This window comes from Trachurus trachurus (genome assembly GCF_905171665.1).
Source record: "Trachurus trachurus genome assembly, chromosome: 6".
Lineage (NCBI taxonomy): Eukaryota > Metazoa > Chordata > Actinopteri > Carangiformes > Carangidae > Trachurus > Trachurus trachurus.
Genome location: NC_139897.1, coordinates 17889099 through 18177456, shown reverse-complemented (window position 1 = coordinate 18177456; position 288358 = coordinate 17889099). Strand labels below are relative to the sequence as shown.

Genomic DNA, 288358 nt, shown 5'->3' with positions numbered 1-288358 from the left:
GCCTCTGTGCGCCCATCTCAGTTGAGAATGTAAATTGTCATTAAGCATGGCAGGATCTCTACTTAAGATCATGACTCATAAGAGACTATAGCAGCTGGGAATTTCAAATGGATATTCCTCTGTTTGGGTTAAGGTACATGTATCCTGCAGCTTGCCTTTTGGCAGCACCACAGTGATTGTGTCTGTTTGAGGGTGATTTGAGAATAGCTAAAAGGCGCTGTTGGGCGCAATGTACACAGTCTGGGTTTTGCTCAGTGAAATAGTGGGAAAAACTGTGCTGCATTGACACAAAAAAATGCAAATGGATGGTTCAATAAATAATTAAATTTAACAAATCTAGACCTTTTAGATGTGTGTTTTTTAGGGTTTGGTTTCTGGTTGTTGTTTGTTTCTCAAGCTTTCAATGAGAAAGCGATATCATATAAAATGAGGGTTAATACAGACGAATGTCCTTGTTTCACTATAACACAGAGGTCAGAATGTCTTCACACAACAAGACAAAGGTTTGTGTTTGTACATTATATTTCCCAACAAAGTGGAGGAAAAGCCCTCTGCTACAGTTATTTAAGTGAGTTTCAGCATCAAGCAGGTCATTGTTGTTAGGTTAGGTTCAGTGAGGGGTTTTCTGTGGGTCGCTGACCTGAACAGACTGTGCTCACAGAGGCAGGAAATGTGAGTCATGCTGGCAGTGTGTATATAAACACCTTTACCCCCAAGTCATAGTGAGATGTCACCTTTGCTTTCAGAGCCACATGGTCCAAATCTTGCACAGGATAACATACTGTTTATTCTCCATTTTACTAGAGGGATGAAAAACTCAATTGTATCTTGTTTGTGAAACAATTTTAAGTGAAAATTTTGTAAAACTTACTTACTATTCTATTCAAATGGAGGCATCCTACTTATTTACCACATTCATATGACAGCTGTTGTAGCTTGTGCTTCGCAGACTGTGGTTTTACATTCACATTATACAATAAGATCATATTATACATGAAATTCCAGCTACCCATCTGTCCGCTTGCAACATTAAAATATAAATGTCCCCAACTCTGGAAGAAGCAATTTTCTGAGAATTCTTGTACTTTTGACACTGAAGTACCCTTTCTCTGTAGTTCACAAGATGAATTCAAATACTTTTGCACAACTGATCATCAGGGCATCTTGTCCTGAATAGATAATATACATATATTCTCCATGCACATTGAAACTCAGTCATTCTCTGCTCAGTCCACTTCTTAATCAACCTCAGCCCCAAGATCAATAGCCTGCGAAGGACAATCCAATCAAGCACTCATAATAACACACCAATTAAAACATAATCCATTTATCCATCACCTTTAATAAGCATATTTAATTTTCAATGTTATTCCCCTGCATCCCAACTATCCATAATGAGAATGCCTCTTTCAAGGGCAGCTTGGGACAGGTGCCGACAGCATAAACCCAAATCCCCAAATAAGGGATGCAACTTTACTCCTCATTATGAACTCGGCAGCACAGAGTTGACCCTATGACAGAAGCAGCCTCATTGAGATGCTAAGCATTCGTTCACCTTCTAGGGAGTGAGTCTGTCGACCATGTTAGGGCAATGAGGGAGTGCCCGTCAGATACTGCTATCTGGGCTTTGATGTACTACTAAGTGTGCACATCCTTAATGGCCCTTGGCTTTTGTATGTTAAGGGAAGAAAAAAGTGTTACCACCTTCACTGAGCAAATGAGAAAAAAGTGGGAAAGAGAGGATAATCTTCCATCCTATAGAATAAGCACAGACCACAACCTTTTCAAATGCATTTAGGGAACTATTAAAAGAACCATTATTGATGGTTCAGCAAAATTGACAGCAGCAGAGATAAATATGGCCTAAAGCCTGCCAAGTGCTGTCATAACCATTTGGCCCTACACTTGTCAGTTAACTGTATGAATTTATGTTGCTTATGCAGGCATTATAGACCGATCTCCATCCCATCAGAACTACAAATGCAGGAGTAATCTTATAACAATGTAATAAACATCAGCCTTTTGACCTGTGTCACACCTAAAGCACAGTTACCATAATGTGAATGCATCACTTCAGAGTACAGAAATGTATTCAGAAAACCCATAAAGAGCCTATGCCTGGAATGGTTGAGTCTGGTATCAGGAGATAAACCATTAATGAAAATAAGTTAGTTACGTTTTCAAGCTTTAGTGGAGATAAAAAAAACAACAACTTTAAAGCCATCTTCTGAAAGTTTTTTTTTTTTATAATTTTACAATTTTTGGTACATCCAATCATGAATATTATCATTAGATTTAAGTAGCCGTTTTAAAATGACGAGACGTGCCAGATAACACTTCACTTTAAGTCTTATTTAAATTAACATCTTTAAGGTGTGTCTGACAAGGTTATAGTAAATACTCCACCCGACTGAAGATGCACTAAACTCTAGTGGCTAATTGACGTTAGCACTCTCGAGCTCCAACCTCTTTCCCTCTTACACATGCATACATAAACATACTCACACACACACAAATACACACACACGGACACACTGTTATGCAGAAGGGGCTCTTTCCAAATCCGACATCTCACTGCACTCTGGCATCAAAGCCCTTTGTACGAGAGCCGACACCTGGTCCCTCTGTCCTTGCCAAAGAGGTCTAGCGAGTGGGCTCAGATGACTGGAAGAGCTGGGAGAATTTACACCACCCACCTCCTGCTCAACACACAACCATACACAGATTATTGGAAATCCAGGCAAGGACAGACTCTGCTGCCCTGAACTGCCCCCCCCCAAATCCTGCCCTTCATCCCTACAGGCAGAGACTCACACACACACACACACACAGTACATAGAGACAGACAGACACTGTACCATACACATTGCCGCTGATTTTGTGCATGTTAGAGCAAGCACCCGAAAAAAAACCCGCTGTGATAGCATAGTAATGATGGCAAATTAACATTATGGAGGTCAGAGAGGAAGCCTCATTGTTTTAGATAAGGACTAGTTTTGTTATCACTTCATGGACTTTGGCTGAAAATGTATTCATTTTATGCTGTGATGCACCACAAGTAATGGCCAACAAACAAATCTTGATCATAACCTTAGTTTGTACATTTAACTCTGCAAATGATTCATACAGCTCCTCGTGATAAAACTCGTTTGAAAGCCAAAGTCTTCCTTAAGAAGGGAGCCAGACCTACCGTACATTTTGGACTATTTGGCAGACTGATGTACTGCACAAGAATCAAACAAGGTGTTAGCCTGTCACAAGGTCTTACCTTCACCCCTATCTTTTGATAAGTTGCACAAGACCTTTCAAGATTTCACTCCTCTCAGCTCCAAAGACTAAAGTGCATGACCACTAAATCTCAGGAGAGTTTTTTTTTTTTTTTTTTTTGGCAGAACATTTTTTTCAGGAAACTGTGCAAGAATCCTTTTAGTCTCCAGTTTGCTTAGGCCTAATTTCCTAAATCCAACTGCCAAAATCTGTGCTGCATATCCAAAATTACTATGAGGTATTCCAGTAAGCCTTCAAAAAAGGAACATAGGGTACACCTGTATTTTACACTAAATTCAACAATATGTTTGTCAAAAAGTACAGGCACATATGAGCGATGAGGATACACAACTTGTATGTTGATTTTTCAAAGTGTAGACACGGACTGTGAAGAAAGAGAAAGAGGAGGATGACGTACTATGAAGGTCTGCAGCCTGGGACATGGCAAATAAGTGTTTTACACCACTGGTCCATCATGACGCCCACAATTTAAAGAGTACGCTACAATGACACTGAGATTTTAATATTGACATGAGAAACTTGTCACCCACAAAACGAACTTTGCATAACACCTGCTGATAGGTCAATCCATTGCAGATTCTACGACTAACTGCTACAGATGTAATGTAGAATTCTTAGCTGGTGCTATGGTATATGGTAAATTCTCTGTAATGTACTTATATATACTTAATTCAGAATTGACATACAAGCTTTCTGTATCATGTGGACATCTTGTATGTGTTTGTATGTAACTATGTGGGTTGTACACAGAATTTGAGTATATGATGCCTGCTGCCATTAATAGCTCAACAGCTGGCTGATGGGCAACCACAGTGCCACATCCTTGGAGCTGCTGCTACTGTAGCTGATGAATAGCCATGGCAGTCACTATCTGCCAACCCACCTCCTCTTCACTATGCATAATTCAAACTCAAAGTTCTCCCTTGCCTCTGCCATTTTTATGTCAGAGATGTGATGGTCTATATATGATTAATGGGGGCGTTAGTTTAAATTTAACCACGCTATGACATGCCTTTAAAATTACTAAAATACACCAATACTTTGTTTGAGACGGTATGAACTGACAGCAAGTAAAACATCCCTTGTCCTGAATGAGAGTTTTTCTAAACCTGCTGTCTCCTCTGTGCTCCAGAGAACTTCAGGTGACATTTTCCCTTAGGTGTCAAGAGGGCTGCCATTGTAAAACCCACTGGAGTCTGTATCTGGCTGATGATTGTGTGAGCTGGAATCAATTGGATTTTTGCAGCAGTTGTGGGGCATCTCTGGGGTTAGTCTGCCTACAGGCATGGCCATGCCTCCTCAGCTGTAAGGTTGGGCACTGGGCCCTCTCCACGAAGCAGAATGGTGGAGCACAGTGTTAATCTCTCCCCTCTGCTGAGTCCCAGCTGTGGCCCTGCAGGAGGGTAAGCTGGGGGGGGGGGGGGGGGGGGGGGGGGGGTTATCACATAGTCCTCTGCTATCACTGCAGTCACGGCTACAGCCACAGTTACACACTATTCAAGACTGATGTTTGCACTTTTTGTAACAAATTCACATTTATTATAGTATATATATATATGTATTTATGATTTACACATAAATACAGAAGCAGTTCAAGAGCACTTTATGCCTTCTCTCTGTGAAGAAATAATATAATGCACTGTATGTCTACAGGCTGATTTGTTTTCCATTTCTTTTAAAGTACAGACTTTTCTTATTCTTTTGTATAGAAATGGTGAAAGTTACATAACTATACTTGGAGCATACTTGAAAAACCTTCAGGATTCACTCACTTCTTACCTGTATTCTGTTATTTCTATCACATATCTTACAATGGCCTTCAGTCTGACATGTATGGGTTTGTTGATTTGTTGTTTTACTTGCCAAAATAATTCTTTCTTTTCAGTAAAACTGTATAGTTATCAGTAGGGGTGTAACGGTACACAAAAGTCACGGTTCGGTACGTACCTCGGTTCAGGGGTCACGGTTCGGTACGTACCTCGGTACAACAGACACTAATTGAATGTAAAACTAAAATCTGTCTTGTGTTATAAAAGTTAAAAGAAAAAAGAATACAAAATAAAACAAGTGCATTAGGAGTGTTATAATGCCATTCATTAATTCTAGAGGAAAAAAAACGTGCACTTGACAACTGGCAACTATTATTCGAATTATTAAATTATTATTATTAAAAAAATATTATTAAAAAAACAAAACAATAAACTGACATCAATGTTGGTTTACACAGTTAAATTAGACTAGCAGTTACTTTGGTGATGTTTCTGGTCCTGTCTGTGTTCATAAAACATATTAGGCAGCTACACGCACATCCCCCAAAAAACTGAAGACTAGGTGCTGGACCACCAAGAAAGACACAGGTAAGGAAAAAAGGAGACCGCACACTAGTTAAAAGCTCCCGTGACAGTTTAATGTCACTCACACGTTTCGGGCGTCAGCCCTCCATGTCTGATAGTGTGCAGTCTCCTTTTCTCCTCACCTGTCTGTGTTCATGTCAAGAGGCTTAAAAGCTGCGGGATAAGTTGTTGCACACAACTTGTCTTTTTACTTGCACCAGTGATTGACATATCAGGGTGAACATGCGCTACGTGTTTGATGCGTTTCTAGCGACGCACCGCGCATCCGTGAAACATCGCCGACGGACTTTGTCCGGTGGACCAGTCGCGAGCATGGATGTATTATGGTCGCGAGCCGCCGCCGCCGTTTGTTTCATTGAGAAGCCACAGTGACATGAATGAAGCAGACAGCTCTCCTCCTCTAACTTCACTCTCTCATCACTTCTCTTCTTCGTCTGTTATGACGGCTGCAGGCAGCTTCGAGGCTCATTACCGCCACCTGGATTCGAGTGAGGACTCGACTTTTTTTTTTTTTTTAATATTCATTCAGACGTATTCGTCGTGTGACTGTGTGCACCGAACCGTGACCCCCGTACCGTGACGGCACGGGACGAATACATATACCGTTACACCCCTAGTTATCAGACAGATAGACAGATATTTTAAGTGTGTAACTTACATAATCAGAGAAAGAGAATGAAAAGTTTATTCAGGTGACATTACATAAGTGTAAATCTAAACTTGAAAGTAACAAGCAGAAATTCATGAAGACAAAGCCTGACAAGCGGACTTCAATAGCAGAAATTAAATAATGATTGGCTCTTTCATTGATCATTGTGCATGTATCCTGTTTGTCCTCTCACAGGGAGGTCAGAGCTGTGAGTCCTGGTGCCTGGACCTGGCAGGGATTCTGCATTTTTGCTCACGGACACTTCAGTAAGACGGATGCTTGCCAAGGGAAGGGCTTGAACCCCTGTCCTCTGTTTGAATAATTGTCTCCCTATTCACAATGCCGTCCCCCCGCTCTAAATAAAAACACTCGCCAGGGCAGCTGATGAAGTAAAAAAAAAAAAATGAAAATGAAAAAAAAAATGGCTCATAGCATACTTTGTGGTGATATATTTGTGCTATAAATCAACATCCATTTTGTAGAATACAAAGTATAAAATATCAATAAAAGCAATATGAAACAAATGAAGTCCTGCACTTCATAAACATTTTTCTCAAAAATAACACATTGAGTGGAGTACACAGACACACTCACTGAATCTAGTGACTTTATATATAGGAAGCCTGAGGAAAATTGCTCATTGTTATCTTTAGTAATCCATAAGGTCTCTGAGCTAGAGCACAGCATGGTCTGAGGCTTGGTTGCTAATCGTAAATTCACAGAAATCTACTTAGAGAAAGGCAAATATCAACAAGTCCTGCACCGGCTTCTCCATTTCCTCATTAGGCTGATAGATGGAAGATAGCTAGCACTGAGAGAGGTGGAGGCAAGAACAGATTAGTCTCTCTTCACAAACAACCACATATCCTTGACTTTTAATTAAAAATGCCATCGCAATTAGACACGGTAGTTTAAAGCACTGCCGAAATAAAAGGAGTTCAGGCACTGCTATAAAGGCAATCCGGCGCAGTTCCAAGAGAATAAAGCTTTTCACTTTTCTCATTGTGAATGTTGGCTTTTTTTTTTTAAATGGAAAACTTAAATCGGCTTATAGGTTTTTCGCAAAAGCACTGCAGCAGGAGCAAAAGAGGAGCCAGAGAGGAGGAAATAGAGCTCAAAGTCATCACAGTGGTTACAAAGGACGTCTAAGATTGAGGTCAGAGGAGGGAGGAAAACTATTCTGTCAGCACAATAAATGAGAACAATTAATCAACAGTTAATGTGAATCACACCATTTATCCATCTAAACAATCTGGTTTCACCAAGTCGCATTATTGAGGTGATGAATCTGTGTGACTGTTGACATTTGAAATGCTTCAGAGAAGGACAACAGGCTGTAGGGGCCAACAGAGAGAGATCTGCTAAACATGAGGAAACAGCCGTGCTCTGACAGATACAGTACTGTACTTCTGTGTAAAAGAGGCACCTCCTATACATGCAGGTCCTGATCCTGGAACAGCAGCAGCATGTATTCGGAAAACGGAAACTAGGTCTACGCATATGGCCTACTTAGGATCGTTATACATTTCATTGGAAAACATTTCAAAGTTGTTGTTATTGTACATTTGTTGAAAAACAGGTATTTTCGCTTAAGAATAAAAACTACTTTCAGTATGCATGATTTAGCAGAGTGTTGTTCCTCTACTACCTGATAATGCTCCTATTGTGGTTTTATCAGCTTTCCCCTCAAAACCTTTCTTCGTCCTAATTGTTTTACAAATTCTTGTTTTTTATAGCTTTCCCTCTTTACACTATTCCATTTTATTCCATTAGCTCTTCCTTTTATTATTTAGTCCCCGTTAACATATTTTACCTACATGTGAACAAACAGGAACACAATCCCACTCTCCTCCAGCTTTTCCCGCTTTTTGCAATAGAATAACAAATCAGTCTTAGTGATTTAGTATTCCCCTTGATAATTGGTTTTCTGGAGTGGTGACCATGTGGAGATGAAAAGCATTCAGCAAAGCTCTTAACAGATGCTGTAATTACCTGAGCAGACTCGCACAAGTGCTTGAGCACACCATAGTAGTAGATGCACCCTCTGTGATCTACCACTTACAGAGAGGGAAGGGCAGAATGCACTTGGGCGCTAGCTTCATCTTGACAACCAATGTAATGCATCATCCAACTGCACTATGAGGCCAAAGGAGACACATGTAGCAGATACAAGATCACCAACTATTGTAGGATTAAAATAACCCAAATTGTTAACACTATGCAGCTGTTGAATGGGAAGGGATAGGTTTACAGTACCTGGATGTAATGATGACCGAACTCTTTATGATAAAAAACGCCTGAAACAACAATTGGATGGATTGTCATGAAGCTGGTAACAACAGTCACGTGCTCTCCAGGATGAACTGTGACAGCTGTACTCTGTTTTCTAGAGCTAATGCTAGCTGGCATGCTAGCCAAGATCATACGTCACTAACTTTCCCTGCTAAACCTCAGCAGGTCGATATTGTCATGTAGTATTATCGGTGTGATACTGTAATATTACTTGCACAAAAAACAATAATGCTATACAAGTAAACCTAATTATTGTAGTATTGGGTCCATTACACTGGTTTACAATACATCATTTATATTGCATAAGGCTCATGAAGGTCTAGCTTGCAAACACTTTCAGTTAATTACTTTCCATTATGCTGTGATCTTATAATGTACTTAACCAAATACAAAGTTGTTACTTCTGGACGACAGCCATTCATTATAATGACCCACATTATTGTTAAATGTCATTATTAGTGATGGACATATCTGAACAGGCTCTACTCTGTGTTTTTGAACTGCTGGGGTTGTATGTTCTCCCACTTCTCCCCATGGGGATTCATCATTTTGTACAGCAGTGTAGGTGATTAAAGGCTAAATGGCTTAAAGGGTCTTGAAGAAAGGAAGGGAGAACATTATAGCTAGGTGTTAATGTTTGAAGCATGCGAGGTTAATGTGGTGCCACGCTGAGAGAGAACTTGTTCCATTCCCCTCAGTAGATTCTGGGCTCTTGAACTCCTGTTCTCAAAGATGTCTCTAGTCAGGCACACATTATTATGGCTACAGTGGCCACGCCAACCTCAGAAAACTCTGTTAGGGGATATTTCTATCAACTCTTTTCACATAGCTTATTTTCTAATTGGATCTCAGGCTCTTCCTGATCTGTGCATATCAGTAGTGCTGAACAATAAAATACTGTGACCATTATGGCAAAATTTGACCATTCAGTAATTTCTACATCTCATTCTCACTATACATAACTGAATTAAATGTATTTGTACATTGTGACACATTTTACTTTTATCAAAAAAATCTGTTTCTTTGATTGGACATATTGCATAATCAATTAATGGATCAGCTTAATCATGTATTACTGTAGTTTAAACTGGATTGATTGTTGCTACAAATGCTGATATGGATATATTTTGTCCCTAAATCTGTAAATGCAAAGTGTTTTCACACTACATTTCCCATGAACCTCTGCGTGCACGGTGAAATTCTTGGACCAAGACAGACGTAAGCGAAAACATTTGCCAAGAATGTTTTCATTAATCAAAAATGAAAGTCGGAGGTTCGAAGACGATCAGATACCATCATAGTTCCGACCATAAATGGCGATTCGGATGCGGTACTCCCATGACCTGCTGGGCAGCGTCCGGGAAAGTAGGAAATACCGGGCGAGCTGACCACTAAATAATAATATCAAGACAAAACTATATATTTATCAAAAATGGACCCATTAACAGGTGTGGGTAATGTAGATTCATCCACATTAATATGAGACTCTATTATAACCAAAAGCAAACTCCTCTGGGTCTCTTTAAAAACATACAAATAGTCATACACCACCTCTGCTCTTTACTGGGGATATTCTGTCCACTGCTGCTGCCAGTTCCCAAAAGCCATAATACGTTGTTTACAAGACAGTGTTTTTATGGCACACTGCACAGTGAGTATACAATACCCTGCACATGCTGTTCTAAAGCACAAACAAATATCAGCTAGCCCACTCCCCGCTCAGCTGTAAGAAACTGTCAGAAGTTGAGATACTGGTGTCGCACGTCCTTTAATCACAGGCACATCATGGTGACAGAGCTTTGTGTAGTTTAATAAAGCCCCGGGAACAAAGACAGTCTCCTCTAAACTATCTTCCTCACATAGCATCTCCGAGCAGGGCTTAGGAGGACTGGTTATTACCATCTCATTGAAGAGGAACCCCTCAACGGCTTGTAAAGTTGCCTGGCATCCTGGCCCTGCTTCACTCTGCTGACAGCACAACCATCAAAACTCGGCACCTTTCTTTGGAGGCTGTTTCAATTATTCATTCCTTCCTTGGGGTATAACTGCTGTTTCTTTGCTGACACTACCTCTACACATCTTTTTGTTTTTTGTTTGTTTGTTTGTTTGTATGTATGTTTGTTTTTAATTTTCTTCAGCATTTTCAGTCTCATCCCTCCTATGTCTGAGGTGAGCAAGCACTACACTCCAGAAGAAACCCAGGGTAACAGCAAAGAGAGAAATTGAGGATGAAAGAGCAGTACGTCAGGGTCACAGAAAAAGGCCCTTAAACAATTCTTATCACAGCAGAGAGCCCAAATGAGATACCTAACCAAAGGGAATAATTATCTTTCAAATGAGGCTAATCTAAAGCTATCAAATAAAAACAAACTTCACTGTGAGTGTATGGAAATGCAATTATTCAAATGGGATGGAAATGCAAATGTGTGGTCTTATGTGGAGGAAACAAGGAGCCAGGAGCAAGTGTCCTCTAAGAACGAGACTCCCTACTGGCTCATAATTTTCTGTAATGGATGTCAATGTCATTGTGGACACATGCCAATTTTTAAGGCCAGCAAAAATGTGGGGAGTCAGCTGGCCCCTAATTAAGAATAAATGTGTCTAATTGTGTTTATAAATGCCCTCGTGCGGCAAAAATATATTCTCATTACAGGTGAAGTAAGTGATTCTAATCCAATACACTTTCTGTCAGATTCAGTGAATATTCTCCTCATGGTTCACTAGCTATTCTGTGTGTATGTGTTGGGGAAAAAAACTATGGTATTCTTTCACAGCCATCACTTTGTAAATGGAAAAAATAAACAAGGTGGATCGGACCGAGTTCCACGACACTATTGCAGCCAGTCAGCAACAGGGGGCGTTCATGCTTGTGCACAGGACAAGGAGAAAAAAAGTAAAGAAGAGGGAAGAAATCTGGAGGTGGGAGGGAGAGGTGGTAAATCAAGCACATGGTAACAGATAGAGCCAATTTAAGGATTAGCAGGAGAGGAAGAGGGAAGGAGAGAGAGAGAAGCAGTCTTTCCTTCCATCACCGCCAGACCATGTGTTTTGAATGGGATTGATTGGGAATGCAGATGAGACCAGAGCCAACGTTAAGGCTACCCCATGGAAAGACATCAACCAGCAGTAGCACGACAAGGCACATCATAACATACTGTCAAGACGAAGACAGGCTGAGAAACAGCCAAAGAGGAGAAGGCCAGAGGAGACGTTGCTCTGTTTCTGCATGGACGGTGGGTAACATTGCTTATCTATGATCCACAGAACCAATACAGATATTAATACTTTTTTATTCTATTCGTAATACTTAATATAATGATAGCTAATCCCACCTGGTTGGATGGTCACATTTGTGTGTTAGTTCAATTGCTTGTCCACTGATATCCTGCTTGCTTCCTAATATGTCGATGTCAACTCCTTGAGGAAGGTTGAATCACATCACCGTGTGCAACTGGTATGCTTTCTCTGGGAAGCCAACTCGTCCTCTCTCAATATTAGCTTAGTAGCAAATGAAACCGCCATTTGCTGTCTAATGGTTTTCTCTAAACCATGTTATTTGTCCGTAGTATTTGTCACGAGTGCACTGATTTGAAATAATGCATAATTCAAAATACTCTGCAAGGAAATGCCATCTGTCCTTTTAGCTTAGCTACTCTCCTCTCTCATTGCAGTTTTGTTAAAGCCAACAACAACAACAACAACTCTCTCAGTTTTACTCATCTGTATTTGGATTCTTTGTCTGTGTGCATCTTCTTTGTTTTATACTGTTTTTGATTTTGTATTGTAAAAGGTTTGTTTTGCTCATTTCCTAAAGAATGGTTAACCAGACATGTTGAAAGGACATATATGTAGGCTACTGCTGTTAAAATGCTAAATGCTAACATACACACAAGCACAATGGACTGACACTGTGATCACTCAAGCCCTGTTGCTAAGATCCAAGAGCCCCTTGATGGACAAACCATAGCAACAATGTTTCCAAACTACTACAAACATACAGTACTGTAACTTTGGTGTTGCTTTGTTGCCGGTTCACATATTTGCTTGTACAGATTTGTGGTAAGCTAATACTGACAAACACTATTAACTTGCAAATGTATCTGTCATGTCTCTCAACTTTTAATATATTACATTCGATTTTTCAATGTATACTGATGTATGTTTTGTAAGAGTGCAGCTCATTGCTTCAAAAATAACAGTAATATCCTTGAAGCACTGAAGCATTTCTTGTGGAATGTGTGCATTATTCTTTATCCCCTGTGTTAGACTCTTATGACACATGCACGCACACACACACACACAAACATGTACGTTACCATCACTGCTGTCACCCCTTACATTGTTGTTGTCGCACTCTATCTTTTCACTTTGCTTGTATTGTCCTTCATGCTGTCATTTAGAAACACACAGTGTAGGCTTATGTAAGAGCATAGGGAGAGGTGTCAGAGGACTGACTGCAAGACTGTGGAAAGTATCTCGGTCCTCATTTTGCCAACAACCTCAAGCCAAAGGATAGATTTAAAAACATGGCACCCGAGTTGCTCGTGATTCGTTTTAAAATATTAGACAAATGGAAGAAATAAGAGCGAGAGCCCATGGATTACACTAACAACACAGAGCAGGTGGTTCAGTGGATACTGGGTTTTATGTATTATTTATTTATTTAGTTTACGGTATGCATCATAAATAATGTGTATTCTCCAACGACAGAATCAATTATATTATCATCAATTTAAAGTCTTTAAAAAGTATTTTCTTCATACCTTTGACAGTGAATATTTCAGGGTATAAATTTAAAAAGTGACGTTTTCCAAAAGAACTCCCAAGTTCAAATTTATCTTTCACATGCACTTCCTTTCAAGGTTTCTCAGAGTCAGTTCTCACTTTGGGGTTGAGGTCACAGATGATATATATTAACTTTTTTAGGAAAACTTTACCCCATCAGTTGCAAGTTTTACTTAATATCTACTTAGTTCTTATGTGATAGGGGGTATATACACGTTTTAGTGCTTGTCAATTAAAAAAAAAAAAAGTTTTAGCTTTTTATGTTTTTCAAATATACATTAGTTTTAAAACTGAAGTAATCTATGTCTGAAACCAGTTAACCTAAAAGCCCAAACTTAAGCTATGGGTAGAGCTGTTGCACAGCTTATCTCTTATCTCTTTCATACACACTATACACCTGGTGAAGTGCTGTATCTGCACATTCTATAATTTATTTCTATTGGTTGCAAGGTTGCTCTAATGGAGTTACAAAGACCCTTGATTGGTTTCCAGTGCCACGGCAGGATGATAGTTCTTCCCTCCCTTTAGATTACTGTGGCCCAACAGCATCGACTGAGCGACAGGAGGCAGAAGATGAGTTAGGGAACGGGAGCACACACACACACTCAACATGCTCTGTCAGCATGGTACCACATTAACCTCACATCCCAACAACTCTCTAAGGCTTTTCTCCTTTTACTTTTGATCTCTCCTTCTACTTTTCTGAACCACACTGCTCCTCTCGTTTGACATTCATCACAAGCATCATCATAAATACTCAATACACACATTTCCTTTAAAGATAAAAAAAAAAAAAAAAAAATGAAAATGCAGAGAAGTTGATCTTTAAATATAGTTTCTTGGCTCTAGTCAGTGCATAAATAATTGATCACAGAAGGGCTCCAGGGGGTTGTTGTGTTCGTGGATATGTTGATTTCACACCAATTTCCTCACATATATAGCCCAATCTCTGTGTTTACCCTGCATAAAATTAACACACACTGGACAGTATCTCCAGAGCTCAGTTGAAGACGAGAGCTGAGATACAGGAATTACAAATAGGGCCTTCAGTAAGTAACATTTGCAAAATGTAAGGGGAAAAATGGCTTGAGAAATGAGGCAGAGAAGGCTCTCATATGCTGACGAGAGATTCTATGAATCCTCTCCCGAAAAAATCACTACACAGCAGTTTAAACGAGAGCCAGACTCTGCCATGAGATCAAAACAAATGTTAAACAATGACAATAGACGGAACAAGTGAAAATAAATTCAATACAATGTAAAACATAACAATCATTGTATGCAGAAGTTTCTATGACTGTGCAAATCTAGAGCAAGAGTGTGCTACTGGCAAACCAACACAAATCATCCGTTATGTATTCTACAGAGTGGAAAAGGAGTTCATAGCTTTTCATCTAAGCAATACTGACAACACCTCAAAGATTTTACTGCACAATCCCATGAATAAATATGCCTAAAAGTTTTTGTCTAAATACATCTCTTAAAGGAGTTGCAAAGTGATGTTTTGGGGATGTGTTTTTTTTTCTTTTTTTCCAAAATAAACACAAGCTTATTCAAGGCAAATAAGTGATGATGGAAGTTTATTTATCATAAATTTGTTTGATCTCATCAACAAAACAGCTGACAGCAGTAGGGGGGGGGCAGATTAGGTTTGAAGCACTCTGTTATGAAAGAGAACTAATAAATCCTCTTGAGTCTCTTCTGATTGAGGACAGTAAAGCCAAGTTGTGCTGTGCTGCACATCTCCCACCACACATTACTATTTGGATGTAAGCATATAAAATAGTCGGCTCAGAACCCCACCCATTCAATTTTTTTTTTCTTTTCAGTTGTAAGTAAAGGATGCCTGGCCGCAATTTGTTTCTGTCAAGATGATTAATGGCTCTCAATTATATTACAGCTTATATGGATATGGGAAGGTGCATCTCTACAGCAGCCAATCGATAAATCTGTGGTCCTCCAACCACCCACCCTCATCGCGCCAAGAGATTTACAGGCCATATGCAGCCTTGAATCCCCATACAGTAAGTCTTATGCAGATTAATAAAAACGTTCCTTAAACGTGTTCTAACTTGGTCCAATAATACCTTAGGCATTAATTCTCCGGGCTGACAGCCTGATAGCGTTTTTCCTTGTGTGGAGCCAGTGCCACTATTTGCAGTACTTCATGTATTACATGTACTAAAACTAAAGTAAACACTAAAGCAGAAGTGGTAAGTTTAAAAGAAAAAAGCATGGGCTGCTCTAGCATTGGATGTGCATGAATATATCCTGCATAAAATAAAAAGAGCATTGTCACCCTTGAACATGGGATACACTCACCAGATGGAATAGGTTAAAGAACAATGTAGCCTACTGTAGCCTACTCATCTTTCAGGTGATTATGTAAATAAATGTTCCTGCCTTAATCAAAACATCATTGTGTTCCACATTGTAGTAGATCTACAAGGTAGTGAACCACAGAAAATGCCTCAGCCACTAATAGAGACAAATTCACAATTAAAATAATGTCCATAGGTGGACAGCTGTTGCATGTGAACCAAAACCAGCAGCCGCCATATGCCCTGACATGACAAGGCCAACACACATCTGTGTAGGAGCAGCTCCACATGCACGCACGCATGCACGCGCGCACGCACACACACACACATACACACACACACACGCACGCACGCACGCACAAACAGCAGCTAGCCATGACATTCACCAGCATGTTAGCACCTGCATCACAGCTAGGCTAACTCACCTGTTGTAGTGGAGCTCGGACGCGTGGCATCGCCAGTGGGAGGTTTCACAGCGCTGATGTCGACATAAGTCCTTGAATGGGTCAACAAAACAGGAACACTATTATTCACAAACTGAGGCGATATTTTTACTTGGTTATACTCTTTCTTCGTCCTCTTCTTATTTAGTGTTGATTTGCTGTTAGGAAAACGAGACAGTGTGGCTGATGTTTGAATTGACCGCTGTTGGTGAAAGGCTGCGTTGGATTAAAGGTGCAGCAGGTCACGTGTCTGGAGTTGTATCACTCCGCGACAATTCACCGTCAATTAGTGCTCCTACATGAAAAGTTGTTGTCTATCTTACATTATTATCACAGTTTGCTGAAGATTACTTTTTTTCCAGAAATAATTTCAAAATTAAAGTGCGTATAGTTGTCTGAAGAGGACAAAGAGAAGGAAAGAACCTTGATTATTAAATGCACACCTTAAACATGGGATAGCTACACTCATGACCAAATCACAGCCATGTTGAGATTTAGTACATCACCCCATCACATCAAAGACCTATATTTAATATTTCTTAATTATCGTCTGTGATTTTTTATATGACATAATGAAGTATAATAGGAGTAAAATCACAACATTTAGCCTAATACACTGTGATTAATATTAAAAATGTTGTTTTATTTTGTTGTATTGCAAGCGCAAAACAAAACTATTAATAAGGCTGTGGCGAATACAAAATACTGAAGGAAATCAAGCAAAGCCCATTTGTAACAATTAATTGCAAATGAATGAATCAAAACTTAATTGAAACTTTTTTTTCTTTGTTTTTCTTTGTTTGTTTTAGTTTTGTTTTCTGCGGCCTGAATACTTGCCTTGAATGTCTCGGTGTTAAACCATGCGTTCTGCTTTATATATGGCAGCCTCAAGAGGTTTAAATGACTTGGTGAGAAGAATTCAGTGTGAAATGGGATGTGATGCTGCACAGAGGTGTTCCATTCCCACAGGCTGTGTAGTAAAGCACGACTGGACTTCACCGACTCCTGCCCGCCTCCCAACCGCCTCCTCTCCCATGGCCTTTCTCTTTCTCCATCCCTCACTTCCTGTCTTGGTCCCCACCTGGAGTTAACCTCCATTTTCCACTTTCCCTTTATAAAAAGCCATTTTCCTTTGGCTATCCTCCCTGTGAATAAAACTCTGAACCATGTTGAGAATTTGCTACTCTTAATTATTGCATAGTAATAAATGAAGTCGGAGCTCAACTCTCCAGAGTAGCTCATGCTGATTTCCACCATAGTGCACTACCAGAGGCATCACTGCTCCCACATCAGTTTCATCAAGCGCTGTGGTTTCGCTTCACTTACAGCTTCATATATATGAGAGACTAATAGAGACTGATTCATTGATATTCCAGCCAAACTGCCCATGGGATTTGGCAGAACAGGCAGCAACAGAGGAAAGAGACAGACAAAACAAAGTGATAGAGAATGAGAGGGAGGGATGGAGGGAGACTGAGAAAGTTACACCAGATTTGCAGTCACACGCTGAGATGCCAGGGATGATAAAACCATCTCTCTCTCAGACAGGCCACTGTGTGACAGACTTGATTCAGTCCTCTCAGACGCCAATCCCCCTTTTCTCTGTCCCCAAACACACATCTCCCTTTATTCTCGCACTGGTCTCCCACATTCCTCTCCTCTTATTCACTGAGTCAGACATGATGAACAGGAGCAGGGGAGAGATGAGCAGCTGGCGTGGCCTCGGTGGGGTGAGGGAACACATTTGACAAAATCAAATCAGGTCGGTCAAAGATGAAGCCTGCCATTCTCCCGGTGGAGCGGCAAATGGTATCAGCACTGCACAGATGACCAGAGTGCTGTGACTGTGCCCCCTACCCCCTTTCTAAACTGAGAATCTCATGTTCTTCTGCTGTATATGCTCCGTTATAAGGCACATTTCTAAACCTACCCCTAATGAATCGATTCAGACCTGATTAGATCTTCTGAACCGCTCCCACTCTTTAATTTCTATTAGAGTTCTAATTATAATCTTTAATGTCTATTAACACAACGGCCCACAAATGTTCACAGTTAACCATTTTTATCAGACATGAAAGACGAGATGAAAGACACGATTGTACCGTTCCTTGTCTTCATTGTGTGACGAAGAGATGACACTGTACAGGCCGTCAGTTTTCACACATCCTCTTCTTTGCCGTTGGAAGTCAGCTGTCTGTCTGTTGCAGCAGCAACCACTTTGATATGCAACACCTCATAGTGTCAAACCACCAATTGAAGCCATTATACAGTGTTCAGCGCACTAATAGATTTATTAGAGGGCTGGAGCCGGCTTATTACAGAGGATCTCAGAGAAAGAAAAAAAAGCGGAAGGAGTGATCTCTGCATCTGCATGCTGAGCCAGCCTCAAAGGAGGGCCATAAATTAGTGTTGTAGGGTGAGAATGTGAAAGAGATATCAACGGACAGTACTCTGCTCTCAAACCTGGGTGATTGTGGAGGCATCCCTCTCCTTTGACATGGAATCAGGCTCACGTTTCCCTTATCAGAGCCCATCACCATGCCTCATTTTTAATCAGCAGCAGCAGAGTACAGGTATTGCCTGAGTAAATGACCTCTTTGGCATTTGATTATTCACTTTTCCCCTTCTTTTCTCTGTATTTTCAGTTTTTGGAAACAGGAGGCATTAGAAGCAGTAATCAATTATGAAAACCTCTTAAATTTCAAACTAGAATATTGTTCTACCCAGTAATGTTACACCAGGCTTATTGTGCGAATTAATTTATTTCCCCTTTAGAGGTGTTTAGAGGTTGTTGTTTTTTTTGTTCTTTGAAAGCTCCACACCTCTGTGTCTTCCCTCCAGTCCCCTCTGGTCCTAATGAAGTATCCTCAAAAGATGACATGGAGTGAAAATGGTAAAGCTTCAGGGTGCATATTTGCATTTACGGAAAATACTGAAGATAAAGTACTCTGACAGTCCGGTGCACTTACGCAGCACACACCATAAAACATCTGTTGAAAGCTTGGCATAATTCATTCCCCAAACACTCATGCACGTACACTAATAAAACTCAAACGTTCTCTCTTCATTTATCTGTATGTGGGTGTTTCAGTTTGTCTCTCTCTCTCTTTCTCCCTCAAACAGTTTCACAAACACAAACCTGTCCACGAACTGACAATATATGACATTTGCAAAGAGCACGGTCTGGTCAGAAATATTTTTAAATTATTAAACTTGAAGGCGAGATTAAAAGGAATTGTCACCTTTGACATTTAGTTGCTACGATGGGTTATAAAGGTTATTACTTAATGTGAAGTTTAAAACTGGGGCTAAGGACCATGATGAAACCTTAGGGTTGTAGGTTGCAAAAATAATTTGTACAGATTAACAGTATAATATCATTATCTATAGTGAATTGCTGTTGGAAAGACAGTTAACTTCTTCCCCTAAACTTTCAGCAATTGTCCAGTCATAGCTTGGCAACTAACCAGCCATGAAATATTTTTTTTAAATATAAAAAAGTAATAATAGAAGCAGCTGATATTGATATGCCTGGCTACCTACAGAACTTATGCATAATAACTTCTTCTTTCTTTCTCAGTGAGTCAGTCAAAAACATTAATAAGTCAGCTGCAAATATAGTTTTTCAACCAACTATTTTGTTTAGCTATGTTTGAAGTCCAGGAACCACTTTTTTTTTTTTTAAATGCATGAATTTCAAGTGATAGATCTGCCACTGTAATTATCACCTCAGCTATGGGTGCAATTTTTTTCACCCATTTCTGTTTATTTGACAGCAGGAATGCATAAAAAGCACCAAACCCATCTGTAGTGAACTTGTTAAAGGGATGTAGCAAGGGCCAGGGAGGAACCCAATACATTTCAGTCTAAGTCAAACTGGATCATTTGCTATGAATTTGAATTTTTTGGCATATGTTGTTTGACATTGGCCTTGGCAGAGATATGCCCTGTCTGAGTGCCCTTCCAGTTTAAAATTGTAAACATGCAATGATCGACTTGGGAGCTTGACAGGCGTACACCTGCCAAGGAGTGGCATGGTGTACGCCTGTCAGTAGTGAAGGCTCAATCTGACATGAAACCTTGTACCATCACACAATCACCTGTATGTTTACTTTTTGAAATGCACATGAACTACATGCAAACAGACAAACACAAGAATAAATAAACACTTGTCGCACTGTTGCATGTCCCCCATATAACTTCCTTAATATTCTGGAGGTCAAGTATGGGTTTGAACTACAAAATCTGTCAAATCTCTGTTGTAAGCAGCAAAGCTTACACTGCTGTTCACGGCATACATTGTGATGCACATCATCTCTTGTAAATGGGACTCTGGGTCTCAATGAGATTTACCTGTATAAATAAAGGTTAATAATAAAAATAAAAATTGCCTTGATATTCGTTCCCTCTGCCCTGTCTTCCAAAATTACTGCTCATTTCCAGTTCTGAGCATTTGTCATCCATTGCCTTTCACATCCACCTCACTGGACATGCAAGGCCAAACAGAACTAACCCAATAGCCAGTGGTGTATGTGCACAATTTCCATCTCTCCCACATTCTGTACATCACCCCCAACCCTTTTGAAATGGTAGCTATGAATCTTCATTGCATCCGGTGGTGTGGAAAGCGGCCCTCTTCTAAATGACTATTGATGATGATGCCACACTGTAAGGAATGTGAACACAGTATGGAAATGGTACTGCAAGCCTGGAGGACCGCAAAGAGGAGGGGTGGGGTGGAGTACTGTGAAACGGATGGGCTGGGAGGAAATGCAATCAGCCAACAGTCTGAATGTAAATTTCCTCCCAAGGGGATATAGTGTTACTTATCAACAAATAAATATATGGGTCCAAAGCATACAAGTGAAATAATAGGCTCCCAACACATTTAACATGTCTAAAATGGGAAAGAACTTCGTCGAGATACAGAAAACTTGTGTCCCACTCCCTACCTTGTCCAAAAATGAAAGGGAATATCCCCAGATGCCACCTTTAGTGGTTCGAGAGAAAAAAACATGTTTTACAACATTCAGTGAACAGCAGAATAAAAATAGAAAACAATTGATGCTTACTTCATATAGCAGGATGAAATTTTTGCAGAAATGACAATAGAAATGATATTCTGTGCACATGCACGTACACATTTCAGAGACATTTATATTTTAATTCACGGCAAAGTTTGTAAGATAGCTATATAAAAGATGGAGAACAAATGTTTCTTTTTTTATCTTGTATTATTCTTCTGACCTTCCTGTGTGCTTGAAAAACAGAGCTGTTGAGCGGAAAGAGCTACATTTCTTATCAAAGACACTGAATAAGTGGTATCTTCTGAAGATCATGCTCCTGCATTTTTTCTTTCTTTTTTTTCTCAAACTACTGCAAGAAACTACTTCTATGGGAAGCTTCTGGGTCTTATGTGTGCTCTGGCGATATCCACTCCTCCCCCAAGGCATGCACAACACGTCCTTGGTTGTAAGGAACTATGAAAAGTTACCCAGACGGCACAAGAACCATCAGTTTACAAGCCTTGAGAAAGACAAGGGGCTCTGCCATATAATACAGACGTCATCTACAGCCTCACCAGATGAGCTCCAGTGACAGTATATCATAATATTGTTTACTCTGTCTGGCCTATGCACTGAGAGTGTTTTGTTTGTTTGTCGGGTGTTTTATTTTTATTTTTTTCATAATGTAAGACCTAAAAAAAATCAAATGATGTTGTGTTCTCTGTTGCATCATTATTTCCTTTAAGCTTTTGGTGTTTCCAAGAGCACATCACCTTGATGTATTAAAAATTGTTTTCAAAATAGTGAGGTTTTTCACAAAAGTGGTCAAAAATTAAATCATAATTGATTACCCTTCCAAAGTGCATGACAGTGATTGCAATGTGGTATAACTGCTGTTGATAGTTTGCAGGTGCATGTGTAATTAATGAATGAATAACTGACACAATGGCTGCTATAAATAACCACAGCCATGTGTAATGGCCGTGCCCAAGGATCACAGCACTGTTGGAGGACCTCATCAACATGACAATGTGGCTCCTCTTTGCTGCTTTGTTTTGTTTTGTTTTGTCTGGTGGAGCAGAGAGAGGTATTCATCTACATACTTGATTAAAGGGCTTGTCTACATTCATTTATGGCTACGAGTGAGTGGAAGTCAGGCTTGTGCATATGTACACAAGTGTTGAAACGAATGACATTCACAAACGTGTATTCCTTATACAGTACATAACAAATCATGTGTGTATATTCCAGTCCCTCAAAAAAAAAAAGTCACATCACTTTGTCTCAGTCTAAAAGGTCCATCAAGTTGAAACATGCTGGCATCACACAAAAATGGAATCAGGGAATTACACTTTACAGTGGTGGTATGATAGCTAGTGACATATGAGCGTGAACTATGTGAAATCAAAGAGAAGAAGTGGTTCGTCTTACTGTGCATTTTGATTGAATCATCACTCTTTCTCTCCAGCATCAGGAGTAATTCAAGTAATGGTTGACTGTTCAATGTGAATACAAAGCACTAGTAGCAAAACCAAAGCAGCGGAACTTCGCCAAAATGAAAACAGAATGTATGAAAAGGCACCAAAAAAGCCTTTCAGGTTTCTACAAGTCTCATATTTCATGCACAACCTTGACATGCACATTGTTTTTTGCTTTTGTTTTTAGTCTTTATTCTAACATTTTTAGACTTGTATTTCACACTGTTTTACTACCAACCTGCTATTTATCACTATACATATCAACCTGGTGAATATGGAGCATTTACAGTAGCTGCTGAAGGGAGGTGTTTCTCAGGAGTTGGTAGAAATTACAATGAGCACCAAAAACTGCGCTAAGGGATGTTGGATGTGTAAATGAGCACGTGTTTGCTAAAGGGTTCGCCATATCAAGTTGATGACATGTCAATCTTTGTTTCCACTGCCCCCAAGTGGCCAATAAATCTATTATTGGAAGATTAATACATGGAAATAGTTGAAACATTATGTTGTTGATACTATTTCAGGCATCACAGGCCCACTCACCTTTGGTGTAAATCCAGATAAAGATATTCCTAAACAGACACAGGAGCTGTGCTTTACACGCCCGTGTTTTGTAAGGTGTATTGTTCTACATAAATCATGTGTTAACTGTGAGGAATTACTGTGAATAAAGTCTTTAATATCTCCCAGTGTGCAACATTACCTGAAGACGCTTACTGTATGTAAAAAGACACAAAAGAGTAAATTGACTTACAGGCTGCTCTTATTACTTTAAAAATCCCAGTGCAAAGGAAGGAGGTCCCAGCTAACCCAGCCTCCACACCAGTGAAACCAACTTTTACCAGAGGCATACAGTATTGCAATTCTCCCACCAGGGCAACATAACATTATAGACTCTGACAGGGAATACGAGACCCTAATCAAGACCCTAATACACTACCACACGCACAAATCTACTCATGCAACATGAAAACCAGCGGCAAGTGCCCCTGCTTTATGTTTTCCCCACTCTCCCGTCTTTCTGTGGACTGTTGATATGCAATAGCACAAAAAGGAAAGCAGTCGTGTCACAGAAGATTTTCTGGAGGCCTTGACAGAACGGATGGGTCTCCATTACCGTAATGAGGCTACAGGAATGGCCGCCACGCTTCCCTCATTTACGCCATCTCAGTCTGCGCCTCCTCCAGGGGATACACTCTTTCCTCTATAATAGCCTACTCAGTCTTCTTTTACTCCATCTCTCTTTTGCTCTTTGCTCTCATTCCCTTTTTACTACCCCAGAAATTTACAAGAGGTGTGTACATTTGTGTGTGTGTGTGTGTGTGTGTGTGTGTGTGTGCGTCAGGGAGAAATGTATCATGCAGGAGGCTTGAAGTTAATGAAGAATGCTGGTATGTGTCCAGTTACTGACCCTTCATAGCGTGAACGAGAACATAAAAGAATTCACACTTTCGGGTGCTGCTTAAAAGTTAAAATATGACATTTCATTTTAAAGTAATTCAAATGGCATTTGAGGAAAATATTTTAATCTTAATTACCTAGTTAGCCGTGTAGGAGAAGGTAGAAGGGATATTGGGGAGAAAAAGTAGTAAGTGTCACTTTGGAAGATACTGCAGCTCACCACAGGGAGGAATTGTCCACTGAATCTGTTTCTTTCTTTAGTGTCTTCAGGGCGCACAAGCAACATCTAAGCAGAGCAGATTACTTGAACTCTGAAATCTATCTAGTTCAGCTTCTTTGAACATGTGCACAAAAAAAAAAAACTGAGACCACCTAAAAGAGTCTCTGTCCTTTTTCATGTCAAGCAAACAATATATATACAGCTAAAGGAAAGACTCCTCAAGAGCGAGGGTTCATGACAGGATTCGTTCGTGCAGATTGTGAAAGCTGGCATTGCAAGATGAACGAATAGAAAGTTATTCATCCCAATAATGAGCCTCTTACTTCTTAATGTGGTGGTGAAAATGCCTCCTCAAGGGTTAAATCCCTTATTTCAGCCCACTGTTCTGCATACCAACCAGCCCATTTATCAGTCAGCTTTCACAAATAAAAGCGGACAAGCTTATTTCAGTTGTGCAGTTTTTTTTCGTGTTCCACAGGGTTGTGATCTCTTAAAAGGTCAAGATTACTGCAGTGACTACTGGATGAATCATTGTCTCCTCACAGCAGTGACTCGGCACTGTTTAGTGGCTGCTCCGAGGCTGTGTAATTTAATTCGATCTTCAGATCTTTGATCTGACTCTGGAACTTTTGTGAGGTGTGATTTTTGTTTTTTTGTTCCGTTAAATTATTTGTCAATGAAACTATGTTGTTACAGTAATGGGCTCCTGCCTGCAGCTGCATCATTCCTTTCCTAGGGTTTCCAGGGCCAAACAACACTTCCTCTTCATAAAACATGTTGTCTGAATGACAGGTATGTGACATTTACAGGAATGACAGGTATGTCATTCAGACAACATTGGTAAATTATGAACCTTGTTTACGTTTATTGACAACATCTTTAGTTGATGTCATCCTTGGGCTTTCAGGAACAGTACACCTGAATAGAAGAAGACAACTAGAGAAAGAGCAACCCTGTTCGTGGTCATCCTACCTGTTCAGTCCTATGTCATTTATATCTACTTACTTAAAGGAAGTTCATTGCTTTCTGCAGCGCCTAGACATGTCTTATTCAAAGCACTGATTGGACATAGATCATGGTAATAGAACATGAATAAACACTGACATACAGTATTGAACAAAATTTAATTGTGTTTTTTTTTTTTATGAAAAGCACAGAATAGAGAAGAATAGAGGATAAAAGCGTTCAGTCTAAGCTGAAAATCCAACATAAACCTCAAGGCTCATGCTTTTTTATGAAAGGCTGGAGTTTGTATCATGTAATCCAGTCCAAGCGATAGTCTTCAAATGTGGTTTAGAGGTATCCTACCTTGTCAAAAATTGATTTGTCACAAACAGTCTGCCTTTTCTTGACAGAGAACTGTTAGAGTAATGCCTATGATGAGCAGAAATTTCAGGCCTCCACCTTGCTGAAATGGGCTACAAAACCACAAACACTTGTCACAAGTCACTGTAGGAGAGGAAATCATAAAGAGCTGTAATGTTTTTATTTATTGTTGTATGCAATATATTTTCATAATGACACAAACACATGTTTTTTTTTTTAAATATTCAGCGAAATGTTGAAGGTCAACTGCAGGTCTTCATGCAGGACAAGAAACTTCATTTGAACTAAATCAAAAACTGCAGACAAAGAAAATAATCAGAATTTCTTCATCAACATAGCACCTTCTTTAACGGTGGGTTGATAAAACATTCTTGAGCCGAATGGTCTGTGCGACTCAGACCCACATACTTCATCTTGACAGTCAGTTGATGTCAGCCTATGTTTTCCATCCATAAGTAAATTAGCAGTTATAAGCAATGTCCTAGCAAAGCAACTATTTATCCAAACAAGCGTGTTAAAATCAAACTACATGCCAGTCAGATTAGCATATGCCGGTTTAGCATGAATGATGTTGGCAACCAATGATTTTAGATTCCATCCCATAAGCAAAAAATGTGCATGCATGATTTATATCACAGGTTGTAATGTGTTTTTAAAAAAATGTATGGCAGGACTCAGGAGGTTAATTCACTTCCTTTTCACCTCCCTCTCATGCACTCTTACACAGATCCATACAAAAGATCACACACAAGCAAAAGGCCCTTTGTTGAATTCTCCCTTTTCATATCAATAAAATGTTGTCATGGTGATTGGTATGGTATTTTTGGTGTTGTTGTTTTACTTGTTGTTGTCTTGATGTTATTTTTACCCATGTACAAAATGTAGATCAGTTTGTTTCACCAAGTAAAGGTATAGAAATGTGTTGTGATTAGATCTCTTAGAAAATACCTTTAAAAAAACAAAAACAAAACGCCAGTGGAAAATTCTCCATTAATACAGAATTTAATAAAAGGGAGTGTAGATGCATGACATTCCACTCTGAGAGTCCTCCAGTCCTGGCAGTCAGGGTTTAAATGCTATTGATCCAATTTTAGAGCACACAGAGGTGGAGAATTGCCCAGCTATACTTACTGAAGCCCTACAAAAGCACACCTCTTGGTGCCTTTTCAATAGCATACAAAATCCTTCCCAGCCTTTTCATTGTTTGCATACACTAATAGGTGGATGAAAGCAGGCATCTCATAACGAAATGGCAAACACAGGATCTATGTTTACTCATTCCTCCTAAAAGAATGAAGACCTTTAGTCACCTATGTTAGTATGAGTTTGTGAGCGTGCATCCACTGTGTTGTGATTCTATAAAATATGTATTTAATCTCAATCATCATGTAAATTAATGGCACATGGTAATTTCACCCCAGGGTGCAGGGTCTCTCGAGTAAGATCAACTAATTAACTCATTGCCAGAAGAAGTCCTTTTATCAAATTTCTCACTCTAATTGGAAGACAGGATGTTAATTTTCAGCGTCGGCATAACGAGCCCAGCACATGCAGTTTTAGTGGTGATTGCAATGTGGTGTCTCTGCCAGACAATGAGTAAACATACTGAAGGATAATTAAGAAAACTCAGAATTCTCAATTTAAAGCATGCGCGTCCATGCCCTGGCAAGCATGCACTTCATGGTATGTCTCAGATCTGACTAACTACTGGACCTCTGTGTCACTTTTACCATTTTCAAATATTAGCACAGTAATTGGTTTGCCCCAAAAAAGGATGAAAAAAAATCAAAGTTATTATAGATCATAAAGTATTCTCAAAACAAACATTATGAGTGCAGCTGCACTTTGCTGAAAGTCTACAGAATTAATGGCAGGGTGAAAGGTGACAGCTGCCAGCTGATAATTCACACTGCAGCATTGCATTATATACACCTGTTCTGAGCGCTGAGCTGACCTGGTATAGACGCTACGCTGACCCTGCCTACATGCTGGATTTTACAATACAGCACCTGAGTGGATCATTTGCATTTACTCAACACCTGTCTCAACAATGAGCCAGTGGCCATCTGAAGGAACATCTGACTCCAAAGAGCCAGCTCAGCAGTTCAGAAACTGCTTTGTTTTAATGGTCTCAGATTAATGGGACAGCTGACCCCTTCAGTGTGAATGGTCTGCTCAGCGTTTCAGAATGCGCCTTGTTCATGCACACCAAAAGAGCTTGAAAATAAACTAGGTGCTGCTGGTGGTTTTTGATTAACCAATTATACTAATTTGGAAAAGTTACACATACATGAAAGAGCTCTTCTTTAAGAGGGGTTTCTTTTTTGTAATGAGTGTAATGAAGTTATGTAATGTAGACCCTAATCTCTAAAACTAATCATTACAGAGACATGTGGCTGATATTAAGCAGGATATCATACACTGCCAGAGCGTTTAAGCTTAATTATTTTTCTAAATGAATGCTTTTATGTCTTTGGTATATGTGCTTTTATGATATCTTACTAAGAGTAACGAAGACACATTTCAGATTTCAGATGGTTTAGAGTCCAGAGTCCAGTCATGGCCACAGAGTGAAGGTGCTCCACAGATCGCATCATGCTTTTAGAGAGTTGAGTTTAGGTTTAATATTGTGACATTATTTCCTTTAATTTACCTATTTGAAATTAGAAGAGACAGAGAAGTCCTAAAGTGTATATTTTGCTTGTCTCCTATGGTAAAGCACGCAGTGCAGTAATATAATGTACTGCAATTAGTAATTTGGTCTAATTGGCCATGGTAAATAAAATTAGCAACACAATGTCCTTTTTTTCATATCAACATATGAACTATTATTACTGGAACTATGTGGGCCTTGAACACAACATTCACCCCATTTACTCTTTCCATGATATAGGGCTCATAATTTATTTTCAGGACAACTGAAGAGGAAGAACCTGTTGCGCTATTAGTGTAGTTTGTTTACCAGCAGTCTGCCTCGGTTTTGTGCATTTACCATGAGTGATTCAGCATCAGTGAACAACACTGCACTAATTATTTTCCACTAGTTCATGTTCTTGCTGATGGGAATGACAAAGCTCTTGTTCTCTATTAGCTGTTATTTGGTGTTCCATTTCCTGCTCAGTGCACACCTGTTCATTTATGATGGCCCCTGTCCGCTTGACTAGAGTAGAAGCCTTTGGTTTCCATGGCTCCTTCACCTACGTAAGTTTGCTGCTGAAGTCTTTACTGCTTGTCTCGAGTGAACATATTTGCATTATTCCAATGCTGCTAATAATATGTTTCATACAGACCCTTGTGAAGGCCAAGAGCTGAAATGTGTTGGTCTAATGATAAAGAGCCTCTGTATACTGCAAGCGTTGCATATTGAGTGTTGATGATTATTACATTTTAAAATATTCATTTTTGTTGCATCTTGTTTTCTGTATTATATTTCAGTGCTACTGCAGAACAGAAATACTGTTTTTTCCACGAGGTCCACATTTTTTCACATTTTCGTATACTATCATATATTTGCTGCTATATTGTATTTTTCTTCTCTGTAAGAGTCGGCTTTCCTTTTTATCAGTTCAATTTCTTATGTAAGGATATGTTGTGGAGCCCTTTGATTAGGGGACGAACAGGGTGATACACAATGCTCACACAAAAGAGGTCAGGCTTTGAGGTCTACTTTGACAAGAAGTCACCATCATCACTGAGGCTTGTGGGTTCCCTGTGATCACATCATTAATTCAAACATTACTGAACCATGATCCATGGTGTATTCACATGTATCTCCCCACATTAACAAACGTTAGATATTAATCCTTAAAAGAGATACAGGCCACAGTTCAAAGCAAAAAGCATATAAGTCAAATGACAAGTTGCCAGCATGGCCTATTTCATCTGGAACAGCATGCATTTTCACACTGTTTCATCTCCCAATCAACTTAACACATGCCTTGAGATCCTTGAATCCATTATCTTTCCTCCACTTTGAAGGTCAGCCAACTAACTTTTAAAGTTATTGTCCAAAAAAGGACACAGCAGTGGTGGGAAAACATTTCCACTCTCAAGAGCTACCTCACTGGATGTCTGGAAATTTCTCATTTGGAGTTGACAGGGTGCTGCAGGGAGCAGAACAGCATCACTCAGGGACAAGTCTCTGGCTGTGGCTCCTATCTCTCATTTTCTCTCTCTTCTCTGAAAATACGCCCCCATACCTACTCATACAACCCACAGACAGCCAGGCTTGCGCAGCAGTGTGGGCTCCCCACTCACAACAACACAGCGTGCTGGCAGTCTCACAGCAGAGAGCTACTATAGCTGCACCTCACAACAGCATCATTGTGCCAGGTGATGTATATTTGCTGCTATAAAGCTGTGACTGCAAGGTCTGATGGTGGCAATAGTAATATGTATCATCACAGAAGCCCTTTCCAGTGGTAATAAAAATCGTCTTAATTTGGAAGCAAAGCAAAGACGTAAATAGGATGAGTGATGCAGCATAATAAGCTTGCAGGATTCTGTTTCAGACTCTTGATCTGGTAAGGATTTGACAAAAAAGGTTTGGTAAATTTTTTTGCTCCAACCCTAATGACATTTCTACGAGCCATGGCCCATGACAATGCCCTCTAGTCCTCAGACATTCATGAAGTAATTAATAGTTGACTTAGAGGGATTATACTACATGAACGCGCCTTTGTTTTGTTGACCTTGGAGAGGTTGATTAATCTCTCTAATTGAGTAGTTGTAAACACTATTGTTCCCACTCTGTCCCAATGTCAATTTACTCATGTTTGTTGACGACTTCTTGCACAGTATTTTCAAATGTTCGCACCATGAGTGAAGGTGTTACGACAATCTGTTTATCTACAAGATATTTGGCACCACTAGACATAGCTTCCTCTGAATTGCTTTGGATCAGAAAGCCTACAATAAATGTATTCAAACCAAAGGAAAGAAAAATAGCTTTGCTTGGAAGTCACATGTAATATTAAAATCATGTTTTCAATGTTCTCTTGTCTGTAGCACTCTGCATAGCAGCAGGAAAAAAAATGATACTAAATATTCATGCTTTAATAGTATTTCTGCATTTTACAATGCGATGATGGATTTCCCTGTCTATGCCCTCCTTGAAAATCCAGTTTCATACATATTTAATAAGGTCCTCTAAACAATTTTTACATTTTGTCATCTTCAATGATGCATGCCATCAAACTCATAGAGAAAGTGCTTCATCCCACCCCTATTGTCTGTGCCACCGTCACCACACCCAGTTTGTGAGTCTGCCAACTTTCACAGGTCTGTATTTATTAGGAAATCTTCGAAGCCCAGCTCAAAGGGATGACTACAGTCCCAAAGCACCTGAAATGGAGCATCTCCATGTGATATATTAGTAAACGAAGACGTGAATTTGAATGATAGGATTGCAGTGCTCAAAGAACATGTCTAGAGTGTTGAGGCGCCTCAGCTAAGTGGGATACATTAATCACGACATCCCTGAGGCTGTTTCAGTGCATGCTAAAGCAAATGTTCCTGTTCATTGACAGCAGTGGAAAATGAATGTAGATAAGACACACGTTCCAGAAATAAATCAATAGACACATGAACACCGTGTTTGCTCAATAACTCGTGGCACATTAGTGATATTTAGACACAGGTGCATCTGTACATTTGAATGTAAACCGTTGTCTCTGACCTGCTGATTGATGCAAGGGGGTTGCCATAGTGATCAACATCTGCATATAAGCTTAACTCAGAACCACAAATATAGACATATGCAATGACCTATATATTGGACATTGTTTTAACTCCTCACCCATACTGTTCCACAGTCCCACCCCACAAAATGAAATGCAAAATATTTTCCTGTTTGTACAAATTCTGTTAACTTTGGAGTTATATTTCCCTCTTAATTCTTAACCCCCTTCTCTATTCTGAAACAATTATTTGAAAAAATGAGTTTGTCCATGACCCTTCTTCCATGTGGAAATGCGATCTGAGTGGCTTGCAAAGCAAAAGAGTAAGATGACAGCAAGGAGAAATATGCGACCTCCTATTTGTGCATCACTATGAATGTGTGCATCCAAATGTATGATGGCCCGAGACATTGTCCTGGACCCAAATTAACCTGTGCCACAGTCTATCACTGAACAGCTTGTGACAGCCCATTAGATCCTGACAGAGACTCCACTGGAAAGGAACCAACTGAGAGAAAAGATGGAAATTGACACTTAAGATACAATGAAGTCAGCATTCATACCATCACCTCTCTATCTCTTACTCTCTCCCACATCGATGCATATTCTTTTTTTATTTTTCAAGCACTCAGAAGTCATCTTCGCGAAAACACTCAATTAATTATTTTAATAAGATTTCAATGCCCCTTTCTCCTTAATTTATCTTGCTACATTGGTCCCAGGGAAAGATAACCTTGGACAAATAATACTCACAAATTGCACAAACACATGATAGAGATAATATTGAATAGTGAATCGTATCATTTGGTCTCTTTCTCCATCTGCAGCCACAAGCTTCTAAGAAATGTATAAAAGTAAAAAATCTCATTAATTTTGGTAAAAGGATGAAGAAACTCTGGAATTCCTCAATCTTAAGCTTTGTATCTAGTTAAATTAATAGAGGACCACACTAATCTAATCTAGCAAACTTATCTGTATTAAGATGTGCTGTATGCAGCGACTTGACTTATTTCAGAGACCACAGGGACTCTAGATCCCTGTGCATCAGTAATTTTGTGAATCTATTAAATCTTTCTAAATGGCTATTGGACCACCATGCTAATTAAGTCAATAACAATTTAATATTGATTTACTTTTTGCCCTTTAGAATGGACAAGGATATGCTTTTAGTTTCATAAACAGTTGTGTTTAAATTAGCTATTTTAGCATGGCTGTTTGTTTACCAGTCTAGAGGAAACTTGCCACGACTTGTCTCACCACTTTCTAATAGCAGCTCACTGTAGCGTCCAACTGGCTCTGACGACACAGCTACTGTAGGAGGGTGCATCATATGTCATCTATCATAGAGACAAAGATGGCTGAAGCTCTCATTAAGAAAGACCACCACCCACTCTACCACCACAACCAATGTAAAGTGGCAGGGAATTATCATATTTATCTGAGACTACCTAATGTTAAATAGTGATGTGTTGTCTCTTAAGTGCTCCAGTAATTAAGTAAATGCAGGTTTCATTTGAAATGATGGATATTGTTGAAATGCACCTTTGACGGATGAGACTGCTTGGTTGAAACAATAAAGTGAAGAACATTAAAGCCTTTGCAGTAATAAGAAAAAAAAAATCGCTCAGATTCAAAGCCTGGCCATCGACGGATAAATTAACAAAGATAGCGCACCAACTTTTAACCTCACTCTAACTTTTCACTTAAAAAAAAAGAGGTCATTAATTGCTTTTCCTCCCACACATGTGGCTGATTTAATTTCACACAAGAGCCTCCTCTCCCAGTTGGAATCATTTCAATCAAAAAGCCCCCACCCCTACCCACCCACCCCCAACTCCCCCCTCCCATTCTGCTGTTTATCAAAGTCCTAATCAAACTGCAAAGCAAAGAATTTTACTTTCAGACTATCAACAGGTGCAGCAAGCTGCCCTGTATATTTGTTACACAGTGTCCTCTGCCAGGCAAATTGACTCTAATATACTTTAAAGGATTAGTATCATTAGGTATGTCAAATAATGAAACTCAAGCTTATACAGATGGTGCTCGCTGCTGACGATGCCTTGATGATAAATACTGTAAATAGAGCAGGATTCGGAGGACAAGGACTCTCCTGAATGTGTGTCTGCTATCCTATAATCAAGTTCAGATTCCATTAACAGAGCCCTGTCTTCAGCAAAATTTCTCCCTCATTAAAAGGTTTAGAGACTGTACCACTTTTCCATATCCACTCCCACTCGGAAACATGCTCCTGCCTAATTCATTTACCCATGCTTCCTATACACACCAACAGTATAATTGCATTAATGAACATGCAAAAGCAGAAAATTGAGATGGGAATAACATTAGGAACCCAGCAACGCTTGGTACATGCGAGAATGGACAAACCATACACAAACACGCGCGCGCGTGCACACACACACACACACACACACACACACACACACACACACACACACACACACACACAAATGCACAAGAAACACTACCACAAATTCTTACAGTACATCTGCTCATTCAGCCACAGTTTCCCTTTATGGGTCTGATTCCAGTAGTTCCTGTGTGCTGTATGTCCTCTTGAGGCCCAGTGAGGGTCCACAGGGATCCCCCCCTGACCTTTGAAGTCAAAGCCACAGCTGAAGGTCACACAGCTAAGGTCACGTGTTTTTGTTTTTGTTTTTTTAAAGAAAAAAGTAAGCCCATTACATGTTTATCAACAACAGAAAGGAATGGGGGGAGCTTTCAAAAAGCAATTACCCATAATATTCTAAAGTTGCATAATGGTATTCATATTTCATGGTGGGGTTAGAGGGTGATATTAGAACCAAAAAGGAGAGCGGTTTTGATCAGAGGCTGAAATGGATAAATGGGAGTGAGAATGAAGGGATGGATAAACAGCCCAAGCCTTGAAGTTAATGTGTTTCGAAGAGACAAGTGAATGAAACCCTGACATTAGAGTAAGGCAGTGCAGATCACAACGTAGTGTGCTTAGTATACATTTTAAAAGGTGCCGTTTTTCATCTGTATAAATGTTGCTTTGAGAGGTTAACACAGCATTTATCAAAATGTATTGAGGGGTAAAATCTTCCGAAGTAATCAACAAGACTGAGTCGACAGACATAGCTTTGGCTCTGTAAGGCCTGCAGCAGGCTCACAGTGATGGTGTTAATATTCAAATGTTTAGCAGGGGTAATGTTAGACATGCTCTTATTTTAGTGTGTTACTGTGCGTTCACACCAAAAGCTTCCAAAGCGTCAAAAACGCCGGAAGTCAATTCATTTTCAATGAGAGCCCGGCGACACTGAGCGTCCAAAGCGTCACCAGACGACAAGTTGAGCCAGGTTTAACTTTAGGGTAATTAGCTATGACGCGGTTCAGCGGTTCAACCTATCAGAATAGAGATGTCCGTTGGCTGCCTTTTTTTTTCTTTTTTTTGTATTTCGGCTCCCCAATGACCAGCGCGATCGAACTTTGAAGCCAGTCACGTGACGAGCGGCCAAAGCGGCTGAAAATATTTGCCGTTTTGGGAGCTGTCTTGTCTGACGCCCACCCTCGAGCGTTTTTGACGCTTTGGAAGCTTTTGGTGTGAACGCACAGTTAGCACGGTAACATTATTGAAATTTGAACTCCTAAGCACAACCTCAGCTCATGTCTCTATGTAAACACATTTTCACCTACACACAGATCTCTATGTAAACTATGTAAAGTTTCAAATAGATGTTCAATATTTAAAGCAGAAGTAAGCGGAATGTTTGTGTTAATATTTCTTATAGTTATATCTTCAGACGGCAATCACTTACATAGAGTGTTTGGTCTGAAACACGGGTCTGTCAGTCACTCTGCTCTGCTCTGAGCCGAGGAGAACATTTTTCTTGTATCCTACAACCTTTATCCAATGAGGAGAGAGAACGGCATAAAGGGCTCTGTGTGCAGCCAAGGGATGCGCGTGAACATGGTGACGTAGGGACGAGGACCAATAGATCCATGACGAGGGCAGGGGCTGCTAACTCCATCGGCTGACAAGAGGTTATGGTGCGTTCAAGGCAACCTGTAGCTCGTGTTTTTTCGACCTGTGAAGTCGTACGAGTTCAATCTGGTACGAGTTCACGGGTCGGAAGTTACGAGTCGTGACTTGAAGCCGTAACTTACGGTTTCAAAAGCCTGCCTGGAACGCAGCATTAGCCAAAACGACCGGATCGCTTACTTCTGCTTTAATAGACCAATTGACCAGTTGCCCAATACCTATGCAACTGGTGTTGATGCTATTGAGAAAAAGTGGAGACACCCAGAGTCATTAAAGCAGAAGTAAGCGATCCGGTCGTTTTGGCTACTTCTTGTCAGCCGATGGAGTTAGCAGCCCCTGCCCTCGTCATGGATCTATTGGTCCTCGTCCCTACGTCACCACATTCACGCGCATCCCTTGGCTGCACACACAGCCCTTCATGCCGTTCTCTCTCCTCATTGGATAAAGCTTGTAGGATACAAGGAAGTATACAAGAAGTTTTCTCCTGGGTTTACAGCAGAGCAGAGTGACTGACAGACCCGTGTTTCGGACCAAACACTCTATGTAAGTGACTGCCGTCGGAAGATATAACTATTTAAGACTTATATTAACACAAATATTCCGCTTACTTCTGCTTTAAGATTCTCTCTCTGCACTCAGTGGATGTTTTGGTATTGGTTGGGTTATAAATGAACGAAGCAAATATTCACACAAATATTCATGCACTATATAAACCAGTGGGCAGGTCAGAGCCTCCAATCCACCCCACTGCTTTTTATACAGACAAGTCAGGGCACCGAGAGGAAACCAACACCACCGCTGGGAAGAACATGCAGACTCTGCCGACAAGACTCCAGCTGAGAATAAAGCACCTTGTTGTTGTGAGGTGAAAGTGCTCACCACAGGGGCCAGAAAATACAGAAGACGGCAACATGAAAAAAAAAATTAATACCACATATAGATTTCATACTGAGTTACTGCCTAAGTGAAGCACCTACTCTTTCCACTGAGCATCATAAGCATAAGTTAGAGTAAATAATTACCCAGACTTGTACGAGACAAATCGCTCCTGTGCACCGTTCATTAGCACTCACAATTAATCTGTATTTTTCTTATGTTTTTTTTTTTTTTTTTGCTGTTTCTTTGGATCAAAGATGTCTCAAATGTTATGTTGCCTTTGCTTCTAGGTATAGCTGTCTGTTCCTCTAACCCAATTAATTATATGCACTTTGCATGTAATGAGGCAACCGCCCCAACTTCATGCTGGCTGGCATGTGCCTCTTTCTCAGAGGAGGAAGCAAGGGCAGGGATTAAATTGCATTAGCTGCATAATTATTTCCCTTGAAACGGATCAGGATGAAAATTTGCAGTCTTAGCTGTGCACAGTAATAAACTAGTAATGCTAGTAATAGAACTAGATACTCATTACATGACCATGTGTCTGTGCGTCTCTACTCTAAACCTTTGTACCTCCACACTGACTGTAACAAAACGTGCTAGGAGATTAGAAGCTATTTCATGCATGCATGCTTTTTGCAAACCATCCTTGTGTAATGCAATGCAGGAAGACACTGTGAACTATGATTAATGGCTATTTGCCAGATGAAAGCGAGGATAGTGCATTTGTTGTAAAAAGGAGTGGAGACCTTGTCTATCCGAAAAGGTTTTGTTTTACTGAGTTTTGGGGATTTGGAACCAAGAGTCTGGCAGCAGCTCTGAATTCTTACTCACCCAACCTTGAAAAAATAGCACACTGCAGCATGATTACGCCTCTCACATTTCCACAAACTGTCACAAAAACAACAAGCAGAGGACACACATTGCTTCAGGGAGAAATATGCATACTAAGATATTGTTTCCTTTGAAAGTACATCGGAGACCTTTTGCTTTGGTATCTTTCCTTCTGAGTGTTGTTTTTGCAATGCTAAGCACAGCAATGTGTCTTGGAGTGGGTTAGAGTGACACTGTCAGTGCTGACAGAATAGCATTAGTCAGCTATCGCTCACAAGTGACAAAACCAATTAGAATCACCTAGGCAAATTTGGTTTAGGCTTGCAATTACATATGCTTGATAAGCATTATTACCCAGGGAAGTTGCTGTATGTGTATGTGTGAGTGTGTGTGCAGAATCATCTTTGAAGACTAAAAGAAAGGCTGAAAATCAATATATAGCTACATAAATATATGTCTGTAGCCTACTTAATTTTCACTCAAACACATTGATGTGACATGTCACAGCTAAAGCGTGGTACACACATAAAGATAATCTGGCTGATTTTGGCCCGATTTTCCCCCTTCCTACCACGGACAAAAATCGGCCGATTATCTTATGGCCTCTTAAGATTATCCTACGAAATTCACTGTGGTGTGTGGTGTGTTAAGAGTCAATTTCTCCCGACAATCGGCTGAGCAAGTGGTTGGGTCCGAGTCCGACAATTGTAAATATTAAACATGTTCAATATTTATGATCGTTGGCCCCAACAATCATGACTGTTTTGATCAAAAGTTCACTCCGTTGATTGTGACGTGAAATTGAATGTAAAGCGAGCTGACTTTGAGACAAACTGTTTGTAAAAATGGGCTATACAAATAAAATTGCCTTGCTTTGCCTTGTCTTGCCTGACTGAAGAACACAAAAGCTGTGTCCCAATTCAGGGGCTGCAGCCTTCGGAGGACCCAGCCTATGCGGTCTCCGGAGGCAACGGCTTCGGGGACTCCTCCGAGGGCCGCATCAACCGTCGGTAAATGGGACGGTCTAGCCTTCGGAGCATTTCCTGATCTGAACGTAAACAACGGCCTAACGTAAACAACGGCCGAACATTAAACATTTAAAAGTGGCGCTTGCAACGGCTCTACCGCTCCTCCACCCCTCACTTTTTATTTTTATTTTTTAAAGAAGTAGAATCAATACAAGGGCAGTTATCATTAATATACTAATAAACAATCCATTGAACAGCAGCCAGGGGGTAGGCTATTAAGTGAATAGAGAATAAAGAGCACAAGTAATGTGTTTTCATAGCTTTCTTATTAAAAGTTGTCACACTCAGATGCTTTGCCTCCGCTCCTCACCTGTGCAGCCAGAGCAGAGCTCAGCTCAGCGGGCGACCGCGCCTCCGAGCCGGCCGAAGAGCCGGGTTACCGTGGCTACAACACAGAGCTGCTACCGTTAGATAGCTAGCGGCTAGGTTGCTAATAACAACAACGGTGCAGCAAAGCATCTTGGGATACGGGAGGCCGCGAAGGATAGTAGCGGTGCATCCTCCGAATGCAGGGGAAAGGAGGACGCATTTGTCGGCTGCATTTGGAGGAGCCTTCGAATTTGGACGAATTGGGACAGCCTTTGCGCAGCGCTGTGACGTAATCGGCCTTCAAATCCACCCTTCGAAGGATGCAGCCCCTGAATTGGGACACAGCTTATGTGTGTGGTGTGCTGTATTTTTTATTTTTTTTTGTGATCAACTTTTTATTTATTTATTTGTTACTTCATTTGCTTTGGTGCAAAAGCCACCAAACAGTGCATACAAATCATTATTAAACATACATCCAACAAAACAACAACCAACAACAAATCATACAGAACACGACAGGGACACTAAAAAATAAAAATAAAAAAAATAAAAATAAAACAAACAAACGAATAAACAGAGCAAAAACAAACAAACGAAGAGCAGCAAGGGAAAAAACTTTGAGGGTAGAGGTAGGGGTAATCATGTATATGTAGGCTACATATCCTCAATTCTCCATGATAATGTTACCTTGACTGTGGAGCCAAAAGTGTTTTGATAGTTTCTCTTCCCTTTTCCAGTACCGCTACATTCATCTGTTTGGCGCCATGTATTCTTGCAACTGAAATTTCCAAGTTCAAGATATCCACAACCGATGTGAGCCACTGTGGGATGTTTAGTATATCGTGTTGCTTCCATCTGATGGCTACCATTTTTTAGCTGCAGTTATGCCAGCCAGGAGAATGCGGCGGTTGGAGACTGAAAGATGACAGTCAGAGTCGTCATTTAACAAAATCAAAGTCGGTGTAAAAGGGAGAGTTTTACCGATAACAGAGGACAACAGAGATAGAACTGATACCCAAAAGGGGTTGATTTCAGTGCAGTCCCACATTATATGAAAGTAAGTGCCTGGGGTTCCCTGGGTACAGTATGTACAATTGGGTGAGTGGTTAGGAGCTGTATTTGACATATTGGAACACACCACACACAATACGATTAAAACTGTTAAATCAAATATTTTTTATCTTCATGTGTGGGGTCTCTCACAGATAAAAAAAAATCTGTTGAGATTTAGAAAATCTTTATGTGTGTACCAGGCTTTTAGCGTGAAAACCTTTCTCCCTCCACCTATCAACACCACTTGAGTAGTGTGAGTATGATGTTTTGCTTACTGTATGGATTATATGAGAATTATAGAGCGATGCCAGCTGCTTAATTGGTTCATACAGTAGAAGTTATCACAATATTTTTATAGGTTTGATTTCAGTCTCTGTTGGCCTCCACCCTTGCTTTCCCTCAAACAATAACAGACACAGACAAACAAACTCTGGAGGAAATGCAAGAATTTTCTTGGTGGTGAACGCAAAGTCTTAGGGAGCCTTAAAAATAGGTATGAAGAAATACTGAAATAACAGGGACTTGTTTCAACTGAGAGGATGATTTAGACTAATTACTTCTTTCAGATAGTTGCAACCATCTGGAAAATAGTGGAATGACTGAAGGTAATGTTGCTAACACTAAGTCCGTATCAGTTGTGGAGCAAGGAGGGACCACAACAGAGTGGCAGCTTGTTGTTCATGCTTAATTAAATTTGTTCATCGACTCCCCCAGTAATTAAACTCTGGTGTACTTTCTTTTAACTGTGGATCATCTCTTGGGTGCAGATCCCATCAGACTCAGTAGGAGCTCCACTGGAAGGATGTGTTGCTTTCAACTTGACTAATTTCTAGAGCTGTATCCCAAAAGTCTCTGAACTTTGACTTTTGTTGCACTCTTTAAAAAAAAAAAAAAGAATTGCAATCTGTGAACCAGCTTTTTCCTCTAGCTTATACTTTTACAGGTGATTGGCAGGTTTACTGTTTGGATAATTCACCAATATCCTTTAGAGTAATGTCAGTTTTGACTATTTCACAGTGTACAATTCACAACTTTTATCAATGCTCTTTACCGGTGGAATAAGTAGTGTGTCCCATACAAGGCAAGGGGGCATGAAGTATATCTGACTTTTACCAAATTATCATCTTTTTTAAAACTATGTTTACCTGAAATGCTTTAGTTGTCTTGGACTAGCCATACTGTAATAATAATGTATTTGTCATAACCACAATCTGCCCTTAACATTAATAAATTAATTAATGTTGTTTTTTTAATACAGAGGCAAGAATACACTGATGAACAGTAGAAGAGTATAACTAATCTATACATGTATTACCCTTAACTTGTACTACAGTTTCTCTGAAATGTTATGTATATGCAAATGGCGCATGGTCTAATGAAATATGTGCTGATTGCATTGATTTCCAGAGCAAGAATCTGAGCATTGAACAAAGCTCATGTTCATGTTCCATTCTTGTTCTTCTTTCATTTTGTTCTGGTGTTATTAGAGTCAAAGGTTTTTACAGGGTAGAATTTTTATCACTCCATGAATCAGAAAAGACTGTCAACAGCCTTTAAAAAAGAGTCATTTTTTAGCATGTTTTTGGAATAAAATGGTGCATAAATGAGAATGTGAGTGATATATGACCAACCCACTTGGTAAAAGCCTCCAGAATATAAACAGGCATAAACCTGGAAAGTTTGGTGTATGTAACTGCTGCTGGAGTAGAGATTAACTCACTTTGAAAAAACAGCTTTAAAGATACATACAGGTACACACCATCATGATATTAAAGAAACGGCCATGTCAGGATCCAGTCACATTGTGCAGGAGAGAGTGGGAGAGACTGTGATGACATGGTGCAGAAACCAGACCGTATATACAGTATGTTGTGTTGGGGTGATGACTTTTGGTGAATTTAGTAGTCCACAGACAGATAGACAAAATGTTGTAAAATAAAATTCTTAGTTGATACAGGGGAATCTTTTTTTTTTTTTCTACCGGTCTCAAAGCCTGAAGAACACATTATGAAAGCAAAATACCCCCAAAGTCTCAGGACTGACCAGTGCATGAAATAATGAAGCTTCTCCCTGCTGTGTCTCACCTTAAAAATAGATTAAATGACTTCATGTAATGTGAAGGTGGCTTGTAGTTTTGGAGCCCACACATACAGTAATTAACACCCGACTTTGCACTTATACTCTCTTAGCTCCATAGAGTTTTTAGGACCTTGGAGGACTTTATATGGTACTCTGGTCCCAAGTTGTAGGCTACATAACCTGTCCATAACCACACAGGAAACTTGACATGTACTGTAGCTGACTGGTGAACAGTAGAGCATGTACTGTATCCAATAAAGAACCAGATATTCCCCTGGGAAGGTGGTGGATACCAAAATAAAGTTTAAGAAAAGTGAATTGATTGAAATTAAATTTGTCAGGTGGACAGAAATTAATGGTAATACTAACTTCAAGTCAGAAAAACTCTTAAGGTAGGAAAAGATAAAGTGTAAGACCCAATGGTAAACGATAAGATAGAGGATATTGTAGGCATGTAGGAGGAGAAGTAAGACCTAAGTTGCAATGGTTAATCTAAAAATAAAGGCCTGCCATACCTTATTTGAATAAATGCTACACGATTTGCCTCCGTTCTGTGTGATAACCCATTTTTGGAAAATGTGGAAATCCTTTGTAGCTTAAGTATATATCAAACACAGAAAGCTAACATGTAACAGTGATTTTCATCGGCCATCATTTTTTCAAGTCTGTGACATGAACTTGACAGCTATTCTGCTTGCTATGTACTTAGCAATGGAAATATGCAATAAGGGGGAAAAAACATTTTAATCTGAACTGGGGTACGGCACTGTAGAGTCTTATTAATATGTAATATTGCTGGATTACTGGGTGTACAGGCAGCTTAGTTTGTTTGCCCAGAATAGGGTGATCATCCATGACAAGCAGGTGTATCTGCCAGTCTCCAGCTTGCTACAGCATTAACAAGATCCTCACTTGGGAGCCAGACATAGAACATCAGGCACAAGGGAGTGAAAGGCTGTCGATCGGAGCTGATGTGCTTCCACATAATACTGGCCATGTGACCACCAAGACAAATTATGTACAGCATGTAATAGCATATGTTCTTAGAGCTTTCATGTTGACTGCATATAGGTCAAACTGCATTAAAGTGGGGGGAAATGCTTGTTTTTGTGTGTTGAAGGCGGTGGGCGTTTGAAGATGACTTACATTATCACAATACGACACGGTTTGAGCAATTGTGCAGAGAAAAGAAGAGCAAATGACAGCTGTGTGGAAGTTTCTGGTATCTCACTGGTGGCCAGTGGTGTGCCCTCTTAGCAGCCAAAATGCGCGCTAAAGTGCCTTCTTATGAGCCAAAATAAGTGCCCTCTTCAGTGGCGAGGACGCGCTGTATGTGCCCTTTTTTTTCTTTTCGCCCCTGCCCTTCAAAAAGTCTAAGCACGCCACTGCTGGTGGCCAGGCGAGAGTCCTTTTCTCCCTGTTCTGACATTTGTTCTGCATGTGCACAAGTGTGCTGCAAGTTCAGTTCGCCATCAATTCACCTTTCTATTTGAAGCATACAATGCAGCTGCAAAGGATGTCTTCAATGAATGTACTGTATTATGCAGTGATTTAAACTCCCTAAACATGATCCTTAATAGTCTGCAGCTTAATGTATTTCAGTCCTCTCGAAGCCCTGTATCAGCAGTCAGCACTTGCTATTACCTTCAGCATGTTAGTGAAAAGCCTCCTTCCTGGTACCATCAAAGGAGGGCTTGGACTTTTGAATCCTGCCTGTCAAAATTCAAATGGACCCTTTGGGAGCAGTGTCATTCATCTCTGCTCAGTCAATAGCTGGCAGCTCCGTCCCTCCATTGATTATCAGCTGTGAGGGAGGCGAAGAGGGACGACAGGCAAGCCTTTTGTTCCCACTCCTGAAGGAGGACTGCCAGCAAAATAACTCGCCACAATTAAAATCTCAATACATCAGCTGGAGTTTACTTTATGGTGGAGCCCAGCTGTTATCTAAAGCACTTGATGAAAAGGAGACATGAGAGGTCCAAATGCACAGTGATGCTCATACAGCCAAAAATGGTTACCTGCTTAATGCTTCTTGCTTCTCTCTTTATGTGCAGAATATATTTCAGTTTCATCAACAAGAAAGGTATTTTATTTTGCTTTATTTGGCTATAAATGTTGCGATTACATTCATATAAAGAAAAACTGATCACCTAGAGAGAAATAGCTTATCTGACAAAGTGAAGCCATCATCCAGAGGTTGAGTTCAGGGTTATAGGTTAAAGACAGCTCGGTGGCAAAGGCCAACAGAAAGGTCAGTGCACTTGTTACACTTTAACCCAGCAGATGATTGCTCATCATGAGAATTAAGTCTCCTTGACAAAGCAGGGAGCCAAGTGGACAAGGGTAGAGCCTGGAGACATGAACTTCAGCTTCCTCTGTCAACTTCCATAGCCTTCTGCAGAATGAATAAGCTAACAAGCTGTCATAACATTAGCAAGTGACTATCTGGAGAGTTGGATTCCAAATGCATTGCCCCGATTTGCCCCGTGCTGTGCTGAATGTGCCACCGGTCCCAACAATGTGACATGTCATGAACACAAATGGAGCAACAACAAAAAACGGCAAAGACACCGTCCAGTCTGTTGGCCTTTTCAAAAAAAAAAAAAATTAATTGAATAAAAAAACTTTTGTTATATGAATATTAGATTCCCATTACACAAAAATAAACAGTGTGTTCCTCCAAGATGGGACTGGGAATGAGGTCAGATTTCACCCTGCATTCGTCCTGCGAGGCACCTGTTACAATTGACTAAGTTCTGTGTTTATGTAACTAGTGTACAGAAAGAAGCACTTTAATGGATAGATGTAACAAGTAATTCAGGCACTGCATGGAACCTAATGAGCGACAGGACTCAGAGAGAGAAACCAACCAACCCCCCCACCCCACCCCCTTTTGCTGGCTCCAGTTCTTTCACAGAGCTACACTGCCCTCCAACAGGTCTGAGGGGTACTGCAGCAGAGGTTGGGATACACCAAGGCTTACATAATGTCCTATTTTTTCCTTAAAAAAAAGAATTGACACAATAAAAGCCTCACTGTGTTAACTACACTGACCGGCAGATTGTTCTGTCTGCATATAGGCAGGCATGGTAAACTTTGAAGGTTTTGCCACACAACAACAGCCCTGCGATATGGAGGGAAGCCAAGGAAAGCTCAAATGTGAATTGATCTCTCCAATCAACATGATGAATGAGGAATGCCAGGCGTTCTTTCTGCAATGCCAGCTTTCACTCTGCAGTATCGTTTGTCCCATTGTGTTTTGGGAGATCAAGGTTTCATTGTCGATTTCCCTTTAGCCAGTAAGTGAGGCTGTGTTGTTATTACATAGGTCAAAACTGTATTTACATGGAGGTATTTTCAGATGTGGTTCTGCAGACTCTTGGTGGATTTATTGGATGAAGAATGCAACACAGGTGACTTCAAACCTTTTCATTTCACATGATTAGATGCAGGAAATCTGCAATTTCCTTTTCATTATCTTCGTTTAGAATCATAAATACAGTGAAAGAAGCAAGCAGGCAAATGTGCGATGTTTTTAAATAAAACCTTGGTTTGCATGATGATGTGTTAGTTTACATCTTTTTTTAACACATTTCAAAATGACATGCATTCAAATGTCAAACCAAACATCAAAGGTATTTTTATTTACTAACAATATTTATAAATGATAAATGTCCCAGGTTTTCTTTACCTGCAGATCATAGGCATAGTATGGTGTCACATACATAATTACTTAATACCACTGCATTATTCTTGCCACCTGTTCTGAGAAATTCTCTTGGTTCGTATCAAAACAGGTCAAACACAGAGAGGGTTGCTTTCAAACAACATGTCTAAATTTAATACTTAATGCAGCATTTTCCCTCTCCAGTCCTCACACTCTTCAGACAACAGGGTGAAACACGGCAGATGGTAACATCTGTAAACCCTACCTCAGGTGTCACACCACTGGAGGATGCCATTATATGTGGATCTCGTGCATCGCTGTTAATACTCCACATAAACACTGTGTTTATGTGTTTGTCGATGTCACTGCTTCGCCAGGCTGCAGCTCTGCACTTTTAAAGGAAAGTATAACAAAAAAATATCCTTGAAAGATCTGCTTTTTTGATCACCACTCCTCTTTTTTTATGATAACATTTTACTCTCCACCTTCACTGCAGAGACTCTGAGATGCAGCGAACACCTGTATCACAAACACAGTCAGGCTTGTTCAGTTAAATGGCAGGTGAACAGCCCCAAACTGTCCATCACACACATCCACAGCTGCATGTTTAATACTGTAAAGTGTATTTACAGTGTTTACTTTTGCGTCCATTGCCTCAACTCAAAGATATTAGATTGGTGGGCTGGTTTACTGGACAAGAGGTGAGCTGAGGCTATGGTGACTGTAGTTACACATGAACATTCAAAAGATGTTTGTGATTCTTCTATCAATGAATCTTTTCATTTGTGCATTCACTCATCTAGTTATGGTGTAATGTAAACACTACTTCAGACCATGATGACTGCCCCCAGGCAGAGACATAATAAATAGGTTCAGTTAATTTATAATCTTATTTCTATGTTCTGTGTCATGGTATTGTTTTACAGGTGGTGATTTATGTCAAACAACCCACTGCTGCAGATGAATATTAACATTTAAATTGAAAGCCCTGTTAGAATATGATCTTAGGAATTAAAACCAAGGAGAGTCAAGTGTGTGGTGAAGTGAAAGCGGTTGATCTGTTTAGTCTGTATACTTTAATAGGAAGGTTGATGAGTATATGAGCAATGCTGCTGTATTGATTTTGTGATTCCGCCGGAGCAAAAGCAATCGAAGGGTATCCTTTTACCTTGTCAGATGTCACGTAAACAGAGCACCTTTTCTCATACAGTGTGTCTTTCCTTTCTCAAGAGGTAATGTCACAGGGAATGATCCTTTAACGCTGATCAATTCTGCCACCTGACACAATCATGAGAACAATTAACTCCTGTTCCACCCCCTGGACGAAGATATGAGGGGAAAGCTAGTTGTGTGGATAGATAGGCTTTGTTGTGAGTGCTGGCTTGTGTGCCAAAATATGCTCGTCTCAGTCCTATTCTGCAGCACTGTGTGTAATGTGTCTGGCACTGTTATCGAGTGGGCTCCAGATTTCTATCCACCCCTCTGGAGTGGCTTTCAAACTTCTCTGAGAGCCCTTTTGTTTTGTGACCCACAATAATTTAATGGACTATTGTGCAGGCTTATCCAGCAAAATTTATCCTGTTTTCAGGCTACAACTAACCTGTTCTAAGCTGGCCACACATCGCAGAGACCAGAGTGGGCTTTGGCAGCATAACATGGCCATCATTTTGATATAAGCATAATACAGAACCATTTCCTGACCCAGTTTAATCTCCCCATGAGTCATCTTTGGGTTTTCACCCAAGCGCTCTCTAGCATGCAGATTCTGGCCATAGCCAATTGTCTGTGGTGCATTAATTATAACTTCATACCAGACACAAGTGATAGACAGCAACAAAGTAACAGCCTCCAGATGTCTCTGAGAGGTGTGTTAATAGGAGAGAAAACAGAGGAAAATTACAGAATAATGGACAGAGAGACTTTTACTCTCTCTATACTATGATAAAGTACCACATCTCCACAAACGTATCCAAGCATTCACACACCATTATTTCCTAATACTATCGTCTGTGTGAGCTTGGCTGGACACATTCCTCTTCTGCATGGCATCGTCCCATAATCATCTTATGCTCTCTCTCTCTCTCTCTCTCTCTCTCTCTCTCTCTCTCTCTCTCTCTCTCTCTCTCTCTCTCTCATACACATAGCAGCAATGTGTGTGCAGAGTGGCCTGGAAGATAGCAGAAGCACAACTGATGGAGAGACAAAATGAGGGGAGAGGATGAGCTTACTCATCCAGGCCATCTCTGCCAAGACAAAACAAACCCAGAGAGTGAAAATCATCTTATCAGGGCGATAGCAGGCAAATAAAGGGAGACTGTCAAGAAATTATCACGTTGGTATTCAAGCCATGACTTGCTGTGTCTTGTCACAATAAAACAGAGGGAATGCAAGTGGAGGCTCAGAGAGTGCGAGGCAGAGAGAGCGGGAGAGAGCTGTTGATCTGTTTAGCCCATTTGCTTCACGACGCTGTGCATTGCCTCTGAAATGGCTGTATTTGGAACAGCTTTATAGAGTAGAAGACACTGCGGAGCGCCATGTGCCAAGGCATGCCTGTCAGACCAGGGAAGAGTAGACTTCATGGATGAGTTGTGATTGCCTACATACACAGTCACACACCAAACATTAATCACAGACAATGGTCGCTCTCAAAAACACAAAAAAAAAACTAAAAAAAAACAGTGGTGGCTCTGAGACAGGTGCAGAGCCAGACTGAAAGGCAGAGGGCAGGGTGAGAAGAGAAATACAAAGCGTGGAGAAGGTTGTATGTAGTTGAAGGTATGAAGACAGTTTTTTGGCTCGCAGAGAGAAAGCGTGTAGTCCAGAGATGGTGCCTGGTTGAAAGGAGTGTTTGCCTGCAATTTTAATGCAAAGCACGGCTCCACTGCAACCTGTCTGAGACAGCAGGGACTCTCTCAAGTGGTGCTGACAGGGACCGTCTGTGAACCTGCCTGTGGATCATCGTAAACCCTGCACCTGCTCATGACTGTATCACTGTGCCCCACCGCCTTATATGGGCATTAGCATACGGCTCAACGCGCTGAATACATGCACCATTATGCACCATAATTTATCATGTGTCTTGAGGTATTGATTATGTACTCGATGATAAGGCAGGGCAACATGCATATCGAATATGCATAAAACATGCATCTGCATTCATTTGTCTACACATCTAATTACTGATGAGCTGGGAAATAAATAATCACAACCAACAAACAACTTTAATCGAATGAGACTTGCAAAAAATGTAAGAGCTCAGTTGATGAGGGGCAGAGTAGGCCTGCCAAGCTACGGTAGGAGACATCTCTGGATGAAAAATGAGCACGCCCTATCACTTTTCTTTGTTTGATACAGACTTTTTGCTGCTTTTCACTCTAATTGACTTTCATGGCAGAAGTGATTTGTAATTAATGGTGGTTTTGTAACTCATCTATATCCCTGAACCTTGACGAGAGCAATCGATAGCTCTGCCTGTGGCCTGCTCTCTCAGTGTTCTCTCTCTCTCACTGCAGCACAACCCAGACTGCCCTCACAAGTGACAGTATGTTCACACACACATTCACCCAAACATTGACAACCCAGAGCAGGGAGTGATAGTCAAGAGTGCATTTGTTCACCTTGTCTAAGGTTAACAATAGACTGTCTAGTAGAAAGGAGGCAAGGAGCCAATGCCCTGCTTTGTTCCTTTACACCTGCTGTACTAAATCTTTTTGACCACTGAAACACAACATAGACTTATCATCTATTATGTATCATTTGCTGATACAACAGTGTGGTAACATGTTAGCAAACAATTTATGGCAGCAAGTGTGAACTAAAAGAGTGACAAGACTTGAACTTACAATTTTCATCATTTCAGGTTTTGGCAGCAAATGTGAGTTGCATTCAAAAACATTGAATGCACATGCAGTGAAATGGTTATTGTTTAATGGCAATATACTGGTTTTATATAGTAAATATCTTAGTAAGCAAGCACTTCATCTCTGCCTGAGGCTACATCCACACTAATACCATCTTCTCTTAGACAAGTCTTTCGGCTATAAATAATAATTACCGTCTATACCATAATGTATGAAAACACATATCACACAACCATTCACTGGATATGGATGTAAGCAGGAAGCAGACTGACTATTCCACTGCTTAGTTGCAGAAAATGCAATGAACGAGAAATGACAACAGTGAAAAGTAAGACCTCAGATTAGTTTGTTTGCGCCATGCATTACTTAAAGTTACACAGGTGTAATGTGGTTTAGGTGGAGGACAGATGGACAAATATAGGGATTTGTTTCCATGCCAAAATTGTTCATCAGGGCACAAACGTGAGTGACTGTTATAGTCCCTGGTTCTGCCTGTCAACACTAAAAGACATTAACCTCTTACCACTCCACTCCTATAAATTCTGTAATATTCGCCTATCCAAGGCGTACCCAAAGTAAATTGAATGCTGTTCTTGAACTGTTTGGAGAATATGGATGCTTGGTCTCTTTTGAGAGGTAACACTCTGAAGTTTTTCCCCAAACTGAAATAATCACTATAAGTGCTACTATCATTGAGTAATCTAATTGGAACACACTGAATTAGAATGTTTTTATTCTCGCCTGAATTTTTTTTTTTGCAATCAGATGCCTGCAGATGAGTGTAGCTGGGAATTTTAGCTGGAAAACACAATGGGACCACAGCATGAAGCCTTACCTGGCCCCAGTTCAAATTTGATAACAATCCTGCAGAAAATGAGTATTTTACACATGTTTTTTTAAGTGTATGTCTAGGCGTTTTCCTAAAGTTGCCATTAGGGAACAATTCATGCGCCAAAGTGCAGCATTTGCATTGTTACGCATGAAGATGGCAGTGCTGCCTTTTCCCAGGGCCCGTGAAGCAGCACATCGTTTTTTTCGGAATTTCATTGGCTATTCAATGCATCAGTTGCCATCGGGATCGGTTCCTATTGGCTGAAGTCATTCAGCGCTGCCGGAGGGCTTGTTCTTCATGAAACACCGGCGGCAGCCTGGGAAAGGGAGCTTGTGATTGGTCGAGTGAGATGTCAATCGAAAAGTCAGAGTACAGTGGCCATTTTGTAAAGCGATTCAGCTTTGTTTTTTTTGTAAACGCCGGACTTATGAGGAGAAATAAACGGTTTTACTGGATATACAATGCGTAATTTCATATGATGCAGCAGCGGTTTGAGGCGTGTGTTTTGGACTAAATAGGCTACTTGGATTGGATTTACTGGACTTTTCTGAATGTAACGACACCAAGTTTGTGGGGAAACCCTGTGATCCTGAGCCTGCCTTGACACAAATCGTGAGTTATATAAAATTTTTGTTAGCTTGTTTATAGTCTGATTCGAGTGTTGCTGTGATGATTATATTTTGAAATGGTCGGCATATCTTTAATCACAAGAGTTTTAGCTTTCCAATGATATGTGGCATGAGTACTTCAAGTGACTGGTGACATCCTCTATGACACCTCCCTGTTTAAAACCCCCCCGCGGCCCGTGGGCGGGCCGTCGGAACGGTAAGAGCTGAAGGATGGGGTAGATGTTTCCCAAGGCTACATTACCTGCTAGTAACATCACACACTTGAACCTCTGACCAAAACGTCAGCAGCAAGAGTTATGCCTGTAAGAAGAAAAGATTCAAATGTGCCAGTAGCTCACACCTGACTGCTTCTTTTCTTTCAAACCTTGCAGAGGTGGTTAGTGTTGCATCCCCCTGCTCTGCTCATTGCACTGCTGCTCTTCAGTTCATATTGGTCTCCCAACCTCCAAACAGCTCACAGCTCATATAGTCAGCCCTGGTCTTTATTTGATTTCGTGTCTCTTTCAGACAAGTGTCTTTCAGTCATCCCCCTTAGGGTCACACCCCTGAGTTGCTCACATGAAGATCACTGCACCACCAAATTTACACTTCGGAGAAAAAAGAAAAAAAAAGGAGGAAAAATCCAGCCCAGTTAAATAAAAGAAGAAATAAGACGACAGGATGGGAAGAGGGGGAAGAGAGAAAGAGAGATGGAGGTTAATGATGGAGACTAACCACATTTTTTCTGAAAGGTCACTTCACAGACAGATGGCAGCCCTGTGCTGTTCTGCTCTGCTAATGTTCCCCATCATAACAGGTCCTGATTTTCATCTTCCATTTCCTTTATTTTGGGAGCCACCCATTCATTTGGCTCCAGGAAACACTCCCCCCCACCCCCCGCCTCGCCCTGACACAATATCAATCACACAAGTGTCAGCAGGCAAACAATGCGAGCAGCTCTGGTGTTAATAACAAGCTTATCAGATGAGAGGAAGAAAGAAAAAAAACCAGCTGCCTCTTCCACTTCATTCTCCAACATGTAACATGTGATGACATGAACAGGTGTGAGGGAATGACACCAACAAATTAGGAAGAGAGGGGACGTGTGACAGGACGCGCCATCACCTTGTGTTACACCAAGTGTGGCACAGTATTTAGTTGTGTCAGCACTCCTATACCTCACACACACACACACACACACACACACACACACACACACACACACACACACACACACACACACACACATAGACACAAACACAGTCTTTGGATGGCTGCTAAGAAGCCTGAAGAGCAGGATGAGGTTGCTGTAAAAGCAATTTCCTCATGAGAGAAAGGTCTCATAATTCTTGTGAGACAAAGCATCTGGGATGGCTGGGGACAGATGGGGAAAACTGTATGAAATTCAGCAATGTCCTCATTCACTGCGATTGTGTTTTTTGGTAACCTTTCCTCTTGAAAGTTTCTCTGATGTATTTCCACTGTTTTTGAGGGACTTCACATTAATCACGGTTGACAAGCGGCAAGGCTTTCCTGTTGACGACAGTGTTTCAGATGTGGAGTGAGCCTACAGGCATAATGTATTGTGCTGGCAATAATACACGTATCCAGTCATCTCAACCACATAGTCTCAATCACTTATCACTGATGAACATATGCCCAAATGCATAACATTTGAGCATTTCTTTATAGTATTTTCTAGAAAGAAAAGAAAACGTTTCGTGTTAATCCTCATCAGAGCGAGACTTTCTAACCCTGAAAAAAAAAACGGCCTCATAGTGCAGCAGCAGGGAGAAAATGTCTAGCCAAGCGAAAGACATAAACAGAAGCTCAACACTGCTGTCCAAACATGGGATTGTTTGGTCTGGCTGAGGCATGACTCGCTGATTTCAAAAAATGGTTGTAGCAGGTGAAATGCTGGAGCAGAGCCAGGGACTAGCCTCTGGGGCAGTGATATTTATGCGTCTTCTCCCTCTCCCTCTCCCTCTCCCTCCCTCCCTCCCTCCCTATCTTTCTGTCTCTTTCTGTTTTGGTTGCAAAGCTTAACACAAACAAACCTCTGACACTATCACTTTGTTGATTTCCCAACTGTGCCTTTGGCTGTCATTTTTAGTGTCTTGAAATTATTAATCAATATCACAAACTTTAAGTTGCATGCTGGAGAACCCATTTCTTTTTATTTCTCCTATCATTTTGCCCTTTTATCTAAACTGTGAACGATGTTTATGTTCAACCACAGGAATCCTGCAAGAGAAATGTCACACATTTGGTAATATATCTGCTGTTTATGTACATTTTACCCATGTACTTCAAAGACCATGTTCAGTCACAACTGGATTGTTTTGTATTGTACAGTATTACACAGAGTAAGTATCACCAAAGTGTTGTGTTCATCAGGAACAAATAGGTGGAAATTACAGATACTACTGTGTTCATGTGTGGCAACATAACAGTCATCATGACAAATCTTTTTTGCCAAGAAGAGGTTTTTTGAATCTATTATTTTGTGCAGTTTTGTTGTGCACAATCTTCCTTTTTATTCTAGAAGAAATTCACACTGAATTCATCCAAAAGTGCTGGAGCAGCTTTTCATTTGACGGCTTCTTGGCTCATTAAAATGACAGTTTTATGCTGTAAGCAGCAATAATTATTTTTTTTGGCAACTTGGGTGCAGTGAAACACATTCTGAGTTACATGTGTTGTCACTTTATAAGTTTCATATGGTGCATGTTAGCAAACTATGGGCTCATTAATACCTGTAAATTCATAGAGGGTGATCTAATATCCACAAATGCACATTTCTAATTTGTAACTTGTATTTTGGTTTTTACAAATGCATGTGTATTTGTAAATATATTGTGTATTTGTAAATATATAATTTTCCATTTGTAAAAACAAAAAAGCCATTTGTAAAACTGAAAATTATGTTTGTGAAATGTGATTCAGCATTTGTGGATCACCAATCACACACACACGCATCTCTTTCCTCAATGACATATTTTTGAGACGTTTTTGTCGAGATCCAGATCCACAAACAAATAGCCTGTGAAACCAAAATACAAGTTACAAATTAGAAATGTGTATTTGTGGATAGCAAAACACGTGTGCAAACCATGGAATATTTGTAGATCATCCTCTGTGCGTTTCAATGAGACAAATATAAGCCGATAGAAAACAGCCACCTATTAACATATCCAGCGGAAACAGTAACGTTCATTTAGAAACTTTTGTGTCTGCACGTCAGTTTTTATTATGACCAAAATTATCTTGACCAGTCAGAGACCACTGAGCTCTAGGTCAGATCACCAGCAAGACACTCAGGGGAGTGTAAAACAACAGAAATACTGTAAGTGCTAAGCTAACTTGAAAGTGCTAAGCTAACTAAAACTATAATACGGTGGGCCCTAGTTTGGTGGCGCAGTGCAGGTGGCGCAAGGTAACGCAGCCGGTCTAATGCAAGTTTCGACCAGCGCAGCCTAGTGCAAAGTCAGATTGGAAGATTGGCAGATCGCGCTGCGCTGAGATAGGCGTGGCGGCGCAGCAGGGGGAGCTGTCACAGATTCAGCTTGGTGCAGTGGAAGTTTCGTGCGAAAATGTCCCGCCGAGGTTGCGCTGAAAGCTCGCCACCTCAAACCTACTCTCAGCGCAGGGCGGAGCGCAGCAGGTGCAGTGGAAGTTTGGCTGACTGACCTGCAGTGCACACACGTCACCAAGACCTCACAGGCAGATTTACACAGTTCCAGGCACATTTCAATGCAATAAATATCCACAATAACCACTATTTAATGCAACTAATGGAATCAACACGTGAATTTATATCTATATAGATTGTCCCGTCACATCTGATGTCAGATCAAAGCAGAGATCAAAGGCTGTGGCACGTGTAAAGGAAACTCCACCTGAATTAACACAGCAGGGACGAACTGGCACTGAAAAGCAGCTGTGGATGTCCCAAGCAGGACTGAGGGTGGATGACTGCATGTCGCTGCCGTGTTGAGATACGCACTCTGCCCTTGTGATCCCCTTTATTTATTTATTTACTTATTAATTCATTAGCGCGAGCGACCACGTCGTCACGCAGCTGTATTGAAAAACAAAACACAAATCATCATCTCTCTTAGTCCACCACAACAGCCTCGGTATCAGATAGTCAGTATATAGCCTACTACAGTATACTCAGCATCTCTATCACAGAAAAAAAAGAGACGGACAGAGAGAGAGAGAGAGAGAGCGTCCTTTACGCTGATTTCATCCCGCATGGTGTTTGTTTATGTTGTGATTAGTGTAGGCTACACCTCTCATCTTGCTTACACAGGGTTTGAATAAATGTGAGTTTCTTTATTAGTTTATTAGTTGTTGTTTCTTACACTGGGCAGCCGTTCTCAGTGTATCAGATCAATCCTGGTTAAGTATATTAGTAAACTCATTATTGGTCACTTTGAGCTCGGACCTCCGGACCAAAACAGCTGTTTCCTCCGGGGAGAGGTTCGGCCTCTGGCGTCGCTGTCTCCTCCGTCCATGTCTAAGTATAAAATGACAAACTTGCAGCGCGCATCGCCCGCCGCGCAGTTAAAGGTGAGGAGAGGAGCTCATTTGATTGGTGAAGATCTGACTCGGCTGTGTCAAACCCACTCCACGCCTTTCTCTCCTCCTCCTGTCTCCCTCCCGCCCTGTCTCCTCCCTCTTCACCGTTTGCGCCGGTAGGAGGGACGAGGGGAGGGCTTGCGCTGGTCTAAGTCTGACTGCGCGGCCCACCAAACTTGCGAAATGGACCTGGGCCACACCCCGTTGACGTGGCGAAGCTGCCCTGAGGTTAGACTTCGCCCGGTCTACGAAACTAGGGCCCGGTATGTCAGTATGACTTTCACTGTGGAGATCTTGTTAAAACTCCCCAAATTTGTAAATCTCAATATGATAGATGTGAGGAAATTACAATTAGATTATCCAGGCAATAAACCCACAACAATAACAATAAAAGGCACTCCGGCACTGAGGGACATACTGTAGTAGGTTGAGGAAGTCAGGCCTGTTTTAATGCAGATAGAAAAAAGTGTTTTTTCCCCTTTTTGTGTGTACTAGGAGCCCAAATTTGGCTTTTTACAGCTCTGCAGTCTATTCAAAGCCCCTCAGCTGGAAAAGGAAACAATACCCCCAAAAATGTAACTTGAATATTCAATTCCAGTAAGTCTGATGCAAACTCTGCCAAGCCCAGAGCAAAATATATGTATCTTTAACTGCTAAATGTGCTGGGCAGGTAGCACACAAGGTTTCATAGCTTTTTTGTTTTGTTTTTTAACAAAGTTGCCTGGAAAAAATACTGAGTAAACACCAACAGTTGCAGACTGTGGAGCTAAAAGAATGACCTAAAAGACACTAAAATACCCTGTTGAGCTGAGGGGAGCTGCAGGGTCAGATGATAATTTTCCATGTATCTGTGACTAAAGCAACCCTTTTAGGCAATGCATATTCATTAGATTCACTATTGATTGTAAAAATGTAGTCAAACAGAATATCTTTTTTTTCAAAAACGTGCTTTTTTATGTAGCTGGACGCAGTAGATTGTGCACATCTCTGCAAAATCTTTTGTCAAATCCTAAAATAGAGGAGTGCTTTTAAAAAAAAAAGTGTTGATGAATAATTTAACGGTTCGGGCTGACGAGATTTCAAAGGTCTGGTAGAAATAGATGAAAATGCAAAACAAATGGGTAATGAACTCTTGAACATGTAAGGGTGCAGGGGTAGGAGGGTGGAGGTGAGGCGACGTGAGGAGCGGGGAGGGAGCTGCTGAGTGGGACAAGCCGATTGGAGTCTCTGCGCTCCTGCACTGTCAGATCAAAACGCCTTTCTGGGCATCAAAGACACCTGCAGCAGCAGTGTCTCCAGTGATAAAGATGCCACTCTTCCTGCTTTCCCACTCCGATTTTAATTACAAATATTTATAAGCAGCTTAACTGCATGGACAGGGGTTTTTCTTTACCAGGCGAGGGTGTGGGGGTGTCGGGGTATCAACGCAGCTGTTGGATACGATAAGATTATTTACCATTTTTTGTTATTTTATTTGTTTATTTCCTGTTAATTATTCATACCCCCACACGATCATCTACTCCACTTTCTCCACCTCAATACATTAAATGGGGGGGGGGGGGTTAACATAAATAAATAAAAATAATAAATAAATAAATAATTCTCGGGATAAACATTCTCAGTGAAAAGCTAGAGGGTAAACTTGTCTCCCTGGAAATTAGACACTTGTCTTGTGAGTTTGAGACTGAGAGAGGGTTTTTGCACATGCGTTCCACCCAGATTTTAAATTCCTTACTTAACAACTTTCATATCTTTAAATTTTTCATCTCCCTTTGCACACATTGCAGGAGGCAAAATGTCACGTGGCTCACAAATGCTTACCTGACAGCAGCTTCACTTCAGCATACTGAGTTTCGCCGAAAGGTTTAGAGCCTATAATGAGAGGAGAGGAGAGTGAAAAAGGAGAAGGCACTCCACTTACATCTCACTACTTTAACCTCCATGGTGCGTTATAATCCGAGAGTAGTGTGGATGTAACCTTGTATGAGGGGAATGTAAAAGGGGAGATGAGAGGAGTGTGTGAGAGTGAGATGGAGAAGGTTTTCTGTCTTCAGAGCGCCTCAGAAACTTTTAGAGAGCAAAATATGTTGTTTTCCTGTGACATGAGCTGACAGGGGTTCAAGAGGTCGGAGGGGTGTTTATCGTATTTGGTTGTAATCTCTTCTGACTAAGCAAACTGAGTGAAAAGTTTCTCTGAGATACTGTTAGAATGTCAATAACTGAACACTTTCTCTAATTCTCTGTTGTTGTTGTTGTTTTTAAACAGTTCATAGATGTCAGAAAGAGTAAGGCGGCCGAGCCATCAGCTAATGGGAATCCTAATGAAGAGCATGAAGGCAGGTCTGAATGGTGACAGGAAAGCCCACTGTCGCGGCGAGTGGTGACGCCGAGAGGGTTTATTCTCGTCCCTGTTTTCGGAGCCCCAAATGGGAGTGCAGGAGGGTTTATTTTGTTTTCAAATCGGAGGTGGACAGTAATTACATTTGGTCTCATTAGTAGTTCCCCCTTGACTCTGCATGGTCATCAAGGTAATGTATGCAGTCCTTCCTGTTTGGGCGAAAATGGATTTGTGCTGCATTAGCTGATGAGGCAGGTAAATTACATTATGTCCCCCCAATGTGATCTTAATGTCAGTGATTCTGAGGTGGATCAGCTTCGTAGACAGTCCCAGAGTTGTTAGCGTAGGCTGTTTCTTCGCTCGCACTCTCGTTCTCTCTCCGCAGTAACACGCAGTAAGGAGACAGGTAGGCTGCTTATCCTTAAAAGTCCTCATTTGAAAGACCTTAAATGAGTCAACCAGTAATTCCTTTTCAATTCGCACTTCATTTAGCAGTTGATAAGGTATTTAAACGGGCAAAGAAAATGACAGCCAGTGAATTACTCGCTAAAGCGGAAGGTTGAAAGGGTGCACAGAGGGGAGGGAGGGGAGATCTCTTTGCAATAGAGTGAAAAAGATGAAATCATCAGCAGTTTCATCAATCTGTCACCTGCTGAAACCTCACTGTGTCATCTCGCTATGAAAACAGAATGAGGTTTGTTCTTCAGCACATGTCTTTCTTCGTATGTATTATTTTTGCTCATCTTATTTAACTGTTTGTGTGTAGAGGTCTTGATGAAGATCAGAAAAATGCTCTAATTAACTAATCTTACATCTCACACCAAAAATAAATTCTGGACTCAAAATAACTCGCTGGAAAGGATGGATCCGACGTAGAGTTGTCTTTTATTTTCTTTAACAAGAAAGCAAACAAAGTTCAACCCGAGCCACTTACAGATACAAAGTTCAAAAAGAAAAGTAACAAAGTATCAGGCTGCATGCAAAGCACAACCCCAAGACATGCATCAAGGAGTAGTTAAGTGACTGACTCCTTACCAAAAGTTGAAGGCTTATATAGGCCTGGGTCTATTCCCAAGTCGATTCACCACGATTGTCCTCTGAGAACTCCAATACCTCTCAACTTCACCCTCACAGACCTAACACTATCCGTTGGGCGACGAGGGGATGGCAACTTCCCTCACAGATCCTGCATACTAATGTGAACCTGCCTGCTAGTTGACCTCTTACCTACCCCTCTCTCTCTCTGGCTGCACATAAGCAGTTGGCTGATCTTTAAGTCACAAAACATACTCCTTTCAATTAGATATACAAAACAAAACATTATATAATCATTTGTGATCATTTAAGATGATCAACATTAAATCTTAAACTAATAGATACATAATGAGTATATGTTTTTTTTAATAGTAGCATAATATTGTCTTTCAGCATTAACCTATTACAAACTTTCATGTCATTTATGATGAAAAATACCACAACATTCCCCCCTGTGTGACTGGTCAAGTCACAAACAATCCCAATGGATGCATTCAACATGTCAACCTACGTGTAGTCATGGATTCCACCCTTAACCAAATCGGGACAGAAGGAAGTCCAACATAAATCAAAATAATGACAGAGTCCATAAAAGTAATACATCAGACATCAAACCCAAACCAAAAATAAAATACACACAATACGAGAATCTTCAAAACATGATAAATGATGATAATTACATGTTTCTCCTCAAGGTTCTTAAAACTTAGTTACAAGATTATAATCCCTTTAACACAAAATATAATAAAAAAGTGCTCAAGTGACAAGAAAATGAAATTGTGCTCTCGTGAAAAAGATAGATATATAAAAGCATGCAATGTTTCCTTCACTTATTCATCCTTCAAACCTTGAACTGTCTACATGATTCAGACAAAATGAAGTGTGCTACAGTGGTAGCATTCAAGAATCAGGGTGACACGATGTTTACCAATATCCTCTTCTTTCTGTAAACCCCATTTCATTCTCTCTCTGTATTTTGACTTTACAATCTTCTCCCTCTCTCCACGTACGTACGCTTTGCATACAGGTGAAAGGGTCTTGACTGCATCCCTAAAATCGGTACACTCCATTCTCCTGAATCTTTGCTCATCTGTTTCTTCTTCAAGGCGAGCTCTGGCCCAAGGTGTCTTCTTCAGATAAGCCTCCTTTACACATCCTTGATTACTAGGAGACTGAGGATCCTGAACCCTTCCTTGGACGTCGATGCCATGTGATGTACCTTCACCCCCATTATCCCAATCAGATGACTCCAACAATGATGCAATGTCACCCAGTAGTGATGTCGTGTTGGGCGACTAAGGGGCCAGTACGTCAGTCATCCCTTCTCCATTGATGTTGTAAAACGGGTATCCTAGTTGACTCCAATTCTCTGCATATCCTGGCACCAGGAATGGACTCGTGGTCATCACATCTGGTGGGAGGTGTCGACCTTGGCCACCTGGTTGGTTAGTTGGTTGGCTCTGAATTCTCTGGTTTGGATTGAAATAAGGTGAAGTATTTGGCCAGTGGCTAGGCAGGGAGGGCTGGTTCTGTCCACCCTCGTTACTTCCCTGCCTGGCACTTCCACTTTGGTCAGCCATGTTAATCTATATGGACAACAAATAAAGATTGATTAGTTCATCTTTCCAGCTTTCAGAATCATTCTGATAGTTCTTCCGTTCTTCTAATGCCTTCATTCCTATTGCTACTATAAAAGATCCCTCATAAAGTGTAGATCTAATCTTATATGGCTTTATTAACATCTCAAAAGCTTCTGTTCCATATCTTGACACGATTTCATGAGTACTGAATAACAGTGAGTTCTGATAATGCACTGACACAATTTCTATTCTAATTTTTGCATTAATTGATCAGTGCATTGATCATTGTCACAGCTCATCCTCATATTTATTACTGCGTCAATTTGGCATCTTTTTGCAACTGGCAGGGTTTCAACAATCGAGCGTCCAAATATTCTTACCACTGTTAGATTATACATACAGCTTCTCACATAAGTAAGGTTAACTACTTCATTTGCTGGTATTTGTTCATGTTTAATAGCCAACAATCCTGCTGCCAGTGCACAATCAGCTGTTAGTTGTCCAGTTTTAATTTCAACATGATTAGAGATTATTATATAGTAAATCAATATTAGAAGTGCTACTACTGCACCTCCTCTACATAAAATGTATTTATGTTTGGGCTTTCTTCCAGCTGTTCTTTTCCTCCATATAATCACGCTCTGTGTCTGTTTTAATGTAGTTATAGTAGCCTGTTTTGGTCTTTCTCGGCTTTCTGCTTTAATTTGTTCTGGTTTAACATTATTGTCAGAGGGTCTTTGTTCCTCCTGCATTTTGCTTCAGTGCCAGTCTCTTAGAACGTCTTTCTTTCACTATTTCTTCGGGCTGCGTCTGGTCCTGCAGGGAGGCGTGGCCGTCCCTTAGATTCCCCTGCGATTGGATCTGTCCCTGCGGGGAGGCGTGGCCGTCCCCTTCTGGTTCCTGTGGATCACTTGTGGCTCCAGGTGGTCTCTCTGCTTTGCAGCAGTGGTTCAAATGATACCAGAGAGTCTTACCTTCTACTTTCAAAGCAGTAGGTGTTACTATAATGACTTTGTACGGGCCTTCCCTTCTTGGTTGATTCCACTTGCGTTTAAACACCCTCAGGTAGACCCAGTCTCCTGGTTCAATACTCTTGAGTGGTTCTGGAATGACAGCTTCTCTGTTCTCCACTGCTCCTTTGACCTGTTGAGATATAACCTTGTATATTTGAGTCAGCTGCTGTAAATAACATGTCAATTCTCTTTCACATTGTTCAAGTGGTGGACCTTTATACGGGCCCCTGAAGAAGGGGACCAGCATTGGTCTTCCAGTAAGCATTTCATGCGGTGTTAGATGTGTCATTCGGTTAGTTTGCATTCGCATTCCCATTAGTGCCAAAGGTAACGCATCTACCCAGTTCAACCTATACTGGCTGTTAGCAATGATCTTTGCTAACTTAGATTTTAACACTCCGTTAGCTTTTTCCACAATTCCCTGTGATTGGGGATGATAGACACAGCCAAACTTCTGATTTATTCCCAACATTTTACACGCTGTTTTAATGGTATTAGCCACAAACGCTGGACCGTTATCTGACGAAAGAAAATCTGGCACGCCGAACCGCGGGAAGATGTCGCGACATAAAAATTTCGCAGTCGATTTTTGATCTGGTCCTTTAGTGGGGACAGCTTCTACCCATCGGCTGAATCTGTCTATCACCACTAGAATGTATCTATATCCTCTTATCCGTTCTGTCATGTCAATATGGTCCATTACTAAATGCCGAAAAGGACCATCCGGCGGTGGCATGTGTGAAATTGGCGCTGAAAAACTTTTTCTAATATTATGACGCGCACACACATCACATTCATGCAACACTCTTTCCACAGTACTCGCTAAGAAAGGTGACCACCAGACATTTTGTATTCTTTTTATCACCTCCCCCCTTGCGCAATGGTCAGGGCCATGCGCATCACGAATAGCTATCTTTAACAATGCACTTGGTATTACAAAATGTCCATGAATACTTCTCCATAGTCCCTCTTCAGGACCAGAGGCGGTTTTAACTGCACCTCGATTCTTCCAGACAGACTGCTCATATGGACCAGCCCTGTCTTGAGCAAGTATTAAAGACGCCACATCAGCTAGAGGTGGATCATCTTCAACCATCAGCATGGGACCTATAGTTTCACTAGCTGCTGCTTGTTTAGCCATTTCATCTGCTAAGTTGTTACCCTTAGCAATCAATGAGTTTGCCTTCTGGTGGGCAGCGCATTTTATAATAGCAACCGCTAAAGGGAGCTGCATTGCCATTAAAAGATCAGCAATAGCCTCAGCATGCATAACAGGTGATCCATCTGCTCGGACAAAACCTCTTTGCTTCCAAATACTACCATGCACATGACACACTCCATAAGCATATTGTGAGTCTGTATATATGTTGACACGTTTGTTTTCACTGAACTTACATGCAGCAGTCAGCGCTTTAAGTTCTGCCAACTGTGCTGAACAAGGTTGTGGTACTTTAATTGCTTGTTGTTTTTCGAACGTACCATCATGTTTGAGTTCCACAACAGCATAACCTGCGTGGTTACCCCTGACATCTCTGAAACATGATCCATCCACAAATAAAGTTAGTTCAGCCTCAATTGGTTCATTATACAGATCATTCCTAGGTTTCAAAAATGTGTCAGTTATCTCTACACAATCATGAGGAGATCCCTCCTCAGGTAAAGTTATGCGGGTTGCAGGGTTGGCTGTCTTGCAGCGTTGAATCGTTAATTCTGGTGCTGACAAGATAACTTCATAACCAGTCTTCCTGGCCTGCGTTAAGACAAATCTGGGACTCGTGAGCAGGGCATGCAACTGATGCGTTGTATATAATAACACTGGGTGTCCCATAGTCAAAGTTGAAGCTTTTTGAAAAGCAAATGCAGCTGCTGCCAATCCCTGATAACATGGGGGCAGTCCTGCTTCAACAGTATCCATTTTTGTACTATAATAAGCCAAGGGTTGTTTCACCGAACCCGCATCCTGCATCAATACTGCACAAGCGTACCCATTTCTCTCAGCAACATACAAATGAAAAGGTTTAGAATAATCTGGATGTCCCAGTGCTGGAGCAGTCTGTAAATCTCTCTTTAAAGCTTCAAATGCCGCTTCGGCCTCATCCGTCCATTGTAACTGAGCACCACTGTCTTTTTGTCCTGCAGCATGAATAATTGCACGCAGTGGAGCTGTTTTAAGAGCATATTCACAGATCCATGGTCTGCTGTAACCACACATTCCCAAAAACGTTAACATCTGTGAAACTGTCCGTGGTTTTGGTGATTTAATTATCACTTGGAGTTGTGAGGGGGCTATGAGCCTCTTATCTCCACACAATCTCCTGCTAAGATACTCCACCTCCTGACAGCAGAACTGGAGTTTCTCTTTGCTGACCTTATGACCCTGTTTTGCAAGTGCAGTCAGAACAGCCAGGGAATCCCTCTCACACTGCTCCTTCGTTGGGCTGCATATCAGAATGTCATCCACATATTGTATCAAAGTACTGTTGATATCAAGATGATTCAAATCATCCCTTAAGACTAAATTAAATTTTGTTGGGCTATGTTTATAGCCCTGTGGTAACCTTTGATATTTGTACTGATTATTCTCAAATGTAAAGGCAAAAAGATACTGAGAGTCTGGATGCACAGGCACACTGAAAAAAGCAGAACATAAATCAATGACTGTGTAGTACTTGGAGTCCGCAGGCACGTTGGAGAGCAGGGTGTGTGGATCAGGAACGACAGGCGTCTCAGCCTCCACTATGGCATTAATAGCTCTAAGATCATGTACTAATCGATAATCATTTGAATTTGGTTTCTTTATGGGGAAGATCGGCGTGTTGCAGGGACTCTTAGTTTTAATCAACACTCCTGCTTCCACCAGACCTGCTATAATGGGCCTGATGCCTTCAATTGCCTGTTGCTTGAGTGGATATTGTCTTTTATATGGCAACATAACATTTTTCCTAAGTGGTACTCGTACTGGTTCAGCTGATTTTACTAATCCCACATCAGTCTTGTGTTTTGACCATATTGTTTGTGGAACTTGACTCAACATGTGCTCATGTTCTAACGAGAGTGTTAATTGTTTACATGCAACCTCATGCACTATTACTCTCTGTGTGATCCCATTGTCATTAACATCTATTATTATTTTCTGATATGTTTTGTCAGGGGAAATATACACATTTTCCTTTCCCGTTGACTCCCAATCAGTAATTTGTGATGCAGCTTTTACCATTTCTCCTAATTGATATGACTGAAACTCCCCTCTCACCCACAGTGCCGCGTGAGGCAAGGAACATGAAACCTGAAACCAGGGATGCAGCTCTGTTGGAAGATTTATGACTGCAGCTACACCCTGAGGCCCCTGGTAGATAACACTGCTGGAGAAATAATAAACTTTATTATTCATCAAAGCTTTCCAGCATGCTTCATAATCTATATATTCCTGCTCCTTGTCATACAGCAATGTACAGTGAAGTGGCAGTTCAGGTTCATTTCCTATTCCTAATTGCAACTCCAAACATGCTTTCCATTTTTCCCATTCGTGCATCAATTTTGATTCAGCGTTTAACTGAAGCCAGTATACAACAGATAATCTACACTCTATTTGCCCAGAATTGTATTCTTGGTGAATTTGTGCCATAATTTTACACGGTGTACTTTCATCTTGAAAATCCATCCATAACCCATCTGGAGTACACTTAATATTAGCTTTTAACGCACATAATATATCTCTTCCTAAAAGATTAACAGGTGTGTTCTTAGAGTACAGTAGTGGAGCAACCACTGTTTTTCCTTCTATTTTCATTAATATTGGTTGGGTCATCGGTATAATTTGACTTTTCCCAGAGAAGCCCACTGTCTTAACAGCCGTGTCAGACAGAGGGATGTTTTCAATTGTTTTTCCTATACAAGAATAACTAGCCCCTGTATCAATCATAAAAGCATAGTTTGTATCGGATATTGTTACTGTAACGATAGGTTCATCCTGAGACTGTCTTGAGACAACGGGTGCCAATAAATTTCTAGTAGGCCTCTCTGGGCAGCCCTATTGCTGCATCTCGTTTGACCATGGAGCATTCTGACACTCATTACGGAAGTGTCCAGGTGCTCCACAACTCCAACATATGACGTCGGGCACCATTCTTGCTGGTCTGCGGGGAGTGGTCTGTTGTATTAGTGATCCTCTCCTCCTCCCACGAAATGGTGGTCTGAATCTCTCCATAGGCTGTCCCCTAGGACGATAGTCTCTGTATTCATCTTCGTCGTAGTTCACATAATGCGAGGAAGAAATTGTCTGTCCTTCTTGCTGTCTTCTTGGATTTTGTTGAGCCAGTGGATAGGGCCTCAGCACAAATTGTTCAGGTTCTTTTGGCGGTTTAGCTTGTTCTTCAGCTGTCGCGGCTGTAACCACCGGTGCCTGGACTTTTGCTTTATCCTTTTTTTGTTTGGCATTTAACTCATTCAACTGCAGTTGAGTTAGTTTGGTCATCAGATTTTTGTTGGCTTCATTCTCCTTTTGTTTTTCTTTTCTGACGTTCTGTACATGATGAATGATGTGCTCTGAGAAAAGAGGCCAATCCATCTTCATGAATCCCACCACATCATCCAGACGTTTTTGCACTTCAGGTGGCAGAGTCTTTTTAACCATCACTTTGAACAGGCTTTTTGTAGTATCGTCTTTATTCCACGGACTCCCCATCTCTTCTTTCCATCTTTTTTGGAAATCACGTAGGAACTTGGACGGACATCCATCATCTTTCAGTGTTTCTCCTTCCAGTTTGGATGGATCCATTCTTTCAGGAAATTGTTTTCTTAGTCCTGCCCAGATATTGTTTCGGTGACCGTTAAACCCGATAGCATCACACGTATTCCCACGCACAACATCTTCCAAGTTAGCATCTTGGAAGATTTCTTCTGTTGTCTGTTTTCCTACTATGTACATCAATATCGACTTCAAATCTCCAAGAGCCAGAGTTATTCCAGAAGTGTTTTGTTCAAAAGCAGTTATAAATCTGCCAGCCCCTTCGTTAAGATCAGGAAGACGTCCTGCCAATCCGATCATGTCACCGAACGACCAGGGCACGTATCTCGGCTTGTTCGGAGGCTTCACCACAATAGGGCAGATGGCATTTTGTTGCTGGGATCTTCCCGCTGCTTGTCCAACCAATTTCCCGTCCCTTAGTATCATGGGTTCTTCAGGACAATCTCGGGCGGCAGCCGGTTTTAAAGTACTAGTTGAGTATTCTTGCTGCTCAACTTCAGATGGCTGCTCACGTTCTTCATCATCCCATTGATGTACATCAATACATGTTTGTTGTTCAGCTCTTTGAGATTTTGGTTTGACATCTCTGGAAGATACGAAAGCTTCTTGTAGCCCATCCAGTTGAATTCTTCTTAAACGTTGCATTTCTTTTAAGTATGCTTGTTGAGTCTCTATTATGGTTTTGTCTTCCATAATCATTGTACCAGTCAGCTCCATCTTCATGTGTGGGGGAGAGTCTTTAACATCGAAATCGACTTTTCTTTTCAATTTCTCATCAACAGTTTTCATTTCTTCTTCTAGTCGTTTTATTTGTTCAGAAATTGTGTCACATGCTTTCGTCTTTTGTCGATAATGTTGTTGGTATGTTACAGGTGACCATTGAGCCTGCTTGCCTGAAATCTCCTGTTGGAATGCATCAGCTGTTCCATACAGGGATTTCCTTCTCACACTGGCTTCACCTCTTTCTTTTTTCTTTTGGTCCAGTGATTGTGTTATAGTTCGTTCATACTCTCTTCTGTCTTCCTCTTCCTGTTGTTTAGATGTTCTTGGTATGTTATACATTTTAATATCATTCTGCACTTCTTCCATAGAGTCCACACTGAATGCAGACTGCCTTGATTGTTTTTCTTTTTTCAGTGCAGCTTCATGGGTGGAGCGCATTCTCTTCAGTATGCGCTCATCACGTGACGTATCACTGTCGTCTTCTTCCTCATCAGAGGACGGCTCCTCCCATGACACCGAAAATTTTCCCTTAAGTCCGCCTTTCCTGTCCACTTTAGTTCCTCTGGCTGGGAACTGCCCCACTGAGACTCCTCCCCTATGGACTGTGTATGGAGGGGGGTCTAGATGCAGCGGAGGGGCTGAAGGAGCAGCAAGCTCTTTTCTGCACTTCTCCTTTTCTTTATCAGCCTGTTCCGCAACAATAGGCAACTGAGTGGCACCCAAGGTCTGACGTCGAGCCGCCAAACGAAACCATCTTAACACCTCTCTTTCTTTGGCCCGTTCCCCTTCACGCTTTTTACTTTTATCCAAAGATTTATAATGTTTAATGTTAGCTTCCACTTCGTTGCAACAAGCAATATTGAAAGTTCCCCCAAGAGGCCATTGTAAAGTCCCAGTAATTCTTTTATGCCACGTTTTCATACAGCTTCGTATTTGAGATGCATGATCTGGATGCTGATTTATCACCATCTCTACTGGTGATTGCATCCTGTTTTCCTTCACCGGTTTATTACCCATGCTTTCTGGTGCCTCAGATGTTAAGTCCAAGTTAGTTGTAGTCTCTATCTGTTGTTTAGTTGTTGATTCGTCTGTTTTTATAATACTTATTAAAGCATTAATTCGCCCAACTGTGATACCGTATTTTATTCTTTGTTTGTCAGTAAATTCAAAGTTTAATTCATTTATTGAATTATTTTCGTCAGGAGCGTTCTCTTTATTAAGGATCCCAAACTGTCCTGTCTCCCACTTGACCTGTCGAGGGATAATTGATATAGTCAGCCGTGGATCTGCTGTTCCACTGTTCTTCCCTGCAACTGTCAGCCCCTCTGGAATAGCCAGAAACGGGGTTAAAGACACACTAGCTCCAGATCTGGGACTCCTACAAAGTTGATCTAATATATAGGACAAGTTTCTAGAATTCCAAATACTTTTTAATGTGTCTTCCCACGGTATATAATCCTCTTGTGCTTGATCCAAGCTTTTAAACGTTGTCAAATGCCACAACCTCTGGCTTATTAAATGCTCACTTTGCCAACATATAGCCCTCTTTTTATTTCTATACACGTTCTCTAACCAAAAGTGAGTCCTGATTCCTTGAGTTTCAATTTCACCTTCGTTAAGGGTGATCAAGGTTTCATCAGTTTGATTAGTTTCATCCATCCGTTGAGGATGCTATTTTTATTAGTTGCTATTAAATAATTCAAATCAAATCTTCATTCAAATGCAATTTTTATTGTTATGCATATCTGCATTTCGAATTTTACAACTAATTTTCTCAAGTTTAAATTATTGTTAACCTTATGTATTCCTTACTCGCATTCACTTTGTTAGAAGTTAATATTGGTCACTTACTATTCAATTAGTTTATATATTGCTTTTTAACTTTTATTTTTATCACTTTCTTCACAAATTCGTCAGCTTTATTACCCAATGATTTATTTTCTACTCATTCACCCATGAGCCACATTCACTCCAGCACCTAAATCACACTTAGTTTATAGGCACCCCTCTCAAACCAACATCATCCAAAGTTTTTATCTTTACTGATTTATTGCCAAGTTAACAACTTTCACCACTCAGCGATCCTCTTAATCCTTGAGAAATTTCAACTAAATCCTCCTCTCTCCTATCTACTTATTAAAACACAACTCCTCACACTCGGCTAAATTCCTAATTGACATACAAATTCACATGTAACACATTACAACCCAATATTTCTACTTTTCAACCAGATTCTGTCAAACTCACTCACTCTCCCTTTTCATCTCTTCCACACACAGGCTTTACCCACACAGACTCTTTCTTCTCACACACAAAGCTCCACACACACACTCTCCGCTGAAGCTCCACACACACCCACACAGGCTCCGCTGCAGCTACTCACTCTCTCTCTCCGCCCTTCATTCACATTTCATTTACAACAGTTCACAAACACTTAATCAGTACTGCACACATTCAGATTATATGATAGATTAATATGGAATATTTACACGATTAATCGTAGGCCTCTGCGTATATACAATGATCATGCATTCACTTTGCTCACGTCTACCTCGACGGAATTTTGCCAATAGCTCTTCACTCGAGCAGGCCTTCACTTGTCACACGTCTACCTCGACGGACTCTTGCCAATAGCTCTTCACTCGAGCAGGCATTCACTTTTCTCACGTCTACCTTGACGGACTCTTGCCAATAGCTCTTCACTCGAGCAGGCATTCACTTTTCTCACGTCTACCTCGACGGACTCTTACCAGTGGCTCTTCACTCGAGCAGGTGTATCATCACACGCATCACCGGACCATTATACCTCTAATGGATTTATTTGTCCACACGACAAAAGAAGTCGCCACACGCGACGCGCACTACACTTATTAAATTTGACTATATTTTTCCTAAACCGGTCGCTACCTGCGACTGTGCGCTTACACTCACTTATATTTTAAATTTGCCACCTGACAAATTACTCATCGCTTCCTGCGATTGCGTGCTGCAAAGCTTGTCCCCTCGACAATAATCGCTTCCTGCAACTGCACGCGTCACTTATTTACACAATCTGAAAGAATGTCAGATTTATAAAGAGAAAGAAAGAAAAGGTAAAGGTGAAGGTTAGAAGAGTCAGAATTCGGATCCAGCCTTAACAGCTTCACTTAATGATTCTAAGGTTCTTTTGAGAGTGAGAGTTGAAATCACCTGAGAGCAGATCACGCATTAATTATTTACCAATTATAATCAAATTAACTTTGCGCTTACCTTTTCAATGACTTTGAAGAACGCGTGATCAAACTCTCAGTTGTCTTCTCCTCTCAGCAAACTCCTGGATATAGCTCGCCAAAATGATGAAGATCAGAAAAATGCTCTAATTAACTAATCTTACATCTCACACCAAAAATAAATTCTGGACTCAAAATAACTCGCTGGAAAGGATGGATCCGACGTAGAGTTGTCTTTTATTTTCTTTAACAAGAAAGCAAACAAAGTTCAACCCGAGCCACTTACAGATACAAAGTTCAAAAAGAAAAGTAACAAAGTATCAGGCTGCATGCAAAGCACAACCCCAAGACATGCATCAAGGAGTAGTTAAGTGACTGACTCCTTACCAAAAGTTGAAGGCTTATATAGGCCTGGGTCTATTCCCAAGTCGATTCACCACGATTGTCCTCTGAGAACTCCAATACCTCTCAACTTCACCCTCACAGACCTAACACTATCCGTTGGGCGACGAGGGGATGGCAACTTCCCTCACAGATCCTGCATACTAATGTGAACCTGCCTGCTAGTTGACCTCTTACCTACCCCTCTCTCTCTCTGGCTGCACATAAGCAGTTGGCTGATCTTTAAGTCACAAAACATACTCCTTTCAATTAGATATACAAAACAAAACATTATATAATCATTTGTGATCATTTAAGATGATCAACATTAAATCTTAAACTAATAGATACATAATGAGTATATGTTTTTTTTAATAGTAGCATAATATTGTCTTTCAGCATTAACCTATTACAAACTTTCATGTCATTTATGATGAAAAATACCACAACAGTCTCCAAACAGCAAAGTCATCAAAAACAGTCACATACGTATAACATAACCATGCTGCTACATTAAAGCAGAAGTGAGTGATATATTTGTGTTAATATAAGTCTTAAATAGTTATATCTTCCGACAGCAATCACTTACATAGAGTGTTTGGACTGAAACACGGGTCTCTCAGTCCCTCTGCTCTGCTCTGAGCCGAAGAGAAAACATTTATCGTATCCTACAGTTTTTATCCAATGAGGAGAGAGAACGGCATGCAGGGCTGTGTGTGCAGCCAAGGAACGCCGTGAATGTGGTGACGTAGCGACGAGGACTGTTATGGTGCGTTCAAGGAAACTCGTATTTTTCCGACCGTGAAGTTGTACCAGTTCGATCTGGTACGAGTTCACCGGTCGGAAGTTACGAGTGTTCATTATAGTGACTTTCACCGGTAAAACAGGTCGGAAAAACACGAGTGGGTTGCCTGGAACGCTACAAAGTCGTAAATTGTGACTTGAAGCTGTAATTTACGATTTCAAAAGCCTGCCTGGAACGCAGCATTAGCGAAAACGACCGGATCACTCACTTCTGCTTTAAAGCAGAAGTAAGTGATATATTTGTGTTAATATAAGTCTTAAATAGTTATATCTTCCGACAGCAATCACTTACATAGAGTGTTTGGACCGAAACACGGGTCTGTCAGTCACTCTGCTCTGCTCTGAGTCGAGGAGAAAACATTTCTCGTATCCTACAGTTTTTATCCAATGAGGAGAGAGAACGGCATGCAGGGCTGTGTGTGCAGCCAAGGGACGTGGTGACGTAGGGACGAGGACTGTTATGGTGCGTTCAAGACAGCCCGTAACTCGTGTTTTTCCGACCTGTGAAGTTGTACCAGTTCGATCTGGTACGAGTTCACGGGTCGGAAGTTACGAGTGGCCGTTATAGTGACTTTCACAGGTAAAACAGGTCGGAAAAACACGAGTGGGTTGCCTGGAACGCTACAAAGTCGTAAGTTGTGACTTGAAGCTGTAATTTACGGTTTCAAAAGCCTGCCGGGAACGCAGCATTAGCCAAAACGACCGGATCGCTTACTTCTGCTTTAACTTTGGCGAACAGACGAACAGCAGCAGATAATGCTCTTTATTATTTGACCTGACATTTATCAAGAAACTGATCACTGACCCATCTGTCAGGGCTGTGATGTCTGAGGTAATTTAGGTTGCACATTCATGCTGCCGTTAAAAACTGATTTTTTGTGTTTGAGTCTGTGAGGGTGCATACTGTATGTGCATGTAATTGTGTTGCCTGATTGGTGTGAATGAATTTGGTGGAAAATTGTCAACTCTAACATCTGCGTTCACCGTCTGCAAATAAATAAGGAAAAACAGTACATATTGTATAGGTTATGACATGGTCCAAGTACAAGAGTGAGGAGAGAGGAATCGAGATAGTAGTACAATGAAGTCAAATAATTTGTCTATTTGATTCTGTGACAGAGGAATTATGTTTTAAAGTTGTTTGTCCATGTGATATTTCAATAACGCCTGGAGGGTTTTTCAAATCAGATGTTTACTGTACTTATAACTCTTTGATTAACTGATTATATGGCGGCCAAAGTTCATTGTGATCACATCACACGCTTTTGGCCATAATTCAAGATTTCACATGCTAATTAACTGCAACGGAGGCATACGGCTGCAAGGCGATGGGTCTAGTTTGTCCTTTGGCCCAATGAGCATTTGATTTATGAATAAACTATAAAACAATCTCAAAGTGTGAAGGGACGTAAATAATTAATGTTGTTGTGATTTCAAAAGCAGTGAAATTTAGTTTTTTATTTAGTTTTTTTAATTGGAAAATGAATGCAATTTACTGTAGTGTCAGAGAAGTGTGTCTCTGCTTTAAAATTTTGGCTATTCCCTATGACAGGGTACACATGTAGGTACTGTTGCTGTTTTGGGGTTTTAAAAGCCAACTACAGCAACTCATTTCACAGATTGAACTAGACTAGAGCATAGAAGCCATTAATATGAAACAACGTGCAAAAGGAGGTGGTGCATCAAAGAAACCTTTCTTTTTTTATTTCTCATTAAAAATATCATCTGTGTTGTTTGATTGTTTAGTTGATGAGAAATTGTAAAAGGCTGCAGAAAAAATAACTCAGCAGAATGCATGTTCATTCATAGATTGTAGATTTATATCTACATGTTTGGTGCATTTACATGTGATCAGTATTCAATAGTTAGTAGCTAACGTTAGATATTAGATGACACATTTTGTGGGGTTGTCATTTATATTATATTAAAGCAGAAGTAAGCGGAATGTTTGTGTTAATATAAGTCTTAAGTTATATCTTCCGACGGCAATCACTTATATAGAGTGTTTGGTCTGAAACACGGGTCTGTCAGTCACTCTGCTCTGCTGTAAGCCGAGGAGAAAACTTTCCTTGTATCCTACAACCTTTATCCAATGAGGAGAGAGAACGGCATAAAGGGGCGGTCCTCTCTGTGTGTGCAGCCAAGGGATGCGCGTGAATGTGGTGACGTAGGGACGAGGGCGGGGACTGCTAACTCCATCGGCTGACAAGGAGTTAGCCAAAACGACCGGATCGCTTACTTCTGCTTTAATAATGGACTACATTTTTAAATGGTCATTCTTGGGTTTCACTTAAATAAAACTTTAAATTGTTACTTTAGGATTGTTCTACTTTAATGCCATAGCCCCCCCCCCCCAAGAACAATGCCATGGCACATATTGGAAACACAAAGCAAGGTAACGGAGAAAACAATGTCCATGTTGTGTTCAGCTATTTTAGGGTAGCCTATGGGCCGGAATTGGGCATTTATAACTTTATATATTTGCGGGAGAGAATCGTGTAAACAAGCACGAGATTAGACGCGACGTCACACGCAAGATCAGGACGACTTTTGTTGCCGGAAGAGACTGCCTGTAACACAGTGAAGCAGACCTCACAGAAGGGACAACATGGCTGAGTTTATGCAGTTTGAGAACAACGACGACTGGTTTCATTTAGATGGGCGCCACTATCAGTTTGAGACCGAGTTTACCGAAAACGAGCCGAAGGAAATGGAGGAGCTGCCCGGTGGAGTCTATGTGCTGGACCTGGGGGGTTCGAGTGGTCAATCATGTGTGGTCACTGCCTGCCAGTGGCCGCTGAAACCCTGTTTATACTGTTGATGACGTTTGGTGCTGTTCTGAGCATTATTTGTGGCTATGAGTGGCTTTTTGATCGTTTGTACGTGGATAAATAGGCAGCGCTGTTTTTTATGGTGCGGTCATTGCTAAAGTTGCTACAACTAGAGAAGCTAGTGGTTAGCAGACTTAATCTCTCGAGGGGAGGTCTAATGGTGCGTTGGACCATGGGTTAAACTTACACCGGAATATCCCTTTAATGTGTTATTTGAGACCCCAAATCCTCATGAGAAGCAAAGAGACAGATAAAAGCCAGGGCAAAAACTAGCCTTAAGCCTCGAACTAGCCTTAAGCCTCGCCAACCTGTCTGTGTTGCAGAATGATTTCTTTCTACTGAAAACTTCAGAGAACCAATCCACCCTTTAAAACAAGTAAAATATTGCAGAACTATGTGCAACTATTAGCCATAAGAGTTTCACTACTGCCCTCAGGGGATAGCCATTGGATCCAGCCACAGGTTCTCTGAGCAAAATGTATCAGTTGAGAACAAACCATTGAAAACAGCTGTTTGGGGGAAAAAAAGGTAATTCTGAGAGAAAATGGGACACGTAGCCCTGGGTCCTTCAGCAATCTTTGAACACTGAATGAGAAGCACAAGGTGTTATTCACTAGGAGGACTGTAATAAACAATTCTGCAAAGTAAATACACACCAGGAAAGATGCCACTATTCACAGTGAAGGCATCAACAGCTTCAAGAGCATGACACTAACATGCACAGACACAACATCAATACTGACGTGACCTTTGGCGACACAGAATGATGGTAAAATACTGTCATACTGAAAGAAAGAGACAGTGTAGCTGTGAATGTATTTCACAGCTGCACTGTGGCATTGCAGCTTCACTTACCTCTGCGCCTTTCTCTGTGCAGTGCAAGGTCTCACCCGAGCCACATTGCAAGATCAGCACATAACTTTTTAATGAAATGGTATCCAGTGTATAAACCCTGATCCGTTTCTGATCCTTCGTTTGTTGTAACCCATCACTCTCAGACACCTACTAGCCAATGATGGTCATGGCACTTTGTTAAAAGTGGAAGGTACTTGTGACACAGTTACCAGCAAGTAAACTGCGATGTGGGTCAGGAACACATGTAGCAGAGGAAACATATTTCATACACTGCAAGCAACACAATGAAGTCAGAGCTTCAAAAAGACAAGTGAATATCATTGTATTCATTTCTATGTGCATCATTTACACAAATTAACAAAGTCTAGATAGAGATCTGATAATTTATGCCTTTATCCCTCTGTTCCTGTGACAGCTGTGGCCGGAGGCTACTTGAGCGGTTGGCAGAGGCATTCAACTGTGAGGTGGTAATTCTACGTGATAATATTAGTACATTTCCAAATGTCAACAACAAACTTTTAAAACTATTTAAAAAAAAACAAACAACAACAACAACAACAACCAGAAAGTACAGAGGGGCTGGGAGACCTTTTTCAGCCCTGAGTAGTATTTGCAGTCTTCATCACAAGCAGCACGCAGCCCCAAAAATCTCCACCAAGAAGATTGGAAACATAACACAAGGAGCTTTTATTTTTCCTGAGAGGCAAAATCCAGGGCAAAGGAAATCTGCAAATCTCTCAGAAGTGCTTGTAAAGCTTAAATGCTGTGAGCATATGCTAATAAGTGGAGGAGACTCTGATGAGCAATTCAACATTTTGATCAAGTCAAGGCTTCCTCCATCTGGATTTTGGCAGTTGCACAAGACAACATGGTTTAGTGGTCTTTTAATGAATGAATCAAATTGAGACGGTAAAAGTGAGTGGGGCAAATGTTAAAATATTATTAAATATTTCAATGGAGTCCTAATTTTTTGGCTCTGTGTATTGTATTTGGCCCTGAATTCAAAAAATATATATATATAACTTTGGGACTGGGACTTGTGTCTGTATTTTTCAGATGATTCACTTCAGTGCAGGGGACAGAAAACATCAGGGCATGACAGATAATTAGACTGCACAACAACATATTTCTCTGTAAATGCAACTGTCAGTGTGTCTGAATAGTACATACCATCAATTAATTTGACTCTTGCACGCTGTGGAGTTACATAACGCTGACACCGCTTGTGCCTCCCACAGATGTAACAATAAGTTAATTATACGCATGTCACTTCTTACCCGCTTTCAAGCTGTTTGGAACATTTGCTTTCAACACACAGAACGTAATTGCTGACAATAACTTCAGAAAATTATGGACGATGAATCTGACAGTGAATCACAACGGTAACAAGAAGACTGGGTCGCATTTGCAACGAGACAAGGGTGTCTGATCAGAACCATGCCCACTGTAAGGCACCACAGCCGAGTCCATGGCAACTTCATCATCATGCTGTTTTCTGCCTTATCAGACACACATCCTAAACCCCACATTGTGTACATGACTGAGCGGGAGATCTCAACATAAAAAATAAAAAAATAGGCAAAGAGAATGATGAAGATTCTGCTTTCATTACCTCTAACAGTTAGGGAATCTTCGTCGTTATGGTTACAGTAATAAACACCAAAAGGGAACAGGTCAGGGAATGACCTGGACCTGGTGATGGTTAAAAAGAAACCAACATTTATAAAATACTGAGTTCACAAAATATTAATACACTTTACTGAGTCGCCCTCAGCCTGTTACTGTGCACTCAAAGCAATAAGCTTAACGAGTGGCGGCGAGGACTGCAGAGAGCTCTTATTAGACTTTGTTTTTCTCTGGGTCTTGTCTCTCAGGCTACATACTAATTCATTGGGCTGTGTCCAAAATCACTCCCTTGTTCACTCAGTCACTGCTCCCTGTATAATAGACTCTCAGTAGTTTACTCAATGAGTTTATAAGAAGGCGATAGGGGTTTACTTAGAATTTCCATTTTTGTCATGCAGCCATTATTATGGAAAAGCACAGTAACCAGCTTTATCAGAATGTCTTTTGTGCAAAGCTGATTTAAATGTAAATTTTATTTACATGTTTTTATTTAGTGAGGCCCTCCATTTCCTAATTTGTTACAGTGTCACTTGTGTTGGTTTTTTGGAGATTTACAGTATGGGGAGATTGTTGTTGTTGTGATGTGGCCTAGGGGTGGAAGTGTCTTCGTGGTGATGATACATTGTTAATAATATAAAGGGAAATGGCAGCAGATTCTGACCCTCTAAATGTAGAGGTGAGGGTCAGTGTGAGGACAAATTAACTGAATAAAGAGCTTGAATGTAAATATACAGTGTCATGGCTGTTGTAACACTGCTCACTCAAATTGACATTGAGATTTAAAAAAAATTGGCCATACGCATATTTTGGGGCCAGAAACTTGAGCACAGCTGGAAAACAGGTGAATGTGTCTTGTAGAAAATGAGCATGAAAGAGCAGAAAAGTATTTTTTTTTCTTTCAAGTATTCTGTTCTGCTCTCTGCTCCTTTCCAAGCTCCAGCCAGAGGAGGAAACTAGATGGCGCACACAGGAGGGCTGTAATGTGGTTTCAGTGCCTGTGCCCCTGTGGTATAGTACCCTCAGGTGGAAAACCTCTCAGACTGTGTTGGCACATCACTGCTCCAATTATCAACAGCAGGAGTGTCCTTTCATTTCTATTACATCTTTCTTCCTTTCTTCTCACTGAACCCTTCTTCTGTTTTGCGTGCGCTCTCTTCATTGCCCCTGCCTCCTTCACCTCTACTTATCCTCAACACTTTCTTCATGATCTTCTGTCTCGACAATCACACCCCTCACCACCATGCTCACCACTCTACTGAACCCCGCTCTCACCAGAGAGTCTACTTACTGTACTGTACTCTGGTCCAAGTCAGGATTTGACTGGGAAACGTCTCTCCAAATGGAAGCACATTGGACTCTGAAGATGATCTGACTGGAGAGGATCTGACGATTCGACTCGGGCGTCGTAGCAACAGGCGATCACTAAAACACCAAAATTCACAGGAGAGCTATACCATCGCATTTAAGTTGGGGATCTCTAATCAGAAAACCAGTCTTATTGATTTCCTTCTCCCTACTTTCACTTCACAAGTCTCTTCCTCTTCAACTCCCTCTGCTTTTTCATTGATTATTCTTTTTTCTGTCTTTCTTTCATTCCACTTACTTTTTATCAGATCTGACAGCCATTCTCGAGCTTCTCCCATTTCCTTCAGCTCTTCATTCTTCATCTGTGCTGCAACTTCATGCTTTAACTCTTTATAACAGGGGCTCTTTGAGCACTATCCAATCAAGCAAGTCAAAATAATTTTTCATTGGTTATGAGAATCAACAGTTGCATCATTCATCATTGGACTGTAGATGATCAGAGAATGGAAAAATTGTTGTAGAAATTATTCAAATCAACATTATTTACATTATATTAAAGATTCTGCAGACATGTGGGACTTTCCAGACCCTTGTGTTGAAGATTTCATGTCAGTCAGACTGATTTTTTGCTCTGATATATTGAATGTGACCTTTTTTCCCTAATGCACTGGTTTGCAGTGTACAAATCAGCATTTTGCTCACATTTTCTGCTCCACCAAATCAGATAAAAATGATCACGAGTTATATTTGTGGGATATATCTACAGTACAGGTTTGAGTAACTGATTTATTGAGCCATCCCACTGTATGATGAGTCCCAGAGTCCCAGAATTACCTCTAGATGTCTGTGATATTTGTTTCTTTAACCACAGTTTGAAGCACAATTAGTAAAAGTCAACCAAGTTACTGAGGCGGAATATGAGGGCCCACGGGACATACTTTACACTTTTTTTTTAGACTTACCAACACTGAGTAGTGATATACTGAATTCAAATGGCTAATGTCAGAAATAATATGTAAAGACTCATTAGACATTCCTGACAAATACATTTGGGTATCAAAAATAAGCCATGAGCAAGTATCAGCAACTCTAAAAACTCTAACTCTAAAATAAAAAGCTTAATATGTAATTCAAATATTACATTTTTATTAGGTTGTTTTGCTATTTTGAAAAACTATTCCTGCCAATAATTTAATGGTTGGCCCCTCTACCATGGGCCCAATTGACCCATCCCCTCCACCCCCTGTCGACAGGCGTGTCTTCCTTCATTGTGTGTACTGTACTAGCTGACACTGTTCAGTAGCCTATAACAAACCTGTATAATCAACATGACAGCTGTTTTTACAATTGACAAAACACAGATTCTTTTATTTATCAAAGCCACAGTTGACTCACTGCTTGTTAGCCTGTTTGCCTGTGTTATTCCTGTTACCTCCTGACACTCGAAGAGACTTGCTGCTGTAGATTTAACATAATAGTAGGCCTACATTGGATTTAATACTTACTGCCTCTTTACTTCTTATCTCTGATACTGTTTTGATATGGGTTGGTAGAGATTTGATAATTTAAAAAAAATACACATGTAGCATCAAAATCACAAGCAAAAACTCTTGGTTTTATAACGTACATAAGCCGCATGTTTTTGCTATTTTTGGAATCTTTGACTTGTATTTAATACATGTCATGTTTGTGAGACTTGCACTCTTCAGGTCTAAAAGAAGCACAGTGCCTAAAGCTGGAACATTTCCAGCAGCTAATACTAGTTGAAGCCTCGAGAGGAGGAGTAGTAGACCAGGAGCGTGTTCACATATTGATTGACAGCTCTGAGGTCCCACCCCTGACTCTGGCCTTTTCTGATTGGTGAAAACCTCAAGGCTCACTGAGAAATTGAAGGGAGTATCTCTGTACTGCTACCAGGCAGTTCAGTGAGTCTGGGTCACAGAAACCTATGACTGCACCTCTCCACATTAAGACATGCTTTGGAGCATATTTCAACATACTGTTGTAAAGCTAGGCTAAATGTCCTCTGGCTCTAGCTTTTAACACAGAGACATGAGGTCTACTGACCTTCATGTCAAACTCTCTGCAAGAAAGTGAAAGTTTCCCAAAATGTCAAATTGTACATGTGAGACCTTTGAAAGTTGATATGGTATATGGTTTATGGGTATTCTTTTTTTTGTTCCAATAAAGGCAAATATCAAATTGCTTGCTTAAAAGATGAAACTTTGTGAACTCCATCTCACTGTGAAATGAACTGCAAAATTTTGATTTTTTTTTTTTTTTTTTTTGCAGGCAATTCAGAGAAATAAAACATTTTCTGTTTTCCCGAATTACTAGCATTTGGAAAGTTTCTTAGATGACAAAAATATGTTTTAATGTCTTGAGGTTAAAAAAAAGTTGGCAATTCAAATTCTAATTTACCATTTGACTCTCTGCAAACATACCCATACCTGTACAGTATGCGTCTGCTCTAGTGTGCCACAAGGTCCATTGTCATCATCAGACAAAACACACTGTGTCCCCTGCCCCGAAGAAAACTTTGCTCAAGTTGGTATTGTTAAACAAACACAATTCATCATTTTAGTACCAAATGACTGCATGCTGAGAGCAGTGAGTGATAAAATAATGAACTCCTTATAGCTGCGGAACTAAAAGACATGATTCATCATTTTGGTGATCCTACTATATTTCTCTTTACTTGCCCGCTGGGGAAACTTTGTCTTCCCATTATAATTAGCATCAAGGCTCCCTCTGTCTAGAAGCCAGCCAGCAAGGGCACTCCGGGATGGTTGAGTCAATATGTCTTCTCTGCACTTTTAATACAGAAATGCGTGCTGACTGACAAGTCATTTCAACAGGGCTTGATTCCCAGACTCCCATCCCTTCTCTGAGTGCAGTCTCTTATGGAAGTATACTGACACAAAGCAGCTGCTTCAACTTACCTTCAACACATTTTCAAGGACTGGAAAAAATAAAATAATAAATAATAATAAAAAATAAATTTAAAAAAACACTAAAGGGAAAAGCATACACCATTTTCCCTCAGTGTAGTGTGCATTATTAATGTTACACTCAATTCTACATTGTTGCGGACAGGTAAAATGGTTAACAATAACTATAAAGGGTAAGGATGTGAAATATTATGAGTGACAGTTGGACAAATCATTCAATTCCCTTTTCATTTTTATTTGTTATTGTTATTATTTATTTGTTATTTCACTTATTTATTTGTTTATTTATTTTTGAGCCAGTGAAAAATCACCCACCATTCTATTCTAAGCTGAAAATGCACAATAAAAAAATAACAGAAGGGTAACGACTGAACAAAAACAGATAACTTCCCACAGAGATCTTCAACAGAAGCTTGACAAAAAGCAAAAAATAGGCTACACTCTGCTCCTACATTTGTCTATAATAGCATTAAACTGAACTAGAAGCTAGAGACAGACAAAAAAGAGTACTGCATGAAAACTGTTTTTCCAAAGACGAGTGGTGCAACCCTGTCTCTCGGTAGATGGCTAATTGCTGCCGGCTTTATTTCGGATTATAGTGGCAAAGTTTAACCCACACTGTGCAAAATTCTTATGGAAAGGAGGAATGCTGTTGATTGCTGCATCCTTTTAAATCACATAAGGGACATATCCAGGTGTTGGTTAAATAAGGATTAATTATTGTAATAACAGTCATGAAACAGTTAATATTTCTGTGATAGGTCTATTGTTTTTTTCCTGATTGGAATGAATGAGCTAAACTTACCACAACAGAGTAAATTAAATACACAAAGAAAATATTCATCCCATAACACAAGGAGCAGATTTCATCCTTTATCATTTGAAGTGAGTATCTGTCATGTGAGAGCAGCCAAGTTATGAAAAAGCAAATATGGCTCCATATCAGAAATATGAAATTCTGAAACGGTGTCCAAGTCCTGTTTTTACCATCACCTTCACAGTGATGGAGGGTTCAGATAATCATTCAAAAAGTTCGGAGTGAAATGCTAGAAGTGATTGAAACTGAACACTTTGCCCTTTAGAAGAAGAATGAGCCAAAGTCATACGAGAAAAAGCAGCTCACACATTTTTTTCAGTGCCACCATTAGTGACAGAATTATTTGTAGATGCATGGTCATTACCGTGGCCCCACCCTGCGTATTTCAACTGTTCCACGTGCACTTTGTGCCCCCGTTGTTGCTGTGCTGGGACTCATGAATGCAGCTGCAATCGTGGCCCGTTCCCTTCCTCCTACACTCTGTTTTTGTCCGTCCTGACACTGTAATGTATCTGAGACTATAATGAAAACAAATAACGCAAACCAGCCACTTCACCAAGTTGATTACTGAGAAACCATGGGTATAAAGGATGGATCGGTGTCGTTGTATAAAGGTAAAACAAGCGGAGCAGCTCTTCCTTTCACTCTGAAGGTTACAGAACAACAAGATTAAAGAAGTGTCAGTCTGCAGCCTTAAATGGCTGGCAATGAATGTATCTCTGCTAAGAAAATGAGAGCGCGACCAGGGGAGAGAACGGGAGGGTGTGCATGAGGAACAGTGGAAGACGGGGAACAATGGAGTGAAAAGTGAGAGAGATATTGGGGGAGTTTGGTGAGACATTAAGGAGGAGACGACAGTGTGATGATGGGTGAAGAGGCAAGTGATGGATGAGACAGAGAGCGAGGGAGAGAGGGAAACAGAAAGAGAGAGGGAGGACGGGGGGAGAGCAATTGTGCTGTTCTTGACACCTCCACAGAAAACACCTTGGCAAGCTGTCAATCAGACAGGCTCGCTTGATTGATTTTCTCCTCTTTTCAATCAACATTTCACTTTGCGTCCCTCTCTTCCTTCAGACTGTGCCCCGATGCCAACGTTCTGCTCTTCTTTTTTTTCTTTTTTTCACATCCTTTGTGCTGCAGACCTGGATCAAACAGTGACTGTCATATCAGTAGTCCTGGAGCAGCAACATAGATCAGATGAAAAAAAAATGAAATATGGTCTTATTAATATAACTTCTGCAAAGCTAATCAGTCTAAATTTAAAGAACAGTACTTACATGTATCTGAAGTATATGCACCCGGGGAAAAAAAGTAAAGGAAATTAGAACTACAGTGCAACAACTCAAATCAGATTCCTGCATCATTTTTCAGCGCATATGGACAACTAGGACGATCTTGTAGCGGCACAGACACAACAAGTCAGAGGGTACATAGGAGGGATGTCATGATTGACTGGTATGGCAACTGTAATTATACTGTGTTAAGAATATATACTATATGACGATATCTAAATGGATGTTAGTGAATGGGCAACCTCATGAACTGATTGCCCTTTCACTAACATCCATTTAGTGTAGGATAAGTGTTCTCTTCTAGTGCTTTTGTACAGTTATAGTTAAAGACTCTGACCACCTCCCCACACTTGTATACTGAGTCTGATCCAAAAAAAGAAATAAAAAATCAGGTCTATTGTGACAGCCTAAGGAAGCAGACATCCACACATGCTTTGATGAGCTGTGCTACTCATGGATAAGGAAAATAAAACACGAGCCAACACTAACATTAGTTAATATTATTATATCATATTGTCTGATACTGTGTTTGCCAATATATTGCAGACATACTGCAGAGCTACTGTATTTTTCGCCAGGACAAGATGAATGACAGTCACTTCATTCAAATTGCTTGTAGAACAAGCACATACACAATGCATGTATGGTAAGTGCACCTGCTTTGTTTCTGCGTGTTAAAATACAGGAGAGTAAACTTATGGAAAAAACAATGAGCCACGTAACCTTTTCATAGCAGTCTAAAAGGTTAACAAGCAGCCAATAAAGCCTGGGGCAAAGCCACTAGTCTCATTTGGAGAGGAACAAAAACATACAATGTGTTGATCATATATACACTACAGTGGTACTGTACATCTAATAAGCTCCATAAAACTTCACAGCTCCTCATCTATCTCTCAGTCCCTCCTTTTCATACACACATTGATTTAATCTGTTTTCACAGCAGTATTTCCGAGACTGGGGATTTTCCAAGAAATAATAGTCCTTTATCTTTAAATGTGCTATCATATCATTGGAATTTATGCAGATGACAGTGTTTATTGCAGCAGTGGGCCTCTGCACCCCTGCCGCTTTCCACTTTCCACTCGTGCAACTGGCTCAGATGGGCAGAATTCCTTCGATTAAAAAAAACAAAACAACAACAGTGAGCGTGGACAGTGGGGGTGTGTCTGAGAGACAGAGCCCATTGATTTCCATGCGGATGGATGAATAGATCAAATGCTTTTGCTTTTTCTCCTCAATTCCCCCCAGCATCCGTGAAGGCAAAGGCCAATCAAATAGCCACCAATTGTGTTGGTTTTTCAGAGAAATAGTGGGCCAAGTGGGAGCAGGTTTTGTATTAATCAGAGAGACAAATGGGGGAGGGCATGTGGGAGGCGTCTTGGGAGAGAAATTTTGCAGTTATAAAGAGCGAAGTGAAGAGAAAAGCCAGCGAAAATAAATAAAAAAAAGAAACAAAGAGGAGTAAATATTAAATAACTGCGCAGACGCAAGATTTAATGGAAAGGACATACCCACACATACTACCACTGCTTGCACGGCTTCTATGCAAAAAGAAATGAAGAATGGTGGATAAAATGAAAACACATATACATGCATTGATTTAAAAATATATATGAAATAGAAAACAGAAAGTACAAGAAGAGAAAGTGGGAAATTTCTCGAGGGCAAGATATGTGTAATTTGCCCCTGTGCCAGCTGCGGCAACATAATAAGGTAATAAAAATCAGACATCTTTGCTTGTTACTTTAGCAATAACAGCTATCCAGTGTTCAGCATGTATCTTCACAGCTTACCAATGTGTCAGTCACTCCATCCTCACATCCCACCCGTAACAGGACTGTCTAGAAAGTGAAATCAATTATCTTACAATCCCCCCACCCCCTGCCCATCAATGCTCTTGACCCTGTTGCTTTTCAGCATTTACCATGAATATGAAATTCATGATGTAGATTACATTCCTGATTACAGAACTGCCGTCTTCCTTTTGCAATGTGAATAGTAGGTAGATGTAATCGGGGCCCTGTGGCAAAGGGGTCCGTATTTAGTTTGTGAGTGAAGATAGCAACAGGGAAATGAAAAACTCTGTCTCATTTCCTGTCTGCTACAGCCGCTATGAGGTTTCAAAGCACAAAATGTTTCTCTGGTGATACATATCGCTCAGCCCTTAGACTCCGACCGTAAACCAAACATAAAATTGCTTTTTTCACTTTCTCCGTATGCCACCACGAAAGCCCTGTGCAGAGGAGGGCTTGTGAGGGGACCCATTATGCAAGAAACCATGCATTTCACAATTTCCTTTTGTCCTCAGCACGCCGACCAGGCCTGGAAGTCTCATTCACCAGGGTCACACTGATAGCCATAACTCCAGGCCTAATTAGTCCAGAGGAAATATAGTAGTGTTTATTGCATTTTATATCCTGTCTGCAACAGATACAGGCTTCATAAATATTGTAAATCCAACATACCCAGACGGTTATTAAAAATGAAAGCAATAGTTGACCTCCAAACACGCCATACATTTATTTCCCTACCGTTGTGTCTCGCACTGCACCTGCATGGAGCCTCCCAGGAAAAGAGAAGGATGAGTAAACCTAGAGGAGGCTCAGCATCGTGTCTGAGATCCCCCTCTGCTTCACATTTTTGCCCCGACAGAAACAAGCGTTGATTGTCCAGAGCCTTGCAGAGGGCCACCAGGGAGAGAGGCCAGAGATTAAGGCTGACAAGTTACCCTCTACTTGTGAGGAAATGCATGTTACAAACATACAACATTGTCACATTAAACCGAGGTCCCTGGTGTGGAGGGAGACACTGCTGAATTGCTGAATTCTAAGACAAGCATGGTGCTTTTTTATTTTTTTTTATCTTTTATTTTTTGCACTGCTGCTCGTCTGGTGTCACTGGGCAGGAATTCAGTCATAGCAGTGCGGCCAGTCATTGAATATTTCACTGAATGACAGCAGAAATGACAGAATAGAGAGAGAATATAACTGAAAATCAATAGGACAAGTGTGGGGTATTTAAAACAGCTGCTGCGGATAAAGAAGCACATAAATGCTGAGAATGCTTTAGTCCAATGTGCAAAGCTCTACTGGAGAGTCCCTAATGATCACCAGCAGTAGCAGCCTTTCCATTATAGCCAGATATTTCTGGATAATATAAATTAGAGCTCAGACTGTCCTTTTACAAGGTACTGTTCACAGTGTTAAGAGGGTGTGAGGGAGGCGGTTACTGTGAACCAGAACTTGTGTTGTGAGTCTAATTCAATTCTGTGATGGAAGCTGTCTACTGTATTACCTCAGTGAATTACCTGCTCTCACCCTTTTTCCTCTAACATTCAATCTAGGTTTCTATATAGGCGTTATCTCACATTGGCACAATAGCACAGAGGATAGTGGATACTGTGGGGATGTAACAATAATATGAACAGATTATGTAGCTACTCCAAACAGATGTGAGTGGCATGCAAATTAAAGCAACAATATCCTTTTTTCCCCCTTCCTTTGTTTGTTTCGCTGCGTGGACTTGTCACAATGTTTTCACTTGATCGGAAGCAGAAAAATTCTTGGACTTAAGTTCTAGAATTTTTTTGTCTCATAACCACCCCACAGTGCCTCTATTATCTTTACAGTGAGTGGGCTGTGCGTGCGTGTGTGCGTGCGTGTGTGCGTGTGTGTGTGCGTGTGTGTGTGCGTGCGTGTGTGCGTGTGTGTGTGTGTGTGTGTGTGTGTGTGTGTGTGTGTGTGTGTGTGTGTGTGTGTGTGTGTGTGTGTGTGTGTGTGTATGTGTGTGTGTGTGTCTGTGTGTGTGTGTGTGTGTGTGTTAGAGCCTTTGGTCAGCACTGGATTACAAGGGCTTCATGTATGGACGCACAAAAGCGGCCATACACATCCCCAGTGTCACTGTATCATCTTCTGTCACTAAACTCTTCAAATGAATACAGTTCCGGAAATTAGTATCAGGGGGCATGTAAGACATCACTCAATCAATACTGTTGGATGTTGTAAACACTGTAACAAAATTGGCATCACATGTGGTATGATGCTTGTACAAACCTATATTTCCGAGTGATGTGTGATCTCAGAGCTCCTTTAATCTTGCGCTGCAGTGCTGCTCTCCAGTGAGTCATCAGTTGCATTTATATTCCATTCACTGCCTTTTTAAACCAATGGTGAAGTGCTTTTTGTATATCCAGAAAGAAAAAGAACATCACTCACTTTTGGTATGATTATATGTGTGGTTTTTTGTTTGTTTGTTTGTTTGTTTTTTGCCAGGCTATTGCCTGGGGATGACAGTTGGTTGGTCCACTACTTTGTGCTGGACTGAAATATCTTAACAACCACTGGATGGACTGCCATGAGATTTAGTACAAATATATCTATGGGGCACACAGGATGAATCCTAATAACTTTAGTGATCCCCTGACTTTTCCTCTAGCAGCAGCGTGAGGCTGACATTTGTGGTTTTGAGTGAAGTGCCTTGACAACTATTAAATGCACTGCAGTATAACTTGGTACAGACATGCTCCCCTCAGGATGGGCTGTAATAACTTTGGTGATCCCTTAACTTTTCATCTGGTGCCAATATGAGCTTAAAAGACATTTTCTAACACCTGCAAAATCCCTAAGATTCTTCCCAATTCTGTCCACTTTGTGTGCTAATTATTAGCTTATCAATCATTGTGATTTTACAATGTTTAGAATGTTTCTAAAATGAAATGCAAAAACAAACCATATAACTGAACTTGTGACTTATTTCGCAACCACAAAATATATATATAATATTCACAGAATGACGACACTGTAAGCACAATTGTTGGTTCTGAGTCGGAGGAATAAAAGAAAGACATGTTGCTTTGCTTCAAGTCATGCATTGTTGCACAAGGTTGAGAAAAGGTCGCGTCACATGTCATTGCAACGACTGCCGTCTAATCTCCTTTGATCCAAGTTCATGACAAATCGTGAGCTTACTATGTAAAGGTCAAGTTTATTATACATAATACACGCTGCAATTAAAGAAAGACTCAAAATGTCCATATTACATAAAATGCTGCCTCATAAATCATAGTGCAAGAGCGAGAAAGGTTTTTTTCTTTTTAGTACCTCGAAAGTGATGCTAAATCACTCTAGATGCCGACTTGAACTTGAAATACCCTCCCTCTGCTGCATTTCTGCAGTCTCACCACTGTCCCCGTCCTCGTCAGGATTCAAGCAGGTGAAGAAAAGATGAGGAGCTGTGCAAACCAAATTGAGTTTTTCGGCAGCATACATTGAAGTATACAGTGTCTGTTTGTCCCTGTAAATCCCACTGATCCACCACAAAATCCAGTCTCAACCACAGAGGGCTCTGTCTAGGTCCCCAACCAAGCCCTGGCAGGTGGTGTTGTCCTGAGTATTGGCAAGGTGATTTTCTGCCACAAAGGGACAGAGCAGCTAATTCCTGAAATATTGCTCTAGAGAGCGAGAGCCTGCATATTAATGTTACCATGTTTCTATCTTTATTTGGGGCGGCAGTGGCTCAGGTGGTAGAGCGGGTTGTCCAATGATCATACGGTTGGCGGTTCGAATCCCGCTCTGTCCTGGTTGCTGCCGTAGTGTCCTTGGGCAAGACACCTTACCCACCTTGCTCCTGATGGGTCGTGGTTAGCGCCTTGCATGGCAGCTTCCGCCATCAGTGTGTGAATGTGTGTGTGAATGGGTGAATGCGATGTACTGTTAAGCACTTTGGGTATCGTTCAGGTATAGTAAAGCGCTATATAAATACAGACCATTTACCATTTCTCTTTTTTGCAGTATACTTTCCTTACTGTTGTGTTTGTATAACTGCATCATTATATCCCTACATAAAGCAAACCTGCCTGTTCCAAAAGGTATGAATGTGTTTTGATGAAGAGCTGCTGGAGAGGCGATGAAATTAAACCGACACATACCAACAACATATCCACGAATCACATCCACAACAGTCCATTTATGGAAAACTTTACATAACATGACAGACCACAAACATAGATTATCATGGCTATGCAAAGCTCACTTATAACAGCAGGGATTCTCTTCTATCTTCAAAGCTATGAAATGTTCTTACTATTGCAGCTATTTCAGACCAATTGCTTGGTTGTCTTCCTCTGTTTGTCTAACAAGAGAAAGCAAAGCCAAATATGTTGGGTGCAGAACTGCCTGCTCTCTCCCTTAGTCCTCGCTGCTGGAAGTGTGTATGTTCACTCATGTATAGAGAGAGTGTGTGTGTGACTGTCCAGGCCTTGTGTGTGTATGTGTGTGTTCAGTTTTGCAGAAATGTTGTGGTCTGTGTGTGCAGCCACCACCATAACTCATTAGTGCAGTGGGACCATTGGATGAGGCTCAGTGCTTCACATGTGGTAACAGTGACACCCACAGGAGGAGAAATATATTGACCTTCCTGCCAGAGGGAAACAAATTCCCACTACCTGCACTGATTATACCCTGGGTACAAGCAGTTCATGGAGACATATTGGGCAAGGGCAAAATAATAAAATATTAATGGCACCAATTTTTTATCCCTATCTTAAATAGGCCAGGAGAAAACTTTCTTAGTAAGGGTATTACAAATGACATGATATGGTGTGACCGGTGGCTGCGTACTCCACAGTACCTTACAGTATAGACCATCTCTCTCTGCACAAAGCAAATCTGTTCTTTTATTTGGCATCAGGGTAACTTTAAAACAGATCATCTCAAAGGATGACTCCTGCGCTCTCTGCCATCTTTTTATGATGTGACACATAATCATTGTTAAAATGATCATCATCTATAAAATATCTCAGGCTTATGAAGAACGACTGAGACCTGAAAAGCAGGAGGCTCTGTGATTGGTCCACAGGGGGTTATCGTCAACACAAATTTGTGTTTTGATTACTTTCAACCAAACACACCAAATTCCTTTAATCAAATCAGATATGACTTGCCTTTTTTTATACCAAGGTTAAAATGCTATCCGACTGATGTTTTCTATAGCAGAGCAGGGATTTTATCCATATAATCTTCTCATCTATTCAGTCATTCTGCATTGGTGGAAAATAATGAGACACATTTATTCAAAATGTGTACTTCAGGTACAGTTTGGTGCGTGTATTATACAAGTATACTGTTATAATCTACATTTACTCCATTGCATTTCTTTGAGCTTAAAACACAATTGATACTATAATCATTGACATTATCATGTTGAGGTTTCAGGAACAGGACCACACCTCAGCCACACCTCCCAATCCCATAAATACCAACCTATCCCTCCACTCCTCTTTCACTCTTGTATTCTGCATCCCTCTCTCCTTCCCTCTCTCGTGGCTCCCTGAGAGGTTTTGCCATTACCTGGGTGCAGCCATAAAGTTCCCTAAAAGCCTCTCCATATCTTCATTAAATCATTCAATCAAACAAGTGAAAATAACATAAAATTGCCCAAAACTAAATATCAAACAGTTACAGCATCAAAATACCTCTGGTGCAATAATGCATCAGAAACAATGGTGCAATAATGTAATAAACTAAAACTAACCAAGGCCAGTCTTTTTTATATTTTTACACACATTTTGCACTATACTTTTGAACAACTTTGAGTGATTTTATCCATAATGGAGTATCTGTCAGTGTGATATTGCTATTTTTGCTGCAGTAAATGAACTGAATACTCTGTGTCAATACCACGAGCGCACCATGGCACTGTACGGCATTTGTACTTGTTTGTTTGTGTGATTATAGACATCAACACAGGATCTGGGATAGGATTAGGCACATAACAGCATAGAGAAGATGAAGTAAAGTGAATCATCTGTCACTCTGGTTTCCATCTGCCCATGAAATGGACAAATTACTCTGCCCACCATCCAGGCCTGAAATAACATCAGTCAGGTAACTAGCAGTCGCTTCCTCTGTTCGCACTGTACACATTTAGGCTCTGCATGTCAACAAAAACATCACTTTCTTACCTATTAGCATGATCCTCATCAATTATCCATCTGGCTAAGCTGAAAGTATGTTTGTCATGGATGTCCTGTGAATGCCAAATGTTGCCTGCACAATTTCAGCTGTGTTCTCCAGCTGCTGTCTGCTTGGCAGTACATCCAGCTTAAATGGCTAAATGGCCATGTTGCTTGTTGAATCAGGTTGGTAAATGTAGTATTACGACAAGCCAAGGCTCAGTGTGTCTCAGCGGTAGGACATTTAGCTGCTGTGCTATTTAGAAAAACATTCCAGAAGTTTCAACCCAACATGGACACAGTGTTTATTACATCCAAACCCTAATGTAGATTTTATTTTTTCATGAGCAAAGTGCATCTATTTTGTTCTTGTCTGACAGGGTTGGTGCTTTTAATTTTTATTACATCATGCTTGTTGCATTTCTATCACTTTTCTAGCCTCTAAAAAATGAATGCAAGTACGGGGGGTGGGGGGTGGGCGCAGTTTCATCTGACCATAATCCGGCGGGACAAATATACATTATTAAAAACACTGAGCGACTCCGGTTGTGAACAGCAACAGAACAAGTGCTATGAGTGGCTGTGCCAGATGGAGGCTCTCTCTCTGGCCCAATCCCATTTCACCCCTTGGCCCTACCACTTACCCCTACCCCTCCGTTTTGCGCGTTCACGTGTAGGGGTAGGGGTGTCCCAATCCCCGTTAGGACAGAGGGGTAGGGGGAAGGGGTAGGGCTACACAGCCCTCCAAACGGAGATTTTTCAGAGGCACACTCCAAACGGAGGGGTATGAACATTTCCCAGAATGCATCTTGCGGCAGCCGGCAGCGGTGGCTGTAAAACGAAAAGCTGTTTTATTTCTCACTGTAGCGCGGTTATTACGTCACTTTATTAAGTTCTAATATTTTTTCTTGCGAGAAAGTAACTATTTAGGTCCCAAATGTGCGGTTAGTTTACCCAAATGACGGCGGGTTAGAAGTTTGCTCCGACGATTTTTCGGAGAAATGAAGCTCCAGGAGGAGCGGCTCCTCACAGAGGCAGCAGCCGGTCTGCAGCGCTGTTCCGCCGGCCAAATTACGTCCTCGTCCCGGTCCCGCCGGGAGAGAAGGCGGTCGTTAATTAACTTATCCGCGGGTTTTTAAAGGTTTACCACCAGCATGTTAAATTCTTTTCAGCATTTAAATGTTGGTCTCATTGATGAAATCTGACAATTGTGGCAGTAGCATTAGTTTATTTTGATGAAAAGTTATGCTTCATGTATCAGTCAGAGGAGCAGGCAGCGCTGCCTCTGGGCTCTGTGTACAGAAATCACCACATTTACATCAGTAATTAAATGTTTTACAATGAACCGATCAGTCTGCATTAAGTTTTATCTTATTTTATTAAGTTATATGGAACACGCTATTTGATTTCTGGCAAAAGCTCGCCGCATCAGCTTACGTAAAAGCCAGTGAGACTACGTGATGACGTATGTGATTGTTGAAGGGGTGTCCCAATTCGGAGGGGTTGACTTTCTACCCCTACCCCTTGTAGCTCCGTTTCAAGGGGCGAGGTGCAAGGGGTAGGGGAAGGGGTAGGGGTAAAAAAGAGAAATGGGATTGGGCCTCTCTCTCTCTCTCTCTCTCTCTCTCTCTCTCTCTCTCTCTCTCTCTCTCTCTCTCTCTCTCCTCTGTTTCTTTCTCAGCCTTATCACCTGGGTGTTACTGTTGGTGTCCCACAAACACTGCACCTGCCAAACAGTAGTGGGGGCAGGCTGTTTGCTTGGGGGTGCCCTTTTATCTCAATCTTCATCTCTCCTGTTGGGGTAGCACCAACTGAAAGGCTGTGGTCACGGCCCGTACTTCTCTGCCACAGGCAGCGGCAACACCTGGGGGGAGAACGCGCCTGTGCTTTAGTGTCGTGGCGGGAACCCCGTGGCATTCATGTAGAATCACTTTCTCACCCACACAGACAAAAAGAGGGGAACACTAATGTATTTTGGGTTTAATCAAATCAAAATATCTTCATTCATTAAAGAGAAAAACAGCAGTGTCTTTCTAAATAAAATGTGCTGCTTTTTAATCCAAACAAGGAGAGCAAGTGTTTCAGTTCAGATGAGTCATACATGGGTGATGTATTCAATCATAATACCAAAGAAATGAACATGTCATTGCAGTGAAGGTTTTTTTTCTGCTTCTCTGAAAGTTGAACAGAACCCTGAAAAGGTCTTGTCCTTTTGGTCCTGCTCCACTTTGCAATCCACCAATTAAAATATGAGGTGACAGGAGTTGTCATTAAATATGCATCGCTTCAGTCTGAATACGTAAATGTGAACACATTCTTCTTAATGTTTTAAAGTACAGTGAACCAACATGCATGCTGGAAAATGTGTTCCGATTTTCTGCAGTATCAACTCCTGTCGAATCCTGTCACGCACGCTTAGTTTCTCTTTCTAGCACAAACCTCTCCTTTTTTATTTCCCTTTCTTCTATGCTCAACAACACATTGTAGGTAAACACAGGACAGAATCAAAGTGTGACACATAAAACTTGTGACACAGAACAAAGAGGTTCTGCAAGCTGAGGAAATGAAACACAAAACATTGAACCTTTGGAAATAATACCAGAGCTACAAAGCAAAAGCAAAAAAAAAAAAAAAAAAAAAAACAAGAGTCCCTGAGAAGTCATATCATTAATGAGGCACTTACACACACATCTAACCTACATTAAATTAGCTTACACATACTGTTTGCCTTCACCTCCTAGGTTTCCAGCCTTTGTAAGCCATTTGTTTCTACAAAGAAGAACAGGGACACAGACTGTAGCGACATCAAATTAATTACAGCGCTACATTCTCACACAGTGGGCTGCAAATACTGAAAAGCTGACAATTGTAACCCAGCAAACTTCCCTCCCTCCCCAACCACACACACAGACACACATTCTTTCTCCTTCACACACATATACTGTAATAGCTCTTTTATTAAAGGACTGTACACTGATGTATTTAATCCCCTCCCAGAGCCACTGACTCATAATCAACTAATTTACTAAATATCAATATTCAAAATGTAGCTATAAGTTTTCATTCTATGTCTCATGGAATGATTGTCATATTTTATGCACAAGTGATTAATCCATCCATCTCTTTCTTGCACCAGAAGGAATTCTTGACGGTTTTAACATGATCTTATTTCATATTACGGTAATGTATATAGCTTAACCTTTACAGACTCACTTGCTTGTTTTAACTTCTCTCATATGTTTTTCAGAATTAAAGGTCTGGTCACACCAGAGAGTGGCGAAACAATATGAACTTTTTTTTTTTAAACAAAACATGTGATTCAAGCAGCTTGGTCATATAGTGAGTGGCCTCAGAACTCTAACCTTCAGCAACTCTCTAACACGCTAACTAGCCACAGCCAGCTTGAATATGCTAGCCTACCACTAGTCAGTCACAACAGCTACACAAGCTTCATTTGATTATTTTTTCTGTCATTAACCCCCATTGGCATTGTTTACTCATTATTATATTGTGTTACAAAAGAGGGAGTAAAAGCTAATTACGTTGCTAACTACTTGAAAGCTTACATGAGACAAGTTTGCACAGTTCATTCGAAAGACATTTTTCCATTGTAGCTACTGTCAGCTGACTGTCTGTAACCATTTCTCTTTTGTGAAGCAGTTTTTTAGGTTCATAAAAGGGTCATTTTGACAGCCAGTGCTAATGGACACAAATTTTCTCATGAATGTTCACCGAAGTTGAAAATTATTATTATTATTTTTTTTATCGCATGCTAGTGAAGGCGCTAATTGAAGCAATTACATTTGGATTAACTGATTTCTACATAGAATCTGGGCAATTGAAATGCCTGTGTACCTGGTCCCTTATGTCTTTACCATAGGGATCTAATTTTGTGGCACAGGGCAGGGTGGCGCAGCCCGTGCAGTGGTAATTTTGTCCGGCGCAACACCGTGCACAGCGAATTTGGCAATTTGGTAGACCGAGGTGCGCCGAGATGGGTGTGGCGGCGCAGCAGGGGGAATAGTCGACAGATTCAGCTTGGCGCAGTTACAATTTCATGCCAAAAGGCTGCGCTGATAGCTCGCCAGTCTACTCTCAGCGCAAGGCGAAGCGCAGCCGGTGCCGTGGTAATTTTGCTGACCGGCACAGTGCACACACGTCACCAAGACCTCACAGGCACATTTCAATGCAATAAATAATCACAACAACCACTATTTAATGTAACTATCTGAATCAGCACATACATTTTTATCTATAGCAATTGTCCCATCACATCTGATGTCAGATCAAAGGCGCCTAATGGAAACTCAACCTGACTGAATTAACACAGCTGAAACTGTGATGCAAATTAACGAAAAGCGAAAAACAAACTATCACCAGGTGCAGGTATACAAATTTAGAGCCCTTTGTGTTGACATAGTCATGCAGTCTCAATCTTTGGATTTTGACTGACAGATAGTGGGTGCAAACATACTGTATTTACAGAGTTGGTCGCAACTTATTCTCATTACTGAAAATGAACAATGTTGAAGCTCATTAATCAAATTAAATCTATCACAATAAAAAAAAAACATAAACAGAGCTTCTGGCAAATCATGTCTATCATCTCTCTCATGCATATTGTTTGCCTCAGACTTACCTATGTTCTATTTCACAATTATTTTTGTTATTATAAGCTTTTGTCCGTTGTGTTCTGACATTTTGTCTCTGTCCTCACACCTCTGGCAGTGAGGGTCAGTTACAGCTGTGTCAGGTGCATCATCATCCTCACCTTCCTTGTAGGACACTGCCAACTAGAACATGATATGATGACAAACAGAGGACAGAGTCATCCTCCTTTAACTCTTATTTGACAGGACGAATAAAAACATTATGGGTGCAAAATCTGTGCACAGAAATGTGAATGCTTTCACCTCAAGTCACTCCAGACACAATGACAGAGTAATGAATGCTGCCACCAGGGGACACTTAATTGCATTCAGACAGGCGCATGGTGAGATGTGGACAGACAAAGCCATTAAGGGCTTTTCCAGCTTCTCAGAATTGGGAGGGACAGCTTCTCTTACCTGCTTGGCCAATCTGTTGTATTCCTTAAGATTAAAATAAGTGCAGCGTTAAACTGTGAATGATTATCACGTTGGCTTTGTTTTGTGTGATCATCAAATGCAATTCAGGAGTGTGACAATCAAATTAGTAGAAATGAGAGCTGACTCGCTGTTCAATTAAAATCAGGCTCCAGTTGTTTCTGAAAGGGTTGCTTGTCAATGTAATTGAATCGTATCGCCAGGAAATCATGCATGGAAATGATAATTGTGCAAAGTAATTATTTTTACCTTTGCAAATTCTCACCAGTGGACATTGGAAGAAGAATGTTATTTAACCTTTAGGAGTTGAACGTGGCAGAGAGTCCTAGCAGAGCCTGCCAAACACAATACATTTGTTTGACTCAATCTGTCTCTCAGCTCAACACAGAGACCGAGCAAACAGTTCTGTCTCACTTGGAGAAAACACAGGCTCCAGCCAGAGTGGCTGCACTGAGAGAGAATTCCATCAAAATGAAAGGCCTTATTAGTTGTGTCAAACACTGATATTCACCAAGGCAAAGTGCAGCGAATACAGATAGCATTACATGAGCATACAGCAGGCCATATCAACAGCTCAAGGAAAAAGGCCCCAGACAATAACATGAGGGATGGTGTGATGGCAGGCATATGAAAGGCATCACAGATGACGTCTAATCTGTATTAAAAGACCTGGGCTGGGCTGTAATCACCTCTCCGTCACTGTGCTAATGGAATCCAAAGGCAGATAACAGACACGACGGAGCAAGGAGGGTCAAAAGCAACGCCAACACACAAAAAAAGCCACACACACACACACATAAAAAAAATGGAAGCACACAAAAAACTCCTGATAATAGCGGGCAGACAAAAACATCACAGCAATTGTGAAGGCCCAGACAGAAGAGGCAGAGAGGAGAGCAGAAGGCACCTGTCAAAGCCAGGGTGGGGTATACGATTATGTACTCCCCTGTGTTCATAAAAGGGAATTTCAATCAATTTGAAGGAGCCCACACTATTAAATATTGACACTCTCCTCCTCCTGCTTGCCTGCTAACTCTTCCCCATTCTTGGTTTGGCAATAACAGACACAGTGTTGATCATAATTAAACAGGGAGTCACTCTTTCTTTCTTTTTGACTCATTTACACTGTGAAGTAGGCTGCCAAGATTTTCTGCCCTTTACAAGCTAAATGCAGCTGCTAATGGAGGACATCACCAGTACCTCACAAGCTAACACTACAACATTAGCAGTAGTAAAATGCTAATTAAAAGCTTAATTGTGATGTCCTGTTTAAAAACTTGTGTCGCTTCAATCTGGAAAGAGGCACCTACAGGACAATTAGGGCCTTTTTTTGTGTGCAAACATTTCCTCTTTATTGGCAGTCAGGGGCAGTGGCCCGCTTTTAAGAGCCACTTGAGCTGCATAACATTTCACCACAGTCAGCAAGTGACATATTAAACAAAAGCAGTTATATTAATGAAGTCATTAAATTAGCAAGTACACTGTACAAAGCACAACACAGACCCCAGGCATCACATACACATTAAAACAGGTTGCAAACAGTACCTTTACCAATACATCTAATGAGTGACAGCATGTGGGCGGTGTGCAACACCATGAGAGCAATGTGACAGTGAATCTGGAATGAATACTTTTTAAATGTGTGGTGTTTATTTGCTGTCTATCTTTTCCTCTAAATTATTTTTAAGGGGATTAACAGATTGTGAAGGAGAAATGAACCACTAACCACAGTTCTATACGTTGCTCACATGGCGGCTGACTGTGTCTCAGGAGGTAGAGCGGGTCGTCCACTAATCAGAGGGTCAGTGATTTAATTCCTGGCTCTCCCAGTCCGCATGTCAAAGTGTCCTTGGTAAGAAAAAAAAAACAAAAAGCTGCACATAAAGGAAAGAAAGTCTAAGTTTCAATGGGTGAATGTGCCTTGTAATGTAAAGCTCTCATGCCCAGTGAGATACACAAGAGCATATTGGCAGCACAGGAACAAAACATTTGAGATGCTGTATTTAGATTATTAGATGGATACATGAGTGGGTTATGCTGTGATAAACTCAGAGTATACACATGTACACCTTTTTCACCTTGAAGTAGGAAGTGTATTGTTAGTCTCCCTTGTCGCTCCTCTTGATGAGCTGTCTAACCTAAAAATGGCTCCCAGGCAGCACAGTGCACAGAGCCACCACAGAGAGAGAAGACACAATAACTAATGTTGATGTTTGTTTAGTTTTAAATGCTTACAGCTTTTGTCATTCATCTGCACTTGTAAGGCAAGAACAAGACAAGTCGCTCTTGATATGTTTTAGTCTACAGGTACAATGTCTAACACCCACAAGTGCAGATTGGGAGGAGGGGAAATTGATAGCAGGGGAGGAATTGGGAGGAATTAACAGCGTCAGGGAGGAGGGAAGAGTGTCATACTGAGGTAACTCTGACATGCTTCTCAATGCATCGGGCTATCATGGGGCATCCCTCACTCGATGACGCTGGTTGTCACCCATCACAGTAATATTAAAATTTAATAGCAGAAACTTATTTTTATTCTTGCCTGTCAGCTCAGGTCAGTATTGGGCTGATAAATCTTATGTAGACATCTACAAACCAAGTCGTACATAGAGATTATGTCATGTTTATTTAATTGTTTTTTTTTTTTCATTGCCAAAAAAATTGTGTTTTGCTTTGGAGGTATAAGCTAAATTCACACATTCCTGTCAAAAAGGTGCCCTCAATCTCAAATAATACAGACGGATTGATTCAGTCAGATGCCAAATGCTCAGTAGCCATTGATTGTGCGGTGGAGGCAATTACAGGCCGCTCAGTGTCAAAGAAGCACAGCCACTTTCCAGAGCGCCTCCTTTCACTATGATTTTACGCTTACGGCAGCATATTCGTAATTACACATGCTAATCAAGGTGGGAGTTCACAGTAAGCCATTCCATTATGTCAGCATCTCTGAGAGGCAACAGAGAGTCAACAGCCAAATCACTTCTGTGCCATTTGGCAGAGATTGCAGAGACGACCCTCGCCACTCCACAGTCCTTGCCCTGCCACTCTGCTGTGTTAAACAATCAAATCAAATCACACACATGCTGTTGATTGAGATGGTCTCTATTACAGGGAACATGTATGAGACTAACACTCTTCACCTGCCCTCACAATCAATTTGAACAAGGCTTCAAGGTTGGAGTCTTGCAAAGGAAGATGTGGCAAGAATGAAAAACAGGAAGCGAGCCACCTCTGAGACCTGGCCTTGACCCCCTGGGGTGCTAAGAAAAATTCTGCAAAGGGGCTTGCCGATACATGACCTATGAGTTATGTTAACCATTTTCATATATAAAATACAAATTATACAGTGCCTAGCTGAATACACGACAACTACTTACTGAGCGATGCCCATCATTATTGGCCAGTATGCAGTCAGTGCATTGTCAGTGTCAATCCTTTGCTTCCATCTGGCAAAAGTTTACAGCTGAAAATTAACTTTGACTAAGAGACTAGATAATCATTTGTTGTTTTAAAATTATACACCTTTTGGGATTGGCATCACACCCACATTATTGTACTTCTGAGTTTCATTTGGTGCCAGCACATATGGACAAATGTGCACTTCTTTCCCAAGCTGCAGTTAATAAACACAGTTTCCCACTGGCATTTAATAGTCACAGCACAGTGCTCAAAGTGGCTGGTAAGCAAGAAGGAGACAGAACAAGAGATGGACATCAAACTTTTTGACATCAAACTTAGAAAGGTCACAAGTTCTCCTTTTTCCCAAAATTTGCAGTGTTTCTGCTTCATCTTTTTGTGACCGGATGAATAGCTCCACTTCATGTTCTCCTTGTTGTTAACATTGACTCCTACTTAGACATGAGGGGGAGGCAGGACCTCTCTAAAATTTGTGAGGTCCACTTGAGTGGTAAACGTACGTGGCCACCTGCCCGTTTCAAGCACTCTTGTGGGACATTTGAAGAGCTCTTGGGAGCCCCCTGGTGGCCACTTCACTAACACGTCCAACACTAATAGCAGGTCAGCTACGCAATCTGCATGTTGATTTTCCATAAAAATGGCTATACAGACTATTTAAAAGGAAATTACTTCCCTAATCACACACATAATATGCATTTAATGTTATCTATATAATACTAAATTAAACAACGCCTAAACGCTTTCAAAGACTTATTGAGGAACTGTTGCGTGTACTCTCATGGATTAAGAAATACTTGACTTTTATTGAGTTTTCCATTGTTATCTGTATAAATTGTTAAAAACTCAGAGAATGTAATTTGCTGTCAGAGCCTCGATTAGAGGAACCATTCTCCGTGAAATAGCAATGTGGCCGTTTCAAAGGCAATACAGCATGGCAAAATTCTACCTGTCTAATTTCAACATAATAAGAAAAAATTAGGATAAACTGATATTAATGACGATCCATATGCACAATTAAACAACATATTTTCAAATAACAAGAATGCCATTACTATGCTCTTCTCAAAGGACAGCTTTGATATGCCAGTCTGAATTATGACAAGCCGCTGAAAAAAGTTAGACAAGAGTAGAGACAGGAAATTTGGTAGTGTGTTACAGAGGCTACAGAATGATCGCAATGACTTCTGATGCCTGCCTGTGATACATTTTTACTTATAATGCTATAAACAGGCTAAGACTATATGCTAGCAGCTCTTTTGGACTCTGTTCGAGACCAGCTGCGATTTAGCTGTTTCAGCTAAATGCTAACATCAGTACATCAACATACTTGCAGTGCTGATTTTGTGATAGTGTAGCACTAAATGAGAAGTGGCGTGATCTCAAAATCGTATACCTCTTGTCTCTTGATCAGTTTCAGTCTTTATCAACTATTTAGGAGAATATGAAGCTCTTTAATGCTCCTCTATGTTTATTTGCTAATCTCAAACTGTATTGTTGTGTGTCAAGTCTTCGGTGAATGAGGGAAAATTAGTTGTTTTTTTCAGAGCTTTTACAATGCTAACACAATCCTGAAATAACAATGATGAGAGCAGTGATGTTGAACCAAAACATTAAAGTTGCAGGCTGCAAAACTGAAGATGCTCAAATGATCGATGTGATCATTTTCAAAGTAGTGATATTGATTTGGGCAGGTTGAAAAAAATGCACTCTTATACTTTGAGTTACTTTGAGGCCAGACTTAGCGGTTTTTATTCTACCACTAAATCCAAAAGCACCTTTTTTATTTACTTAAGAATTTAAGAAAGTAATGTGCTTCATTAATATCAGCTGTTATGACCTTTAAATATTAGGCTACCTGTTGCAAAACCAGGGCCACCGGCCTTACCTCTGGCACTGTAACATTCATTCCCACAGCTGCTACCTGTCAGACTAGCAGTGCCATCATTCATTACAAGAAGATAATATGTCACTCAGTGAAAGAGAGCTGTATGAGAGGAATATCTTTCATCATGCTCTCGTTGTACGATGTACAGTGTCTAGCAGCCCATAAAATTTAATCATGATGATCAAGTGGTGCTATTGACTGTAGTTGTTACATCCAGTGTCCGATATGTTTGGACAGTCAAGAGCCTCTCAGGCTTTTTTTTTTTTTTAATGTTGAGGGATCTTGTGCTCACTCAACTGTCTTTTAATCTTAAAAATAATCAACAGCATGATTAATTGGAAACCAAATATGGGATCCTATCTGAGACCATCAGTTTCACTGTGTAGTTTACTGATGTATGGTATCGACTGCAACAGGGAGCCCTCTAATCAGAATCATGGTAAAATCAATAGCTGGCATCGCCTGAGGTCCTGTTCATGCTTCAGTGTACACATCTGAGGTAAACTCCCCTGTGCTGAAACAGTCCAGCCATTTACTTAAAGAAAATCGAGACTCAGTGCAATAGGGAAGACTGCAGACACAAACTGGAGGAGACAGACAGAAATAAAAGGAGGAAAGCACTGAGACAGGTGAAGGAGATGAGGGGGTTTTCAGCAAAGGTCTTCAGCATGGATGTAAACTGGTGTGCTTTTTTTTTTTCTTATTCCAAGACTTACACCACCTGAATTTTTATTTTTGGGGCATTTTGCCTTTGTTTGGATAGGCCAGTGAAGAGACACAGGAGAGGAGGATGACATGCAGGAAAGGGCTAAAGGCCAGATTCAAAACTGTGGCAGCTGGTTCCTGTTTTATTTTGTTAACCTCTGTTCCATCCTTGTTTCACTTCCACTTCCTGTCAAGTTTCCCGCCAGTTCTCAGCCACACCTGGTTGCCATCACTAATCATCCACTCCTACTTCCATACTTACCTTGCCAGATTGACAAGGCTCCTCAGTTCCAAGCTCTCTCGCGTTTTTCAAGTGTGTAGACCCGTGTTTGACCTCTTGTCTGTATTTTTGACCCTCCTGCCTTGCCCTGTTTGGTAGGCTACTTTTGCCTGTGGTTTTTGGACTTTTTGGACTGGACCTGTTCGTTACACATGTTGCATAGGCTTACTTGCATGGGCTCAGCAAACAACAGCAGCAAAAAAGATAGAAGCCATCTGCGATGTTGCATTATTTTGTCTTTGATGCTTTTCGATATGGGGGAACAAGCCATCTATGACAACTGTAACGCAAAAGACCAATGCAGTTATGCAGCTGGCTGCTATGGTAACTACCTGCTACTTTAACAATTCTATACACTTTCAAGAATGACGCTGTGGCTGATCCTTTGTGTAGCACATCAAGGCTTATTCCCGTAGGAACAGTAATAAAACACATATCTTCTTTACATCTGTGTTACTTTTGATTAAAAGTAACACCTTTTAATCAAAAGTATTTGTCTTCAGTGAACTCCTTTTATTTCTATTTATTCTCAAATTAACTGTCCCACAATTTTAACTTTTTTTAATTTGTCGTAGGCTACTGTCGTTTTAAAATCAGCAGTATTTATTAAGGACTGTCTAAATCAGTGCTTGTAATATATATATATATATATATATATATATATATATATATATATATATATATACACACACACTTTAATTATTAAATCATGTCTTTTATTTGAGCTCTTATCTTGAAAAATAACAGGAAAACACATGTTAAAAATATATTTTGCACTCTTATTCTGAAAACCCCACAGGAAATTGCTTACCATCTTCCTGCTCTAGCTCAGACACACAATAAACAGGGACTTCATTATTTAGCATTTGTGTCATTAGCCTTCCCTCAGTCACACACGAATAAAGCTTTTACATCAAAAATTAGCAATGGTGAACTTCCAGCTATCATCATTGTTTACTGTTACACAGTTGTTACACTACAAGACAGTTTCATAGCTTGTTTTACTATTGCATAGCCCGATAGCCGATACAATTACAGTATATCACAATGGGCTCATTCGTCTCCATTCAAAGTCACGTTCATCTTGTGAATGGTGTCAGAGCACCCTATACGGAACAGGTGCTCCAACCATGTAAAACATAACCAGAGCTGGCTGGTAGAAAACAAAACAAAACAGAAATAAAATATTAATACAATAATTTCAATGTCATTTAAAGAAATAAGCAACTTTTAATGAATCCACATTTTAAATGGGGGGCAGGATATTTTAATCAAGTGTTTTTTATGTTAATCTCCTTGAACACATTCATGTGGTTTGTGTATGTGGATTAACGATGCAATTTAATTTGCATTTGTGATCAATGTGTCCCTAACCCCCCTCCAGGGTCGGATGGGCCGATCGAATCAAAAACCATCCTCGGTGCATCTTCAGTGCACTTACACCTGTACTTTGATGTGGTTGGGCAATATCCCATTTCTGTCCAATCAATTATAATACCAGTTGTAAATAGGGAAAGGGTATCAATCAGAGTCAGATCTACTGATCAAGTATGTGAACACACAAGGAACACACTTTTTGCCATTTGTAACTTGCAAGCTATACAATACTGTACACTGATAAATGTCATTTACAGACAATATACAGTTTATAAGCAATATACTGTACAGATATGATACAAGACAAACATGTGCAAGTGGAGTATTTGCATGTTTTTCAGTGAACAGAGGAGGTTCAACAAGCGACTGAGCTCAACCTAATGCACAGGTAAGACCCAGCCACACAACTGTCCCACAGTTGTCACATTTCACTCGCTCTGCGCTCAGTCCTCCACTGTGTCATGACCCTTCATCTCCCCTGGGAATGAGTTAAATTGCAGGGGCTGCGTTAGTACGTCAACTGACAGCAATCCCCCTGTTGGCAGAAGAGAGAGACAGGGTGAGAGAAAATCTAAGCTTATCAGCTTAAAACATTGCATTAGGTTGTCTGTTCAACATATAACAGTCACGGCCCATGAACTGTGACACTGCCCTGAGGACAGTTAAATGAAGAAGACCTAGAAGAGCTCAGAGGAGCTGCTGAGAGACTCCAGGGTTTTCCAAAAGCATCTGGTCTGATGCCAGAGTATCCAAGACAGGCTGCGCTCCTGGCAACCTGCCACCCACCAAGGGAAACAAACCTCGCAGCTCACCTACACAGAGAAAGGAGAAACATATTTAGTGGAACAGGAAATCCAAGAACAATAGCAACAAGATGAAAGAAGAGGGATTTGGCACAAAGCAGGGAAGGGACACTGTGGATTCGACAACCCTATTCTCCTAACATTCCTTTATATTCTAGTATTTTTGTTTTGCTAAATATATTTCTTAGATATCCTACCTGGGTTGTGGTAACTGGTAGTAGAGCCAGATGTCAGACAGAAGTAATAAGATAACGGTCGCTTGTGTATACAAGAGTGCAGTGCAAGTTCAAGGCACGCAGAGAGACAATTTAACTTTTTTTGTCATATACTGTATCTGAAGGCACTCTCGCCTCATGATGAGACAATTCTGGGTTCAATCACTGGGCCACAAAGGCCTGTCTGTGTGAAGTTTGCATGTTCGTCTCACATTTGCATAGGTTCCCTGTGGGCGCTCTGACTTCCTCCCACACCACAAGGACATGCACATCAGGTTAAAAGGTGACTCTAATGTGCTGAAAGTGTGAAGTGTGAATGCTTGTTCGTCCCCCGATATCGGCTGTTACGGCCAAAAGGGGTTCTGAGACTGAGTCCACTGACCAAATGATTAGTAGAGTAGAGTAAATTGAGTTTCTACAAGCCAGCTGCAAGTTGCAGATAGTAGATCCATTCATTCATAATTCAGAACACAGAGAAGTTCATCCAAGGGGCAACTTCTCTTTTACAGAAATGCCCTGACATTCACACCAGGATCTGCCCACAACCACAGTCTGACCTGTTGGCACTTAGAAGCTCCAGCAGAGCAGTTGGGCTCCATCTCAAGGGCCCCACTTTGGGCTGGATAAGTGCTGCTCTTTCACTTTTCCCACTCAGATTTAATCCTGCCAGTGTGAGGATGGAATCAGCAACCTTCCAGTCACAAACCGCCTCCTCTCACCTTTAGGTCACTCATAAAGAAATTCAAATGACTGTAAAAGTATTAAAACAATGATCCTGAATGTGAAAACTGACCTGTGGTACAACGGATCAGCTATGACAAGATGATAACCACCGTAGCACAACAGCGTTAAACAGAGTAAGGTGGAAGTACCCCACCGACACGCTGTACCAATCACCACAAGGGGAGCAATTACCGTTACATTAAATAGTAATAAACACCGCTGCACAGTGATCGTCAGAACATCAGAGCTGTCACCATGTCATCCGTCAAAAGCGCGCTTCAGGGCAGCAACAGTCAGGTAGTGATGCATTACGAGGGACAGAAACAGGTGCTACCACAGATTCTAATTACTTTGTTCTATCAATTATGTACAAATCCTTGCATGGCCTGGGGTCTGCCACACACTGCTGTGCCTCCTACTCACTCTCTGCACCATCCCAGCTGTGGCTACATAGCATAGCAGTCGCGCTGCTCTTCAACTGTGCTTCGTGCAGATGCCTGGAGGGGACTGGGAAAGGTTTATTTTTCTAAGGCTGAATTCATACTGATGGAACACATCTCAAAAAATAAAGAGAGGAGAGAAAAACTCCATTCTGCATATCCCACTGACATCTGAATTTTCTGTATTACTGTACTACATTGTCTCCAGTAACGGGACTAAATTCTTTTTCCCTCCTCTCAGCCCTGTAAGCATCAGTTTAGACACACAGGTGCTCTGCTGTTTTGTGTTTTCAAGCTGTAACGGTCTTCCAGGCACTTGTGGTTTCTGCCTTTGTTTTGCACACTCCTCAAGTTTTCTCTCAGCCGCTCAGTGCACAAAAACATTATGCTAATGAGCGGGTAGACATCTGCTTACAGCTCAGTTTTTCTCTAGGTGTTTCGGCATGTGCGTGTGTCACTCATATAAGAGATGTGCTTTTACCTACAGTAGGTCAAATCTTTAAAAACAGAGGCATATGCGCAGCAGTGTCAGACTGAACCTGCTGCTGCAATGTATTCATCCCCATTGAAGAATTATGTTTTGTTTCTCCTTTCTTTTCCCTTTCTCTCAGGAAACGGCATCATAGTATGATAATGCATTAGGTTGAGCATACTGTGGGAATTAATGACTCATACTCCAGGCACAGCATGTCATTCGGCAGTGAGGAAGTGTCAGAGAGAGCACTGAAACAGATAGTGTTGTCCTGCATGCTTATGGTTTATGAGGTATTAGTGTATCCAGCGTCAGCGTGTCTCTGGATCTGTGTGTGTGCGCATGCAGGCTGCAACTAGTCACATTTATTTAAATGCATATAGGGCTTTTTCAGCAAACTAAGAGTAGTCTGACAGTGTTTAAAGGATGAGATGAAAAAAAAGGAAAACCATAATAGCCAATGTATTTCCGTAATTTTGGAATGTTAATTTTTGGAGAGTGGTTCTGGTATGATTGAACTTTGAGGAAAAATTACCTCTCCATTTTTTCTGACTATTTCTTCAATGCTTTTTTCTCAAATGTAATATTTTGAACCTAATTTGTACCATTGACTTTGGCTACAATGGTTACAATCAGTAGTTTTATGAAATAAAATTCAAGTCCTCTGTTTTGTTGTGATTATGTAATTTAGTATTTTACAGATGTCTTTACACACTTTTGCAAGACGTTTTACAAGCAAACTTTCAATATAGAACATCAGTTTGATTTTGGCTGGTAAATAAACAAAGTCAAATTCATCATTTTAGGCCTTGACATTTGCAAAATTTCACAATTTTCTTTCAAAATGCACATTATGAATTCAGACCTTCCAATATGATTAAATGAAGACCAAGTGTCTCCAAAAAAAATTAACAAGAAAAAATGACGGGGATTAATACTGGACACATTGGCCCCCCTATAAGGGGAAAACTGAGAAGGAAAAGGTTTCATGTGAAGGCATATCACAACAAAAGAAGAGGAAGGATGGCCACATCGGAAACCCAAAGGATGCTTTTAATTAAAGCAGCAAAGTTGAAAATGTGATAGGCTGTGCAACATAACACATGCATCCTTAGAGTAACACATTTAAGAGGGCATGCTCTTTCTAATGGAGCAGCACATTAATAAATATTTCTGTTTGCACATTAGAAGTGGTTGCCCTTGAGCTATTTTTCTTAATAGTAATGGATCAGTATATGTTACCCCATGATTAACACACAAAAAAAAGTTTGACTAGGCTCTGTAATCAGCTTTAGAAAGATTGTGTGAATTAGAAGCCTTAGTCGTGGAGAATAAACTGGGAAGATCATTTCATTCATCTACATGAAGTTAATTATCTCAGAGTTTCAGCCAGTAGAAAATGGTTTTGTGTGAGGAGGAAATCATTTTAGCAACCGCAGATCATTCATTATGAGATTTTAAGGAATTTCTGATGTCCAATATCTTAATTAATGTAGGATGCATATCAATAAATCTTGAGTTTGACTGCGATTAAATGGCTTTTTGCATCTGCTCCAGTTCATATAATAATTAAGATGTGATGATTGGTATTTTTCCTAACTTTGCCACAGTTTTGCTGCTGAATGACTTTATTCAGGGTTTTTTGTTTTGTTTTGTTTTCAGAAACGGTCATGGACACTTGTCATATTGAATTGGAGTGACACACACCATAGCCTCCTGTGTCACTGTATCATCATCAGAGGTGTGTCTTGTTTTAGCAATAAAAAGAATGAATAGCAAATGTGTGTTTTCCTGCTGAGAGTGGATGAATTTCTTCAACATCATAGATTGTGTTAACCACCATGACTGCTATCTGGAATGCAATGAACAAATCAGTTTTAATCATTTATTTATTATAATAACATTAATCATTCATTTTGTTTTGAGTGTATGACAATTTATTCATTTAATGTAAAAAAAAAAAAAAAAAAAAATCTCCTGGATCTGATGTTTAAACTCGTTCATCACGGGCAGAGAGAGAGGAAAAAATGAACCATATGTTTCCAGGTTGTAATTTCTCACAATATTATGCAGGTTCAACAGTCAAGGCTGTGTTAATAGCCTGTTTAATGTTAACTTCAATGATATCGTGTGCAGGATACAGTGTGACTCTGTACGCACTCAAGCTGCACACCTGCCAGGGAGCAGCAGTCACAGACTGTTAACCTCAAGATCTGGAAGTGTTTGTTAGTCAACGAAGCTTCACAAACTGTCACCGTCTACTTTTGTCAAAGTTCGATTACATAAAGAGCCCTTTAGATTCATCTTAGCGATCTTAAGAATCACTGTTAAGTCAGCTCAAACACTGCACCTTGCCCCGGCCATAAGGTAAGCAAACTAAAGCTTATGGTTCTAATATAAGGGAAGGCTCTTTAAATCAATAATGTGCTCTTGTGTCTCTAAGTTCACTTGTAAAGTCTGTGTAACCATCCTGTTGACTGGAAAACATTTAGTGTCTTTTTTATCACAAAGGTTATAACAATGTTGCTAAAGCTAATAAAGTGATACATGTCAGTTGAATGATGAAGACAGACTCAGAATAAGCTCTTCAACTATAAGTGAAGTCTGTGAAAAACTGTCATTCATCAAATGAAAAGTCAATCAGTAATTTTGTTTTGATTCATTTTTTTTTTTTTGAAAGGTACCAATACCTACTGTGCAACACATGCTGTGCCATTGTTCAATAATATCATAATGGTATTGACTCACAGGGGATAATGTTGCTCATCTTCCAGGAATATCAAGAGGTTTTATCTGTCTCATGCTGCTGTTTAAGATTCTGAAAGATAAAAGGTTTTCAATATTGGGCTTTATATATGGTTGAAATTAATAATAAAAAAAAGACCCATGGAGTGTTATACTGACAGAATTGCTTCTTTTCGACCTTTTTGAGGAACATTGGAGCAGCAGTTGCATAAATATTTATAGTGACCAGTTGGATTGTCAATAATGTAGCTTCCCTTAAAAGATATGTTTCTTGTGTTCTCCATCCCTATATGATTCATCTACCCATTTATCCAGTTTACATACATGTTTCATTTAATTTTATTCTGTGATCATTTCATACTGTATTTGATTTTTTTTTTTTTTTTAACTTTGAAAATTTGCGCTTGCTGCATATGTGTCCAATCCCATTTTAAGGAGCTAAATCAACTATTCGACTCCATCTATACTAGTAGTGTTAAACGTAATAGTTTTGTCGTCGTTAATACCATCATTTATTATTTTTCAGGTTATTATTTATGTATCTATACTGTATAAATTGTTGTAGAGCTATGTAAGCCTATTCATTAATAGAAAAATCTTAGATTGGGTAGAGGCTGAATTAGTGTCTGACCCTATTTATTATTTCAGGGTCTATAACACCTATTATGATCACATGGATTATCGTCCTCAATATGTTGTGGTAAACAGGAAGTTTTAAGAATTTAAATCGCCAAAGTGAAAACATGCAACAGCTGATTGACACATTGTGTTTTTGTGTTTGTGTTTTGTTGCAGGCACCTGCAGCCAGAAAATGACCCTGCAACCAGTAACTCCAGTGAACTGTGCAGGCCTCCTGCAGCCCGGCTGCTCTCTGCTGCAGCTGGATGGGGAAGTTCTCTTGTTTGGCCAGAAAGGCTGGCCAAAGCGCTCCTGCCCAACAGGAGTATTTGGAGTTCGGTTTAAACAGGGTGAGATGAAGCTGAGGGCCATCAGCTTCTCCAACGATTCCAGCTACCTTCCTCCATTACGTTGTCCTGCTGTTTGCCGCCTTGACCCCTATGACGGGCTTCCAGAGAGTTACCTCATCCACGGTGGCCGTACACCAAATAACGAGATCTCATCAAGCTTGTACTTGCTGACCATGGACAGCCGTGGCTGCAATCGAAAGCTGACCCTGTGCTGCAAAGAGAAGGAGCTGGTGGGAGAAGTGCCAGGGGCTCGATATGGCCACACAATGAGCATGGTTCAAAGCCGAGGAAAGACAGCTTGCGTGTTATTTGGGGGTAGGTCCTACATGCCTGTGGGAGAGCGGACCAGCGAGAGCTGGAACAGCGTCGTCGACTGTCCTCCTCAGGTGTTCCTGTTTGACCTGGAGTTTGGTTGCTCCTCTGCCCACACTCTACCTGAGCTCAGCGATGGACAGTCTTTCCATCTGGCCCTCGCTAGACAAGATTGTGTCTACTTCATTGGAGGTCACTCACTTGCCTCAGACTCCCGCCCCCCACGACTCTTTCGCCTGCGTGTCGAGCTTCTGCAGGGCAGCCCTTTGCTTTCCTGTGAGACCCTGGACACTGGCATATCCATCTCTAGCGCCATAGTCACCCGTTTGGGTCCCAGTCACAGATACATTATCTTAGGCGGATACAAAGCTGACTCTTTGAAGAGGATGGAGTGCAGCACTGTGATTTTAGATGAGAAAGGAATCCAATTTGAGACTTCAGAACAACCCAGTTGGACTCCGGACATCCTCCATAGTCGCACTTGGTTTGGGGGCAGCATCAAGGACGGAAGCATCCTATTTGCTGTACCCACAGAGGGAAGGCCATCTCAACCAGATACGAATTACTTCTATCTGGTGAGCTTCCAGACAGAGGACGGGGGCAAAGAGGAAGAAGGAACAATGGGCTGCAGCCAGGAATCGACAGATTATGACAACTCTACTCCTCTAGAAGACTCTGAGGAGCTCTACTTTGGTCGTGAGCCTCATGAGCTGGAGGACAGCAGCGAGGGAGAAGGAGACACTTACAATGAAGAGGATGAGGAGGATGAATCAAAAACAGGCTACTGGATCAAATGTTGCCTGGGCTGTCAAATAAATCCCAACACGTGGGAGCCGTACTACACCACTGAGCTCCACCGGCCAGCCATGATCTTCTGCTCCAGAGGGGAGGGAGGCCACTGGGTCCACGCCCAGTGCATGGAGCTGTCTGAGACCCTGCTAGTCAAACTCTCTCAGGGCAGCAAAAAGTACTTCTGCCTGGACCATGGAGGCCTGCCCTACCAGGAGATGACTCCTCCTCGACAGGTCATGCCACTGAAGCGCACCCCCTTGAAGGTTAAAGAAAGAAGAACTCCTCCAACAATCAAGATGTCCCCTGCCAAAAAGAGCTTTTTCAGAAGACTTTTTGAGTGATTTTAATTCTCAATGCATAGTCACTGTTAGTTAAGAATACTGTGTTTTCTACTTTACTGTATATAAGCAAATAAATGATTGATGAATACACTGACTTGAAAAGATAAAATTTGGAAATTGCAAAGTGATGTTTCATACCTGACAGCTGTCTATTTTCACTGGCATCATATAATGTTTTGATAAAAATGTCTTAGTCTTATGTCTTAGTCTATTCCCAATATTTGAAGTTGTGTATTTGTATCAGCTGTATAGCAATCTATTGTTTGTATAGTACTGCATTAACTACCACATGTTTCACTTCCCAACACTTTTTTATGTTTCTTTTTACAATCACATTGACAATAAATGAATGGAAAATGTACCAACTGATGACAATAAAAAGCCTCAAATCTTCTCTCTTCATGCCATTTCATTTCTTATGTGTTTTCATATTACACAAAAGCAGTTTGACAGGGTTTCTGGTTTGTATTTTAATCAGCAGCTGTTTTATAAGTCAAGGGCCAAAGTGCCCATTGGCGAATACAGTGGAGCACTGTGACTCACACTTACCACAGCAGTCATAATAATGTTGTTAAATCTAATAAAATGGCAGTACATTATGATACATGTCAGCTGAATGATGGCATAATTGCCAGTCCAACCAGACTCAGAATAAAACCAAAAACAACTTTAGAACAATTGTAACAGAAATTATGCCCACTTGTTAAATGAAAATTCATCTTCCTTTCAAACTCACCAATGCACTGACATGCTGTGCTATTGTGCGATAATATCATAATGGTATTGACAGTGGTGCAGTAGATAATGTAACTCATTTTCCAGGAAAGTCAAGCTGAGCACTGTCAATGTTTGTAAACATTCAACAAACTGAAAATATGAGTGGTTGAATTAACACTTCCTAAAACTGGTTTCCAGAGATAAATGCATCTAAATTGTTTTTTACAATTAAATGAACTATAATTGATAAACAACATAGACCTTTGGGCATTATAATGAAAATAATTAATTAATATCCAAGTTGAAGTGAAGAATGCTGTCTTTTTAACTTGCTTTCACAGTCTGTCTGTGTGTGTGTGTGTGTGTGTGTGTGTGTGTGTGTGTGTGTGTGTGTGTGTGTGTGTGTGTGTGTGTGTGTGTGTGTGTGTGTGTGTGTGTGTGTGTGTGTGTGTGTGTGTGTGTGTGTGTGTGTGTGTGTGTGAGAGAGAGAGAGAGAGAGAGAGAGAGTGAGAGAGAGACAGACACACACACACACAGAGACAGAATATTTCTGGGTTGTGTGATGTTTGCAGATTGAGTTCACTAGCTGTTTTACAGTTCATTGCTATTTTGTATTCAAGAAGTGCAGTGAACAAATCTACTACTACTTTTTTTTATTGTTAAATTGAATAAATTGTTTAATAAAAACACACCAGAGGATTAAGCCGGATTCTGTATGTATTTATTATTTGGAAAAGGAGTAAAAAAACATTGTGTTTCAGTGAAAATACAGCAGAAATACGTGACAATTAACATGAAAAAACAAACACATAACAATAGTAGTTGAGCTTCAGTATACCACTGTACCAGTATACAAAGTGTATCATCACTGAGCATCTTCTGCAACCCCAGTAAACAGTATCTGATATTTAGTGTGGTGTTGGGTATATATGGTAAAACGTGAACACGTATAATATTATGAATCATCCATCATCCATTACTTTGGAAATGCAATTCATTACAGCGAAAAAAACAAATATGAAGCAAGTTGCGACGAAATGCACTCAAAACACGATGTTATTGTACAAATGTGACAACTATCCGATGAAATGTGAATATCGCAGAGCTGTCATATGGTTAAACCTATGACAGTGAAATCAAATCAAACATTCAATCAAATAGGAAAACAAAATTGCCTGTCACAATTCAAAATGGTGAGGGCAGAAAAAGACAATATAATCAATCAATCAAACAAATAAAGTTGCCAACAAATCAGTTTAAATCAGGTCTCTCAAGCTACAGCCCATCTCTCTCCCCTGTCAGCTGTGGCAATGAAGAAATATCCAGAGAAAAAGAACCAGGTTATATACAGTACTTAAAGAAAAATCCCTGCCTGCTAGAGAGTCCATGGGGTATTAGGCTCCGTAATGGACCATACTGTATTTTTATGATATCAACAAAAAGGTCAGTATATGCTTTATTTTATGTGAAGAATTCAAATAACTATCATCTATCCTCCACTGTGCAAAAACTAAAAGAGATAAAAATTGGTTCAAAGTGACCTGGCATCTATTCTGCCCCTCAGGGATCCCACGATAAAGCACTAAAGTAATCTTTTTCAGAGGGCACTCATGAAACAAAGAACATTTGGGTCCCAGTGATTGCATTTTGCTCCAGCTCAAATGATATATTAATACAGTGGCCACAAATGTGGTCTTTTTAACACAATTTTCCCCCATGACTTACAGCGCTTTCATCTGTTCCATAAATATCCTCTCTATATAAATTCATAAATGTGTCATATCCTTGCGATACAATAAACTGAACCATATTTCACCGACGGCGAAGATAAAGGAAAGAACTTTTCTGCTCAGAGCGAGCAAAAAGAAAGCTGTGTGTTGGTTCTATATCCCACTGCTGTCCAATCTTTGCTAACAAAGCAAGGCAACACAGATTTACAGTTTATGTAGTATACAACCTTCAGCAACAAGGCAGTTCAGATACATGAAAACAAGACACATTAAAAAACATGGTGGGAGAATCACATAGTTTTCCAATTATGTTCAGTAAATTACTCCATTCACGTGCAAGACAGTGTAATGAAAAAGTCAAATTTGCAAAGATACATTTATCACAACTAAATGTTAAAAACTTCAAGTTCACATCAAAAGGAAAATCAAAAATCATTCACTTCCAGAGACAAGTTCTCATCATCCGGGGTCTCTATCGGGTCAATTGTAGCTTGCAGAGCTTTGGCAGAGTCCTTGTGAGCCTCCATAAACTTCTGCAGGTACTTGGAGGTGTAGAGCCAGTGGTGTTTCAGCACGTCCTCAAGCTCAAAGGCCTTCGACTGACGTGCATTCATCTTCCGGAAACGCCTGAACAGTTTGTTTGCTGACTCGTTCCCCTCACTGGCCCAGGCGCCTATGGATCCATCTCTCTCTATGATTTCAGGCACATGGGCCAGAGTCTTGTGTAGGTAATTGGTTATCTTTCCGTTGTACCTGTATTTGAAGGTAGAGGACAGGAGGTCGGCAAAGTGCTGGGAGTTAAAGCTGTAGCGGCACAGCTGGTCGGGGCATTCCTTGGCTGGGCAGGTGGCGCGCCACACAGGCCTCATCTGGAGATAGAGCCTCATGAGCTCCCTCAGGGCCTCTCTCCTCTCCTCTGAGGGCACCAGTTCACACACAACCTCCACAGCCTCTAGGGTCATTAGCCTGCGGGCGTAGTTACCATTCATCCTCATTATCGGTTTAAGCTTCATCTTCTTCCTCAGCTGTTTATCCAGGGCTGCCCTCCAGCTGCGCCTCTCCTCCCGGCTGGGGTTGACCTTCTCATACACCTCCCCGATCTCGTCCTGGAAGATTTTGTAGAACTCAGTGGCATTGCCGATGTCACAGTGTAATGCATCAAGCATGGGGTGAGTCTCCAGGAAGGGCTTTGCCGAGACCCCTTTGACTCTGTCTCGCAGTTCGTCCGCTGACTCTGAGAAGGGGTTTGTTCTCCATATTTCATACCGTTCTAGGTTCTCCACGTGACTGCGGGTGACAGAGTGCAGCACCATGTTTTTAGAGGCCTCGGCCCGACTGGTGTCACACAGGGTGCAGACGTACGTGGACCCCGAGGACTCCAGACCTTCCATTTCTCGCACCATCTTCTCATCGTATCCGGTACCTCTGAAGTGGAAGCGGAAGGAGCGAGAGAGGCCACCTATGGATAGGATGAGCCTGCTCTCTTTCATCGCTTTGCGCTCTGCAACCACAGGCCCCAGGAGAGCTGTGAGGGTCTCGTGGTCTGACTCATCCACAAACATCAAGCACAGGGGCTTACAGGACAGTTCTGAGTTTGGCCTTGTTTCGGTGAAGATAGTAACCTCCTCCCCCTCGTCTGTCAGGACGGAGACAGACATAACAGTGAAGGAGAAACGCACGGCTTTCTCAGGAACAGGTGGTCCTCCGCCGTGCTTCTCGCTGACATCGCCCATGCCATCACAGCATTCCTTGATCATGACAGTAAAGCCTGAGGTGCAAGCACTGTCTTCCATTCCTTTCTCTCTCAGTCCCTCCATGATGTCCTCCTCCAGATCCTTTAATGCTGACACCAGTGCCACATCATAGCGAAAGCGACGAGTGATGGTGTCAGCCGGGGAGTCATCCACTGAGGAAGCCCATCCAGAGAGACCATTAATAATGCCAACATTGCAAGATGGTGACACATTCTTGAGAGCTGGCTGCCATTCAAACTGGTGAAAACCGGGGAGAAGCTCTTTCTCTGCAGCTCGGAGGGAGTGCAGGGGCTGGAATATCTGGCGGCCACTGGTGGCTTTGACAGTCCGGTACATCTTGTGATACTGGCTGCAGCTCAGGAAAGTGTTCACCCGAATGGCCAAGCACACTGCGGGATGCAACCCAAAGCCTCTGCCTGCAGAGAGAGAAAAAAAATGAAGGGAGACAGACTTTTAGAAAAAGACAGAATGAGGCAAAAAATAAATAAATAAAAACAGATACAAAAGAAAAGTGAGAGGATAGCACTGAGACATGAGGAGGATTATTTTACACCAAACTGTGGAAGCCCATTTAAAAAGAACGACAGTGTCTCAGATTTCCTCATTTGATATCCTGTATTTGGAGTCATTTATACCATGACACAGAGAGAATCAAGAATTTAACACCCAGATGTGAATGTATCATTGTCAAAAGCCCACAAGCCCGTGATTACAAAATCCAATATTTCCTAATTTCCAAATGTTATAAGGGGACAGAGGGCTGAATCAGTGGAGCTGGCAAAAGTGATGAATTGGCTGCAGATGAAAACAGACACCAGCTGGCTTCTATTCCCCAGAGAGGACGATGGTGCTGTCTGTGTAATTTGCAGATACAAGAGCTGCTGATGTTGTTTTGATTCTAACAGCCCCTTCACAAGAGTTGTTATTGTGCATTAAAGAGAGTGTGAGAATGAGAGACTGACAGACAAGCAAGACAGAGAACGAGAGTGGGAGAGAAATGGGGAGGGGTTGGGCGTGTACCAACAGTGGTTCAATAGACACAGATGGACAATAAGGAAATGCTTTTCAATCAAAATCAATGAAAAAAACTTTCTCCTTTCGTATTTCAATAGTGAACTTTCCATCTCATTGTTATTTATGTGATGACTGTATTCCTCAGAGCTAGGAGGAAATATTAATGAATAAACACTATCATAATTTTCATTTGTTTGTGTCCCTCTTTCTTTGGAGTCATGCTGATTGAACCAAAGGTTTATAATAGCCTATTACCTTGCATCATGGCCTCGAGCTCATCTGCTTGCCGATGTTCATTCCCAGATCTCAGTGCGAGCAGGAACAGTGTCAGACACACAGACTTCAGGTCACCACCTTCCTCTTTGTCTGCAAACACTCTCACCTGGTTCTTCAGATCCCTCAACCGGTGCTTCTGGGCACGACGGGTTAGTGACAGCAGGTGCTGACGGGGTCTCCCCCCTTTATTGGTTAGCAGGTAGTTATCAAGCTCTGATGACTGCTTTTTTACATCGTGCTCGTGGTCCCGACAGTGAGCTTTAAATGAGTCCAACCTCACCTGCTCGCCACAGCTGCCTCTGGGGCAAAGCAGAGGTAGGGAATGCAGAGCTGATAAAAAGGCTTTGGCAGGCACGGTGAGATCATCAGGGCCACAGGACAAGTTGCAGGCCGGGCAGTGAGGTCCCAGAACGTGGTTGTACTTTATAATGCAGCTGCGGCAGAAGAGGTGCCCACAGGGGGACTGAACTGGATCAAAGAGCAGGTGGTCACACACCAGGCAGGTAAAAGAAAAGAGGAAGTCCACGGGGAGCTTATCAGAGATCAGCTTAGTACTCAGGTGGTCTTTATGGCAGCGGGTGATGTTCCTTACCCACTGTTCTCTCTGGAGACTGGTTTTCCTCCAGCCCCTGAGCACTGGACCGTGATGGCGGTCTCCAAATGATCTCAGGACTTTCCTCTCGCCTACAACAATGCTGTCAGTGTGTTCCCACCTCGTCCTTTTTGCCAGGCTCTGGGCTCTGGGAATGCTCTTCCTCCTCTTCCTCCCGGTACGCTCGAATGAGCACTTCTTCGGAGAGCAAAGGTTGCAGGGGGAAGAGTGGGGTTTCCACTCTGGGACTCTTATTCTGGAGAAGCTGCAAACACCGCCTCCTCGTATGGCAGCCATCCAGCAGCGATGGCAGAAAGAGAGAGGATGGACAGCTTCTGTGTCCTCTGTCACGTCCACTTTGAAGACTTTGAGAATGACCTCTGGCCAGGCTGTAAACTTGCAGCCCATTTTAGGCAGCGCAGCTTTACTCGCCTCATCCAGATCCCCGTGAACTTCATGCACGGGTCCCTTGACTTTCCTCAGAACCCATCCACAGAGACGGCAGAGACACCTTAATAAAAAAAAAAGTGTTGTCAAAGTCTTCAAGGAAAAAAAAATATAGGAAATATAGTGAAAATTACAATATAGTGACATCTGATTACCTGAGGTGGTTCATGTGGGTGTCCATTTCCTCTAACTTCTTATCTACCCTCCGGCCCGGGCCTTCCACATTCTCCTTGCTTTTTCCCCCAAGGCACAATTTCATGACACTCCCTGGACTCACACTATTATCTAATTCTATTTCAGGAGCTGCAGGAGGTGAGATCCCTAACAAGACTCCTTTCTCAGCCGGTGTCTCACTGGGGAGAGGAGCCTTCTCCATGGACCTCACCCTGAATAGCTTAAACTTCCACTGAGAGTACTTCGAGTGAGGATGATGGAGCTCGGCCGGCACAGCGGATCTGGGGCCATTCGTCTCCACTCTCTCCTCCTCCATGATGTGCGTTCGATCTTAGACCCTGGAGAGGAGAGGGAGCTTTAGCTTGATACATTACAAAACTATGAAAATAATTTCTGCTGCCCAAGAGAAGCACATTAATGGATAAAGAGAAGAGATTTTGAAGGGTTAGATCCTTAGATATCCCCAGTGTCTTCTCAGCGTTGAGCCCATGACACAGTCTAACAGCTTTACTTGATTCCTATTGAATTTACAACCTGAAATCCCACTGAAGAGAAAGTAGTGAGCCCTGACCTACAGTGCCGTATTATACCATAAGTGGCATTTAGATCTTGTGTAAAATGCATGAGACAAGCATTGGAGGATCGATACAGCACCAAAATCTTTGTTTCTCTCATCTTCAACCCCCTCGCTCAGGGAGCCATTGTGACTTTTTTTCCTTTGACACAGCGAGTTTGCTAAATGGGCAACCTTATCCGTAGCAAGGCTGTCAATCATTTATATTAGTCGTTTTCTTGGCTTGAGAGAATATTGAAACCCCAGGAGTCTCCAACTGGCATTTTAAATGCGAAGAGAGAGAAAATCAGAGACACTGGAAACTTATTTCATAAATACAAAGATATTGACCCAACAGGAGAGAAAACAAAACAAGAGGCATCATATTGAATTGAGATCATAAAGAATTATTCCAAACACAACGTGGTTCAATTTCAGAGCTGTATTTCAACAGGAAAGTGCTCTTATGATACAGCACAGGTAGGATCAATGATACTGCAGCACTGACAGACCTTATTTCATCCCACACACACACACCCATACTGTCTAGCTTCCATTACCAGTTCAGACAATAAAGCAGTCAAACAGTCTTAGAAACAATTTCATAGTTGAGTCTTACCATCGCACACCTGTAGTGCACACACTGTAGCATCTTCCATCTATCCATCTTTCAGTGTTCTCACTATGCTCTCTCCCTGGGAGGCTTGAATCTGGAAGTCTCCTTCATTTCCTTGCTCTCTGTGCACTTCACATGCTGAACTCTCCTTTGAGACAAACAGCTGAGCCTATGTGCATGTGTGTCAGCTGGGCTCTTACCTTGTTTTTCAGTCTCAGCTGGCGTCAGCTCTCCTGGGGGTCCTCTCCGCATGGGCGCACAAGGGAAGCCCTGGAGCTGAGCCCTGCACACGACATCGACTGTATTAGAGTGTCTTACAGTTTGCAGCATCCATACAATGGGATTGCTCCTGTCTGTGTCCTTGTGACTTGTATTTATACCCCCTCCTTTAATGGGATCCCAACAGTCAGACCCAGCCACCTGATGGAGGCAGCTGATTTAGAAGGAAAAAAAACAAGGTCAACCCAAAAACACGGTTGCAAACATGCACATGTACAGAATCCAACAGCCATGCCCTAAAACAAACAACTTTCTACCACACCACACTGATCCCCAGCTGGAAGCACTTCTATGTCACCTTTATCTCCCCTGTCTGTTATCCATCTGCAGCTTCACCTCATCCAGGTGGCCTCACTCTGACAGAGAGACAGATGCTTTAGACTCATGAAAGGGCTACTAGTGCAGAGCTCACACAACAAGGCACAAAATAACCGCTCTATCTTGTCCCACAGGCAAACAAAAAGCGTGTGAAGTATTGCATTAAAAAATACTTTATTTAGACACAGAGAAATGAATTTGATAAACACATGGATGATGACAGGAACTCACAGAAATAAACTGACAGACTATGTCAGCACATTAGCAGCTTGTTAAAGGTGATGATACTCTTTATTTATCTGCTTCTATGTTTGACTGTCAAACGTGTTGAGGTGTTCTCTAATGAGGGCGCATTTAAAGGGTGGTGTAAAACAAATCGCCTGTTACTTTACTGTATGTGTATATTAGTCATTTTCTTCTCTTACAATAGCGAGATCTGTCAGAAAAAATAGAAAAAAGGTGACATTGTGGTGATGTCTTACTGTAAACAGACATGACGTCAAAGCGTCTGTGCATGAATGTCAGAGAAGGCAACTGGGGGATATTTGAAGTGTTAGAATGAAAGAGGAAAAATAGGGAACAACTGTTTTGATAATGGCCGGTATTGTTATTATTGTCATTCTAATCTCTCTCTGTATTATTGAGACTTCTCCTCATGCCACTTCTCATCATCTTTCAGTGTATGTGAAGGATGCTGCAGCAATTCAGGTGTTGACTGCTATGAATCAAAAATGACAAAGGCGGCAACACAAGCGAGTTGTATCAGGTTGAATACCAATTAGCAGTGTGTGTTAGCTGTTGGAGTGTGAACGTTTATCAGACACTTACTATTCCGACAAGTGAGTTTTCAAAACGACATGAGCTCACGTACAGAGGCCACATAACCACAGCCTGAATAGTCGGGCGAAACAAACCAGAAAATACACATTCATTGTGTCATTTTTTTTTTATATAACCGCATTGAATGTAGCCTACATTATGTGTTGTATTGCTGTCATGTTGTTTTTAATCTGGTCTTTCTATCTTGTCAGCAGTAACAGGGCATGTTCTAATTCATTTCTCCCAATGCTGTCTCTCTGTCAACATTCAGAATGAGTTTTAATTAGACAGTTTCATCTGATATAATGTCTCAGTAGGTACGTGGAGTATTTGCCCAAGATCATTCTTGTTTGTAATTATCCAGGGGATTAATCTGGTGTATTCGCCACAGGAGCCTGTTGCTGTTGCGCTGGAATTGCCAGCCAACTCATTAGATACACAGTCAGTGGGCACCAAACAACAGTTGGGTCTCTCCCACTCTTGTCATCTTAACAGGGGAGCAGGATGAATACTGGCAGGCTTTTGCAGCTTCAATTTGGTGCATATGGTCAAGTGTGACCTTAAAAAGCAATGGCAGTATTTTTTTTTTCTTCTTAGTGACAAGCGTACTTACAAGAAAATGCTGCAGAGCAAAAATACACAGAAAAGTAAAAGCAAAAAAAAAAAAGTGTTGCTTACAAGCTATTCAAATCCATCAGACACAGCTGGGAGATTTGAAGTACACAGTGCTTGATGTATTACGTATCCAAGAACAAGCAAATGATGGATTGTAGCAAGATGTTCCCAGCCTATTTATAGTTGATATTTAGATTTATGACAGCCAGGTAGCCACATGTTTCCAAGGTAAACGGCACACCTAGTACCATAGCAGAAACGGAGCTGCAGATGTCTACCTGACAAACAAGCAGTGACCCCCTGAGACCCTCATCTCTCTGCGCCTTCTAATTGACTTGTTATTGATCAACTCAAAGACAGTCTGATTTATGGGGAAGAGGACTTGTGGAGACAGCCACCTGGCATGGAGCGGAGTGTTATGAATGTGAGGAGCAGACCCTGAGGGACTAGAGAGGCTGCAGTTTAGGGGGACATACAGGAGTTTGCAATGCACCGGCAAACTGACAACTTACAGGAGTTCTGTATGTGTGTGTGTGTGTGTGTGTGTGTGTGTGTGTGTGTGTGTGTGTGTGTGTGTGTGTGTGTGTGTGTGTGTGTGTGTGTGTGTGTGTGTGTGTGGGTAGTGGGGGTTGTGTTTTTCCTTATATGACAAATTTAAACAACAGCAGTGAGCAATACACAAGTGTGCATGTGTGTTTGTGTGTATGTGAGCATGTAGCAGGTGTGTGCAGGCAGAGAGAAGGATGAGTGGGAATATAGCAGAGCTGCCTGGTACATGTGTTTTTTGTTTTTTGTTTTATTTTGTTTTTTGTTGTTGTTGTTGTTTTTGGGGGCAGGGGGGTCGGGGGGCGTGTTGAAAAGGAGGCTGGGAGGGGCCTGCTGGTCTGCTGGTGATACACAGGAGCAAGATCAAATAAATATACTGTACATTTGTCTTGCTGATCCATCCTTGAGAAACTGAAGAATCATTTCACTTTGTGGGTCCAGCAGGTGTATAAAACAAAGAGACAGACTGACAGAGGAAGGCAACAAGAGAGAGGGTGCGAGAGGTGCAAGAAGCAGATAGACAGAGAAAGGGGGATACAGTAGTGATCTTGAGTAAAGGAGTTGCACAGGATAACAGGCTTAGCTCAGAGTGGAGAACACAAAAGGGCTTAAGGCTGATTGCAGGCTGTGACAAGGAAAGGGGGGAAGAGATCAAGCCTTCCAGGCAGAACTATGTAAGCTAAGGGTCCAAAAAAAGGACCCTCTGACAGCTCAAGTCACATAGCAGCTTAAGGGAAAGTGTCAATAACAGAAATGAACAATGAATTAATTCAACAGCAGCATCACTATCTTCTTCACAAAGGCATAAAATGTCACCATCGCCGACATTTGAATGCTCTGACCAAAATTATGATATTTCTAAATGTCATAAAGAATGTAGGCGTCTTTATGATTGTATTCAGGGTAAAGAGTGTATTTCACTCTCATATTGCCACTGAGTGTTATGCAATATATTGAGTATTTGGTATGCAAATTTTAATTGCCTTTTCATAGCATGCTTAACAACTTCCTCTGCCTCGCCCAGACAATTCACAGTGAGTTGCCTCCCACTGCTGTCCACCTCTTCCATCCCTCATCCGGAGACATGATTTGGTAGATCAATACTCAAAGAGGTAGACTTGAATGCAGAGCTATTCGTCAAAGCTACCTGCCAGAAAGAACCCCTTACCCCACCACTCAAATCCCCCCTCATTCATCTCCCCCTGTCTCTCCCTCTCAAAGTCTTGTTTCTCTCGTCTCGCCCCCCCACTCCTCTCACCCTCACCTCGGCTTTTGTTAATAATCAATTATGTGATTATTCCAATGAGGTGATTAATTACTGTCTTTCCCTCCCTCTGTACCACAGGTTTGCATGCTTATAACCACACAGTGACAGCCAGGGGACAGCTGAGTTGAGTGATGCTGTCTTGAGGCCTCCCATGACCCCGTATGACTCGGCTGCATTTGTTGCCTGCTCATCCTGACTGATGGAGCTTTAACAGAGAGCAGAGACACACCACAACAACATCACAGCTTCTACAAATAACATTCCCCACAAGCTGCTGACAGCCTGACACCACAATATCTTCCATGTCCAGCTATCCAAATATTCATTTCATTGGATAGTCTAGTCTTGGGACCGCATTAATTCGTTCCAACTCTTGCATTATAACTTTCCCTGAGGCGCTGCAGAGTTATTTTGGTTTTGGACAGGTTCCATTCATCTCTTCTGTTCTGGTGAGTTAGACAATATGGAGAACAACATAAGCTACAGCAACTGTGAGTGTCCATTTTAAGAACCTCTTTCTGGAGAAGAAACAAATCCTATTGCCATAGCAAGATAGGCTACATAGAGGTCAATAACATGCAAAGATTGCACTATAAGTACTTGGTGCGATCGTGTAGGCGTGAGCAGAACAGCCTTATGAAAAGTGAGACCTGCGTCTGAGCAGACAATCCAGATGGGTGTTGATCCACCACTCACAGTAAACCAAATGAAATTAAACCCTAAGCCGGATTCAGGAGCGCTAGAGTAGAGTGGGGAATCAAGACCAGTGTCTTTAATCAAAATAACAATGCTCTTTAATTCTGTGTTAATTAAATGTAGATTTCCCTGATTGAGGAGCAGTCTCCTTGATACCAGGGGACCTCAGTCACGTAAACATCCACTCACTGGATTTGCCTTGTGTTTAACCACGTATTATTCCTCTTTCCTCAAACTGTCTGGTGCTGGTTTACACAGAAGGACTGTCAGCTGAGGGATGGTGGCTTGCAAACATCTCCTCAAGATTCCAAACGTTCAGCATCCTTGAAGGGAGGATTTCATGGCAAATTGTTAAACACCTTAACGAGTGGGTTACACCCGTACAGTTCTGAAATGAAACGAAAGTGACAGTAAATTCTTGGCGCTAAATTCCAGGTTATTTGTCTCTTGATTGGTCATTCTCCTTCTCAGCCTTCCTCTCTCCAGTCCCCCTCCATCAATGTAATGAGCAAATCATGGCCACTAGAGAGAGATGTAGAGAGAAAAATTGGTCCTATTATATGTCAAGGAGTGTGAAAAGAGCAGCGCTGTTGTCTGTCAACTCTAACCCCCAACTATCTCTGGTCTTAACTTCCCACCAAACACAAAGAGCTCTTTTCCCACACGTAGATCAGCTTATTATTTCCCTGTCTTTTAACTAAAAAGTCCATTATGGGAAATGCCAGGACAGCCGTGCCCTTTACTACACTAGCTCTGCCAGAGCTCAGACAAGAGAACAATGGACACGGTAACACACGCCGATTCAGGGCTGATTTAGAGTGACTGGTCTTAAACCCGACTTACAGAGTACAGTAATTATAGGAGGTGAAGGGAGGGGCCGTGAAGGATGCTGTGGATAGGTGGGGGTCTTGGGAGGGAGGTTGTTGTCATTTGGCAGCCAGTCCAGTTGGAGAGAGAAATGATTATTGTAGCCAGAGCCTGGATGGTGGAGCATTTATCAACTAGTCATCGCAATGATTCACACGATCCAGCGGGGAGCCATTATTTTACCACCCCGGTCTCTCACAGCAACCTGCTGGTGGTGAGTATGATGATAGCTGTGGGCTTTATGAGCACAGGAAAGGGCATATACAAAAGCTGTTTGATAACAATAGTCTGGGAAGTCCCATTTCTTTCCAGAGAATCATGTGGATTGGAGTACACTGAGAAAGAATGGAAAAGCTGAGCCCAACTCGGGGGTGTATGGCATTCGTTCACTGCAGCAGTATACAGAGATGCCTCGGGAAGGGACCGGCAAACATCTGGTCCCTGTAGTTGGGAGGGAAAGTAACTGGCTGTGAATACATAAAGATCACAAATAAATACACCATCCACCTGCTCAGCTACTGCTTTTGGGACCGAGAAGATCTGGAGGCATTGATACAGTTTTTAATCGTCTGGCCTTCCCCAACAAGCAAATATAACAGCCTCTGCATAAGCAAATAAATTCTTCACTGAACAGGGAATATGGGAAAGAGGCGAGGGAGGTCTGTATTGGCCTTCTCGTAATAACAATGATAAGAAATGCTACTCTTCTATTCATACTCTCCTCACTCTTCGAGCTCCAGCTTTTCCTCTCGGCTCCCATGGGACACACATCATGCTAATATACACAGGTTTTCATCCCTCTTATTTCTGTGAAAGACTGACAGCACAGACAGAGACACACATAGAGGGAGAGAGAGGGGGAGAGAGTTGGTGCCTGTTTATTTAGTCAGACGGTCTCACGTGTGGAATAGATTGGAGCTGGAGAGGAAAGCCGTCTGCAATATAGCAGTTGGTGTCAGTGGGTGAGTGAATGATGCTGTGCCTCAAACCGCTTCACACGTTATGGTGAACAATAAATTGAGATTTTGGACACTGACAAATTATCATCATCGCTGACAGGTGTACAATAATGGAAATGACACGTGTGAGAATTAAATACATCATATATTTAGAGATAAGACTTAGCATGTCCATAGTGACAACGCTAACATGTTTGACTGTTTTTTGTTGTTGTTTTTTCATGTTCACCATCTTAGCTTAGCATGTTCATATGCTGATACTTTGCTAATTAGCAAAAAGTAGCCTGCCCCTATAAGGCTGAAAGAACAGTGATTAGTTTTTGACCTGACGATGGCACCAGATAAAAAGTCATTAGGCAGTAGAAGTTATTAAGCTTGTGTGGACCATTAAATCCATCTACTTACTAATACTGACATTGCCTTCCCAAGAGTCATATCTTAATATGGCTAAAGTAATGTGCATGCCATGGAAACTATTTTTCCACTCCACTTTTAGACACTTAGAATAAAAAATGAACAAGTAAACGCACTGCACTAGGTAGTATAGAAGGAGTCACCCTGGACCCAGCCTGATTGAGTGAGCGCATATTTGTCTACTCATTCTCACAGATCTCCTTATTGCCCTCTAGATTATTCACCCATGCAAAATTCTTTCCCCAATGGCTGCAACCGCGTCTTCATGTCTGCCTTATATACTCTTTTTTTTTTATTCCTTCCGCTTACTCTCGCTTCACTTCTGCGTGCCATTCACTGTCATTGTGAAAAGGTATGTGTGACTCCACTAGTAGAGCAGAACCCATTATCATAAATAGGCCAATAAGTAACTTCACACAATGTGTCTCCAAAGCAAGCACACTCTATATGCAAAGCAGAGGCGCACTGTTAAAGAAACTGGCGCCAAGTGATTATATTTGTAATTTAATTTCCTTGGTCACACAGAGATAAGAGAAGGGAGCGGCTACAGTTGGCCAGAGATGAATAGGGTGACGAGAATGGGACTACAGCTTCATTGTCTGGACTGAGATGTCCGAGACGACACCTTACGAGGAAGGGTACCAGCGGGCGGACAAGGTAGGCTGCACAAACTGGAATTCACCGGTCCAATGTCAAAGACACAAAAACAATGTAAGTACTAGAGAGCAGAGAGAGGAGTTCTGTTATGCAAAAAACACCTGCACTCTCAAACCCAGTGGATGAAAGCAAGTAAGTGCAGGATAATCAAGAAACTCCTTTCCCCTAATGCAAGCCATGTCTTTTCTCCCTCTCTCTCTCTCCCTCTCTCTCTCTCTCTCTCTCTCTCTCTCTCTCTCTCTCTCTCTTTTCTATCTCTCTCCTTTGCACTCAGTTCTGCTGAACAAATGTAATCAGCCGGGTGGTCTGGGTAGGATGTCAGTCACAAAGAGCAATGGCTCATTGCAGATTCCACAGGCGAGATGAACTGGGTCACTGCAAGAAAAATGACTGAAGGACACAAAGTGTACTCCCCCCCCATATCCTTGTGCTGCCGCTCTCTTTCTCCCTCCCTCTGTCTGCTTTTTCTGAGATTGTAGGACTGCAGACATCAAATTTCCTGATTTTTCCATTTTCTAAGAGCATCCACTTATGCTGATGACAGCGCAGTGGAGGGCACAATGCTGCAGTGGTCAAACTCTGATTTTGACTACATCAGAACATTGGGGGCTACAGAGAGCTGTTTGTAAGGGAAGGAGAGAGAGAGTAAGGTAAGGAAATCTGACACCGCACAGGGACAGTGTGAAACTATTTTGTGACATCTCAAATCCTCTCTCCCCCTTTGTTCTCTCCTCCCCTTATCTGTATGTCTGTTTCTTCCCCGCTGTCTTGTCTTTCAGTGTATTTCCTCAGTGTCTTCACTTTGAACCCAACAGCATTAACCTGTCAGGAAAGTTACAAATGTTCTGAGTGAATTATGTAAACCACAGAGAAATAAAACTGCAAAAAGCATGGAGTTCTCACTTTATTTCATAATTCATCATGCTCCCAGATCGAGCCAAATAAAACTTGACTTATTAAGAAGTCCAGCACATTCTGGCTCAAAATCGTCTGAAATATGCCCGACAATATTTATCACACTTTGTCTACCTGGCAAATAAAAGTCAAACACACACACACAAACACAAACACATACAAATACAAGCACATAGTGTGCTTGCGTGCATGTGTGTGTGAGTGTGTGTGGGATTTCATTACCCAGATGAAAGCAGTGTCTCACCCATTTCAGCGGATTTCATTGCGGAAGGCGAAGCGATAGATGTTACACCAGCACCACCAAAAGGTGAAACAAGGAACAACAGCTTCCTCTTATTTGTGTCCTGGTCCTTCCCTCGCTCCCTGAATACAAACTTACAGCTCTGAAAATCAGATTAAGGATGCTTCACCCTTATTTATCTATCTCAATGAACACTCCCACAGACACAAAGGCGTGCACAGAAACACACACTGCCCGCTGGGGGGTGGCATGGCGACACTGCAGCATAATTAGTGGGACATGGCTGTATAATTGGTCTCTAATTGATATGAAGAGCAGCGTTTATCCCAGGTTGTGTTCTACACATGCTGCCGGCCGTGGGCAGGAAACGTCTGCGGCCTGTTCAATCTTGGTACCATCTTCTGATTGATGTCTCTGTAGCAAATGCCCTTCAACAATCAGCATTCACAATCTCTCTGTGTGTCTATCAGGCCACCTGTCTATCTCTGTGTAGCATCTCTCCCCCCATTCATCTGTCATTTCTTCCTTTGTGCCTAAACATCTCACTATCTCTTTCTTTCCATCTCCTCCATTGATTCAGGATGTCTTCCTCTGAAGGCTTTCTCAACCTTTGGGCTGTTTCTCTCAGGAAGGTGAAAGAGCAGCGTTTGTGATGTTGGATGGTGAAATGTGGAGTGTTTGTTTATGAGATGCAGGCAGCCATAAAAGACTGCTAGTGCTTTCAAGGGCCCAGACAGTACATACCAGGGGAAATAACAGCAACTTAAGAAAAAAAGGAAAATCAAAATGTCAAAAGTGCTTTTCTTTACCAAAGAAAGCCAGTTATCTGCTCTTATAATTTATCAAATGAGGTTTAAAGAAGTTTCTTTGAAGAATGAGGACTGAACCATCCTAAAACTGCTGAGAGGCACAGCTGGACACAAGGGGTCAACACGCAGTGAATTGGATGGATTTCAAGTTTAGCTGGTGGATGCTCTATAGAACAATTCTGTTCATGGATCGCGTGCTGGTGCAAGACGACCTTCAAGGACATTCTCCTCATTTACACAGCAATTAAGCACTACCCTGTTGGTAAATTGAAAAAGAGACAAAAATCCTCTGTGGATTTAATAACAAACTCATTACCAGGGCCCAACAGGGCGGAACTGCCTTTTAATTAGAGCAACACCTGATTAACGCCCAATTAACAGAGCCAGAGCCACTTACTTCTCCCCCACTTTGGCAGGTTGAGAACATAAACATAAGCAGTCCGGCATCAGAGTGCTTCCTCTCCTCCTGGGAACATGAGAGAGAAAAGTAAATAACGACTTTGGAGGCAGTCTGTTGTCTGGTGGTCCAAATGCTCTGCAGAGCTGGAAACTGTACGCTGGAGATGCATGAGGTAAGTGTTTCACAGAGGAAACAGATGTAGGACTGGCTGGCAAGAATTCCTGCTTCGCTAACCATGAAACTCCTGATAGTCTGATGTAGGACAACTGTCCCATCAGTGAACCTTTATGTTCAGTCTCAAAACCTGCTCCCAGTCTTCCCATTGTCAGGTTATACCAGGGGTGTCAAACGTACGGCATGAAAATTACATAGCAGGCAGAAGAGAAAGAAATACAAGAAATTTCACATGGTTCATAATGTTTTGTAAAAGGATAGTTCATTAAGTTCTTGTACTACTTTGTACTAAAATTGAGAGTTTACGTTATTTATAGGTTATTATGCTATTATTTTACTGGTTTGGCCCACTTGAGATCAAATTGGACTATATGTGACCCCTGAATTTAAATAAGTTTGACACCCCTGGATTATACCCTTTGCCTTTACAGAGACACAGCATCAAGGATGTGAACTTGTAAAACTTTTACTTAGGGTTTTACACAGGAACAGTACAGTCACACAGTGGTTCAGTGAACATACATACAGTAGAGTACATTTAGATAGAAATGGGAATAATTTAAAACAGCTTACAACCACAGATATTTGTGCTACTTATTGCTCCTAATCAGCAGCATACAGAAAAGATCAGTGTATATCTGCTGTTAGTATTTCACAATTGAAATGATGTTCCTGAAATCAAAACAACATTTTAAAATAAGAAATTCGACAGAGCTGCTCTTGTAAGGTTTTTTTTTTCAGATAGATAAGGTAATAACTTGTCCCTACAAGTTATTTCTTGTCGGAATAAATCACTATCTTGTGAGGACAAGATAAAAAAAAAAATCACTTTGTAGGACTTTAGGACATGCATAATATTCTTGAGTTTTACTCTCAAAAGTGTCACATGCTCATCACAAGGTGGTACTATTTTAACATTCATCAAGTACACTGCAGCACCCACTGAATTGTTTCAGGTAAGGGTAGAAGTTTAAAGTTAAAACTTGGATGTGTTCCCAGCCCAGAGGCAAACCTGGACAACCATACGAGATTCAAATCTTAACAAGCACCAACTCCTCCCCATCACCTTGTCATACTGTAGGACAGTTCTCATCTTATACTTGGTGGCAGGTTTCTCTGCCGGTATTATTGGTCCTTAGTGTGTTTTTAATTTCATTCCAGTCTACAGGTTTATTGAAAACGATCTGCAGAGTTACCACCCCAGTCAACCCTGCAGGAGGCTGGAGCATTCAGTCCCACTGACTTCAGGATTCAGCAAATCCTAATTCCTCTAGACAACACTTAACTGCAAACACAGTTAATCAGTATTCAGTTATAAAAAGCACAGATGAACTGCAGCTTTCTCTGAGTCTGTGTGCATGAATGTGAAACTTCAACACTTTTACATGAACATTCAAACGTTTTCTCTGTCAGGTCCCCATTTCTGCCATCCCCGTTCAAGGTGATGACATGTACCTCTTTGGGGTCAAGTTGCTTTCGCTGGTACCGGAGAAATATCCGTCGCTGAAACATCGTTTAGGGGAATTAAGTTGAGAGGAAATCCTCCAGGACTCCACAGCTTTCTCTAAGTCTGGTAGGATGTCTGGCACAACAGCTTGTTCGGCGACAAAGACTATCATCTCCACCACCAGCAGCAGGACCCAGCCTAAAGCTCCGATCCAATAGGAGGAGCCGAGGCTGGAGAAGTCTTGACGTATTTCCTCCCGGTGCTGGTATGTGAAGAAAGACCAGCTGAGGAGGAAAAAAAAACCTGACAGAAGAGGAAAAATCAAATCAAGTATTATTGCATGGGATAAAAGTTATTAAGGTCAATTATTGCATGCCTGCAGCTTCAGAAAAGAGTTTATATGATAATGAACTGCAATTCCATGGAAAGTAAAAAGTCTGTTTAAAATCTGCTGCCTTGGAGGGTATGCAAATGAGTAGTACATAAAAGAATTTCTGTAGGTGTGGGTTTGACATGAACTACACAAACCAAAAGGCTATTTGGAAGTTAATTGGAAATGGGAAATTTTTAATCCTTTACTCAGTGCATATATATTATTTAAAAACTCCCACGACATCAGCAGTCTAATTATTAATAAAGCAAAACATAAAACCATGTGATGTGGCTCAGGAAATAAATGTTTGACATATTGTGAGTGGTGAAGCAGTGTTACCTGTAGAGGCCATGGTGAGTAGCAGCAGGGTGGTGGGGTAGAGCGCCTGTCCGGCCATGAGGAGAGAGCGAGTGTTGGAGTAGGAGCGCACCGTCTGAGATGTCCAGCAGAGGGCAAATACCAGACACAGAGCGGCAGTGCTCACAGCCATCAGGGAGGAAAGAACCCCTAATACCCTCTCTGCTTCCTGGGCTGGAAGACACAAAACAGCAAAACATACACACAGAAGGTTACCTTGACTAATATCGACTGGTGAAGTGATGAGTCACTGCTGTGGATGCCTCCACACAACAGCTACCTGCCTACAACTGAAACCACACAAGTAAAATCATGAGTTCATGTACTTTTTCAGCACTGATACAAAGACTGTAGCTAATTTCAGACTCAATCTGAAAATGTGCTTAGTGATGTGGACAATGAAAAATGACACATTGCCAGGGGATTTCTTTTTTTTTTTAAAGCAATGACCGGCATACTACTGGGTTTTTAATTTCTCTGTTGCTAATAGCAACCTGTACTTGTACAGCTCTGTCACAGACTGACTGACATTGTTACCACCCACCCTTTTATCACCTTTCTCTGACCAAGAGAATATTGACATTTACAGCTATTTTGTGATTGTTCATTTAGATTTTCCTGCTAACGCTACTAAATGACTGAGGCTAATGTGTTGCTAAAACATCACACAACCAGGCAGTTAATGGTGGAATTAATTAGCTCTAAGTGTTGTATTTTACTGTTTCTTGCTCTTGTGAACTCAGGATGTTTAATTCATGAATCATTGTGTTGTACTTCAGGCAGTTCATTCACTGGTGATACCTTGTTTCTTCCAGCAGAGTCTATACATTCTGATTCCCATTTTTAAGAGGCTAACTATTTTTTCAATACGTTTGGTATTGTCCCCCCACGCCCCCATCTCTTACTTTTGCTAATGCATAATCACTGTCATTGCATTTGTTGCCAAATGCTGCTTTAAAAGTTCAAGCAAGAACTTGAAAAGACAAGAGCTGTCTTCAGCCTAACAGGAAGTGGGTTACATTACTGAATACTTGAGCACACACTGTGAGGGCACAGGACTTTAGACTGAATTATATTCTTTCTCAAAGTGTGTTTGTATACAAAGTGATGGAACACACAGTATTTTCTTAAGGTTAGCAGTGTCAAGAAACAACATTTAGTAGTCTGCTGACAAAGACCAGGTTTCAGCTGATTTCAGCACAGCTGCCTGCAGCCAAATGTGAGACCTTCAGGAGTTACAAGGAATGCACCTCACTAATACAGGGGCAAGAAGAAACTTGTCCACTAATGCTGAGAGGCGCCTCTGCAACACAGTGTTTTTCAGATGCTCTTCCTCATTGATCTCTTATAGAGCTTGACAGTCAAACATAAAACACAGCAATGCCAAAGGACATATCTATGCCTCATTATATATGCTGCCCATGCCTTAAATCCGTCAGAGCTCTAACCTAAAACCCACAGTGACAGCTTTGGAAGAATGACAAATTTGATTTGACAGCAGCAAAATGTTAGAGGTGATTGAGGCTTGTCACTCACCATTGAAGACGGCACCGTGTTTATGACTCGTTTGGTCACTTGTAGTGTTATTCCACTCTCCCCAGAGTCCCCTCTCCTTCAGCCAGAAGGGTGTCCAGACTGCGTAGCACACACACAGGCAACCTGCCAGCCCCACACAGGACTGAGCAAATCTAAAGCGACTGATGGAGTCCCCTAACTCCAGAAACTTCATTTTTCTAGACCACTGTGACACAGGCAGGAAAAACAAAGGAGAAGGGAGGGAAAGATGGGTTACTCAAATGGACTGAAGTTGTGTAACAGCAGGTAAATCTATCTAAAACCTAAGTGTTGTTTTGTAAGTGTAAATCAGATGTAGAAAGACAAAAATAAAAGAAAATTATAATAAAAGTACAGTCTTACCTTTGTTGTTGAGGCGGAAAAAAGCTGCCAGGAACAAATGGTAAAGTTAGTCCATGTACAAGAGGAGCAAAGTTTGGAGTACAGGAGTGCTGGTGTTTACTACTGTACAATCACAACTCAACCAACACTGATACACTATTACTCGTACTGTTGAAGACCACAAGCTCTCACATGCAGATCAAACCCTTGAGCGTTACTCCGCCTCTGTTGTAATGGAAACTCCCCCAGCCAGCGCTTAAATTTCCCCGAGAATTCTCGAACTCTCCCCCATGATCTAAGCCCACTGGAGAAAGTGAAAGCAAACAAAATAACAATCATACAGTGTTGCAGGAAGCAGAAGTATATGGTTGACAGTAACCAAGAGGGAATAAAGAATAAGTGTTTAGGGAAGTTTAAAAGTTATAAAAATCCCTTGTTCGTTGAGACCGCAATGTACTTGTTTTGTTTGTCAAATGCAGAGTGTGTGTGGGGGGTGACATATGTGACAAAACATTTAAGGAAATCCCACTCTCAGAGTGGGCTACAACGTGTTGCGGCTGACGGCACTTTCAGCCTCAGACATTTCTCCCCTTCGTCATATCTACCAACCCCCTTACTTTCCTTTGATGATGGAATGGCAACCACAGAAAAGCAAGTTTAAAAAAAAATCTAATAGAAAAGTCTTTAAAACTTGTTCTGTACAGAGTAAGATAATAGATATCTTTAAATAGAAACAAGAAACTATTTCTGACTGCCATATTTAGTCATAATGAAAGACTATAGTAACACAAAGATGCAATACTTCATTCTTTTATTCAACCCTCATTAACTTTACAGGAAGAACAATACATTCTGATAAAATAAAGTGCATCTGATCAATAATAATAAAAATGTTCAATTAGGATCAAGAGATCCCAAAACTATGAGAAAAGAACATGACAGCTTTTGGTTGATTTACATTTGGCATTCACTTTGAGTTTAAGTAAACAAACATAAATCTTTTGACTCTGGGCTACAAAAAGGGCAAGGCTGTTTCCCTTAGCAGCTTAAAACTAAGGCCTCAAGATTCACATCAAAGGGTCCTCCATCCTCGCCTTGCCCGTGTCGAGTTTTGCTTCTTGTCTCCTCCCCATGCTGGCTTGCAGCGAATGTTTCTTCTTCACTCCTCAAAAACAGGCATTAGATCTGACCTCAAGTCAAGTGTTTGTTTCGGGCTTTTCACAATAAATGCAGGGAGGGAGAAGGATGCATAAGCACTGCCTCTTGAAATTTGGCAGCTACATTCGTGGCTGTTTATCCTAAGCTTACTTTCTGGCTCTTTGCAGCAGGGCCTTGAATACATCAAGAATCTCTGGGTCCTCTCCTGCAGACAGCTCTGGAGTGTTTTTCTCCAGCCAATCAGAGGAGCGGATCTGGTGCCTGAGAGTACCAATCAGAGAGTCCAGACCCTCTGCAGGCTTCGAGGCTTGGCAGTCCAGCAACACAAACTCCTCAGTGGCCAGCGAGCCTGTGTCAGGAACAGGGCTATCCTTCTCCTTCAGCTGGTCTGATGACTTGCTCTGGGGTGATGATGTTGCATTAACAATGGCAGAATTGTCTGGAGTGGCACTGTCCTCTTTCACTGCCTTTTTGCTCTCCTCACTGGCTTCTTTTATGGAGAGTGAATCAGCACTGGCACTTTTCTCTTCCATTTCTTTCAAGGCCTCCCTGATTCGCTTCAGGCCTGAAGTAACACAAAACATTAACAAGTAACTTAAGTGTCTATTATCCAATCAATACTTAGCTCCAGACACAAAGCAGGAGAAAAACTGAAAAAACACAAGCCATTGATTGTTAATTAAATAATTGACATGCTCTAATCAATGTTCTCATTCATTTGTGAACTAGGAAAAACAACCTGCTACTTGATAATTTAAAACACAGTGATAGCTATTGCATGGGCAAAAACACTGAGGTCAGTACACTGTATAAGTGTATTGTAATACTGTTAACCCACCAAGCTGGAGGTGGTGCTGCTGGTCTGCGAAGACGATGCGGAACCAGCCAGGCGTGGAGCAGGAGAAGGCCTGACCACAGCTCAACACCACCTTGTGTCTGAGGAAAGTCCTCCACAGGGACAACTCCTCCTCAAACGACGACTCTCTGAGGTACTGCCAACACAGAGAGACAGACACATTAAGCCTGCAGGAATAGACACACAATGTTCTCAAGAAATTACCAATTGGCCAATTAAGTTAAAGAGAATTAAATGAGTTATTTGCATTTCAAGTTGAATTAACAGCCCTCAGATTTCTATCTAACGCTGGTGTTGTTACCTTCCTGAGGTCAGCCCAGACATAAAGTGCAGCAGGCCTGTCCAGGAAGGGGATGTCCATACTCTGCAGCTCTCCTTTCAGGAAGCTGTGAGCAGCTTTCAGTCGGCCCCTGTTCTCAGGCAAAAATTCCTCGCTGATCCACTCTACAACATGAAAATACAAAGTGACAATAGCTGAGTCTAAATCAAATGTTACGAGTCTTTGTGCAGTACGATGTGCAGCATAGTCTCAAGCTGTGCTCCTGTCATATCAGAGGATGCCACGAAAAGGGGGATGATATCTCTCTGAAGCAGGGAAAGTGCTGGTAGAAAATAAATGTTTGAATTGTTCAAAAGCCTGCATCTAACATAATTTGCATTTATGAATTTAAATGTGTGATTTTTTTGTTGTTTTTACCAAAAGGAAGCTGAATAGAGGAATATTTTTTCCAGTTGTGTTTATACAGTATGTTTACAAAAACAGACGTGAAGCTTGGATCCATACCTCTGTCCTGAAGCAGTTGTGCAACCTGGTGCTGAGTGGTTCCAGGGAGACCGTGGAAGGAACCCAGCTGGGCCAGAGCCTCCACCAGGTCTCTGTTCTCAGTATACAGGGTGCCTATTCTGATTCCTGACATTGCAAAGTCCTAGAAGGAACAAGAAGAGGAAAATGAGAGGAGCTGTGAGAGCATGCACCCACAGAAGAAAAGCAGAGATTTTACTGTACTCACGGCAGGGATATAAAAAGTCTCACAGTCTCACACTCTCATCGAGCACAGCACGGTACGTACCTTGCTCATCCCCCACATTACATGTGTCCTCTGTGGGTCGGGCAAACTGAAATAAGGGCACATTATTAGCAGTTAAGGGGCTGTCTTCAGGCACAATTGGGAAGATTAAGGGTCTAATAGAGTAATCATGCAGAGGTGAGGTTCACACAGTACCTGTCTACACTGAGGACACTGTGAAAGGTGACAGATTTATCAAAGACCGTCAGCATGTACACTTCATCTACAATGGCGTGGAGCTCATTTCTAAAGAAGAAAAACATGGAGAGAAAGATATGAACATAATAATATACAGGGTAGTGTTTATAGAAAAAACTGATGTGATATTGTTGATGATTGTTTACAATAAAGAAAATGCAAGATAAATGTAAAATGGGTCCTTCAATGTCCTGTGTCAGCGTAAAAGCACGGTGGTTTATGGTTACAATGGCTCAGTGCCTGCAAGGTTTGATGGGGGGAGTTATTCTGGCAAGATCATTTAGAAAACAATAGATGATGCATGAGACTCCTTGGCACTTGGCTGCACTTGACAATATGCTGATGGTTAAGGAGGGTGATAAAACTCCATCATGGATGCATGATATTCAGCACACATGGGACGGAGCTCTCAGCCATAAAATGAAAGGGTCCACACTGGGAAGTGTGTGTAGCGGCTTGGCAATGTGTCTAAAGGAGCCACAGGATTGTAGACTCTGGGGATTACGGTGTTAGGCCACAGCGGGAGATAACAGTGGGGCAAACTTACGTTTTGGCAAATTCCAAGAAGGCAATCATCTCCTCTGGGGTGTAGATCTCAGCCATGGGGTTGTGAGGGTTCATCAGTATAACAGCTCGAATAATCAACCCCTACAAGAGGAAGCAGGTGTCTAAATAAATAGAAACTTGCATTCTTCAATGCTGCAAAACACATCCCTAAGAAAATAATAGAGCATCTGAGACCTTTATTAAGACTCTTTGCTCTGGCACTTCAAAGTTCTGCAATTCTTTAAATATTCATCAAGGCCTTAAGAAAACATGCATGCACAAGTTACCTCTTGCTTAGCCATCTTCAGTCCTTCTTCTAATTTCCCTACAGTGAGGTTGAAGGGTCGACTGTCTTTGCTATCAGCCTTGAGGTGATGAAAACAAAAATAACAAAAGAAAAAGGAAAAATATATTAGTATCCAAATTACGATAGCTGACAATACACGCTCCTGCCAGAGAAGACATGATTCACTTTCAGCTGAATGCAGGCCCAATACAATGTGTATTACAGTATATCCTGTGCATACAACAAGCATTTCAAACATGCAGTTAATGCAAGTAAATCATCTTGTGTCTTCCTACCTCACAGTCCAGAGGAACATGGAAGAGTTTCACATCACTATACAAATGCAGATCCTCAGTGATTACACCGTAGAAAGGAGTAGGAATAAGAATGGCATCTACAACATGAAAAAAACACATGAACCACAGAAGAAGACCACATGAAAATGGCTAAATACAAGCTATAACTTCTAAATTAATTGTAATACTTATGAATGGTTCTAGGTACATAAACATGTAAACACACACCACCATATACGATCAACTCCATTCATGTCAAATCCTTTCTATTACATATGATAAGTAACCTATAACCTACTATTTAGGTTATCAGTGGTCATTTTAATTAACAAATTCTGCAATTTGTACAATTAGCTACCCTAATTCTACTAGGCATATTAGCGTTAATGCAGGGCTTAGCCTCTTTCTGGACCATGTTGGTAAGAAAAGAAATAGACGAACATCAGCTGTATTTCAGACTTATATTTTTTATTATTAAATAGGGCACTTATTGAGCAAAATAAATACTACATTGCTTAGGCTGTGCTTGCAGTGTAGTGAAACTAAAGAACAAGCAATTCATGTAGCTGACTAAATCATTTTAAAGAAATGTTTTGTTTAAATAATTATGCCACAACTTTTGCATCATTTTTTAATACAAGAAAGGCAAAACGGAAACTTGGCCACATTTCCCGTTGCTATTGTGCACCCATTTGTCTTCATAGAAAACAGATATGGATGTTTTGTATGTGTTTGTCAACGCGTTCTGCAAACTTACCTTTAGGGTCACAAATTACTGCAGCAATACACGAAAAGAGGGAACCACAACCATTCATCACCACAACCTGAGCAAACACAAAAGACCTCATTAAGGCGCAGAAGGAGGCCTGATAAATATTCGACATATTCATACAGCTACTAAAGCAGCCATTCATTACATCTGCAAATTAAGCTGCTTGCCCTAAAACATGATGTTAGTTCAACTGTGGCGTTTGGCATCTTTATAATCATTAGTAAGTTAATTAAATAAATTAACTGAATCCACTACCTTCCTTTTTTGAAAATGAATGGCTATAATCCAGCATTCAGCACCTTCCTGCTGTGGCACATCAGTGCTAACCACTGCACCATCCTCTCGGAAATCCAAATTGACTAATTGCAGAGGCACATAAAATATTATTTGATGTTTGTCTGCGGTGGAAATTAAGTTTAGATACAGTAGGATAGCACTTTATTGAAAGTAAAAGTTTTTTGTTGCGTAGCGGCAAATTATCATCATTGAGTACTGTACTGTACGAGTCTGAGTTACAAATGCAACAAGACACCTTGAAGAATGGTTTATTTTAGACTTTTAAATCTTTTAAATCATTCGTACTCTTGGTGACTGAGGTGCTGCTGCAGTAATAGTTTTCAGATGTTTAATACCTTACACATTAACAGTATTTTCTGCCTTTTGTACAGTATGTCAATGCAATACTGTCCTCTGACAAATTGTGGAGTTCAATATTATATCTCACTAAATGTAAACATAAGTGCAAGAACCTCAGAATTGCATATAATGTATAAATAACTATGTGTTGGTCCATTTTCTACTTCTGTGCGCTTTTAAGAAATCCTTTTAGGTTTTAACATAATGCAACATGTCTCATAGGTACTGTTCACATTATGTGTTCAACATGTCAGTTTTAAAAGCAATAACTGTCACTCACATTGTCAGCTTTGAGTGGGTTTGGAGAACAGCAGTAGTGCGTCAGGAACTTTGCAACCGCCTCTCTGAGACTGAAAGAGAAGGACAATGGAAAGGTTGAAAGGTCTTGGTAAAATGTTATTAAAACGCCTCCTTATATCTGAATAAATATCCATTTTATTCCCTCACAATGCGTGTCCCCTCCAGTCTGAATACTGCAACAAGGATGGGTCAATGTGGAGCATGTCAGGCTTGGTCAGCTGTATTAGGGACACAAATGAAATTCATTTCTGAGTGTGCACAAAATAATTTTGAATAATGTATGGTATATAATGTATAGAAGAATCTGAGCCACTGTTTATCTTACCCGTTTGTGGAGAAGATCATAGCATAGTTTGTTCTCACTGGTTCCCATGTTAATTATACCCTGGAAATTAGAAAAGAAGAGGATCTTAGAAGTCTGATAACAAGAGCAGAGCAGCTGTACGTGGATTTAACAACATAACGCAGACTTACATCAGGGTTGTCTGTGTCGTGGTGTTTGTTCATTCCGTATTGGGCAAAACCTTCTTGTAGAATGCCCTGATGTTGTCTGATGCTGTTACCACGATTAGACAGGTACACACTACGGCCGGGTGTTTCTGCACCTTTCAGTGCTGCCAGAACATGCTCAGACATTTTGCAGGCCTTGTCAGATGTGGGCGGTGTTGACATCGTTGTTGTTTCTTGAGAGGAAACAACCGGGGCCGTGGGAGCTTCAGGAGGAGGCTGAGATAATGATGACAAGACGGAGGGGGCGGCGGCGGCGGCGATCAGTGACGCTGACGGATGAGCTTGGGGTGAGACACACGGGTCAGTCGGCGTTGTCACAGTGGACGGAGCAGCTTGTCCGACAGCAGCTAATGCCCCTCTGAGCATGCTGAACAGGCGGAGCTCGTGCTGGCGCTCCTGTTCCGCCCTCCTCTCCTCGCGCTGCTCCCGGCGCTCCTCGGCCTGAAACTCTCTCTCCAGCCGGGCCTCCTCCAGGGAGAGGAGGCGCTCCTCTGTTGACTGCTGCCAGCTCAGGAAGCTGGCCAAGGCTTTATCCAGGCTCCCCTGACTGCCATTTCTAGCACCCCCATTGCCCCATGATGATTTTCCACCCCTGCGACGCTTCCTCTGTCTCGCAGAGGTTGAAGGGTGAGAACCGTCCTTACTGGGTGGCTCAGGTGTGTCCAGTGCTCCAGGTCCACCAGACAACAGCTGCCACCGACGGGGGGCAGCAGCTGCAGAACCAGCCATGTTCAGATCACTAAGAACTAGAAAAATGGGAAAAAATAAGTCACTTTTCAACTTGCTCCCTCATTAACTGGACCATTTGTCTCCTGCTGCTGCTGTTGACTACATGCTGTCTTTTATATTCACTTGTTTTCCTTGTGTTTATTTTGTTTGCTACCATTCTGTTATTGTACTGCTCAGACAGTACAAATTTCATTCTCTTCATGTGAAAGCATGTTTAGAATGACAATAAATGACCTTTGAACCTTGAACAACCTATTACATAATGTATAAAGCTGGTCATAACAATGATGATGATAATAATAATAAAAGTATTTGGATTGACAACCTGAAATTCTTGGATTTGTTGAGCTCTCTCCTCGTCCCAGTGTGTCCTCTGGCCCCAGTAGAGAATGCCCATCAGTTTCCTGATCATCTCCAGATCCATAGTACATCTCAGGGGGGGCAACACCCGAGTTCAGCACGCTTTCCTCAACATCTTCACATTTTATATCCAGTGGATCAACTGTTTTGGGGGGCTGACCAAACAGAAACCCACCCGAGGAAGCAGGACCAAAGGCCCCACCTTGAACCCCTTGCAGGTATGCGTCTGGTCCACCCTGGCTCTGAAACACTTGTTGTGCTATGACAGCGCCGCCCTGGGAGGAGTAGTTGATGACCGGTCGGTTTGCCAGCACTCTGTCCATCTCATCATAAAACTTCCAAGACCTCATTTTATGGTTGTCCTTGATGCGTCGGTATTCAAGTTTCATTTTTTTGATCTTTTCCCTACACTGGTCACCTGTGCGATAGATGCCCTTTTCACGCAGGATGTAGGCTATGCGGTCAAACACACGCTGGTTGCGCAGTGAGCTCTCCAGTTCAATCTGAACCGACTCGTCGGACCACAGCTGGAGCAGCTCCACAATCTCCGGGTCGGTCCAGTTGCTGCCTCGCTCATGCCTCCTTCCGCGAAAGTCCATTACTCTTAAGTTAGGAGGCGTATTCTGCAACATATGAAGAGGGACAATAAGTAAACAGCAGCTCTGTCAGCCCAACTCCAAGAAAACAGGCTTTAAATGTAACTTAGAGCCTACACAATTCCCATAATCAACGGTAACACTAAATACATACACGCTATTTTATCCACTTGTGTTGGCTCACCGTAAATCAAAAGTGCAGCTCTTCGGGAAAGAGATTGTTATGGAGCTGTCACTCACTTGTGACATCCACGCAACGTAGGTCGACACATGTCACGGCTGGTTAACCCGGTTTGGACTGGTTTGGAACGGGAAAGGTTTGTCCACTCCGTGCTAAAATGTATAATTCATTCTCAGCAGCAAATTTGTCAGAACTTGGCGAAATGGGGAATAGACGCGTACAAAAATATCTACATCCGGGTTGACGGCACATGCGTGCTGTCCTTATTCCGGGATAACTTTGGTCCGTGTTAACGGGGGAGCTGCTGAAAGCAGGCTGGATTTCACTTGTACCAGGCTGTAGCGGGGTAGACACAACCATGCGAGCCACAGACTGGGAGCTCTGTGTTATGGCCCCCTCTACCGTGCGGTCTGCTGTTTCAGCCAAGTGTGTACTTCGACGGATTTCCTCAAGATGGCGGTCACACACAGCGACACAAACCCGCCAACTGAAGCTAGAACACAAAGGGAGGGTGAGTGTGTGTTTTCTGTACAGGCGTGTCCCGGAATTCATCCGTAACGATAAAACAACCACGGCAGCAGTTTATGACAGTACAAACATGTATCATTCTTACAAAAACATGTTTTATAATCATTAGGAAAGTATTAATTGAGGTTGTGTCATCAAATACCACCGTGTTTTATTAATAATGTACTTTTACCTGTGAACTATTCCACGGATTTATCGATTTCTCCTGCCGAAGACAGTCAAATGTTATCGTCGTATACAATTTTGAAATAAACATGACCTTTGGGAGTTGCTTCGGGCTTTCTTGAACGCAGTGACCCGCCCCACCAAGACCCCTTCGACGACTGCGGTGATACAAATCAAACGCACTCGTTAGTCCAGTCGGCTCCGAACGTGACGTATTTCCTGGAGAAAAAGGGTTTGTGGCAGTTTGTTGTCATCTCCATCCAATAGAGAACCGCTACATTGTGTTGGCACGCTCTCCCGTATTCTCCCCATTTTTTTTATCGGTGTATTTAAATTTGCGTGTGTGAGTGTGTGTATTAATGCAAGCAACACTCTGGGCAGCCAACAGGCACCGCGAAATAGCTGAAGAACACACTGAAGAAACCGGTCAAGATATATCATAACTGGGTGCGACGGTTGAAGTTAACTGGGGAAATATACTGTAACCATGGTAGTGGTGGTGGAGGCAAGTTGGTGGGAAGCAAGACGGGATAGTTGAATTCGGCACTTTTTTTTGAAGGAGGAGGAGGAGGAGTATGGGTGTGTGCGGAGACCGTTGTTATTATTCATCTTTTTCGCCGTCAGGTTAGATGTAAAGTTGAAAGTCAAGCCGCCGCCCGGTGGGAGAGGAAGAAGAAGAAGAAGAGGAGGAGGAAAAGAAGGAGGATGAGGAGGCATCACGTCTCGGTCCCTGCTGGTATCTGACTTGGTTGAAGGTACGGACTTGACACCTGGGTTCATTGTTTTAGTTGTTGTGAAAGCCACGAGTTAGACGTATCCCAAAGCAGGGAGGGGGTCTGTGTCAGAGTGGGTGGGAACAATGGGAGTATCGGCGGAAAGCATAAAGGCTATTTTAGCACTAAGTCTACTGTCAGCGCTGCTGTGTCCAGTCCAGTCCTCCCTGTCAGGTGAATCATTCCCCAGTCTGGATGACAGGGTTTCTTAATTCAGAAAAGGTGGAGCTTTTTTTCTTTTCTTTTTTTTTGAGAAGACATGACCTACCCCCGATAATTGCCCGGCTTTGATCCACAGCGCTTTCTCTCTGAACTTTCTTGTTGGTAAGATAACGGCACGTTTGTTGTAACTGTTGGATCCACAGTGTTGTTTTCTGCAGCATGTTTTCTTAGAGCTTGGTAATTCAGATTTATGTCTTGCTTTGCTCCCTCCTCTCTGTCTCCCTTGCGCATACACTCTTTAACATTTTCAGTTTCTCTCTCTTACTTATTCACCCCGAAGCCTTAATAGGCTAAACTCCTCATCAAGTACTTTTATCTGTGTAAGGTGGGGAATAGCTCTAATAGATTTCAGTTAGTTCAGACAGAGCTGAAGAAGACCAAGCTACACTCTGTTCCCTTTCGCACTGGCATCAGATATGTGCATGTCTATTTTAAGCAAAAGCAAACAGTGCTCTGCACAGAAAACTCAGCTCCAAGTCATGGAACTCACCCTGTCTGATGCTTGGTTGCTGTTGTTATTAGATATGGGGGTACTTCCCAAGGAGAGTTAAACAAGGGATGAAGTCAAGGTCACCAGCAACTGAAGCAAACGGTATGGCTCCAATGGCTTCTTGCACAATTGGATTTCACTACCTCACCCCATCAAAGATTACCCTATAAAACTAATCTTTTGTGCCTCTCTTTGTTTGGCCCGAATCTTCCCCAGGCCAGTTAGGAGATAACGGCTATTTTAAGGGTTGGAAAGAGTGGTTCACATACACATTGTCTGGGCCAGTCCAAACAACGCTCTTCCACTTCTGTTGATTCGTCAACAGCTCTTGGGTTTAATAGCGCTGGTAATTCTTCAGCTGTTAGGTCTTAGGAGCACACATTTTATAAGAAGCATAAAACAAGAATGCAGTGGAGGAGAAAGAAGTGGGAAGACAAACTTGTCAACAGTATAACTCATCTATAAACTAGGGCAGAGACTGTTGTGGTTGAGGGGGAAGTTCGACGTAGGGAACAATGCCAGGATTCAGATGGCTGTTAAAAATTGGGTTGGATCTCTCTGTGGGACATTACTTACAGAATTGATTCTTTCTTCTGGACACAGTGCTGCTGCCCTTGACAACATTTTATCAAGCTTTTCCAACTGCGTAGTGGGAGCTAAGATGGATCAGGCTGTATTGGTACTCGGTCATCATAGCATTCTCTGTAACTTCACAGCGTGTCTCAGATGATCGCTGTGCCGCTGACTAGCAGCCGTGAACCACCGTCCTGACTGAGCAACACAACGAGCTTGTGCAATGCTTCTGGTTCTCCAGTCACACTCTAACTCGCAGCAATTTTCCCTCTCAGCAGAGGACGTTTGGCTGTCAGTGGTACTTCACAAATGCTGCAGCCCCTCTCCTGTGCCATGGTTTTCTATGAGAGGGCAACGCAGAGCACCTGGTGGGTGTTGATTTGGCTGGTGGGCAGCCTAAAATAGAACTGGAGTTCTGCATATGGTCCGTCACAGCCTCTCATGTTTGTCATTACTAGTGGAAAAGCAGGTCTGTTATTCCATCAAATTATCCTTACATGTATCAAATCTTTCTTTCCATCAAGTGCAATAGGAAACTAACCGAATGCACATGCTGTTTGTCAGATCGGATGTGGTCATGTAACCACAGGATTCAGCTGCTGTTTATGAAGCAATTGCTCTGGAGCAGCGGCATATCTATAAGTGTTTTCCAGATCATACACATTTTCCCGATGGGTAGGAAGATCAAACTGGCAACTTTTCTGGCATAAAGCCCATTTCTCTTGCTCAGAGTCTTGTCTTATGTTTCTGTGTTTTACAATAGGTAAATGTAGAACAAGGCAATTATATATATATATAAAATCAATATCAAAGTGTTTGATTTAGTGTCTTCCACATTAATAATGTGGTGACATCAATATCAGCAGTGGAAATGTGGGCCAGGGAGATAGAGTCATTTATTAATTATTTCACTGATCTACAGCTGACTGATATGGGACTTTTGAAGCCAACACTGATATGGATATTTGAAACTGGTAAAAGAAATAATGATATCTTGAACTCTTTGGCAGGGAGCCTTTAAACCTGCTTATTTAAAGAGTTGTGATAGGTATCTACTTAGGCCAGATATTTTTACAGCTGAACAATGAGCTTTGTAATCGGAGGTGGCAAGACCAGGAAATACAGTATTACACATACTGATAACGAAGAGTTACTGTCAAAACTGCTATGAACAACTGTAAATTAAAGCAGAAGTAAGTGATATATTTGTGTTAATATAAGTCTTAAATAGTTCCGACAGCAATCACTTACATAGAGTCTTTGGACCGAAACACGGGTCTGTCAGTCACTCTGCTCTGCTCTGAGCCGAGGAGAAAACTTTTATCGTATCCTACAGTTTTTATCCAATGAGGAGAGAGAACGGCATGCAGGGCTGTGTGTGCAGCCAAGGGACGCCGTGAATGTGGTGACGTAGGGACGAGGACTGTTATGGTGCGTTCAAGGAAACTCGTAACTCGTGTTTTTCCGACCTGTGAAGTCATACCAGTTCAATCTGGTACGAGTTCACGGGTCGGAAGTTACGAGTGGCCGTTATAGTGACTTTCACAGGTAAAACAGGTCGGAAAAACACGAGTGGGTTGCCTGAAACGCTACAAAGTCGTAAGTTGTGACTTGAAGCTGTAATTTACGGTTTCAAAAGCCTACCTGGAACGCAGCATTAGCCAAAACGACCGGATCGCTTACTTCTGCTTTAAAGTAAGTCCGCATAATACTAATTCAGAAAAATGTGCTGCAGTTGGTAAGCAATTTTAGCACCATTCAGCACTGCCATTCATGTTCACCTGTAATGAGCCAGTATCCAATCCCAATATTATGCCTCCTGCTTGTGTGCCTGTAACTTTCAATCGGTGTTGTAGACCACAGTATCATATTGTAACTGTTGTGCAGCCTTTACGTTCAGCAAAACACATATAACATAATATAATTGATATCGGCAGAATACTGATGCAGTATTAATACCACCACATTAATATTTGTGTGTGAAAATTCCCCCCAGATCTTTCTAGACCTTGCTTGCATAATAATCCTTTCAGTTCGGCTCATGACACGTCGGAAAAGCTGCAAGTCTGTAGAATATCTAGCAGTGAAGAGATTGTTGCCTAAAGGCCTAATGATGATATCGGAGCAATAATGAAGGCGCAGAGATGATGCATTGCTGATCCATCTTCCCCTCTGCTCAGAGTAGTGGGGCGTCAAAAGACAGGAATCGCTCTATGGTTAGTTTGTACAGCACAGTGCTGTTGTGTCGGCCACTGAGCAGCTTCAATGGAGCGGTTCGGGGTAAAGTCCAGTCCACAAGGGCACCCTGATTGTTCTAACCCAATGTTATCATAGGGGAAACCTGTTGTTGCTGCTGCTGTTGTGTTCCACAGCTGAGTTTAAAAAACTACTGATACTGAACTACAATTGGAGATCTTGAAACAGAACATCCTGAATAAATCATTTTGAGAAGCCTTGTTATTTTAGCATATGACAGGTCACTTATCCACCCCTGCATTTCCGCTGGCTCCCTCACACAAGTGTGTTGCTAATCTCCAAATCGGTTATGCAACTGACTTTCTATTTTCATTGTAGTTTATATCCTAAAGTCTTAAGTTATCCTGTGGTTTGAAGGTCGAAGTTTCATCTCAGCTTCTGGCCTTTGATGTATAATGTAAGAGTAAGCAGTCTGTTAACTCTTCTCCAGGTTGTGTTTTGAAAGAGGGTGTTTTGGGCGTTGTGTCATTATGTACTTTATTTTTTTTCCGCAATGCTGCATGTGGGGGGGGGGATAGGGAGGGATACCCCCACCACTCTCTCCATCTGTTCTCTCAGCCATGTCAGTGACGGCAGACCCCCTGCTCCCTTCGTTTTATTTTTTATTTTTTTTGACTCCAGCATAGCATCTAATGAGCTCGGAAGAATTGCTCCACAGGAAGAGTGACAGCCCTTGGTCATGTTTCCACCACCTCTCCCGCTGCGCTCGAATCACACCCACTCCTAAATGTATCTGTGAAAGCACAGATATATTCACTGAGCTTCTCCTCTTTGAATAGTCTTGATACGCCTAACTCACCAGAATCGTTTGGGCAAATGAAAGGCTGGGGCATCCTCCCAGTTGGTAACGAGTTGTCAGATTTTTCTCTCCGAAAAAACAAAAAGGATTTTAGTGAGAACTAAAGGTATAAACAAGCTCCCCTGCTAACTAGTCAACTTGTTACACCTCAGGTTGCCCACTGCCAATAGACAGTCATTCAGTTAGAGTTGGCAGATTTAATTTTCCTCAAGAAAGGGCCAATCATTTGACAGGACTCAAACACACTGTGGAAAATCAAAATTGATGCCCTGAGTAAAACTGGAGCTTTGTAAAGGATTTTTAATGAATAGGCCAAAATCCTTAAGCAACTGTGACAATTCTTAGTACAAAGGCTAAGATGCTCCCAGTCCTTTTGTAATTTCGTAAGCTAAGATCACAAGATATACTGAAGGCCACATGTCATCATATCCCCACACTCTTTCCTAGTATGACTAGACTGTCTGTGCCTTTTTTATGGCTTTCAACAATAACTAGGGGCCGTCATTGCTCCCAGACTGCTTTTAGACACTTCCACCTACCTGCCAAAATCATCACCACTTAATTGCAATGCGCTGTAAAAGAGCATTCTTTTTTTCTCTTTCACCTGTAATGCCTGTGAACAGTCTGTACACTCAGCCACTGTCAGTGGAGCAGTCTGCTCCACGGCAGTTTTGCCTTAGCCTGCACAAATCTCATTGTTTTTCCGTTAACAAGACTCTTAAGGTCTAAATCCCCATAGCAGCCCCTAAAGCCTGCAATCTTCATTACACCTCACAATTTGAGACTGTTTGACAGAATGAACTTCACACTGATGATTTTGCTGTTCTCAGAGCCTTAAGGGATTGGTGATAAAATATTCATTCGTCTTGAGGATTGGCTATAAAGGAAAGACCACATGATTGTCAGAATCTAAAGGGTTAATCTCCTTTGGAGCCTGTATACTGCTGAGCAAAGATAACAACAATCTGCTTACAAGATCATAAGACGTGAGCACAATTGACAGTATGATGCAAGATCGGGGCAAGAGACAATATCACTGAGTGCTCAAAACAAATGTAACATCTTTTAGGCAGCGTGAGTCTGCTCAGTTTCATTGCAGTTTTCCCAGTGGAACAGATATAGTCAGGCCTGAACTTTGACCTGCTAATGGTGGAGGTGGAAAGGGCAGGTGGTCGCCATAACATCATGCGTCATGCTGTGGGGGCCATTTATATTCAGGCTTTGATACTGAAGTTGACAGTTTGACCCGAGAGGAAGGCTCGACTTGATCCGGCAATTATTTTTTGATATTTCTTGTAAGGGTACACATTTTGGCTCGGTTGTAGTAGTAGATGAAATATGCTGGAGAATCACCAAATCTATATTGAACTGGACACCTATGGGAGAGTATAGATGTTTTTACACTTCCATCCATCAGAGTTGGAGTCTTTGCCAAGGCACATTGATTGTAGCAGCTTGTAGAGGCCCAACACCTTACAGAGGCACTTTTTTGTCACCATCTGTGGACAGTAGCTGTCAAAATGTATTATCTGAACTAAAGTGTTGGACAGACAGACAGACTGATGAACTAACAAAAGAAAAAAAAATACAGACTAGAATATTGGAGTGGGAATAAAAACCAGTCCATGTGTTCAGCAGTTTTCTTCCAGCCTACTGCTCTTTCACTACCTGCTAAGAGGGTTTATATTGGATTTCTTAGAGAATTTTAAAACTTCCTAGAAAAACCTGGGAAAAGTCACTAGTGAGCACAACAGATTTAATATGTTCAATTCACAGTGGCTTAGGCTGAGCAACTGCAGAAGCTCCAATTTCTTTCTGCATCAGTTAGTGGCGTACCAGGGATTGACTCTCTGAATGGGACCACAAGGCCACGTTGGTGGGATCAGCAGTAAGAACGGACAGGCGTTTAAACCAGCATCACCTCCCTCTTCTTCATCTTTCCGAGGATGAACTGATATACTTCGCAAAATTCCATCCACACCTTATCATCTTTCTTTTCACTCAGACGGTTAACTTAACCACAAAGCTTTCCTTTTTACGAGTGACTTACAGGCTCCTTCCCCGCAGCTCAAAGAGGTACAAATGAATGGCCTGCAGAAAGTCCTAGTCTGAAAATCTTTTTTGTTTGAACATCCTTTTAAATAATGTTCCTTTTTATCGCGCTTGTTATTTTACCATCCAATTAAAATATGTTCAACAGTACTTTTTCATACCTAATAAGCGGGTGAATTTACAATTTGCAAAAGTGTTCTAAAAATTCAGAGCAGTTTCCGAGTGAGATTTTAAATGCCCTCTCCGTAACCACCTCGTCTTTTCGTTGCAACACCTGAATGTCTACTGGTTTTTTTGAAACCCATCCTGTAGCTATTGCAGCCCTGTATGCCTACTGTATATTATTATCATGCATTACCATTTCCGGGGCTGAAAAAGACAACAGAGCATTGCGAAACAATTCTGTTTTCGGCAGAGCCCTTGTCTGTTTTCACCTAATATTTATACTTTGCAATTTATGAAGATGTGTGTATTTTTGTTTTGTTGGGAGTTTGACAGTGAGTTAAGTGTGATGCATGATATGGTCTGTGGGTGTGTTGTTTATTTTTGCCGCAGTTTGGGGTTTGTTTTCCGAATGGTATTAGCGGTATAATTCAGACCCAAGAGTGACCCAGTTTAGAAGGCCATGTTTGTGTTGATAGCTGGCTCTGTCCTCTCATCTCTAGGCCACTGTTCTACTTTGCTGCTGTAAGGTGGAGCAGCCCCGCTCTGCCTGGGAAGCAGTAACAGCCGAACGGATAGACTCGCCCTGTGAAGTCTCCTCCTTTTCATGGATGCCAAGGCGGCCCTGCTGCACTTATGGACAGTCCTTGTCCTCCTCACAGCTGAACTGAAGTGGATTGATGCTGCAGAGGTCTACACCAACACCTGGGCCGTCCAGATCAATGGGGGGGCAGAGGAGGCTGACCGCATCGCCACAGAACATGGTTTTATCAATCTCGGCAATGTAAGTTCATTTTCAAAGTATACTGTACGTGTGTGTCTGCAGAAGCCTCTTCCATATTCATTAACCACATACCGCTTCTTGCGAGACTGGATCCGTATACAGCTACGTCTCGTAGGTGAACATCAGTGTTGTGCATCAAAGGCAAGCATCAGAGAGCTTGACATGAAACCTCCAGGCCATTGTTTTCCTTCAACACATTGGAAAAGTGTGACCTCCTCCATTTTCTTGAAGCTTAAGTGGGGCGTGCATCACAACACTGGCAGACGGTTGTTGTGTTTGCCGAGTTGTGTTAGAAATAGACAGGAATAATAGGGCTATTTCAGGGTCCAAAGAAAGGTTGTTATATTTAATTATGGTAGAGGTAGTTAAATTTTTATTGCAAACACTTCTGCTTTTGTTTTTGGGATCACCAAATCATGTTAATTAATTGAGCTGTTGCGTTGCACATTTTGCTGACAGGGTCAAGAAAAACAGTTGTTATGAGAGTTGAAAAAAGGGGAGTCGGGGGAGGCGAGGCAGTAGTAACTTACTATTCTTTCAGAGTTATGTTAAGAGTCCCTTGAATATCAAAATACTTCCAAGAATAAGCTTCCCCATATTTGTGCTCAGCTGTTGACAGTGAGTAGCTATTTGGTCCCTTCTTCCCCTGTTGCTGCACTTGAGACTTAAACTTCATTTGCATTTGTCTTTTGTGGAGCTGCCTGAGTGCTGCACACGCCAGTGAACAGCCTTCTGGATTACTTCTTAGGAATATGCGGAGGAGGTTCTGCATATTCCCGCCCCACTTCTCCTCACCTTAAATAAAGAGGATTTTCCAAGGGAGAGGTTTGCAAAATTAATTCAGGCTTATCTTTGCTTTCTTTATTTTGTCAAAGATAAAGCTTTGTCTGGAGTGGCGAGCCAGATGTTGCTCGTCCCCTTATTATCACAGTGAGCTGTTGTCACATGGGTTTATACTACAATCTGGTCTAGATTAGATGCACGTCGTCGTCATTATTAGATGTTCTTCATCACCCAGCCCGTTCTGTCATGTGACTTAACGCTGAGCTTACATTTCACTGGGCTCTACATTTTGTTTGAATCTGGGTTCATTTAATATTGATCTGGACGGCTGTAATTGTTTCAAGAGTCTAAAACTATTGTACTGTGGACTGAAAGAAAGCTTACATTAGGTATAATGGACCCATAACAGAATTTTACTCTTAATTGCTTCTGTGAATTCTAGATAGAGAATCAATCACTAGACTTAGTGAATTGGGCAAAATGAAATATTCAATATTCTGCTCACAGAACACATACATATTGTAGACAATCACTATAGGCTCACAGTGCTATAGAACAAAAAAAAAAGTGTATTTCTCCACAAAAGAGGCAATTCTTCTTTTTCTCATATTGCCCTTGTTCCCCATGTGATCACCTTACAAAAGAGAAAAAGCTTTATTGCTTTATTTTTCCTGTTTATCTCTCCTTCTCTCACTTCACCCAACCACAAAGGCATTTCCAGCATCTATGCTGCCTATTAAACCACAGGGAGATGTATCGCTTTATGTTTCCCTTCTGTTAATTAGATATTGCGTCAGAGGAACAGAGCTGGCAAAAGGCACAGGGCAGTGTGCTGTGAGATGGCTGTCTGTTACCGAATCTCTGATGCCATATGGCAGCTTGTTATTTTAGTGCATTTGACATTAAGCCACTCAGGTAGCAGCATAGCCCCATTTCACACAACGGGCCCTAAAGATAACCCACACACCTTAACCCTGGCCAACAAATGTTTCTGTTCTGGGTTGCATGACACGCAACGTATAGCTGTCAAATAGGGGCGCACATGTTTAACCGTTTAACCGTTAACTAATAACAAGTACTTTGACCGATTAATACTATCGGGCAAGTACAGACTTGCACGTGCCTTCAGTCATATTTCGCAGCAAAAAGTTACACAGGAGGACTTACACTATGTTACACAGGAGGACTTACACTATGTGCCAGTTATGCAGTGCAGTCCCCGTGAAGGAAGGTCAGACAACAAATGTAGCCTACAGACATAGATGTGCATCACCTGTAACAACGGTGCTGCAACAAAACAAAGAAAAAAAGCACTTTTTAGCTGTGAAAACAGTTCTATATTGGATGATCTAGCTGCCGTCTGAGCGTGATCTGAGCCAGAGCACAGTGGATGTGGAGCTGCTCAGCTGTTGCAGCGCAAAGAAAAAAAAGCGTTTTAACCTTATTGGTTAAAAAAAATGAAAATGTGCATCCCTACTGTCAATAAGTCTCCTTTATGATTTTTTTTTTAGGAGCTCAGAGCTTGTTTTTGCTGAGAGGCAAACATGGGCATTTATGGCCACAAATTCAGAGAAGGAGAGAAGGTGAAGATGTATAATAAAGGAGCCTGAGATAGGGGAAAGAGATAATTGACACTATCCCAGTGGGACAGTAAGAGAAGAAAATACATGCTAAAGGGAGGTAGCTAATGGAGTATGGTTATTACAGAAAGAAAAGCATGAGTCTTGGATGACTGAAAGGATGAAATTCAGTATCATCGAGTCTGTGCAATAAGATTTTGTGGGAGTAAATCTTCAGTCATTGTTTCACAGAGGCACCCAAATAAGTTTTATTTTAGTCTGCCGTCCCTGAGTGGGTGCTGTGGAGAGGGATGATCTATTCTCCAGGCTGTGTGCAGTGTCTCCGATGCTCCAACTGAAGAGTGACGGGTTATGTGAGGCGTGTGAGCAGGGCAAGGCTTCGTAGGGCTGGGGGGCTTAGAAGGGAAACAGCTTAGTCATTTTTTCCATCATCCTTAATGGTTGTTGTACAGGGCACTTGAAGAGAACAAGGAGGTTGATGTATAATCAGGAGGTAATGGGATTTTTATCACTAATGTGATTACAGGATCATCACGTAACTGATTATTTGTTCGCTGCAGTGTTCAGAGATGCCTTATTGTCGGGGCTCGTCTGTACGTATTTGCGCATTCACTCATTATGCCTCAGTTAGATTTTCCCTGAGTGGGTGTGAGGGGAAGAAGCCATGCTGGTGCGCGTGTGTGTGCGCGCACGCGTTTGTGTTCAACACTGGGGGTTTAGGTGTAAATGTCATCAAGACTTCCTAGCGTGCATCGGCATTTTACAAGTTGACACAGAGCGTTAAATCTGTTTCTCTGTAATGTGTTCAATACTGTTTTTTTTCAATAATGCCTTTGTGTCTGTGTGGGTGTTGCAGACCAGGGTTTAGAGCTAAATGTCATGTTGTGTTCTTGGTGAGCCGAGTCACAATCATTGTTTTTATGTTTTTATGAGGATGGGCATGCTGTGTGGGCGTTGACAGACTGAGTCGCCCCACTCTGTGGAGTAGACGTCTAATGCCAGAGCCTTTCTCTCTCTTTACAAGCCGACTTCGTCTCTTTGTCTTTCTATCCCTCTCTCTCTACATCTCTCCATCAGGGTCTCTCTCTCTCTCTCTCTCCCTGTTTACAGGTAATTTACTCCAAGCACGGCTGTAGTGTAATCTGGAATAAACAACTTGTAGGATTTATACAAACCCTCTGCCTCATCTGCTTTGCAAGCTTTAGCCTCTTTAGAAAGTAATACAGGAAAAGAACTCTCCACTGGCTCCTGTGTTGCAGACGCGACAGGTCATTAAAATATTTGCCGGCACCCACCTTGTGTCAGGTGATTGTATTATAATAGAACTCAAAATCAAATGTTCCTGTTGCAATTTTTTAGTTTTTCAGAGCGCTGTTTCTTACCACCACAATCTGGAATACACACAAACACATTCCTGCTCTGTGCTAGGTGGAATGTAATGCGCTCTGAGGCCTTTGTCCATTACTCTGTGCACAATCCACTGCCAATTGTGATGCGCCAGCACACTGGCCGGCTCTCTGTCGCTGGCTCTCTTTCCTCTTCTCTTTCTCAATTCAGTTTAATTCAAATGAGCTGAATTGGCACGAAATGGAACAAAATAAATACAACGAAATTCATCTCACTCTCACACACTCTTTCTTTCTATCTGGTCGACCGGCTGTGTGAGGTGGTCACACATCAGGACTGAGGCGATGTTGTATTTGCTTAAGAAATGTTCATGACGCTCTTAAAAACATATAAAAGCAGTTTTCTCTGTGGGTGAGGAGAGTTTGATTACCGGTATTTTTTATTCGAATGTGATTTGCACAGAGAGCTCTGACAGATAGGCTGATTATATGAGACAGCATCAATGCTTTTATCTTGCTTTCATTTGCCTTGAGTGCAATTGAGATGTGTGTGCGTGTGTGTTTGGCTAGCCAATGTTTCTGTCCTCATTTTAATGTAATAGTTTATTAAATGGAACATCAAAAGTATCTCTCCCGGTTTCTTTGTCTCAGTGTCTGCCAGTTGTTTTCTCTCTAGCGCATACCTGTTCCGAGATTGTCACAACCCCACATTTTCACTTATAAAGCCCTTACTACACCGTTCTGCGGCATACAGTCTGGCAATGCCTGCACCTGCGGTATTTGCTGTCTTCTATTTCCCCCAGGACTTTGAAGGGAAAATAAGGAGTGCCTCTGTGAATAAAAGCTGTGAAGTTTTGCCGTTGGCATTAACGAATCTCAGTAGAACGCGTCTATGGAGCTGCTAATATATTATAGTGGTACCCAGAGATTGTTATAAGAAAGAGCAAAATTCTATCTCAGCAGAATCGAGAATCGAGACACTGTTGTCTCTCAAGTCATTTTCAGAATGACTTTTTCTTTTGTGCTATTTTTAATAGGTGATAATTTTGGTCACTGGAATAATTACTCACTTTAGAGGAGAGAAAATGACCTGCTTTTTTTCATCATGCAGAAGTGATTATTCACAGACTGTCTGGTCCTCACTGTAAACAAGGTTTCATATTGACATTTAAATTGACTGAGTAAGCATGGAGCTCAAGCCAGTTAAAACAAATGGTGGGCATCCTTTAACTTATGTCACTGCTGCCACCAAAATAGATTTTATGACAAATATAACAAAAGTGTGGAAAACTGTTAAAGAGGCCTTGGACAAAGAAGAATATTATTAGTAATAGGAGCTTAGTTTGGTGTTTCATAGCAAACCAGTATTACGGGATATAGACTTCACTTTATATGATCTCTGATATAGTGCAAGCAAAATTGTATAACATGTGGTATCAGTCTTCTTCTTAGTGTGTTTATATTTTCAGCTTGTTGGGTTATACTGTTAGTTTGTTGATCATTATTAATTCAAAAAATTAATATTCATATAGATTGATTGACAAACATTGCCCCAATTTAATTCTGCTCTCACAGCACCACTTCCTCCTCAACATCATTAAGCTTGCATGAAATGAGTTTCCAAAACTTCACAAATTTCAAGAGGGCTCCACATCCCCCTTTTTACTTATAAATCAACATCTTTTTGTTGTTGTTGTTGTTTATCTCATTTCTTCTTGCCCTCTTTCCCTCTCTGTTTTTCCACAGTCCAACTCACTGAGATCCTCCTCTTGCATGTAACATAACACAGTAACTATAAATCATGCAGAAAGCAGCATTGATGAAGCTTACACTAAATGCTCATGTTATAAAATTACATTTTGTTGTTATACAGTTGAAAACAGATACTATTCATTGTGAATCAGTCATTTCTTGTCCAAAATGTTTAGTACATATACCTGGCCAATACAACAGTATCACTTGCATAATTAATGCTATCACACAACTGAATCCTTGAAATCCAAGTGTGGGGTGAATGGACGTTTTTTTCAAAACCTAAGAAAGAAAGAAAGAAATAAAGAAGCCTGGCTGTAGAGGCCCTGATGGTAAATCAGAAGTGCATGAATGTACTGTAGATATTTAAAAACAGCCTGATGCTGCTGGGTGCTTGTTCTGAAGTCAAAGACTTTGAATGAGTGGATTTGAAAGAGTGATCAGAGATTCAATTCAGGTCAGTAAAGTGTCAAAACTTACAGGACAGTCCAGGCTCTTCACCTTAGCTTTCGTACTACAATATTATTGTAGTACGAAAGCCAACACTTTCCACATTAAGCAAGCACTTGGTGAAAGTGTTCTTACCAAGATGAAAGTGAACTGAGTGGGACTCAGGTGAGTGACCGTCTGGTCGACAAGAGAAATGAGGCAGAGAGGAGAGGGAACTCACCATAAATTGACATAATTTATCTTTTAGATCTATTTTTAGTGGAAATGGTGGCTGGATGACTCAAAGACCAGACAGTATAGATCAATTTATCTTTTACATTACACATTTTAGTACATGCTAATATAGCTGCTGCTGACAATTCACAAATCTTTCATTATTTTCTTGGCATGTCACTTTGTTTTTGTGATGGTTAGCTATCTTAGGGTTTGGTGCAACCTTCTGCTCCTGCTCACCGTCTCACAGCCATTCTCTAAAGCCATTGTGGCTGTCTGCCTGCTGGCACACTGATCTACAGGCTGTTCTGGCATTAGGTTGCCATGGAGAAAATTGCCAGCATATTATTTCCAGCAGATTGACTCCTGTGTTGAAAAGAGAAAGGGGGGGGCTCTTGCCAATAGAATACCATGCATTGTTCTAGATGCTATTTGTGCTTAATTATGAAATTTAAATGAGATGCTTGACAAAATCAAAGCTTCTTTTCATATGCTCGTCTTCTTGTGTTTACTTTGAACTTTCTCTCTCGAATTTTGAGTCAATCATCATTCAGTACTGTAAGTTGTTAAATCTGCAAGTACATAGTCTGTTTCTTTTCTTTTGTTGTGGGTATTTAGGGCTTTCTATATCTGCATCTCTCTCCCGCTACAGTAATATCCTCTGAAATCCACAGGGATTTTTGCTTTGCAATCTTCTCATTTCCCTTTGGTTTCTATTTGCCATTTTTACCTCTTATCGTCTTTAATCTCTTCCTTTCTTAGAACTTCCAATATTTGCAGTGCCGGTCTTGTTTGCAGGTCCGGTCTCCAGTCGGTCTGACTTCTTCATCTGCTTCATCGTCTTCTCTCCCTGTGCTCTCTCTCTCTCTCTCTCTCTCTTCTCTTTCAGTTGTCCTCTCCTTCCTTTCTTCATTCTCCAGCTCCCCACTTTATTTCAGTGTTTACTGATCTGAGTGAAGTGCACCTCCTCGTCCCAGAGCTGTCTCTCATTTAAATGCACCACTTCATTACATAGAGCCTGCAGCCACAGACCTTTTAGCTGTTTCCAAAAACGTCTCCTAGAAATGGGTTGGTACTGTGCCAGAGATCTGCAGAAATCATTACTCAAAAGGTACTCAAAACTACTGTTTTATAACTGAAGAATCTTTGACCTATAAAGCCGTGACTCTGAGCGTACCTGCTGCAATCTGCTCATTGGCGACATGTTCGAGGTGTCAGCTTTTGAACTGGAAGAGAGGCGGGGTGAGAAAGAGCACTGTTGTTTTAGTGGAAATGGTGGCTGGATGACTCAAAGACCAGACAGTATAGATCAATTGTGTTGAAAAGGCTAGAGTCTATCAGACTGCTCTCTGTTCCTCTGAGATATGGAACCAGCCATGCGTGTGCATTGTCTGCCTTCATTCAAGTCTCTTTTCTTCAGAGGCCTTTTTTTTTTTTTTTTTTTTTTTAAAGGACTACTCACATTTATAATCTACCCATTATTGACTTGGGATGGCTCAGAGTAAATTGAAGATGGAACTTTTTGTAAGGCACATTGACTTTTGCTCACAGGGAAGAATGTAGCAACAATTAGATTCAGCTCCGGTTTCAGCCACAACACTCTGTTGTGTCTTCGGCTACAGCTCTTCACTGCAACACGTGTGTTGAGTTTTATGGCATGATTCAATGTAAACAACATACCAGGGACTTAAAGCAGTGACTGTTGAGGGGACAGCATGATGTGATGAATTAGATTCTATGTGAGTGCTTTCTATTGTTGCAGCCCAAATGTGTAGAAACTAAGAGAGACTAGTTCGTCATACCTTGTTATAGAATATATTTACACTGTTATTTCATGTATGTTCAATTCATGGATTATGTGTGTATTCAGTTAAGATGTTTTAAGATTTTACAGATTATTCCAGTTTAGACGTGTCAGCACAAAGTGTTGAACTGAACTCACCACCCTCTCCTGTGCTGCGTCGATAAAACTCTGGCGCTGTCCATGGTGCTGAAGTAACAGACGGATTTATACCAACGTCTGATTTTAAATTGCCCTCTAAAGCAAATAACACAAGCCATTAGGGTAATTTAAAGAAACATATTGTTGCAATATTCGGACAGAGTGACATCAGTTTTCTGAAGAAGGGAATAAAGTGTCATTCTTTACATTACAATTGATTCAGCCCTCGACTGTGAATCACAGAATATTTTTCATGATCCGTGTGAGTCATGTACAAGGATCCTGCAGGCTACTGCTGATCTTTGTATGCTTCAGATATACCACTGAAGAATATCTCTTCCTGCCTATGATTTCATCACTGATTTATTCAGTTGAGAGACAGTGCTAATGCTAATGTAATGCAGTTCTGCAGAAAGAGCCTGATAACAAGCAGCAATTTATTAGTGCTCACAATCCTTGTGACTGTGTCAGACTGGTGTTGAATTTATCTGTAATTCTGGAGGATTGGAATTGCATTGTTGATTTTAGCCAGTAATGTATGACAGGGGATGATCTTCAACATTTGTGCTGAAAACTCATTACATTATTGAAAATGCTCATTTCAAGTTTTAGAACAGTACCACCTGATGCAAAGCATTTTGATTACATTAGGACACACAGGTTATTTATTTCTAATCCTTGTTTGTCCTTTTTGGTTCTCTTCAATCACTGCTCCTGAGGGACGTTTGTGGTTGAGCAGAGCTGCACATATGTTATGTGAGCAGACTATCAAAGGTGTAGATCAGATGTAATATATATGTGTGTGTGTGTGTGTGTGTGTGTTCGGGACCTGTGTTTGACATTATTCATACAAATCGGTCGCTGTTGCACATTTGTACTCAGAGCATATATAACTGTCAGGGTGTTACCCTGTGCGTGCAGCACTCATGTGTACAGAATGATTTGTGTATCAGTCAACAACGGCACAGCACCAGTTTAAAAGTAGGCTGCATGACACGCAGTCAGATATGTTTGGGCTGCGGCGGCACAGGCTTGTGAAGCCATCACGTCAGACTGTCTGCAGACATTTACCATATCACAGTGAAACACTTAGAGAGTCTGCCTCTTAGTGAGACTGCCTCTGACATGCTCTGTAGGTGCGTAATGACTCATTCATTGCACCGGTGCGTCAATTATAAATGATGCCAATCCAATTCATTGATCTGCTAAAAGAAATGATCAAATTACTGGAGCTTCAGCAACAATCAATGTCAAACACTTTGGAGTGCAATAATCAAATGAAATGAAAATAGTCACTGCTTCGCCAGGATTGAACAGTGGAAACTGGCACAATTGCCGCTACAGCCACGACTTCTGCCACAGTCAGTGATATAAATGTTAAGGCGACTGGCGCTAATGTCACAGCTACTCCAGCTACTGCTGCCACTGGCACAACTACAAGTGTTATTACCTCCCAGAGGAAAGTCTGTGCTTCATAGTGTTATGGCAATCAAAAAATAAAAACAATTTCTTTAATGTTGGCAACTGTTGTAAAAGAAAAAATCTTTTTATCAGTATTAAAGAAACACTTTTGGTTCATTGTTCATTGTTAAATCAAGCAGTGTTTCTCAAAATAAAAATGAATCACATCAAAAAGGGAAAATAATAATAATCCCTCTGGAGGCGAAATGCCAAGTTGCATAATTAAATCAAATCGCTGTCAAGCCAGCAATCCGCATACTTATTATTCAAGTTTTTTTGCGCATCTATAAAAAGCTTCTCTTTTCTTGCAGCACTATAGCTTAGGACCCCATCCCTTATCCTGCCCACAGGTAAGGGAAAAAAAACAAGCTATGCACAGACCTTGAGTCAGCCTTGGGCTCTTCACACAGGGGAATAACTTCTAAGCATTCTGCATGCCAACAACAGGGACTATTCAAGCAAAGTGGGCAAAGAGCTGTCTTGTCCGTTGCTGCACAATCACTATGACGTATTTTCAGTTAAACTTGTCCTCATGCACTCATCCATGTTTTTTCCCCAGCTGTTAACATTGTACTATCTAATAATATTTCCTGTTCCCTCCTGGTTTTGTGTGATCACTCCAGTTCTTGCTTTGAGAAAATATTATTAGAAATGTAAGATTTGAGGTTATGAATGAAAATAAAAGTGACAAATAAAACAATACAGTTATATGTGAGGGGGAAATCGTTACCCACGGGTGAGAGTGGAAGATCAAAGTAGTGCTCCGCTAGTATTACATTTTGCTGGGAGAAACCTTCCTATAACCCCTTCTCCACTAAAGCCTATAACAGAAAAGAGCATTCAATCTGGAGCCTACAAGTGTACAAACAACAAGTAATTTGACTGTGACTGAGGACTCGAGACAAGTTATTAAGAAGTTATTAGTTTTTTCTGCTGTGTGCCCAGATTCTGTCGTCTGTCATGAAAAGTCTCATATCTCTGGATAACCCGGAATAGAGTATCAATCTTTTATTTCATATTTCATTTTTCAAATTTCATATCCTGTTGTGACGCCACCATAAAGCCTCGGATTTTCCTTGTTATTTTTTCCCCCACATGGAACCAGTCAATTTGGCTTGAATATTTTAAGACCCCATGAAATGTAAAGCAGCTCAGTAGTCAGAGTTAATTTCGATAAAAGGGAGCTACAGGCAGGCGTTCGTCTAGGACTCGTGGTTGAATGTCTGCACTGCGTTTATTACAATGATAGTTTTCTTTAAATTGATTAAAACCCCACGGGCAGAGATGAAATATTGTAGTTAAATACATGTATTACACCCTTGATTTCGGATATTTTTTGTGAGCCCCATACAGCTGTGGATTGAAGCTAGCCGGCTAACACTTTACCAACAAAGAATTTGCACACATATCGCCTTGGAAACCTTTTCGCGACATCAAGCTCCCTAGAGTTCCAGCTCGACTGCAGTGCATCACAGTGCCAAATAAACCATCTATCTTTACAGTCACTTAAGAAGGAAAAGTGGGTTAAGTCGTCATAGACCATTTGAATTATGGATTTCCGTTATGCGTGTTATTTCAGATTTTTGATGCCTGTGATGCTCCACAAGAGACTAGGGCATCAATCAGGAACCAGCATGCCAACTTTTTAATCTTTTTTCTCTGGGTCTTTTCAATGTTAGAGAAGCAAAAATAATCCTTGAACATTGCTTTCTGCCAGGAGCATACAAATGACCTCCCTCCTGTTTTGTGCTTTGTTTCAGGGATTGTGTGGGAAGGAGAAATAATGTATTCATTTTCCATTAATAAGTAAAAGACAAAGCAAGTTAAACTACGATCAACCAGAAACCAAAAATGTCTATGAGGATTTATTACCCCGCACAGCCAGGCCTGAGACTGTTTTTCCTTCCTTATCCTAAAGAAAAGTCTGACAAGCCGATACGATGCAGGGGGGGGGACAAAAAAAAGTTGTGCAGAACTATGTGTGCTTTGTGCTGCTGTAAAAAGTAAAAATATGACCTTTTGAGGAAGGCAGAATGGAGAAGTAAAAGGTCTGTGTGACTGGAGATATCAGGCCCCCCTCTGAAGCGTGACACTTGGTCAATTGCAGGCTGATTCGATTTAGCGAGAGACAAGACAGAGAGTGATAGCGAAATAACAAAGCAGCTGCAGGCCTGGCTCTGTTGGTGATCCGGTTGCTTCTTCCTGGAGTTTTACCGGCATTATTTTTTTTTATCAATGAGTGTTTACAGTGGACAGTGGCAGCTCTGTCACATCATATGTTATTTATTCACAAATTGTGCTACCACCAGCTGTACAGATTAAAATTGCTTTATAAAATGTATGGATTTTTAATTAGAACTTGAAAATTTGTGTAATTAGTGGCCAATGATCTGTGTAGAACCATTAGAGAGTCTTGTATGTACGTATGGGTGGATGGGTTGCGTGGGTGCTCTCTTGCAGCTCCTCACCCAGAGATGCAAGCTGTGTGTAGTAGTTATAATACAGCCAGATCATTCTCTGCTTGAATAATGTAGAAAGAGTGTCTGCCATGTGGAAAGAATACTGTTCACAGCAGAGGATGAATGCAGAATACTTTCACTCCATTTTCACTCCACGCTCTTTAGAATCCTTTTGTGGACGAAGACAAGAGAGCGGCGCCGCATGAGCAATTCTCTCTGAAATTTAAACGATGCAGGGGTTCTCCACATTTTATGCTTTAAAATAAAACTGACATTAAAGAATGGAGCGCTTGACCCTGAACATACCGACGGCTCTTCGTTCAAACGGTGCTTACAACCTTCTGACTCTTAGCCCCTTGATAAGGAGTTTGTCTCTCGGATGCAGTAATTTAAGTTGGGACTGTGGATAAAGGTTTTTCCGTAGGGCTAGTTTATCAAATGTACAACCTCTTGTCTGTACTCGTGAAGCCCGTAGTCCATGATGCCCATCCCTTGTGACTTACTTGTGAGCTTGCTTTCTGCTCTGCACACCAAGCCAACTAAAGCACACCTTCAGTATATTTCTCACCGCTTCCTTAACTCTGATATAAGACGGACAATTTCCACACATTCTGATTAATGCCTTCATCCCAGAGTCTGGACAAGCAAGTTTATTGTACTACTGGATCATGCTGAGGAGTAATGCACCCACTGCTTAAATGCCTTCTTATTAAGAGGTGGGAGTGCCATAAATTTCTAGTGTACATTATACCTTGATAGGAAAGATGACTGCATTATTTATGTCTGCTTTTGTGCACGTTGTTAGCTCATGTAAAGCTACCTCCGATCATGTATCTGCCCTCAATGTGCTGCATTACTCCTGCAATAGAAGCTGCAAGTGAATGTACAGTAGAACTGATGGGGCATTCATATGTAATGTAGGAATATATGTGCATAATGCCACATGAGCTTGGGCAGTGCCAAAAAATCATTATAGCTGGCATAACATAGCAAATGAATTTTGTTGAGAGATGATTATATACAGTTAGGAAGATTCATTTCAAGCACTTCAAAGCTGTTGGGGATGGCCTGTCTGCATTCTGTTAGCAACCCTGTTTTTGTTGCCCAGGTTAGTAGGAGGATTGTGACAAAAAGCAAACAGCGCAGCACGCCAGGCTGTCTTCATCCAGCCTTCAGAATACGTCTGTGTCTCTGTTATGGATGTATGAGAGGAAATTGAAAAACAAAATGAGGTTAAGAAAAATATAATGGTTCCCGGGATGTTAATCTCCTGCTCTGCTTTGCAGAAAGCCTTCCCAGTATGCTCCTGTGTTAAGTGTAATAGAAAAAAAAACAAAAAAATAAATAAAAGGTGCTAGTCATTTGATGTAGCTTAGCAGAATGCCTCAGCCATTTATCATTGTTATGAAGGCTATCATGGGACCTTGCACAAGAGTCCTTTATAATAAGTGTTCTGTTCCCTCATATTTTCAGCGCTGCCACACAGTTGCATACACCCCACACAGATATGAGTGGTAGTTTAGTCCTTGTGTTTCTGTTGCATTCGATTTATACACCCCGCTGTAATATGATATCTTTAACCTCTTAAATCATGGTGAAGAAAATACCGTGGCTGAACTCTGTTTCCCCTTCTCACAAGGAATTTTTCTCTAAGTCATTTTGCAATTGTTTTAGTTCCCTTTCTTCCTTTAAGACCACAGCTGTGCTTCTTTATGAAATTCTTAAAGACTTTAAGTCTCTGAACCTTTGCTTCAGCTGATCACACTGTGTTGTGTTGAGAAGAAATGGCAGTAAATGTCATGCCCTTTGCAGTGTTTTGCCTTCAATAGCTCTATAGTGAAGTTTACCTAGCTTGGCTTAATGCTATGTGAGAAAGCTCTATTTATACATGGTTAATACTTTGACCTCTGTTTCAACAATACTGTCACACGTGATCTTCATATATTGTTGGTGGTAAACAGAAATACAGCAAATCAAACTTATTAAAAGGTGTGATCAGAGTCAGACAGTTAACATATTCTGCTCTGCCAGTTCTGATGTGGGTGGAAGATGAACACATACATTTTTACCAGCCTTTAATGAAACTAAGGACATAAAAAACAGTGACTGTAAATAAAGTGTCTTTGTGGTTGAAAATGTATTAGAACATAGAACATAGAACACCACAGTAAATTGAAGTGTGTACAGGTGCTTACATGGGTGATTCGATACTACATTTGCTTTTTGCTTTTGGTCTCTGATGCATTTGTGTGGTGACTCGTCATAGTTCAGTGCTTTAAACTGCTCTGTACAAAGCCAACTCCCATACAGAGGTTTATTTCAGGCTCTCATGACGCTACACAAAGCTCAAGCTTCCCTGTTCAATACACAGAGACCCAAAGTCTCAACGCTCTAAGTTTTGCTGCCCTCAACTTTTGAGGGCATCAGAAGTTGAGGACATCTGCTTTTGAGGTTCAAGGAGTGGGTGTAATCTTCCATGAATTCGAACGAGGCCTAGTTCAAAGACAGACACACAGCAGCTGTAGTAGTCAGCCTGGGCTTCATGGCTACAGTGTCATGTCTCTGCCTATGGAGCTATTATTGTTGCAATATTATTTGCAAATGCGTATCTCAATCTGTGTGTGCGTATTCAGATCTGTGTGTGCGTATTCAGATCTGTGTGTGTGTAATATGATCTGTGTGTGTGTATTCAGATCTGTGTGTGCGTATTCAGATCTGTGTGTGTGTATTCAGACCTGTGTGTGTGTAAAAAAAATCTGTGTCTGTATTCAGATTTGCAAGTGAAGACAAATCTGCAAGTGCATGCAAAGATCTGTGAATGTGAACACAGATCTGTAAGTGTACATAGATCTGTAAATGTGTAAACCGATCTGTAAATGCGTACTTAGATCTGTAAATGTCTGTCATCACTTACAACTCAGGCAGGAGCTCTCAATTGGCTGTGTTTTTACACGTGAATTTTGCAACACTTCTGCCGCGGCAGATCTGTGATCTGAAAATGTGTAGAAATGAGATTTGTCTGTGACCTCAGTGTTCCTTTGCCCTGAGCTCAGGCTCACAGGCTCACGCTGCCTGGCTGCAGTAGCAGTACCGACCCGGTCCGTGTACGAAGTATAATTCAATTACGTTGTTCACTTTGTACCATGAGAAATGTCGTTTTTACCGGTATTTCCTGTTTGATTGACGTGAGACGTACAACGCAATTCAGCGCACCGAAGTGCCCGCTTGTTCCTTTCTCCAACTTGTACAATGAAAATTGAAAAAGGAAGTCGAGAGCCGGAACCAGCCTTCAAAGTAAAAGCTCTGCGTTTTGATGGCTACAGCAACGGACAATTTAAAAGAAAGAAGAAGAAAAACTCCGAAACGAATTAAATACTTAATTCACAACAAATCGCCTCCTAAACGATTACCATTTACCCCAGTAAAAACGACATTTCTCATGGTACAAAGTGAACGACGTAATTGAATTATACTTAGTACACGGACCGCGGTACTGCTACTGCAGCCAGGCAGCATGAGCCTGTGAGCCTGAGCTCAGGGCAAAGGAACACTGAGGTCACAGACAAATCTCATTTCTACACATTTGCAGATCACAGATCTGCCGCGGCAGAAGTGTTGCAAAATTCACGTGTAAAAACACAGCCAATTGAGAGCTCCTGCCTGAGTTGTAAGTGATGACAGACATTTACAGATCTAAGTACGCATTTACAGATCGGTTTACACATTTACAGATCTATGTACACTTACAGATCTGTGTTCACATTCACAGATCTTTGCATGCACTTGCAGATTTGTCTTCACTTGCAAATCTGAATACAGACACAGATTTTTTTTACACACACACACAGGTCTGAATACACACACACAGATCTGAATACACACACACAGATCTGAATACACACACACAGATCATATTACACACACACAGATCTGAATACGCACACACAGATTGAGATACGCATTTGCAAATAATATTGCAACAATAATAGCTCCATATCTGCCTCCTTTTGGAAATGGAACAGAGGGTCTTGAGGGTCTTGTTCTTAATCTATGAGGCCACTGAGAGGGCTCTACTTTTTTTTTTTTTTTTGTCTTTAGTGCACTTCTTGCTCTGCACTATGTTTTATCAGAGTCTATCATTTAATGGAGTTCTGTAGATTCAAACCATGGAAACATTTCAACGGTACACCTTGTATTTTGGAATAGATGTGTGGAGCTCGCTGCTGTGATTGCTGAGCTGAGCTGACTTCATCTTGTTTTGATTGCATCCAGCTGTTTTTGTTACATTGTAATAGACTGTTTTGTTGTGGTATGCGTAATGTGGCGAATTAACGTAATGCTTCAGGCATAATTCACTTGCAGCCGTCGAAAATCTCAAATGTTATAAGAAGGAGTTAGACGATATAAACAAGCTACAATTAAAATTGGAAATGCAATATATTTTCATACTGCAAAACAACAGACTTTATTTGGCTTTTAGGGAAATGAATGTAGCATATTAATTAATGTTATCAAGTATTGTGCATGCAGTTGTTCTTGTATATGTTAATCTATGAAAGCACCTGCACAGGTTGAAGGGAGGAGGTAATTAAGCTGTCATTTCATATTATTAACTTTAATAGGACTGCTATACTTTTTGCCTGGTATCATTAAAAATAACGGTGCCCCAGGCAAAAGTGTTTTGTGTGAGATGCGTTTCTTCTCATCAGATGAGATACTCAAAAAATCAGTAACTGACACCGGTATTTAAAAAAAAGATGATAGTCGTTACTATTCATCTCTGTTTTGAAAGGGTCTCATAATGTCGTAGAGGTAAAACCAGCCTCATGTCTTTGTCTGTCTGGTCCGCTCATCTCTAGAGAACACGTGTGCTCACCTTCAAAAGAGGAAAGACGCGATGATGATTTTGAGAGTCACGACGCAGAACTGGGGCGGCAACAGTGCTGAATCCGTTATCAGATAGTGACCATGGGTGTGTATCCATGCTTGGTAACTATTATGGCCAATCATCATCTCTTCTCTCCCCATGCTAAAGCTGCTGACGTCCAACATAACTTACTGCCAGAGTAGATTAATATTCTAATGTGAGAGGCGGGGAGTCACAGGTAGAAATATACTCTGCATCTCAAATAAGCTGCAAAGGAGATGATGATGTCTCATTTAATGTCAAGTTCAGGTTGCTAGACATATTGAACATTTTGCACTTTCATGGTTCCTGTGCATAATGGCCCTCGTTTGAATGGTTTAAACAATAACCACGTCTGCAGTCAGAAATGTTGTAAAAATTAATGACAAAAAATAAGTGTGATTCACTCAGCCTTGCTGGCGCTAGTGCCATCATTAAAAGGAAAATGTAGATTTTCCTCGTAGTTACTGATTGAAGAATGAATAGTTAAAGTGAGTCAGGTGGTGTCGTCGGGGTGTTTGGGTGCAAGCCTTCATCTAATAAAATGACTCCAGAGGTGTGACATACACCTTCCGTTGTTGACCCTCTCTGAGCAGACAGGCAGCAGACAGCATAATCTTGAAATCAAAATTGTAATGCGCTGCTGGCTTTCCCAGCCGTGACACACCTAACCGGAGGCAGTGGCTCAGGACGTCGCTGGGTCGGTGCCAGGCTCCTCCACAAAATCTGTTTCAAAATGCTCTTGGCCAAGATCCTCAACCTCACAACTTCCCTCACTGTATCAACTGTGTGTTTATTGTGTATGTGTGTGTGTATGTACTATATGTACAGTACATTATTTTTTTCTTCTTTTTTTAAGTATTTTTGGGGGCTTAATTCACTTTATGCACAGCTACACTACTTCCTGAAATAAGCCAGCTCGTTTAATTCCTGTTTTACATTATTGGACCAACTGATTAATCCAGGTGTGTCTGACCACTGTAACTACTCAGACACACCTGGATTAATCAATTGGTCCAATAATGTAAGACAGGAATTAAACGAGCTGGCTTATTTCAGGAAGTAGTGTAGCTGTGCATAAAGTGAATTGATAGGACAGTTGAGAGAGACAGGAAATGGGAAGGCAGAAAAAGGGGGAATAATATGCAGCAAAGTGCCACTGGGGATTCAAGCTGGGGCCAGCTGCAGTGAGGACTATAACCTATAGCCTCAATCCGGTGCCTCAGGTATGTGTATACGGTCTGATATATGTATCTATATGATAGTGTGAATATGTGAATGTTGCTTCATTTTTATAGCACTTTGAATGGGTGGTGATGATGATGAAAGTCTTTATTCAGTCACATCACACAATAGCTACAAACATTATCGACAAAATAGTGAGTGACTGAAAAGGCATAGGCAGAAGAATAGAAAGAATGGTAAGAATAGAAAAAGGGCTCTATATACTGTAGGTGCCGACTGTCCATTTACAATTCACCTACTGCGTCTTTTGACCCACAGCAGTGTGGTGGGTCAGCAAAATGCTGAACTGCAGGACAAGCTGAAGAAAAATTGCAACAAATAAAGCATACACAATGTCCTGGGCTATATAGAGCACAGGCTCTGACAGCTTTTCTTCCCCGGCCTATATTAAACAGAGCAGATAGTACGACATGAATGATTTTCGTAAGGGTCTCAACATGGAGAGGGATAGAATGTAAGCACTGAACGTGTCGGTATTAATAGATGGAACCAGAGGAGAAGTCACAGGGGGCTGAGTGAAAGACACACAGAGTAAAAGGAATTAAATTGACGAGAGCGGAATGGAAATAGAAGTGGAACCTATTTACTTCAGTTTCCAAAAACTAGGGTGACGAAGCCTGACAGAGGCTCCGCTGGCACCGGGGAAATCAACATAGGTGACGTGTAAAAAAGAGCAGCGGGCTGAGTTACACTGCAAATGAATAATCCAGCATCCACAATCCCCAGCGCCTTTAAAAGCAGGCCACCGTCTGAGGAACGAGCCGGAGGGGACAGCTCGGGGCCGTGCGGGGTTGTCTTCTGTTATTGACCTCATCACACACAGGAGGGTGGGAGACAGAGATACAGAGGGGTGTGAGCGTGTCGGTACGTGTTTTTGGTGAGTGTTTGGTGAGCGCAGGTGTTCCTTCACTGTGCTGTGATGTTTAAGTGAGACTGTGGGGTGATTTTTCTCTCCAGGGTTTTGTTTTTTTTATGCAGCAGGGTTGCATCTCCTCGCTGTACATCTGAAGGTGCTGACAGCTTCCATTTTCCTGAGCTGAGCCCTTGAAGTGAAGGGCACATTCTAGGCGGAGGACGTTTTGCACATTTCCTTTTCAGTAGTCCATCACCGCAGCTATAGCTACTTCCACGGCGCCTCTGTTTGTGCGTCTGCCTCCTCTTGCATCTATTGATAGATTGACTGATCTGAGTCTATGAAAAATCAATAGGACAACCCTTTGAGTGCTCTTCACATTGATTTTTCATGGACTGTAGTTACTGTACTAACAAGTAACAGGCTTTTCCTTCCTTGGGTAAAGTCTGCTCTATCGTGACTCTGCACACAACAGGTTGGAATAAGGGCACTATTAACATAAATAAGTGCAGGAGGAGATTGTTTTATATGTTTTATGTTTTGCATGACAGAGTCAAGTGGTGTGTGTGTGTGTGTGTGTGTGTGTGTGTGTGTGTGTGTGTGTGTGTGTGTGTGTGTGTGTGTGTGTGTGTGTGTGTGTGTGTGTGTGCAATTTACCTAAGATCAGAATTACTTATAAATTTTTATGACACAGTGGCATGCTGCGGGCATAAACTAAAGGCCAATAGGATCCAGGTTGTATTTCTACACACACCAACATCTTTGAATACTAAACACCTTAACATACTTGATATATTTTAAAAGATTTCCTCTTGCATCATTTTGTTTTTTTTTATTCCCTTTTCTTAATTCTATTTCCAGCAATTTTTTCTTTCCCTCCTCATTTGCATGATGCTATGCTTCATTGCCTAAACTCTTTGTCGGGTGCACTCACCGTGGTGGTACATTTGTTTCTGTAGCTTCTTTAGATCCAAAGAGCACTGATCCTGTTCATCTGTTGAAAATGTCTTTTTACTCTAACCCTCTCCCAGCGGCTTAAATATTAACCCAGTTTGATCTCAATCCTTTTCCTTTCCACTGAAGTAGTTTTCATACATCGTCAAGTCTTCCGCTTCTCCCCCAGGGGCAAATGAAAGATGCCCCATGTGGCTCAGGTTATGGGAAGGATTCTGTTTACCAATGCATCTAAATGTGTTAGTCTTTCTCCCATCCTCTCTTTTTTCTTTTCTCTCTCCCTCCTCTATATCTGTCACTCTGTCTCTATTTGGTGTGCAATGAATGGTGACAGCACCATTTTATGGAGAGATGCCTGGCTCCCTTCACCCATGGGCTTGTCAGACCATTGCTCTGTAATATCAGAGCAGGTTAACAGTGTGATTACTGATATTACCAATATGGGGAGAAACCAGCTCCGCTGCAGCGCTGAAGTGATGGATCCAGCCCTCCCTTGACTCCATGAATATTCAATGCTCCGGTGAAGCATAGTGAAAGTTGGCTGTTTACTAATTTGGTTTAGCACATTTCTCCTACCAAGACAGGGATTTGAGACTTATAAATCCACCCGGTGGGATAAATCTCAAATTAAAAAGGCAAGGAGTGATCTGAAATATTTAATACATCTCACTCACACACACAGGCTCTTCCGCACATTTTTTTTTTTATCTGTCTCGGTCTCCCTTTCTCAAGGCCACAGCTCAGAATCTTTGGTGTGTGTCTGTGTGTGCCAGAGCACATGTGGGAATTACTTTGAAAACCAGCATCTTTGTGAGTTGGAGATGTTGGTTGAATGTATCAGTGCTACTTTGAGCAAGGTTTTGGTGAGTGAACAGTGTGTGTGTGTGTGTGTGTGTGTGTGTGTGTGTGTGTGTGTGTGTGTGTGTGTGTGTGTGTGTGTGTGTGTGTGTGTGTGTGTGTGTGTGTGTGTGTGTGTGTGTGTGTGTGTGTGTGTGTGTGTGTGTGTGTGTGTTGGTGCGTGCATGCATGCATGGGGCTGTTGATAAGCCCTGCTCTGTCCCTTATCTGTTCTCTGACGAATCACCCCACACAGATAAGCCACATCAGGAATGCTACTTTTCCTACATTTCTCATGTGCACGGCAAATGCATGAGATTCGTACTCTCGAGCCATTTAATTTTCTGCTCCAACTCTAAACCTGCATCAAGGCCTATGAAATATCATGTGGATTCACCATGTTTTATTCAAGCATAGAATCGCAGAGTGAGATACCGCTATTGATTGGGATTACAAGGCAGCTCTCATTTACAGCGACAGAGCAGTATAAATTTATTTTAATGGTAATATCAGCCAAAGGTCAGGCATCAGCAGGGCCTGTATATTTCAAGTCTCTTGGCGATCTCTGTGACACATTCCCTTTGTAGCCAATTCCCACTAAGTTTTCCACCTTATACCCTCATCTACCCCCCCTGTGATGTATTTCATTCTCCTGCCTCACTTTCATTTTCCCTCCTTTCTTTTATATCCCACTGTGTCCTACTCACCTAGAATAGGAATAAATGTGGCCGGACACTCCATGATTTAGGATCGCTTTGCCTTCAAGGTCTTTGTGCCTTTCCCACAGCCCCTTGAATAACTACCATTTATTTTTATTAAAGAAAATGTATTCAGTGGCCCACACCTTTCATACCAGCTCTGTTTTGTTACTCGCCATAACCGGAGGAACGGTCTTCATAGGCATTTTGTTAAATCTTTGCTATTCAGCCACATAATTAGCCAAAGCTGTTTTTCGTGGCTCAGCTTTTCCCAAGAGAGCGCATCCCCTGAGCTCATGAATGCGAGTGAGGCAGGAAACTGAAACAGAATTAGAGCTAAGATGCAAACAAATAATTACCCTTCATTTTAAAACACTCAATTAGCCCCTGTTTCAGAGTAAAATAATGAGCTTCTCCCACTAAGTGCTGCCCCAGAGTTCCCGCTGTAATTAGTCCAAAAGACGGCAGCCCAGTGGCTGACTGGTCACCAACAACGCAACTGTTTTATTAGGCCAACAGCAAGTGATCGCACCAAACCAACAAACAACACATTTGCTGTGTATATAAACTGTAAGCAACAAAGAGAGAGCCTATTTCTGTGTGGCTTTGCACTGATGTGTGTTGTGTGTGTGTGTGTGTGTGAATGAAAAAAGCATAAATAAAGGGAAAGGCAACATAGAAAAGGGAAAGCAAAGGAAGAGAAAGGGTTGACGGAGCTGTGTGGCAATCAATGAGCTCCGCTGGGCCGCTGACATTTCTGTCTCAGATGTGCAACTGAAGCTGCTTTTCTACTGTACAAAGGGGCAGAAGAGGATTGTGCCCATTTTGGTTCCTCTTTTTACACATTTGTATGTGAGACGCACACACACTCGACTACCGGTATGTTCCATTAAGGTTAGTAGGATTATATGTCTACGGCAGGCTGTAAATTAATGTTCTCAGTATTTAGAGGGAGTTACAATTACTGCCGTGTCTCTAACGGACCACTGAGGCCAGTGTTTTTCCTTGAAGGATGGGTCTGATTGACGCCAATTCCAATAAGGTGGATTTGCCTCTGTGCACTTTTCACAAGCTTAAGGGAATACACTTAATGTTGAGCTCCGTCTCGGTCAATATTAGTGTAGTGCACCTATAAATTCCCCTGCTGAATACTGCATATTTGTATTCAGTCTCCTCTATGCACATAATCATAGACACACACACGTACACAGTGTCATTGCATTAGTCAGTTGGAATACACACACAGTAGTCTCAGTCTGAGCTACATGTCGCTACCACTTGTCTGAATATTGCAACTCTGTGGAGTCTCCCAGCAGAATTTCAGTTTGCTGATAAGAAAAATTCGATTTTATTGTGTACCCCGTTTCTGTCACCTATCACTTGAGACGTACCATTTCTGGCACGAAAAACAAACTTCAGGCGCATTTCCCGACAAATGCATTGCATAATTTGATTCTTCATTCTCACTGTGTTCGATGGGAGCGAAAAGAAAACTTTTCCCACATTTCAAATCAGCTGGTTACATTGGAGAATTGCCGAAACACTTGTACGCACACACATACGAAATAACACAAGGTTACAGTCCAGTGAAAGCTTGTCACATTTCTCTTTTCAGCGCCACTGATCTGCAGCCAATCCCCTCTGGCCAATATTGACTGAACAAATGTGGCTGGAGGTGGCTACAGACCAAAGCAGTCACGGCAGAAGGAGACCCAGGACAGGATACAGCAGGGTGTTGGGTGCAGGAGACACACCATGACATTACTTTCAGTGACTAAAGTCTAACAACCGCCTTGGCTGAATCCCCTGGTGGAGTGTAGCAAAACTACTACGAAAGATGCTGTGGTAAACATTGTCATTCAAGTTTAATCGCTCAGCGGTGAAGGGCGGGTGGAGAAAATATACTGGGTTATTAGAGGAATAAAAATCAAATCTGAAACGCTGATGTGGTGAGTGGGCTGAAGAAATGGTGAAAAAACAAGAGTGCAACTGGCTGATGCGCCTTTGATGCTTCACATAGCTCTCGGACTGACAGAAAGCTTTTGATAAGCGATCTTAATGTCGGTTGCATTCAAACTCAGCCAACTTGTAGACTCCCACATCCGTCTGTCTCACACAAGCCTGCACTCTTATGAGTTCAAAGTTGCTCAAATTAGGAGCTTTAAGGGCTTGTCATTCACGTCAGATAACCCCAATTTAGACAAATCTCAGTTCATAAATAATGTCATTTTAAAAAGCAGCTTCAGAATTTTTTTTTTTCTTTCAGCTTCACAGGGGAATTCAACCAAGATCAGACATGGAGGAATATTTTTCCTTGCTAAATGCTAATGATTATAATAGCACAGGTCTAATAAGAGGGTTCAGTCTTGGGAGTCCTTGCTCCTGCAAACTCTATCAAGGAGAAGACTGTCTCACCGACAGTGACTGTATTAAGACATTTGTGCAATCTTTTCATGCCTTACATTCAACCTCATTGCGTGTCTGCAATCATTAGCGGGTGGTGTCAGAGGGAATTTACCCAAAGTTCAGATCATGTTGACATGTACTGTAGCACTGATGACCAGCCCAGATAAGTATTTTTTTAATATTTAGTGAGACAAACCAAACCTCAAAGGTTTCATATAAAAAAAAAATTACATGTATTTTGCTAATTTAATGGACAACTCTGTAAATAATTAACCTGTAAACCAAATTGAAAGTGTGAGCTGGGTTGTATGCCATATTATGCTGGTTGTTATTGTACTTTCCATGTTTCACAAAACTGGCCGGTGACCAAACGGCGATGATTGATTGGTGTTGAAAATCAACATCAAGTCATAAATCATGTTTGAGAACCAGGCCAAAACCTGTATATGGAGTCGTGCACCTCGGCCATTTAATGGAATATGTAATCTCCACCTGGTTGGAAGCTGCAAGCAGAGGCATCCTTTATCTGCGCCATTGGACTTCAAATAGTGTCACACAGATGTTCAGTCTGTCTAAACAACTTATTGCCTATTGAATAGAAAGAGGCCACAGGCTCTAAATTACAATTTCACACACATTCATCACACAGACTTTAATATTAATTTATTTAAACAGAATACACACATCTGCTGGTTGTTAGACTGGTGGTGACAGATTGAAATATTTGAACATAGCAGCACCCAGCACTTGCTGCATACCAGTGAACAATACACACAGTCTAAAATAAAATACCTCCCTCCCTGGAAGGTGTATACAGTTTTTCTATTAAACCAAAGCATGCTTTGTTTTAAGTTTAAGTAAGTTAATAAAATTGAAGATGAAATCTGCAGTCCACTTATGGATGGCTCAGGTCTTTATAAACCTGAATGCACAGATAAAATCATTGATACTGTAATTGAACTTCTCATTCAACTTCCTGCATCTGATTTCTGAAACCTAACCTCCCTATTATCTAAACTTCACCGAGATTCTGTTTAACTTCTGTCAGATCAGGTCTGTCAGATCAGCTTGCTGGCTTGTCCTTGATTCATATATATAATATAATATATTATTCAACACATTTAGAAGAATGCAGTGTTCTTGCTGATGCCAACAGCTCTCTCTCTCCTTTTCCTTTTATACATTTTCATTTTATACTTGCTTTGCTTCTCTACATGATCCCCAGAAAAACATATCTGAAAAATGCATTGGTTCTTCAAGTCCACAATATGGAAATTTGGCTTTGGCCAGAAGGAAAACCTTTGGGCATGTCTTAAAACACAAATTTGCCACAACTTCTCCCTCATCTCTCAGAACTGACTGGGCTCATTTCCATATTTTTCTTTTGAGTAGATCACAGCATGAACTATGCAAGTGCTAACAATAAATTATAATTTTGTCTTTATCTCCTATTGATTCATTTAAATTATTTGTTTTTTAATTCTAAAGGGATTATCTAGTGCAGTTTTGAAGACTGTCTGACTTAAGGCAAATAAATCACCTCACTTCCCCATAGAGCTGAAACAGTTATTCACTTCATTAATCAGTCGATCGTCGTAGCTATTAATCACCAACAGTTACTTTAAGTCATTTTTTAATCACCAATGCCAAAAAGTCTCAGGTTCCAGAGTCTTAAATGTCTTAAATGAGTCTGTTCACAGGGGTATATTTTATTAAAATCTCAAAATCTGTTTTTCATTTGACTTGAAGAGATATGGAGACATCACCTTGCACTTTGAGAGCTTTTAATATATCTTCAGGATAAATAATAATGAAAATGGCCTATTCATGTTGCATATCTCAGCAAGGAGTTTAGTCTTTTGGTCGTTGTAATTGATGCTCAGGTGTGTTAAAGCTTCAAGGCCACATGAAGGCATAAACAAGATGGAGGCTGGAGTGAAACAGCAAAAGTAAAGACATGAGATAGTATCGTCTGATGCTGCATAGTGAAGAGTGTAAAGGGCAGCATGCCTCTAATGGAGACTCAGAGCACAGTGGCAGGGTGACTAATGACCCACAGTGCTCTCAGTTATCGCTGGTATATACACACACACACAGGCAGACAGACACACACAACATGTGATTCACTCTGGCTCCGACTATGGAGAGGCATGACTCAGCTGCACTCATGGGCAGCTACACCAACATTTCTATCACCATCTCAATTTTCTAAGACCCATAGACTCTCGGTATAAATGAGGACATCAGCACTCTAGGAAATAGGTTTGTCCCACAGAAAAGCCACCCTGGTGCAGCACAAATTAGCTTTCTGTCCCGCCGCAATCAATGCGAAAGTGGGTCTCATTAATTTCTTGGGTCACATCCTTGGTCACACCTCATCCTGGCGCATCATTCAGAGGCGGTTTCCTTATGCATGGCTTTGACATTATTTTCAAGACCTTTTGTCTGTGAGGTCAGCCACTGATTGTGTAACTTACTGAGAATGTCATAATGTCAGCATCAACCGAGGACCTATAGCACAACGGTGTTATGAATGTATCCTATTGAATCACTTTCCTGTCTAGAGTTATAGGTATAATATGTAGGAATTACCCCCATCTAGCGGTGCGGTTGCATATCGGAACGTATTCTTGATGTTGCATTCACGTGAAATTGGGCAGACGTCAGACAGACAACAGACGCTGCATGTAACAGGATAAACAAGCGTCTATGTAAACAAGTGGCCCGCCAGCACAAGGCAAAACAATACAGGCGTGACAATATGTTGTCATGGTGATGTCGTATTGTTTACCTGAACCACGTTTTACCGTCTTTCTCTCGTCGAGTAAAATGACATCCAGTTGGTTTGCCGATGGCCGTCTGCCTGAATGCAACATCAGTGCCTCCGTCCTTTCTCACACTACACAGTGGTGACAGTTTTAACAGGCCGAGCCCACAGCTCCGCTGAGTTTCTATGGTTACCTACGGTCACGCTGCCACTGAACATAAAAAATGGCGATGCATGGGGCGTCGCGTGGCGTAGTGGTTAGAGTGGGTGCCCCATGTATAGAGGCACAGTCCTCGCTGCAGTCGGCCCTGGTTCGAGTCCCGCGTCGGGCGCCATTTACTGCGTGTCATTCCCACTCTCTCTGCCTCCCCGTTTCCTGTCTGTCTCAACTGTGCTATCCATTAAAAAAAAGGCATAAGGCATGCCCCCCCCCCCAAAAAAAAAAATGGCGATGCAACATGGCAGCCAAGGTTTGGTGCATCGCCCACTTATGTATTTGTAACGACTTGTAACAACTCATTCTAAGGTACGAGAAAGCTTTCATTTGTATGCGGGTGTGATTCGACTTCAGTGAAATACGTATTTATGAAAGCAATATTTGATTTTCGGTAATAAAAAGCCAAATAAGTTACATACAGTACTGGGGCTTTAACTATATTACTGCTGCAATACCATGTCTCTGGTGTACAGTGGGGAAAATAAGTATTCGATCCCCTGTTGATTTTGTAAGTTTGCTCCCTGACAATGAAATGGACAGCCTGTAGTTTTTGTGGTAAGTTTATTTTAACAAGGAGAGCCAGAATAGCAACAAAAGTATAAAATAATGTCATCATATAAAAGTTATACATTAATTTACATTTAATCAAGTGAAATAAGGGCAAAAATCATCAAATACTCATTTTCCCCATTGGATTTATGAATGCTTGATATCGTGAGTTTAATGATAATTATCTAGAATCGCTTGACTTGACGAGTTAGTTATTCCATCCATGTCTATGTACAGTAGCCTACATTTAAATTAGTTATAATATTTGTTATGACTTGCAATTTTTCTTTTATGCCATAAACATCAGTCACACAACAGATGGCATATGATATATTCTATTTCTAACTGACTTAACTCCCTATTCGCTCCCCCACCCAACACAGAAACACGAGGAGTCGACCTGCATATAGAGTGCCACACTGCCTTGTGGATAAATCCATCAGCACAGAGACAATGCAATCCTGAAAAGGAATAAAGCCCACAATATTAAATTAAATGAGCTCAAGTAATAATTTAATATCTTTAACATAGTGATCAAAAACGGGGCGTCTCTCTCCACCATGTATTTACACGAAAGCTTTCATAGACGACATTCTCTCCGGTCCTGTAGACACAGCGACAGAAGCTACTCCTCATTCAGACACCCAGGCCTGAAAAGGAGACATCTTCCAGTTGCTAAGAATGATATGCCTTGCAATCATAATAACTGTCTTGGTCAAATACCTCAGTGATGCAGATTAGCAGATAACATCTCATTGCCTCTTAATATATGAAGGCTTTGGAAAGAATGCAAGCTGAATTTTTCATGATGTTAATCTAACAGTGAATCTTCATCTAGAATTTATGGATTTCGGTGCATGTGCCACATGTACCAGTGTTCCCTTATCCCCATCACATTCCTGCAGAATAGTTTCTTTACACTGACATTTTCACTGGCCGTACTTTTCATAGTTTGAGAACAGTCTTTTTTTTTTTTTTTTTAAGCTGTCTCCGCAACAAAAGCAGACGTCATTTCCATCTTTTTTCCTCCCATAATTGCATGCAACAGAACTCTGGGAGTAGTTTGAGATTGATGTTCGCTCACTTTATTTGGAAATTATCATAGCAAGTGATTTAAAATCTTAATTAGAAATATTTGACAAATGAAGTTAAATTGGCTGGCGTGCTGAACTGGCAGCTTTAGATCAGCTCTGCCAGACAAGGCCTCCGAGCCTCAGCCTCCAGTCTGGTCGGCCCACAGACAGCCAGCCCGCAGAATCAGCCTGCAACCCCAGGAGAGCCCTCTATCCTGCTGCGTCTGCTCTTCCCCCCCCTCAAACACATCCATCCTACCCGGGCGGCCTGTCAAACCCTGCACCCCCCCCCCCCCCCCCCTCTTTGCCTACCTTCGCCAACCGCCCTCCTTTCTCTCTCTCCCTCCCTCCCCCCTGGTTCTATTCTCCCCACTCTCTTCCTCCGCTCCACTGGGCTTGTGAAGGTGAGCTAGTCCCCAGTGGCACTACTGTACAGATTGCAGCACTTCCTCTTCAAATGGAGGCTTCTCTCTTGTGAATAGTACCCATGTAAAAAAAAAAAAAAAAAAAGTGGCTGAGCTGCTCCTTGTCTTCCTCTTCCTGCACCTTCTGTTTGGTTATTTTTGTCTTTCCCTGTGCGGTGCACTCATCTCTGGATGTCTGTATTATTTAGTCTGTGTCTTGCTCTCAGGTCAGCTGTCCTTGACCATTACATGGGGAGGCACAGGCAGCTCCATGTGTCACTTTAGAGCAAGCCACACAAAAGAAAGCACTCCCTGAGGTTTTAGGCCAGTTTCATGTCAGCTGTCACCTAGATACTTGTCCTAAAAAGGGCTTTCTTGAGCATGACTTGTGAGTGAACAATGACAGCACAGCAGGCAATGTTTCAGTATGCAGTAGCTGTGAAGTTTCTTTACCTTTAACTTTAGATGCATCTAATCATTTTTGGTTAGGTAATGTCCATCTGCAGTTGTGTAATGGATGGCTGTCTGTGTCTCTCACATTTTCTTCAACAATTACATCTCTCGCTCTGCCTCCACAGCACGTCTGTGGCTAAAATTCACAGAATATATAATGGGTGCTACAGACCACTTATGGTGTTTTTCATCTTGGTGGAGAGATGCTCACATTGTGACAAGCCAAAACAGTAATAGGCTCTCATTTAGCTTTGAATATGGAAATGATGTCCAAATGGACATGTGTTTTCAGCTCTTTCCCACATGAGCACTCTCTGCACATTTTCTCATGTGCCTCTAAATGCCTTGGTGAGCAGGGAGTGCTGGCTGGTCATCCTGTTGCTGGAGGTGAATTCATTGCTTTTTTTCCCTTTGTGTCTGTGCAGGTTTTTGGAGATTATTATCACTTCAGGCATCATGCCGTGGAGAAGAGAGCTTTGTCTGGCCACAGGGGGATGCACATCAGACTGCAAAAAGAACCACAGGTAAGACTGTTGTCAGCCCCTACGGTGCTCATTGCAGCAACAAAAGGCCAAAAGACAGATTGGATTACACACAAAGCGTGTGTGTATCACAAGAGAAAGGAATGTCACCGTCAATGACAGCTTGTCAAACCCTGAATCTTTTGCAGTCCACACCAGTCCTTCCATCTGTCCCTCTGACCCGATCCGAGGCGCCGCATAGCTGTAAATAATATGCAAAATATATCCTCCCAAACAAAACAACAGCTGGGAGTGCCTCTGTGTTTGGCCTCTCTTTTCCTCCTGTCACACATTATTTGCACCTGAGTGTTAACTAGAGTGGAAAATTAGAATTGTTCAATCTAACATCAAAATTCAGGAACATTTTACACCTTTGAATGTTATTCCCAGGACATCTGGTTCTGGATTTGCACCTAACCCAACCATGAATTCAGACCTGATATACTATAACTCTGCAAATCTTTCACTTTCTGTGTTATACCAGGTGTAGTTAAGTCAGCATGGAATTGCCACAGTGTTGGCAGTTCCAGCTGTGGAAGGAAGCTTTTTGTTTTTTCTCTCTCATACTAGGGATCTAGAGATAAGCAATCTCACATTGCACTATTTGCACTGTTTCTAAACGAAGGAGAATTCAGTTCTTTCAGATTTGATAAAAAGCTGTTTTTTTTTTTTTCTCAAAGGCAGTGATTTTGAAAATAATGATGGAAACCAGAGAAGCGAGAACTGAAGAAAGCACTACTTGTAAATCTGCCTTCATGAATAACCTCAAGTCTGTACTTACGGACGTCCTTGGGTATCTTTTCATGGTGAAGTTTATGCACAGGGTAGGAACACGTTTGTTAGGTGATTTAATGTTCTTTATTCAAGTTTCCACATTGATATTACACACATTACTGTTGAATCTTTTCTACGTCCTATAATTCTTTTCTACATCTTTAATTTTAATTCTTATTCTGCAGCCTCCAGATCAAAGCACATCAACCTGAGTCACCTCTAGTGTGTGGAAATGATTCTCAAGGAGGTTCCAGATATCACATTTTAAACAGATAATTTCCTTACTGTACACACAAAAATGGTCATTAGGCTTGGCATTTGTAGGTTATTACACTGCTGTCTTGTAAAGGCAACAGGGGATCTGCTAATAGAACAGGCCTGTATAAAAATGTCTTTAATCACTTGAGCTGAATATTTCATCGGCATTGCACAAAGGAGATTTTGTACGTAAATTAACTTTGTGTAGCTTCAATTTTGTGCATCAGATTTACAAATATAAAGGTTATTGTCCTACATGTTTAAGAGAATGTCATGACCTTTTGCAAGCTGTGTTCATGGACTGCATTGCTTTATTTCACACCTGAGCGGAGGGAGGAAATTTCAGTGTGCAAAAAATGCCACACACACACACACATGTCCTTGTAACAACAACAGGGAATCTCTGTGAATGGTTTTCTTTGTTATCGAGAAAACAATGCAGAAATAGTTTTGTTGACAGTGAGAACTGTGGCACATTGTTTCTGAAAATAGATGTTGCCTTTTTTTCTAAAATATTGCTTTGATGATTCAAGTGCTAAAAACAACAGTTTCTTCACCTGTTGTGTGTGGGGAAAAAACTTGAACAGAACCAAATCTATTGACATACAGTATAACTTGGACTAACAGGGAAAGCACACATCTGCCACTCACAAACACAGGCTTAGCCCTCTGTGGTTTTGTTGTTGTTGTTGTTGAAATCTAACCTTTCCTTCACCCCCAAAAGTTTTTACCCACTGACGTGAACTCAGGCAGCAGCTGTGCCGTTGCGTGTGTTACAAGTGCAGTAGCCGCCACCCTCTCTCTCAGTGCTGCTGTCACCCCACTCAGCGACACACTGCCTGCCACGTTTCCACTGGAAGCACTGGAGGCAGCAGTGGTAATCGCTGCTATTTAAATGTATCTTAAGAGGTACCTGACTGGTGTTAAAAAGGGGACGGTTACGATGTGAGAACAGACTTGGGGCATCTGTAGCGAGGACTGCTCTTTATCTTTTACTGAGAACAAGTCGAGGTGGCTGAGGGGGGGGGACTGATGTGGTCTGACAAGCGCTGAGGCTCCAAGACATCATTAGCGAGATATGGTGACATTCACTGAGGCCGGTGGTGTCAGAGGTCAGCCTAAATGGATGTTAACAAGGCTCTGAGAGCATATGGGTTCAGAGGTGTCTGCCTGGAAGCTGGGGGAGTACTGTGGCACACAGATTGTTATGAGACTAACTCTAAAATCTGCTAAATCAACAGCAAATGACATTTAGTATGGGCAGTTAAAGAGGTAAGGTTTTTTGTCTGTGTTACTTAGGAGAATTTCATAGTGTGCAATACTAGATTTTAGGACCGTGAGGGACACGATGCAAAACTGCTGGTGAAACAGCAGGACGGTGAATCGAAAATCGATGTGCTCCTAATAAATTGCTGGCAAGGACCAGGATTAATGTGGAAGATGGAAACTGGAGTTTACTCTGCTCTGTTTGAACTGTACGTTGCTTGGCAGCACCAAATGAGAGTGAAAGCATCTTGGGTTTAGAGCCGCAGCCGTAACAGAGTCAGAGAGATAAAACCTTATCTAATATGGAAGCAGTTTCGACAGAGCAGATTTCATCTCACTGGCTCATCTCTGTCAGAGGGTCAGTAGTTCGAGTTAACACAGCACTTGAACCCACAGCTATACAGGGCATCCAGTCTGTCCCTAGGTTAGCTCCCAACCCACACAACCGCAAACCGACCAAAACCTGAGGCAAAGTAGTGGCCGCTGCCAAAAAAACACCACATCATGAGAGAGTGGGCTTGTGTTTTTGTGTGTGTTTTTTATGTGCATCTGTATATTCATATGTTAGTGCGTCCATGTGATCCCTGGAAAAGGGGAAAGAAAAAGGTTCTGCTTCACCTGCTTCAAAGAAAAACGACTTTAAAAGGCAATGAAAACATAATGGCTGGATTTGGATTAGTCATTGCTAAGCTTTGAGCTTGTTACAGTGTTTCCTCTCTGTAATCCAGCTGCTGTCTCTCACATTACGTCCATTGTCTCTTTTCCACTGCTCTGCCGTGCTAACATGTCGCTTATCACCATCCCCTTTGAATAATCGCACAGTGGCAAGATGACATTGGCAGCTGCATAAGCTTTTACCATTATGCTTGCGAGGGCTGTTTGTCATCTGCTCTCCACACCCCACACCTTCTCCACGAGGGAAAGAATCGATTTGTTTTGGGGTGGCTGCTACTGGTTTTGTACAAACTGCAAACTGCAGTGCAAGGCAGCCTACTGCATGCTGTGTTTTCAGAGGGACTCTCTCTCTCTCTCTCTCTCTCTCTCTCTCTCTCTCTCTCGCTCTCTCTCGCTCTCTCACTCTCTCTTTCTCTCACACTTTCTCTCACAGAGCGCATGGTGTTTCTAGGGGCTGCAGGAGGCCATACAGTGCATGCAATACTGTGTTGTTGTCAACAAACGACATGAAAAGACCTAAACCAACAAATGCATTAGTTAGTTTCACGGTACTTTATCGCTTACCCAGCTTGTCTGTGGCACTCAGCCCCGAGCCCACGGCTTCCTACTGAAGATGGAGAAGAGATGCAGAGTCACAGGACTGACAGATTGAAATCATGTATTTGTTGAGGACTATCATCAGTGGGCAGGATTGTCTTTCCTATTCTCTATTCCTTCTATTTGCGCTGACATTTAGAGGTCATAAAATGTAAGAGTTATAAAATTATTCAGTTCCTCAGAAGAAGAAGAAAAAATCAAAGATGACAAGAATATTCTGCTAATTCTATAACAACCCCCTCAGATGTATGTAGGAACCCCACTGGGAGGGTCTTGAGCCCCAGGTGGGGAACCACCGATTAACAATAGCAGAACAATACATATGGGATCAACTCAGAATAATCCAGTGCTGTGATCACCATCATAATGTAGCAATTCATTGTTGACTCTTGGTCTTTTTATGGGATTTGTTGACAAGTAACAAAAGGGAATAGAATATCACTAGACTGATCCTTTAACACATCCTCTTTCTTCATAAAGTTGAGAAGGGCAGATTTGTAGATCAAAGCACATGTTGTCTTTCTACCAGTCCCTCTGTGGTACAGACAATACCAGTGTGAATTTCTTTAGTCATCAGACAGGAAAGCCCTCAGGACACTGTGGGAGAGACGGAACAAATAGTTTATTGCTCAAGTGGATTACAGACCCAGCCCATGTGGAAGCCTCCCTGTTGTCTCATGATTGCCTTTCGTCTGCTTTTGTATGCCTCTCACTGTTTGTCCTTGTCCCCAGACCGGAGGGTGGTCCTTATTTCTCTGTGCTCTAATTAGTTCTCCATCACTCACTTGATCACATTACATTACATTAATTATATTTAATGTCAGTTTTCTTGATGATAATATGAGTCATCTGTGAGTTGAATGTGCCAATGTTTAATCATTTGCATTAATTGGCTACATAAATGAAACACTAAGTATCTAACAGCAAATGGCCGCATACAGATTATCTTTCTGTCCGTGTATCAGTTGTCATTTTGTTCTGATAATAATGTGACGGGCAGTGGGCAGCAGTGCAGCGAGGTCAGTCATGTGCAATTTTAAATGTAATGAAATGAGATAATGTTAATTAGTCTCTGGTCACTTGTATAAAGTTAATGACTTCATTCCCTGCGGCTAGGTTTTCAAAAAGGGCTTGGACCATCACTGCAGACGGTTGCTACACTGAACATTTTCACTCTCATTTGTTTTCCATTCAGATCTCACGCTTTTCAAGAGCATGAAATCAAGTGAGTAGAGACGCCAGGAACAACCCTCACAGTTACAAGCAAGCAGGAAAAAAACTAATGGAAACAACTAAAACACTTGAATAACAATATGTACCACGAGAATCTGCCAGGCCTTGTACAGGGAAGTCACAGGTTTAGGCATACACAAGGTTTATACAAGAGTAGCACCAGCATAAGCATTTTCACCTTCAGCAAAAAAAAAAACCCAGCAAAGAATGCATTTGTCACTGACAATAATAATGCATGGCAGCAATTGCTTAAACAGCTGCAGAAGATAAGTGTTTTCAATATGCAAATTCCCAATGCTACAGTATTCGGTTCACTCCAAGTTCGCTCTCACACAATTTTGAATGCGTTACTTCTTAATTTGACTAAGGAAGAAGAATAGCTGAGTTTCCAATTTCTTAATTAGAATTAAATGCAGTTTTTGTTAAAACAATAAACACACACATGCTTCACATTAGATCCACCTTTCTGTTTTGTCATGGGTTTACTTCTCATTCTTTACATCACACATCATTGTATTAAGGCACTGTTGATATGCTTGTCCTGATCGTAACATGATATGCAGTGCCTCTCCATCTTTTTTCACCACAATTCTCAAGATTTGTTGCTTTTTAAGGTTATAAAAATGCCATCCAGACAAATCCGATTTGTCTCACTGCTTGGATATGAAATGCTTAGTTATCAATACACATAGGGAAATGTGCCAAATATATATTTGGACACTGTCCACAGATTGGTTGGTCAATGGCTAGGTGTCTGCTTTGGGATATTGTCATTGACGGTTGCTACATCCTGGGCCTCACCTACACACAAATAACGTGGCACACACCATCTTTCACACTCACGATCATATATATTATATTTTGTATCATATTTGTATGTGTAACTTGGAGCACTGTCACATAAAAACTTCCCATGATGGAATATACTATACACACTACATTATTGTCTTTACAGCATTAATATTCCTCTAGAGATGTACCATTTTTCAATTTTGTCGACAAACTTATATGTGGGGAAAGTATATAGTGTACTGTATGCATGACTTGTGGACAGAACAGCAAGTGGTAAGAAAAAGGAAGACTTATTTGTGGGAAAAGATCTGGAGAGTCTCACCTTTTATCCGGCACATTGGTTCATTCTTTCTGAGTGTCTATTGTAAACAGTGCCTATGTGGAAAGTACAAATAGCAAAACACTGCTGTAAAAATGTTTAATCGTTTCAATCAAGAGAGACGAAGGAGTGTGGTATTCCTCCACGTGTGCTCAATTATTTCCATATCATTTGGAGCGTGCAAAAGAAATTGTGCATGGATTGATCTATCTGAATTTTTGCCATGTAGGCATCTCTGCAGCTGTGTGCGTACTAGACCATGTCTCAGTATGAATTCTTTGCAAAGCTTTTAACAGTAAGCCCCTGAAAGAGACACTGCTACCTGGACCTTTGGTGTAGTGGTGTGACATGGCACATTTTTAACATCCATTATGTATGTGTGTTCTAAATATTTAACCATTAATAAAAACTATCAAGTCCTGAGGGAGTCTATACTGTCAGTCGTGCAAACTGAGCAAAATGCCTGTCAGGCTACATATGGTAGAAACAAGCGTGAAACAGAAGTGAGCAGAAAGGCACTTTGTCGTCTAGTTATTTTAACTGGCAAGTTGACAGATATTAAATGATTAGCTATTGTGTGGCTTTTGGCACAAGTGCGTGGAATTGTTTCTTTTGTTGTTGTTGTTTTTTTTTATAAAACTGCAACCTTGCAACTTCAGAAACAAAAGTTTAAAAATGACATTTCCTCAGTGATATTAGCATTTGCTGTCAGCCACCCCTACCAAGCCCGTGCTTCTCACAGCAGCCTCCAGGACTTCAAAGGCCCCCACTCTGGCACAGTGTACAGAAGCCACTTTTCCTCTGCATCTCAGGAATGAAATAAATTAGATTTGCTTTACATCTGTGCCTCTCTTCCTAGTTATTACTTTTTGAACACAGCTGAGGCCTTGTTTTTCCACGTCTACAATCTGTGGGACATTGCAACAATTTTTGAAATGCTATCATTAGTAATCACACAATAGCATTCGAAGATAACTGTGTTAACTGTGAATTTTCTCTGTCTCCGTCTGTGTGTGTGTGCGTGTGTGTGTGTACTGTGTGTATGTATTAATGGCACCGCAGGTCCTGTGGACAGAACAGCAAGTGGTGAGAAAAAGGAAGAAGAGGGATGTGTTTGAAGACCCAACAGACCCGGATTTTCCCAAGCAGTGGTACCTGGTGGGTGATAGTCTCTGGTCTTTGTAGCCTACACCTCATTAGTTTCTCATATTCAAGTTTTTTTGTCCATTTGTTGTTGTTGTTTTTTTCTTTTTTTTCTTTTAAATTTCTTCACTTTCAAAATGTCTTAAATGTCCCCAATGCCTATTAGTCTATTAGTTCTAAAGTGATATACCTGATGCCACCTGTAGTGCATGCATGTTGTTGTATGAAAACTGTGTAGCATCACCAACAAAGAAATTCAGCCATGTACCCAGGTGAATATATATAATTCATATATTCATTCTAAATGCCACTTTAAATTTCAAGGCTGGAGAGAAAGTCCTTCTCTGTATTCATATTTGTCAACAGCAAACTGCTGTCACAGACGGGTTTTTTTCAGCTTCTGCTCTGCAATTATTTCTGATTAAACCTTGAAGGCTTCCTTGGCCAAACAGCACAATCAGTACTTTCAGTACTTTCAGCTCTGCAAAATCAACAGCGGATACCCGGTTTTAAAGATGTTTTCATTATCGCAGTGATATTAATTTTCCACCGCGAGAGGTCAGATAGAAACTAAATTGTCTTTGGGAACAATCCTGTTGGCTTTAGTTACATCAGCCTTACCACCAACACAGGGTTTCCGGCGTCAAATGTATAATGCAATGCTTGTTAGGATGCTGGGCTGAATATAAAATTAAATGTCAGGACAGATGCACTGCTGAACTGTATCACCTGTGAAACGTTGATAGCAAACGTTTCCTGGCTTTACGTCTTTTGTTATTTGCAGCCTTTCTCAGAGATGCTTCAATTTACCCTAATCTTTCTTTCTTTTTTTGCTTTTTTTTGCTTTCTCATATGCACAAAACCTCCGTGACTTCAATGGATTAATGACAGCATTGCCTATCCCAGAAATAAATCACCAGTGAATAGAAGCTGTGAAACCTCCTCTGCCATTCAGCATTAGACCTCTAATCGTCTGAGGACTAATACTCCTTTTTTCTCCCTTTTCAAGTTCTTTACATAGCTCTGGCTAAAAAAAATCAAACAAAGATGGGTTAGTTGAAGGTATGCACCACCCGACTGATGAGGTTTTGTCTTGGTATTGCAACCAGTATGTGGTATATTAAGTCCTTTTGTTTAATTGGTTTATTTGGAGAGAGAAGAAGCTGCATAAGTCTGTGGTAAAGAGTTGCCTTAAGCCTTGGAATGGTTCGAGTAGAAAGCCGGCATCTAAAAGTTTGAGCTCATCATCGAAGCAGCCAGACATCCACACACAGAGTTGCATGTGCAGGGGTTGTGCCCTGTGGAGGAAATCAGCAGGAAACAGAAGAGAGGGCAGAGGAGACTGTATATGATGCCTCCCCATTCCTCCATCTCTCTGTGTTTATCTCTTATCATCTCTTTCACCTCTGGCGCGCACATCACTTCACACTTCTCCCGGCCCGAATATTTTTTGTTATTCATCCAAATCACACTTTACTACTCTCTCTATATCCCCTATTTGTCTCCCTCCTTCTTATCATCCTTTTCCTCCTCCTCTGAAAGCTTGCATGCTGTGATTTCTTCTGTAAGAGCAGCAAATGATCCCACCAAGATTCCTGACCTGTCTGTCTTTTTTTCTGACAGCGTATCTACAGTATGGTGCTGCACACTGACAGGTCAACATAAAGAGGTTGACATGTCAGGCGATGCATTTAAATCGAGCCTTTCTGGTTTCATTTTTAATGTGTAGTGTTCCCATGGCTAAAAAGTATTTGCTGGTGATTAAAGTGACTGTTCCCACCCTGACCTTTGTCTGCTGGTCGGTCTGGGAAGTGTCAGTCACGGTAGATTGACAGCTGAACAAAAGACCTATGTCTCTTCCAGTCCTCCCCTACACATCAAGACCTGAATACCGAAGCAGCCTGGGCTCAAGGCTACACAGGAAAAGGTGTTGTGGTGACTATCCTCGACGATGGCATCGAGAAAGACCATCCTGATCTCATCAGCAATTATGTAAGTCGAAGACACATGGTAGCGGAAAATAGCTTCTTTTTTATTTTAACAGTTACGGAAAATTAGCAAATAAAAATGACCACAGAGATAATGAAGAGTGTGAAGAGAAATGATTGGGTTCCTAACCTTTTTTCTTGTTGTGTCTATTAGGACCCTGAGGCCAGCTATGACGTTAATGACGGAGACGCCGACCCCCAACCAAGATACACGCAGCGAAATGAGAACAGGTAATTTGGCAGTAAAAGCAATAATCTGGCGACGCTGTGATTAGGAATCGATTTAAACTGCCTCAGAATGAGCTTCCAAACATTATGGCAAATTGGCAAACAGGCGCAGACATGATTCATGCCACCGTGAGCGTGGGAATGCATATCTATTCAATGAGAAACAATTTGGACCGGTATTTTCTCTTTTACCTTGGTCCAGCTCTTTGTTGTTTTCCACAAGGAGCAGCTTCCCCGTAAACGTCAGTTGACAGGGCATGGACACTGACGAGAAAACACCAAGTCTTTACAGATTATGGTCTGGTGCTTTTGGCTGCAGAATTTACATTTAAAAAACCAATTATATAAAGTTTGAAAGCAGCGGTGCAGTCATTCTGCTCCGTCTTGAGAGATTTTTTTTTTTGGTTTTTGTTTTCTTTCTTGCTTCAGCACACAAGCCAAGCTGCTGTAGCTGCATTTCAAGGTCCAGCCTGTACAGCCCCTCAGCTACATTGGCTCTTATTTGTTGCTAATACAATACTTGTTTACTTGCCGTCAGTGATTCATGCCCTTCCCTTCCAGTCTTTGGTGATCGCATTAAAACATGTTCGCCCCATATTTAATGGTGGAAGACTAAAGCACTAGCGAGGGCAAATCCTAAATCTTCATCCCCTCCCCTCTCCCTGTTTCTCCAAACACTATGGTCCTCTGCCTTAGTCCAATCCCCCTGGAGCAGATGAGAAGCTGCATCCCGCCTCTGAAATGCACAGTAGGATTTGTCTGAAATCTCTGTCTTTTCTGGGACGACTGCCACTAAGTCTTTTTGTAGTTGTTTGTTGTTTGTTTCTCTTATTTATTTTGGTTTCAAAGCGCAGCATCCACTTACAGTTGGTCAGAGAAAGAAGCTAAATAAGCTTAACAAGTTTTTTGCGAGATAGTTGAAACTATTGTATGAAAATAGAATCCTTTCTGCACAATCGTATTTATTTGAACTTTCACAATGTTTATCTCTCTAAGCCGCTTCTGCCGTGTACATAGCGTTGTTTGTTTTCCAGTCCTCATCTGAAATGCGATCATTTCATCTACAGTATTTACTTATCCTGAAAGAGGGTTAGCGTCAGCAGGTTTTCCAGCAGATGCCGTGTTTCTTGTCCTTGCCGAAAGCTGGAGCAGCCATGCAGAGCGACCCCAGACCTTTCTGTCAGTGTAAAGTAGATCCCACTCTGTCCCGCTGATGGAACAAAGCACTACTGGAGGGGATTACTCCAGCCTCTGGTTCACTTCAGCTCCCCAACTGCAGCATACCATTACACCCGAGATACACGCTCGCACATACACACACATTATAAAAACAAAGAGTGCTCAGATTCACACTCAAAACACACGCTACTACTCATGTCAGTGGAATTGCCAAAGCAATTATCTTGGCCTGGATCAATTTATGGGCACGGAATGAAAAAGCAAGGGTGTGTCCGTTGTGTCTTGAGCGCGGAGCTGTGGTGTTTAGAGTGACCTGTGGACAAATTATATCCAATGAGTTATGTAAATCACCACAGAGTAATACGAGCCGACAGTGAGTAATGCTCACAACCCCCTCACAATGAGATTATATGAATATATTCATAGGACAACAAAAAGAAAAGGAGAGTCGGAGGCAGGCGTATCCCATCGCCATGAAAACCAGTTCATTTGCACTGATGACATGCCAGGCTGATTTTTAAATTTTCATCTGAGGGCTTTTTCCATCGAGATGCTCTTTTACTCTTCAGTTGGCAGTTCTGGCGGATTTCGTTGAAGGGGGTGCAGGCTAAGTTGAAGGCTGGTTGAAGTCAGGCCAAGTGGGTAATCCATTTGTGCTCCATCATGACAGTGTTTGTCTTTTTTTTCTCTACTTTTGTCCACTCTTCCTCCATTATGTCAGTGTGATATGGATGTATTGGGTTTGGAGGGGAAGATAGCAGGATTGATTTCACCTCTTGTCCTCAGCCTGTCAGTAGAGTATAGCAGTGTATATTTCTACAAAACCTAAATGAGGGCAGTATTATGATGCTATTAATCATGATAATGACAACACAGATATATTAATGCATATGAAAAATTCAGACTGAACTTTTTAATGAATACATTAAACAAAAACTTGAATCAATTTTGTTCATTTTGAATTACAGTGCAGTCAGAATCAATAATTTAGTCGACAGAATTTGTAGAGTGATGAACTTGTGTCAAATCATCACAAAAACACAATTTCCCACTGAATTATCCAGAGACCTTCCTGATGTACAGCAATTGAGAGGATCATTATCTCGCTTTGTTGGCACTTTAGCAGCTTCCACACTCAAGCCAGATCGAATTCATCACACATCAAAACACCATGTTACTGAGTAGGTTTTTAATTTGTTTAAGAGCTGAGGTGTGGGTGTTTATATAGTAACATGTATTAAGCTGAGAAATATATGAAGACAAAGTAAAGAGTTAAAACCAGCTTCTTAAGCTCACTGCCCTCTCTTCCTCCAATCTATTAAACTGCACAGACACTCACACACTGTCCCAGTCCCTCCAACCTCCTGCTGGAGAGCTATTAGCTCCTGTTGAGAACTTTCACAGCGGTCCATTAATTGAGATCCATATGCCTGAATGGAAGATTGCGTAGTGACAGCCTTTATTAGAAAATGACTGGCAAGCTTCGCAGCCTCTGGTGTCCTTCAGTCCAAACCAATCCATCAGCACCTGAATGCCAAAGTGACTTAAACCCAAGGATGGGAGGATGAAAGAAGAGGTGTGGTGCATCTGGATGACGGCATTGAGAAAGACCAAGAGAAATGTCTGCGTGCTTCTGCCACCCCATGAAATTGCTTTGTCCTTCGCGACACATGGCTATTTGTTCCTCTGACCATGAAAGTGCTTTTTCAGCAGAAATACACTGGATGACACATTGAAATGGAAAATGCACCTTTTGCAAGATTAATTTCATTAAATTCAAAATTTCTTAAGTCATTAGTCAAGGTTGAGCAGGCACACATTAGATAACTGGGGTAAGTCCTGCAATTATAATTTTAAAGAGGTGAAATAGTCAAAGGACCATACTTCTACTAATCCAATGATGTGCTCATGTAACGTTTTGCCTTTTGAAATGTTCACAGTGATGATCACTGTTATTGTTTATTAATTAACAAATATGGTATAAGCAGGTTGTCAGTAATCTGTTTCTGAAATGATATTCTTCTATGAACAGAAACAGAGAAAAATAAAATAATTTTTAGATTAATCCTCTTCTCTTGTAAATCTTTTTATTTGATGATTAGACATTAATTCACAACTTTAACTCTACTTAGTTTAGCCATATTGCTATCAAAGTGTGACAGGGCACAGACTCTGAGTTGGAATGTTTTTGTGCTTCTCTGTCAACACAAACCATTTTTCAAACCATTTTTCAAACATGTCACTGCAGAGTATTTTATGTGCCTAATGACAGAGAAGAAGCTCCTAACCAATTTGAATTCCTGCAGCAACATCAGTAAAAGGAAAAATGGCAGCAGGGTTAAATGCTATCTGCGGGCACTGTGTCCTTGCCCAAACGCTGCCAGACAAGTGGCTTCTGAAGCTTGAAACGAACCCAGTTCGAGTATGTGAATGCAAATGAAAAACGCCTGTCCTGGGCTCTGCAAATCCACACCCCTTTTGTACATCCACCGCATGCATATCTAAGTCTTTGTGGAGGCAATAAACCCAAGTTGTCAAGGGGGTGATACAGGACAAATCAGACCGGAGGAAGGCACAAATCAAAGGAGACAGCTTTCTCCTGCATTATCTGCGGTATCGCCTCTGTTAGAGAGTTTGACACATACGGTCACACCTGTGCTGCATTGACATTGCCACTGACATGTTTTAGAGTGCAGCATTGTGTGGAATTGGCATTTTTGAAGCAATTCTATAGATGCTCTTATGTCAAGTGTGTCAATGTTTTTTCACGTGAAAAAAAATTATTTTCCCTTCAGTGGTTCAAAAAGGCATTTAAGTCACCGCAGCAGTTAAGCATCTGAATTGCAAAAATAGGTTTTCAATCTATCATTTCATGTGTTATACACTGACTTCAGAGAGTATTCAAATCTCTTCAATTTTATAAACTTTTTTGTGTTGTTGGTTTAATTTTAAATTGATACATTTATTTTTCTCCCACCATTCACATTTGGTCATCCATTATGCCAAAGTAAAACCATTTGTAGAAATTAGGCCTGGGCTTTGAAATAACTGGCAACACTGTATGTATGTGTGACAAAACATCCAATTAGTGCAAAAGGCCAAAAAGACACCACAACCACAGAGGTGCACCACTTTACTCCTGCTCTTTATCAATAGAAGGTCATTAGAGATTATCAACAATTATCAATATCAAGTGATATGTACATTTATATACATGATAACAGTTTTCTATTAGAAGTGACGGCCAATTTATACATCAAAAAACTTAATTTAGCCTTAAAGTGTCCAGAACTTGACCTGAGACAACCCGTGGCAAGCTGAATTGATTGGATATAGTTTAGAAAAGCTCACACCAAAGTTTCTACTACTCACTCTGGATGTCAGGACCATAACTAAATCATGACGTTTGGCAAACTGTGGCAAGGAATAAATCAGGGCAAAGGCTAAAAAACACATCCACAGCTTTGCGTGATCTCAGTCCCACAGTGGTCTCCCAGGGCCACGGAGCCACCAGGACACCAGTGGTCAGGCAGATGGCCAAGAACCAGCTGACAAGAACCATTCACTGTAACAGATGTTCACAAGTCTCCTGCAGAGCTGAGAGAACCTGCTACAAAAGTGATTGTATCAAGGGAACTGCTTCAATCAGTCCTTTTATGATTGTTCAGCTAGATTGAAGCCACTTTGAGTGAAAAACATACGACAAATAAATTACCGTGAATTTTGCCAAACAGCATTTGTAGCTCTCTGGAAGTATAAAAACTCTCTGCCATGGAGACAAAAATGCAAACACTGGGCCTTTTTGCCTTTATTATAACTGCAGTGGGAGAGAAGCAGGAAACTGCTAGGTGAGCCACCTAGGTGCCTCAAGACCAGTCAGAATTGTGTGAAGGGTGAAGCAGCAAAACACAGAGGTCTTTAGAGAAAAAAAAACTGCTCCCTAATGCACACAATGTCAGACTGTAGGCGACAGTTCACCTTTCCACATGACAATGATTTTAAAGCACACAGCCTAGACGGTTCTGGCTTAGGGACAAATCTCCGACTGTCCTTGAGTGGCCCAGCCCAAGCTGAGATTTAAACCCTACAGAACGTGTTGAGAGACCTGAAGATGGCAGTTCACACACACTTCCCACACTAGACGGGATAAACTGTTCAAATGCAGGCGTACAAGGATTGTAGAGACTTCCAAAAGAAAACTGGAGGCTGTGATCGCTGGCAGCTACAAGGTACAGAATTAATTTTCAAAATGTACACAAAAATCGTACAATCATGTTTTGGTCATTGTACATAATTGGGTATAGATTGATGAGTAAAAGTGCTATTTTATCAATTAAGAAGTAAATAAATAAAACCTGTGATAAAATGCAGAAAGTGTCTGTATACTTTCCAGAAGCAAATGTAGAAAACCCAGTTAAATATAGTTAAGCAAAAAGGTAGAGACTGGACCAACTTTAGTGAATACGAAGCTTATGTAAGCCCTATTATGAGACTTCATTTGTCATTCTGAGCCCAACACTTGACAGTTTTACAAAAGTTTTCTCAGACACTTAACTGTTGGCAGTGTGTGTGGAAAGAGAACAATGAGAACACAAGAAAAGTGTAGGAAAACTGCGCACACACACAAAAAAAGAAAATCCCTATATTTTGCCTTGCCATCCCATGCTGGAGATAAATGTCCTCCACTGTTTACACCGAGTTTATCAATTATTGTTTACAAAGCCATCTTTTGTCAAACCTGAATAATATAATTCTGCTCCCTCTTGTCTTGTTTATTCCAGCGGGGATTACTTGTTTGTTTTCCAGACAGCCAGCAGACTTTTTCGGAGGTGATGTTGGCAAGGACCTCGCTTTTAAACCCGGCTCCTCTGGCTTTCTGTCTGTTTTCTTGCTATTACTTTTGGCAAAGAAGAGGACTCTGTGATCGGGAGCTGCCTCTCTCTCTCTCTCTCTCTCCCAACATTTTGATGCAGTATAGCCCATGGTGATTGTAGCAGCAGTCCTAAGACAAACCTCATTCTGCTAGACATTACCCATCACTCAATATCAGCCTAGTCAGCTGACTGGATACTGATAAATGGGATGTTGAAGCAGTTTTGTCTGCGGTGTGGAGAGATAGTCCACTTTAGACATGCTCAGTGATGTTGAGACATTTGTTTCTTGTCACACTAGCTTACTTTGACTTCTCCCAAGACGTGAAATGAATGTGCATCTTGTTGTCATTTAATGTCCTTTTCAGATACCTCATCACTGGCAATGGTCACTTTAAGCACAATAGCCATATAAAAAGACATTATTTCCCTCTCCCTACCATAGTGCTTTATATAGCAGAGTAATAATATATTTTATTTAGAGAGAAGCACAGCTATTACTGTGTTGCTTCACAGTAAAAAGAAGGCATCGATTTCTGGGCCCCTTCTTTGTAGAGTTAGATTTTTTTCCCTCCTTGTCCACATGAGTTTCCTCCTACATTAGCACTTGTGAGTCTGATGGACTGGAGACTCCACACTGCCTGGAGGTGTGAATGTTCATGACAGCTACTGTGTCTATTTGCCTGATGATGGACTCACAACTTTGCCCTGTTTCCCTGCCTCCTGTATTGTCTCCTACATTAAGCAGTCGTTCCTGTTGAGGCAAAATAAGAATACATTTAAGTAAGCAGAACAGATTTATTCAGTGTTTGGGGATTTTAGATGTTAAAATCTGGATTTTAAAACAAAGACGTCTGATCATCTCCTTTACAAGGCTGGAGGCAGCACCGCTATGTTGGGCCGCAGAATGAAGAGATCTCCACTTCACACTCCAGTGTAACCATTTGAACAGACCTGCCTGAGGCCACAGCTGAGCTGAGCTGCACTGAGCAGAAAATAGCCTAATCCTTTTGGCAGCTCCAATGAACGGACCCTTTTCAGTCCCTCTAAAAACAGATAGAAACCAACAAAGCAATTTCAAGTGTCAGATCCTACAGTTTAACCAAGCATGGGTTAGACATCGGTAACATTTGGCCATGCATATTTGAATGCTGCGTGTGTGTGTGTGTGTGTGTGTGTCTGGTTGCCCTCAACCCATGGACTGTATGCTTCAACCTGAAAACACAAGTTCTCCACAGTTCAATACACATTTTCTGTTTCAAGTACTGTATGAAAGAGAATACCATGACAGCATGGATAAATAATGGGCTTTTCTTACTCATTTGCTGAAGGCTAATGGTAATATCAAGAGCCGATTTTACACATGAAGTTGTTTACTCATCGTGGAGTGTACTGCTCAGCCTGTTAAAACAGTGGTGTAATCTCTTGTGTGCCTCTAACCAGGGTCAGCTTGTTTTTGGTTTGAAACTTATCACAGAGTCTACATTATAAAAACTCGAGGTGTGGAGCTGAGAAATGGAGGAGCCAATATTTCTGAAGCTGCTGGAGTCTTGAAGCCTGGACACTTCTATTGCTATTTGATTTTTTACTATTGATTACTTTTTTTTGAATCTATCTCTTGTGACTCTCCCAACTTTATGGAGAAGCATAATAAATCAGTGGAGCACCGTTTGAAGATGGATTACTAGTTCTGCATTATGGGCTTGTGCTTGTAACTACACCAGAGGCTTTGCCATAGCTGGCCCGAGCCTCCTGCAGGATGTAAGTACACGCTGTACTGGGGCTATACTGTGGCTGCTCAAGTAATATGTAGAGGCTGCAAAAACTGTGGTTGGTCAGCATGGGTTGTTTGTACTCCCCTGCCAATTTTTCCAAAAGTCAGTAGAGACTGTTGAACTTAATAGCTAAATGAAAACCTTGAAAAAAGAAAAAGACTCCAATATACTGTAGATGTTATCTGCTGTTTTTCAGAAATGCGTATCTAGTGAAGCCATTTTCACACAAGACCTTCTGCCTCCCACAGGCCCTGGTCTGAGGCACAGTGAACTAGCGAGCATTAATACCACGACTGCTTGGAAATGGTCTCATATTCAGTAATGAGATATGGCAAAACCTTCCCACCGTCACTCATATCACAGACTCGCAGAATGAAAACAGTTATTATGGGGAATATAATTAAAGCATAATACACCCTGATCAAATACACCCTTCTAGTATCCATTGCTGGATTCCAACGCCCACGCCTTGGGTACCTCCAGTGGAACTCCATTAACCTCCTCTGTCGAGTGCATAGCCAGCTTTTGATCCACTGCACCACAAGCTTGGAAGAGTAATATCAGAATGTAACTATTATAACTACTCAACCATCCCGACCCAAGGTATCATTTATTTACTGCAATGAAATGATGCCTTCAATAAGGTTATTATTACAGTAGTGTAGCAGGAATGCAGGACGCGCCCGCATGAATTAATAGACGAGACTGTTCAGCGTATTGACATGGTTTGTGGCTACATTGCATCATGTCCAGAGAGACTGTGTTGGGTGACGTGCCCACATTCTCCTGTAAATGACAGGACAATGCCATGACCAAATATGGTGCCTTGTCCGGAGGAGGCGAGATAAGAGCATTACCTCAGCCTGTCCCCTTTGCTTCTTGTGATAAGATAAGGCAGGTCACATTGGCTTCAGTGAATAGAGTGGCTCTAGTTCAGAAGCCTTTTATCACAGCTTTGTTGAAGCTTTGTTGAGTCTTTTCTCCACAGCTTGTCTTTCGGACAAATCGTGCTATAGCTTTTGCCATCCTCCAACTCACATACTAATGATTTTTTTCCACATTGGTTGTCTTTCTCCAAGAGGAGGATGCGCTATTAGTTGTTTTCCATTCTTTTCAAACCGCACTTAACGCCTGCTCTCAAGTCTCTGACCTCTTTCAATCTATTTAAAATGGGTATAGAATGGAGGCATTTAGAAAAGTGTCTCAGAAATCATTTAATTTCATGGACATTTGACAGATAAAATTGTGGCTTTGCCATATAGCCCTGTGTCTGCTCTGACGTGTCTGAACCTCCCCGGATATATTAAGCTGTCTGGCTGTTTTAGCTGAATTTTATTCGGGCCAATAAGTCATTCACACGCACACACACACATTGCATGTGCACTTGCAGATAGTATTCAAAACAGCTGCATCTTGATGCGTGCAGCAGCTCCTCTATAAATGTCTTCCTAGGCCTCTGGCTGTGTGTTCACTCAGCCTGTCCTGACTGATTCCTCTGCCTGGCATCACATATGTGGCCACAGCTCCTTGGTTGGAGGATATACAATGTGTTTTTGCACCATAAAGTTGTTTTTATGATACTGTAAATGTAACAAATCAATGGATATTTGCACTGTAATACTTTAAGCGACATTAAACTATTGCAGTGCAAATATCCATTGATTTGTGTCTTGAGAATACCACACCTTTTTGATTCAGGATTTACTGCGACTGGCCAGTGGAACCACAGAGCTGATAAACACGTTCTTAAAATATCAAGCTTTCACAAGCAGAGACACTGCGGTGAAAGGCTTTTTATGTTTTTAAACAAAAATAATTGTGACAGTTGACAATTGAAGTTGATATTTGCAGTGTAATTTGGCTGCAATTTGTCTACACATTGTGAGTCTGTAGTAACTACTCTGGGCCAAACTATCTGGATGGACCACAGAGTTGGCTGTGTCGTATGGGCCAGTGTGGATCGTAGCAGGTTCTCTGACCATTTTAAATTAGTGTTTCATATGTGTTGATGCAAAACACACAGTTGCTTGTAAATTGTTTTAATATGAAGCTAAATTTCTAACTAAGATAAACAACTCCATGCCTAAAGTGGTATTTAGGATTTTAAAGCACTGTTTCCAAAGAAAGAAAAGCTCATATTTTGGAACCTGTACCGGATCCTTTCGCATTAAAAGCAGAGACTTGTGTGCAGAGGCAGTGACCCACTGCTGCATTAGGTCACAGAGGAAGCACTTAGTGTCTTATAGGTCTTCATCTACGTGTGTCTGAGGTTATCAGGTACATTTAGATATAAAATACAGCAAGTTAAGCTGTGGCAGGTCTTTCCTGATTAGCACTGATGCTCAGCTTACTCTAAGTCACACGCACATCAAATCTTCTCACTCACATCTTTGAAGTGCGGAAAAAAGTGTAGTCACTCAGAGGATGGCTAACGGTCTTATAGCAGTATTTTTCTTCTGACTCGAAATGACTGACAGGCACCATTCAGCTCCCACTCTGCAGTGTTTCAGCACATAGCTACATGATTGATTTGAATGGACGAGCTTGTAGAGGCACTCACTCAGACATTTGTCAAACACGTAGTGGTGAGCTATAATGTAATGAGAGGGCGGGTTCTTAAAGAGCCGCTCGCCGCTTCACATACAGACACAAGCTGTGATCTATGAAGCCTTTTCATACACTAGATGTTTCTTAAATGATCAGACAAATGAACTAATTGGTGCCTGTGAACTGTAATGAATCTCTAATGCATACTAGATCGTTACTTTGTTAGAAGCTGCATTTGTTCACAAAAAAAAAATGCTGCGGCTCAATTACTGCCCCATTTCAAACGCTGCTACATGGTGGTTTCCCTACACAATGAATCCCTATTTAACTCCTTAGTGCAGATGTTAGAGCTGTCAAGTCCCCATCCACTGCCACCATTTATACAATATAGAATGAGCTAGTTAGCAGTAAACATAGGTAGTTTAACCTCGTGATGGCCATCATAACATTTTAATTACACTTGTGATGTATTACACCCTGCCATATGTTGTGCCAAGGACCTTGTATAAGGGCATGTCTCTCAGTGAAAAATAAGCCCTGTCAGGGCAGTTGATAGCTTCCTTAAAAATCACTTTAATGCTTGCTGTAGTTGACAGCCCGGGTCATGTAATAAATGATTTGCTGGGAAGCAACTTAACTTTTTTTTTTTTTTTTTTTTTACCAAACACCATCTTTTTTATGCCCCTGTGACAGCCTTGGCTGGAGGCATTATGTTGTCAAGTTTCCTGTGCGCCATCAGACCTTTCATTCTATTCTCATGAATGCAGTAACTCAAGTTAACGACATGAGGGAATCAAATTTGATACAAAGGTTCAACTTGACAACGATGAACTGATTTGATTTTGTTAGTCAGAGGTTTTGGTCTCAACTTTTCAAACTATCACTATGACTGGAAGAAGAGAGCTATAGAAAAGCTACTCTAGGGAGAAATCTAGTTTGGTTAAAGGGATAGTTCAACATTTTGGCAAATTCGCCCATTGCCAGGTACCGCGGCAAACGGTACTTTCGGTTTTCCCTAAATTCACACTCCAACTACTCCAAAACGCTCTTGTTGAGAAGTTGTGCCCTGCACATTCGCCACGTTATGAAATAATAATGTAACATTACCAGACAGAGTTGTTTTCACGGCGAATGCAGCTGGAACTACACTCCGGACACGGCTGCTGGGCGGAGTGATTTAAAAAACGCAAGTAGTTCTGAGTATTTGGTTCATGTGTTGTAACGTTACATAATGATATATGATTATTTCATAGCGTGGTGAATGTGCAGGTCACAACTTCTCCATGAGAGCGTTTTGCAGTTGTTGGAGTGCATATTTAGGGAAAACCGAAAGTACCATGTAATTGTAATTAAATGTAATTAACAGTTTGTAGTAAATTCCTACTTGTCCAGGTTATGACAAAACCCAAAAAACTTTGCACTAATCCTGATAAAGTGGGATGTCGACATCAGTTTTCTGGGCAAGAACTGCTTGATTCTTCCTCAGGCTGAGATTCAGGAGGTTTAACCATGATGACATTCTCTGAGCGCTGATTAAGACCTGGCCGTGGCTTCTGCAAACGCAGGGGGGTGGCGTGGGCATGTCTTCACAGTGGTCAGGATGAAAGAAAACAGGGACAGGGCTGATCGAGAGGGTTCAATTACAGAGGAGAAGCTATGGTAAAATAAAGATACATTTCCCTTTCCCTTTGTGGCCAAAATCTTTTGTAGTTTCACAAGTTAACTTTACAAAAATCTCAAAAATTAAGTTTACCTAGAGTTCACTACCCTCCCTGACATTACAACTTTTCAACACTGTAGATCAGGTTGTGGCCATATTTCCTACAAGGTAACTTGTCTGCAAATGGATATGACCTCAACACAGTAGTTTTGTTTTGTGTTTTGCTCTTTGACATTTTGAATCCTGTACTAGGTAAGTAATTAAGAAAGGAAGAAAAAAGAAACAAAGAAAGCAGTGAGGCTATATGGTAAAATGTTGTAGAGGGAACAAAGCTGAGAATTAGCGGGTGGGTAATGTATCACAGAGCTACACAGAGTCTAATCAGGATCCCAGCTGGAGGCGTAGCCATGCTCTGACCCTGTGAAATGACTTTGTCCTCTGACTCATCATCAGGGAACTTTGGAGATCAAAAAGGAAGTCATTTTAGGCACTTCAAAAACAGTGTGGGTTTAATTAGCGTTGTTCCAATAACATTCGCACAGCACGTCTCCGAGACAGGTGTGAAACTCTGAACCTCTAATCAGATATCTGCACTGTAATCAGGAGACAATCTTAATGACCTATGTTAAATGCCAAATGCTCATTGCATGCCATCCATTCTCCGATCTGATCACACCGCCTCGGCCCCGGAAATCAGTCCAACAAATTAAATCCATTTCACTAATCGTTTCTCTTTTTGCCTGAATTCAAAGCTCTGAAGGTTTCAATTTAGACTTTTCATTGTCTCGGATCAGTGGCTGATAAAGCTAATTTTTTGGAGTCGGAGCAGCTTTCATTTGTGAGTTTTAGTGTATTTGATATATAAAAAGAACCCTACAGGGAATATGTCTGCTCTCTCAAACCCTAGACTGGTTTGAAGGCATTCATGAGGATTTAGTGAATAATTCATGGACATCGATAACATCTCATATCTGGTTTGGATGTCCTCTAGCCAGTCACTGTCAAGGTAAAGCTAGTTTCAGACAGGTCATCTTTGATTGGAGGAGTCTGTATTCTCTGAGATTGTGCAACAGGAGAAGAGAGTCTGAAGAGGAGCTCTCTGAAGTAGATGTCTTTCAAAGAACAGGATGTTGGATACTGTCTGTTCACCATGTTCTTTGTGTCTTGCAACTGCTGTGTGTAGATCTCAAACCGTGTACATGCTGTGATTTGGTATAGCTACAATACCCGACAGAAAGGCGATTACCTTACCTTTCTCCCCCTGAAAACTGGTTTATGAGCGTTTAACAATAAAAACTTCAAAGTATGTGCTTCTTCACCAAGACTGTGTGGACTTGTTTTTCTCAGATTTGATTGGCAGTTTGTGGCAGCAGAAGCAAACCACCCAGCGACTGCCATCAAATAGTGATATAAATGTCACTAGAGTCTCATTGGTGCTAAAACAGTGAGAAACATCACCTGTTTGCAACTGTCACAACATAAAGATGCTACACAGACAAAGGCACAATTATGGACACATCTCATTTGAGGGAAGCAAACTGTTAAAACTTTGGCAATCGTGAAATATTATTAAACTAGGAAAGAAGACATGTCGTGATCCTTCTAACTCACTGCGTTTTAACACCTCAATGAATTCTTATTGTGCTGTGTGGAAAAGAAGCTGATACTTGTCAATAGATCTTATTGTACATCATGTTCACCACAAAGGTCGCCGTGCTCTGTTCATCCGTGTTCTCGTAAGTCAGCCTTGGATTCGAAAAAATATTTAAAAACTGATTCATTGAGCTTCCTGGCACTTATTGTTCCAGCTATAACATATATAATAAGTCGCCCGCAGTTACAAAATGGGCCATTGAGTTTATCCCTCTCTTCTGACTGCAGTGTATTTTTAGCGGCACTTCGGCTCACAGTATTGTTTAAAAGCCTGAGACGGTTCAAAAGAACTCCTTTTATACAATCAACAGTTAGTTGAATCATTACCATGCCGCCACTTTATTTCATATTCTTCATTTTTCTTCTTTTTCTTCTTTGTTCCAAGACATGGGACTCGATGTGCAGGAGAAGTCGCTGCCGCAGCCAATAATGATGTTTGTGGAGTGGGCGTGGCCTTTAATGCGAAAATCGGAGGTGAGTGAAGCATACCCTTGGGGATTTATTTATTGAGAACAGTATTTAATTTTAAATATTATTAATGTAAATGAGTTTAAGATTATGGAAATGTGGAATAATATGCGCAGTAATAGTCACATTCAAATTAATTAACCTAGAAGTAAATTTCTTTTAGCAAGGATCCCTTTAATATGGGACTTGAATCAGAATCATAAATTCAGCAGTGTCTTCACATTTTATTAAAGACCCAGTGATGTATTTTAACGGTGATACACATTATGTTTTTCAGTTTTTTTATTCTGGGTTACTGACTGCTGACTCATTGACTCTGTTGTTCAGAAGGCCTTGATCTGTAACTAAGGAGAGGAAAACATCATTTTCTGCCAGGCTTTTCACAAGAAATGAGGGGGACATGGCTTCGTTAAGACGAAGCCTGTGCGTGCCTGAAAAAACAAAGTGTCTTTTCTTGCATGACATAAAGATATAAACGCCTGAAAACATGTTAAATGCCTCATCTTCAAGGCTTTGTGGAGATTATGTCGCAGAGACGAGCAGATTTCAAATATAAGTTCCTGACAGACTCTCATCTTAATTTAACCAATGCACGTTACATTTCATCCCACTGTTATTTGGCACACTGCCTGCAACCCCTCCACTTTCTTCCACCACTTAGATGAAGAAGAAGTTCTGTTTTTAAAGTTGTTGCTTTGTTGTCTCCTTAGTGATAAGGAAACAACCTAAATTTAGTATTGTAGCGATGCCAAAAGAAAAACCCAGTTTCATTTCACAACCCAGTGGACATCTGTTCACACCACCGTGTAAATCATCTGCCTTGAGAAGATGGTCAAAATAAGACTGTTAGAGCAGGCTCTTGTTTAAACAGTAATAAAGCTGTCAGCATGTGCAGATATGCGTTAAGAAAGAAGATATGTGGGAGGAAAAATAATATTTTTTTCTTGCCATTAAATGTGTGCACTTGATAAAGTATTCCAAGGAGGCTTTTAGTAACTTTTGTCACCAAACAATCTGTCAATGACACGGTGGCAGCCAACAAGACTCTGCAGAGCCCAGGAGCGCTGAGCAGTCCCATTCACAGATGTTACTCATAATTCTCCTTCTCTGTCTTCATTACCATTCGTCTCCCGACAGAGCCGTGCATCGGCCCTGATCTCATAAATTACTCCTCTGTGAATGTGTTCATGGGGTCAGCGGATTGTTTATAAACAGCTGTGATTTGCTCCCAAATACCCATGCTGTGTTAGTGTGTGTGTGTGTGTGTGTGTGTGTGTGTGTGTGTGTGTGTGTGTGTGTGTGTGTGTGTGTGTGTGTGTGTGTGTGTGTGTGTGTGTGTGTGTGTGTGTGTGTGTGTGTGTGTGTGTGTGTGTGTGTGTGTGTGTGTGTGTGTGTGTGTGTGTGTGTGTGATGCACGTGTGAGCACAAGCAGCTAATGTTTGCAGGCACTCCTAGATGTGTGTATCATCACTGAGCAATGACTTGTGATTAGTGTTCAAAGCCTGTAATTGACCCTACTTAGTGTTCCCCTTCCACCTACCGTACCTGTTCACACACACACACATACACACACACACACACACACACACACACTTATAGTTGCTACCTCTGACTTACCGGAGCAGCAGGGGGAAACTCGCACAGCAGCGTGTTAATAAAGAATCGTCAAGCCGCAGGAAGTTGATGAGAATTGTTACAACAGTGATCATCATTACTGCTGCAATGCAGCCTGCGCATTATGACCACTAGAGCAAACATTGTGCTTTATGTCGCATGCTTACTCCACTTAGGTTTAGGTTTTTTTATTCAGGGCTACTCAGTATTCAAACTTGTGTTACGGTAAATCCCCCACGTGCTCAGAGTAATTATTGCTTTGGCTGCATCCCTGCCGGTGTGTGTGCGTGCGTGCGTGTGTCTGCGCCTGCAGGGGCCAGGCAGGTTGACTAGAATGGATGATTGAAGTCTTAATGTGGACGTCACCAGTCACAGCGTTGCCTCTGAGGTCTGGGGGTTCCTCTCTCAGTAATGGACCTTATTTTAGATTATTTAGTTCAGAGGAGTGATCTGAGGCTGCTGACTTCAAAGGGATGCGTGCGTTCAGGTATGATGAAAGGTGACATTTGGTGCTACCCTGTGGACATGCCTGTGTGTTGAAAGCACCGTAAATTCTCTGCTCATTTATATCAGTGTGTGTGTGCATGCAAGAGTGTTTGTGTATCTTCTACACTACAGTCAGTTAGATTTGTCCTCCTCTCTGTGTGTTTCGGTGCAGTCAGTCAGGAAACGGTTTTTCTTGGTGTAACAACCAGTTTTTTGTTTACATGGAGGTAAAGTAGTGAGGTCACATCTGTGGGTGAAGCTTTTGCACACGTACTCATTAAAACTGTAACTCTCTGGAAATCTTTGTTGTTGTTTTCTCCTGTGAAGTTTCTTTGTGTTTCTCCCGTTTCTATGTTTTGCTTCGGTTTTTTGTTGTTGTTGTTTTTGTGGCTGCAGATAATTGCTTTATTAATTTTCTTCCACTCAATTTATATGACTAGCTTTATGTTCTCCTCATCTCAGTTTTGACCCCTATCACCCATCTGAAGCTAAAATTCATCCACTTGCCTCTTCTCTATCAGCTGTCACACTCACTCTCGTTCTCCACCACCTTTTACGCTCACATTTTCTTGTCTTTAAACAAATCTCCTCTGTGAAACGTGTTCTTCTCTCAGGAGTTCGCATGTTGGATGGGGAGGTGACGGACATGGTTGAGGCTCATTCCCTTAGTCTCAACCCTCAGCACATTCACATTTACAGTGCCAGCTGGGGCCCAGAAGATGATGGCAAGTCCCTGGACGGCCCTGCCAAGCTGGCCAAGGAGGCTTTCCTCCAGGGAATCACAAAGGTGAGTCAGAGCATGAGTTTGAGCTTTTAATCTTGTAATATCTTCTCTGTTTGTTATTTATAGTACCACTATCAAATTCACATCAGCTCTTTAAAGGAATACTTAGAGTCTTTGGGAAATGCACCTATTTGCTTCCTTGCTGAGAGTTAAATGAGAAGATTAAATCACGGCCAGCAGCCAGTTAGCTTGGCTTATATAGAAAGTGGGAACTGGCAGAAACAGCTGCCCTAAGTCCGTCCACCAGTCCCTGTTAAGCTCATTAAAACTAACTCTACTTTTCTCTATATGTATATACATACAGGATATATGTGTATATATATATATAAAGCTATCAATTTGCTCCATAGTTCAGTATTGCAGAAATTACTGAAGGTCTCATACCTTCAGTAATTTCTGCAATACTGAAGGGAACAGAATGAGTTCAGGCTCAGGTTAAAGAGGGGAGAAACATAAATTGATGGCTAAGACAGATTTTGACACATCAGATAACTTGCCAGACTCCCCAGAAAGGAGAATTAGAAAATAAATTGAAAAAGAAAATTGTCAAATAGGCAAATGATAGGCCATGAAATTTTAATTTGTCAAATAAAATATGACAATTACATTGTTGAGCTTCAGATGGGTTTACTTGCACAGAGCCAGGCAAGTTGTTTCCATTCTCCATACGTCACAAAACTAAGCTAGCTGCTGGCAACTTTATATTTACTGCACAGGCACAAACGAGAGTTCAACCTTCTCATCTGATTCTCTGAGAGAAAGCAAAACAGTGCTTTTGCTTTCAGCTCCATATGTAGCAAAGTGAAGTCTGACTCTTCAAAAGTTTGTTGTTCATTAAATAAGAGCCTTTTGTGAGCATTTTCTCTAGAGTGAATTCAAGGTGACTTTGTTAATTGCCCTCTCACTAGTCAAGCATTAAAGAGCATGACATATTATCTGGGGCTAAAGGCATCATATCTCATGGTTAGGCAGTGCTACATCAAAATGCGCCAGCGGAACAGCTAAATGATAAATGTGAGATGGGAGAAAATAGAAGCCGCAGTCACTGATGCAGAACAATAGCGAGATTCAAAGGCCACTGTAATCGGCGTGTAAATGAACGAAACTGCAAATTTTAGGTTGAAAGGAATGATTCATATATCACATCCCAAAATGTGAAATGCTCCACATATCACAGTTGCGTTAGTGAGGAAAAATTGCCTGACAGCAGCACAACAGGGCCCTTTCTGATTCAGCGTGAGTCCTGGCAGTCAGATAACCCGTGGCACTGAAGTGTTATCGTCTGTCCTCTGTAACCTGCAGAAAAGGCTGCGTCAGGTCATAAATTGGGCTGGAAGGTTGAGAAGTATTAGCCACAGCTTCACAGCTCTACAGTGCGATGCAGAAAGCAACGAGTTTCCAGTAGAGGCATATTTATTCCAACTTCTGACCAGAGGTCATTTCGAGAGATGGAGAAAAGCTTAATGAATAATCCTTTAGAAAACAAGCTCACTTAAAAGTGTGGGCTGCGGTCAAATTGAGGTCCCCTTTGTACACGCAGGAGCTGAGAATGCCAGAGAAAACTGTTTTAGCAACAACAGTGATGAGAAAATTAAGATGCCAGTCTCTTTCTATTTGCCAAAACACCACCAATACTGGAACTGACAATGTGACAGGACTTTTGTTTTTGATTCAGTCAGGCCGAATTCAACGAGAAAGCAGAATGGACAGACAATCACAAATTTTTTAACATAGGGGGGAAGCAAAACAGTCGTGTCGCTTTTGATATCACGCTGACTGAGAACAGCAAGCTTTTCTTTTATGATGCATGTGGGTGAAATATTACACGTCTCCTTTCTCTTACCTTTTTAATTTTGTTCTCACCATCAGCTGTTTCATTGTTCTCGCTCTGCATGTGGGATGCGAGAGAGGTCCCTCCACTTTCTTTTATCTCACCGTATGTAGTTTTTGGTTCCTTGTTTTTTTCTCTAGAATGAACATCCACCCACACTGGTTTAAACAAGGTACAAAAAGAAGAAGTTTTTATCTTTTTGTTCTATTCACATCAGTGTTTCCATCACGACTTTCACTGTGTAATGAAAAAATCTACTTTAATTGTTAAACTAATTGTTGAATAGCAGGTTCTGATGAAAAATGCCTTTATTAAATTGTCAACTTTCATAAAATAGTCAGAGTTCCAAGTCAAACAAAGAAATAAATGTTGCTAAATATACTATTTGCATGAAGAAAAGTAATATAAAACATGACAGCAGACAGAAAACTAACAAAGGCCAAATTCGGAAAAATAAGACTGTAATACTTTAACAAAAGGCTGAAGTCCTTCTCCACCCAGAGGCTGTTTCAGAGCCGTGGAGTCCTGACAGTAGATGCCCTGGTGCCCTCTGTCTCTCGGCATCAACTGGCCAGCAGACCCCAGGCTACAATCTGCAGCGTACAGTAGTGAGAAAGGGAAAGTCAACAGAGTAGGAAGGGGGCAGACCGACTCGTACCTTAAAAATAAACAGTAGAACTTAAGTATCGATCCCGGAGGTCATGGGTAACTGGTGCAGCGAGGCCTGGGTAGAAAAAGGAGCATAAATCTGCAAACTGTTTACTATGAGCTGAAAGTGCTCCCATTAATTCCTGCAGGCTCTCCAGTGAATAAAGAGTTACAGTAATTTAATCAGCCAAAGACAAATGCATGGAAACGGGTTTGTGTGTGTTTTGCAACAAAGGGAACAATCTAATCTTCACAACGTTCCTGAAGCTGACAAATGAAGCCCGTTGTAACTTTGCTAAAAATGTTTTCACAGAGTTATAAACCACCGCCTGCTGGCAGTCCTCACCTAACTGGACTAAATGTATGTCAGATGCAGTTGGTATACTTTAGGAGCGCACAGCCTTCGTGCCAGATACCATGTTGTCATTTATCAGGCCCCTAAATTATATTCAGCTGGAGCAGATTTTGTAATTACATTTCTTCTATTTGTTATCTGATGTTCTGCCGCAATAAGCCAGCTGATATTATGATGTATTAATAAGAGTTGTGCCTTCAGCGGTTCAGTATTTCTGGAAGAAAGCACATAAATGACAAGGCGTTTAAGCGGCAAGAAAAACATCTCTGTCAAAGCCAATTTTTCACACTTCGCCCAACTCTTGTGAGTGTTACTCTCTCTTTCTTTCTCTCGTAACGTACGCTGTGTGAATTCCAATTGAATAAGCCTATATATGTTTTGTGTGTGTGTCTGTTTGTTGTTTTATACCACAGGGACGCAGCGGACTGGGCTCCATCTTCGTCTGGGCTTCAGGTAATGGCGGCCGGGAGCAGGACAGCTGTAACTGCGACGGCTACACCAACAGCATTTACACCCTGTCCATCAGCAGCACCACGCAGTCCGGCAACGTGCCATGGTACAGCGAGCCCTGCTCCTCCACCCTCGCTTCCACCTTCAGCTCTGGAAACCCGGGGGAGAAGCAGATAGTAGGTGTACACACGCACACAGACTTTGAACGTCTTGGATGTGTAGGCTTGTGTTTAGATTTAAAATCATCAATATCAGCACTGCAAAAAATAAATCACCATGCATTTTTATACTTTGCCTTTTTATCAGTCACATTTTTGGAGTGCACGTCAGCATTGGTCTTGTTTCTCTCAAATCAAAAACGGGCATCAAACTGTCAAAATCAGAGTGAGTGATGTGTAACATACAGTGAGGGAACATGACAAATTCTGAGCGATGTCACACGCTTCCTTCAAGCTGCTTGTCAGCCGAAGAAAGAGTCGCCTCAGGGACGTACAATAACATTAAACAACCACAAATCTGCCGCTCGCTCCAAAACACACCAGAGGCATTCTTCAGGCGAACAAACACAACTCATCAAATGGGTAAAAATTGAAGTCATCTTCGAATATACCGACACACCGCAGTGGCTTTGTGTTGTGTTGTTGCTGTAGCAGTCAGGGCTGTCATTTGTTGCAGGTTCATGCCTCTTCTCTTTCTTTCTTTCTTTCTTTCTTTCCTTCCTACTTTCTCTGTGAGCTTTTTGTATGTGCCACATTTGCTTCGTCTAGACTCTCAAATCACAGGCGGACCAATCTTTTAAACAAAGTCTGACATCAACTAACAACCAGCTCATTTTGCAGGACAAATTTGGTCAGTTTTCATCTCTGGAGGTGAGAGATTTTGCCAGTAAGAGCCAGAGAAAAACAAAAGTGGCTCCAACCGGGTTAAATGGCCTTGTCTGCACTCAATGTTGCAATTGAACTTGTCTGGTGTTAACCACAGGGAAGACAGTGTAGCTGTCTGAAATACTAAGCACCACAATGTGCAGTGTGGCAAAAAGGAAAAAAATATACAAAAGTTTCCAAATTGCCCCTCACAGCATTTTTGCTTGATTTAGTGTTATTATTGTAGCACAGCAGAAATAAATTAGTGTATATTGTGTTTTCTCTGAAAATCCAGGATTTTTAGAAGATCAAGCTGCACAATTACAGGACTGGTTGTTATTGTGAAAATGCTCGGTTAATAACTTTAACTAATTGCTTAGGCAAATGTGTTTGCAAAGGTAAAAACAAAATACAACAATTGTCAGGCCCCAGCTATCTGTTATTCTAACTCGCAATACAAAGCCTAGAATATCCTCACACTTGACAAGTTCTAGGCATCAAATATTTGAATTCCTTTTCTTGTAAAAGCCGCAATAACTTTAAGATTTAAAGAGCTGACAACCCCTTTTTGTTGACTCGCAACAAAACTCACAGTGAGTGCGATGAAAACGATGAATGAAATACGACAGCGTTTCAGTGTTATTTTCTCCAATTCTGAGATGTAACAGTCGGCCAGCGTGGACACCTGCCCCGCCTTTGTTTACTCCTCCGACACCTCGACATCTCATTAGCGCCACAATCTGTCAGGGCCAAAAAGTTGCAAACCAAGAGTCTGTCCCTAACCTTCACAGCTCGCCTTGCCCTGTGGCTTCTTTGTCATTTCTGACATGTCCTCACCATGACCCAGACAGGCCTCATTAATGTGCTGGCACTGGCAGAGACGGAGGGCGGAGGTATACCCAGAGTGCGAACATACTCTGTCTCACCACCGCCCGACCTGGCTGGGCCGATTTGGCTGACATTCACTGCCCCGGCTGTGACCCATTGGCAGTGATCCACAGACCTGAGACCTCCTCCTCCTTCTCCTCCTCCTTCACCTCCTCCTTCTCCATCTTCTTTCCATCTCTGACCGCTGCAGGCAGAGCTCCTGTCGTCCCCGGTCATCCTCTGTCTTAACACTCAACCACCTCTCGCTGCGATTCTCACTCATACGATGCAGGGGAAAATTCACCATGTAATGTTAACCGCCTCTCACCCTGTGTATCGCTGCGCACTTCTCTCTCTCTTTCTCCCGTCTCCAAGGTGACCACAGACCTGAGGCAGAAATGCACGGACTCTCACACAGGGACGTCCGCCTCGGCCCCGCTGGCTGCTGGGATCATCGCTTTGGCTCTGGAGGCCAAGTGAGTGAGAGCAAGCGCAGACAAACACCATAGCTATTTTTACATTAAAGATTCTTTTCAATTTCATCTTGTTGTAAACTTGATTACTACTCCGGTGTGTGTGTGTGTGTGTGTGTGTGTGTGTGTGTGTGTGTGTGTGTGTGTGTGTGTGTGTGTGTGTGTGTGTGTGTGTGTGTGTGTGTGTGTGTGTGTGTGTGTGTGTGTGTGTGTGTGTGTGTGTGTGTGTGTGTGTGTGTGTTGGTGCACGCATGACTGGGAGTTGGCTTTGGCATAAATCCCAGTCCAGGAAATTCGTTCCTCAGCAAATTAAGCTTTTGATAATCAGTTAATTAGCAAGACAAATCAGCAGCTGCAGCCCACATACAGTCCTGCCTGCGCCTGAATACCTGCAGGGCTGCTGGTGAGGATTTTAAAACGTGGAAATCTCTCTCATTATCGTTCGCTCAGGACTCCAGGTGTCACAATCCAACTTTCTGTCAGCAGCTCGACTGTGTGTTCTCCATTCTGGTCGTACCCGGTGTGTCTGAGGTCCTCTTATCTCCCCGCAGCCCCTCTGCTCTGCATAACTCCCCTCGTTTCCACATCAGTGATGAGCTGACAGGTGTCAGGGCTAATATCACAAGAGGAGGGCAGTGACTCACCTGACGGAGCTCAGATTTACACCATGTAGACTATCTGTCACTTTCAACAGTAAACTACAGTCAGTGTTTGTCAGCGAGCAAATCCCCCCCACCGTGCAACACACACACACACACACACGCCTATCAGCACCCCCCCTGACAGACAGCGGTAATAACAGGGTAGCTAGTTTATCAGACTGGGACCACATTGGAGACCACAGAGATGGAATCATTTAATAGGCAGAGTGTTTTGACTCTCTGGTGTTTTATTATTTTATTATTTTCTGCCATTCGTTCATCGCTGAGGTGACAGTGAGTAAATTGTGCCTGTGTGTGTATGTGTGTGTGTATGTGTGTGTTGGGGGGGGGGGTCTTGTCCGTTAATAAGCCATAAGAGAATGTGAGATGTGAATGCTGATGTGGAGACGGGCGGAGGTGATGCGCCACGGTGAAATCCTGTGTCTATTTCTGTCGGCAGCGGTGTTGCACTCAGTAAAGCAGAGTGAATCATGATTTGATTATCTTAACCCACAGAGCCGTTGCCCCCCACCCCCCACCCTCAACCCCCACTACACTGGTGACTTAAACGCTGTACAGACTTTTACTCTCCCTGCCATGCCTTCAGATAAATCTATATTTAAAAAAATAATAAAATAAAATAAATAAATAAATATTTTTTTATTGGGATTCTGCTGTGTGGAAGGTGACCCTGCCCCCCCCTAAACCCCCCCACCACACCCCGGTCCCAGACCTCATTAGAAACCATCATTACACAGAGTCTAGACACTGCCCTCAGTGGGATTGTATCCACTGTTTTACTCTGTTCCCCCAGCACAATAGGTTATGGTTGCACCTTTAGCACTGCTCTTTTACACTGGCGTTAAAACCGTAATGTGAGCCGGTACCCTTGTCACTGTAAACTGACACATCCCCCTTGGGCTTCCTCTGCAACCCAGTGTAGTATTTCACCGATATATAGCTCTCCCCTTTTTTATATACATGCTCAGCTGGATCATTTTCCAGGCGTTTCTATGAGCCCCTGACCCTTCTGCTCCTTGGATTTCCCCCCCGGCTGTATTGTCCTACAGTTCAGGTCGGCAACACCCAACGTCTCTCATAATGGGGCATAATGCAGAGAGTCATATCTTCAGCTATTACATGACAGAAAGTCAATACACTTGCTCTGCTTTTCCTCCCTGTGTCTGTGCAGTATGAATCTGACCTGGAGGGACATGCAGCACCTGGTGGTGAGAACGTCCCAGCCCGGACACCTCAGCGCCGGAGACTGGAAGACCAACGGAGTGGGGCGCAGAGGTTCGTAGAGGCTAGCCGTTTGGAAAGCGTGTCATGTGGTGTTATGTTTGTGCTTCATTCTCGACGGAGCTCTGAAAAAAAAAGATTGTTTATATGCACATGAATAATATTTGTAGAGAAACGGTTCAGTTTTTCCATTTTTAGCAAATAAAAATCCATTCTGCGCCGAGTAAATTCATTTTCCTGTTTGGTTTGATGCACATAAGCACACAATAATAAGCTCTCACTCACAGTCCCAGACTCCCTGCAATGTTGTTGCTCCCAAACCCTTGGATACTTAGCTTGCACAGCCTCCACTCAACCAGACAGAGTGTTGCAGTGTGCCACAATTTTAGCCAGTTGGAAAAAATTGGTCATCTGTGAATCGTGATTGGCGCCGACTTTTGGTGCCGACTTCTCCCCCTCTCTCTCCCTCTCCCTCTCTCTCCCTCCGACTGCCACCACCAGGCACAAACCTGCTGTTCTCTTCATCCCTCCATCTATTTTTCTTCACAGTGAGTCACTCATACGGTTACGGGCTCTTGGATGCGGGCGCCATGGTGGCTTTGGCGCAGAACTGGGCAACAGTGGGACCACAGCATCAGTGTGTTCACACCATGCTCACAGAGCCGAGGTTAGAAGTGTGACTGTGTGTGTGTGTGTGTGTGTGTGTGTGTGTGTGTGTGTGTGTGTGTGTGTGTGTGTGTGTGTGTGTGTGTGTGTGTGTGTGTGTGTGTGTGTGTGTGTGTGTGTGTGTGTGTGTGTGTGTGTGTGTGTGTGAGTGTGTGTGTGTGTGTGTGAACAGAGCAGTGAGTTTTAGTCTCATTATGAGCACTCGGTGTTCCATCATGCCGCTCAGCCTGATAGATGCCACCACATTCTCCTCGGAGCGGGGACAGTTGTGTGAATTTGTAGCACCAAGCTGTTGTCTGTGTCCTTTTTCTGCAGCCACACAACATTAACCACCAACCCCCCCCAACCCCCTCCCTCCCTCTCTCCCTCCCTCCTCCGCTTGTCAAACCTGCAGAGACATCGGGAACAAGCTGGTGTTCAGCAAGAGCGTGGATGCCTGCTGGGGACGACCCGAGTACGTCAATTCTGTGGAACACGTTCAGGCTCGCCTCACTCTCACCCACAACCAGAGAGGAAAATTGGCCGTTCATCTCATCAGCCCACTGGGCACCCGCTCCACCCTGCTCTTCCCCAGGTGCACCATAAAACCCCACCTCTGTACACACCGGCAGCCAAGCCTTGTTATAAATCTCTCTGTATCTCTTTCACACACACACACACACACACACACACACACACACACACAAACGCGCACACAGACAAACACAATATGCATATACCTCAAATCGACCTGCACAAATACGCTCAGGGAAAAAAAATGTTTTGTGTTCGAGCACAGAAGCGCTAACACAGACACTTCTCCTCTGTTCTCTCAGGCCTAACGATTTCTCCTCAGAGGGATTCAGCGACTGGGCTTTCATGACCACTCACTCGTGGGACGAGGATCCTCAAGGGGAGTGGACCCTGGAAATAGAAAACGTGGCCGCTAATGGACGTGACTATGGTAACCCCACTCACCATCATTAATTGTTGAGTCTGGGCACATCAACAGCATCCACTGCCCCTCATCAACTCAAGCCTTCTTGCATATTTTCATGCTTCTCTAAATAGCCTCTCCACTTTTTCTCAGCCCCATTCCTTCTCTAATGACGCAGTTTGTACCAGTTTTGGTACCAGAGGGAGCTGCTCTACGAAAATCCATCCAGATTAAAACTTAATACTTGCTGGGCAAGAGAGGAGATCCTTCTGCAAGAAAATTGTCGGCAACCTTTTGATTAGCAAAACTCCGGTATCTGGAGATTTTTTTTTTTTTTTTTTTTACCACCAGTCGCTCTGCATTTTCTTTTTTTTCCAGAGGCAAAAGGCAGCATATTGTCATGAAGGGTTAACTCGTTAAGTCCTAGAGCTTTCCTTTGGCTCTGTTTACTCAGAGCAGCAGGGAAAATGAGATAGCTGCGCATCTCTTCCTCTGCCGCTGTTGATCCTCCTCCAGTGTTGTGTTTGGTCCGCTCATATCTCTTGTTTCCTTTACTCCCAACAACAGCCCCCCCACCCCCGCCACTCGCATTTCATCTTCTCAGCCATTTCGCACCGTTCCCTCTCTGCGCTGTGCTAAATTGATATTCTCTTCCTCATCTTAATACTCCCCCTTACAGTACTCACCTCCCTTCCCTTCTCACTCTCTCCCTCCCTCTCTCTGTCTCTCCGTCTCTTTCAGGCGTGTTGAGTCAGTTCACCCTCACCCTGTGGGGCACCGGACCCAGCGTCGTCAACCCCTCAGCGTCTGATTTCCCTCGGCCGTCCAACAACAGCTGCAAGACCTTCGACGCCCAGCAGATCTGTATCGGTGAGATCACCGGAGCTTCCGCCATAAACACACAAACTTTGAACGCCGAGCCGCTAAAGTTGAATGGACTCATTTGTATTGGATCTGGCGCGCAGACATTGTTACGAAACAGGCTCTGGGTCAGACTGTTTTCGACTTGTGAAAAAGCGAATGTTGTGAATACAGATTGCCCACTTACAAGCCTCTTGTGCATCTGTTTACACGCGCTGTGAATATGTGCGTTGCCATATGTCACACTGGTTGGAATCAGAGAGTGGGACGTATGGAGGAGCAGCAGGGGAGATTAAAAATTGCATGAGTGTGAAAGGTGCTACGATGCTGAAGGGGATGACTCCCTCATTGAAAGGCAGATAAGGTTGGAAAGCCTCTCTGTGCTCCCAAGCATTCAGACACTTTCCTCCACAAATCAAACCTATTATTTCAGTAATTACCACTAACCCCCAATTTTACCAGCCCCATCATTTCTAATAAGATCCTTCACACCCAAGGTTCCTGCGAAGGACTTTGTAATTTGGTGCTAGTTCTATAGAGGAGAGGACGCGAGGTTCAGTCTGCTACAACTTCCATTAACTAGTTGTGACCTTTTAACAAATTGGCTGTCGTGGATACTTTGAGTTCAATTTCAATTCAACAAATGTAGAGAATAAGTAAGCTCTTTTACAAATAAGTGAATATTTCCATTTGTTTTAACTAAATCTCTGTGTAACAGTTTCTATAAATCCATACATGCTTATAGGCTTTACCCAGCTGATGTAAAGCAACTGGTGCATTATTTCCTATGCTGTTTTTTTGTTTGTATGTGTTTAGAATAAGTTAAAATGTACAAAACATTCTCAGATTCATATATTCAGAATATAAAGAGAATAAATATATTCCCTGACCTTCAATAGCTGAATAATTACTTGATTATATTAATTGATGATGACATTTATTTTTTGTGACCATTAATATGCAGTTTTTTTTCCAAAGAACCTATTATAATTCATTAGTGTGGATATTCAGGATGTGTTTGTTGATACTGTAGTTTGGACTTTGACCTCCCGTTGTGTTTTCATCTCTCCGTCCAGAATGCAGCCCTGGCTTCTCCCTCTTCCTCCAGGGTTGTGTGAAGTTGTGTCCGCCGGGCTTCACCTCGGGACCGCAGCTCCTCAACCTCTCCCTGGAGAACTGGGTGGACTTGTCCTCCGTCCAGGCCTGCCTGCCCTGCAACGCCGCCTGCCTCACGTGCTCCGGCACCGGACCTACGGACTGCCTGTCCTGCCCGCCTCACAGCCACCTGGTCCTCACCTCCTGCCTGCACCAGAACCAGGTCCAGAGGAAATCTCCTCTGGCCGCGGGACTCCAGGACGACGCAGCCCAGCCAGACGTCACAGCAGCGGTGGACGACACCAGCGGCGAGGGCGAGGAGCCCCCGGGGCTGAGCGTGGCTCCGTCCACCCAGCTGCCCGTCGTCCTGGCCGTGCTCAGCTGTGCCTTCATCCTGGCCGCCTTCATCGGGGTCTTCCTCCTGCTGCAGATGCGCTCGGGGGGCGCGGCTCTGGGCTGGAGGACCAAACTGCCCTCTGTGTACTCAGAGACGCGGGGGGTGCGGGTGGGCTTCGGGTTTGGCTTCGGCCAAGGACGGGGGAGGAAGACGCGGATATGCTACAAGGGGATCCCCACTGTGTGGGGGGACGAGGACATGATCGCCTACGAGTCTGAATCAGACGGCGAGGACGCGGACGGTCGCGGCGAGAGGACAGCTTTTATCAAGACACAGAGCTCCATCTAGCTGAGCCTGGATCTGCTGACGTGGTTTCCGACGCCACGATATTCTGGGTGTCGTCAGCACTTTGACCCGACCACATGAGGGAGAATCACAGCCTCAGAGAAAAACAAAACGCAGGCCTTACTGTCCCATCAGCACCCGTCCAACTGCATCACAGTCCAGCATTTGTTTTTCATGTATTTATTTATGTCAATTGATTAATATTTCAAAGTCAGGTGTATTTATTAATCATTTGACTCTTTTGTCACAAACTCAAGATGTTATTTACCGTAGTCATTTCACTTTATTTTTGATTCAGTGATGCACTTTACCGTATTTTGCCGAATTTGTTTAACATTTCAGTGTTGTACTTCCATTACTTCAAAGCAGGGGATTTCAGGGGATTGATATTACAAAGTGGTCAAATATCCTGAGATATTCTCAGTCTCAAGTAGAGTTAAAACCCCAGAAACAGAGACTCCCACAGTTCCCATAAGGCAGCTCAATAGAGTTTTTCGTTAGATCCCTCCTGTCTGGTAAAATCCTATTTTCTTTCAAACTCGACGCTCCAGGTTTGCATCGCAGTCTTTCTGAAAGACATTGATTCCTGAGAGCCCGAGACAAACAAACTCCAGCAGTATCACCATCAGGACTCATCTCTGCATGGAGTACAATACATTTCAAGTGTAGAACAAGTGGAGTGCTCTTTAAACCTGCACTTCATCAGATATGCATCTGATCTGCACTCAACGCAAACACCTGGTTGTCGCAGTTCTAATAAATTGGTTTTTCACACATTTCGATCGAATGTGGTGCCAGAGGTTGGGACGAGATTCTCATTAACTGAAAGAAAACTTCTTTTTTTTTCCTTGCAGTGGGTCTGGGACACCAAAACAAAACATCCTGCAGGCTGTTTGATAAGCAGACAAGTGCGGAGGATACTCTGTTTTCAATCATGCCACAGTGGGAAACTGCCACAGAAGCACAGACACATGATCAGATCTATCAAAAAAACAACAACACTGGAAGCAAGGTAAAATCAAAAACCTTTCTTCAACGACCTTAACAACCTGTTTCTACTTGGTTACTGCTGCTAAGAAATTCTGTCTTCATTTTCCCCCTGGAGCATATTGATTTTAGGGGCTTCTCTCCCTGAACGTCCTCATCAGAGTAAAGCTTTTTTCCCCTCTTTTTCTTTTGAGGAGGCCATACATTTCAAGACAAACACATGCTTTGTTTCCCATCGATAACACTATAGATTTGCCGCCACACAAGCTGAACAAAGCTCCAGCTAGAGGCCAGGATGGTGACAGAGATTATTTAAAAAATAATAAATAAAAAAAATGAAAGAGATCTTGTATTGCATTTTCTATGTTTGTTTTATATCCTTTTTTTATTTAACTGACAATGGATGTTAATATTGTGGAGATCAGTTTCATGATGGAATAAAAAAAATGCTGTTGCATAGACATGCTGCTTGTGTCTCTCGCCTGCCTGCCTGCCAGATTTTTTTTTTTTTCTTCAAACTTTTACGCATTTTCGCATCTGAAATTCACCAACACACCCTGACACTCTGAACGCAACCCAAGAGAGCAGATGGTTCATCACTTCTTCATTGCTGTATATCATCATTGTTGTTGTTGTGTTACGGAGGCGCCAGCAGCTTTCTGGTCGTCCGGATCCAGTTGCAGTGAGCGCCGCTGCCAAAAAGCCCTAACGAGAAACTCTGTTCTCCAGCTCCCAGTATGACGGCCAGCAAACCCCCTTGAAGTTTAAAATTAATATAAAAGGGAATCGGTTGTTATGCACGTCGAAACAAAGTCCTGCTATCTCCTGTTAGCAGCTTTTGTTCATTAGCCGCCTCGCACTGTAACAGCCTCTACACAAGCCGGTGACTGGGATCACGGGTGAAGGTACATTCATTCTGTGGCCCCTATAATTAGATCTGCCGGGACAAGAGTCGCCGCACAGTTGTGCCATTCGGGTGCAGCATGCTTTGCATTATAAATACTGCGTGAAAGTGTGTGTACATGTTTGAATGAATGGGCTCCAAAGGAGGAGGAGGAGGAGGATGGGCGAGCGTGTAAAACCCTTTTATCTCCACAGTCACGCCTTCACTCTGTGTTTCTGTGTGTTGGTTTTCATGTCTTCTCTTTAGCTTGTATTAATTAGCTGTCATGTATTGTATCGTGCTGTCTGCTAAACGAGATTAATTAATACACCACCAACAAATCACACACATTAGTAGGTTTCACATTCAGATCAGCTGGACACTGATTGTGTGCATTATTACTGATTGTGTGCATTATCATATTCCAGCAGGTCAGAGTTTGTTTGTGTCGGATTTGATGCTCTAGAGTCTAGAGGATAAATAAATAAATAATAAAAAAAAGTAAAGGCGACACAGCACAACAGGACTAAGAAGTGAAATGCAGAGGCTGAGCGTCCCCAGGGAGCCTCCACAGGCAGCAGCATCCTCCCCTCCTTCTGACTCAGACCTCGGGGATCCCACTTTTTTTTTTTTTTTTTCGTCTTTTCATGTCCGACTCCCTCTCTGGTGCTGTCACTGACTCCTTCAAACATCCTCTCCTCACGTGTTGAAAAAAAAGAAAAAAACACATCCACATTATACAGGAGGCTGCTGCTGCTATCGCTCATCATTTATCAGACTGGAAGCATCTGTATTCTGGACTGTACCACACTCACACTGACTCAATGTTGCCCCCTACTGATGGAGAGTTAATCAAGCTCCTTAATGATAATAAGCAGGGAAACAGCAGAGATTGAAAAAGGTCGTGGAAGAACAAGTGAAGCACTTCAGATGGTGTTTTGATTTTTAATCACTTTTATTCACCCTCCACCTCTTCTCTTCCACCTCCCCCCAACAAATACAGAAGATACTTCCTTCATATATTACCTCTGAACGAACAGGGGGGAAAAAAAGAAAAGAAAAGAAAAAAAACAGCGCTACAACAGGTATCACATTTAGAAATTAAAAATGAAAGAAGGGAAAAGGATATTTATACAGAGACTGTGACGCATACAGAAACAGCAGGAGAGAAGGTTGTGACGAGGTTATGAGACAGCGGGAGAAAGTGCAGGATGCAGTGAAGTCTGGTCTGTCAGAAATGTTAACTGCAGCTGTGTGTGTGGGGTGGGGGTGTAGGGAAGGGAGGGAGTGGTCTGTACTCTGCAGTGAGAGAGAGCATGAAGGGACAGGATATATTTAACCATGGCAGACCAGACACCAGGCCAGATAGAGAGGAGGCGAGCCACTGGAGCAGCAGACCTCCTGTGGACAATAGAGGAGATGAGCAGGTTAAAGAGATGGGACACAGTGGGGGGGACACGGGTCGAGATAGCAGCGTGGTACAAAGTGAGACACACTCGGCCCATACACAGGTGGGTTTGTGAGGGGAAAAAAAACAAAAAACGTCCGACCCGGATCGGCTTTGGACACATGACAGCACCATCCACACACACACACACACACAGCTGAGATGCACCAGGAATAAAGGCCCAGTGCCTGCAGACAGCCTCAGGTTAAGAAGCACTGAAGACCTGAAAGCTGAAAACACTTTAAACTTTGTTCTGTGTTAAGGATTTCTGTGTGTGTGTGTGTGTGTGTGTGTGTGTGTGTGTGTGTGTGTGTGTGTGTGTGTGTGTGTGTGTGTGTGTGTGTGTGTGTGTGTGTGTGTGTGTGTGTGTGTGTGTGTGTGTGTGTGTGTGTGTGTACACAAGAGTTTCTTGTGTGTGTGCACATACAAGAGTTTCTTTCTCAACTCTAGTTGAATGTGGCCATCTTCCGACTCCGAAATTTGAACATCAGAGGAAAAAAACTTGAAACAGCATCGTCTCTTTCCACAAACTTGCAGACCATCACTGTCCTAATCCTTTCTTGTTAGTCATACTGATCTTTTGTTGTAGCAGTTGGAGTTGGAGATGGTGTAGCCAGCGTGTCCCCTCAAAGACAACCAAGCATCTACTTGACAAAGAAAAGTAAAATCTATTTCTCTAAAATAGAGTGTTTTTTTTCCTGGTTTGTTTTTGGACATCTTCCCAGAGTATTTTCACCACTATTCATTTGTGCAGCTTTTTCATTTTCTTTAACCCACCCAAGCATTTGTGCGATTCATTATCACACAACAGACATGTCAACATAAATACTCAAAATCAAAGGTTTCTCTAGTGTTTTTTTGTTTGTTTGTTTGTTTTTTTAGAGAATACTTCATTTGGTCACTGTTCCAGCATGAAGACACAATACTCTCCAAACCTAGTGTGAGGTCTTGACTGGGCATTGTCACATTTTTCTCCCAAATGAAAGCTTTCAATGCACTGAGCTGCAGAAACCTTCATTATACAGAAGGGGGAGAGAATTTAATTAACAATTTCATTCAAAGTCAAATGATTCATTACTATGATTTTCAATTTAAAACGGACTTTCCTGACATTTTGTCAAATGAAAAGTGCATTAAATAATTGAGGCCCTGACAAACAAAAAACTCTGCGTAAGGAGGAAAAAAAATCATTTTTAAAAGTTGATTGAACTGTCCCTTTAAGTCAAATGCATCATCAGGAAGCGTCCTTTTTTGATTCCAGATGTGACCTATTGCTTCGACACAGACAACCAAACTCATCATTGACACTTAACAGTACTATGAATGGTCCCTGATAGTGAACACCATAACCTCGATATTCCCTCTCCTCCCAATACAAAAGGAAAACCTAAAAGTATTAACATTAACATAATCCTCAGACACACACACCCACACATACACCCACACACACTGCTAAATCGGCTGTGTGGCATATATGAGGTATAGCACAGGAATGACAGACAGGGGTGTTGTATAGCACAGACCTTCCACAGTTTTCCCATCGGCGGAGAGGAAGCTCGGGGAGGAAATTAAACGAGGGGCAGAAGGTCTTCAGACTATCTACAAGCAGGAGCAGCGGACAGAAGGTAAACAGTCATCCCCATATGATTAATGATCACATCGTTATCGTGTGGCGGCCGACACGAGACTCTTGGACTCAGACGTACGAAAAGCTTAAAAGAGCCGCAGCTTGGGTCTGAGATGGAGACAGAGGCCACACATTCTCTTTGCTGCATTCGAGTCTGTCGAAAAAAAAAATATTCAACTGCGGTCGACATTAGATTTATAGATACAAAAACAAACAGCTGTGATGTGCGACTTCTTCACTGCGTACAAAAAAAAGAAAGAAAATTGAAAACCCATACACCAAATAAAGCTTTGTAAATTGCACTCTGATGTGGCACGAGTCCCAACCCCTTCCCCCTCGTCATTGGGATATTTACATTCAGTAGTTCAGTCCAGGATGGAGCGAAGATAGAAAAAGACACAAGTTCTTACAAAGAAGAACTTAAATGAGATTTCAGTTTTCGATTAAAGAGATGCACAGATACTCGGGTCGTATCTGATGAACGATTCTGGCAGTCTCCGTTTGTTTTCCGAACGGCTGCTGCGAGTTCACCCTGGTTTCGCTGCTCTCAGAGATGTCGTCCACGGTAACAGCTATCGCCTGCCCCCTGCTGTGCAGTCAGTCCTGTTACAGTGGACCCTTCCTCTCCCGAGCTGCATTGTCTGTGGTTCTGCTTGACGTAACAGAGAGACCCAGTCCCCTCTGTGTCCAGTATGTGGACCCCTGCGTGGGCCCGGTCTTGGTCCAAGGAGTTCTCTGGGTTTTTTCTTTTTTTTTTCCTTTTTTCTTGTTTTTTTTTTTTAAATTGCCTCGTTTTGGTCCGGACGGCTCTTAGCGAAGTTTGAGCTTGAAGGATGAGATCTCCATGGGATCGAGAGCGATGGTGGAGTCGTTGGCCAGAGGCGTGCCGGCGTGCATCAGCGTCAGGGACATGGGCTGGAGCAGCTGCAGGTCCAGGTTCTTGAACAGCCCCGATACACTCAGCTACAGAGGCAAAGGAGAAAGGAGGGACAAGAACATTAGGAGGTAAAAGTATAGTAAAACAATTTAATAAAAGTACTTAACTAGATAGAAAATATCTGGATTTAAAGTTTTACTTACGTTAAAATAGAAAAATATCCATAACATCATTAATTATTAAAGGTGTGTTAACATTTAAGATGTATTTCCATGCTATAGCTGGTTGAGTCAGTACCAGTTCTGCTGGTTCCAGCACTGCTTTATATTAAGTCCGGAGGTTAAAACTGTTACAGAGCACCATATTTAATTAACTGAACATGTTAAGTGCATAAAACTTAACATAAACTAACTAAAAGCTGTGTTAATGGTAGATATGGTGACTAAAATGTACAATTGTTCCCTCTTGAGTAAAGTGGCGTGGGGGTAAAAAGAAAAATAGACAGACGTAGTTAAGAAAAGTACTGTACTTTGGTTCAAGTATCTAAGTCTGACTTTTGTGCAAGTGTGTGTGTGTGTGTCTGTCTGTCTGTCTGACCCTGACCTGTCCTTGTGTGGTGGTGCAGTTGAAACCCAGGTTCTGAGCCTCCAGGCCACAGTCCAGCGCCAGTCGGTGAAGAATCAAAGCTGTGTATGGAGATGGAGAGTGGGGGTCCTGCTGCTCACACACACACACACACACACACACACACACACACACACAAGTTTCAAAGCCAACACATGAAAGAGAGAAAGTCAAACTGGTTTCTGATCAGTGCGTCTCATTACCTGGCTCTGGATGCTGCGCAGGTTCAGCAGGTGGAAGTCACAGGGGAGGATGGACTTGAGTGGGGCGAAGGTTTGCAGAGGAGGGATGCCGCGTCTTTTGGGCAGGACGGGCAGCGCCAAGACCTCGTGGTTCAGGATGGCGTTGGTCATGTGACTGAGTATTGACGGGAAGCTGTTTGTTGCACTGTCCGTCATCTGGAGGAGGCAGAGATGGATTAAAACCTGACTTCAGTTGCTCTGGTCTCTGATTTAGTTAATCAGTCTAGGAGGTTTATTTCTAATACTAAGACACTGTGCTAATCCATCTATATTGAGTCTGTTACAGCAAAATCTATATGATGTCAAATTTTAAACTAAGAGTGCTGTAAACATTATGTTTGATGTTTGTGCCAGGCAAGAACAACTTCATCCCAAGTACCATCAGCAGTTTTATCAGAGCAGGATGATAAAACTGCGACCAATGCCTTCCTTCCTCTGCCAATGCGAATTCATTTACTTGATGAATGACATCATTTGTTACGTTCAATTGTGCTGTCGTGAAGACGGAGAGCTTTGACAAAGACTATGAGATGGAGGGAGGCAAGAAAATAGGAACTGGAGCTACAAGTGTAGACTACGAGTCGAGCTAGCAAGCATCCCCACTGTTGCCAAGGCAACATTACCTCTTGAACTCCGTCAGTCAAGAATTTGGAGAGGAAAGAACGAAACAGGGAAGACAGTTTGGCAAAGAAGCCATCGTACTGAAGGCAATGGAACGGAAAAAGAAGAGAATGGAAATAAAATTAGTGAGTGGGGAGGATGACAGAAAGACAGATGGGTCGGTAATGAGCGTTGAAAAAAAAAAAAAAGATACAAAGAAAGGTGTTAATGAACACAAAATGAAGGACAAAACACAGTTAGGTTTCACAAGCCAGTTCAAAGAGCAATTCAGCGTCGTGGTCTGGTGTGATGTGCAGGATTTTCAAGGGTGTTCACCCAGCTTCAATACCCGCCTCCGCTGTCATCTTACTGACCTTGTTGCCCGTGGATCGCCTCTCCAGCAGCAGTCGGAAGCGGTTGGCCGTCTTTTTGTTGTCCTTCAAACCCTGGCCCAGTCCGCGATTATCATCTTGCATCAAACGCCGGTCCATAATCACCTCGAGCTGGCCTGAGGGAGGAGACAAAGCGAGGGACAAGAGCTCTGAAGCAACGCGGCCGTGCTGAACTTTCAGACATCAGACATTGATGACGACAAAGACTTTGAGCTCTCCAACATTTACAAACGCCCCTATTGTTCACGTAACCACGACAAAAGGATTAGCTCAGCACACAAACATGAGGATATGAACCACTTGGCTCCATGGAAACCTCTTGAGGGAGAGATAAGAGATTCAATACCGTTCCATAAAAACGGTAGAGACAGTAAACTAAAGAAAATACATTTCAGAAATAACCCTTTGTTTTTAAATTCAGAAAAAAATCACACAAAATCAAGTAAAACACTGAGAAGGTACAGACCATTCTCCAGGCTGCTGACACCCAGAGACTGAGCTGTGTGCAGTGTGAGGCGGTGGTGGCTGTCCTGGATGTAAGCCTGGCTGGGCATGGGATAGAAGTTGGCCTGCAAGGGAAGCTTCATGTAGTGGCGTCGAGGCTGCATCTAAACACGGAGAACCACACAAAATGTCAAACTGATGACACTGTTTATATTTTCTTTATATATCTATCTATATATCTATGTCAGAATATCAAAGTTATTCGACATGCAACCGACCTGGAAACCATTTAGGTCTGTGTAGAAGACGTCTCCAGTCTGGATGTCGGTGACCAGTCGCATGGCCAGCTCCTTGTTGGTCTGATCTCTGATGTCCACCACGGTGGTGATGTCAATAGAGAAACCATCCACCCCTAAAAATACAAAACAAAACTCTTCACAACTAAACATGGGCCCAAGAGGAAAGTAAACTGAGAGATGAACTGTAAATGTGGGCCAACTGCTGCTTAAAATAGTAGCATGCAGCTCAGAGTGAGAGAAACAGGCAGCAACAGTATCAGCTCAAAAAAAAAAAGACCTAATTGAATAATAGACTGTCATTTTGCTAAACATATTGAGCCTGGTTGAATTGTACCATCTGGTGCTTTTAACTAAACATGAAGAGCCTCAGCAAAAACCCATTTGATTACATTTTTTGGCAGTTCCACGTGTCTATTACCTGGCACGTTGTGGATCCGAATGGTCTGCTGAAAATGTTGGTAGTGAGCCACCACCTCGGAGAACAGAGGGCCCTCCACAACGCGCACCACAGGTGGCTCTTTCTGGTTGTAGGGCTGAAAGCAGGATGAGAGAGAGCGGGATCGTGAGGAGAAAGTGCTAAAAACGGTAGATGGATGGAGAGAAGTGGGAGGATCTACCATTGGAATAAGTAATAAGACTAATCCCCTCCACACCTGTGTATTGTTTTAAAAAGAAAAAGAAAAGATGAAGCAACGCTGCCTTCCTGCCCCAAGCTTCCCAGCGTGATACAACACACGAGGGAGACTCTATCAAAGCCTTCTGAGAGATAAGTAAACAACTGAAAGAATACCTTTGCTTTGCCATCAGGGAGGAAGAGGTAAGCCCCACTTTTGTCTTTAGAAGGGCGAGTGCCGTAAACCATGAACTGCATCTGAACCTTCACTTCCTGAGGATCATCCTTGCGTTTGATACTCTGTAGATGACGAAGACATTCAGAGGAGGAGAGAGTGAAGGATAAAGAAAGCAAATTACAGTAGATGAGAAGTTTAAGAGGCAACAGAAAGTGCTATTGGGGGGGGGGGTGTTTATGGGGAGAAATCAAGCTCATGGTTTTTACCTCAGAAAAATCAAAGTTAAACACTCGATTCGGATCAACGATGACCTCAAAAATAGCAGAAACACAAACCTCCAGGAGGCCGGTTGTTCCAGAGAAGCCAAGTGTGAGAGACTGGCTGCTGATGTAGAAGGTCTGCGGGTCAGACTGCTGAGAGCGGACAGGGAGGGGGTCTCCGGCTCGGGCAGTGGCTCCCCGTCCAGACAGCCTGAGCAGGGTGTCGGAGCGTATCGTCATGGGCGAGTCCGGAGAGTCGTACAGATGGAAAACAGCCAGGCCCAGAGGCGGCAGTCGAACCATGAAGGTAGCCTGGACACAAGGGTGGAGGAACGGTTGGATAAGTATAAATGACAGCAGTAATGCAAAATAAACTATATTTTTGGCATTTTGCAACTCATTAAAATTCATTTTCGTTTTTAATCATAACAGAAGTGTTGACCAGAAGGCATTCATTAAAAATTAAAAGCATTTAAACATAAGCGACAGTGCGCTGTAATTAAAATATGAAGAGAGATGAGACTGTTTGTATTTCTCTAATATTCAAATTCAGGACTTTCAGAGGGCGGAGAGAACTTCATTTGTGCAAAATAAATTTGTCTGCAGAGCTGCAGCGAAGCGAACTGGATATTTTTACTTCTATAGATTCAATATATGATTTGAGTCGATTCAGTGGGCGTGGGGTTATTTTTGTGGCTGTTTTTTTAATTTTTGACAACAAAGTGCTGGCTTGCAGGCAGACATCAAAACAAAGAGAAGAGAAGACACTGCACACTCTTTTTTTCCTGTCCTGTTCCATCCTCAGTTGACAGACACACACACACACACACACACACAGTAAACAATCTGGCTCTTATTGTTTGGCTTAAGGACATTTTGACATTTGGAGCCAGAGGGGGCCAAACCACCCACCACTCAAATCCACCACCTGAGCTACAGCCACCCTCTTTCTAAAAGTCAAAATGTTGAGTCCTGAAGGTTAAGATTTGCTGAGTAGGAATTTAAAATGATAGCTACATGCTCTGAACAACAGACAAATATTGCATAGTAAAGATGAATTCATTAGGCATCAAGACATCAAGGCATATAGAGATAAAAAAAAAAAAGACTGCACCACCAGTTCAACATGACACTCGTGTAACATAGTGAGACTCAGGATTGACTGTTTAATAAAAACCAAGGAAAACACAGATATTGTCTTTTCCATTGCATACATTCTTCTTCCTTGTCAAGATTTGGTGCCTACAATACCCACAATGCACCTCAACTGCAAACAGTTTGGTCAGTGATTCAGTCTTGCGCAGCTGCCAGCTCTCATTTTTGTGACATTATGACATTATGAAGTTACGTTCAGCAGACTAAACAGACCTGATAAGCTCACTTGTGACTCCACAGCGCCACATTTTTTTCCCTTAGCAGCTTCCAGCCCGAAACGATGCTGACTCAAGAGACATCACGTAATTAGATTTCCCACAGCTCCCTCCTGTGCCAGAAAAGGCATTATACAACTTTAACATATGGTGTAATGCTCCCAAAGACCTGTGTGCACTGGCCATGACAAATTCCTTCACTGCCTCTCTCTCACACACACACACACACACACACACACACAGACTTCAACCGTTATGCAAAGTACTAGTGAAGCAGCCCTCATAAATGCAACATGAAGAGACTTTATAGGCTTCAAGTCTACACTCTCTCTCCAGCATTAGCACATAACTATAATGACTTTGTGTTTGAATTTGAGCGCTGTCACGATGCTGTTGAGAACACAGCGGCGCTGGTGGCTGAGCACCGCTGCTAATCAAGTGATGTGTCAATTCCACTACGTCCAACGCAGCAGTTCCACCGAAATGAATTTAGTTTCTTACCTCAAATACCTCTGCACTCATCTGACTGGCAGAGCTCCACTGAGCGCTCAGCTGCACGGGGAGGGTCTGTCCATCCTCGGTGAGCACCCGCACCCTGACGGTGTTGACCAACACAGTCACGACGCACAGCCGCTCCTGCTCGATGGGGTTGAACAGGACCATGTACCTGGTGGGAGGGGGTGAGGCGGAGAGGGGGGAGGAAGAAAAAGCAATCATAAGCACAGGTTGGTGGAGGAGTGGCAGAGGGAAAAGGCAGTGGAGATGAAAGATGCAAGGGGATGAAGGCCATACCTCGGTCCTGCTGGGTCCAGCTCTATTAGAGTGCGCTGAGGCAGAGAGTCTTGAGTAGCACGCCTATCATCCTACAGAGGAAAAATATAACATAGGAAACCAAGTGTCTACTCAATAAGGCACAAATCTGAGGGGTTTTGAAAAGTTTATTACACGGTGGCAGAAGTGTCACTCCATGCTTCCTCTTACCGTCTCCAGGAAGGGCTCCGTCTGGTAAAAGCGATAAAACTCTTTGTTCTTCATCACCAGGAAATGAGCAGCATTGATGATTACTCTCTTCAGACCGATGAGCGAACGCAGTAATCTAGGGAGGAGGAGGAGGAGGAATCAATGGCTTACTGCAGCAGTCACACCAGATGGCTTTTCAATACTTTTGCTTCAAGGTATTGAATGGGAGGGGGATTACAGAGGGAGGAAGCAGAGTTTCCTGTGCCATACAAATGAAAGAGTTTAACCTATCCAATCCATACCGTCATTCCGCTCTAACCCCCGCATCCTCACCTGGTGCCGTAGTCGATGACAACGTTCTCCTTCGCGGTTCCGGTGATGGCGTCGTGATGCTGGAAGAGGGCAACGGACCGCCTGGCGTCCACCAGCAGGGCGTAGTCTGAGACCGGGTAGCGTCCCTCCATGCCCGCATGTCGAGCATTTGCAACCGCCAGGCTGTAGAGGATCTCTGCCCCCCTAAAGGAAAACGACAATCATCACTGACAAGTCCTTTAACCTAACATCAGGTAGCTTTATTTAGTCAGCTAAAAAAAAATGTGTTGCATTAGTGTACCATTTTAGGATGACTGCTGACTCTTTTTCCTTTGTACATTTAAATTTGTACTCACTATTTTTGTGTCAATATGAACTAAAGGTGTATTCATACACCTAATTGAAAGGTTTGACACATTGAATACGGTATAAGAAAATACAAGTAAGTGTCTGATCAGGTGCTTTGTTATATTTGCCTGTTTATCTGTATTTTTTTCCACATCTGCGATTCAGGAAGAGTTTTTCAAAAAAGCCTCAAACAGCATTTACGGTAGATAAAAATATCAACATGGGCTGAGGTGTGGGTTAGTTAATTCAAAGTCAGTACATTTGGGTGCCTTTAGTTTGCATACAGGATCCTCCAAGTGCAAATATTTGCCTTAACCTTGGATGTGACACCTACACCTTGTTTGCAATGCAGATTAAGTCGTCCTTTTCGGGACTCACTTGCATAAACAGCAACAGTATTATTAAAAACAATCCACAATAATCTGCCCCCACCTGAGGTGCGACTCGATCACACGGTCTAGGCTCTTGTAAAAGGGCCGAGAGGTGAAATATCCGGTCCAGTAGTGGTCTTCACGGTCTGCGTAGGCAAAGAAATCTCCACTTAGCACGGGGAAGTCTGCAGGTCTGGATCCCGGGGCCACTCCATTTGCTTTGTATACAGCATTGAAGTAATCTGTTAAAGTCCCAAACTGAGCCTGGAGACAGATGACATGTTGGAAAAAAATTATATATATACACTATATATAAAAAACTTTACTCAAACACAACAGGAGATATAAAAAGCCTTCATTATTATGTATGATCCTTTCATCTTAGATCACATCCTCCGAACCAAACATTGTGATAGATTCTTTGTTCTGTCAGCAAGATAAAACACCGCTGCATGATTTATTATCACAAGAAAAGGTTGCGATACAGTTGAGACGCGACACAGCGAGACGCTGGAAAACAAAACATATATATATTTGGCAACACGGTTGATGACAGTCGACAAATTTTATCTCACCTGTACATGCATCTCTGGGTGAGAATTCATGTAATCAAAGAGCTTCTGGTAGTTGACGTACTGCTGATCCCACTCGAGGGCCTTGTCATAGCGGAAGTCATCTCCCAGAGGGACAAGAAGCACCTTGCTGCGGAAGAGTTTGGACTTCTTGCGGTACTGATCCAAGAGCGTGTTTGCCCTGATTGACAAAGAGAAGCGAGTTATTGAAGAAGAAAAAAAGTTTACATATCTTTTGGCATCCAAACTGTCCTGCTTTGCAAATGCCAGTTTTGTAGGAAATCACTATGACCTTGGAAAAGGGAGGATCCCATTAGCCCTGGGGTGTTTTTCCATCAGCCACTAAAATGTACTCTGGAAAGTTCTTAAGGTCCTTTAAAAGCTGCGTAATGTGACTGCAAGACTATCTGCAGTCTGTGTCCCTCCGTTCATCCACGCTCCCCGGCTGGCGCGAGTTCAAGTTTAGTTTATTTGGAGAAGAGCAGCACAGAAAACACTGAAAGTTGCAACAGCAGGGACCAATCTGCTACGGACGCATGTGTGAGCAGCTGCGGCCAGATTTCAGAACATGTCAACATGTAACAAACAAAAACAAACAAAAACAAACTGGGGGGGGGGGGGGGGGGGGGGGGGGGGTTGAGGATTATATTCAATAATCAGTTTTCTAGCTGATTATTTTCCCAAATTCTTTGGTCTGTAACAACAAAACCAAAAGACAAAAGGGGGGAAAAAACACAATTATTGTTTCCTTAAGCCCAACCTGACATTTTCAAATGCCATCCTTCTACCAAATATAACAAAAAAAGGAACCATTCATTATCTTTAAGAGGCAGGAACAAGAGAATACTTGGCATGTTTTTTGGTGCCTTAAGCAAATAATTAACCATCAGAGTAGATGACATTTAAATTTCTCACATCAACTTCACGGTAAACTGACTAATTGTTGCAGCTCTAGTATACACCAAAAAAAAAATTCAAAAAGAACACTGTGGCAGGTGATTGACTGCTCTTGCTCAAACAGACATCCTTAAATCTATTACAGTTACAGTTATAGTAGTAACTTCCAGTTCCACCATACATTTTCCCAGAGTAAAAGCATAACTAACCCCCACATGCCTCACCTTTCTGCTACGTTGGCTTCCACCACCGCTTTCGGTGGCACTTTCCACGGACAGTTTATCCGACCACCTGGTAACCTTTTGAAGTCAAACTGGCAGCAGATTTTGGGATCTGGCCCACAAGTGTGAGGCACATCGTAGCTGTAGAACGGCATCATGTGGCAAAACATGTCTGTGCTTGATCCGGCGTCTGTTAAAGCAGTAAAGTGGGAAAAAAAAGGCTTCAAAGAGACAGTAACCTCAAAAACACCAAATAAAAATGCAGTGATGCAGAGGGCTCTGCTACATGTAAGAGAGCCATTTACAATAGTAGATGCATCAGCTCATAAACATAGTGGCAATTCAGATTCCTACAGTATTATCTGGGGGCTCTCAAACGTAATTCTGGATAGGACAGCTGAAAGTAAATGACATACTAAAAAAGACATTAATCAATAATATCTAACTGATGTATTTGAAGGTTTTTCCATTAAGGACAAAAGGGTAGTACATCTTCAGCAGACATCCTGTTCATTGAGAAATAATAATGGAGATATCTCATCTGAAGCCATTACGTACTGGTTGTCCTTCCAAAATTTCCCCTCTCTTTCTAAAGGCCATGACAAGTTATATGACTCATCCTGCAATGAATTTAACAAAGATGAGCACATGAATCAGATGACATTGATGGCGCTGGTCCACTCACCCCAGGCCTGCCTCCACATAAACTCCAGGCTGCGTGTGGAGGCAAAGTGCTTTTTGATGGAGTAGTGAACCCTCTGTATGAGCATGCTGGTCAGGTTAGCCCTCTTTAGCAGAAAGGGCATGGTGGCACTGTGACCAAAAGGGTCCACTGCCCACCCACTGTGAGGAGTTATACCTATGACAGTGAGAGAGAAGCAAGTACTTCAGTTTTTGTTTTTTTTTCTAAATTCAGATAAAAAGAAGCAACACATCTTTCAGGAAATCCTCCTCCTCAGCAGGAAGCAGTGAAAGTCACACAAAGTATTTTATCTCCCACTGTGTGAGAGGCTACACCTGCTCCGTGCAGGATAACAAGCTCAGATTTCACTATGAAGCACTATAAAGGGAGAGGAGGGGTGGGGGCACTTTTACTTAGATTTTAATGTGAAAAGAGTTGGGGCTAAGGCAAAACATTTCAGACAGAAAAAAGCTTCTTAAATATTTTAGCATCGCTCCACTAAATGTCAATGAAGAAGAAGAATTTAAAATGGATTGTGTACCCAGATTTCTCTCCAGCCACTGATGGCCTTCGATGAGCTGGTCTATCATGGCAAAGTAGTGAACATTGGCTTCATCCGTCATCACCCAGCCTCCCGTCACAATCTCTAGCTGCCCTCCAAGGATCAGTCTGTTGAAGAGAGAGGATTAAGAAAGCAAGGTAAGGATAATCCTGCCCTAAAGAGGCAGAGTCACATTAACCAGATAATGAGCTATTTTTAGAGAATCCACAGGCTTGCCAGCAGATACAGTGAGAAGACTGTACTTAACGGCCAGAAGGCAGTGAAGAAATCTCAATTAATTCTCAGATTGCAAGGGCAATAAATGGGGGAATCTGTGTGGTGTGACTCACTTGCGCACGGCCTCCTGTTTGTGTACGTCTGCAGTCTCCCACCACTTGGAGAAGAATGAAATCTCCGACCAGATGAACTTTCTGCGAGGATCCTCAGGCAACTTGGCCACCATGTTGTTCAGAATGTGCTGCGTCTGGTCGGTGAAGTATTTGTCGAAAGTCTTGATCCAACCTGACAAGACGAGATCGGATCTAAAAACAATATCCACGCAACATTTGGCAAACAGACGGTCCAGTAAAAAAAAACTGAACGGCCTGACCCACAACACACTTCTGCCCCACCACCTTTACCCCTCCCTTCATCTGGTGGGCCGACACAAAGAGAGGAAGACAGGGCAGGCAAAGAGAGTCAGCACTGTGAAAAAAGTGCTGCAACAGATCAAAAATAAAACTCATATTTTATTCAAGTAGAAGTGTTCCCCTCAGAAAGCTATTTAGCAGAGTGGTTTCAAAAGAAGTGACTAAAAAGCACCTTCTATGCATTTTTAGCTTGCAACAATGTCGAGTACCTCAGCCTATAAATACCTTATGAAATACTTATTTCAAATATTATAGGATAATACATTTTTACAAAGAAAGGAGCTCCGCATCATTCTGGACCTGTGCAGTATCATAGATACTGTCAGATGATAGTAAAGTGAACTACAGCTACAAACAGTTGTGAGGGACACGTCTATTTAACATGCCTTTTTAACATTGCATTGTTCATTTGTTTGACCTGCTTACCAGGATTTGACTAAAATCCTGAAAATCTTTTCTTTGCATTGAGCCAAAATTAGCCCATTGGCAGAAAACCTGCTTTCATGTTTCTTCAGTGTGAGTTGATATTATGATGACATCTGGCTACGAAACCTCACCACGGTCTATAAACCTTAGACATTGCTGCATTAAAAAAAAAATGTCTTCAATCAAATTTAGCTTTAAATTAAGTCTATTCTTACTGTACTTGCAGCCCGTCAGCATATCATTAACTGTCACGTGAGTAGACACGTGGCAGGTTGGTAAACAAGTTTAATGGAAATGTCAGTCTAAAATAAAATCTGAGTCAATCCTACGTATAAATAGCTACAGTTTTCCGATGCCAATATCTTTCTAATTCCATTGTTTGTGACTAAGCCGTCAATCATGCCACCATTATGCTAATAATAAAAATGAGAATGAATGAATCTAATTTTGAATGATTTCTATGCCCTCACCACCAACCTCCGGCTCAGGAAAGGTCTGACTGTACCTGCTGTGTTTCTTTCTTTACAAAGAAGATGCTATTTTTAATCCCTTGGGTTCAGACACACTTCAGGCTGAGTCCTGAGGAACCGTTTGATCAAAAGAATTTAAAGTCAGCACTGAGACATGTTTAAGATTCAGCTTGAGTTTTGCCTTGTGTGTGCGTACTGTAGATGCGTGATGCCCTTGCAACTCACCTGGGTCGTTGTGGGAGTGAGGGACCACAAACACTTGGAGCGGCTCATTGTCCCACTCATCGGGTTCATAAGTAATCTCAAAGCCTTGTTTCCACACGCCACCATCAGGGTTGTCAAATTTCAGAAGAGAGTAAACATCCAGCATCTACATTGAAAACACAAACAACCAAAACATAAGAATTAACACCTCCCATGTAAAAGCAACAACAACATAACACATGTTGGTCCTTTTTGTAGAGACATTGTTAGCACACCTGAACGTCTGGTTGACCATGGCTGCCTACAGAGAACTGGCAATCCTGGGGTTTGACGGCGAGGAAAGTGGGGCGACCGTCGAACGGTAGGACCCAGGAACCATTGGCACTTCTGAATGGCAGGTGGCCGCTGGGAGACACAGCTCCTGTGTCTGTGAGCTCCATCACAGAGTCCTTTATGTGACTGATGATTTGGTGGTTTTCCTCCAGGAGCTGCTCCAGCTGCTCTATCCGGTTCTGTAGAACTGAGATTTGGCTCTAAAAAAATCACACACAAAAAATAATAAATCACGCAGCTGCGCAGCATCATAAAACATCTGCGGATCAAACCCACATTCCTCTCCCCTGTTACGCAGAACAAACTTCAGTTTTAAAGACTTTGAAGCAGACAATCTCTTATAAAAGATTTAACAGAGGTAACAAATGGCAAGATTTCTGCAGCGCAATATAAGTGCATTTTGTGACATGACTATTAAGATCTGAACAGTCAACAACATGATATGCAAAAAGAAGTGCTTCAAACATAACAGCAGAAAGATGTTTTCATGCAATATACATATTTCCAATTCCACTACAGCAATTATTCTCACCCGGGGAAAGTTCCCGCCATTCTGTCGCCTTGCAGGGTCATGCTGGACTCTATCCAACATCAGATAGAGTGAGAATACAGCCACACAGAATATGGCCCCTCCACACACTGTCACCTGTTTCCTCAGCTTCATCCTCCTCTGGAGCAGTCTTCTTTCCGGGGTTTGAATTAGAAAAATGACCTTGACTGAGTTGAGGTGTTTTTTTTTCCAGCGCAGAGGAAAAAGTCCTTGAAAAGCGGAATGCAATCTGTCACAGTGCGAAAATAAAAAAGGGAAAGTAACCAGCTACACCAGCGTCAATGGTTCAGTTCCACTCCTGCGATGCCTCCAGCCTCCGCTCACCATACTGAAGACCACAGTGAAGGGGGGGGGGGGCTACAGAAGTGATCAGCAATAGCTGGCAAAGTCTGTCAGCTCTGGCCAAACCACAGCCACCGGTGGGCTCCTTCAAAGTAGCCCTTGTGCTCAACCATCCAAACCGATGAGATTGCAGGAAAAGAAAAAAAAAAGTGCCACACAGAAGGGGCTTTAGACAGTGAGTCTAGTGTCCCTGCAGCATGATGTGCGTCGCTGTGGGCCTGCTCTCCTGGTCCAGTCCCCACTCCCACAGCAGACTCTAATCCTGCAGTGCAGCCGGAGTCCCCTTTTTTTTTTTGCTCAGTTGGCCTCCAGTGCCATAACAGTTTGCACACCACGCTTGTGGCGGTGCAAATAAATAGGCTGACAAAAAGACCAACTTGGCTCGAAGCTGTAGCTTTTCAGTCAAGTCTCAACTCTGCCCCGAAGCAGCTCCAGGAATTAAAATGAGACAAATGTCATTCTTCTCTCAGCAGTGTAGTAACTGCATATCTACTGAAGCAGCATGGGCGAGCGTCTGTCCTCGATCACAAGCGCCAAAGTTGAAATCACATCAGAGGGTCTTCTTCAGCTGTTGGACAAAAAATAAAAAATAAAAAAGATTAAATGGAGCATCCAGAAGAAAAAAAAAACCAAAATGCATATTCACCCTGCAATTTCAGGACCAGGACTGTCACTGACAAGAAGCACAAGTGACAGGGGCTTTGCTGGAGAGTGAGAAATACTTTTTCTTTGATCTGACAAGTCAAGTCAACAGCGTGGGGAGCCAAGCTGAGCAGAGTAGCCTGTGTGTTTCCTCACAGAGCTAATAAGGTGTTCCTGTTTCCCTCTGTGTGCAAATCCAACACAATCATAATCCGCTCTCTTCTCAGGCTGGGACTGGACTATCCCTGAGCATTACCACAGAGAGTTGGGATAATAATCTGACTCAATGGCACTTACGTTTGCTTTGACCGACTAAAAATAAAAAAATAAATACAGCTTCAGTGTCAACAGGAACTACGGCTAACTTTACTCTCGGTCAGATGACTAATATTTCCGGCTGGACAGCCTTTGTCAGTTTGGGGGGTGGCTGACAGAGATAACCAACAACGACTACACTCATGTGACAGAATAAAGAGCCAGCCTATAAATTAGCTTCTTTTTTTTCCTTTTTTTTGACATGTTAGCATCAAGGGAGACATTCCTACATATCGATTATAACTTAGGCAATCTATCAAAGTCACGGTCAATGCTCTCAGAGTTACTACCTGGTGTGTGGCACCTCTGTTAAGGTTTAACTTGAATGACTTTTAAGTTAGTTGCTGAGGCTGGGCAGTTAGCCAGGCAACAACACTGCGCTGCTGCCAAGTTGAGACCACTTAAATACCCGCGTATAACCTCAGGTACACGACAGCTAGTAAACACGTCTGACTGGTTATTCCCTCAATTAATCAATCAAGGGTAATATACGGCGTGGGACTGCCTCAGGTGTTATATATAATAACGGGAACTGTATATGACAACTATGCTGCTAAACCAGCTAGCCCTTATAGCTAACAGATTCCAGATCACCACGACAACCCGACCGGTTTAACGTTAGTGAGCTACATTCTATGGCTACATTCTAGAACCATAGGTCAGTTAGTGGACGGTTGGTTTACTTGCTGATGAACGTGGATGAATGGCAGTCACGTCTGTCTGTCGGTGGCTGTGGAAAGCCCAAGCTGCTCGGCTCGTCTATCTATGTCCAACGTTACTGACTGGCTGGCTGACTGACTGACGATAGCAAGTATTGGCTTGATAACATTAAGGACAATACGTGGCTCATATTCCTGGCTAAAATATTTCACGTAGCGTCTAACAACCTCGACTGAACGTTCAAGCGCGACCTTGTGGGTCTGTGTCGATGAGGAACAAAAAATGAAAACACGGACGTTACCCATCAAAGGAGAGTAATCCGGGAGAGTGCAGTGTCCAGCGGTGTGTGTGTGCTTGTGTGTGTGTGCTTTTAGCTTCGGTCTGACAGATTACCAAGCAGCTAGCCTAGCAGCAGCTAGCACCGCGGAGCTCCTGCAAAGGTTTGTGGGAAGGGAGGAGCTGCGCATCAGTCGGTGATTGGTCAGCAGCTTCATCAGATTTTGAAAGAAGTGCACCAATCTGTCCTGTGTAGTAGACGATTAAATGCAGGGAGTGGGTATACATGGATATATGTATTACATTATTAGTTTTTTTTTTTTTAATTACTCCATACTTACGCACAATAACTTTGCACAATAACTTTTCTGTATCTATCTTTATCAGGGCTCCAGACTGGTTTTGCCCCCTAAAATTTGAGACATTTTTCATCTACTTGCACGGTAAATGTGCCCTTCTCTTTTTTTCACACTGGTGAAACATGGAGTCTGTCATTACAGGTGACAGGCCAGGGTGTGTGAGGATCATGAATGAAAAGGAAATGTGAATATTTGCTTTGTAAGTCAATTTACAGTGTGCGACCCTACATTTTCTGCTTGCCACTGTGTTAATAGTAAATAAAGTTAGTCTGGAGCCCTGTTTATTCCATTCTATTTTATTTATTCTATTGTATATACATTTTAAATTGTTTGCACTAGAATTATGAATTAATTAATTCTATTTTATCATATATTATTTTATTTGAATTTTATCGCTACCTTTTACTATTTTTTGTAACTTTTGTGTTTGCACCTGACACCAAGTCAAGTTCCTGTAAAGTGACCTTTACTTCTCTTGGCAATAAAAACTTTTCTGATTATGAATCTGATTCTGAGAAATACCACATCCTCATACTTTGTGAACTCATCGTGTTGATCTGTCAAACAGTCCTCCTACTCTGACTTTTGAACAGATTACAAAGGCTCAGTCAATACAAACATATGGATGTTTTTCTGAGCAACTATAGTTACACAAGACATGTGCACTAGGAGTGGACACAGTCTCTATAAAGCTCAGTGCTCAACATGACAGTTTGTCATCTACTGGTCTTATGCCTGTCATGGTCATGACCCAGTTACCCAATATAGTTATTATCACTAATTTATTATTGACACTCAGTTGTTCAAATAAAGACGTGTGTCAGACTATGATTCATACTGACATTAATACAAAAGCCATTGTCATATACTTGGCAAGACAAAATATACATTTTCATGTGTACAAAGGTGACTGTTGAATCTGTGAGTAAGCAGGATCACATAGCTGTTATAATAGGTCACAGCATTTTATTTATTTATTTTAGTCCAAATGCAAAATCTAAACATTAGATCATTTGAAACATGGAAAACAAATCCCCAACAACAACAACAAATGAACCACCACAAAAAGGGATGCTTGCCTTTTTTATATATATATATAAGAATAACACGTCATTGGTTAGGTTTGTTTTTTTGTTTTTTGAGGAACACAGACCACTTTTCACCTCTTGTGTAACCAGCAGCCTGTGCAGTCGAGTGAAATAAAAATAAAAACTGTAATTACGGTAAGAGAAAATGAGTGAAAAATAATCATAATTCTGTCATAGGTCTGACAGCACTGCTTGAGGTAAATGTTAAGTTGTGCTCCATGCAACTTTTATAATTCTGCTTCAGAGGGACTAATGTGCATAAGCCACTCGCATTATGCTGCCTGTTCTGTCACCAAAGATAAACACCACCAATCTGACTGAATGCCAACCACTTTGCAGGTAAAGCAAACCTGAGAAGCTGAGTGTGGAAAAGCCAATGACTCTCTGCAGGTGAGTCACGTTTTTATGTTGTTTTCATAACCTAGATAATTCCAGAGCAATTTATGTGTTTATGGAAAGAGGAGCTCAGCTGACATTTGAATAATTAATTGGCAGACTGTGAGGGACATGATGGGAACAGATGGTATTGTTTTGGCTTTGCTCCGGTCATAAGAGACTCATAACTTTTCATCGGATCAAAACCATTCAAAATGTTGAGTGCATTTGTGCTGATTTTGAGTGTTATTTACAGATTTGAAAAGAAATAGCTTTAGTGTCAGAGAAAGTGTGTATACCGGCAGGGTCCTGAAAGCATATAATCTCTCACAAAACAAAGTTGTGATAAAGAATAAATGTTGGCACAGCTGTTTTTGATTTTGATTACAGACTCTTTCCCTTTGCTTCCCTGGTGCTGTGACTGAGCTCTGTGGATCCCCTGTGGATCTGTTATGTATTCGGTCTCACAGAAAGCCCTATACTCCGGGGAGATACAAAACCATGTCCACGCTGGATAAGTCTTCTAAAGGCAGAAATCCTGCATGGTAATGTGAGAGTCTTAACAGGTGAACCTGAGCATAAGCCCATGAGGGAACCACCTTGTCTCCACGGCAACAGAGGACACACAACAATGGTGCTCGGCCGTCCCGGTAAAGGAAGGACCCCAGGGGACTGATGCAAGAAACACCATACCCCATACCAGAACACTTCCAACTGTGTGTCCCATTTGTGGACACACTGCGATTCAGCCACAAAATGGAAGTGCAGACACACACATATGTAGGCTAAACATTTTTATTTGAAATGTTATGTATTTGCGAACTCAACTGCTGCCAAGTGTCAAAATGTAATGCCACTTAAGTTCAGAGTCAATGTAGCCTACATTTCCTGTATTTCAGAGTCTTCACTTTGTGTGACCTTGTAGCCTATCGAACTGCATTTAATTGCGGTGCATTTCAGCTGTTGTCACTATTGTTAGTTGCATGCATCGAGTTTAACATGCATGGAATCTATAGATTTTTGTTTTCCTCTGTTCATTTTAACATTATTTATTTATTTTTAGTCTGACATCAGCTGTTGTATGTTGCTGTTTCTCCTGACACTTGGACTTCAGGTGTTACTCATGAACGTCTCCATCCAATTCAGCGGTCTACATGAGCCATGGCAGGCTGACAATGAGTCAGCATCCAAAATACCTGAACAGGCATGAAACGGAAGCACCAATGTGCAATTCAGCCATCAGTAATTAATTTTTCATTTCCTACTGTGGCAAGTCATAACATCACCTGTGAAAAGAAGGCTCTTCTGCTTTCACTGAAGAACAAAAGAGGGTATAAACCTTACTGGTGGGGGATTTCAACCTCACAAACTCTGTATTTCGGACATGCTTAGTATGTGGGTAAAACCCTGCTGTTTAAGGTGCTTTTCCTTATTGTATCACCCCCTACAATTTAAACTCATGCCCTTGAGTTATGCTTTCCAGAGACTGAAAGACCTCCAAGAACACTAAACGTTTAGACAACCTGTAACAAATATGTTTCTCAACTGAAAGCATGAAAACCTAAACTGCTGGCTGTCAGAGCCGCTCTTCTTTTACTACAGAAGCAGCTTGACAAAACCGTCTGTGTGCGTGTGGAGTGAGGAGCAGCACACAATGAAAATTTAACCAAATAAAGCAGAGATGCAGACCGAGATGCTCTGCTGCTCTCTTCCTTATATGGTAATGGAGCGTGAGGGGAAGGGGGCGTGGCTGCGCGTAAACGTCACTGACGTGCTCCAGACACCCGGAAGCGTCGTAAGATGTAACATGTTTGGCAGAAGTTAGCCGTGTTTGTGACCAAGTAGAGAAAAAACTGAAATAGATATTAACATTTCCACGTAGCGCTGTACTGTGTGTAGCGTATCGAAGATGAGTGCGAGTGAAAAGGAAAAGGTAAGACAGCCACAGCTCGCTGCTTTTGCCGTTTTAGCTTAGCAGTTTTCATCCATAACGTAGCCTACTACATTTCTGTCCTCCTGAGCCGACGTTGCCAACTTCTTCTCTTCAATCCAGGACCCTGCAGCCCTAAAGGAGGAGGGCAACACCCTGTTCAAGGCAGGGGACATGCAGGGGGCTCTCTGCTGTTACACTAAAGCTTTGAAACTGAGTGACAGCCCGGCAGAAAGCGCTGTTCTGCACCGCAACCGCTCCGCCTGCTACCTGAAGCTGGAGGAGTACAGCAAAGCAGAGGCGGATGCGTCCAAAGGTGAGACACAGGCAGCACTACCGAGGAGGATACTGTACAGTTCTTAAGATCACTGAGTAAACCATGTGGCTTTCACGATGGCACAATTTAATTCAGTTGGCACGTGCTCATACATGCTTATTATTGCATGGACAAACATCTCCATCGGGGTCCTCAACACAATACACAAAGCACAGTAGGCCACAGCTCATTCCAGACAAGGATCCTGAATTGGTTTGTTGTGCTATAAGTGCCAGAGAGTAGAAAGTTAGTAAAGTTGAACATGAAGCATCAAATATCATACAGTAGTCCGAGATGAGATGACCATAATAATAAAGACCAGATGTAAACAGTAATTGAGAGTCATTTTCTGAACAATGATAAACACCAACTAAACACTATTTGATAAAGCATTAATTCAGACATAAACTGCTGTGTATATCTAAGGCAAGAGATAACCGGTCTTGCAGCTCTCGACAGTGTTGCAAGAACTGGCTGAGGATTCAGTGATATACACAATTACATAAAAAATTGTTTTCTACTCCTTTCAGCTCTTGATACAGACCCAGGTGATGTGAAAGCCAGGTTCAGGAGAGCCCAGTCTTTTCACAAACTTGGGCGGCTCGACCAGGCCTTTCTGGATGCCCAGAGGTGTGCTCAGCTGGAGCCCAAGAACAAAGCTTTCCAGGACCTGCTCAGGCAGCTGGGAGCACAGATCCATCAAAAGGTGATTTTAAAAAAATGGATGAAGGATCATAGAGATTTTGTCATGCATTTCTAATTGCACTGTGGAGGAACAGTTTCTAATCAGGCTGTTTTTTCTCTTAATCCTGTAGTCAGCACAACTCAACTCCACAGATGCTCGTGTGCAGCAGATGTTCTCCCTCCTCTTAGATGCTTCTGCAAAAGACTCAGACCGACAGAAGGTAAGGATGGCTCATAAGAGTTCTAACAAATTTCACTAATTCGCTCTTAAAGTGTTTTGATTTTTCTTCATTCCTCTTGATCCGCATGTAAAGCTGTTTTTAACTAAATTGATTTTGCATTAATCAATTTCAGGCAGCTCAGAATCTAGTGGTGTTGTCCCGAGAAGAGGCGGGAGCTGAGCAGATCTTCCGTAACGATGGAGTGAAGCTGATTCAGAGGCTGCTTCAGTCAAAGCAGGAGGACGTGGTCCTTTCCGCTCTGAGGACCCTGGTTGGTTTGTGCACAGGGCATCAGTCCAGAGTGAGTGTAATAGTATCTTATTTACACCGTTGTTCCTTTTTAATTTTGTTTGTACTACCAAGTGTAAGTGTTTAAAATGTCAGGAGACACTGTGCTAGCAACACCTTTCAGTGCTGAAGTCAGTATTTTATTCACAGACTATGGCTATAGTGAATGAGCTGGGAATGGAGCAGCTGTGCACAGTAATGGGATCAGGAGCCTCCACTGTGTCGCTGGCTTCCTGCCACCTGCTGCAGGTGATGTTTGAGGCTCTGACAGAGGGCATGAAAAAAGAGATCAGAGGGAAGGATGAAGCCATACTTCCTGGTGAGTTTGGATTCTGATCATGTGTAGCCTATATGGAGATGGCTGCACATAAAAGTTGACTGACAGTATAACAAATGCTTCTTGTGAGTGTACCAGCTGCCTGTCCTGTATTTTCAAGGGTAATTGATTGTGTGAATTTGACACAGAACCCTCCAAAGAGCTCCGCTCAATGTTGCGGCATCTCTTGGGAATGATGCCAGCCGCTAATGTGTCGGGGCCTGGCAGAGACAACGCCATCAACCTCCTGGTCAAACAAGTACCCCGCAAGTCCTTGAAAAACCCTGACAACTCCCTCACATTATGGGTGATAGACCAAGGTATGAATCATACCTGCATGTCATCAAATGGAAACAAAATTGCTACAAACCCATTGCCATTTCAGTCCTTCCGTACAGTTGCACTACCACGACAAGTAGCAGAAAATCTGTATTTTCAAACATCAAATGAAATAGCCATGGTTCTCTGGTTGTTCCAAGCTCATTTCAGTCACCATGATTAATGAAGTCCTTGTCCCTCTGCAGGACTGAAGCAAATCCTGGAGGTGGCTGGGACGGTCCCTGAGCTCTCTGAAGGACCAGCTCTCACAGACAACTCCCACATGAGCTGCTCTGTCCTGCTCAGCAAGCTCTATGATGACCTAAAGAGTGACAATGAGAGGGAGAATTTCAACAAACTATGTGAAGAATATGTTCAGTGAGTTTATCACCAAAGATTGTGTCATTATTTGCTGCCTAGTACTACAATAACATTGTTGTACACAATAAATTATTATTACAGACCATGAACTAACAAATTCTAACCAGATGTTTCTCTGGGTAGGCAACACTTTAGCCGATCTGGACTAGATGCAAAGCTGCGAGCCATCCAGACGGTATCGGTGCTCCTCCAAGGACCGAGTGATGTGGGGAACAGAACCATGGAGATGTCGGGAATGATGGACACAGTGATCTCACTGTGCGCTTCTGAAGATGTAACTCACCAGCAAGTAGCGGTGGAGGCTCTCATCCATGCTGCAGGCAAGGCCAAGAGAGCCTCCTTCATCACAGCCAATGGTGTGGCTCTTCTGAAAGACCTCTACAAGAAGAGTGAGAATGACAGGATACGAGTGAGAGCCCTGGTGGTAAGTAGCACATACAGTTGGAGAAGAGAACATTACTGAAGACAAGGTAAAAGTAACTCTTTGATGTGGGTTGTTACACAGGGTTTGTGCAAGCTGGGATCAGCAGGAGGGACCGATTTCAGCATGAAGCAGTTTGCAGAGGGATCCACGCTGAAGCTTGCCAAGCAATGCAGGAAGTATGTGTCTGTGTTAAATTTTGAGTCTGCTTATAGATTAAGAAAAATAAGTCATGCCAGGTTCATATTGTTGCATAACATACCTTCTTGGATTTTAAAATAAGAAGTAAGCTCTAACTCTCTCTCTCTCTCTGTCAGGTGGCTGTGTAATGAGTCTCTGCCTGCAACCTCCCGCCGGTGGTCTGTGGAGGGCCTCGCCTACCTCACCTTTGATGCTGATGTGAAGGAGGACTTAGTGGAAGATAAGAGCGCTCTGTTGGCCATGTTTGAACTAGCAAAGGTTGGGCTGATGATTGAAAGTGTAGATTTTGGTATAATACAAGTGATACATTGACATTAGAAGGCAATCATAAGGTCAGATTCCTCTCAGAAAAGACTCTTGGTTCATGTAATATGTATTTACTATATGAAAGCTTGACAATCTACCTGTTTTAACTAGCAGCATTGACAACCTTCTTTTTCTGTATATTCCTGCAGTCTGAGGATAAAACGGTGCTCTTTGCTGTTGGCTCCACATTAGTCAATTGCACCAACAGCTATGACGTGGAGAAGCCGGATCCTCAGATGGTGGAGCTGGCCAAATATGCAAAGCAGCATGTGCCTGAGGAGCATCCCAAGGTACTGTTTTATTTTCAATTTATTTTTCTTTCTGTAGAGCTAACATCACACAATACTATTTGAATACTGCACAGCATCCCTATTACTCTAAGCCCCACCCTTGGCTATTATTAAAAGTTATATTTTATACATAATACTGTCTTTTCATGTGTCAGGATGCACGTTCCTATGTGGAGAAAAGGCTGTTGAAGCTGCTGGAGGCCGGTGTAGTGTCTGCGTTGGTGTGTATGGTCAAACAGGAAAGTCCTGCCCTCACTGAGGCTTGTAAAGAGTGTATCGCCAGGTAGGAAAATGACAGTAAGTCTTTTTCACTCACCGTTCCCTCTCTGGATTTTCCACTTAATGCCATTTCTCACCACAGGGTGTTCTTGGCGTTGGTGGAGCGACAGGAAGACAGAGGCACAGTGGTGGCACAGGGTGGAGGAAAGGTAGAGGATAATAAATACACTAAGTTTAGCCCGAGCACTAATCTGAATACTTTGCCTTCAGAGGTTCACATGCTGTGTGTTCCCTCCACAGGCTCTGATCCCACTGGCATCCGACAACACAGATGTGGGGAAAATCAAAGCGGCACAAGCCCTGGCAAAAATAACCATCACGTCTAACCCAGAGATTGCCTTTCCAGGAGAGCGGGTGAGGAGAATCTGTAATTGGCCTCGTTAGTTAGAAATTTGTTAAAAGTCTGTCTTCTTGTTTAACCTTCTCTCTTTCATGTTTCCAGATCTATGAGGTGGTCCGCCCACTCATCAGTCTTCTAAGTCTTGAATGCACCCTGCTGCAGAATTTTGAGGCACTCATGGCTGTCACAAACCTGGCTGGCATCAGCGAGAGACTCAGGTTGGCCACTAGGGGGAAGTCTCTCCCAAGGATACACATTCAAAACATGGTTAATTGTTCTGGGTGCATGATAACAGATTTCAAGTTTTTTCGGGAAAGTGACACTGCATTTTCTTTGATCCCTCTGTGTGCTGAAAGCTTACACATAGTCATTAGTCATGAAAGTATGTGACTAGGCCTGATGCTGGCATATTTTATTGCTTCTGGATTTCATCATCTTAAAACTTGACACCCCTGAGTCCTTTGTCTCTATTTCATAGATAACCTCTTATTCAGACATCACAAGTTTATATTAAATATTGTTTCACAGACAAAAGATCATAAAAGAAAAGGCTGTGACAAAAGTTGAAGGCTACATGTTTGAGGAGCACGAGCTGGTCCGAGCCTCTGCCACAGAGTGCATGTGTAATCTGGTTTTGAGCACGGAGGTGAGACATGTTATTAATATTATTAGATTATTTTGCAGAGAATTGTTTAAAAAGTTGAACTAAGAGCAATGGGGATTTTTTTGTGTCCTTAGGTGCAGAAGATGTATCTGGCAACAGGAAACGACAGGCTGAAGCTGCTCGTGCTCTACAGTGGGGAGGAGGATGAGAGGCTGCGGAAAGCCGCAGCAGGAACACTGGCCATGTTGACAGCGGAGCAGCCTGAACTCTGCGCCCGCATCCCCGGAACAGTAAGCACACCACGGCGGCAGCTCACTGTCCCCACACCTCGCACAACTCAGCACTGTCACATACTATATATAGTTCCTCAGTTTCATACTTTGGCAGTTTCACACAACTTCTCGCCATCCTCTCTTCTCAGACAACCCACTGGCTAGAGATCATTCAGGCGCTGCTGCTCAGTGAACTATCTGACCTACGTCACCGTGGAGTCGTCATCGTTCAGAACATGATGCAGGCAGAGAAGAGCCTGGCTGAGACGCTGATGGAGAGTGAAGCCCTGGAGATCCTGTCTGTCCTGGCAAAGGGAGGAGAGGGCATGCCGGCACAGATCTCCAAAACAGCTCAGAACTGTCTGGACAAGGCCATGGAGTACGGCATCATCAGAAACAAGGAAGGAAGGGAAAAAAGCAAAGGGACCGAACCCTGAAAACACAGCTGCTGTGTGTGAATGTGCCTCCTGGCAATGTTGAAGTGCTGTAAGTATTATCTGGGACCAGTGAAATCATTTCACTTATGCAGGAAAGTCTTTTTTTTTGGTCTGAATCAGTAAATGCTGATGTTGAAATGCTGGTGTCTTAACCAAAAAGCAATAAGCAACTGAGTGAAAAAGAAGTATTAAATAAAAATCAATCAGATTCCTATAGGGGTATTTTATTACATACAAACTCTGAGAGCTGTTTCACTTCACTTTTCTGCTGATTGTGTTCATTTCCATAGTCATTCAAGCACATCCAACAAATATTAGACCAAAAAGGACTTCTATTTTATACATTCTTTACTAAAGATTGTAATTTTTACTTGTTATACCCCAAATATACTTTGGCTCATTTTGACATTGTTCACACTACTTTCTTCTTCTTCTTATTTTTTAATTATGTATGACCTTTTTAAAAAAACATTACATTTCATTAATATAAATCACCCAATTGTGTGTTGTATTACCTCACTACATTCCCAGTGCTTTCATTGTGTTGAAAATAATAATAAACCTTGATACCTGAACTTTATTGTCTCCTCTTTTGAACAAGTAAAGTTTCCAAAACAAGGGTTTAGTAGTGTAAAGCCCCTCTGAGGCGTGGTTCTTTGTGTGCGCATGCGTAGTACGTACCGGCTCTACAGTCATGAGTGCTCAAACTTTGCGGGACAACTGCGTTGAGCGGCTCAGCTGTATAGTTCCTATATTAGGACAGCAGCGTTTTCAATGCGGTGGTTCGGGTTTGGCTTTAACGCATTCGGACAGATATGTGTCCATGAGGAAGCAGCAGGTGGAGACGTCGCCAGTGAAGTCAAAGTGATCCGTCCGACAGAGCTCGCGGACGGAAGTGGCTGCAGCTTGAAGACCAGTCGAGTCAAAGTCAGCTGGAGTCGTAGAGCATCTCTGCATTTGATCGGTGAGTCCTAAGCAACTCTGTGACCCCTGGTCTGACACTTTGATCACTTAACACAAATAAAAGACCACACTCTTAACACGTGCGTTCTTCTTCTTCATCTTCTCTCTGATAGGTGACACTGACAGCAGCTGCCGTGTGTGTCTGGCAGGTTTCGAGGCAGACACCTACAATGAGTCCTGTGGAGCCTCAGTGTTAGAAAGCAGAGGCTGTAAAGATGCTCTCATCAGTGAATCGTACTTGACCCTTGCCTTCCCGGACAGGATTGAATCCTGGGACCTCCAGAAGAAGGAAAAGACTCCATCATGGAGCATGGAGATAAAAACCCAATCAGAGAGCTCTGGTTATGTTTATTTTAATAACTCATACACTTACAGACATCACAGGTATGCTGCATGACATGTCAAAGACTAATTTTGCTCCTTTCTTACTCCAGGATCCCCTCTGAGCCTCCCATTGGTCCCTGGGGGTTACCTAGCCATGAAGCCTCCCCTCTACCGCCCCTTATCCCCAGACCTGAGAGCCAAGAGTCTGGCCCTGGGAGCAGGGCATGCCGTCCTTCTCTGTGCTACAGGAGCTGTGTACACTTGGGGACTGGGCAGGTAGAGGCAACACTCACATATTTGCTTTTTTTAGGAACCTGAGCAACAGCATCTTAATGAGTATCTTCTGTTTTATTTGACAGTCATGGTCAGTTGGGGCACGGAGGCCTCACATCTGAGGAGGAGCCCAGAGCGGTGGAGGCACTCGGGGGGATGTCCATGAGCTGTGTAGCTGCAGGAGGATGGCACTCTGTCTGTATTAGTGGTAAATGTTACATAAAGATATTAAAAGTGAAAAGGGTTGAACTCCTCCTTTTATAAAGTTGAGAAAAATACATCTAATGATCTTTTCCTCACAGATGGAGGTGATCTTTACGTGTGGGGCTGGAATGAGAGTGGCCAGCTTGGACTTCCATCACGAGGTCTGAGGAAAGCAGCGCCACAGCAAAGTAACCAACAAGCAGGTTTGTCTGTTTCCTTCTAATTAAATGAGCAGTTCACACCAGAACACAGTAACACCTATTTCGTCTCACCTATGGTGCAGTATATCAGTGCAAAGTTTTATCTATGATCTGCTGAGGTTCATTTCACCTAAGAGTCAGGCAGCAATTTTTTTTCCATGTTGCATGATTATGATGCCTGTCAATTGGTTAACTCTAAACAGGAAAATATATTTGACACCTGTGGATTTGCTATATTTTTAAAAAGCATCACTTTGTTGTTTGGGTTTTTTTATCCAAGTGTAAAGCAGGTGTATGTCAACATGTTATGTCTGTCGATTGCACACAGGAAACATAAATGTATGCACATACATATTTTGAATTTCTGACACTTTGAGCAACATAAACTGAATGCCATCAGGTGGCACTGCATTGGGATCTGCTACAGCAGAACAGTGAAAAAACAGTATTTAACACAAAGTTATATGTGCAGCTATATAAGCCAAGTCACATTGACTGTACTAAACAGGAACATTGTGCCAAGATACCAGATCATCATCTCCTGGTGAAGAGCCCCAAGAGGAAGAGGAACATGAGGAGGTATTCATTTCCATTCAGGCTTTCCCTGCTCTGCTGGATGTCACCCCATCATGTGAAATCAGTAGAGTCAGCTGCGGCTCCCGCCACACAGCTGCTGTAACAAGTAAGGAACATGACTTGTCACTGGTGTATAATACTTACTAACATTTTGTGACAAGCCACTGTCATCTATTCATTATATTTTCTGATTTCAGCAACAGGTGACCTCTACACTTGGGGCTGGGGTAAGTTTGAATTTGAACTTAGGTGACAGCGAAATTACATTGTACTTGCAAGGAATATGTAACTTTTAAAATAAACCCTCCCAGGAGTAGCACCAGTCAAGTTCTGTTTGTTGAAAAGACATATGATCAGAGCAAGTTAAACTTCCCCTGTCCATCTTTCCCCCATTACCATTTCAGGTGAATATGGCCAACTTGGACACCAGACTGTAAACAGTTCAGATGAGCCCCAGCGTGTGGAGTACTTCAGGGAGCAGCAGATGAATGTGGTTGACGTCATTTGTGGGACCTGGAACACTTTTGCTGCCGTCATCGAGGAGGAAGTAGCTTGAACCCACCTCATAAACATGAACACTGGACTTTGGACAACATATCAGGAAGTGAAAATTATTACTTTGGACTTTGGATTAAATATACTTTGTTATATATCTAATCCATTTGTTGGATTAGAGTGTATAAAAAAAAGCACTGGTGATTTTGTATTGTTTTTTTATTTTCTTTACATATATTTTTAAAAATCACATAATTAAAAATTTCAAAAACCATTCATAAAAACAGTTAAGGCGGTAAAATCCACAGGTAAATATAATTTAAGGCAAACATTGTCCATGACTCTAATCAAAGATTTAACACTATATGTGTTATATGAGGGTGGTGCATTTCCACAGCCCACTAGAGGTCTTCACAGCACAATCTTGAAGGAACTATGGAGAAATGAAAACATAAAAGATGCAGTTTAAATGAACAAAAGTCAAATCAAATGCATATTAATATTAACAATAATCTGATCTTTACTTACCTGACAAAATCAGGTGATCTTGAAATGACATGTTGAAACTCTGAGAGGTTCACAGTTCCATCCTTGTCAATGTCTGACTCGTCAAGAATCTGAAACGCATATAAAAGGGAAGATCTGTTAGACTTAGCCAGTGCCAAACTGCATCCACCAACACTGTGCTAAACTTCCACGGTGCCGCCACACATCTGCAAAGTGAAGCCTTAGTGAACTCACATTGCTGATGAGCTGTCGCATTTCGTCTTGGGTCAGTCTTGTGTCATCTGTCTCCCCGGTGAGACAGTTAACCAGCTTCTCCAGATCCCCACCGTCAAGTGTGCCATCATCATCAAAGTCTGAAGAAATATATGTATATATATATACAGTGTATATATATCAAAAATAGAAAAATGCCCGTGCACAGCAACAGCCAAGGTGCCGGTATTGTGGCAAAAGTGTAACATGTAAAGAGAAATCACATGTAGTGGTTACATACCACACACTAGACAGAGTTAGGATGAGGATCATTTAATGGAGCAACGCATTTCGCCTATGGCTTCATCAGGCTCATACTGAGCACAGAAAGGAAGTGACTTGTATGGGAAATGGTACTCTGTGAATTTACATAGGTAATTGAACAAAAGGATATCCTTTTGTTCAATTATGTAAATTCACAGAGTACTGTTTCCTATATACAGTAAATCATATCCTTCCTCATCCTAATCCTGTCTCATGTGCTGTATGTAACCACTACATGTAGTTTCTTATACAGGTTGAGTGCCTTTATATTCTTCATAACCAACTCTTTTTTTAAATCAGTTTACTTACCAAATATACGAAATGCATAGTGGGACTTGATTTCCAGAGTAGCAGAGTCACTGAAAGCACTCAGTAGATCCAGAAAGTCCTCAAACGTGAGGCTTCCATCTTTCTGTTCAGATGTGGAGAATACATAGCAGATTCTTGTCCTGAAAGGGTTCGACTGTGACAGGAACAAGTACAACGGTCAGTGCAGGTATCAGTAATTTAACCACTTCCTCCAGAACATAGAGAGAACAAGTCAGTACTAGTCAAACCACAAAGTTGTCCACTCATCACCACAATTCCTGTTGAACTTCAATGTAATTTTACCTTGAGTTCTGGCAGATTAAGGATCCTCTCCATTGGGACTCTGACATTTGGAAGGTCTTTCTCATCTTTATTGAGCAGTTCAGTGAATCTCTTGTGAGCACTGACCGAAAAAGGAAACCACAACTTTAGTTATTTATTTCAACAATCAGAAGTGACGCATTTAATATTTTAAACACCATTGTAATGTAGCACGCAGTCGATCACTTACAGAAGAATTTCTTGTTTTGTCAAGAACGTCAGTTCCTAAAAGACAAAGTTTGTATTGTTATAATGGTAACGGTGCACTGAGTTTGTCTAATTAGTCCTATTTCCTCTCATTTATCAGTGATTTAATTGACATTAGCAGCAACATTAACTTAGCTTCCACTCTTTATCAGCGTGAGGACAAGTGACGTCAACGTTATATTAAGTTAATAAGAAATAATACAGACCTCAAACAAATCATCATGTTTCAATAATGACAATACTTGAATAGTTTTCTTTTCATTAAAAACCTAGGTTCTCCGCAATAATATGTTACTCTCTGTACTTACAGGGCGTGAAAACAACTGTTCGCAACTTTAGCCCCTCGGTTTTCGTCTGTAGCGATGTAATAGCAGCTTTTGAGGACTTTACTTTGGACACTTACTTGATATTCTGAGAGCAAATCCTTCCCAAGTTGACTTGCCGTAGCTCCCATATTGAAAGTTTTCACTCGAAGATGTGCTTTTCGGTGTTAGAAATCCTACTACTACCGAACAACTTGTTGATTTTACATCGCTTACTTCCGGTCTCTGGTTACCACATTCTACTTCCTGGTTGTAGCTACGTAACTGTTTCTATAGTGACGTACTTGTAAACAGCTGATTTACAGGCAACTCGACAATGACGAACAGGTGACATTTAGTAGCCTACTGCGAAGCATTTAAGTAGCCTACTTGTTCTTAAATGAATATTTCCCATGTTTGCTGATACTTTATGAGCTACTTCTACTCCACCATTTGTCAAACTAACTAACAGCTAATAAATGCTGTTTACCTTAGCCTATAACAACCGTATAAAATAGTAAAGTTAGGCTACAACACAATGCTAAGGAAACTGTTGAATTCAACCATTTTGAAGAAGTCGATCATCTCAAAATATCTTGAAAAGTGCATCAATTTTTAAGGAAGTGTTTGTTTTTTCTTATTTTTCCTCCCATCAATCATTTCACCACTCACACCTTTTATTGTGTGACCCTTTTGATGGTGCTCGACTAGAAGGGACATAAATAATTCATTGTAGCCATATAAAGAAGTTAAAACTAGCTCCATCCATAACCTAAAAGTGCTGCTTACACATTGATGCAGCAGACATTCAACAATCTAATGTAGCCTATCCATCACAAACGACATTACTTCAAAACAAGTAGCCTAACTTAGGCCTACTTTTGAACATTTTTCCTTTTCTTTTAATAACATTTTGGTTTGGTGTCATGAATCAAAACCTTCCAGGTTTAACCGTGACTTTATGTCACTTAAGCATTGGATTGCATTTTCTTTGTTCATTTTTATTGTTTGGCTTACGTTGAATTGATTATTGCTCTATTCTTGTAGAAAGTCTTTTTCATCAAAAGTAGACCCACAACATTTTCGTAATCTTTGCTTTATTATAGTTTTACCACAGGTATTGTCTCGCTCTTGTTTTGCAGCAGAAACAAACTAAATTGGTGTTTTAGTATATTATCTTCTATACACAAAATTAGCATGAGTTATCAATCAGCTTACAAACATTAAAAAAAACTTAATGATATACCTACAAGACAGCAACTATTGGCAATGTATTCACTAACAGATCATCAGTTAACTGGTAAAATGTTTGGGGAATCGAACACAATTAACATGTTCTGTGCTAATAATACTACAAAATGTGTAGGCCTACTATAAATGAAAAATAAATGAAGATCCCAGCAGAGAGATCAGGAAATGATTAAATTAGCACAGGAAAAGAGACAATCTAAGCTCCTGGATTTGTGTCCCAGTCTGTTGTATCTGAAACAGAAGAATAAAAACAATTAGGCTACCTTTCAAGCAGGTAAAATGTGCAATCACATTGTATGTACTAAATATTTCTCTTCATTCTCTCACATCTTTTACATCTCTGTAATACCAAAGTAATAATTACACTACTTTAAATTTTTGTTAACAACACTTATGATTTTATTCTCCTCAGATTGTACCTGTCATTTTCATTCCCTCCTTGGTCTCAGCTGAAACGCCGACGCCATACTCATTTTCCCCAGTGATTCTGAAGAAGTAGATTCCTCCCTCCTCCAGGTCTGACACCCTGTAGGACAGTCGGCGGCATTTGTCTGTGAGTCTTGTCCACCCTTTTCTGCTGAGGTCCCGAATGTCCACAATATAGTGTTTGACAGGAGCTCCTCCCTCATTCTCAGGAATGTCCCAGGTGACAGTAGCAGAGTTTTTCGTCACATCCTTAACTGTAATATGAGCAGGTGGACCAGGGGAATCCAAAACCCTCACATTCAAGGTCAAAGAGGCAGATCCAGCGACATTTTGCAGTTTGACTGTGTATTTGCCAGAGTCATCACGTGTTGACCTTTCCACTGCGATAGAGGTGGTGAGACTGGTGGTGTTGATGAGTCCTCTTACCCTCAGATCCACATCTGCCTTGTCCCATGACACAGTGGGGACAGGTTTACCTGTGAAAGGCACAGTCAAGGTAAAGGAGCCACCATCCTTAACGAGTAAAGTCTTCCTCATCTCAGGTGTGACATCAAACTTGGGCTCCTCCTCTCTCTCGATGGCTACTTGAGGATCTGTTTCTGGACTGGGCTCACTGATGCCAATCTTATTTATGGATCTGACAATAAAAACATATTCTTCCCCGGATGTGAGTCCACTTACCGTCAGCTCTGTTTTATCTGTGTTATGAATGCCAACAGTCCAGTCTTCTTCTGCTGATTTCCTGAATTCAACTTTATACCCTGTTACCTCTGCTCCACCATCAAACAACGGCTTGTTCCACGACAGAGTGATTGAGGATCTTGTTGAATCAACTATGATTGGCTTCGTTGGAGGGGAAGGTAGAAACTTTGGATCCTCTGCGAGGGTCAGCGGGCACGAGAGACTGGGTTCACTTAGCCCTGCAGCATTCTCGGCAAAGACTCTGAATTCATACTCACATCCCTCATGCAGACCAGAGGCTTTGACTCGTGAGTCATAGATTGGCTTTTTGTTGACTCTTACCCAGCGGACGCCCTGCTTCTCCCTCTTCTCTATGACGTAACCACTGATTCGGCTACCACCATCAGAGGCAGGTCTCTTCCAGCAAATAGTCATACACTCGCTAGTTGCACTTGTGACCTCAACATCTGTCGGAGCAGATGGGATAGTAAAAGGATCCATCGCCCTGATGGGCTCACTTTCCAACGTCTCACCCTCCCCATATTTGTTCACTGCCCTCACTCTAAAGAGGTATTCATTTCCTTTGAGCAGCTTGGTTATCTTGCAAGTAGTTGCCATCATGTCATCATACATAAGAGTCCAGGAGACACGGCTGGTTTCACACTTCTCCACAATGTAGTGCATGATCTCAGCACCACCAGTCTCATTAGGGGGTCCCCAAGACAGAGTGCATTTCTCTGCTGAGAGTCCAGACACTTCCAGAGGTCCAGCAGGTGGGCCGGGCCTATCCAAGACTTTGATGGTGATAACTTTAGATGTGGTACCGCCGGTATTCTGTAGTGTCAGGGTATACTGCCCAGAGTCTTTCCTAACACTTTCTCTGATGAGTAGAGAGGTATGTGACTTTGTTGCGGTTACCTCAATCCTTCCCTTGGTGCCAATATTTCTACCATTTTTCAACCAAAACACTGTAGGATTAGGGCGGCCAGAGATGTCAGCATCCATTTTGAGGAAGTCTCCTGCTTTGACAATGACCACCTGTCTGAGTTTGTCCTCCAAGATTATTTTGGGTGGCTCTACATCAGGCTGTACAGTCACGGGTCCTGTGGTTTCAGACGGTGCGCTTAAGAGATCAGCTGAATTCTTTGCAACCACGCGGAAGTCGTACTGTTCTCCCTCTGTGAGGCCGGTCACCTCCAGGAAGGTGTCCAGCAAGTTGGTAAAGTTGCACTTAAGCCAGCAGTTCTCTGGCAGCTCTTTACGCTCAACAATGTAACCAGTTATTTTAGCCCCACCATCATATTCTGGTTTATCCCATGACAGGGAAACTGAGCTGTTGGTTATATTGGTGACTGTGAGGTTGCATGGGGGATCACACTGGTCTCTTGCAGCTGCAGGATCAGATGCCGTGCTGCAGGGTCCAACACCTGCCATATTCTCAGCATAAACACGGAACTCATATATCAGACCCTCTTCAACACTTGTTACCTTGAACTGGTTCTCAGTCACTGGGCTTCTGTTTAACTTTGTCCACAGAATACTGCTTTGATCTTTGCATTCAATATGGTATCCAATGATAGGGCTTCCACCATCACTGTCTGGTTTGCTCCAAGCAATGACCATTACAGACTTTGAGGCCTGTACCACATGGAGGTTGACTGGTGGACCAGGAGACTTGAAGGGATACTGGGCAACAACCGGTTCAAATTCAACAAACTGGCTCTTGCCGTAGCGATTCTCTGCAGCAACACAAAACTGATATTCAGTACCTTGTGTCAGACGAGAAATTTTGATTGATGTTCTTGCAATGGTTGCTGACACAGTCTGCCAAGCTGTGCTCCCTGTATCTCTCTTCTTAACAACATAATTAGTGATTTCAGATCCGCCAGTATAATGTGGTGGCTGCCAAGACAAAGACACGAAGTCTGCGCTCACTTCATCCACACTCAGGTCGCATGGTGGTCCAGGTCTTTCAAAGACATTAACTAAAATTTCAGCAGATGTGATTCCCACAGAATTGCTGAGAGTCACCTCGTAGACACCGACGTCTACCCTGGTGGCATCTTTGATCATGATCTGAGATGCCGAGTCAGATGTTTGCACATTTACTCTGCTTGTCTCTTTCAGTATGTTGCCATCTTTTTTCCAGGCTACAGTTGGTGGCGGTACACCTTTGAATGGGACCTCAATCTTTAAATCATTACCTGCCTTCACACTGAATGTGTTGGAGAGCAAATTAATAATGGGCCCAGCACTAGTATCCTTTACAGCAACAGGTGCCAACAGCGACTTTGGTTCACTCCTTCCCTTTTCATTCACAGCGCTTACCCTAAAGAAGTACTCCTTTCCCCCTGTCAGCCCAGTGGCAGTCACTTCCAGTGCTTTACTCTCTGCACATATTGTCCATGTGTCATCTCCGTTGGCTTGCATTTCTACTATATAGCGTGTGATTTTACTTCCACCATCATGGTCTGGCTTCTCCCAGGAGAGTTTCACAGTGTTGCTTGTAACATCACTGAGTGTGATTTTGCCAGGAGGCAGAGGAGCCTCAGACACTTTAACAGGTTCAGTGGTCTCCACTGGAATTCCAGCCCCAAACTCGTTCACAGCCAGAACACGGAAATAATAAAAGCTTCCTTCCTGGAGATTGTCAATCTTGTATGAGTTTCTGACACAGGTGCTACAGACACTTGTGAAGGCCTTTCTAGCCTCCTCTCGCTTCTCTACAATGTAGTGTGAAATCTTTGTTCCTCCATCAATGAGTGGTGTCTCCCAGGAGATGGTCACAGAGTCTTTCTTTACCTCCTTCACCTCTAGGTTTGTTGGTGCGCTGGGAGAGTCTAACACTCTGACGTTGATGAATGCAGATTTAGTGCCATTGCAATTCTCAGCAGTCAACACATACTTTCCTGTATCGTTTCTGTTAACATTCTCAATCAGTAGCGCTGTGTAGGAGTTTGTTACCTCAATTTGAGCTCGTTCACTTAAAGCGCCACCTTCCTTTGACCATTTAACCTCAGGCACTGGCCTTCCTTTAATGTTAACAGAAAGATGTAACGTGGAACAGGCTCGAACATTCACAATCTTCCTCAAGGCCGAGTCCAACTCAATCTCAGGGGCCTCCAGTTTTTCAGCTGCTTTCACAGACCCGGGTAGATCCACATACTCTCCAATTCCAGCGGCATTCATTGCACAAATGCGAAAATTGTACTCTGCATTTTCTTTCAGTCTCTTTACGGCGTAGTTTGTTTCCGCTACACCTGCGCTTGGTGTGCATACAGTCCACTCATCCTCATCTGTTTCTTTACACTCAACTACAAATCCATTGATGGCTGCTCCACCATCATAAATAGGCTTTGACCAGGTCAGAGACACTGTGCTGCTGGAGTAGTCCATCACTTTAGGGTTGGTGGGGGGACCAGGTGGGTAAGTAGCTTCACAGACTTTTATATACTCACTTGGCTCGCTGGGTGCACCTGCACCAGCAGCGTTTTCTGCCATTACTCTGAACTGATAGTAATGTCCTTCAGTGAGCCCTGTGCATCGGAAACGCAAATCATTCAGTCTTCTCTTGTTACATTTAGTCCACCTGACACCCTCTTTGTCACGCTTCTCCAAGATGTATCCATCGATCTCTGAGCCCCCGTCACTCTCTGGCCTTTCCCATGTTAGTGCTATGGAGTCTCCAGTCACAGCGCTGGCCATAGGGGTAGAAGGTGCACTCGGTGTTTTGAAAGGATTCTGTGCGATGATGGGGTCCGACTCCAAAAATTCACCAACACCAAATTTATTCACTCCAGCTACTCTGAATATATACTCTTTGCCAGGCACAAGTTTTGACACTTTGTAACTGACAGCTTCAACTTGAGTGTCAACTCCTGTCCATGTGACACGGCTGGTCTCCCGTTTTTCAATGATGTATTGGGAAACACAGGCACCGCCATCATTTACAGGGGGATTCCAGTTAAGGTTACACCTCTCTGCACTGACAAATTTCACCCTCAGAGGCCCATCAGGAGGACCAGGTCTATCCAGGACTCTCACATTAACTGGCACAGATGTAGTTCCACCAGTGTTACTAAGGATTAATACAAAGTGACCCCCATCTGCTCGTGTAGAGTCCCTGACAGTCAGGGTTGTGTGAGTGAGGGTGTTTTTGATCTCCATTCTCATTGTGGCCTTGTCAATTTCTTTTCCGTCCTTCAGCCATGTTACATCAGGAAGAGGCTTCCCAAAGTAATCAGCTTCAATAACAAATGTCTCACCAGCCTGGACACCGGTGACGCTCTTGAATTTCTGATCAATGAATGCTGTGGGTCCTTCGATTACATCCTGAGCGGTGATCTTTACACTTTCTGAGGGTGCGCTCCAAACTCCAGCACCATTCTTGGCTGTTACTCTAAACTCATAGCTTTCACCTTCTGTCAGACCTGTGACTGCGAACTGATTCTCGATAACATTGGTGAAGTTCGCCTTCATCCATCTGCCATCTGGGAGCTCTCTCTTTTCCACAACGTAACCTGTAATGGTGCTTCCACCGTCATACTTGGGTTTCGCCCACTCAAGTGTGATGTTCTCTCTTGTGATTACAACAGCTTCAGGTTTACCGGGCGGATCACATGGGTCTCTTGCAACATAACACTCCGATGTCTTGCTAGATGGGCTGAGTCCAGCAATGTTCTCAGCAAAGACTCTGAATTCATACTCGATGCCTTCCTGCAGCCCACTCGTTTTGAAGCGAGCATTGGGAATTACAAGCTTGTTCAACTTGGTCCATAAAATGCTGTTCTTCTCTTTGCGTTCAAGGTGATAGCCGATGACGGGGCTTCCTCCATCTCTGGTCGGAGGCTCCCATTCAACAACCATGCTGTACTTTGTCACTGTTGACACAAGTGGGGTGCCAGGAGAAGCAGGCACACTGAATGGATACTGTGCAGTTACAATAGGAGACGTGATTGCAGTACTCTTTCCATACCGATTTTCTGCAAACACTCTAAACTGGTATTCACTCCCTGTCTTCAGCTTGGTGACCTTGATTGTAGTTCTAACTGTTGTTGCTGACACAGTCTGCCACTCTGTACATGTAGTCTCACGTTTCTCCACTACGTAGTTGTCTAGCTGACACCCTCCTGTGTATTCAGGTGGCTCCCAGGAGATGGTAACATAGTCAGAATTGACCTCATCGATCCTCACAGGTCCTGTGGGTGGGTCTGGTTTTTCAAGAACGACCACAGCGATTTCGCCTGTAAATGTCCCAGCACTGTTGCTTGCCTTGACTGAGTATTGACCAGAGTGCTCCCTGGCAGCATGTCTGATATGAAGAACTGTTAAGGAGGGGGTAGTTGAAATCTCTAGCCTTGATGACTCTTTTAATAACTGGCCATCTATTTTCCATTCGATCTTGGGTGCTGGTTGCCCAAACAATGGGATCTCTACTTTCAGATTTTCACCATTCTTGATACTGAATGTGCTGAAAGTTATCTCGAGAGTTGGCTTAATGGCATTTTCTGTATCTGTCGCAGAGCCAGGTGGTAGCCTTGGGTTGTTTTCTCTGTTCTCTGCAGTGTCGGATGGACCTGTTGTGAAGATTAAATAAGTAATAAATAATTATGCCTAATTGTACATGACCAAGTGGTTATTGATAAGACAAATCATCAACAATCTATGGCCTTTAAATGCATTTGAGTAAACTCATCAATCCATTTCAAAATCTGGATGAATTACATACTTATGTATTCTGGAAAACAGTAAATAACAATCGAAGGCAGACTAACAATAATGGATATCTGCGATATGGATATGAGTCTCTATTATTTAAAACAAATAGTTTTCTTTTAACTTCATTACCATTTAAATCTCTTTTTGGTAACACTTTCTAATAAGTACACACTATTACGCATTAGTTAAGAATTAATACTCAATTCTTCATTTATAACAAATAAATAGGCCTACTCATTAGTATGTAGTTTTAAATACAGTTAGTGCTTATCAATGATGAGTAAAACATTTTTAACTGTGTTTATAAACTACATGCTAATGAGTATTCATGTGTTATAAATGATGAATTCAGTATTTAATGCTTAACTAATGCTTAATAGTGTGTACTTATCATAAAGTGTTACCCTCTTTTTTTAATATAAGGTAGAGCATTAATAAATACTATCTAGGTTAGTAAGTGATAAGTTGAACACATGACATACCTCTGACAATGCGTGTGGAGGATGACTGAGAATCCACTGCTGTGAGCTGATTATCAGGCTGTGGGGTCACATTTATATTTAGTGTGTGAGCTTTATTTTTTGTTTTCTGTACACTGTAGCTTCATAATCACAAACAAAAAAATGCTACACATATTTCATCATAATAGGATTTTTGAAAAAAGTAACATTATAAGCCAGTTATAAGGGAGAGGGGGCAGGGGGTCCCTCTATTACTGTGTTGGGTTTGATGTGTTGTAACAGAAACTCTTGTTGGTGATAAAAATAACCAAGGCATGCTGGACCACACAGCCATCTGCGCAGATAAAACTCTATTATTAAGTTTCAAAACTCTCAATAGCTTTAAAGCAGTTCACTTAAAAAGCACAATAAAAAAAGGAGAAAATCTGAGCTGCCCTCAACTTTTGCTGCATTTCAATGACTTTTTAAATATTCTTTGCAAGTATTACATTTATAAACATAGCTGTACTTACTGCATCTTTGTTTGTGTCCATCCTTCCTCTCACTTGTCGTTTTGTGAGAAATGTAGCCTAAAGATTTAAAAATCCAGCTAGTTCAGTTATGAAGCATCCACTGTGGTGATCCCCGACACTCTGTCGCAGACATACACAGCTCTGCCAATCACTGCCTGCTTTATCTCCAAAAGCATGTGGTGACTAAAATAACCATGTTGCCTGACTGGCCAGCTGCTCATGCTTTCAAAGTTAGTTGAGCCTACATAAGTCAGCGGGGGGAAACTGGGGCATTGCTCAACATTTAAATATTGTACACATACCATTCTAGATATAAGGGGTTTACCCACATGGCTTGACATTTAAGATAACTTATAGAAACATTTATTTGTGTGTTTGTTTAGGAGTGGATGGGTGTGTGTGCACATTTTAACTGAAAATGGTTAGCCCTTATGATAATAGGTAGGTACAAAATACTTTTCTTATGATACATGTATTACATTTGCCTTCCTGAGAAATTTGTGCGATGGTGGATTTGACTATGTTTTGACATGATACAAACAATAAGGCAGTTTTCAATATTCACGAAACAGTCATCTTTATAAGCTTCAGAGACTTTGGGATTTTAAAAGTAACTATTCCCTAATATTAGTATTCATTTCATTATGTAGCTACATTTAATTAAAATCAATTCAGTTCGATTCAATCGAGAATCAGAGTAGTGATGGATTTTCTTAGTTCATTTTTCTTTTGATAACACATGCACCAACTGGGCACAAGACGCATACAAACATACCGATAACATAACATAACATGACATAACACAACATAACATGAGGATTTGGAAAATAGGTAAAACAGCGGCCAACATATCATACAGGGTATCCGCGGGGTCTTGAAAAGTATTAAAAGGTGATAAATCAATTTGGGGAAAATTAAGACCCTTAAAAAGTATTAAAAAGTCTTTTCATGACTTTATAAAGTCTTAAATTTTGAAGGTATTTTTTCAGAATTAGCTGTCCAAGAGTTTGAGTCCTAAAAAACATTGTAAAGGTGTGTGAATTTATTCATTTTTAAAGAACAAAGATGAACCGGTACATTTTTTTTTTTATATAAACTTTGCCTTATCCCAGCCTATTTTGAATTCTGTTGCATCATAGTGGTCTCTAGTCTTTATCACAAACTAAAACTGTTGAGTTAAAAGTGTCACTGGCGTAAATGGTTACAGCTTGAAGTGGCGGTGAGGTATTGAAAAATATTGAGAAGGTCTTGAAAAAGTCTTAAAAAGGTATTAGAATTAACTTCAAGATTCCTGTATATACCCTGTCATAAAAACATAAACATTATGGTGTTGGAAATAGAGAAAATCATTTTCTATTAAAGGATTTGACCTTACTTTTGCCAATTATACAAAATCAACCCTTGCAGTTGACACATAGGTGAGCCATTTTGACCAGTTTTCTTTAAAAAAAAAAAAAAAAAAAAAAAAATTGGTTCCTTAGTTTGAATGTGATTTTCTCCATCCATTCAAAAAAAAAATATATTTGTGTATCGTATATTGTGTGTCGGGAACTTTACAGTCTATGGTCAGGAATCAAGGTGTAATGTTTGATCCACACTCCAGAGCAGAAGGTGGCGGTAATGCGCCAAATGCTGGAGGCCAACCACCGGAAAGCTACAAGCAGAAGAAGAAGCAGAAGTCCCTCTGCTCCATGCTCTGTTCCAGCAGCATCTGTAATCATGCCGCTCCCGTTTGTGTACACGAACCGGGATTTTGTGACAGACGTGCGGCGGAGCAGTGACAACACATCTGGGATGGCACCAGCGGCGGCAACTAGGTTTGACGAGAGCCTCCAGGCCGGCTGGACGGACAGGATGGAGAGAGGGCTTTTCCGCTATCAGCTGACTGACTTGCAAACACGCATCGTGCCGGGTGCGCGTGGCTTCGTTGCCCAGTTGAACATTCAAAGGGGAATAGAGAGGAGAAAGCCTCAGGAGATACAGAGCGTCCAGCAGGAGTTCAATGCCAGGCAGTTCAACTTTAACAAGATCAACGCAGAGGAGATCATGTTTGAGATGATACAGGACAGGGAGAGAGACAGAGAGGAGTGTCACGGTGCACCGTTGGCTCAGCCCTGGAGGATGACGGTGCTGGTCAATGTCAGTCCTTTGGAGTTTGGACACTGTCTCTTTGTCCCCAACCCGTCGTGTTGTTTACCGCAGATCCTGACCCGGTTCACCATCCAGGTGGGTATCGAGTCTGTGCTCCTCAGCTCCGACCCTGGCTTTCGTGTGGGTTTCAACAGCTTAGGAGCATTTGCGTCTGTCAATCATTTACACCTACATGGCTATTACCTGGACCACGAGCTCAAGATTGAATCCATGCCGGTCAAACCACTGCTTCCTGAAAAGGGATTTTACCGGTCTTTGGACTTTCCCACCGGGTTTTTGTTTTACGCAGAAGCAGAGGATGTGGAGAAAGTGGCCACAGCCATCTGTGAAGTGACAGACTTTCTTGTGACTGGCAATATTGCTCACAACTTGTTCATGACTAGAGGGTGTCCGCCTTGTGATGTCACACAAAACTGTTCAAGAAAAGGTGTGCGCATCGCTGTGTGGCCCAGGATATCGTGCTTCGGTGCCAAAGAGGAGTCTGCCTTCAACGTTGCTCTCTGTGAGCTGGCTGGACATTTACCATTTAAGAACAAGAAGGACTATGAGCAAACTACCGAGAAAGACATTAAAGATATAATTCAAAGTTATCTCCTGCCTGATGAGGAGTTTCACAAGTTGGAACAGCAGCTTACTCGCCATTTACTTGGTTTATAATGTAATATAACAAAAGAAAATACGCCTTGGTAAACTTTGTGCCCAAGGCGTATTTTCTCACACATTTCAGTTTTCAGTGTTTCAGTGAAGACGTAAAGTTAGAAAACATGAAAATATCTTGACTGGATTATACTTGGGAAGGCCTTAATTCCCTATACTGCAACATCATATACAATAGATGCCATTGTATGTGCCTGCAACTAATGAGAGTGTACTTTAATGGACTAATTGATTTATTACAATGACTGGTATCAAATAAAACAAAACAAACACTGAATCAAAAATACAATTGTTGTATTTCTTTCTTCTTCTTCTTCTTCTTTTTTTTAGTTGCATCTCACACTATTTTTTATAATAGCTGGGTTTTTTTGTTGTTGTTCAACCTTGTTCATACTGGTTTCCTGTCACATCTGACTGGGATGTTAGCGTGGGACAAAGCCATCATTAATTTTGCTCTTTACACTTAAAACAGGTCAGAATATGTCCCGCGAAGACCTTATGATGTTTCCTGTTGAACATGGACTCCCAGAACAACATAACAAGGTGAGCTTACAGAGACAACTTGTTGAAAAATGACACCAAATCAAAATGTGTTGCTTTCATGATGACTCAGTCTCAAGGGTGGGATCATTTATCAGAAAAGCAGTCTAGACTGACTATCGCTGATAATGCTGACAACAACGCGTGAGACCGAACATGGCTGAAGGTGTGGCTTATTGTTTTATCAGGGCTAAACAAAGATTTATAGAGGTTATTTGTAGCTACAATAATATTTTCACTGAAAACAGTTGGACATGTCACAGTAGAGTAAATTATGAAATTAATGGATGATGTCCATTTAGTTGCTTTGGCTGCAGAGCACATTGGCTCACTGTCTTATTGCAGTCGGTGACATCTGTGCTTTTACTGCTGTAACAACTCAAGATGACAGCTGTGAAACAGACTGAAGAACCAGCAATTAACATTAGAGATGTGCAAGCGTAATCTTTACTCTCATCCTCATCTTAGCACTCACATTTTGAGCTAATGAAACACACAAATACAGTCTTATGTTAAAGTCTCCTCAACAAACCTGACATTGGTGCTCTGATCAAGAGGGATTAGTGTTAGACATTATCCCTGAAGAGCACATCATCTGCCAGAACTGTATCACCAAGGTTGCAGTGTTAAGCCAAGCAGTAAAATCAATGAGCATAGACACTCGCTCATTCATTTTAATGAGGTTCCTCAGTGGCGAGTATAAAACCAGTGCATTGGTTTATTCAACTTCATATACTACAGTATATATATCACCTTTCATACAAACATACAGCCCCAAGTGCCACACAGAACAAGATTAAACCAGCATAGACAAAAACGTTTGCAAAAGTTAAAATTACAAAAACAAACAATAAAACAAACCAAAAAAAAGCAAAGCAAACCCAATGAATTAAAAGAAAAAATATGAAAATCCATGATAAAGACTTAAAATTCATATCTGGATTTCATGGTCAACAGTGTCAAAGGATTAGAAGCTCATCTGAATCAAGTCACTGTAACCTGTGCTGTGTGTTGCGGGTTCTAAGATAATATGATTCATAAGAAAGTATACATTTTCTTATTTTTTCCCCACAACTTTACCTAAGAAAGGGACATTTAATATGAGTCAGTGGTTATATTGTATGTTTAGCTGCTGTCAAGCTCATTTTTCCCAGTGAGATTAAGATTTCACAATATATATTTTAGCAGTGATTTTGTGCTACTTTGGTTAAGAGAAGCCAGTAGTTTACTTAGGTCATTAACTTTTGATGTGTTGCAATGATAAGACTCACTAAGCACAAAAATACACAAACAGTTCTTGTAGCACAGTATCACAATGAGTTTGCATAAAAAGATTCTGCAGCCATCCGAGTTACTGGAGTATCAAGACCTCCTGGCAGTCATTGTATAAATATTTATTATTTTGTCTTCTTTGCCCACTTCCTCCTGTCCAATGCTCTGTGTGGTGGGAAATCATAATTCTTGGCACATGACTTTGAAGCTTTGCTGAATAAACACTGACTGGCATGAAGATATGTTATAAATGATGATATGTCAAAAGAGAGTCACCCCCATGGCCACCATTCTCCTATACCCTGGGCTTGTCAGTGTCTGGTCACCACCGGTTAACCCTGCATAGATTGTTTAGTGGCTACAAATATGATTAATGCTATTTCTGTTGAGAAAATAACCTCTACCTTGTCCAGTCTTTGTCTATGTAATATCTTTGCTATTCATATCATATATGAACTCAGAATGCTGGAAATACTGTATGATTGCCTACCCCATGCACATCTTAGCATCCTCTATTGATATAATAATATTAAAGTTGGTCAGATTATTAAATTACTTCCTTTTACAGCTATAACACAATCACATTTGAGCTACAGTTCCTAATCAATAATGAATTCATTGAATTTATTGTATTTATTCAGGTAGCATCAGTAACATGGCTTGAAGGAGTTACTGTATTGTCCCCCAGTCCTGTGTGGCTGACATTTCCGCACATGCACATGTTTGGAACAGGTACTCCCTGAACATCCTGACTATTTACATCTGACAGTCCGTTGTGTATACTACTCACTATTTACATTTTGCAATGCACGTGTACTCACTATTTACATTTGAGAGTCCACATGTAACTGTGTCTGTTGTAAATGGTACATAATGCGTGCTGAGCCAACAAAGTTAACTTAAACAAATGCTTTACATCACCATGGTTATAACCAAGAAAATAACAAAAACATAATTTGTTTTGTTGAGAATACAGAACAGCAGATCACTGTTCAGACTCCCCCGCTGCTCAGGTTCATACTCACTGCAATACAGTTGTACAGTGCCTTCCTCTGACTAATTCATGCACTCTGGACCCTATTATGCACTTTTACCTATTTTACTTACACTTATTTTTTCCTTTTACCAACTAGCAGTGTGTAGCAGTGCTAGCTTAGCTTAGCATGAATAAAACAAAGAAGACTCTGTTGAAAAGCAACTGTCAAACTCGCTAATTGACAGCAGAGCAAAAATCTCTGTTGGTTGCATAGAATTTATATATAAGGTGTAAATTAGTATCTGTAGCGGTGCTAGACAATAAAGTATCTATCTATCTATCTATCTATCTATCTATCTATCTATCTATCTATCTATCTATCTATCTATCTATCTATCTATCTATCTATCTATCTATCTATCTATCTATCTATCTATCTATCACCTTTGGAGAAAGTCAGACCTGCAAACTATAAAACTCTTTGCAACAGCAACATATCAAATATGAGTTTGTAATCAATCAATTCATCCAACTCTTGAGGAGAAAGCAAAAATGCATTCTTCTGAAAATACTGGAGTAGCCTAACTCTTTGATGATGATCACATCTTTCTGCATAAAAACTCAAGATGAAACACAGTGGTTGGCATAATTTTTATCATGTTCAATATCCAGGTCTACAGCTTTAGCCTACTGTATGTCCAAAACACTGAAGTTGTATACAAACAAATATTCTGAAAGGTCTTCAATGACTTGCCATCTTAATATGAATTCCTGCCAGAGATAAGACTATGATATACTTTTGAATAATTCACCAATATTGGTTAGTTCGTTGCATCACTTTTTTATTGTTTTTGAAACAGTTTCATGTATACTGAATTCTTTCAACACTGACACTCACTAAAAAGGCTTCAACGTCTAGTAAAATTGATTACTTTACAATTTGTTTGTACAACAGCACAGAAACAATTGGACTTAAAGAGAAAAAAATACTAGACCCTTGTGTCAACCTTGAACCCTTGGGCTGTGACGCTTGACAAAGTCAAACCTGTCATGCATCTCTCTAATGGGGCCCTGCATGTATACAGATTATTTACAGTTAATGCTTCAGAGGACAGACAAGAACATCCACACCCCCTTAACTAGCGGTGAGAACAGACAACCTGTGGGTGCGTTACAAGCCTGTCTGTGTTTACTATAGGAACAAGTGTCATATGTGTAGCTCAAAACTGATTGTTTGTCTTTCCCTGGCATGTAAAGAGTGTCTGTGATATATGACGGGTGGGTTCCAAGAAAACTTCAAAAGTACATAATCAAGAAGTACATACTTCTTCTTGTTGGTCTGACTACACACCTAACCATGTTAATATAACAAACACAAACTCTGTGAAAGATGTTAATGTCATCTCTCACCTGTCTGAGTGTGTTTCCTCTCACCACAAATCATTTGTAGCAGTAGAGTTTGATGCTGCAGTACTGAGTAATGTCAGGACAAAGTTTTGACAAGTTAAACAAAAATGAAAAGAGACGTATAGAATCATGAGATGTCCAAATTGACGGATCACCTCAACACGTGTCCTCACGTGAAAAGAGTCCACATCCTAGGTGCAGTGTGGAGGGTGTGACTGTGGGGGAGTGTCCTCATATTAAAGCAAACACCCTCATCTCTGTTCATCTGCACTTGAACTTAGGATGCTCAGGGCTTTTAAAGTGTCTGTCCCTTTTGCCAGTTTCAGCTCAGTTGAATAATTCAGCAACTCTTACACCATAAAAACATACAGAGGAGAATCGGACACAATGGGCTGCGTTCAAAGCTTCAGGGACTTGTGTGACCGTACAAAAAATACTAATGTTCGCCTCAGTCTTCCAGCAGTTTGCTTCGTATGGCAGATAGCAATGATCATCTTGTTCGGGGTGTTTATTCGTTACAATGAAGAATCGAGTCCATTCTGGATAGAGCACAGAAAAGCTAAGAATATATCAAGTGACATTGAGAATGACTTCTACTTCAGGTATCCAAGTAAGTGACTTAATTTAGATTGTTTTTTCTTTCTGTTTCTCATAAACTGTCCACCAAATGTCTAATATGTGATTTCTTTAACCAAGTGTCAACATGGATCAGCCATTCCAGGTGAATGATTTTAATGTTGTGGCCGACAGATGTATGTCTGTGGCCCGTTTTGAGAGTTAATTCTCAATTAATAGTAATTTGATTTCAAACTTTAATTGTTGTTTCAATTATTTTTCATGCTTTTATGGCTCGATTCAGTCAAAATAAAACACAGAGCACTCAAAACATTAAAACCAGTCACCTGTTTTTAATGTTATGGAGCATCTGTTTTTTGTTTTGTCTTTTTATTTTATTTTACTATTATTATGTTGGAAATTGTCTGTTTTCATCATAGTAAAATCCATTTCTACAAGACCTACCAAGTTGATTGTACTGTACATTACTGTTTATGTTGACCTAGCATTATTCCTTCCTACATTGCTGACAAGGATGTGACGCCCACAGGTTCACTTTTCCCCTGGGGTTCAACTCCCCAAAGCTCTTATTCCAGCTGACAAGTCAACGTTTTTCTCTTTTTTTTCTGTGTCTGGCTTTAAAATGTTTGCTGTTATATACTGTATTGGCTACAATTTCAGACGAGAGTCTTGTCCTGAGTGAGGTATGGGTGTGGTTGCACTGTACACCACCCAGGGTGTCAGTGTCAGGCTTTCACGAAGCCATCTCAGATATGTTCGGTGTTGGATGTCGGATGATCGATGTATGTCCTGACACAGGTCGTTGTCTGAGTGCTATTAAGCTCTCATCTTGAAGTCACAGGACCTTTTTGTTTGTTTTTAACCCACAGCCATCGCCAGACTATCAGGAGTGTGGTCTGAAACATCTGTAGCCTCTGTTGTTGGAGCGGTGAAAATATGTTCAGTGTGTTGTGGTATAGCTTTTATTACAGTGGGTCGTTTGCTGCAAATTCTTCTATGCAAACTATAGTGTTTCACAGTGCAGTGGGAACCTATTGTGTGCCATGAGATGTGTCGGGCGGTCACAGTGTTATGTTGTAAACGATACTGGCTTTATTATGCTGGTATCCACATAGCCTACTGTTGTTTGTTGGTTGTAGCAGATGTTACAAGTTCAGCTCACAGTTAATATCAGCTGCAGGGGGTTAGTGCCTGATTTCCCCTTCTTATGCAATGTGTCCTAAGATGTCCCTGAACTACTACGAGGATGTGGTGTGAAAGCAAACACTTTATAGTATATTCATTGCCTCCAGTGGCATATAAGGTCACCTTTAAATATAGCATTTAAAGTACCAATGCGTTTCATGTAGACCAAACAAGAGAGGCAGTTTGTCTGTAATAAACCAAGGATAGACAATAATAATCAAGGCATAAAGGTATAGTAGAAACTAAATACAAAGATAAATGACACAATGAGTAGCTACGAGACCCGGTTTTACACAAATGTCTGCAAGGATATAATGATAAAGTGATGACAGTTTACATCTAAAACACTTAAGATCATTATCAATGCTGTAACTCAAGAAGGGGACATTGTAATAATATTCATATTTCCCCCACCTTCCTCCTAGGTTTCCAGGATGTCCATGTGATGATCTTTGTTGGATTTGGCTTCCTGATGACGTTTCTCAAGAGGTACAGCTTTGGTGCCGTCGGCTTCAACTTCCTCATTGCTGCCTTCGGCCTCCAATGGGCGCTGCTGATGCAAGGCTGGTTCCACTCCCTGGATTACAGTGATGGAAAGATCAAAATTGGAGTTGAAAAGTAAGTCTTAGTTGAAGGGAAATAAGCCCTTCTTTTGATTCTCCTTCATTTTGATAATGGTTCAGTCCACAACTAATAAAAGACAGATTTAACACAAGCAGTCACAACTGTGGAAATCAAAAGCAAGGACTGTTATTGAAGTCCAATTGTTTTGTTTAGCCAAGTGAATATCTCTGATGGGAATACATTCCCACCTGAATGGTTATCATAGACAAAAAAACACACCAGGATCAACAGTGAGGTGGAGAAACCAGTCTAACAGATATAATATAGCCAGCGAAGATGAAGTGTTTGTGGACTGAGTGGTTGGAAGGTAAACAGAAACCCGGTTTATTGAGAAATGATGATACTGTTGATGTTGTGCTAAGTCACTGTGTCAACAGATACATGTTTCTGTTTGTGTATGCAATAAAGAAGAAGTGAAAGCCAGAATCGGATAATGTGATACTGATCCGTTTTACTCTATTGAGTTGCTGCCATGACTAAGAAGAATTGCCAAATTAAATCTTGCCTCATATTTGACCAGCACAGATTATAGATTTTCTCATATTGTGTTTGTATGTCTGTTTTCCCCCCTCAGCCTGATCAATGCTGACTTCTGTGTGGCGGGCTGTTTAATTGCCTACGGGGCAGTGTTGGGCAAAGTCAGTCCAGTCCAGCTGATGGTTCTGACCCTGTTTGGGATCACACTGTTTGCAGTGGAGGAGTACATCATCCTGAACCTCATACACGTAAGTTGGAACCATCACTGTTTTGTTGTTGGGTTGTTTGGATTTATAAAAGGTACTGTAATTGCTGCTACTACAGTTAATGTTAAGCTTTTCTTTCTTATCTTATCTTATCTTATCTTATCTTATCTTTAATGAAGGCCAGAGATGCTGGAGGCTCCATGGTGATCCACACATTTGGAGGATATTATGGTCTTTCCATCTCATGGATGCTCTATAGGCCAAATCTGGACCAGAGTGGTCGTCTGCAGGGCTCCGTCTACCACTCAGATGTATTTGCTATGATTGGTGAATATGATTTTTAGCTTAATATTTCTTTTACACCCCAAAAAAAAAAACAATGCCTCTCATTCTTCTGTTTTGTAATTTCCTAGGATCTTTGACCTCTATCTGTTAACTACCTGCTTTCTGCACAGGCACCCTCTTCCTGTGGATGTTCTGGCCCAGCTTCAACTCAGCCATCACAGACCACGGGGACGGGCAGCACAGAGCAGCCATCAACACCTACCTGGCTTTGGCCTCAACCGTGCTCACTACAGTGGCCATCTCCAGCCTCTTCCAGAAGCATGGAAAACTAGACATGGTAACGGAAAGCAGCTTTTGCCTCTCATGTCACTGTCATCGTAAGATTGAGCTGTTTTGTAAAAACAATGTGTTCATTCTAATTGGGGATGTGCACATTTACTAAGTTGGCGTGGTCAGCTGAAACAGATCACCATGAGAAGGTGTCAAATGCGATGTGCATTATTTGTGCCCCACCTAAACAAACGTTACCTTGCAGTGACAGTGTGCACATTGTTTCCACCTGATACGGTGAAGCGATATCAAATTGATGCACAGTTTCTTTTGTGACCATTTTCTCTGCACTGCTCTGTGTCTCAGGTTCACATCCAGAACTCAACTCTTGCCGGAGGTGTGGCAGTGGGAACAGCAGCAGAGTTCATGCTGATGCCTTACGGATCTCTGATTGTAGGATTTTGCTGTGGTATCGTCTCCACCCTGGGATACATCTACCTCACTGTATGGAATTTCTCCTCTGCCATTGATTACTGCATTTTCTGCTCTAGAGTCCCAGATAAGACTTTAGACTCGGCTAATCGTAATCGATATGATATGTCTCCTCTAGCCATTCATGGAAAAGTACCTTAAAATCCAGGACACATGTGGAATCCATAACCTCCATGCCATGCCGGGAGTTATAGGGGGGATTGTGGGAGCCATTACCGCTGCAGCTGCGTCCGAGTCCGTTTATGGCCATGAAGGGTGAGTGATCCTAGGAAACCAGCAGCCAGAGGTCAGGGTTGCTTTCATTTATAATTTAACTGATATAAATTATGAATCATGAAAAGAAAGTAGCAGTATTTATATTTTTTTTGCAGAACAATATTGTGAATTTTCCTTTTTTTCTATTAAAGGCTGATTAACACCTTTGACTTTGAGGGTGATTTCAAAAACATGATACCTACACGACAGGGCGGCCACCAGGCTGCAGGCCTCTGTGTGGCTATCTGCTTTGGTATAGGTGGAGGCATTATTGTCGGTAAGGAATAACCACAGTTCGATCATACAAACAGTCTGTGCGTTGATAACTGACGTTACTGTGTTTGAAAAAGATGGGTGTGTTTGCATACAGTGTAATGCCAGATACATTTGTACTCTTCTTAGGTTGTATCTTGAGACTGCCCATCTGGGGAGATCCTGCAGATGACAACTGCTTTGATGATGAGCCCTACTGGGAGGTAAGAGAGAAATCTTTACAGCCTTAAAGATGTTTCTGCAGTTTGAAATGGGAATGTACAGAAAATAAACCAGACATGTTCAGGAATGCAAATGTTTTTAGTGATAATGATGTTGGAGTAGTGTTTCTAGAGAGATACAGTTTGATTTGGAGATGCATCCTCATCCTTTCAGGCAAAATTATAATATTGTCACATCCTGAATAATCACTACCAGGTCCCTTTGTTCAAACTTCTCTGTTCTAACCAGAAGAATTTCAGGATTTTTTTTGTGATCATAAGAAATATACAAACGGAAATTTAAAAAAAAAAATATATATATATAGTACAACAAAAATATACATATATTTCAGCAACATCTATGTAACAGATTTCAGAATCTACAAGTATATACTAAAAACAGATTAGTCATGCTTTTGCTTACATTTCTTTCATGGCTGGACACATGTTATTGTTTTAGGCTCCACACCCTGAGGCTGTTTTTTCCACTTATGTCCATTACTGAATGAGCAACCGTCATTCTACCACCTCTATTTACAAAAGAAACGGCTCATAATTTTCCATTTTCTGACATTCTGACATCACAGCTTCCTGATGATGAGGAAAACATCCCACCCGTCCTGCAGTACAACAACCACATGCAGAACAAAGATGTGTAAGTGTCTGATTAGGTGGTGTGATAACAGCATTCTGGTCATGAGCACATGCTATTTTCATAGCAAACAAGCGATGCAGGTATAAGTGGTTCTCATTGTTGAGAAATGTGTTGCAGTTAATGGCCTCTTGGTGGCAGCACATCCCAACTTGCAGAGGTTTCATGTGACCAATTGTAATTCTGCCCTTTGTTGGGAAGAATTTGTGTTGAATGCGATATGAAGACACAGTGAAGGATGTGTGTGTGTGGACAGCATGGCACTGCTGACACACAGGCCTGTGCTGCCTGTCGCCATCTCTCACTGTGGACTAGATTATAAAATGCTGACACACGCCCTGTGCTCTGCTCTTCCAAGTGAGGCTCACCTCACCTGTGCTTTTTGTTGATAGGGGTTTTTTTTCTTCTCAGCACAGCTCTGCATGTGCAGCTCTTCAAAGTGACCTTGAAGTTATGCAACATGAGTCACATTTTCTGTGGAAATGTAAACGATACACTCAGGAAAAAAAAAAAAAACAGAACCATGGATCACGACAGATTTTATTAATTATATCTAAGCAGTAGAGTGATTATCTTCTGCATTTATGAGCACATGAACACATCAAAGCCAGATTTCAGTGAATGAAAAAGGTGTTTTTGATTAATGCAGCTTATACAAAAAATAAATGAATCAAACCTTGAAACCAAACTTTATTCAGAAAATATTTGACTTGATAATAACTACATACAATTTAAATATTATATGGGATCACAGTAAACTTTACTATTAATTGTCAATGTGTTTAACTCATGATGTGCCCCCCCCCCCCACCCCTTTTTTTTTTTCCCAGAGCGGAGTCCAATTTCAACATGGAGCAAAGTGACCCGAGGCCTCGAGCCTGATGGAGCTCTGTCTATATCACACGACAGGCTTTTGTTGAACAGAAATATTCATTTGATCTATTATTCCTCCTCAATCAAAAGCTGTTACTTTTCAAATTGTAAATATGTTGTTATCTATTTATCTGTTACCTTTTCTCTATATCTTTTTTTCTTTAAGTGAAAAAATAACTCTCCCTGTGAAATATTAGCTTTTCTTATTCCACAATATATTTATTTCCAGTTTAAGTCCACAAATATTCAATAAAGTATTTCTACTGAATATCATATAAAATGAGTGGCATTATCTTGCCTCTAGTATAATTTTTAATTTAATTTAAACACAGGGAGGAAGATAAATTTACAGAGAGTGCAGCTGCACGTTTCTCTTATTCTTATTATAAACAAGATGTGAACAGCTCATTGCTGGCCTGAACTAGCCAAGTAACATATCCATGGTTACTTGTGCAGGAAATATTTGAGTCCATGCTTTGTATTACATTTGCTTCACACCCAAGAGTTGCACTTTTAGGATTTTTCCGCTAGAGCTTTCACACCTTAATTTGCTCAGAGTTGAATCGTTCCTGTCAGTGTGGCCTGTGTTGTCCTGTGACTTAAATTATGTTTGGTTAAACTTTATTTCAACCCCCTCATTTAGCATGTACACCCACTGTAAACACTTAGTAGTGTTTCATAACACAATGTCGACATTTTAAGTGTTTATTAATGTACAGTATTTGTCAACAGTTTTTATAAATGCACATGGGGAGGTGGTAATTAAGTGTTACCAGATTTTGTTTTGTTATCATTGATCTGAAAATGAATGATTTTGTCAAAAGGTGATATTTGTACATTTAGAAACTGTAGAATATTTATGTCATGCTGTTTTGAAAAGTGAAAAGTTTGTTAATGGTAATGTAATTTTGAAAATTAATAAAGGAAGGACAACTTACATACTATTTGAATTTGACAAATTGAGAATATTCAAGACTTAAAAAATACTGGATTTCCCAGTAAGAATCAGAAGAGGAAGTGTTTTTTTCCTCATCTAAGAAGTAGCGGTGTCTTCTCTCGAGTGAGGTCAGACTGAGGGTAAAGGTCACACGGTTATTGCACTCTAGGGACACTGTGGTGACCAACGACAAACCAGAGACTTGCCTAGTCACTGTGACCTCGGGTCAAAGTTTAGCAAAAGAGCAAGGTCACTGACAGGGCTGCAGACACATGCTCGAGTCAATCTTTTTTAAATGGATTAAGGGAGAGAATTCCTGCGGGTTCATGCAGTAAATATCGCTGCTGTTTTTTGCACAAGGATGAGTGGAAATGTAAAGTAGTGGAGAGTACTTTTCAAAAGTTTGGTGGTGAGGATCATTTCTCCGCACAGTTTAATTATGCAGTCTGTTTGTCGAATCATTTTCTGACGGTGGCTGTAGTTTCCACGTGCTCTGCTCCTCTACCCACCTCGGCCGAAGCCAGAGGCAGAGGCAGCCCACGGTGGGAGTGTGGATGATTCCCACACATGAGTAGCAGTGTGGAATCCATCTCCTCATCCAGTCTCCTTGCTAACAAAGGCAGGCTTAGTGCTGTTTTCTTTTGTCATCAGTAACGTGTTTGAGTAAAGGAGGTAATGGTGCCACAAGTGCTCCAATTAAACGAGATGCAGCCCTGCTGGGAAGAAAGGCTCCCCTGTTGCCCTCGATCCCCCCTCACCCCCCAATACGTATACACACACTCTCTCACACACACACACACAGACCGGGCCTCTTCTCATCCTAACCCCATGCAGTTCCCGCCCCAACTCTACTCATGTTTATTCATCAGCCACTTAAAGGGCAAATGCAGAGGACTGTTAAAACTAACTCAGACTTATTTTGAAATGATACCGGGCCTTTCTCCTTCTTCTTGAGGTGAGCCAGGCAACATGGTACTGTGACGACCATGTTTGAAGTCATTTACGCTCTACCACTGCAGATGCGGCTTTCACAAACTGTACAGGGACGGCGGCAGCAGAGGAGCAAAACTCCAGAGGCCTCAGAGAAAGTGAGATGGAAAAACTTTAGGAAGCAAGGGGGCATGAAAAGGGGGCGGGACGGACAGAGAATGAGGCCTCACTTTCACCGCTGATGACTGACTGCCTGCCATACGGGCTCAATCACAATCTTTGATTGACAGGTCGAGGGAAGGAGAGGGTGGGAAAGGGGGTGCAGGAAGAGAGTTTAGAATGGGAGCTGCACAAAACATACTCCCATACAGGGGGCCACGGAGACGCTCATTAATGATAAAGAACATACCAGGAAAAGCATGTTTTCTCTGCATGCCAGCGATGTTGTTTGTAGGTTGAGATTAGTTTGTAATCTTCTATACGTCGTGATGTAAAGTGCACAGAACACTACAGGGCTAAATACAACGTGGGAGGTCGTGTTAGAGCGCCTGGTTTTGGTTGTTTGGCCTTTTTGTTCTTTTATTTTTCAGCATTATTGTAAGAATGAACAATGTCATATTTCCAAGTGTGATGAGATGTGCTGATTCATGTGATCACTTCAGTCTTGCAGTTTACAGATTTGTGTCAGTCACTCTGTGGTAAAACCTCACTGCATTCACTTAGAGTTACGAGGTACAGCGGTTACAGAAGTACTCGGGGATCCATGTTCACTCCCTCATAAAGAGAGCTGTAAAAGCTCCTATTGAAAGCATTCAAAGGTCCATAAAACTGTTCATAAACTATTCAAGCCCTTACTCTTTCCCCTCTTTACTCAATCTGCTCACGTTCTGTGCAGCTTCACTGTCCCCTACAGGTTACTCCTCAGCAGGTGCATCTGAAACCACTCTCACTGTTTGGATCTGGACTTCCAATCCTTGCACTTGGTGAGTACCATAAAATATATATATTAGTCATTAGTCTTGTATAATACTTCTGCTCCCTTATGTCTGAGAGGGAAGTAAAATAATTGCATTTTATTGACACAGCTTTGTTTAAATATTACTTTACAAGTTTCTGAAAAGGTCTGATCACTTCATGAAACATGATGCATGCCCAACAGTAAATAAAGCTGATATGCACACATGGTAATCCATCGATATGAACAATAAACTATAGAGAGGTAAAGGTACTTTATTTGTCACATAATACAGCTAGTACAGTGAAGTCTTGCATCATTAATATGTGAACATTTGATACCTTAAATGAAATCAAATATAGGGTATATTTGTACTGAAAAAAACCCTAAATGAAGAGCTTCCCCTTGAAATTGAGTATTTTTTAATGCATCCTCATCCCTTTGACCCACATGAAGTGAGCTCAACCTTTCAAAAAATACAGAGGCCTAAATATATACTGTATATGAAAAAGTATTTCAATCATCTCCACCCTTACCAGCTTTAACAATGTTGATTCAGTTACAGAGGCCATTTTTCTGCAGAACCAGTAATCTTTGGTACTTTGCCAACATTTTGTGCAGAATTTGGGATGTACTTGTAGTGGAGTGTCTTTGAATTATTGTACTGTTACTTTTACAAACCCTTTGATGAACTGGTGACCTGTTCAGGCCCGATGGATGGATGGATGGATGGATGGATGGATGGATGGATGGATGGATGAAACCCCTTTACTTAAAGATCTGACTCCTTCTTTTGCCCTTCAGTTTGCAACCTGTTGATGAACCGTGCAGCACTGGCCGGCCCATGCAGGTACCCCCAGGCCTCCCCACGCCACTAACTGTCCACAGAGGCTGCTTAAGTGTCCCTATCGGACCACAGTGGAGAGGAACAGCAGATTAACCATGATCCTATCCGCTCGCTGCTAGCCCCTTCATACGCTCCGTTACACCAGCATTTAAAAGGAGGAGGGGACGCCATTCAGGCCCATGATATGAATCCCAGACGCAGGGACAAGAACAGAGCTTTCACCCCCGTTTCACAGAAAAGACCCCTTTCTGGCACCCTCTAATTCTGGTTGCTACGGGCTTCTGGGTTCAATGGCGGACTCCTGTTGTGAGGGGACAAAGCCTCTCAGTCATCCGGCCATGGTTGCTAGGGGAGGCAGAATGTATGGGGAGGGACGGGCTGCCGTTGTCCCAGACGAAATGTCTCTCTTAAGGCCGCAGAGATCTGGTGATTGACAGGTGGCTACACGCTCCACTGCAGATCACCCGGGAGGTCTGGGGGGCCTTATATCTGTGACCGTGTGTGTGTGTGTGTGTGTGTGTGTGTGCATATGTGTGTGTGAGAGAGAGACAGGTTATGTTGGTTGGCAGGGCGAACAGGGGGGTACAGGGCATGCAGCTTTCAAGGTTTTCGCTGTTATGAGTGGCACCATTTATTACCTGTAGAGGGAGCTGCTTCTGCTTCAAGCAGATGCTCAGTCCGTTGGCAGTAGCCTGCTGTGTTGGTGCGTTGGCCCCTGCACCCGGCCAGCAGTGGTCTTAGATATTATTCTGAAGTAAAAGTAGGCCTACCACAACGACAATGTGAAAACACAGTCCTGATTTCAAAACCCTACTTCAAAGTGCAGAATAATCCATGAGTTTGACACCAGAAATCATCCTTACATTCATTTGCTGAAGAGGGAATGTTTCTCTGCGTCCGTGAATCTCTGAATCTGAATATTCACATATGAATATTAACTTTTGTCCATTCACAGATTATGGATGTTTCATGGGGAAGAATTTTTAATTTTCATCAATGAACTTTTAAAAACAGCACATCAGACACAAATTATCACTTCCAGCACAGCAGGGATGTGTCTTTATACATTTCTGAAGTATACAAATACAATCAGATAATATAATCTTCAGTGAAAAGATCCCTATCACTGCAACTCTGTATGACGTTATTAGATTCATTCCACTGATGGGTAAATTTACAAGCAACATCTTACTGTTTATGCTATTTGAGGTGGAGTTAGTTTTATACTGTTGGTTATTTTAGTCCAGTGGTTTACAACCATAATGTCTGGCACCTGCAAACTGGTTACAAAATAAATCTGAGAGAGCTTAATGTGATTAGTTAAGAACAAAATCAACCTTCTCCCATTCCTCACACATTTCTCTCTCTCTCTCTCTCTCTCTCTCTCTCCCTTTTTTTTTTTTTTTTTTTTTTACTTTTCTTTAATCTTTGCTTTTTTGTATTTCTGAGATAATGGATCATTTGGGACTCAGTGAGTTGTTTTTATGACACTGTCTGAGTAGTTTAAAGGAGCAAAACATGATAAGAGCCCCCTGTTAAAATACTGTTTTTTCTGTGTGTTTGGTTTTTTGTTCTTTTAAAGGCTCACAAGTCTAAAAGACGATGGTCACTGGTTTAATACGTAACAATATATTCAGTGTCTCATATTAAAAAATTGAACGTTTTCCAAATGACACTGCAAAGACTAAGAATCATAAAGACTATATACTAAATTTCTGTATACAGATAATAATATTTAGAAAGTCACAGACAAGCACGTATTCTCTAGAGCTCAATGGTGAGATATTGGACGATTATAAATAAAAGTGTGTTTACATTTGAAAGCAGAGATGTATGGGAAATAAACATTATGGAACAAACTAATTAACACAGATGCGTTTATATGATAACTACAATAAAAAAAAAAGTAGTTAGTCTATTTTGAGGCTGATGACGTACTGTGGGAAGTAAGGATAAAAGATTTGGGCTTTGTGTTTATCTGCATCTAAAGGATTAGTGATATTCACATTTGTGTCTCTCCTCCTCCAGTGTGGGAACCATTGCCCCGCCGGGCTCTAGACATCAGCGGTCCCCAGTTTCCTCCTCCAGGGCCACAGAGGTGAGTGGGACCAGACATGTTAGGATGTGGGGATCTAAAGGGGTCCCACACGCCACACGGTCTCCCCTCACATAGACGTCTGGGACTGTCTGGGTTCGACACTCCCAGACAAGGGGCCTTTCCACCCATCAGATGCTGCTGCTTACACCCATCCCCGACGAGTCGACACCCGTCCCCCTGCTCCCCCCCTCCCCTTGACCTTGACTCTCTGTCACTGTGGCCCTCCAGACAGTCTGGGGTCAAAGGCTAACACAGCAGCCACACATCAGACACGGTTCGAGTCCCTTGTGTCCATATAAAAGCTGAATGGTAAATCACCCTAAAAATCGGCCTGTTGGAATGTGGCGGTGAATTCCTGCAGAGATGAACCCGAAGACCTCGAGACGACTTTTAGAAATCACTGTGGCTGAATATATTATAAAGATTATTTAAAAAAAAAAAAAAAAAAAAAAAACAGGAACATGACATTAAAGTTAAAAATGGAACAAAATGTTCAGTGTAACTCAGTCACCATTTAAACAGTGCTTTATACAGATCCCAGATACAGAATCACATTTTATTGTGGCCTTAAAGACAATCATCCTCTGGCCACATCAGGGGCCATTTCCAAGCAGCCATGCTACATTTTACCTTTCACCTTTGCCTGCTGGTTCACACCGTCCTCGGCCAATCACAGCCTAGCAACCAGCGTGTCATGACAGATTTGTGAGAGAAGGGAACGGCTGCAGCCTCACGTGGCTTTTTGAAAAATGCCACCCCACACGGTGTGCAGCTCTGATGAGCCTTTCCACGCCTCATGTGAGCATGCGCACAGCCCCGGTTGTGTCTCAACATGGGCTCATCTCTCTTCTCCTCTCTCCTTCTTTCTCCCCTTCCTGTCTCTTCTACCCTTTGTCCTTGGCTGAATGGCCATAAATGCATCTTTCTCAGCAAAACAAATATCACCCCCCTCTTATATTCTCTCTCTGCTCAGATCTAAATTCGTAAAATAAACAAATAAAAATCAGCTAATTTCTTTGTAATACATTTTAACCATAGTGTTTGACATTTCATCTGAAGAATGACGTGCAACACCACAAGATGGGGGCATCAGTGGATTTATCTCACATTAAATGTTTTCAACACACACAGGAGACATTGAAGCTCAAACAGGAACACCCACACACACATGTGCACACAAAGCTTTCCGTCGACATTCATACACCCTGGAGGGGGATCAGTTTAGTTTAGTTTAATGCTGGACACAGACCAAGCAGGTAAATACCTCCAACAGTGCAAATAGCAGCAGCAGTAGGCTGTAGTTGATGGCGCATGCAGGTGCAGCAACCAAACCACCCTCAAGCATCAGCTGATGCCACCTGCTCTCTAACCTCTTGTCCTAACAGGAGGAAGCTTTTTAAAGGTTTGTAATTTATTTTAATTAGCAATCAGTGAAATGGTCGTTAAAGCAGAGCAATAAGCACAAAAGGTTAAGAACAAGCACAGTTAATAAAATAATATTATAAGTTAGGCCACAACCTTCCTCTTTCCATTGGCCTGTTTGAGAGTTCACTGACTTGCTAGCCTATCAGTTGTGTTAAATTGACTGTGCTCTAAAATTATGTGACAGCACTTTAAGCTTCACAGAATCACGTTTTGGCCTCATTTTCGTTTCAACAAATTGAGAAAACATAGTTTATTATAAAAAAAGAAAGAAAGAAAGAACCAGTGGCCTGAAAATAGCGTTGATGATCAGGTAGCCTATTTGTAGAGGGAAACAACACACACACCGGTCCGTCTAACATAAAAAGAAAAAAAAGTTATTGATTTTTTTTCTTTTCTTTTACTTTAATGTGAATTAAGCACAACTCAAATTCGTGTATTTTCCCGGTCTAAGTAGTCTATTCTCTGCACATCTCCTTTCAAAATAAATTCAAAAACTTTTTAAGAATAAACAATTTATTCACTTACGTCTGTTTATTTTGAATCAACGTTAATTATCACTATTTAAAATCTCACCTGACAATCATTTATGCGCCATGACACCTCTGGTAGGAGAGTGTAGATGGCTCGGGGGCTGCATGGTGCAGGTGGCCCCTCACTCACAGGACCTGCTCTACATTAACTGTATTACAGCCTGGGAATGAGCTGCAGCGAGAGGCGGGACTCGCTGCACTGATGCCATTACACACCAATCAAGAGACGCACTGCTGCAGTAAACACTGATGGAGAGTCGTAAATAAAAAGGCGTAAATTAACATTGCAGCCAATTACTGAGCAAGAAAAACAAGAACGAAATAAATACACTTGTTTTTTGTTTTGTTTTTAGCAATCAACCTCGACTGTAACTCCTTCACAATGAAACACCATTTAAAGATTGAACATGTAATATGTACAATAAAAAAAAGGCGAATCCCCAAATCGGCTTCATACATGTGAATCTCTTTTATATCTAAATAAGCCTTTCTATGGCAAAACGCTAAAACACTAAAACCTTTAGCGGGGTATTAATGGGGAAATTTGCGTAGGCTATTGCCCAAAATCTTATTTCATCTTGATCCAATGGAGCTCAGTTTAATTTTCGTTCTGTTTTATGACCTGGAAATATGCGTAAACCTTCATTTAAAAAAAAAAAAAGAAGAAGAAAAAAGACATTTATGAGCTTGTGATCAAATTCTGCTTTGGGATCAGTTTCAGTCAGTCCCCAGTACCTCATGCCGTGTAGGCCCACTGCTGATCTTCATTCTGCCCCCCCCCCCCAAAAAAAAATTACATAGGCTACACTTTATGCTCCTAATGACTTTACACTTTTTCAAACTGAGGTCAAGTTTAGTTTTATCAACATTTTGCATTACCGAGAGGCCACATTAAGCCATTGTTAAAGGCCTGATACAGACTTAGCTGTAAGAGAAATTAAACAATTAGCCATCATGTGTATATTGTATATTATATGGATCATTATTATTATTAATCCACTCAGATGTAATAGTGACAGGATATTATGAACATGTTATATTTTACTGGGCACTATAGTGGTGTATACAGTAAGATCAATGTTCTATTAAAATATGCTATAGACATTACAGTTTCAGCTGGTGGCAACATTATAAAATAAAATTAAAGGGGGGGGGGGGGGGGGGGGGGGGGGGGGGGGTGCCTCAAATCCAGAGTATTTTGGATTAAGCATCAGCTCCTTGGAGGAGGAACCAATTGATTATGAAGAGACCCAGACTCTTTGGAGGGAGAAAGGGCCCCCTGTTGTTTCAAACCAACTCCTCTAACTTCCCAAAGTGCAGGGGCCCAGAGGCAGGCAGAGCTGTGTGGAGAGTGTGTGGCTCCAGTGAGTGCGACTCCTCTGAAGCAGCAGCAGTGGGGTAGGGCTGGGTTTGGTGGTGAGGAAGGGGCTTGTAGGATACATTAAATCAGCCTGATTAGGAGTTTTAGGAGAGGGCACGGCTCAGGTCCGACTGAAAGGCTGCCGCATATTCACATCCTCGGAGAGAGGTCAGTGTCAGAGGAGCTGACAGGCCCCATCTCCATTCTTATGCTAAGGGGTCACATTGGCTCATTCAGGGACTGGGAAGGCATAAACAGCTCCGACCGACTTTCCCACCAAAAAAGTTTGGATTCCTCAACTTGAGCTCAGAGCTCCTGCCTCAGTGTTTCTCCCTGTTGTAGCTTCTGAAGAGGAAAGTGGTCTTGATTTAATGTGAGATTAGGCTATGATCAGAATATCTTCTGTCCATGCTCATTTACAGATATAGTCTTGTAACAAACACTGAAAATTTTAACTTCTTGTACAAAAGAAAATTCCGATTTATTTTCAGACTTTTCAAAGTCAAAGCTATTGCTGTTATATTTGAAACAGATTTAATTTTGAAATTCCTCCAGTAAAAAACTCCTATGAGGTGAACCCTTGCTATTACACAGAAGTCTAGTTTTTAACAGGTCTGCTGCTGCTGCACTGGAGCTTTAGCATTGCCAACCACTTGAAAGAGGCTCTGTCTAAGAGTGTCTGACAAATGAATGAATGCGATGTCATATTATCTGCTGTTCCACCCACTACTTTTTTCCCTAAACACCAGGTTTTATTAACCTCCTATATATAGACTTCCTCGTGTATTTCCCTGTCCATCGCTGAGTCCACTGGTCACTGGGGAATAGTAGGAAATAGCCACTTAATTAGCAGCCCTTGACCTTTGGTTCTGGCTAAGGCAGCTCCTGACCCCGGCATCTCTCCTGCCTGTTTATTGTCCTCTGGGGGACAAGTCCAGATCATGACCCCTGATCCCTGGTGACCTGTAGGGACTTCACCAACAGGTCCCTGACCAGCTGCCCCACCCCACAAGACACTCATCAAAAAGCAATATTTAACTAAAGTGACTTGTTCAAGCAATTACCTCTGCAGCAGTACGATAGCATACTGAGGCTGTCCTGATTATTCCTGCGGCTTTCTAATATTTGTTTGCAGAAGGAAACATAAAGCATCCATTTGCAGAGCATATCAGACAGAATATGAAACATTTTTTTAATGATGAAAATCACGCCAGTGAAACAATTTTTACAAAATCATTTGAACATTTGGGCTTTGGTTCCACCCAGCCTCTGCAGAGGCTGATTTCACTAATTGGTTTCCATTCATCCAGAGAGGGGAACTAATCACCAAAATCAGCTTCTGTAGTGTTTGGATGGGTTGAAAACATGCTGACTCCTGAATGGGCCTCTACAACTGAGATCTCCACTGCTGCATGAGTTTGACTTTTGATTGTAATGGACGGGGAGGAAAAGAGTCGTTTTACATGCTGTTCACACCAAAGCCATTTGTGTAATTGCATTGCCAAGTCATTTTCTCCTTTAATTTTGACCTGTATTTGTCTTTGCAAGGCAATGTAGTTTAACATTTTATTGTAACTATCTATCTATCTATCTATCTATCTATCTATCTATCTATCTATCTATCTATCTATCTATCTATCTATCTATCTATCTATCTATCTATCTATCTATCTATCTATCTATCTATCTATCTATCTATCTATCTATCTATCTATCTATCTATCTATCTAGGGTTTCATTTGTCACAATATTTTCCTATGCAGTGGTACAGTGTTCAAATACTGGACTCACTATAATGGACATGTCTGTGTTTTTCCTGTTTCCACATAAAGAGAGGGAAATAATCCCCTGTTGACCCTGTGTGTCCATCTGTTGTTTGACTCTGGACATAGATCAGTCGGACACTGATTGAGGTCCGATTGACACCAGGACAGCCTGTAATCCCCAAACCTGATTAATTGTCAAAACTGGGTCTTGATGCTGAGAACTAAATTTGGATTTCAAGTAAACAACACGTTGAAATATATTCTGTTTTCAGGTTTAAAAAAACAAAATAAAAAAACGATTTTATTTTATTTTGTTATAGTTAAGGCCTTTGCTTTTTTGTGTGAAAAGGAAATCTGCACCATGTGGTTGTATAACTATAAGAAAAATACCCGTTTACATTTGCCTGATAAATAAAATATGAAGGCAATGAACCAAACCTTATTATATATTTTAATAGTGGGCATGGGTCATTCTGTTCATAGAGTTTTGTGGCTGATGAACTTTTTCTTTCCCACACTGATTCAACACACGTCCCCCTGTCTGCTCCTCCTAATTAAAACTTAATGTGAGGTCACTCCAACACACACACACACACACACACACACACACACGCACAAATTTATGAATTTTAAAAAAAAAAGAAAAAGAAAAGGTTCTGCAGTCTCTGACTTCTTGACATTTTGGCACTTGTAAATTTTCGCTTTTAAGCTCTTTTTTCAAAGGCTAAAAACAAAACACTAAGAATGAATACAAATATTTGTTATAAAAAATATATTGTTTCCTTGGCTAATTGAAAAAATAAAACTGGCTCCAACACAGCAATGACATTTTCATAATCTTTATTTCAAAGAAGTGTCATTTAAGACAGTGAACATCAAATATTTCAAAATATTCATTAATATTTCGTTTTAGATGTGACAAAAAACATTTTTAATAATATAAACTTACATGAAAATACATATATAGCACTGAGTATGAAATAAGCACAAACATTTTCATTTGCAGTAGTAGTCTAATTATATAAATATGTCTGATTATACTGTATGTCATTGTTAAAAATATAGAAGTAACTTGATATTTCCATGGATAACAGACATTGAGTGAAACAATTCAGATTTACACAACAAGTCTTTTGTTTCTACATAGATCTCTTCTCGCAGCGCTTAGCTGACTGATCATCTCTTGAGTTCATGCTCTGGTGAGTCTCAACAATCTGATGACAGCATCTCTCTGAGTTCGGTCCATGGTCTCCTCGTGCCAAAGCAGTTTCCTGCAGAGCACACAGAGTCTCACAGATCCTGTCCTGTCCTGAGGAGAAATGATAGAGGGAATCATTAGCATGAGAATCAAACTCTGAAATAAACTCCTCCACTCTGCATGGAAAAGTAATAATATTTCACATTTTTGGAAAGAAAGAAAGAAAGAAAGAAAGAAAGAAAGAAAGAAAGAAAGAAAGAAAGAAAGAAAGAAAGAAAGAAAGAAAGAAACTTTTTCTGTATGATTATACAGTAAAAGCAAATTAGTTTAGTCAAGGACATAATAATAATCAAAAGCATGCAAAGTGCTGATCAGTCAATAAAAACAGAAAACAGTTCCAATAAAAGAGATTAAAACAAAAACCAAAGGACCATGGGCTAAAAGAAACACATAAAAAAGGGAAATTGAACTCGCTACATTAAAGTAATGTCATATAAAAGCGAGTCCGCTAAGATTTGTTTGAAGAACAAGAATACAGAAGGTAATGATAATTGTGCAAACCAAAGCTCTTTAGTAGTTCCATGTTGTGACAACACTGAATTTGTGGTGTGAGATTTCTTAAAAACATTTTTTAGACCAGAAAAATTGTAGACTCTGTT

At 41.6% G+C, this 288358-nt stretch overlaps 11 protein-coding genes across 13 annotated transcripts; 6 read left to right on the top strand and 5 right to left on the bottom strand.

Moving 5' to 3' along the window:
- Positions 1-109407: 109407 nt before the first annotated feature.
- rag2 (recombination activating gene 2) lies at positions 109408-111009 on the top strand (the record flags this gene model as incomplete). Its single annotated transcript, XM_083973291.1, has 1 exon — positions 109408-111009. One exon carries the CDS (start codon positions 109408-109410, stop codon positions 111007-111009), a length of 1602 nt encoding a protein of 533 aa, XP_083829417.1.
- Positions 111010-113881: 2872 nt separating this feature from the next.
- On the bottom strand, positions 113882-131864 carry rag1 (recombination activating 1; the record flags this gene model as incomplete). The annotated part of the gene is made up of 7 exons (XM_083973543.1): positions 113882-115626; positions 116480-117603; positions 117695-118043; positions 119083-119165; positions 130314-130608; positions 131018-131209; positions 131837-131864. The coding sequence occupies 7 exons, from the start codon at positions 131862-131864 to the stop codon at positions 113882-113884; spliced, it is 3816 nt and encodes a 1271-aa protein (XP_083829669.1).
- Positions 131865-133806: 1942 nt separating this feature from the next.
- accs (1-aminocyclopropane-1-carboxylate synthase homolog (Arabidopsis)(non-functional)) lies at positions 133807-141682 on the bottom strand. Its single transcript, XM_083972888.1, has 16 exons — positions 141426-141682; positions 140611-141268; positions 139521-140302; positions 139372-139431; positions 139194-139264; positions 139027-139096; positions 138096-138162; positions 137339-137436; positions 137044-137121; positions 136758-136858; positions 136169-136258; positions 136016-136061; positions 135730-135871; positions 135247-135389; positions 134928-135081; positions 133807-134654 (listed from the first exon to the last, which is right to left on the bottom strand). The coding sequence occupies exons 2-16, from the start codon at positions 141242-141244 to the stop codon at positions 134236-134238; spliced, it is 2955 nt and encodes a 984-aa protein (XP_083829014.1). The 5' UTR covers positions 141245-141268; positions 141426-141682; the 3' UTR covers positions 133807-134235.
- A 714-nt stretch (positions 141683-142396) lies between these two features.
- Positions 142397-219293, top strand: furinb (furin (paired basic amino acid cleaving enzyme) b). 2 transcript variants are annotated; one of them, XM_083974329.1, is made up of 16 exons: positions 142397-142870; positions 149946-150226; positions 180000-180098; positions 187072-187167; positions 189016-189144; positions 189295-189371; positions 203439-203527; positions 206236-206408; positions 209653-209865; positions 211795-211895; positions 213726-213829; positions 214325-214442; positions 214836-215015; positions 215257-215384; positions 216099-216227; positions 217295-219293. In XM_083974329.1, exons 2-16 carry the CDS (start codon positions 150050-150052, stop codon positions 217996-217998), a joined length of 2517 nt encoding a protein of 838 aa, XP_083830455.1. In that variant the 5' UTR covers positions 142397-142870; positions 149946-150049; the 3' UTR covers positions 217999-219293. The 2 variants fall into 2 exon arrangements, with proteins under 2 accessions (XP_083830455.1, XP_083830456.1); XM_083974330.1 differs by lacking the exon at positions 142397-142870 and adding an exon at positions 143090-143212.
- Positions 219294-222067: 2774 nt separating this feature from the next.
- man2a2 (mannosidase, alpha, class 2A, member 2) lies at positions 222068-238753 on the bottom strand. Its single transcript, XM_083972942.1, has 23 exons — positions 238636-238753; positions 236358-237285; positions 235768-236025; positions 235514-235658; positions 234093-234264; positions 233743-233870; positions 233205-233378; positions 232523-232709; positions 231405-231582; positions 230891-231093; positions 230132-230314; positions 229820-229934; positions 229631-229701; positions 229340-229505; positions 227544-227780; positions 227208-227330; positions 226836-226950; positions 226397-226530; positions 226141-226282; positions 225657-225790; positions 224644-224838; positions 224420-224533; positions 222068-223902 (listed from the first exon to the last, which is right to left on the bottom strand). The coding sequence occupies exons 2-23, from the start codon at positions 236487-236489 to the stop codon at positions 223750-223752; spliced, it is 3459 nt and encodes a 1152-aa protein (XP_083829068.1). The 5' UTR covers positions 236490-237285; positions 238636-238753; the 3' UTR covers positions 222068-223749.
- A 3468-nt stretch (positions 238754-242221) lies between these two features.
- On the top strand, positions 242222-248580 carry unc45a (unc-45 myosin chaperone A). The gene is made up of 19 exons (XM_083972811.1): positions 242222-242365; positions 242486-242678; positions 243209-243384; positions 243494-243583; positions 243717-243884; positions 244022-244190; positions 244337-244507; positions 244712-244883; positions 245010-245310; positions 245392-245486; positions 245625-245766; positions 245964-246104; positions 246260-246387; positions 246466-246532; positions 246624-246737; positions 246826-246941; positions 247252-247369; positions 247462-247617; positions 247749-248580. Exons 1-19 carry the CDS (start codon positions 242342-242344, stop codon positions 248034-248036), a joined length of 2829 nt encoding a protein of 942 aa, XP_083828937.1. The 5' UTR covers positions 242222-242341; the 3' UTR covers positions 248037-248580.
- Positions 248581-248735: 155 nt separating this feature from the next.
- rccd1 (RCC1 domain containing 1) lies at positions 248736-251269 on the top strand. 2 transcript variants are annotated; one of them, XM_083974207.1, is made up of 8 exons: positions 248736-249000; positions 249113-249340; positions 249434-249599; positions 249683-249804; positions 249899-250003; positions 250524-250682; positions 250774-250803; positions 250981-251269. In XM_083974207.1, the coding sequence occupies exons 1-8, from the start codon at positions 248811-248813 to the stop codon at positions 251130-251132; spliced, it is 1152 nt and encodes a 383-aa protein (XP_083830333.1). In that variant the 5' UTR covers positions 248736-248810; the 3' UTR covers positions 251133-251269. The 2 variants fall into 2 exon arrangements, with proteins under 2 accessions (XP_083830333.1, XP_083830332.1); XM_083974206.1 differs by having other exon boundaries at positions 250509-250682.
- Positions 251270-251278: 9 nt separating this feature from the next.
- Positions 251279-253548, bottom strand: cib1 (calcium and integrin binding 1 (calmyrin)). Its single transcript, XM_083974208.1, has 7 exons — positions 253335-253548; positions 252915-252949; positions 252707-252806; positions 252404-252557; positions 251813-251931; positions 251600-251688; positions 251279-251504 (listed from the first exon to the last, which is right to left on the bottom strand). Exons 1-7 carry the CDS (start codon positions 253383-253385, stop codon positions 251483-251485), a joined length of 570 nt encoding a protein of 189 aa, XP_083830334.1. The 5' UTR covers positions 253386-253548; the 3' UTR covers positions 251279-251482.
- Positions 253549-254334: 786 nt separating this feature from the next.
- Positions 254335-262457, bottom strand: LOC310986980 (titin-like). The gene is made up of 4 exons (XM_083973118.1): positions 262283-262457; positions 261792-261849; positions 254904-261167; positions 254335-254715 (listed from the first exon to the last, which is right to left on the bottom strand). The coding sequence occupies exons 1-4, from the start codon at positions 262301-262303 to the stop codon at positions 254681-254683; spliced, it is 6378 nt and encodes a 2125-aa protein (XP_083829244.1). The 5' UTR covers positions 262304-262457; the 3' UTR covers positions 254335-254680.
- Positions 262458-264001: 1544 nt separating this feature from the next.
- Positions 264002-265294, top strand: gdpgp1 (GDP-D-glucose phosphorylase 1; the record flags this gene model as incomplete). Its single annotated transcript, XM_083973251.1, has 1 exon — positions 264002-265294. The coding sequence occupies one exon, from the start codon at positions 264002-264004 to the stop codon at positions 265088-265090; it is 1089 nt and encodes a 362-aa protein (XP_083829377.1). The 3' UTR covers positions 265091-265294.
- A 4378-nt stretch (positions 265295-269672) lies between these two features.
- Positions 269673-275662, top strand: rhcgb (Rh family, C glycoprotein b; the record flags this gene model as incomplete). The annotated part of the gene is made up of 11 exons (XM_083973542.1): positions 269673-269895; positions 271472-271664; positions 272245-272395; positions 272533-272680; positions 272809-272975; positions 273275-273412; positions 273519-273655; positions 273808-273932; positions 274058-274131; positions 274716-274783; positions 275611-275662. The coding sequence occupies 11 exons, from the start codon at positions 269673-269675 to the stop codon at positions 275660-275662; spliced, it is 1476 nt and encodes a 491-aa protein (XP_083829668.1).
- Between the last annotated feature and the right edge of the window lie 12696 nt (positions 275663-288358).

What these genes read in the sequence shown, in the direction of transcription:
- cib1 (XM_083974208.1), bottom strand. Translation starts at nt 253,385, where the DNA reads ATGGGAGCTACGGCAAGTCAACTTGGGAAGGATTTGCTCTCAGAATAT. An exon ending in TTAATCTGCCAGAACTCAAG is followed by an intron (nt 252,558 to 252,706) that starts GTAAAATTACAT and finishes TTCCTGTCACAG; the next exon opens with TCGAACCCTTTCAGGACAAG. An exon ending in TGCGACAGCTCATCAGCAAT is followed by an intron (nt 251,689 to 251,812) that starts GTGAGTTCACTA and finishes TATGCGTTTCAG; the next exon opens with ATTCTTGACGAGTCAGACAT.
- rccd1 (XM_083974206.1), top strand. Translation starts at nt 248,811, where the DNA reads ATGCGGTGGTTCGGGTTTGGCTTTAACGCATTCGGACAGATATGTGTC. An exon ending in TACACTTGGGGACTGGGCAG is followed by an intron (nt 249,600 to 249,682) that starts GTAGAGGCAACA and finishes TTTATTTGACAG; the next exon opens with TCATGGTCAGTTGGGGCACG. An exon ending in CCTCTACACTTGGGGCTGGG is followed by an intron (nt 250,804 to 250,980) that starts GTAAGTTTGAAT and finishes TTACCATTTCAG; the next exon opens with GTGAATATGGCCAACTTGGA.
- unc45a (XM_083972811.1), top strand. Translation starts at nt 242,342, where the DNA reads ATGAGTGCGAGTGAAAAGGAAAAG. An exon ending in TGTAAAGAGTGTATCGCCAG is followed by an intron (nt 246,388 to 246,465) that starts GTAGGAAAATGA and finishes TTCTCACCACAG; the next exon opens with GGTGTTCTTGGCGTTGGTGG. An exon ending in TGGCACAGGGTGGAGGAAAG is followed by an intron (nt 246,533 to 246,623) that starts GTAGAGGATAAT and finishes TTCCCTCCACAG; the next exon opens with GCTCTGATCCCACTGGCATC.
- accs (XM_083972888.1), bottom strand. Translation starts at nt 141,244, where the DNA reads ATGGACTTTCGCGGAAGGAGGCATGAGCGAGGCAGCAACTGGACCGAC. An exon ending in AACAAATCCAAGAATTTCAG is followed by an intron (nt 140,303 to 140,610) that starts GTTGTCAATCCA and finishes CCATTTTTCTAG; the next exon opens with TTCTTAGTGATCTGAACATG. An exon ending in TCTGGGCTGACCTCAGGAAG is followed by an intron (nt 135,082 to 135,246) that starts GTAACAACACCA and finishes CTGTGTTGGCAG; the next exon opens with TACCTCAGAGAGTCGTCGTT.
- LOC310986980 (XM_083973118.1), bottom strand. Translation starts at nt 262,303, where the DNA reads ATGGACACAAACAAAGATGCA. An exon ending in TGGACACAAACAAAGATGCA is followed by an intron (nt 261,850 to 262,282) that starts GTAAGTACAGCT and finishes GTGACCCCACAG; the next exon opens with CCTGATAATCAGCTCACAGC. An exon ending in CTCCACACGCATTGTCAGAG is followed by an intron (nt 261,168 to 261,791) that starts GTATGTCATGTG and finishes TCTTCACAACAG; the next exon opens with GTCCATCCGACACTGCAGAG.
- furinb (XM_083974329.1), top strand. Translation starts at nt 150,050, where the DNA reads ATGGATGCCAAGGCGGCCCTGCTGCACTTATGGACAGTCCTTGTCCTC. An exon ending in TTCCCAAGCAGTGGTACCTG is followed by an intron (nt 187,168 to 189,015) that starts GTGGGTGATAGT and finishes TGTCTCTTCCAG; the next exon opens with TCCTCCCCTACACATCAAGA. An exon ending in CAACGGAGTGGGGCGCAGAG is followed by an intron (nt 213,830 to 214,324) that starts GTTCGTAGAGGC and finishes TTTTCTTCACAG; the next exon opens with TGAGTCACTCATACGGTTAC.
- man2a2 (XM_083972942.1), bottom strand. Translation starts at nt 236,489, where the DNA reads ATGAAGCTGAGGAAACAGGTGACAGTGTGTGGAGGGGCCATATTCTGT. An exon ending in TCACTCCCACAACGACCCAG is followed by an intron (nt 234,265 to 235,513) that starts GTGAGTTGCAAG and finishes TCGTCTTGTCAG; the next exon opens with GTTGGATCAAGACTTTCGAC. An exon ending in GAAGCCAACGTAGCAGAAAG is followed by an intron (nt 231,583 to 232,522) that starts GTGAGGCATGTG and finishes TTTGTCAATCAG; the next exon opens with GGCAAACACGCTCTTGGATC.